This window comes from Dasypus novemcinctus, chromosome 3 (genome assembly GCF_030445035.2).
Source record: "Dasypus novemcinctus isolate mDasNov1 chromosome 3, mDasNov1.1.hap2, whole genome shotgun sequence".
Lineage (NCBI taxonomy): Eukaryota > Metazoa > Chordata > Mammalia > Cingulata > Dasypodidae > Dasypus > Dasypus novemcinctus.
This window is the reverse complement of record NC_080675.1, coordinates 181,611,383-181,899,740: the sequence shown is the minus strand read 5'-3', so window position 1 is coordinate 181,899,740 and position 288,358 is coordinate 181,611,383. Positions and strand designations below refer to the sequence as shown.

The 288,358-nt window shown below is 39.1% G+C and overlaps 1 protein-coding gene, 1 long non-coding RNA gene, 2 other non-coding genes and 2 pseudogenes across 9 annotated transcripts; 4 read left to right on the top strand and 2 right to left on the bottom strand.

Annotated features, from left to right (window-relative positions):
* Positions 1–30,043: 30,043 nt before the first annotated feature.
* Positions 30,044–30,122, top strand: LOC111763393 (small nucleolar RNA SNORD115). The gene has a single exon (XR_002796262.1). It is a non-coding gene; the product is annotated as a small nucleolar RNA SNORD115 (small nucleolar RNA).
* Positions 30,123–36,266: 6,144 nt separating this feature from the next.
* LOC139438062 (uncharacterized) lies at positions 36,267–71,632 on the bottom strand. The gene is made up of 3 exons (XR_011647949.1): positions 71,423–71,632; positions 70,542–70,660; positions 36,267–36,474 (listed from the first exon to the last, which is right to left on the bottom strand). It is a non-coding gene; the product is annotated as an uncharacterized lncRNA (long non-coding RNA).
* A 25,800-nt stretch (positions 71,633–97,432) lies between these two features.
* On the bottom strand, positions 97,433–228,615 carry UBE3A (ubiquitin protein ligase E3A). 6 transcript variants are annotated; one of them, XM_071214397.1, is made up of 15 exons: positions 228,100–228,187; positions 176,360–176,423; positions 174,049–174,168; positions 173,583–173,648; positions 172,117–172,282; positions 170,576–170,620; positions 138,150–138,457; positions 133,035–134,281; positions 127,714–127,858; positions 122,500–122,705; positions 121,738–121,902; positions 119,136–119,291; positions 118,965–119,038; positions 99,228–99,371; positions 97,433–98,269 (listed from the first exon to the last, which is right to left on the bottom strand). In XM_071214397.1, coding segments are annotated over exons 6-15 (2,568 nt in total). In that variant the 5' UTR covers positions 170,578–170,620; positions 172,117–172,282; positions 173,583–173,648; positions 174,049–174,168; positions 176,360–176,423; positions 228,100–228,187; the 3' UTR covers positions 97,433–98,148. The 6 variants fall into 6 exon arrangements, with proteins under 6 accessions (XP_071070498.1, XP_012379471.1, XP_071070497.1 ...); XM_012524017.4 differs by lacking the exon at positions 172,117–172,282; XM_071214396.1 differs by lacking the exon at positions 173,583–173,648.
* On the top strand, positions 103,939–105,409 carry LOC139438278 (disabled homolog 2 pseudogene; annotated as a pseudogene).
* LOC101420687 (spermine synthase pseudogene) lies at positions 205,233–210,045 on the top strand (annotated as a pseudogene).
* A 21,430-nt stretch (positions 228,616–250,045) lies between the features above and the next one.
* Positions 250,046–250,152, top strand: LOC111763389 (U6 spliceosomal RNA). The gene has a single exon (XR_002796261.1). It is a non-coding gene; the product is annotated as a U6 spliceosomal RNA (small nuclear RNA).
* Positions 250,153–288,358: the final 38,206 nt, after the last annotated feature.

Here is a 288,358-nt window from a genome sequence, read left to right as displayed (position 1 = left end):
CTACAACACCTATGGGATACAGCAAAGGCAGTGCTAAGAGTGAAATTTATAGTCCTCAACATTCACATTAAGAAAAAGAAAGAGCTAAAATTGAAGACCTACTGTACACCTGATGGAACTAGAAAAAGAACAGCAAACTAATCTCAAACCAAGCCAAATGTAAAAAATATTGAAGATCAGAGTAGAAATAAATGAAATTGAGAACAAAAATACAATAGAGAGAATCAACAAAACCAAAAGTTGGTTCTTCAAGAAGATCAACAAACTAAAAAAAATCCTTAGCTAGCCTGACAAAGAGGAAAAAAAAAAGAAAGAAGTTGCAAATTTTAAAAATCAGAAATAAGAGTAGGGACATTATCACTGACTCCACAGAAATAGGAAAGATCATAAAAGGAAACTATGAAAAACTGCATACCAACAAACTAGAAAACAGATGAAATGGACAAATTCCTAGAAAAACATGAACATACACTGGCCCTAGAAGGAATAGAAGACCTCAGCAAACCAAACATGAGTAAAGAGATTGAAAGAGTCATCAAAAAACTCTCAATAATGAAAATCCAAAGACCAAATGGCTTCACAGGTAAATTTTACATTTATTCAAAGATTATCTAATGCCAATCTTGCTCTCAAGCTCTTCCAAAAAATTGAAGATGAAGGAACACTACCAGAATTATTCTATGAGACCAATATAACCCTCATACCAAAACCAGATAAAGATACTATGAAAAAAGAAAACTACAAACCAATTTTTCTGAAGAATATAAATCTAAAATCATCAACACAATACTTGCAAACTGAATACAAAAGCACCATTAAAAGAATTATACGCCATGATCAAATGGGCTTTAATCCAGCAATGCAAATGTGGTTCAACACAAGAAAATCAATTAGCATAATAAGGCACATTAATAAATTGAAGAAGAAAAAAAACACATGATCCTCTTGATCAATGCAGGAAAGACATTTGACAAAATACAGCATCCTTTCTTGATAAAAACACACCAAAAGATAGGAATAGAAGGAAGCTTTCTCAACATGGTAAAGTGCACACATGAAAAACCCAAAGCTAACATTGTACTCAATGGTAAAAGACTGAAAGCTTTCCCACTGAGATTGGGAAAAAGAAATAGATGCCAACTGTCAGCACTGTTATTAAATATTTTGCTAGAAGTTCTAGTAAAAGCAATTAGGAAAGAAAAAGAAATAAATGTCACCAACAATAGGAAAAGAAGAAGTAAAAATTTCACTATTCTTGGATGGTATGATCCTATATCTAGTAAATCCCAAAAGATCCACAACAAAGCTACTAGAACTAACAGTCAAGTTTAGCAAAATGAGAGAATACAAGATTAATATGCAAAAATAAAAATTCTATACACTACTGATGAGCAATCTGAGAAGGATATCAGAAAAAAATCCATTTATAATAGTGACTGAAAGAATCAAATATTTAAGAATAAGATTAGCCAAGAGCATAAAGGACCTGTATTCAAATAGTTACAATAGGTTGCTAAAAGAAATCAAAGTGGACCTAAATAAATAGAAGGACTTTTGATGGTCCTGGACTGGAAGACCAAATATTGTTAAGATATCAATTCTTCCCAAAGTTACTTACACATTTAATGCAATCCTGATGAAAATTCCTATAGCCTTTTTTTTTTTTTTTTGCAGAAATGGAAAAGCCAATTATCAAATTTATTTGGAAAGGAAAGTGGTCCCAAATAGCTAAAAATGTCTTTAAAAAGACAAAGGAAGTTGGAGGACTCTCACTTCCTGACTTTAAAGCATATCACATAGCTCCAGTGATAAAAACAAAATGATACTGGCATAAAAATCGATATATTGACCAATGGAACTAAATTGAGAATTCAGAAATAGACCCTCACATCTATGGTCAAATGGTTTTTGACAAGTTGTCAAGCCCACCCATCTGGGTCAGAATAGTCTATACAACAAATGGTGCTGGGAGACATGGATATCCATATCCAAAAGAAAGAAAGAGGACCCCTATCTCATACCTTATAGAAAAATTTACTCAGAATGGATCAAGGACATGAATACAAAACCTACTATCATAAAACACCTAGAACAAAATATAGGAAACATCTTCAAGACCTTGTGGTAGTCAGTAGTTTCTTAAATCTTACATGCAAAGCACAAGCAATGGAAGAAAAAATAGATAAATGGGAGCTCCTCAAAATTAAACACCTTTGTTCTTCAAAAGACCTTATTAAGAATGTAAAAAGGCAGCCTACTCAATGGGGGAAAATATTTGAAAACTGCACATCTGATAAGGGTCTGCTATTTATGTTAAGAGATCATATAACTCAATGATAAAAAGACAAGGAATACAGTTTAAAAAATGGCAAAAGACTCTAATAGACATTTCTGCAATGAGGAAAATCAAATGGCCAAAAAGCACTGAAGAAATGTTCAATTTTTTTAGGGAAATGCAGACCAAAGGTACAATGAGATACCATTTCATCCCTTATAGAATGGCCATTATTTTTTTAAAAAAAGAAAAACAGAAAACTACAAGTACTAGAGAAAATGTGGAGAAATAGAAACACTCCTTCGCTGTTGGTGGGAATGTAGAATGGTGCAGCCTCTGTGAAAGACAGTTTGGCAGTACCTCAAGAAACTGAATATTGAACTGCTATATGAGCCAGCAATCCCATTACTAGAAACATATTAGAAAGAATTTAAATTAAGGATGAAAACTGACATTCACAAACCAATGTTCATAGCGATTATTTTTACTAAAATAGGGAAACAGCCCAAGTGTCCATCAACCAATGAATGGTAAACAACATGTGGTATGTACATACAATAGAATACGATTCAGCTGTAAAAGAAATGAATTTGGGATGCATATGGCAACATGAACGAACCTTGAGGATATTACGTTGAGTGAGATAAGTCAGTCACAAAAGGACAAATATATGGTCTCACTAATATGAACTAAACATGATGAGTAAATTCATGGAGGTAAACTCTAGAGTACAGACTACTAAGAAATAGAATGTGAGTTGAGAATGGAAGATGGTAATATATGAAGAATTTTTTATAAGGTTTATTGTACAAGTGTGGAAATGAATAGAATTGATAGTAACACATTATAGTGAGTATAATTAACAATGTTGATTTATAAATGAGATTGTGGCAGTAAGGGGTAATCTGTGGACATATATGTCAATTGAGAGGAAACAAGAAAATAAACTAGGGACTGTAAATTAGTGATTTCAGTGGTGGATGAAGACTGTGGTTAATAGTATACATTTAAGAATGCTCTTTTACAAAGTTTTAAGAATATGGTAATACATGAAAAAATCACAACTAAAGTGACTTATGGGTGGTAGTCGACATATTGTAATATTTTTGCAGCAATGGCAATGAAGGTATTATATCAATTCTAAAGGACAACAATACGAGGTGCAAAGGGGTATGTAATTTTTCCTTTTGTGGTAAGGAAAATGTTCTAAAATTGACTGATGTGATGACAACACAACTCTGTGATGAAAATGAGATCCAGTGAGGGTACACTTTGAATGACTGTACAAACTATGGGACTGTATAACACAGGGAATACAGTGGTGGAAGATGAACTGTGGTTAACAAATATGAGAATGTTCTCTCATGTACTGTAAAAAAATGTATAACATTAACACAGGGTGTTAATAATCAGGTATTCTCGGGGAGAAATACACCAAATGTAAGATATGGGCTATAGTTAGCAGTAATATAGTGATGATATTATTTCTTATTTTATATCAAATATTTCACAATAATGCAAAGTTTTGGTGGTGGGGTGGTAGGAAGTATATGTGAGCCCTCTATGATGATATGTATGTTTATTCTGCAAGTTCACAATTTTAATAGACTTATTGTTTATGTAAGTTCATATATGAATGATATAGTGCAATAAAATTTTATTTAAAAATTAAGAAAGACTTCAAATCAGAAACCTAACCTTTAATCTGGAAGAACTAGAAAAATAATAGCAAACTAAGCCCCAAGAAGGCAGGATGAAGGAAAGAGTAAATATTAGAATAAATTAAATGAAATGGGGAATTTAAAAAAAAAAATAGAAAGACTCAAGAAGGCTAAAAGTTGGTTCTTTCACTAAATCAAGGAAATTGACAATTTTGGCTAGATCAAAAAAGAAAAGAAGAGAGAGGATACAAATAACAGAAACCAAAAATACTAAGACATTACAATTGACCCCACTAACGTGAAAATATCTATAAGTGGATAGTATGAGTAAATATATGCCTATAAATTAGATAAGCTAGATGAAATGGACACATTCTTAGGAACAAACAAACAACCTACACTGGCTCAAGTAGAAATAGAAGATCTCAACAAAGCAATTCCTAGTAAAGCGATTGAGTCAGTAATGAAAAACCTCGCCCCCTCCCCCCCCCCCCGCGCAAAAAAAAAAGCCCAGAACTAGGTGCTTTCACAGGGGAATTCTGTCAAATATTCCAAGAAGACTTAACTCCAGTTCTGCTCAAACTCTTCCAAAAGAATGAAGAGAAGGGAACACTCCCTAACCCATTCTACACGGCCAACAGCACCCTCATACCAAAGCCAGATAAAGATACCACAAGCTATAGACCAATATTTCTTATGAATATAGAGGTGAAAATCCTCAATAAAATACTAGCAAACCAAATTCAACAGCATTTTAAAAGAATTACACACCATGATTAAGCAGAATTTATCTCTGTTATGCAAAGCTGGTTCAATTAATGTAATGCACCACATTAACAGTATGAAGGAATAAAAAACACATGATACCATCAATCAATGCACAAAGACATTTGACAAAATGCAGCATCCTTTCTTGATAAAAACACTTAGAACAGTAGGAATAGAAGGAAACTTCCTCAACATTGTTGGCCAAAATGGCCTGCGGCACTAAGCAGCTCCTTTCCTGTGGCCGATTCCCGGGGGCCAACCTGAAGTCTGCCCCTTCCCTCAGCAACAGAGGGCCACCAGCCAATCTAAAATGTGCTGTCCTGTTGGCCAATCCATTCATAAGATGCCGCCCAAACCCAGCCTATCAGCGATTGCCACCTCTCCCCCCACCCCCACCATAACCCATATAAGCCGATGTACTCCCTCAATAAACCGGACTTGTGCCACGAGCCTGCATCTCCCGAGCGGTTACTGTGTGTTCTGTGCTCTGCCGTCCTTACCTCACGAGGCCGCCGGCCCGCATCTTCCCCCCCCACCACACAGGTGGGGCTGGAGAGAGTAGCGGAGACCCGCGGCAACGCCGACACAACATGATAAAGGGCATATTTGAAAAGACAACAGCTACCATCCTATTTTATGGTGAAAGACTGAAAACTTTCCCTCTAAGATCAGGAGCAAGACAAGAATGCCCACTGTCACCATGTTATTCAACATTGTATTGAAGGTTCTGGCCAGAGCAATTAGGTGAGAAAGAAAATAAAAGACATCCAAATTGGATAGGAAAAAGTAAAGCTTTCACTATTTGCAGATGCTATGATCCTATATACAGAAATTCCTGGAAAATCCGGAACAATGTCTTAGAGTTAATAAATGAATTCAGGAAGGGGGGGAGGAGTACAAGATCAACACTCAAATATCAGTATTGTTTATATACACAAACAATGAAGAATGAAGATGAACAAGAAAAAATTCCATTCCCAATAGCAACTAAAAGAATAAAATATCTAGGAAAAATTTCAACCATGGATATAAAGGACTCATCCATAGAAAACACAATACATGGCTAAAAGAAATTTTAAAATACCTAACAAAATGGAAGGATTTTCTGTGTTCATGGATTGAAGGACTAAATGCCATTTAGAAATCAATACTGCTGAAAGCAATTTATAGATTCAATGCAATTCCAATCAAAATTCTAACCTCTTTTGTAGAAATGGAAAAACGAATCATCACATTTATATGGAAGGGTAAGGGGCCCTAGATACCTAAAACCATCTTAAAGAAGAAGAATGTACAGTTATCCCTTCTACATCGCAACTTTCCCTATCATGGTTTCAATATAATGTGAATTTTGGGGGAGTTTTACAGAAGCTGCAAATGACAAGCAAAGGTGATAAAAAGTTGAGAAATTCATAAATACATAGAATATTTGTATAGTATTATATGACACTTAACCCAAATTTTACATTATGGTACTATAAACACCCCATAATAGAAAAGGAAAAAATTCAGACGTCTTCTCTGGTATGAAGGGAGGGTCAAAAAATTTTACTTGTATTTTTCAGATTGCAGAGGTGCTGCTCTCCTAACCCTTGTGATATGGAAGGGATAACTGTAGTTAGAGGGCTCAGAATTCCAAATATTAAAACTTATTACATGGGAAGCAGAAGCTCAAGCAACTGAACTCCCACTTACCACATGGGAGGCTCTTGGTTCAGTTCCTGGTGCCTCCTAAAGAAGACAGTAAGCTGGAGCAGCAGGCCGGTGTGGCAAGCTAAACAAGATAACACAGCAAGAGACACAAGAAGAAAAACATAATGAGAGACTCAACAAAGCAGGGAGTGGAGATTCCCAGTGCCTCCTAAAGGGGATGAGCAAGACAGTGAGCTGATGCAGCAGGCAGGTGCAGTGAACTGATCCAACATGATGATGTAGCAAGAGTCATAGGAGGAAAAGCATAATGAGAGACACAATAAGAATGGGGAGTGGAGGTGGCTCAAGTGATTGGGGGCTCCCTCCCACATTGGAGGTCCTGGGTTCAGTTCCTGGTGCCTCCTAAAAAAAGAAACAAGGAAGACAAACAGACACAGCAAGTGTAACAATGAGGGGGTAGGGGAAATAAGTAAATAAAATAAATCTTTAAAAAATTAACTTATTACAAAGCCACAGTAATCAAAACAGCATGGTACTGGCACAAGGGCAGACATATAAACCAATGAAATGGAATTTAGAGCCCTCACCTTTATGATCAACTCATTTTTGACAAGGTGGCAAAGATGACTCAATTCAGAAAGAATTGTTTCTTCAACAAATTGTGTTGGGAAAACTGGATCTCTATTTGCAAAAAAAGAAAGAGGACCCCTACCTCACACCATATACAAAAATCAACTCTAAATGGATCAGAGGCCTAAATATAAGAGCCAGAATTATCAAACATCTAAAATAAAACATAGGGAAGCATCTTTAGTACCTTGTGTTAATCAATGATTTCTTAGACTTTACACCCAAAGTCCAAGAAACAAAAGAGAAAAAAAAAATAGATGAATGGGACATCATCAAAATTTAAAAAAAAATTCCTAAAGTGTTGAGAATGTTCAAATAAAAGGTGTTGCAGAACTTAAGAAAAAGACACAGAAAGTAGGAAAAGATGGTAATAGGAGACTCAAAGTTTCAAGGACTAAGAGCCTCAACCCAAGTTGCCATGTCACATTTATTGAATACTTCAAGGACAGGAGTATGGTGGAGGATGTGGGAGTAATCACATCCACATCGTGTAAGGTTTAAATGTTTCCTTTTGCAAACAGTCATGGGTTATCCAGGAGAGTGTTCCATCTTGGCAGGACCTGATGTTCTAAGGTCTGTACCTTCATTTGCGTCATGGAAACATTTAAACTTCCAGCCATTTCTCCACACTAAAGCGCTTTATCATGAAAGTAAAAAAGACAACCTAAACAACGGGAGAAAATATTTGGAAACCACATATCTGATAAAGGATTAATATCTAGTATATATAAAGAAACCCTTCAATTTAAGAACAAAAAGACAACCCAATTCAACAATGGGCAAAATAGACATCTTTCCAAAAAAGATATACAAATTTCCAGAAAGCACATGAATAGATGCTCAACATCATTAACCATCAGAAAAATGCAAATGAAAACCACAATGAGATAACATGTCATACTGTAGCAGTTTGATATTATTGATGAATTCCAAAAAGAAATATTGGATTATGTTTGTAAATTGGTCTTTTCCTCTGGGCATATGAGATTATACTGGATTCAGAGGTTTGATTACTTAATCAAGTAAACCTCTTGTGTCAGTAGGGCATTGACTCCCCACCCCATGGTGGGTGGGGACTCACAGATAAAAGGCATGGCAAAGGACAGAGTTGGAGGGTTTTTGATGTTGGAGTTTGATGCTGAAGCCATAAGCTGGAGCCCCAGGAAGTAAGCTCACAGAGGAAAGAGATGCAAGCCCCAGGAAGAGAAGAACCCTGAGCCCAGGAAGAAGCAAGCCCTGGGAAGAGAGGAATTCTGAACCCAGAGAGAAGCAAGACTCTGGAAGGGAGGAACCCAGGAAGCCTGAACCCTCACAGACGTCGGCAGCCATCTTGCTCCAACACATGAAAATAGACTTTGGTGAGAGAAGTAACTTATGCTTTATGGCCTGGTATCTGTAAGCACCTACCCCAAATAAACACCCTTTAGAAAAACCAACCAATTTCTGGTATTTTGCATCAGCACCCCTTTGGCTGACTAATACAGAATTTGGTACCAAGGAGTAGGAAAGTGCTTTTGCAGTTACTGAAATGCTGGAATGGTTTTATAAATGGGTAAGGGGTATTTTTTGGAAGAATTGTGAGATGCTTGATGGAAAAGGCCTAAATTGCTTCACAGAGACTGTTGGTAGCAATATGGAGCCTAAAGTTATTTTTGATAAGGCCTTAGAAGGAAATAATTATGAGATGGATGCTAAGGAGACTTTTTATGATCCCTGAGAAGTTAATGATGAAACTATTATTGGAAACTGGAGGACAGGCAATCCATGCTCTAAAGTTGCAGAGAACCTAGCAAGATTAACTCCTGGTGTTTAATGGAAGGCAGAGTTTGAAAATGGTGAGCCTGGGCATATAGCTGAAGAAATTTCCAAAGTAAACCCAGAGAATGTGGCTTGGCTTCTGCTTGCAAAATGCTAGATAAGAGATATGATGAGGACTGAACTGTTGGGTACAAAGAAAACAGAAACCGATTCTGGAAATTCCAAGCCTCTGGAAATCAAGCTCCCAGATGAAAGTACCCCATTGGAGGACTTAACTAAACTTGGCACTTGTAAATCAGGATTTAATATGCAGTTATCTAGGAAGGACTTGTGGAAAATAAATCTTACTCTGATGGCTTGGGCCCTTGCTTCTTGCCTGTTAAACCAACAAGGTTTTTGAGTGAACTGTATGAACAAAACCACTGTCAGCTTGGACTAAAATGGGACATGGAAAGGAGAGATTAAAGAAGAAACAAGTTTAAGAGGAAAACCATGGAAGCTGAGATCTGGAATTAAGACATCACCTTGGTCCAAGAGAGGAGGAACCCCACCCATGTGTGGTTATATCGAAAGAGGGGTAAAGAGTTGAGCCAACTGCCAAAGAAGAGAAACAAAATAATGGTTGGATTCTTGGTTGCTAGATAAGAGTTATGCTGAAACCAACTTTTTATTGAAGGATCACATACATACAAGAAAGTATACAAATGAGAAGTGTACATCTCACGGAATTTTCAGAAATGGAATACAGCCAGTTTACCAGCAACCAAATCAAGAACCAGAACATTCTAGAAGCTCCCTTTGGGTAACTACTCTGCCCTAAGAGTAACTACTATCCCTACTTCCAACAGCATAGAGAGTTTTGCCAGGTTTTCTGCTTTCTGCAAATGGTGTCATACAGTTCTTAGGAACTCTGCCTTATCACAATGTTAGGCTTGTGAGAGTCACCCATGCTGAGATGTGGAGTTGCAGATCATTCATTCTTGTTTTGCTAAAGAGGATTCTGTTGTGTGAATTTATCACAATTTATCCATTTAGTCTGGGCATCTGGGCACCTTCTACTTTGGGGTGATTAAGAATAGTGCTCCTATGAATATGCTAATACATGTGTTTTGGTGAATATTTGTACACATGTCTGCTGGGAATACACCTAGGAGCGGAACTGTTTGGTCGCAGGGTATGTACATTCAACTCTGGCTATTTCATGGAAGAATAAGGATTTTATTGGATGGTGCTTGGAGGCTCAAAGAACTGACAGTGCACTAGACAGGAAACCTAGGAAGATGGAGGGGAGCTCTGTGGGGCCATAGGGGCGGGGGGCAGGAGTACTTGGAAGGACCCTTCCATTCCTGGTGTCATGACCAGTGTACATACCCCGTGTACTGCCAGGCCTGGGCACCTCCTTGCTGGGCCACTGCCCCCTGGTCCCAAGTGTCCACCAATCAATGAACTGATAAATAAAGTATGGTGTATATATACAATGGAGTATTATCCAGCCATAAAAAGGAATGAAGTCCTGATTCTTGGCTGAACCTTGAAGGCATCATGTTGCGTGAAATAAGCCAGACCCAAAAGGACAAATACTGTATAATCTCATGGCTTTGAAACAATTAAATAAAGCAAACTCAGAGTCAGAATCTAGAATACAGGTTACCAGAGGATGCGGTAAGGGGCTAGGGAATGGGAAGTTAAGCTTAAAAATGTACAGGGTTCCTATTTGGAATGAAGGAAATGTTATGGTAATGGATGGTAATGATGGTAGTGCAACATTGCGAATGCAGTTACCAACACTGAAATGTATTTCTGAATATGACTTAAAGGGAAAATACTAGAGTGTATAAATGGCAACAGAATAAAAATTTTTTAAAAATCTGTGGAATGACACAACACAGTAAACCCAAAGTTAAATCATGGACTTTAATTAATTAATAGTACAATTGTAAAAATGCGCTATCATCAATTGTAACAAATGCAAGTTGGTAGTGGTGGGGTGGTATATGGGAATTCTGTATTTTATGCATAATTGTTCTGTAAGCCCACAGCTTCTCTAATAAAGAAAAAAACCCATATGGGTTTCATAGATTCACCATTTTAGAAATCTCAAAAAGACTCTTCCTAAACTGGAAGTAGCACTATCATCTATTAGTACACTAATTAATAAAATTACCACAAGAGAAAGTATAAGTATACAGCCATGGATTTTAGGGGCGTGTTCTTTGCAATAGCTATTGCTAGTCAATAGTATTCTAATGGTATTCTAATGGTAAGGAAAGCAGTATATATTCAGGAGATTATGGCAAGGGTATATAAATATCCCAGTGATAGCACACAACCTGTTAACACAAGATTTACATTCATTTTTAAAATATATATCCATACAAGGGTACTAGCTTTTCTTATATTGACAACATCATTATAATTGGAAGAGACAAAAGAGAACAAGAGAACACTAAAATACAAATTACTTCCTTTCAAACAGGAAGAGGCTGGACTACGAATCTTAATAAGGTACAAGGATCAGATACTGTTTTAAAAGTTTTAGGAACATACTCTTCCTCAAAAGGACAAGCTATATCACATCCAATCATAAACAAATGACAACAGTTGCAATCACTCAAAACTAAAGACTAGGCACAAAATCGATAGGTTTATATGATTTTGGAAAAAGCATACCCCATATAGGTACATTATTGAAAGTAATTTATGAAACACCAAGGAAAAGCAACACGTGTCTGGAGAAAGACAGGAATTAGCATTATGACAACTAAATCAAGCAATTACAACTAATCAGACATTAGCACCAATATTAATAAACTCTATATTTAGGTGAGAATGTGTATTTACCCACGGGTTTGCCAGACAATCATTATGGACCAAGGCAACAAAAGACTCTAAGTTCTAAGCATTAGGTTTCTGGAATAAAAGAATTGCCATGGGTTGAGACCAGATAAGAATGTCTGGTCACTGAATGAAGCACTGCAACACACAAAGCCATAAACAGAAATCAAAGCATGTGGTGAAGAAGTTTTATAACCCCTACTGGCGTGCGCAAAACAAACACCAAATGAGCACAAAATAATCGTGCCCAATCAACAGGTCTCAAATGAAAATGGCGTATTTCTCAGCACAACATTCAGGTCTGCCATCTGCATTAGTTGAAGGAATCTGAGCATTGCTAACTGCAGCTTGCCAGAATTTCTGAGGGGGTGAAACAATCCAAATGCAAGCGGTTGAGCAACGGGGACAAACCTGGCCCAAGGCCCTTGAAAATGCATGTTTTACAGTGGGGGGCCACCATGACCTGCTCTGGGGTAAGTTGGAACACTGCAGCTTTGAGACCCAAATATGCAAAAGCCATAGCCGGTGAGGAGACAGGGCATTCAGCACAATGCGAAGAATTAGTAGCAAGCTGGCTGGCAATTGCTAAAAGAGAAAAAGGAGAGAATATGTATTTATACTTTATATGTTCAGGACCTAATAGAGTATCCTTTGAACTGGAAACTGAATAATTGGAAAATTAATGACTATGACATTTGGAGCTAAGGCACCTGGGATAAAATACCTAACTCAGAACTAGGTATTATGATCTCACATGTATCAGCACATCAAAATGACAAATCTAAGACAACAAAATACAATAATGCAGTAGAAAGGTTAATTTTGGTAGAAAGAAGACATTAGGAAACTATATATAAGGTAATCACAAAGATAGAAAAAGGAGAATGGGAAATACAGAGAGATGAAATAACACCAAGAAGGAAAATTTTCAAATGGGCTTGTGAACAGACAGACACCATGGATTATGTGGTAAATGGATACAAAGGAAGAATTTGCCCCATATGCATGTATTGCAAGGTACATTGTTCACAAATATGAGGGGTGAAAAATATTTTATACATGGAAATAGAAAAACATTGCATCCAGATACAGAATTTCAAATAATGCAAAATGAAAGAATATATATTTATATTTTAATGTTCAGGACCTAACAGGGTATCCTTTGGACTGGAAACTGAATAATTGGAAAATTATTCTAGGTAATACAGGCCAACTGAAAATGGAATAGTGGGAACAGTGTTAGTTAGAAGCAGAGACAGAGCCATGTAGATACGAGTATTTATAGCACCAACTCATGCAGGACTTACAGGATATCCCTGGGCAAAGGACATCTAACACCTATTAAACATACCAATATCATGCCTGGTTGGAAGCCAACTCACTGCAAGAATGGAGGGGGAGCCAGCCTGTGATTCCAAACTCCCCAACTTCTACAACACCACATCGGCCACACAGCCGAGCAACTTGATATGGATTGAATCTGAAAGTGCAGCCATTGGTCCTACGGCACCAGCCCTGGGCCACAGGCACTTCAGCATTTTCCAAGAATGGAGTGAGGCCATGGAGCCGAGCCCCGCCAGGGTGAGCAGCTGGGACGAGGACTGGCTGGAACTGGCAATGCCCCGCACCAACCATGGGCACGGAGAACCTTGATAATTCTCTGCTGAAGGTACTGGACTGAGCCTTCTGAACGGTTTCTGATTCAGTTGGATGCTTTTCAGGCACTATTCAAGTATTTAGCATACAAACAAGATTTGATACCTGATTTGGTTTCTGTAATCACGTACTGCAGTGGAAAAGGAGGTGTGTATGACACTAAGTTAGTGCTCTAGAACCATTCACTAAAAAAAGGCAGCAGAAAGGGTTCTAAGAAGCCAATTTTCTGCCAGAGTAGCTTCTGTTAGGGAAACTGGTAATACATCCATGGGATACCAGCTAGGTTCTCTAAAGGGCTATATATCTTTGTTATTGTTTAGCATTATGCTTGCTATGCTTTTGCTGAGTGATTGTTCCACCAGCACTAATCGTGGGAGTCATAGTTTAAATGTGACTGGTAATTCTCTCAGTGAGCCTACAACGATAGTCACAGCAACCGAGGACCCAATTATACAAATTAAAGGAAAATATTCCATTTCCTGCTGGCTGTACTGACTCGCAGAAATAAGCAGCGTCCACACCTCGGCATACCTGTGTGAGTGCAAGAGTACAGCAGAGTTAGGACATTTAATCTCTCATGCTTGCACAGATTGCTTTGGCCAATATTTCCAGTGGAAATGTTCGGACACTTTTAAATACTTAGGTAGATATGACAATCACCACCATAAACATATTAGAGCCCATAATTAACCATATTGGCAAAGAAAAAGCTATGGCTTACTAAGCACTGGGAAACTACCAAATGTTTCTGGGATGCGCTATGAGTTTTACCATAGTCTTTTAGGCAGAAATATTATGTCTTATAACGGAAATGATCCCACATGACACACAAAATAAGAAAAGGTATGAATGCTACTTAGAATTGTTAGCAGGATGTTTACCCTGTTTGGGTATGACACAACGGGTAGCTGAGGAAATTAACGATGATGATTATAATAATGAGGAGAAAGAAAAAGGAGGCAAAGGGGCAGAAGAGGCAGATGATGAAAAGATCACAATAACCAGCACCACACTACGACCCCACCATCATATTGATAACTCTTAAACAGCAACAATTATTAAATTCTACAAAAGAGTGGTCTAAGATTAATGTGAAATTACTTCTGTTACAGTAAAATGAGATAATGGGAATAGGGGTACGATGGGCTGTGATACAACAAATGATACTCACATAGCCCTTAATGTCACAGTATGGCCAAATGTCCATTATGGAAATACGACCTTATGGAAATACATAATATTCCATTATGGAAATATGAGTATAAAGGGAAGTAAATTACCATGTCAAGAGCTGAACTATTTAAGCCATCATTATTCTGGTTTGATAATGAACTTCCTTATGCAGAATTAGATTGCCAACATAGGATACTCACCTTGGTGAAACCAGAATCAATTTTGTGAAATATAAGGATTCTCTAAATTTAGAACAGAATTTACAAACTGACTGTACCCACTAGACGTTCACTGATGATTTTTAAAAACCCTCTGCCATTAATGCAAACAAATGCATCACAGTTACCTACACTTTAAGAAATTGTAAAGCAAACACTGGGAGAAAGGCATAACAGAGGACAAGCACCAGGGGCTCTTCTAGAGTAGTAAAAAATACTGGGCATTACGATAGGAAAGAATGGCCATGGGTGAGCCACACACTGGGAAGCAGCAGCAGCTAACGCCCCTGCAGGGCCAAACCCACTCATCCCCTTCCTACTATTTGCGAATGACCATAAATATATAGTTACACCATACAAGAAGACTAACATTTATACCTCAGTGATAAATCAAACACTGATGAACAAATTTGCAATAAAAAGGCCAATAAGTGTGGGAGAGGTAGGGAGTAGGACATATGGGAATCCCCTATATTTTTAATGTAACATTTATGTAACCTAAGTATCTTTTAAAAAATAAAAAAATAAAAACATATGATTTTTAAAAGGCCAATAAGACTTGCATATGGGTTAAGAAACCAATAATAGATTACACCCATAGAGCATTCACCTGCTTCTTTTAGACTTTGCAAAAATAATACAATATCACAATTAGGGTGAATTTAAAAATGATAACCAAATACATGGTACTGATGTGGGCTATGGGTGAGAGACTCTTTGTCTCTTAAGAGATAATCTAAGCTGTCTGTGACTTGTGGGTGTGGGACAGTAAGAGGTTGCAGTCCTGCCCTTGGTGACCATGGCAACAGTTTAGCAATGCAAACTCTATAAGCTTTAAATATTCAAGGAAAATGCAAACCAACTGTGTTAAAAGCTTATCTAGAACGTATGAAGTCCATGCTGAAAGCTTACCTAGGATGTGGAAGATATATATGTTAATTCAAACCTATCGAGCACTGAAACAAAGAACAATTTAGCCCTTCCTCTGTATAAAAGGAACTCAAAATTTTGTTCGGGACTCGGGTTTGAAACAGAAAGCTCCCGAGTCCGGCTGGCCATCAGTAAACCAGTTTTCCTTCTCAAAATCATTCCCGAGTCCTTGCCTTTCTATATGCAAATAATTGAACCTCTCACAACTGCTACAACATTTTGGGGGGCTCATCTGGGATTGCAAACGAAGGCCAGAGATGGTAGCATTTTGTTGCCCTTCCAAATCCCCGAGGAAGCTGGGAGGACTCGGGTGAACCCCAAATCTGGGCACCCTGGATTAAATTTAATCCAGAAAAGATGTGGGCTCCACCAGAATCTTCCCGACAAAAATTGAGGGCAATGGAAGGTTTGAAGAGAAAGATTCTGGAAATGAGAAAGAACTCCAAACATGGAAGAAAGTAAGACTCCCCGAGTGAGCACAGTCTGGAGAACCCTAGCTTTAATTGCTAGGGAGGGAGGCTGATCACCTCCCAAGAGAACCCTAGTAGCCCCAGAAAATTGGGGGGAAGCCATTCTCTCTAGGTCTGGAAAAAGGAGAAGAACCAGGAAAAAGCCTGGTGTTTTGGGTTTGTCTAACTGTGTGTTAGAATCTGGTACTGGTCTTATTTCCACTGAAGGAGTGGAGGCTTGATTATTATAGGAAGGGTTGTTTATAGGTTCAAGTCCTAACGTCCTGGAAATTGGTCTGGATTTTTAAAAACTTGGTTACAGGAAAATGAGTTGGCTTTTCTAGAGAAGCTTGGTCTGGGTGTAAAGTTAAACAGAAAAAGGTCTAGCTGGAATCTTTTGTTACAGTGCTGAAATGCAAATGAATTGTCTTTATACCAGATGTTAATGTTAAGTATTCTCTCTAAGGTTTGTGATGGCTGCGGGGGCAGCCATGCTGAAAAGATATAGGGAGAGAACTTGTGGGTCAGATTAGTGACCTTTGTGCTTCTGTCTGTGTCAGCTCAATGCTGGTGCTGGAGTTGTGTGGTTATGTAAAGTGGTGGAATTTAGTTGAGCTGGAACCCTCCCTTGCCTTTGGCAAGGGGGTGAATTGATTATGGGGCAAAACTGCAGAGTCTGGATGTTTGCATATGCTCTCCTACCTCATCTCTGGTCTGCCCCTTTGCCAGGGATTGGAGGCCATCTGTGTCTGCGCAACATGCCTGGGTTTGTTGGGGCTGCCCCAGTCAAGGCGGCTGGGTCCCCAGGAAGGGTGCTGAATTTGAGTAGGTTCTGTCTGCCCATTTTGGCAGAAAGCTGGAAAGGGGGGAGCAGCTTGCCCCTTTCCAGTGAGTCCACACCTTCTATTCATAAACCACATTCCTATTTGATTGCTGTGCACCCTACTGCCTGGAAGGGGGGGGAGGTGAAGGGGATGAAAAGCAGGATCAAAATAAATGCAGTAAAGTTCCCTCCCTAGGGTGTCAAGGCCAAAATACATCTGCATTCTGCCCAGGGTCTTCTACTTTTCCAAATCTCTCTGTGAGACTGTAAAAATACTTTGAAATGTTTTAGAACTATAAACTTATCTGAAAAAAAGAGCCTAGCACTTAAAACAATAGACCTCTAATCACTTGATAGCCTTTTCAATGGTCTGGCTGGGAACTTCAGGGTTGTAAAATTAAAGAGAAAGAAGAAGAAGAAAAAGAGGAATGAAACACCACTTTAAAATCTATGTTTGGCAGTTGCTGGTGCCTAAGAATTCACAGTAAAAAGGTAAAAAAAGTAGTTTAAAATGAATCTTTAAATGCCAAAACTCTCTTGCTAGTAAATTAAATGCATAACTTGCAGATGAGAATTTGTTCCATTACTAGAAAAAGGCAGAACTTCACAGAATCATTACTAATAAAATTCTTGTAGCTTAATTAATAAAAGTATCCAATTCACCTTAAGGTTAAAACTTAATGAAAACTGTAACTAAGAGTTAAGATCATTTATAGGTGCATTTATATTATAAAACAGCAGAAAAATAATAACTGAAATGATAACTGAGTGAATTTAGCCTGAAACTATTATTGTAAGTGTAAATTCTAAACTAACCTTTCCTTTGTTTATGGTTACTTCAAGCCTAACTTCACCCCTTGCATTTGCCTATGATTATTTCATATATAGCCTCTGCCCCTACAGTCCAGAGAAGAGCTGGGACATCCCTGTCTCCTGTCCTGGTATTAGTAACCCTGCTTTCTCTCAGGAATCCAGTGTAAACTAAATTTCTGCCTGGTGAAATTCTTAGCCCTTAGGGTTAAACGACCACTGGAGTTTTATTATCTCCAAGGACTGGGGGGAATAAAGGAAGTCTCCTGCTTTAACTGTTAGTGTTCCTAAGAGTGGCAATGCATGAGAGAAACCAGTCTGTCTCCCTGAGGCTTCAAATGACCTCAGTAAATATACATAGAATTAATCTTGTTGCTTATCCAAAATTCTGCTACATTCAAGGTAAAATATAAAGCTCTGAAATGAAAGAGAATTGTATTAAAACATTGGGAACATTTTGGTTACAAGCCATTAATTAGGAAACAAAATTCTTGTGTAAAACTGCATGGTCATAGTGTAAAACTGCACAGTCATAGTGCAAATTAAGAAAATTTTCAGGGGTCTTTGAAATGTTTTGCAGTGACACTTATTTTGTAAAAAAAAAAAAGGAAGTTTTAAGTAACTAAAGTTATGTTTTTGTGTCAAACTATTCATGTCTGCCTATTTGCTCAAATTGTTGAGGTTAAATATGCAGTTATAAAGTAATATATATTTCTGGACCCCAAATTAAGCTAAACAGTATATAAAATAATGCAAATTATAAGTAACATCAATGAGTTGTGTTTCTGTATCTAACTCTATTTGTGTCTGCCTGTTTGCTCAGTGTATGTCTTCATACATCAGGGTGATAATATCAAATTAACAAGTGAAAATTCCTAAAAGAGCTCTATTCAAATTGTTAAAAATTAAATATGCAGTTATATGTGAATAAATATTCCTGGAACCCAAATTAGACTAAGCAGGATGTAAAGGTCATATAGAAATCTAATTATAGGAACTATTGGGAAAGGGCCTCCTCTTTGCAAGGGTTTTGAGGTCAGGACTACGTGTGGTAGTTTAAACCTATCTACTAGGCTGGGGAATTAAGAATCAGTTTGCCCTGTAATTTCCCAGTTTAAACCTTTTGTTAGCCATAAAATAAAGGTAATTAGTGGCTCTGCTGACAAATTTCAGTAAGTAAAGTATAAAAGCTATGGAGAGATCTTTCCTGGATTATGATTAAACAAATTAGGTAATTGTGTAATGTGTTTTGAAACCTGGTAGTCAGTATGCTTTTAAAAATTATTCATTTTCATAACTTAAACAAAGAAAAGACATTTTTAGCTTCCTGTAAAGAAAACAGAGAACATTCTTGCATAAACTATAATGGTTTTAATTTTATTTAGCTTTGGTATAATCTCCCTTAGTTTATAAAATGCCCATTAAACTAATTAACATTATATGTACAAAATCTTTAGAGTAATAAAAATTGTAAGTTCACATTAGCAAAATTAAGCTAAAGAAGAAAGATTGTAGATATGCTCTCTTAAATAAATAAATTTCTTTGGTTGGTAATTGTAATTTAATAAATTTAAACATAAGGTAACTAGTCAATGTGGTTGTAGTCAATTATAAAGAGTTTGTAAAGCATCTTCCAAACTGAAAACGTTTAAATAGTTCTAGTTCTAGAAGTCATTGTTAACTGAAAACTTGGATTGATATTGGTTGCAAAGAATAACTTCGTGGTAATAAAACCTGTCCAAAGGCAACTGCAAGGTGTCCAAAGGCAACTGCAAGGTGCATATTTAAGTTAGTAATAATAAAAAGTTATCTTAATCCTATTGGGAATCTTCTGTTTTCATTTTAACAATGAAAAAAAAATTTTCCCTCTATTACTGAAGTAAAATACCTACTATTATCTTAATAGTAAAATTGTATAAGTAAACAGTCATTTGATATATGATGTTTTGCATTAAATTGTTTATATATAAAAACAAGGAACAAACTTTAACATTGTCAAACTCTTTTGTGCATTCAAACCAGGCCTTGAATACATTACAGGTTGCCTCTCCATGTGAGTTATTGGCTAGGCTGGTTACTGACCCTCAATTAGAAATATTTGCTATATCAGCCTCTGGTTCTGCTCCTGAAGTCGATGGAAATTACGTTGCAGTTTCAAGCTCCTGCAGCAGCCAATGATGACTCGGTACGGCCAAGTGTACAATGGATATCGCCTCCAGACTGGCACTGTTCCATAGTGCCAGAGAGCACTATGCACCAGGCTGGTAGAATACTGGAAACTCTCTCTAGGATCAACGATGCTGCAACTTGCTCACTTTGTGAAGAACATAAGAACATGCTAAGTGGAGCCATGATACCAGGACACTGTAAGTAAAACTTAAACACAATTGACGTTCTGGCCTGCTCCCATGGAGAGATAACATGTAAAGTATTACAAACCTGAAACTTAAAACTATTCATTGCAACTCAGAATCCTTATGCATTAAGTAATACATTAATTAATATTGAAGTGTTGTACTTTTATCCTGTACTAAATAATGCCTAATAATTATAATGTTATCTTTTCTATTCTGGATCAGGTACACAAGTATATTAGACATGTTAAATTCCTAGTAACTTTATTTTCTAAATAATTAATAAACATGTCTATAAAATACGGCAATGGTCTTAGCCAGGCTTAGTCAACTTATTATTCTACTGTACTCTACTGTGTAGCAAAAATGAGGCTTGCTTGCTAATAATGGGTCACCTATTAAACAGTCAAAATTACCAGAAATTGTACTATTAAAACCAAAATGTAAAAAACTTTATTCTGTAGTTCTGATCCACTCCCACAGCTAAAAACTAAAAAAATTTCCATCTTGGTGCCCTAATCCTGAATGAAACCAACTGCCCAAAGGGTGCCAGTTCACTAGAAGTGCATCTAACAGAGTACATGAGTGCCAATTATTAAACAGCCTGAAATGCATCTTGAAAACAAAGCTAAGTATCTATTGCAATTTCTCTCTAAAAATACCTTAGAGAAAAAAAAAATATATATATATATATATGTATATACTGTTCCCACCAGCTTTTAAAAAGGGGTGCCATCTTTATGTACCTAACCTTGTCTACCTCTGTAATCCAATGTCCTCTTTTAAAAATGGGTATTTCAAATTTTTAATTAAGTTTGTTTCTTTCAGAATGAACATCTTATTAACCATATGAAAACTTCATCCAACATCGTACAGAATGCCAGATCCATCTTCCTCCAGTTAAAATAAAATAAAAGTTTTACACTTTGTTAGGTAATGACTACAGCCCATGGCCAGCAGGAAGTAGTTACAGAAAAGAGATCATCTCCCTTCAGCACCCCTTTAAGATTAAAGGTGTAAACTCTTTAAGTATAAAACAAAATTAGGGAAACGGACTTTGGCCCAGTGGTTAGGGCGTCCGTCTACCATATGGGAGGTCCGCGGTTCAAACCCCGGGCCTCCTTGACCCGTGTGGAGCTGGCCATGCGCAGTGCTGATGCGCGCAAGGAGTGCCGTGCCACGCAAGGGTGTCCCCCGGGTGGGGGAGCCCCACGCGCAAGGAGTGCGCCCGTGAGGAAAGCCGCCCAGCGTGAAAAGAAAGAGCAGCCTGCCCAGGAATGGCGCCGCCCACACTTCCCGTGCCGCTGACGACAACAGAAGCGGACAAAGAAACAAGACGCAGCAAACAGACACCAAGAACAGACAACCAGGGGAGGGGGGGGGAATAAATAAATAAATAAATCTTTAAAAAAAAAAAAAATTAATAGATGGATCTGGAGCCTAACTGAAAATCCACATGAGCGCTGGTGGCTCCAGGCTGACTGCAGGTGGGCCCCGCCCCAGGATTCTGCTGTCCAGAATGAAAACTTCTAAACTTCTATAAACAAGATCCTGGGTGCTACATTAAAAATTGATGAGTAAAGTAATCAATCAAAACAACAAACAGCCACCCACCTCATAGCTCCAACAATAATTATGCCAAAGCTTAGCAAGTTATGCTTCGGCATAAGGGGGGAAAATGATGTGGGCTATGGGTGGGAGGCTCTTTGTCTCTTAAGAGTTGACCTTAACCTAAGCTGTCTGTGACTTGTGGGTGTGGGATGGTGAGATGCTGCACTCCTGCCCTTGGTGACCATGGCAATGACTCCAGTCCAGGAGAAACAGTTTAGCAATGCAAACTCTATAAACTTTAAATATTCAGGGAAAATGCAAACCAAATGTGCTAAAAACTTATCTAGGATGTATGAAGTCCATGCTAAAAGCTTACCTGGGATGTGGAAGATATATATGCTAATTCAAATCTATTGAGCACTGAAACAAAGAACAATTTAGGGGGTGGACTTGGCCCAGTGGTTAGGGCATACCTCTACCACATGGGAGGTCTGTGGTTCAAATGCCAGGCCTCCTTGACCCGTGTGGAGCTGGCCCATGGGCAGCGCTGATGCGTGCAAGGAGTGCCCTGCCACGCAGGGGTGTCCCCCATGTAGGGGAGCCCCATGCACAAGGAGTGTACCCCATAAGGAGAGCTGCCCAGCGTGAAAGAAAGTGCAGCCTGCCCAGGAATGGTGCCACACACAAGGAGAGATGACACAACAAGATCACACAACAAAAAGAAACACAGATTCCCATGCTGCTGACAATAGTAGCGGACAAAGAAGACACAGCAAATAGACACAGAAACAGACAACTGGGGTAGGGGTGGGGGGAAGGAGAGAGAAATAAATAAAATAAATAAATCTTAAAAAAAAAAAAAAAAAAGAACGATTTAGCCCTTCCTCTGTATAAAAGGAACTCAAAATTCTTGTTCAGGGCTCAGGTTAGAAACAGAAAGCTCCCAAGTCCGGCCGGCCATCAATAAACCATTTTTCCTTCTCAAAATCATTCCTGAGTCCTGGCCTTTCTGTAACAAATAACTGAACCCTCACAACTGTTACAACATTTTGGTGATATTGCTAATACACCATGCAGTAAGTGGCATCATCAAACTAATTTAACAGAACTATAGTAGTGAAAGAATATTATTTTTATATTTTGGGTACTTCTTAGTGATTATTTAGAACTTTGGAAACAGAAATAGTATTGTCAGGATTGGTAACAGCCACAGAAGTTTCCATGTCTTTAGGGAAGAGTTTGTAGACTCGACTTTTAAAGACAAGATTTTGAAAAATGGTAATTCAGAAAACTCTATAACCTCGTTTGACTTGATAACCTTACACCTTCACCCTAAAAATTCATAGATGGGTACAGTTAACAATAAGTATATTGATCATTGGAAGCATGATTTTATGATATGGTATAAACCTTAGAGCCCTGTAAAAATTCTGCAGAAGGACCCATGGACTTTATGCCCTAAGTTTGCTACAACAGGTGAAGCATGTACAGTATGGAGAGGATCAATACAGAATAAGGATTATTATATGAAATATTTTCCTTGGTGGTAAATGCAAGTTGTCAGATGGCATTAATCATTTCGATTAATTTGGGAACCTGACTACTTACAAAAGATACAGTTTGCCTTATTACAGTAACACATGCTTTACAATTTAATAAAAGAGAATTTATGCCTCATGTGAGAGCACCAAAATGCAGTAGTATTATCAGGGACCATATAACCTACCATTTAGGTATTTACCATTTAAGCAGAACTGTAAAGTGGGAATCCTTTGTAATTCCTATGAGGATTATTAGGGGAATTGGCAGGACTCTTGATATCACTGTAATAGGTTGAGGAAATGCGTGTAAATTTGGAACACAACAAAATTTCAATGCTCCTGCCATGGCAGCTTTCTCACATTTAAGAATTTAAATAAAAAATATATATGAAAGTACATTCAGGAACAAGGGACAAGAGTAGAGAACTTATGGACACTTTGAAAATAGCTATAGGTCAGATGGATTTCAACCCTCAAAAGTTAGGGAAACTATCAACAACTAGAAAAACACAATGTACTGCAACAGAAACTAAAAGATATGGGGAATATTTTAAAGACTAGTGCTTGTAACAGTTAGATATTGGGCACCAAACATCACTGATAATCTAACTAAATCCAAATTACATGTGATTTATGATGGTGGTAGATGTGATTACTTTGGAGCACATGAAATAGGAATATTAGTCTTAGAAGGAGGAATTCCGAAACTGGGATATCGTGCTATGACAAGACCTCAATTTCAAAGAGAAGTCGGATGCTTAGAACAGATCAAACAGCCTCTGAAATAGAAACATATGTCCCAGAGCCTTAAATCTTTGGTCTGTCCATGTGCCAGTTGAGCCCTGAATCTCAGCAGAGTTGCAACACCTACTCTCCAGTTCATTGGACTCACCCAGGACAACTAACAAGGAGATGATGATGGACAACGCCCATCCCAAGGAACAGAGAGTGTCTGCAACTACAAGCAAGACAGTTCAACTCATCTTCCCCATGGGATCTAAGCCCCCTCTCAATTAGAAAAAAGGGGGCATCACCATCCCCAAATTCTCAAGACTGGGGCATGAAAATGCACTAGAGTAGACTTATTATTATTCTATTATAGACTTATTATTCTAGTTATGGGAGAACTTTTGTCATTGATATAACTACAGTGGCCACCAGAGGTTCTGAGGGGAGGGAGAGGGAAGAATAGGTATAATATGGGGGCATTTTCAGGACATTGGAATTATCCTGCATGGCATTGCAGTGATGGATACAGGACAGTATATATTTTGTCGAAACCTACAAAAGTGTGTGGGATAGAGAGTAAACTTAATGTAAACTATAGTCCACACTTAGTAGCCATGCTTCAATATATGTTCATCAATTTTTAACAAATGTACCACACAAATGAAGTTTGCTATTAATATGGGAAAGTGTGGGCAGGGGAGGAGGTGGGGCATATAGGAATCCCCTATATTTTTTATGTAACATTTATATAATTTATTTTTTAAAATAATTTAAAATAAATTAAAATTATTTAAAAAAATAGAAAGTGTACAGATAACAGCACAAAGTGAGGAAGAGTGGCCATTAGCTACACAGACATAAAAGAAATAACCATATCTATAACTTTAGCTGAAATGCCAGGAAATTATAAGCATTTAATCTAGGTAATGGAACTGTGATAGTATGTACTAAAAATGAAAGAAATATATTTTATTGGAATAAGGGAGGGATATGGAATTTCTCCTCCAAGGTTGTGTCAAATTTCAACAAATTACAAGTATTATGATTGATGGAAAAATTCATTGTTATGGTCTGTAAAAGATAAAGGAACTCTGATGTTGAACAATTAGGTATATAATATTAAGAAGAAAGTAACTTGTTAATATTAATAAAACATTGGCAAATTATGAACAGGTGAAACAACAATTGGAAGAAGAAATGAAACAGATCCACTCCTTACTACAGACAGCGTAAAAGAATCATGAGATAAATGTTCCAAAAATTAATGCCTACACTAAATACTCCCTAAATGGCAAAGAAAAAATTTCACAGTTTCCTATAAGCCCTTACAAGCCTACCAACGTGATAAAAAAGGATATATCCAGGAGCAAATGTGGTTCAAGCAGTTCAGCGCCTGCCTCCCACGTGGGAGGTCCTGGGTTCTGTCCCCGGGGCATCCTAAAGAAAACAAATAAACAACAAGAAAAAACAACAAGAAAAAAACCAGGGAAGCAGATGTGGCTCAACTGATAGAGCATCTGCCTACCATACAGGAGGTCCAGGGCTCAAACCCAGGGCCTCCTGGCCCGCGTGGTGAACTGGCCCATGTGCAGTGCTGCTGCACGCAAGGAGTGCCCTGCCATGCAGGGATGCCCCCTGCATAGGGGAGCCCCATGCTCAAGGAGTGTGTCCCACAAGGAGAGCCACCCTACATGAAAAGTGCAGCCCGCCCAGGAGTGGCGCCGCACACACGGAGAGCTGATGTAGCAAGATGAAGCAACAGAAAGAGACATAGATTCCCGGTGCCGCTGAAAAGGTAAGCGGACACAGAAGAACACACAGCGAATGGACACAAGAGAGCAAACAACAGGGTATGGGGGGGGAGAAATAAATAATTCTTAAAAAAAAAAAAAAAAGAAAAACAAATGAGCAGACAATGAGCAAAAAACAAGAGCAAATGGATGAGGGAGCCAAATCAGGGGGGATAAAAGATATTTCCTGGGAAGAAAAATTGTCGAGGGACTTGTTTGTATGGTTTGAAAATTAAACTTGTGGAAATTAGGGGAATGGATGTTTGAACATGTTAAAGAAACTACAGCGGGCATCATACTGATTGTATGAGTAATTATAGTGTGAAAATGCTTATAAAAATGTGTGTGCAAAATAGTGTGATCCAAGATCATAGAATGCATGGCACTTACTAAAATGATAATAATGATCTTGAACCCCCAAAACATTGTAAACTTTTTGATCACATTAGAATGTAAACAAATTGAGAAAAACATATTTTGTAACAAAGGATTGTCAGACACGTGAAAGGACGGGACGTGGACTGGCTTGATGCAAGCCCCAGGGGACTTCCTATAAAACCCACGTCCTGGAGCGCAGCGTAGACGCAGGTTGTGACTCCTGACTGAGACCCCTGCTCAGTGCCCGTGTGTAGCCGTGAGATTTGCTGCCGTCCTCGCTGCTCCCTGTGACCAGGTTAGTGATTCCCATCCCAGGGTGTTTCTGGCTCCAGAACTCCTTGGAGCCTCAGTCCTGCAGTGCATCGGCTCTCGGGCGGAAGCAGTTGAGAGACTCTGGTTTCCAGGCCTTTAAATGGGCTGTGTGACTTTGACCTGTATATTGTGCATTGGCTCTATTGGTGGTTTGTGATTAAGCAAGCCAATAAATTCCACTGAATATTCAAACTGTCATCGTGTGGAATCTGCCTTCGAGTGCTGAATTTACCTTTGTTTTTTTTTGTTTGTTTGTTTTTGGTTTGTGAAACCTGTATTTACACGACAACTAGATTGCATGAAAACCCAGGAGACAGTCTCCTAAATAAAGAATGCTGTAAATTTTTCCGTTGCTGTTGCGTGCTACCTGAACAGTTGTCTTAAGGATGAATAATGGGTCATATCTGAAGACTGAGCACAGCAGCCCATGCCATTAAACAAAGCAGAGACAGTACACCCACGAGAGAGAGAGTGCTTATTTTGCCAGGTATCCTGCTAAAGTTCTCCTAGATGAAGACTACCGTGGAGGGGAGTATGGATGTTTCGTCGCTGGGGCAGTTGTACCACCGTGTGCTCTGCATTGAGGTAGCTGGAAATCTACTGTGTCATGGACCAAGGCTTTCAGGAAGAGGTCTCTGGAAAGTATATGCAAAACAAGGAGAATGTGTACAAGCTTGAGCCCAGGACGAGAACTTCTTCCTGAAGTCAGGTGACATGCTCATGCTCAATAGGATTCCGCTGAGGTTCTGTCCTACAAGGCCTACAGGAATTGGCGATTGCTCATGTATGTCCTAATGCAGGTTACATGGGATTGAGAAATGAAAACATTGAGGGAAAATTGAGTTTCCAAGGCCTACCTATGTATTTTATGGAAACAATAAATTTTGGTCTTTGAAACCTGCCTTCAGTGATCAGTTTTTCCTATTAATTTGGCCTACTCAGGGCTCACTCCCCAGCACTTTTCTTCTAAGTCTTTGAGATGGCTAAGGAGAGATTCAGCATTTCATAATGGTAGGTGCTTTGGGCTCTTTTAGGGCCAATGATGCACTTGCAAACTGAAGAAGTCTGGAATACAATAAAAAATGTAAAATTCATGAATGTTCTGCAAGAAATATGGCAATGTATAAATGGATCAGTAAAGAGATAGGTGAATTTCAGCCTCAAACAAATACCATGACCTTAAATACCATCCCGTTTCAGAAAGACCCTGGTATGAATAGGTAGACTTGGTAATTAAATGTCTTTATAGAGACCAACTGATTCGAGAATGCAATGAAAACTCCAATACAGCTTTGCCTTCTCATTAAGTGACTGAGCTAGTTCATGGTATCTTTTGAGAATGATTTCAGTTTTCTGAAATTAAATGGAAATTACAGTGAGATTTTTGGATTCTCTTCATGAACTGTTATTTGAGCCAAAACAATGATGAATCTTATTAGTCCTTATTTTATGTTTTCCCTTTGTTATTGTTTTGGGAAATTGTTGGATCTTGTGTTCACTCACAAGCTAAAAAGAGAAGCATTTCCAGTGAAGGTATGAAATTTGGGTAAATATAGGGTCATTCTGGAAAATGGTTCCAATTCCCAGTGGCCTAATTTTGGATTTGTAGACCCAGATTTTTGAATGGATCACAAATGCTCATTTATGAGACTTCAGTTGAATTCACCACCCAAATAGTTAGAGATGTGCCTGAGTTATATATATATGTTAGAGGGGATCAAAGGGATGAACTGGATTTAGCAGGAAATCTTGGGACAAATAATCCTAAATCAGGAAACCTACATAGTTATCTATTTTGTGTTCCATGACAATGGTCTCAGGCATCTGAATGGCTTGAGGACTGACCACAGTGGTCCATAACGTTACGGAAGGCAGGAAGGACACACTCATGAGAGTTGTGTTTGAACATTGCTCAGTGTCTTCTCCATGATCTCCGGGATGAGGAATAATGTGAACATGCAAGCTGAAGCTCTTGGGTGCTGGGTAATTTTACCACCTCTCCCCAGCACTTAAGTAGAGGGAACTGTACTCTATTGTATCCAAGGCTTTCAGGAAGAAGTGTCCAGTAAGCATATGCAAGACAAAGAGAATGTGGCTGGGAAGAGGCCTGGCTTAGATCAATAACAAGAACTTACCCTGTGGAGGACTGATGATGACATGAATTAATGCTCATGGGAAACAGGAAGAGCCTGGGATGAATTGTACAGTTGATAATTAAATGTCTTTAGAGACCAATTTATTCCAATGTAAGACAATAAGAATCTCATTATGGTTTTGTCTTCTTGTAAAGGGATCAAGCCAGTACATGACATCTTTATGAAAACAATTTCATTTTTCCTAATTTACACTATGTTGAGATATTTCCAGATCCACTGTTACCTTCTCTCTGTGAATATATTCAAAAGAGAACACCTGACAAATCATTTTGACCCCATATTGTCTTGTTCCCTTCACTATGGTTTTGGGGAGGTGTTGGGTCGTTGTGGTCACTCACAACTTAAAGTCTAGTGCTTTTATGAAATTCTGGTATATAGATGGCCTAGCTTTCTGGAAAAGGTTTAAATGCCTGGGGACTTAATATGAGATATGGAAATATAGAATTCTGAATGGCTTTTTTTTTTTGGCACAGAAGAGGTTTGTTAATTCAATAAGTGAGTCATTATTGGACAAAATTTTGCTAATATTAAGCATATTAGTTATTACTTGTAGGATAATGTTTGACAAATATCTATAACATACAGATTGTACACTTTTAAAATCATAATAAATAAGGGTCAGTTAACAGCAGGCTCCAAACTTCCTCTAGTTCTGGACGAAAGGTTTAATGATTTATTACAATCCAGAAACACCTTTAGAATTTCACAGGGAGCAGTATCTGGAGGTATGGGTTTCCCACAATGCTTTGAATATTGTTATAAAGACTGAAGCTTCATCTAAACTTAACTCATTTGCCAAATAGTGTACTAGTTGATGAATATCATTGGCATTCATCATGTGCAATTTCAATACTTGAAATTATTTTTCTTTGTCCAAATCCCAAACTCCTCCTTACATAAGTAAGAATACCAGAAGATATTATTCAGAATCAAATTCTAATTTGATCTGAAAATCCTGCTAACTGGCCAATATTCCTATGTTCTCCTAATTGCTGTAAAATGGTCTGAGGATTGCATGAGCCCAGAAAATTCTTAATTTGCTGGTGTCTCTTTTCTGAGTGGGGCATGAGCATCAGGCAGACCAATGCAATAGCTGGAAGCTCTAACTGGACATACTGCCTGACAACTCCAATCACGTCTAGGTCATCTGAAATGGGACATTCTAGGACTGCGATGAGACTCTCACAACAATCTGATAACCGATTGGGACTCAAAGGACCAGAGACTGAAAGTAGCGGTATCTGTATCATGTGCTGCGAAGCTTTGCTGAAGTAAGGAACCTCACTTGCTGTGTGTTCTTCTGTGTCTAATTGAAGAGTGACCCACTGGTCCGTGATGTTAGGGAAAGTGGGGAGAACACACTCTTGACAATATTTTTTTCACTTTGACAAGTGTGCTCCTCAGGTCTCCTAGATGAGGACTACAAAGGGAGAAGGATCTGAGCTTTAGGGCCTTGAGCAATTTTAACACCTGTGTGTCCTGCAATGAATAAGCTAGAATTCTATGGGGTTTTAGAACAAGGATTTCAGGAAAAAGTCTTGGGTAAGTATACGCAAGACAAAGGGAATGTTTGCCTAGAAAGAGCCCCCGCCTGAGTCCATGATGAAAATTTATCTTGTTGAATACGGATGATGACATAAATATCATTCTCAATACCATTATGCTATGGCAAAATCCAAGGTGATAGCCAGGAACAGGAATTTGTGATCTTCATTCCTTTTCTAGTATATTTTATTTGGGTTTGAGATAATGAAAATAGTGAGGGAAATTTGAGTTTCCCGTGCATAATTATGTATTTCTATGGAAGCAATAAACTTTTGTCCTCTAAGTCTACCTATTTTCCAAGCAATCTGCCATAATCAGGGCTCACACCCCAGCATGCCGTTTTCCTCTGCGTTTCAGATGGAAGAGCTGTGTAGGGATACATCTTTCCATGATCCAAGGTGAATGGTTTATTGTTGCCTAACCTGTTGCAAATTGAACCTTCAGTCGGTGAACCTAACAACTCGTGCAGCTGCGTTATTCATTCCAGTAACATGACTCTCGCGGGGTTTTCCTTTCTGCATGAGTGTCAGACTAATTGAAAATGTACTCTTGAGGGTACTTTGACTCCTCTAAACTGGATATGATAGAGAGTTCAGGAATTTTTTTACTCTGATTGGTAAATCCAGGCATTTGTTCTTTTTCAGTAAGCTCTTGATGCCCGATTTTTGTCTCTTATCATTAAATGGTTTTAATTGATTTGGGCTATTTTAGGTCAATGATAAACTTCCATAATGAAGCCCTGGCATTCAAGAGAAAAGGTAAGATTATGAATGTTTTTCAGCATGAAACATGGCAATTGAGAACTTCAGTTTTTTGAAATTACATGAAAATTAGGGTGAGACATTTCCACATTCATGGTTACCTTCTATCCTTGAGCTATTTTTTGTGACTCAATAGACAATGAATCTTATTGTCCAAAATCTTATTTCCTGTTAGTTTTGAATGTTATGTGGTCAGTTGATCACTCATAAGCTAAAATCAAAGGCATTTCCAGGGCAGATGTGAACTTCTGCTAAATACAGATCCCAGGTAATATGGCCTGTGCATAAATTCAAAATTGTTTCCAAGTGTACCTAGTCTCTAGAAATCCAATAAGTAATATAGGCCCTACAGTCTGAATGTTCAGAAAGGATGTAAGACTGAATGTGTATTCAAGGTTGCATCCACATGAAATGTGGAGGATATGCTAAATTCAGGCTGGCTTGGAACGTGGGGAATATGTGTTAAATCAAACTTACCTGGAGGAAATAACCTATCTAATACTCAGATAAACCCTTGAAGAAACTAACAAAAAGTCTTTTTGCATACAAGCACCGTTTATCTCCCCACTCTTATTTCCTCTGTATAAAAGGGACCTAAAAATTCTATTGGGGCTCGGTTTTTATTAGGACAGGAGTACACAGAGTCCCTCTCAGAGTCCTCGTGTCCTGGCCTTCGCTATCGCGTACACCTGACTTCTCTACAACACAGGGTTGTTCCAATTCCCAGTGACCTAATATGGAATTTTAAGATCCAGATTTCTGAATGGCATGTGAATCCTCGCTTATGAGGGTTAGTTGAATTATCCATGGCACTGTTTACACATGTTCCATTTATATGTAAGGGTAAGAGAGAATCAAAGGGAGGAACTGGATTTTGCATGAAATCTTGGGATAGATACTCCTAAACCAGTAAACCTGTAATGTTCTCAATTTTGTGTTCCTTGATCAATGATCTCAAGCCTATTATTAGATCATTTTGAAGTAGAATGCAGTGGTACATTAGTTTCTGTAAGTAGGAACATCTCATTAGTGAGAACCACAGGGCCCTGCTCATGCTTTCCTGGGTAAGGACTAGCAAGAAGTGTCCATGGAACAATTTGCAGTGTCTATGGACTGCATTGCAATAGCTTGAACTCTACTGTATTGTAGCCAAAGGCCTTCAGGAAGAAATCACTGGTAAGCAAATGCAAGATAAAGGGAATGTCTGCCTTGGACTACACTGTCCTGGGGCAATGATTAGATCTTATCTGGGGAAGAGATGAGGACATAAAGTCTTGCTCAGTGGATGACTTTGAGCCCGAAGGTGACAACTGGGAACAGGAATTTGTGATTCTTCATTTTTATTCTAGTAGAGTTTACATGGGATTGAGAAAATGAAAACCATAGGATTTTCCCGTGTTTGCGTGTGTCTCTCTATGGAAGCAATAAAGTTTGGTTCTTGGAGCCTGCCTTCAGTGGCCTGTTTTTCCAAGTAACCTGGCATGTGAAGGGATTCCATCCAGCCTTTTTTCTTCCATTTGTTTCTGAGGATAGAGCTGTAGATGGATAAAGCCTTCCATGATTAAACTTCAGTAGCTCATTTTTGACCAACATATTACAAATTGAAGTTTTAACTACTGAATCTTACCCCCAAACAGCTAGCCTTACTCATTCAAGTAAACTTAAATCCTCTTATGGATTTTTTTTATTAATGAGTGTCTAAACAATTGCTGAGTTCCTATTGAAGAAATATTGACTTTTGAGTTGAATGATATTGAAGCTGGGTAAGTTTAGGATTCCTTTAAGTTCTTGGCTAAGTCACATAAAAGAATTTAAGAACACGGTGATGTGACTCAGTGGTTGAGTGCCAGCTTTCCACATATGAGGTGCAGGGTTCAATCCCGGGCCCTGGTGCCTCAAAAAACAAACAAACAAAGAAACAAACAAAAACAAAGTGGAAATTGATTTGTACTATGCTTTTATTTTATCTTATTTTTTGCAGACAGTGTCTGGTGGCTAGTGAGAAGGAATTATCATTCTAATTTCACCAGGAGTCAAGATCACCATATCTGTGACTAGCCTGTAGCTTAATATTACAGCATCTATCTAAGTGCTTATCTCTTCCTGTGCGTGTGTATCCTTTAGATCTATTTTATACATCATAAATGTTATCTTGAGTCTTTTGAGAGGTTTATATTTGAAATTTGAAAAATTTTTAATATACTTTGAATCTTTATCTAAACAATAGTTGCTGATAATTAGTTCCTTTGATGTAGTGCCTTTGAAGTAGTGGTTAACATTTTTCACATGTATTGTTTATATATAATGCACAGTATTTATTTCTTATTTTCAATTATTTGCTGTTAAAAATTTTTTGCTTTTGAAAATAATGATGTGATGAGCAGAACTAAAATATTGGGAAGTCAGCCATATCAAGATAAATGACCAAGCCACTCTTTAAAGGAGATTTTACAGATTCTGAAAGAATATGTATTTTCTACAATAGTAGTGAGGGTTGGGTTTCCAAAAAACTCCAGATTTGGGGGAATATATGAAGATCAGTGAAAACAAGAGTTCTTGAATTAGAGTTGTCCTGAATATATTTTGTGTTGAAATAATTTTGTTCTTAGATCAAACAGATGATAGGGGAGAATGACTGTCTGGCTCTATTATGGACATGTATCTGCTCTGGATAAGGAATATAGATGAGTCAGATGGAAGGAAAAGCACATCTTTATTGTCAGATAGATCTCAAACTTTAATAATCTTTTAAATGATATTGCATGAGTTCATAGTTAACTCATGATTATTTGTTACTGTCATACTGAGTAAATATTTCAGCATTGCCAAATTCCCCACTGTAATATCATTTAATGCATTACTCTAGAGAGAAGGGTCATGAGCAGCTCATGTATTTACCACTGTAGCCAGCTTCACTAAAGTCAAGTCACCTGTGTCACTAGTCACCTGTGTCATTATTATCTGTAAGATTAATGTAAGTGATAAATCCTTAAGAGCATTCCTGTCGTGAGCAATGCTTACTTGCCTCCTGTAGTTCAAGGATGAGCCGAAGAGCACACTGAGGCTGGCTGAGTGGCCCTCTAAGAGGACAAATAAGACCTTCAGAACTGGCTAAACTGATAACCTCTTCAGTGATCTCACCATAGGCCTGTCCTGTGCCTTTCATGTGTCACAGGGCATTTTTACAAAGCCTAGAGGCAGTAAAACACAGCTTTAGAATTTCTTATTCAAAGAGAAAACTTCTGTGGCACTTACGTAGCCTAGTAGGGAGAGGATTGCTGACTTTTTGCAGTGTGAAGAATCGAGGGACTTAACCAAGTGAAAACATGAAATGACAAAGGTGACAAAGGATCAAGCAACTGTGATGTGTGTAGCAGGACTGGAAGTGCTAGGAGACCTGTATGATAAATAATTAAAATGGGACCTATTTTTATACTGACTTTTAATGAATTTCGTTTATTTTCTGATATGATTTATTTTCTTTGTGCTATTTTGCTGCAGGTCAAAAGAATGGAAAACTTGGCAGTGCTACAAGAAAGAGCGGTGAGCAGCTACCCTGGTGCTTCCATGTTCTTTCTGTGTTTTACAGCCAGAGACGTTAAACTTTAGGGCCCATGAGGGTCATGCTTTCAGATGCTCAAAGGAGAATATTGTTATGATGTATTTTCTTGCATGGGCTTCCTCACCTGTTTAAAGGAATTCTTATTGTTTTTCTATCTCTTTTTAAGTAATCTGAGTATTTTGGGAGAATGATTGATATATTTTCTTTTTCCACCAATTTTTAGTACACTAAAGTAATACTGTAGTGAAATTAAACTGTGTTAAAGTATTGATTTTTTAATTTTTTAAAAAGATATTTAGATTACACAAATGTCACATAAAAAAGATAGGGGAGGGAAGCAGCTGTGGCTCAATCAGCTGGGCTCCCATATGGGAGGCCCTGGGTTAACGTCCCGGGGCCTCCTTGGGAAGGCAGGCTTGCCGCACGCTGCGGAGCCCCGTGGAGAGCCGACTCAGCAAGGTGACGCATTGTAAAGGAAGACAAGCAAGAAAACACAGAAGAGCACACAGCAAATGGACACAGAGAGCAGACAGCATGCAAACCACAAGGCGGGGAATAAATAAAAAAATAAATACAGACACAGAAGAAAGCACAGCGAATGGACACAGAGAGCAGACAGCAAGCAAAAGGCCGCAAGTGGGGGTGTGGAAAGATAGGGAATTCCCCTATGCCCTGCTCCCCACACCTCCCACATTTTCCCACATGACTACATCCTTTTAGTGAGGTACATTCATTGTGATTGAGGAACACAATTTGGAGCATGACCACTAAGCGTGGATTGCAGTTTACATTAGAGTTTAAACTCTCTCCCACACAATTCTGTAGGTTATGACAAGATTTATAATGGCTGGCATCTGTCATTGCAATGTCACTCAAGACAATTCCCATGTCCTGAAAATGCCCCCCTATTACACCTGTTGTTCCCTCTTCCTGCCCTTAGAACCTCCAGTGGCCACTGCCTCCACATCAGTGATATGATTTTTAAAATCTTTTTAATTACTGGTATATTCACAATATAGATGTTTCTCCTAATATTTCTCCTACAGTCATTGCCATATATTATATGTGCTACCTCATTTACTCCTGGAAATGTTAGTTCATTACAGTGTCTTTCTGTTTTCCCCAATGGATTTTATCTAATTTTATTAGAACAATCTAAGGTCACATGTCTTTCATGTGATGTACATGAGAGTTCCACTATTCGGATACTAAATGTGCATGATTACAATGGTGCATATATTTCCTTGCAAGTTACATAGAAAATTTTGTTACTTGGGGCCTAGCCTTAAGGATAAGTAACCAGTCTTTTGTTTTTTGGAATTAGAAAAGTAGTGCGTTTACAGAAACTCATGCATAAAATACAGAGTTCTCATATAACACACTATTCTCAACACCTTGCGTTAATGTACATTTGTTACAATTCACAATACTATTAACTGTAGTCTATTATTTAAAATAGGTTTCGCTATTACTGTTGTTCAGTGTTATGTTTTCTTTTTAATTTTTATTCTAGTAACATACACACAGCCTAAAATGTCTCCTTTTAAACCACATTCGCATTTATAATTCTGTTAATTATGTTCACAATGTTGTGCTTTTTTTCTTGACAAAGGTTGTGTCCCTAATCCTATCGAATGGTACTTATTTCTATTCATTTATTTATTTTTATTAATATTGATTTATGTATGTATTCTTAAAACCACGAAGGTAATTCTCAAGACCTGGTGACAATTAAAATATAGTAATAGATCAAAGAAGAACATAGCCACACCCACTACTGAATTAACTCCAGAACCTCAATGACTGAAAAATAAAAATATAAAAACAACCTTGAGCAGGCACCTAAATGGCAGGAACATGGGAACATATTTTTACCTAAAAATATATATATACACAAACTCCTGTTTGTATGTTTCTCACCATTAGCAGACTCACAGTGGTAGGGAGCCAGAGCCGCCTCTGGACCCCAGCAGCTGAGTGGCGCAGCCCTCGGTTCACAGCGGCGTGGAGTGAGTTGGACACGTTAGCAAACCTCGCATGGAGAGGCAGAGTAGGAGAGCCAGGGCAGAGCCTTCCCCATGGGCAGCTCCAGCTTCTGCTCCCTCATGTTCCTCCTTCTAAAAACACATTTCCATCTTCTCTGATTTTTTTCAGGTCTGTCAAAATTGAATCATACAGATTTGGTCACTTTGTGATTCCATCGTTGCTCACGGTTTTTAAGTTAGGTGAGCATTTCATTTGACTATCGGTTGGTAATGTGCTCTTCTCATCTTATTGTTTATACTCTTTCGTTTTCTACTTATTAATACTCTGTATTGTCTCTCATTCTTGATTTATCTTCCTAGGAGTGTTTCAACCATTAAGTATTTCAAATTACCAACTTTGTTGTTTTTCTCTATTATATGTCTGTTTCCTGTATTTTTTATTTCTTCTCTTAGCTTCATCGGTTCTTTACTTGTATTATTCCATAGTCTGATTTATGTTTTTATCTAGTTCTTTGTGAAGCTAATTTATTGATTTTCTCATTCTTCTGTTCGGATGTATTCTTTTTCACTCCATTTCCCTGTGTAAGCTCTTTTTTAGCTGCATGAGTATAAGTTCGGTATTTTGCATTTTTTTATTATTCATATAAGTTTGTTTTCTGATTTACATGTTGATTTAATTTTGAATGATGGTGTATTCATCATCCAAAAAGGTGCTGATGCAAAGTACCAGAAATCTGTTGGTTTTTATAAATGGCATTTATTTGGAGTAAAAGCTTACAGTTACAAGGCCTTAAAGAGTTCAGCTCAGAGCTACTTTCTCGCCAAAGTTGCCACATGTTGAAGCAAGATGGCGGGAGATCTCTGCCTAGTTTCTCCCTCCTTCTTCCTCTTACGGCTCTATAGGCCCAGCTCCTTCCAATCTCAGCTGTAGGCTGGCGCAGGGCTCATCTCTCCACAGGCTTTAGCTGTTTGAGCCTTCTCTTCTCTGTCACATGGCAGACCGAAATGAGCAAGTTCTGTCCTCTTTCATGTACCTTCTTGAGTGAGTGTCCATTTATATCAGCCTATCAAGGGGGTGGGGACTTAACCTGAGTCATGCCCTACTGTGGTCAAATCAAAGGCCATAAATTATTTTAATTAAGTGCACTTAAAACCTTTGAATTTCATATACAGTCAAAGGGTATCACACCCAGAGGACCAGACCAGTTAACAAACATAATCCTTCTCTTTTGGGGGTTCATAAATAATCTCAAACTGCCACACTCCACCCTCTGAATCTCAAAAAAGATATTACAAAATTCAAACAAATACAAAAACAACCCTTAAACCTGTAGCAATGCTAAGCACAAAAAACCATATCACAATGAGTTTATAGAAATATAGTTTGTCTTGGGGCAAAATCCCATCTGGATGTAGATCTGTAAAACTTAAAAAAGCAATTTATCTGCCTCTAATATACAAAGGGACAGATCTAGGATAAACATTTGCATTACCATAAAGGGAATTTGGGAAGGAAACATGAGTCAATGGTCCCCAAACAGTTCTGAAAACCTGCATGGTATGCTCCATTACATTTCAAAGTCATTCTTGAGATAATGATTTCTTCTCCTTGGGGCCTCATGGGGGGCCCCCTTTCCACAGACTTGCCCAATGGCCATTTTCTTGGTTCACCCTCGTCAAGCACCTGCGTGGAGACAAAGCTCCAGATCTCATCCTCCAAGAGCATTGGGATGATGCCATTCCTTCCCCAATCTCTGGGGTATGGTCTCAACCTCTTTAGTACAGTGAGGTGGTGGCAACATTCTACCTAATCTCTGGCCCAACCTTCTCAGCAGATTGAGGTGGTGACCTGATGTATTAGTCAGGGTTCTCTAGGGAAACAGAATCAACAAGAGATATCTGTCAATAGTACGCAATTTTAAGAGTCTCTCATGCAGCCATGGGAATGCACAAGTCCAGGTTCCGCAGGCAGGCTGCAACCAGGGGCTCCAATGAAAGTCCAATGAAGGTTCTTGATGAGTTCTGGGAGACATTGGCTGTCCAAAGACAGCTGGAAATTTCTCACTTAATGCTGGGATCACTTCCCCTTTTAAAGCATTCAACTGATTGTATAAAGCATCACTCACTGCTGATGGGAATCTCCCTGACTGATGTAATTATAATCACCTATCTATGATTTACCACTGCAGTAAAGTCAGTGGTGACTAAAGTCCATAAACACCCTTGTATTACAGTCAGCCCAGTGCTTGCTTGACCAAACAATTGGGCACAATTACCTGGCCAAGTTTACACAATAGCCTAATCATCACATCTGGGCTCCCCTAATCTATGGGGAATAGGCCCACCCCTCTCGAGCACTAGGGTGTTGACCTCACTCTTCCCCACCTTGAGGAATATGCTCCACCTTCTCCATCACCTGGGTGGCAAAACTGTACCTGAACAGTGGGCTGGAACATTCACCCTCTTCAAATGCTGGGGCAAACTCACCCTCTCTGTACACATGGGTTAGGTTCCTCTCTTGACCCAAGGCGATGTCTTAATTCCAGACCTCAGCTTCCATGGCTTTCCTCTTAAAGCCATTTTCCCTTTCATCTCTCCCCTCCATGTCCCTTTAACTCCAGGCTAACAGTTGCTTTGTTCATAAAGATCTTGTAAAAAGCTTGCTGGTTTAGCACGCAGGAAGCCTGATTACAAGCCATCAGACAGTAAGACTTTCCACAAGTCTTTCCTGGATAACTACATTTTCAATCCTGACCTACAAGTTTAAAGTGTAGCTAATTCCTCAAATGGGGCACTATCATCTGGAGGCTTGATTTCCAGAGGCATGGAATTTATGGAATCAGTTTCTGGTTTCTTTGTGCCCAATGAAGTTCTCAGCTTATCTCTTTCCTCTAACATTTTGCTATAAGCTCCAAGTAGAAGCCACATATAGTTTGGAAATCTCCTTGGCTAAATGTCCCAGCTTTTAATTTTCCAATTCTGCCTTCCATAAAACAACAGGAGTCAATCTTGCTAAGTTCTGTGCAACTTCAAAAGACAGATCTCCTTTCTTCCAGTTTCCAATAATAGTTTCATCACTTATGACTAAGGCCTCATCAAAAGTCTCTTTAGTGTCCATACTCCTACCAACAGTCTCTTCAAAGCAGTCTATGCCTTTTATATCAAGCATCTCACAGTTGCTCCAAAACATATCCCTATTCGTTTATAAAATTGTTTCAGCAGTTTTTGGTAATTGCATCAGACTGTACCCTGCTTCTGGAACCAAATTCTGCATTAGTCAGTCAAAAGGGTGCTGATGCAAAGTACCAGAAATCTGTTGGCTTTTATAGAGGGTGTGTATTTGGAGTAAAAGTTTATAGTTATAAGGTCCTAAAGAGTCCAACTCAAGGGCTGCTTTCTTACCATATTCTGTTGCCACATGTTGGAGCAAGAGAGTAGGTGATCTCTACGTGGTCTCCCCTTCTTCCTCTTAAAGCTCCATGGACTCAGCTTCTTTCAATCTCAGTTGTAGGCTGGCATAGGGCTCATCTCTCTTCCCAAGGCTTTAGCTGTGTGAGCCTTCTCTTTTCTGTCACATGGCAGGACTGAAACGACCAAGTTCAGTCTTCTTCCATGTACCTTCTTGAGTGAGTGTCCATTTATATCAGCCTGCCAAGGGATGGGGACTCAACCTGAGTCATGCCCTACTGATGTGGTTGAATCGAAGGCCATAAATTATTTTAATTAAGTATACTTAAAAACTTTGAATTTCATACGGTCAAAGGGTATCACACCCAGAGGACCAGACCAGTTAACAAACATAATCCTTCTCTTTTTTGGGGTTCATAAATAACCTCAAACTGCCACAGATGGATTATTTAGAAGAGCAGTGCATAAATTTCAAGCAGTTAGGATTTTTCTTTTTTTGTTACAGATTTCTCCATTATGTTGAGAAAATAGGTTTTGAATTATTTCATTATTTGAACAAGTGATCCCAGGATATGGTAGAATCTAGAAATATTCTGTATTCACTTAAAGAGGATATATTTCTATAGTAGTTGGCTGCTGTGATGGTTAGTTTTACGTGACAAGCTGCCTAGGCAAAAGTACCCAGTTACTCAATTAAACACTAGTCTAGGTGTTGCTGTGAAGATAATCCAGTGATATGGTTAACATCGACAATCAGCTGATTTTAAGTAGAGATTGCCTCGATAATTTGCAGGGGCCTCATTCCATCAGTTGAAAGCCTTATAGGAAAACTTCCCTGAGAGGTTTCCCTGAGGAAGGAGCTCTGCCTCAGAACTGCAATGGGGGGTCCTGCCTGGGAGTTTCCGGGCTGCTGGCACGCCCTAGTCATTGCAGACCCTCCAAGCCTTGATATCTATATCCTCCTTGTTCTGTTTCTCCAGAGAAACAGATCATATATTCATATCTGATATGAACTTTGTACCAAGACTTGTTTTAGAGAAATGATCTTAAGATGAGTTTCCTGAATTCGTTCTGAAATTTACTCTCTGATCTGATCAAATGGTACTAATGACTTTATTTCCAGAAATAATGAAGTCACTGACTGTCTATGGCATGAAAAGACATTAGAGAGCTGCAAAATATGACCATCCTATATTCTTAATCAAATAGTTAGAAAAGGCAAGTTTCTGGCGGTGGACTTGGCCCAGTGGTTAGGGCGTCCGTCTACCACATGGGAGGTCCGCAGTTCAAACCCCAGGCCTCCTTGACCCGTGTGGAGCTGGCCCATGTGCGGTGCTGATGCGCGCAAGGAGTGCCCTGCCATGCAGGGGTGTCCCCAGCGTAGGGGAGCCCCACGCGCAAGGAGTGCGCCCCGTAAGGAGAGCCGCCCAGCACGAAAGAAAGTGTAGCCTACCCAGGAATGGCGCCACACACACACAGAGCTGACACAACAAGATGACGCAACAAAAAGAAACACAGATTCCCGTGCCGCTGACGACAACAGAAGCGAACAAAGAAGACGCAGCAAATAGACACAGAGAACAGACAACCGGGGTGGGGGAGGGGAAGGGGAGAGAAATAAATGAATAAATAAATCTTAAAAAAAAAGAAAAAGAAAAGGCAAGTTTCTAGGTGACCATGTACTTTATACCTTAGAACATTTTTGTAAACTTAACAAGTATAAAGAGATTTGGTGTATGGTTGTCAGTGGCAAACAGAAATGCTGTGTGGAACCTTTGTATGCTCCAATTGGTAAATCACAGTGTGGAAGCTTAGGATTTTATTTATTTATTTATTTATTTATTTATTTATTTTTAAACATTTTTATTTTTATTTTTTTAATTTATTTCTCTCCCCTTCCCCCTCACCCCCATTTTCTGCTCTCTGTGTCCATTTGCTGTTTGTTTGTCTGTGTTCGCTTGTATTCTTGTCAGTGGCCTGGGAATCTGCGTCTCTTTTTTTGTTGTGTTGTTGCGTCATCTTGCTGCATCAGCTCTCCGTGTATGCGGCACCATTCCCGGGCAGGCTGCACTTTCTTTCGCGCTGGGCAGCTCTCCTTACGGGGCGCACTCCTTGCGCGTGGGGCTCCCCTACGCAAAGGACACCCCTGCGTGGCACGGCACTCCTTGTGCGCATCAGCACTGCGCATGGGCCAGCTCCACACGGGTCAAGGAGACCCGGGGTTTGAACCATGGACCTCCCATGTGATAGGCAGGCGCCCTATGCATTGGGCCAAGTCTGCTTCCCTATTTTATCATGATTAACTGCCTTAAGAGCAGCTTTTTTCATGCCTTCTATTATGCAGGCTAAGAAATGGGCCATATGAGCCAGGCCAGTGGAGTCTGGTTGGTAATCCCAGGAGGGGTTAGTGGTGGGAACTGCAGTGGGACCGGCCGGATGCCTTTGGGATCCTGAGTGTGCATGGAGTCTGTGAGCCCAAATGCGTTTTTTTCTTCTGGAGTTGTGGAGGAGGTAAGGATAACATATGTGTCCTGGTATGTGAGGTCATATGAGCGAGCGAGGTGCTGAAATTCTTTGATGTATGTAGCAGGGTTTTCAGAGAAAGATCCTAACGGGTCCTCTGTTTGGCTTAAATCTGAGAGTGAGAAAGGAACGTGTGCTCTGACTATCCCTTCAGCTCCTGCTGCTTCCCAGGGGGGCAAGAGAGGAGCTGGCGTCTGTGTGGGTTAGGAGCCTGGAGCTGGCAGAGGTGGAGGCCGCGGTGCAGAAGGAGGGGGGTGGCCCCTCGAGTGAGTATGAGGAGGAGAGAAAGGAGGGGTGGAGGGCAGGGGTGAAGAGGGGGAGGAAGAAGGGATGGGGGGTGAGTGCGGGGGTAACACCGGAGGATTACAGGGAGGAGGCACAGGGGGAGTGTGATCTGCGGGATCAAAGTCGGAGTTTTCAGAAGTTTTAGGGGGTGGAGTTGATGAGGAGGGAGATTTCTGAGGAAATTTTGTGTAAAAGAAGAATTTGATAGGAAAATCAGAGGGAGGGGCAATTTTGAAGATAGAAAACTGCCTGAATGTAAGGGATCTCTGGCCATCTGCCAGGGCACTGGGTAAAGTTCTCTAAGTCTTAGAGAACTTGGAAATCAAAAGTGCTGTTTTCTGGCCATTGATTTTCATTGTTTAATTTGTATCAAGGCCACACAGAGGTTGAATAGAAAATGAGTTTTTTAGGTCTGATGTCTCCTTCCGGGTACAGAGTTTTAAGGTTATGAAGGAGACAGCCCAGAGGTGTGGATTTGGGGTGGGGGGGATGAAATTGAATTCCCCATTTTAGGTGGCTGGGACGAGCCTAAGGACCTCTAGAATGGGGGAGATTCTGAGTGAGACAGGCGTCCCCAAATCAGTCAGATATCTCCAAGGAAATGGGAAACTGCTCTCTGCGCCAGATGTCTCTGGAGCCAAGGGGTTTCTTCACACGAGGACGCAGGCATACCACCCACTGTGGCCCTCGGGGACAGTGAGGATCCTGACCTAGGGCTAGGTTTTTCCAGTGGGTTGTCCTGGACAACAGAGAAGGAGAGAGAGAGAGAGAGCAGGATCCTCCAGCGGAGAAATCCTCAACTCACCAGCTGAGATTTGATGTGCGGTGTTGGATGGGCATTCAGCTGTGGCAGAGGGGAGATTCCTCACTAGTCAGTCAGTCTCAACATGACCCCAGCCCCGGGCTTTCAGCACCACATGCTGGAGAAAAACACGGCGCTTACTGGGACACGGAGACTGAAATGACTATAGACAAAGAAAGAATTATTGAGAAACTCTCCCAGTGGGGGGGGGGGGGCGTCTGAAGAACAGACTTCAGCCCCCCCTTGGAAGGGGGGACTTGAATTTATACAGAACTTTCCTAGGCGAGGAAATGATAGTTGGTGGGAGGGGGTTGAGGGTCCAAGCGAGGTGCAGGGACCAATAGGAAACCCCAGGGGTGAAAACTTTCCCTGATCCTGACTAGGAGATAGTGGGTCTGGAGTTATGGTTTCTTGGAATGCTGCAGGAACAGATGTTTCTTTGTTCTGTAGGGATTTTATCTCCCTCTGATATGTAGCTAGGGAAGGTCTCCATTTCCCTTTACTCTGTCTCTGTGTGGTTTCTTTTTTAATCTGTGGGGAAGTGCCGTGCCCTTGGACATGTAGGCTGATGGGGGATGGGGTGAGCCTTTCCCCAGTGCATACCAGGGGAAACTGAGCTACAGCTTGTTAATTACAGCAAACCTCTAACTGTAGTATTAACAGAAAAGGTTTGAATTTTATCTATGTATTAATCTGCATTAGGTTGTTTCATTATCCATTTACCAAATAAAAAATCAGTGCCTTAATAAAAGCAGATCACATGTGTATGTTTCCTTTCCATGTCTATAAAATGAAGGGCTTTTTCTGGTTGATTTTCATCGCCAGTGTTTCAAAATTAACCTCATGGCATGAGCCCTCAGGAAGCAACTTCACAGCCAACTGGCCTCTCAAAAGACAGCTTTTACGTTGGGACTTGAAAGTTGGTGGCTAGCATACGCATAGGCACAATGGCCATGTCTATCAATGCTATGCTGAGGCGGTTGCGTGAAGATACTAAGATGCAAAACAAAGTTGCAGAATGCAGAAGAAAATTGGATGAAAATTAGTAGACGTGACATTTTTGAAAGTGAGGGGTAGCTGCCACCTAGTGTTTTGATAGAGCGTCTTAAATGCCTGGAGCCAGAAAAGGAGAAAAACAAGAATAAGAGATGCAATAAAACAATCTGCAAGTGTTTGCAGATTGGTTCTATGTTGGAACTCTCCTGCAGTGCCTGCCCAGGGCATCACGCCTATGACTTAAAGTTCACTTTTTAAGTCTGCAGTGCCTAAAGCCAGCAGATGTGAAAGCCTAGGGTCTCTTGGGTCTTTTCTGGAGCTACATCCAGTCCTGGCACACATGTGGCCTCATTCCTCATGCATTTCCCTTCCCTTCTCTTCCTTCCCAGGCCTTTGGAATACATTTCTTGTATTAAGTGGTAACCCTTGGCCCAGACTATTGTGTTCAATACGTGTGCCTGTAAATAAAATTCTTAGATTTCCCTTGCTTTTTGATAATTTTGCCAATTTTGAGGAGAGGTTTCATGTATTTTATTGAATGCCTCTCAATTTGGCTTTCTCTGATGTTTTTCTCATGGTAACACTCAGGTTTTATGATTGGGGGAGAAAGCTGCAGAGATGAATTGCCATTCTCATTATATTATATAATGAGAATATATATATATAATTATATAATAACATGATTAACACTGATATTAGCCTTGATAACCTGATGGGGGTATTGTCACAGGTGTAGCTAGTGTAATGAAAGACTTCTCCATAGCATGGAAGGCAATTATATAGCATTTTATCCACAGTAGAACTTGTTTCAAAATGAGAATTTTTTAAAAGTGTGGAGAAACTTCAAGGAAGATGGCAGTGTAGAGCTAGAAGGACTCATCTCTTTAAAAACAGCAAAAGGAAAGGCAGACACTGCTCAAAAACTCTGTTCTAAAGTCTTCAGACCAGGGGAGTGCTGCACACTATCCAGGAGGGAGCAAGAGAAGGAGACAGAGAGGCAGAAGTGAAAACTGTAAGTGAATCACCCCTGCGACAGGAAATGACACCCATACTCCACCCTCAAGGAAGGACCCTGAGGCAGACCAGGACTGGCTCCTGCTGATGCAGAGGGGAGCTGAGATGTTTTCCTCCCTAAAAAAAGGGAGGGCACCGCTGAGGGCTAACATGGCTTCTGATTGGCAAGTTTGGATTGTCAGTTCTCACTCTGACTCATGGCTCCAGCCAACCCAGATGGAGCATTTCCTGTGGACATTGTTTCAGCACCATCCAGCGGAGGCTGGAGTTAATACATCCCCTCCACCCCAGGACTGCAGGGAAAGGTTTGCTGAGGAATGTGGTGTACCGGTAGGCCAGGAAATTTCACCCCAGGAATTACAAAGGAAAAAAAGAGACTTGTTAGTACTTTTACCGTTTATCTCCTTAGGGCCCTTGGAAATTTATCAGCACCCTATCTGTGGCTCCCTGACCCCATTTGATCAGTTACACACAAGCCATTCTAAAGATCTAGAATAAGTTGAACCAAGAATCAAGGAAGAGCTGTAACACAAGGCCAAGCACTAGGCAAGAGAAAAAACCTGACCATCAGAGTAAACCCATCATCATATTGAGAAGCCTGACATCAGCAAAAAAATGAAAAGCCATACTAAGAAACAAGAAGCAAGTCAAAGGAACAAATTAACATGCCAGATGAGACACAGAATTTTAAATAACTAATAAATGATGTTTAAACAAATCTCTTAAGTCAATTAAAGGTATTGAAGGAAAATATGAATAAAAAGGTAAAGTATATTAAGAATAACCTGGATGAGCATAGAAGAATTTGAAAACTTTAACAGAAAAATAACAGAAAATTATAGGAACGAAAGACACAATGGATGAAATTAAAATACACTAGAAGCATACAAAAATAGATTAGAACAGGCAGAAGAAAAAAATCAGTGACTTACAGGACAAGACAGCTGAAATTGAAAAGGCAGAAGAATAAAGAAAAAAATGGAAAATATTGAGCAGGGACTTGGGGAATTGAATGAAAGCTCAAAGCAGACAAATATGTGCACCATGAATGTCATACAAGGAGAAAAGAAGAGAAAAGGGGCAAAAAGAATATTTGAGGAAATAAGGACCAAAAAGTACCAAACTCTTATGAAAGCATGAAAATCCATGTCCAAGAAGTGCTGCATATTACAAACAGAATAAATTGGAATAGACTTACTCCAAGACCTATATGGATCAGGATGCCAAATGCCAAAGATGAAGAGAGAATTTGGAAAGAAACAAGAGAAATGTGCTCCATCACATACAAGGGACATTTAATAAGACTTAGTGTGGATTTCTCATCAAAAACCATGGAAATGAGAAGGCAGTGATATGATATATTTAAGAAAATGAAAGAAAAAAGCTGTCAGGAAAGAATTTATTCAGGAAAACTCTCCTTCAAAAATGAAAGGTGAGGGACTTCTGGGAAAATGGCATAAGAGTAGGTAAGCAGGGTTCAACTCTTTCACAAAAACAATAGAGGAAAGGCAAAAAGCTGCCTGAGGGAGCTGCTTTGGAGATCTGCAGACCAGGAAAGTGCTGCACATTGTCCCAGAGGGTGAGCGAAAGAGAGACGAAGTAGATGAAACGAAAACCATGAATTACTAGCCCCCATGGTTGGGAACAGCACCCATCTCCCATGCTCAAGGAAAGCAGCCTAGATAAAACTTGTGACTTACTGTAGCCACCAGAGAGGGGAGCAGGTGTCTTCCTGGGAGGAAGGTGAGGCAGAGGACAGAGTGGTTTATCTCAGCGAGTTTGGCCAGCAGAGCCCACTTTGAATCTTGATTCTGGCCAGACCACAGGCAAGTAGAGGATGAAAGAGACACTTCCATGAAAATAGATGCCAATGAGTGCCATCTGCCAGACAGCAGGGAAACTGCAAGGAGAAAAAATTGGGGAGAGGGGTATCTCATCCAAGAACTCTTGGATTTGATATGCACCCCATTATTGAGTCCCTGATCCCATTTTAATAACTTAAGCTGGGAAATTTTAAAGACTTAGAATAACTTGAACCAAAAATCAAATGAGAACCATGAAATAAAACAACTACACAAGAGAAGTTGACCATCATAGTAAATTCACCAACATATTCAGATGCCTAGGCAACAGCAAAATTTTGCAAACCATACTAATAAATAGGAAGAATTGGTCAAGCCAAAGGAACAAATGGAAAATCTGTTAAGACACAGGATTAAAGACAACTAATCGATGATAGCCACACAAATCCCCTAAATCAGTTCAAGGAGTTGAAGGAAAATATGACTGAATAAATAAAGGATATTAAGAAGACACTGGATGAGCATAAACAACAATTTGAAAGCCTGAAAGGAAAAGAAACAGAGTTTATAGGAATCCAGGACATAGCAGATGAGATTAAAAATACACTAGAGGCATATAACAGTAGATGTGAATTGATGGAAGACAGAAATATTGAATTAGAGGACTGACAATCCACACTTAAAAAGACAGGAGAACAGAAAGAGTAAAGAATGGAAAAAATAGAACAGGGTCTCAGGAAATTGAATGACAATGTGAAAGGCAAAGAATATGCATTATCAGTGTCCCAGAAGGAGAAGAGAATAGGAAAAGAGCAGAAAGAATATTTCAGGAAATAATGATGGAAAACTTCCCAAACCTTAAGAAAGGGATAAATATTAATATCTAAGGACAACAAACCCCAAACAGTATAAATCCAAATGGACCTACTCCAAGACACTCACTATTCAGAATGTCAAGAGAAGATTTTGAAAGCAGCAAGAGAAAAGAAATGCATCACATATAAGGGAACCTCAGTAAGATTAAGTGCCAACCATGTCATCAGATGAGGAGAAAGTGGTATGATATGTTTAAGATACTGAAAGCAAAAAACTGCCAGCCAAGAATACTTTATTTGACAAAACAGTCCATCAACAATGAGGGTAAGTTTAAAGACTTCACAGACAAACAAAAAATTGAGAGTATGTTACCAAAGGCCAATGTGTACATGACATACTAAAGGGAGTCCTGCAGCCTGAAAGGAAAAGACAAGGGAGAAAGACTTGGAGAAGAGTGTAGAAATGAAGACTATTAGCAATGGTAACTTAAGGAGTAAAAGACAGGCAATAGTAAGATATGACAACAGAAAGCCAAAGGATAAGATGGATGAAGTAAGTAATGCCATTACAGCAATAACATTGAACATTATTGGAATGAACTTCCAAATCAAAAGACATAGAGTGTTAAAAAAAAAGAGCCATCAGTATGCTATCAACAAAAGATTCACTTCAGAAGTAAGGACATAACCAGGTTGGAAGTGAATGGTAGGAAAAAGATGTTCCATGCAAACAGTAGCCAAAAAGACCTGGAGTAGTGAAGCTAATAATGGAAAAAATAGATTTTAAACGCAAAACTGTTATAAGAGATAAAGAAGGCCATTTTATATTAATAAAAAGAGCAACTTGCCAAGAAGAAATAACTATAATATATATTTATGGACTTAACATGGGTGCCCCAAGATCCATGAGGCACACACTGGCAAAACTGAAGGGAGAAATAGCTGTCTTTACAATAATAGATGGACTCTTCTATACATCACTCTCAGCATTGGATTGAACATCTGGACAGAGGATAAATAAGGAAACAGAGAATTTGAACAATAAAGTAAAGGAACTAGTCTCCCTAGACATTTGTAGAGCATTACACCCCAAAACAACACACATATCTCAGTTGTTCATGGATGCTACTTGAGGATAGACCACAATTTTAAAAGATTGAAAAATTTTAATGATTTATTTTTATTTATTTATTCCTCCCTCATTGTTTTGTGCTTATGGTGTGCTCTCTGTGCCTCCTTATCTTCTCTTTTGTTTTTTAAGATTTATTTTTATTTATTTCTCTCCCCTCACCACCCAGTTGTCTGCTCTCTGTGTCCATTCACTGTGTGTTCTTCTATGTCTGCTTGTATTCTTGTCAGCGGTAGCGGGAATCTGTGTCTCTTTTTTTTGTTGTGTCATCTTGCTGTATCAACTCTCTGTGTGCATGGCACCACTCCTGGGCAGGCTGCACTTTTTTTGCATGGGATGGCTCTCCTTTTGGGGCACATTCCTTGCACATGGGGCTCCCCTATGCAGGGGACACCCCTGCATGGTATGGCACTCCTTGCACACATCAGCACTGCGCATGGGCCAGCTCACCACAAGGTTAGGAGGCCTGGGTTTGAACCCTGGACCTCCCATGTGGTAGACAGATGCTCTATCCATTGAGCCAAATCTGCTTCCCCTTATCTCCTCTTTAGGAAGCACTGGAAATCGAACCCAGGACCTCCTATGTGGTAGGCAGGGGCTCAATCACTTGAGCCACATCTGCTTCCCAAAAGATTGAAATTAAATGAAGCATTGTCTCAGATCATAATGGAATGAAGCTAGCATCAATAACATGGAAAAAGGGAAAATTCACAAATCATGGAGATTAAACAACACACTCTTAAATATTCAGTGCATCAAAAAAGAAATTGTAAGCAAAAAAAGAGCAAATATCTTGAGACAAAAGAAAAAGAGAACACAATATATCAACACCTGTAGGATACAGCAAAGGCAGTGCTATGGGGGAAATTTATAGCCTTCAATGCTTACATTAAAAGAGAAAGCATTAAAATTGAAAATATAAATGTACACCGAGGGGATCTAGAAAAAGAGCAGCAAACTAATCCCAATCCAAGCTGAAGGATAGAAATAATAAACATCAGAGCAGAAATAAATGAATTTGAGAACAAAAAAGCAAAAGCTGGTGGTTCCAGAAGACCAACAAAATTGACAAAACCTTAGGTAAACTGACAAAAAAAGAGAGAAGACGGAAATAAATAAAATCAGAAGTAAGAGGGGGAAAGTAGATGTGGCTCAAGCAGTTGGGCACCCACCTACCACATGGGAGGTCCTGGGTTCAGTTTCCTGTGCCTTCTAAATAAAAGAAGACAGAGAGCAGACAGTGAGTGCAAACAATGAGGGTGCATGTGTGGAAAAATAGATAGATAGATAGATAGATAGATAGATAGATAGATAGATAGATAGATAGATAAATCTTTAAAAAAAGAAACAACATGGGGACCTTACCACTTACCATGCAGAAATAAGAGAGATCATAAGAGAATATTATAAAAAATTGTATGCCAACAAACTAGACAATGTAGACAAAATGTACAAATTCCTAGAAGCCCATGAACAACCTACACTGACCATAAGAGGAATAGAAGACCTCAGCAAACTAATCATGAGTGAAGACATTGAAATAGTCATTTAAAAACTCCCAAAATGCAAAGTCCAGAACCAATTGGCTTCACTGGTGAATTCTACCAATCATTCAAAGATGACCTATACTGATCTTTCTCAAGCGCTTCCAAAAAATTGAACCAGAAGGAATACTATCAAACTCATTCCATGAGGCCAACATCTCCCTAACATCAAAACCAGACAGAGATACTACAAAAGGAAAATTACATACCAATTTCTCTCATGAGTATGGATATAAAAATCCTTAGCAAAATATGTGCAAACTGAATCCAAAAGCACATAAAAAGAATTATATATCAAAATCAAATGGGTTTTATCCCAGGTATGCAAAAGTGGTTCAACAAAAGAAAATCAATTAGCATAATAAAAACATTAATAAGCTGCGGAAGAAAAATCACGTGATCATCTAGATTGAGGCAGAAAAGGCATTTGACAAAATACAACATTCTTTCTTGATAAAAACACTCCAAAACATAGGAAAAGAGGGAAGCTTTCTCAACACGGTAAAGTGCATATATGAAAAACCCATAGCTAACATTGTATTCGATGATGAAAGACTGGAAGCTTTCCCAAAGACTGAAAGCTTTCCCACTGAGCTCAGGAACAAGACAAGGATGCTCACTGTCACCACTGTTATTCAATATTATACTAGATAATAAATAAGTTAAATAGTTTTCTTTCATGTTGAATTGTGGTGCAGTGGTGAGAATCAACTCAAAACAGCTAAAAATTCAGCAGTTACTCCCCAACAATGACAAACTAAGCTCTGCCCAAGGCTTCCAGAGAACAGAAAATTTTGTTCATGCTGTTTTTATCAAGTATGATGAAAAGCAATAGATATATATTTTTTTATTGTGTAAAATTATGATTGCTATTATTAATCGGCAAAATGTGGAGTGTATGTTCTTTTCACAGTAATATATGCCTTTTGTAACTTCACTTGATTATTTTATTGTAAATAAGTAAAAAATCTTAATTTAAGAGATTCTATGTAATATTTATTTTGTTAATTTCTTTCCTTGTTTATGTAAATTTTGAAAGATGCAGGATTTCTTGACAGAAATCTACGTTGATGCTGTGGAAGTAGTTTGAGGAGTATCTTAGGAGTTTTCTTAGAATATATATTGGTTGTAGGCCATCCAAATTTAAAGAAAAAAGGATGACCATCTTGCAATCAGACTTCAGAGGCATACTTTTCTAAGTCCAACTTTATAAAATTAGCAAAAAGTATTTTGTTTGCATATTCCACCAGTTCTACTGTGACATAGTCCTGAGTATAAAGACATGTAGCAATAATAGGGAGGGTGGGGGGTTAGTCTCACACTGCCTTTGGAAGGGCCAGAACTTGCCTTAATCTTCCTCAACCCAGTAAGTATTTTGTTACTTAGTGCTTGAGAGAAAATGAATGCAGGATGGGTTCAACTGCACAAAAGGAAAAGATTTTACCACTTCTTTTTTTTTTTTTTTTTAAGCATAGATGTAAAGTGAAGAGGCTGCCTCTTGGAGTTGAAATGTTATGTAGTACCTGAATATGCCTTGTTTAAAATTACAGAAAATCCAAAACTTGTACTATTTTTTGCCATGTAGAAAGGCAGGAATGTTTACCAAGCTTTCCTGGACAGCAGATGAATGACAACAGCTTTAGTTTGTTTGTACGTAGGTACAGCCGGATAACTATGTATGTATGTATGTATGTATGTATGTATGTATGTATGTATGTATTCTCTGGACTAGTTTGACAGATGTAGGTTTTTGAATATAACAAGGTAAGTCACCCTGAGTTGTAATATATTTTGGGGAATCAGTTCACTACAAAATGTGACTGTAAACATTGTACTGTAAATGTTTTATAGTTTTTCCCCCAATAAAATTTTTGGGGAAAAAAATATTATACTAGAAGTTCCAGCTAGAGCTATCAGGCAACAAGAAGGAATAAAATTGCACCAAAACAGAAAGGAAGAAGTAAAATTTTTCCCATTCACATAATATGATCCTATTATCTAGAAAATTCCAAAAACTCCACAACAAAACTATAGAACAAATAGACAGTTTCAGCAGAGTAGCAGGATACAAGTTTAATATGCAAAAATCAGTAGCATTGTTATACACTACTGATGAACAATATTAGGTGGAAGTCAGAAAATAAATTCCATTTAAAATATTGATTAAAAGTATAAAATATTTAGGAATATAAACTTAACCAAGGACATAAAGAACTTGTATTCAGAAAAATACAAATATTGCTAAAAGGAACCAAAGAAGACCTAAATAAATAGAAGGACAGTCTGTGTTCATAGATTGGAAGACTAAGTATCATTAAGATATCACTTCTACACAAACTAATTTACAGATTCAATGCTATCCTAAAATAATCCTAACAGTCTTTTCTGCAGAAATGGAAAAGCCAATTATCAAATTTATTTGGCAGGAAAAGCCAATTATCAAATTTATTTGGAAGGATAAAGTAAAAAATGTCTTTTTTAAAAAATAAGGATTGGACCCAGCACTTTGTACATGGTAAGCAAGTGTTCAACCACTGAGCTACACCTACTCTCTAATGAAAGTTTGTGTTTTCATTTGTTTGTTTTGTTTTTAGGAGGCACCAGGAACTGAATCTGGGACCTCATACATGGAAGGAAGGCACTCAACCACTTGAGTTACGTCTGCTCCTCAAAAATGTCTTTAAAAAGAAGGATGAAGTTGGAAGTCTCTCACTTCCTGACTTTAAACCATATTACTCATCAACGGTGGTAAAACAGCATGGTACTGACATAAGCACAGTTATATAGATCAATGGAACAGAACTGAGAACTCAGCAGACACTCACATCTACAGTCAAGTGATTCTTGACAAGGCTGTCAAGCCCACCCAGCTGGGGCAGAACAGCCTATTCAACAAATGGTGCAGGGAGGACCGGACATCCACAGATGAAAGAAAGAGGAGCCCTATCTCACACCTTATACAAAAATTAACTCCAAATGAGTCAGGCACTTAAATTAAAAAGTTATAACTATAAAACACCTAGAAGAAAATGTAGAAAAACATCTTCAAGATCTTATGGTAGACAGTAGTTTCTTAAAGCACTCACTCAAAGCACTAGCAATGAAAGAAAAAATAAACAAGTGGGACCTCCTCAAAATTAAACACTTTTGTTTTTCAAAAGACATTGTCAAGAAAGTAAAAAGAAGCCTACTCAATGGAAAAAAATCATTTTGAAACCATATATCTGATAAGGGTTTGATATCCACCCTTTTTTTTACATCAACCAAATATTGATGTAAAGAGATCATACAACTCAACCATGAAAAGAGATGCAACACAATTTTTAAATGGACAAAAGATTTAAATCAACATTTTTCTAAAGAGGAGATACAAATAACTGAAGAGCACATGAAAAAAATGATCAACATCACTAGCTATTATTCAAATTTAGATCAAAACTACAATGAGATATCATTTCACACCTTATAGAATGGCCATTATATAAATTTAAAAAAAGCAGTAACAGAAAACTACAAATGCTGGAGAGGATGAGAAATAGGAATGCTCACTGATGTTAAGGGGAATGTAGAATGGTGCAGCCTTTGCGGAAGACGGTTTGGTGGTTCCTCAAACATCTGAATATAGAACTAATGCATGACCCAGCAATCCCACTGCAAGGAATATATTCAGAAGAACTGAAAGCTAGGACAGAAACCAATGAATGGATAAACAAAATGTAGTATATACATACAGTGGAATACTATTCAGCTGTAAGAAGAAATGAAATCACAATGCACGTGAGAACATGTATGAGCCTTGAGGACATGTTGAATGAAATAAGCTATATGTGAAAGGACAAATATTGCATGGTCTCACTAATATGAACTAAATATAATGAATAAACTCATGGAGGTAAATTCTAGAATATAGGTTACTAGGAGATAGAATGTGGATTGAGAATGAGGAGCCGATGCATAATGAATAGAGTTGATGGTAACACATTATAGTGAGTATAACTAACACTACTGATTTGTAAATGTGATTGTGGCTGAAAGGAGAAGTCTGTGGATGTAAACATCAATGAATGGAAACTAGAGAATAATCTAGGGAATATATATAGTGATTCTGGTGATGGATGAAGCCTGTGGTTAACAGTATGAATATAAGAATGTTCTTCTTTTATAGAGTGTCAAAAGTATGGTGATACACAGGACAATTACAACTAATGTAAATTATGGATGATAGTTAACCATAATTTTGTAATATTTTTGCAGCAATGGCAAAGAATAAATTATATCAGTTCTAAGGGACAACAATAGGGGGATCTAAGTGGTATGGGATTTTTTTCTTTTGGAGTAATGAGAACCTTCTAACACTGACCGGGGTGATGACAGCACAACTCTGTGATAAAGATGAGCCCCTGAGTGTACACTTTGGATGGATAGTTCAGAGCATAGGACTCTATAACACAGTCAATCCTGCAGTGGAAGATGGACTGTGGTTAACAGAACTAATACAAAAACATTCTATTATGAACTATAACAAATATATAATTCAAATAGAGAATGCTTATAATTGGGTGGGTGGGGTGGGAAATAAACCAAATATTAGATATGGGATATAGTTAGTAGTAAAATTTTAAAGATAAAATTTTAAAGATAAAAAAATTTAAAGATTATAACAAATGTTTCACAACAATGGCAGTGTGGGCAATGGGTTTATGTGTGAGAACCCTGATGATGATATGCATGTTTATTTTGTAAGTTCACAATTTACACTATACACTTACTGTTGTTATATGTTCATGTATGATTGATATATTTCAATAAGTTTTTTAAATGAGGCTTAATTTAAAATATTCATGGATAAACAGAAACTAAGAGAATTCAAAATACATGAAGAAAAAAACATGCAAAACTGAAGGGAGAAATAGACGTCTTTACAATAATACACATTGATAGAACATTGAGACAGGATTAATAAGGAAACAAAGAACTTGAACAATATGTGAAACAAACTAGAACTAACAGATATTTACAGAAAATTGCACACCAAATCAGCATGATATGTTATTATCAAGTGTACATGGAGGTGCCAATAAATTTAAAGGATTGAGATTATAAAATCACTTTCTCTGATCATAATGAAATGAAGCTGGGACTCAATAATAGACAGAGAATGGGAAACTTTGCAAATATTTGGGGGTTAAACAACATACTCTTGAACTAGCAGTGGGTCAAAGAAGAAATTGCAAGAGAAATCAGTAAATATCTTGAGATGAATGAAAATGAGAACATAACATATAAAAACCTACAGGGTGCAGCAAAAGCAGTGCTAAGAAGGAAATTTATAGCCTTCAAGGTTTACATTTAACGAGAAGAAAGAGCTAAAATCAAAGACCCGAGTGTACATCTAGAGAAAAAGAAAAAGAACAACAAACCATTCCCAAAGCAAGCCGAAGGAAAGAAACAAAGATTAGAGCAGAAACACATGAAATTGAGAAAAGAGAGAGAATGAATAAAACCAAAAGTAGTTCTTTGAGAAGATCAACAAAACCTTAAATAGACTGCAAAAGAAAAACAGAAAATGCAAAAAATAAAATAAGAAACAAGAGTGGGACATTACTATTGACCCTGCATAAATAAACAAGATCATAAGAAGATACTATGAATAACTGTATGCCACTCAACTAGACAATGTAGAAGAAATGGACAAACTCCTAGAAACACAAACAACCTACAATAGCCCTAGAAGAAATAGACATCGACAAACAAATCACAAGTAAAGATATTGAAAAAGTCATCAAAAATCTCCCAAAAATGAAAAGTCCATAACCAAATGGCCTCACAGATGAATCTATCAATCACGCAAAGATTTAATAGCAACCTTGTTCAAATTCTTCCGAAAAATTGAACAGGATGGAACACTACCAAACTCATTCTGTGAAACCAACATCACACTAATGCCAAAGTCAGAAAAAGATACTATAAATTTCCTTAATGGAAATTCTGCACACTATACATGATTGTTTTGTACGTTCACAACTTCTCTAATTAAATATATATGTATTTTTAAAGATACTATGAAAAAAAGAAAATTACAGACCAATTTCTTTAATGAGTATAAATGCAAAAATCCTCAACAAAATATTTGTAACTGAATCCAGAAGCACATTATAAGAGTTACAAACTGTAATCATGTGGATTTTCCCCCCAAGTATGTAAGGGTGGATCAACAGAAGAAAATCAGTAGTGTAATATACCACATTAATAAATTGAAGAAAAATCTCATGATCATCTAGATTGAGGCAGAAAAGACATTTGACAAAATACTGCATCCTTTCTTGATAAAAAAAACATTCCAAAAGATAGGAATAGAAGGAAAACTTCTCAACACAGTAAAGTGCATATATGAAAAACCTACTACAGCTAACATTGTACTCAATGGTGAAAGACTGAAAGATGTCCTGCTGAGATTGGGAACAAGGCATGGATATGCACTGTCACAACTGCTTTTCAATATGGTACTAGAAATCCTTGCTAGAGAAATTAAGCAACAAAGACAAATAAAAGGCATCCAGATAGGAAAGGAATATGTAAAAGCTTCACATTTGCTGATTATATGATCCTATACCTAGAAAATCCAGGCAACCCCATAACAAAGCTAGTAGATCTAATACCCAAGTTCACCAATGTAGCAGAATATAAAATTAATACACAAACATCAGTAGCGTTTCTATACACTACCAATGAGCAATCTCAGGAGGAAGTCAGGAAAAAATTTCCATTTACAATGGCAATTAAAGAATCAAATATTTAGGAATAAAAGTAACCAAGGATTTAAAAGACCTGTTTCAGAGCCTGTAGTTTCAGAAAACTACAACAAAGCATTGCTAAAAGAAACCAAATAAGAACTAAATAAATGGAAGGACTTTTCATGTCAATGGATTGGAAATTAAGATGTTAATTGTACCCAATCTGATTTACAGATTCAATGCAATCTGAATAAAAATCCCAACAGCCTTTTTTTTTTTTTTTTTGCAGAAATGGAAAAGCCAATTATCAATTTGGAAGGGTAAGGGATCCTAAATAGCTAGGAACATCTTTAAAAAGAAGAACAAATTTGGAGGACTCTCACTTCCTGACTTCTACTTATTACTTAGCTACAATGCTAAAAACAGCATGTTACTGGCATAAAAATAGTCATATTGACCAATGGAACTGAATCAAGAACTCAGAAACAGACCCTCACATCTATGGTGAAGTGTCTTTGGAAAGGCTGTCAAACCCACCCAGCGGGGTCAGAACAGTCTATTCAACAAATGATGCTGGGAGACTGGATAACCATATCCAAAAGAAAGAAAGAAGATTCCTGTGTCATACCCTATACAAAAATTAACTCAAAAGGTTCAAATACCTAAATATTAAACCTAGAACCATAAAACTCTTAGAAGAAAATATAGGGAAACATCTTCAAGATATTTTGGAGGTTGGTGGTTCCTTAAACCTTACACCAAAAGCAAAAGCATTGAAAGAAAAAATAAATAAGGGAACTCCTCAAAATTAAACACTTTGTTTCAAATTTCTTTGTCAAGAAGGTGAAAAGACAGTCTACATGATGGGAGAAAGTATTTGGAAACTACATATCTGATAAGGGCTTGATTTCCATGTTATATAAAGAGACCATAACAACTCAATGGTAAAATGGCAAACAACTCTATCAAAAGATGGTCAAAGGATCTGAATAGACATTTTTCTAAAGATGAAATACAAATGGCCAAAAACACATGGAAAGATGTTCAATATCATTAGCTATTAGGCAAATGCAGGTTAAAATTATAATGAGATATCATTTCACATTTTATAGAATGACCATTATTTTTTTAAAAAACACAAAAAACAGAAAACTACAAGTGCTGGATAAGGTGTGGAGAAATAGAAATACTCCTTCTCTGCTAGTAGGAACATAGAATGGTGCAGCTTCTGTGGAAAACAGTTTGGTGGCTCCTGTATAAATATACAGTATGACCTGGCATTTCTGCTACTAAGAACATACTCAGAAATACCGAAAGCAGGGAATTGAACAAATATTTGCACACCAATGTTCATAAAGGCATCAGTGATGTAAACATTATGCTGAGTGGAATAATCCAGCCACAAAAGGACAAATATTGTATGGTCTCACTAATATAAAATAAATATGAGGAGTAAACTGATGGAGTTAAGCTCTAGATATGTTACTAGGATTTAGAACGAGGGTTTAGAAAAGGTAGCTGATGCTTAACGTGTGTAGAATGTTTAAAGGTTTTTTGTAAATGTGTGGAAATGGATAGAATTGATGGTAACACATTATAGCAAGCATAACTAACACTACTGATTTCTAAATGTGATTGTGGTGAAAGGGGTATTCTAGGGATGTAAATGTCAATTGAAAGAAATCTAGAGGATAATCCAGGGAATATATAACATACTGAACTCTGGTGGAGGAGGATTGTGGTTAATAGTAAAAATGTAAGATTATTCTACTATGAACTAGAACAAATGTAGGTTACTATTACGAGGTGTTAAGAATACGATGATACCAGGGAAAAATACAACTAATATAACTTAGGGACTAGAGTTAACAGCAATATTGTAATAATTTTACATGAATGGCAAAGAAGGTACTATATCAGTGCTAATTGTTGACAATAGACATGTATAGTGGAGTAAGGGATCTTCTCTCTTGGAGTAATGAAAATGTTCTAGAAATGGCTGGGTTAATGACAGCACAACACAGCGATGAAATGGAGAGCCACTGAGCGTGCACTTTGGATGGACTGTACAAGGTACAGGAGGATGTACGAGACAGTGAACCCCATGGTGGAAGATGGACTGCGGCTAACAGTCCAAATATGAAAATGTTCTCTCATGAACTGTAACAAATATACAATACTGGTACATGGTGTAAATGACAGGGTGATTTATGTGACAAATACATGAAATGTAATCTATGGACTATATTTAGCAGTATTATTTTGATGATGTTATTTCTTCTTTTGTAACACTTCTACAATACACAAGTGTTAGTGGTAGGGTGATATATGGGAATCCTGCATGTTATGCATGACTCTTTTGTAAATTCACAACTCCTTTTATAAAAAATAAAATTAAAAACCTTATGGGATGCAGCAAAGGCAGTGCTGAGAGATAAATTTATAGCCCAAAAAGCCTGCATTTACTGATCACCTGGAGGAACTAGAAAAAGAACAACAACATAAAAAAAAACACACAAGACAAACAGCGAGAAAGAAATAACAAATATTAGAGCAGAAATAAATAAAATTGAGAATTAAAAAAACAATAGAAAGAATTTTAAATATCAAAAGGGAAGCAGATGTGGCTCAAGCAGTATGGTGCCCATCTACCACATGGGAGGCCCCCAGTTCAGTTCCTGCACCTCCTAAAGAAGACAAGCAACTAAGCAAGCTGATGCAATGGGTTGGTGCAGCAAGCTGATGCAACATGATGCAACAAAGTGGCACAATGAGGAAACACAATGAGAGACACAATAAAGTGGGGGAGCAGAGTTGGGTCAAGCCATTGGGTGCCTCTCTCCCACATGGGAGGTCCTGGTTTCAGTTCCAGTGCTTCCTAAAAAGAAGAGAACGCACAACAAATAAACACAGAGAGTAGACACCAAACGCAAACAACAAATTGGGGAGGAGAGAAATAAAATAAATATTTTTTTAAAAATCAGAAGCTGGCTGTTGGAGTACATCAATAAAATTGGCAAACCCTTCCCTAGGCTAACAAAGGAAAAGAGAGAGAGAAGATGCAAATAAATTACTAAATCAGAAAAGAGAGTGTTACTACAGACACCACAAAAATAAAAAGGTTCATTAGACAATTTTATGAAAAACTGTAAAACTGTATGCCAACAAATTAGACAACTTATATGAAATGGACAAATTCCTAGAAACTCAAGAAAAACCTACACTGACTCTAGAAGAAATACAAAACTTTAACATACCAATCACAGTAAAGAGATTGACTCAGACATCAAAATCTCCCAACAAAGTCCAGTAACAGATGGCTTCACAGATTAATTCTACCAATCATTTTGAGAAGAATTAATATTAATCTTACTTAAACCCTTAAAAAAATGGAGAGGAGGGAACACTACCTTACTCTTTTTATGAAGTCACTATCACCCTAATACCATATCGAGATAAATGTACTACAAAAAAAATTACAGACCAATCTCTCTAATGAATATAGATGCAAAAAAACTCAACAAAATGCTTGCATATGGAATCCAACAGTATATTAAAAGAATTATGCACCATGATCAAGTGGGTTTTATTCCTGGTGTGCAATGGTGGTTCAACACAAGAAAATCAATTAAGTAGCTGATGTGGTTCATTGGTTGAGCACCAGCTTCCCACATAAAGGGTTCTAGGTTCAACCCCTGGCCCTGGTACCTCAAAAGCAAAACAAAAATGACTAAAGAAAGACTTAAAGAAAATCAATTAATGTAGTACACCACCATAGTAACAAATCAATGAAGAAAAACCACATGATCATCTTGATTGATGCAGAAAAGACATTTGCAAAATACAGCATTCTTTCTTGATAAAAACACTTTGAAAGATGGAATAGAAGGAAACTGCCTCAACATGATACAAAGCATGTATGAATAACCCACAGCCAACATTGTACTCAATGAGGAAAAGCTAAAATCTTTCGCTATAGGATCAGGAGCAAGAGGAAAATAAAAGGCATCCAAATCAGTAAGAAGTAAAACTCTTACTATTCATAGATGATTCTGTATTTAGAAAATTCTAAGAGATCTACAACAAAGCTACTAGAGCTAATAAATAAATTCAGCAAAGTGGCATAATACAAGATCAACACACAAAAGTCAGCAGTGTTTCTATACACTAGTAATGAGCCATTTAAGGAGAAAATCAAGAGAAAAAATCCATTTAAAACAGCAACTAAAAGAATCAAATATCTACTAATTAATTTAGCCAAGGACATAAAGGACCTGCACTCAGAAAACTGCAAAATATTGCTTAAGAAATCAAAGAAGACCTGAACAAATGAAAGGATGTTCCATGTTCATGGATTGGAAGACTAAATATCATAAAGATGTTAATTCTATCCAAATTAATTTACAGATTCAACACAATTCCTATCAAAATTCTAACAGCCTATTTTACAGGAATGGAATTCAATTATCAAATTTATTTGGAAGGGTATGAGACTGTGAATAGCCAAAAATATCTTTTAAAAAAAAAGAACAAAGTTGGAGGACTCTCACTTACAACTTTAAAGCATATCACTTAGCTACAGTGGTAAAAAACAGCAACAATTAAAAAAAAAAAAAACCCAGCATGATATCAGCATAAAATTAGACATACTGGGAAACGGACTTTGGCCCAGTGGTTAGGGCGTCCGTCTACCATATGGGAGGTCCGTGGTTCAAACCCCGGGCCTCCTTGACCCGTGTGGAGCTGGCCATGCGCAGCGCTGATGCGCGCAAGGAGTGCCGTGCCACGCAAGGGTGTCCCCCGCGTGCAGGAGCCCCACGCGCAAGGAGTGCGCCCGTGAGGAGAGCCGCCCAGCGTGAAAAGAAAGAGCAACCTGCCCAGGAATGGCGCCGCCCACACTTCCCGTGCCGCTGACGACAACAGAAGCGGACAAAGAAACAAGACGCAGCAAATAGACACCAAGAACAGACAACCAGGGGAGGGGGGGAAATTAAATAAATAAATCTTTAAAAAAAAAAAAATTAGACATACTGATAAATAGAATTTAATTCAGTGTTCAGAAATAGACTTGCATATCTATAAATCTATGGTCAAGTGATTTATTTTTACAAGCCTGTCAAGCCCACTCAGCTGGGACAGAAAAGACTCTTCAACAAATGGTGCTGGGACACTGGATATCTATATCTAAATTAATGAAAGAGGACACTTTTATCACACGATATACAAAAATTAACTCAAAACAGATCAAAGACCTAAATGTAAAAGCCAGGACCATACAGCCCTTCAAAGAAATGTAGGAAAACATCTTCAAGATTTGGTTGTGAGAGGTGGTTTCCTAGACTTTACACCCAAAATACAAGCAACAAAAGAAAAAGTAGATAAATGGTACCTCATTAAAATTAAAAAGTTTTGTGCTTCAAAGGACTTTTTCAAGGTGAAAAAGCAGCCTACACAATGGGAGAAAATATTTGGAAATCCCATATAAAATAAGGGTTTGATTTCCACTTTATATAAAGTGATCATATACCTCAATGATAAAAAGGCAACCCAATTTTAAAAATGGGCAAAAGACCTGAATAGACATTTTTCTAAAGAGGAAATACAAGTGTCAGCAAATGCACATGAATAGATGCTCAATATTACTAGCTGTTAGAGAAATGCAAAACAAAACTACAATGGCATATCATTTCACACCTATTAGAATGGCCACTATTATTTAAAAAAAAAAACAAGAAATTATAAGTGTTGGAGAGGATATGAAGAAATCAGAATGCTTATTCACTATGGGTGGGAATGTAGAATGATGCAGCTACTGTGGATGACTGGTACTTCCTCAGGAAGTTAAATACATATTGCTGTATGATCCAACAATCCCACTACTAGTTATATACTCAGAAAAACTGAAAGCTGGGATGTAGACAGATATTTGCACCATGGTGGTATTATTTACAATTGCCAAAAGATGTAAACAACCCAGGTATCTATCAACCAATGAATGGATAAACAAATTGTGGTGTGTACATATATATATATATATATATATATATATATATATATATATATAATATTCAGCTGTAAGAAGAAATGAAGTTTGATGCATTTGACAACATGGATGAACCTTGAGGACATTACGTTGAGTGAAGCAAGTCAGAGACAAAAGGACAAATATATGATTTCACTAATAAAATATAATGAAGAAACTCAAGGAGTTTTTATAATGAGAATAGACAATAGGGAGCTGAGGCCTAATTTTTGCAGAATGTGTAATAAGTTTGATTGTAAATGTTTGGAAATGGGTAGAAGTCATGATAGCATATTATGGTGAATGTAATTAGTAGCACTAATATGTGAGTATGATAGCTGTTGAAAGGGAGATATTAGACTCATGTATGTCAGTAGAAGCAAAGCTAAAGGATGAAACATGGGACTGTACTGCCTAGTGCACCTTCTTTAGACAGTGAGTGTGGTTAAAGGCTGAACCAGAAGAAATGTATGTTAAATATTGCATGTTAATAGGGTGGTATTTTGGTAAAAATATACCAAAAGCAAACTATGGACTATAGGGAACAGTAATATATTAATATTTTCCATCAATTGTAAAATAAAATGAATTATGCTAAGTGAAATTACTAAACACAAAGTACTACATATTGTTTGACTTCATCTATACAAAATGTAAATATAAATTTATAGAGAATTAGATAATCAGTTATGTATAGAAGGGGAAGGATAGAGGGATTGAGAGGTGACAGCTAAGGGGTAGGGTTTTTTCCTTTTTGGAGTAATGAAAATGCTCTAATATTGACGGTGGTGATCAAAAGTCATTGAATACACACTTTAGATGAATTGTATGGTATGCGACTGTCTTAATAAAATTACTTTTTTAAAAATTAGAACTGATTCTCTCAAACCCTGCCACTGCTTTATCAACTAAGTTTATGAAATATTCTGAATTCTTTGTTGTCATTTCAATACTGTTTACAGCATCTTCGCCAGGAGTAGTTTCCATCTCAAGATGGTGAAATCTTTCCAGAAGGTTTTCAATTTACTTTGGCCAGATCCAAAAAAGGAATCACTAACTATGGCACTTATAGCCTGATGAAATTAATTTATTAAATAATAAAACTTGAAAGTCTAAATGATTCCTTGATCCATGGGCTGCAGAATGGATTCTGTGTTAACAACCAAGAAAACATTAATCTCATCGTCCATCTCCATCAGAGTTCTTGGGTGACCAGGTGCATTTTCAGTGGGGATTATTTTTCTGAGTAGTAGGTCTCAACACTGGTCTTAAAATATTCAGTGAACCATGTAAACAGATAAGCTATCATCCAGGCTTTGTTGTTCCATTTATGGACCACAGGCAGATTGAGCATAACTCTTAAGGACCCTAGGATTTTCAGAATGGTGAGCACTGGCTTCAACTAAAACTCACCAGCTGCATTAGCCCCTAACGAAGGTCAGCCTGTCCTTTGATGATTTGGAGCATGGTGAATGTAATTAGCAGCATTAATATGTGAGTATGATAGCTGTTGAAAGGGAGATATTAGGGTCATGTATGTCAGTAGAAGCAAAGCTAAAGGATGAAACATGGGACTGGTTTTTGTTTTTGTTTTTTGGCGGTTTACAGGAGAGATTTATTTGAAGAAATATTACAACATATAAAAACTACATAAAGTCTTAATTTCCACTCGTACGGTGGTAGATTTGATATAATGCATAATAAAAAACCTTTAAAATCCAGAATGCACAAAGTACTGCACGGTTTGATCACTAAGTGATTAGTTGATAGGCGCACCTCACAGAACAGCTCCACGTCAGTCAAGGTTACAGACACCGCAAATGACACATGTGAACCAACGGACCGTGATGGGTTAAAAGTACAACATCCGTGCATGTCAGGGCTTCCTTCTATCCTATGAAAGTCCTAGATGGTATTTTCTTCTAACAGAGGGCTGTTTTGTCTACATTGAAAATCTGTTGTTTGGTATAGCCTCTTTCATTATCTTAGTTAGATCTTCTTCTACAGCAGCACATACTGCTTCACCTTGCACTTTTATTTTATGAAGCCATTCTCCATATGGAGGGGGCGGGGTATATGGGAATCCCCTATATTTTTTATGTAACATTTATGTAATCTAAAGCTTCTTTAAAAATGAAAATGTGTATTTTTAAAAGACATCAAAAAATCATTTATGTAGTGTAAATTAATGGCTCTTCTTCCTTTGATTTAATTTTTAATTATTTTTTTATTTTGAGATCATTTTAAGTTCAATGCAGTTGTAAGAAATAATACAGAGAGATCCGATGTTTCTTCAATGGCAACATCTTGCAAACTTATAATATTCATGCAGGATATTGACACATTTAAGATACAGAAAATTTCCATAACCACAAGGATCACACATGTGGTCACTCATTTTATAGTCATACCCTCTTTCCCCCTTCCCATGTAACATTCATAACCCCTGCCAATCACTAATCTGTTCTCCATTTCTATAATTTTATGATTTCAAAAATGTTATATAAGTAGAATCATACAGTTTGAAATCTTTGGGGACTGGCTTTTTTTCACTTAGCATAATTTGTTAAATGTTTTTCTTTTTAAAATTTCCTTTGAGACTTCCTCTTGATCATGGCATTATTTATGTATTGTTTAGTTTCCAAGTTGTGGAGATTTTCTTTTTATTTTCCTGTTATTGATTTTTTTTTTAAGATTTATTTATTAACTTCTCTCCCCCCCCCCATTGTCTGTTCTCTATTTTGCTGCATCTTCTTTTGTCCGCTTCTGTTGTCAGCGGCATAGGAATCTGTGTCTCTTTTTGTTGCGTCATCTTGTTGTGTCAGCTCTCCATGTGTGTGGCACCATTCCTGGGCAGGCTGCACTTTCTTTCACACTGGGAGGCTCTCCTTACGCTTGGGGCTCCTCTACGTGGGGGACACCCCTGCGTGGTAGGGCACTCCTTGCACGCATCAGCACTGCGCATGGGCCAGCTCCACACGGGTCAAGGAGGCCCGGGGTTTGAACCGCGGACTTCCCATGTGGTAGACGGACGTCCTAACCATTGGGCCAAGTCTGCTGCCCCTGTTATTGATTTCTAATTTGACTCTATTTTGATAGTCTGTATGATTTCAATTCTTTTAACTTCTTTTGAAGTTTGTTTTATGGTCCAGAATATGTAATGTATATGTTCCATGGGTACTTGGAAAGAATGTGAATGTTGCTGTAGTTGAGTGAGTTTCTCCTGAGATGTGCATAAGCATAACCTCTGAAATGACCTCCTGATCACTTTCAAATCCCTTAGCCATAAAAACTCATTTGTAGTTAATATTTCCCCCTCTTGGTCTAGGTCTTTTTCCAAATGCATCTCTAGTTGGTGCTTTGTAATAATCCCTCAGTGCCAGGGAGGATCCTCCTTAATGTTCCAAAGTTCCTTCTTTTATTGTCTCCTTTCTGTTTAGAAAAGTTCCTTTACCCATTCTTTTAGAGTATATTTGCTAGCAAAAATTCAGTTTTCCTTCATCTAATAAGGTCTTCATTTCCCCTTTACTCCTGAAGGAGATATTCACTGGATATAGTATTCCAGGTTAACAGTTCATTATGATATGTCTTGTGTGAATTTGGGAGTTTATCCTGTTTGGAGTTCACTCAGCTTGAATCTGTAAGTTTATGTCTTTTGCAAAATTTGAAACGTTTTCAAGCATTATTTCTTCTACTGCTCTTCCTGTCCTACCTCATTTCTCCTCTCCTTCTGAGACCCTAATGACATGAAAGGTTAGATCTCGTTATTGTCCCACAGTTCCATAAGGCTCTGGTAGATTTTTCCAATCTATTTTCTCTATTTTGCAGACTGGGTAACTTCTGTTATTCTATCTTGCAGTTCACAGATTCTTTCTTCTGTCCACTCCATTCTGCTATTAAGCCATCTACTGGGATTTTTATTTTAAACATTATATTTTTTGGTTATATAATATCTATTTGATACTTCTTTATATCTTCTATTTCTTTGCTGAGACTTTAATTTTTTATTTGTATCAAATGTGTTCTTTCATTGCTTGAAGCATTTTTGTAATGACTGCTTTATGTGACAAAATTTTTTGACACATAATTAAGCATCTCTGACATGTCAGTATTTGTACCTGTCCAATTGTCTTTTTTACATTCAATTTGAGATCTTCCTGGTTCTTAGTATGATGAGTGATTTGACCTTAAGACCTGGACATTTTAGGTATTGAGACTCTGTATCTTAATTAAACCTCTTCTTTTATCATGTTTACTGTGACAAAAGTTCGTCAGGGGAAGAGGGGATGCTGCCTCATTACCATATGGGAATAAAAATCCCTGTTCCCATTTTGCTTTCTTTGACACCTGACACTCCTTTTTATAGCTGAGCAGGAGTGGAGCTCCAGTTCCCCACCAGGACTCCACTGATGCCTCCATGACTGGGAGGGATATGAGGACCTAATTATTTCTCCCCATGAAATGTCCACTGACACTACAGAAATGGTAGCCTCATAAACACTGGGCAGTGGTGAAAGTCCAGCCTCTCCATCTGGACTCTTCTGACACCATCCCAGTAGGGAGGAACGGCTCCCCATTACTGCCAAGTGGGAGTTGAAATCCAGGTTTACAATGGTCGTTTCCACTGACACTGCAGAGTTAGGAACTTGTTACTTCCCAGCAGGGGTGATAGTCTGCATTCCCTAACAGCATCACAGCATTGTTGGGGTGAGGCAATACATGTGTCTGGAGGTTGGAAGTCTAGAATCCCACTCTGCCTTTGCTGGCATGAATGGGGTAGGACCACAGGTTTTATTTTTGTAGCGTTTGGTTGGAGTACAGCCATTGTTATCTCAATGCTATGTTCTGCAAGGTTGCCCTTTCCCTAGTCCTTTGGCTAGAGAGACAAGGCTTTTGTGTTCATTCGTCTGTGTCTGGGCCCATTGGTGTTTCCAGGTTGCTAGCTTCTTCAGCTCTAAGGCTGAGCTATATGAATCAAAAAGAAAGCCATAATTTCTTGAGTTCTGAGGGCCCTAACCTGCTTGTCTATCTTCTCTATACCGTTCAGACTTTTTATGTTCATTTTACATATCTAATGTCCATTGTTTTTAGTTATATTTAGTGGGAGGAATAAGAAAAGTATGTCTACTCCTTCCTGGAAGCAGAAATCCTATTCTTTCCTTTTGATTTCTAAGTAATGTTCAATTGTGTGGATGTATCACAGTTTGCTTATCTATTCACCCACTGAAGGACAGCTTGGTTCTCCCAGTTTTATTGATTATGAACAAAGTGTTATAAACAATTGCATTTAGGTTTTGTGTGAATATATGTGTTCATATCAGATGAGTAGTTATCTGGTAGTATGATTACTGGGTCATATGGTAAGTATATGTTTAACTTCACGAGAAACTGCTAAATTGTCTTCCAAAGTAGCTGTCCCATTTTGCAATCTCAACAGCAATGAATGAGAGTTTCTATTGCTCCACATTTTTACCAGCATTTGGTATGGACATTTTTCTGGATTTTAGCAATTCTAAAAGGTAGAGGATTTTGTTTACTTTTTTGTGGTCTTAATTTGCATTTCCCTAATAATAAATGATGTTGAGCCTCTCTTCATATGTTTATGTTCCATCTGTATATCTTCTTTGGTGGAGTGTATTTTTAAAACTCTTTGATTTTTTAATTCCTATCTCTTAAATATCTGTAGTATCTGAAGTATTTTCATCCTGCTCAGTCATATTGCCAAATTTTGTATTTTCCCTTTCATTTCTGATCAGTCTGGCTTGAGATTTATCAATTTCATTTTCCTGAAGAAAAAGCACAGTTTTTGTTAATATTGCCTAGTATTTTCTGTTTTTTTTTTCATTGAATTCTGATCTTATTTCCTTTCTTCTGCCCACTTTGGGATTAATTTTTTCTTCTTTTTCTAGTTTCTTAAGATGTAAGCTGAAACCATTGATCTGATACCTTCATTCTCTCCTAATATAGATGCTTAGTGCTATAAATCTTGCCTTAATTGCCTTTTTTTGTAAAAAGCCATGAATTTTAGATATTGTGTTTTCATTTACATCGTGTTCAAAATATTTTATAACTTCCCTTTGATTTTATATTTTTGAAGTGTGGATTTTAATTGCAAGATATCTTGATTTTTCCAGAGATTTTTTTCTGTTATTGATTCTATGTTAATCCCATTGTTGACTGATAACATTCTTTGTATGACTTGAATAGTTCAAGATATATTGATAATGGTTTTATGCCCCAGAATACGATGTCTGTTGGTCAATGTTACATGTGCACTTGTAAAAAATGTGTATTCTGGGGATGTTGATTAGAGTGTTCTATAAATATCACTTGAGTGAAGATGGTTGATAATGTTGTTCAAGTCTTCCATAACCTTGGCTACCTTCTATTTATCTTATCAATTATTGTATAGGTACATTAAAATCTCTGACCTTCGTCTATTTCTTTTTGTTTTGTGTATTTTGAAGTTCTTTTATTAGGTGCATAAGCCCTTAGAATTGCTATGTCCTCTTGTTAAATTGACCCTTCATAATTATTAAATAAACTTCTTTACCCATGGTAATATTCTTTGCTCTGGAGTATACATGGCTGATATTAATATAGTTATTCCAGCTTTCTTTTGATTAATGTTAGCAACATATATCTCCTTCCATTTCTTTATTCTTAACATATTTGCGTGTTTAAAGTTAAAATGCAGTTCATGTAAGAAGCAAGTAGTTGGGTCTTGTACAATCCGACAATCTCTCCCTTTTATATTGATGTAATTAAATTTATCATTTTGCTACTTGTTTTCTTTTTGTCCTATTGATTCATCTTTCCCTTTCCCTCTTTTTCTACCTTCTCCCAAATTATTTTGTATGATTCCATTTTATATCCTTGTTGGTTATTAGTTACAGTTCTTTGTGTTATTATTTTAGTGGTTGCTTTAGGGTTTATACTGTACAGCTTAAACTTATCATAGTCTACTATCCAGTGACATTGTACCATTTCATGTATAAGAATCTTAAAGTGTACATTTCCATTTCTTCTCTTCTGTCCTTTCGTCTATTGTTATCATAATTTTACTTGAATAGTTTGTAACTAACAATATGCCCTTATGTTTGTATGAACAATAAATTCTTTTAAAAAGACTTAAATAATAAGAAAATTTTAATATATACTTACTGATATAATTCCATTTTTGATACTCTTTATTCTTTTGTGTAGATCTATATTTCCACCTGGTATCTGTCTGAAGGAAGTCCTTTAGCAGTACCTTTAGTGCTCCTGTTGATTTTATATATCTGAAAAAGTTTTTATTTTACTTCAGCTTTTTATTTGTATATTTTATTTATTTTTATTAGAGAAGTTGTAGGTTTACAGGAAGATCACGAAGAAAACAATTCCTATATATTAACCCCAGTTTTCAATGTTTTGTACTAGTATGGTATTTTGTTATAATTAATGACATATATAATTACACTATTAAATATAGTCCATAGTTTACATTAGTGCTCATTGTTTGCTTTGTACCAAGCTATGTTTCTTTTAAATTTTCTATTCTAGAAACATTTTCATAACTATTTCTCTTTTTAAAAATATTTTTAATTTATTTTTAAAAGACACATAGATTACATAAAATGTTACATAAAAAATATTGGGGATTCCCATATGCCCCACTCCCCACACCTCACATTTTTCCCACATGAACAACTTCTTTTGTTAGTGTGGTGCATTCATTGCAATCAATGAACACATTTTGGAGCATTGCCCCACAGCATGGATTATAGTTTACACTCTCTCCCACTCCATTCTGTAGATTTTGGCAGGATATATAATGTTCTATATCTGTATTTGCAATGTCATTCAGGACAATTCTAAGTCCTGAAAATGTTCCCATATTACACCTTTTTTTCCCCTCTCTCCCTGACTTCAGCAACTCCACATCAATGATATAATTTTTTCCATTGCTAGAATCACAGTAAGTCTATAGTAGAATACCAGTATATACCATATTATATAATATACCATATAATATACCATATTATATAAATTATATTATATACCTTATTATATTCCCCAATCCTGAGAAGCCTGGGATGGTGATGCCCACTCCACCTCTAATTGAGAGGAGGCTTTGATCCCATATGGCTGATGGATGTAGACTCTCTTGGTTCCTTGGTGTGGTGGTTGTCCATCTTCACCTCCATGTTAGTTGCCCTGGGTGAGTCCAATGAACTGGACAGTAGGTGTTACAACTCGACTGAGGCTCAGGGCCCAGCTGGCACATGGACAAAACAGAGATTCAAGTCTCTTGGTTATACAACTGCCAACTCCAGCACCAACTATAGGTTCAATAAAGGGACAGAAGAGGCATATGTAGAGAAGTCACATCTGAGTCCAACTCTGTCACACTCGGGAGCACAAACTCCAAAGTAGGGCCCATTGGCAAGGCACCAAACTCCAGAGCTGTCTGCCATGACTGTAGGATCTGGGTATCTCTAGAGCTCTCAGGACTCCCACTGTTTGAGGTATTACCTACTTTGACTATGAGATCCTGCTGAGATATGCATAAGCATTACCTCTCTTATGACCTCCTGACTCATTTTGAAGTCTTTTAGCCACAAAAACTTATTTGTCTTTACCATTTCCCCCTTTTATTCAGGATCTTTATCCAGTTGCATCACCAACTGGTTCTTGGTAGTAATCCCTTGGTACCAGGGAGGTTCGACCCAAGGAGTCATGTCCCATGCTGGGGGAAAGATAATGCATTTATATACTGAGTTTGGCTTAGAGAGAGGCCACATTTGAGCAACATGGAGGCCCTGAGGAAGTACCTCTTAGGTAGCCTACAACACTATGCTAAGTTGTAATTTCAAGAGCAAACGACTCATGGGCATAGTTGTTAATATCAAGGGCCCATCAATGGACTATCCTTCTTCACTGGTCTCTGCCCCTGTACTTGGGGGATTGTTGTTGTTCCATTAGAGAATGTGACAGAGCTCCCCAGGATGGGAATTCAGTATTCTTTCAGTTGTTGTGTGAATCTCTACCCACTGTGGCAATGCCCCATGAACATTTGAACATATTTATATACCTTATATGTATGCCCAGGTGAACTTACTCTCATGTGTCTCCTATAACTGACACCCCACAACAGTGATCCTCCTTGCCATAGTTGAACACTTCTGCAATCCAAAACTTCTTCAAAAATGAAGCCAAGTATATTGCCAAATTCAATTAATAGGAAAATGAGATAGTAATGATAGGTTTAAATATAAGAAATAAAATACATAATAATTTAGCAAAACTAAAATAAAGTAAAAAAAATTGGGGTATTAAAAAAATGAAAAATAATGACTGTTTTGATGTTTTGCCTTCGATTTCTTCCATTTCTTCCTCAGTGTCTTACTTCCTGCCAGGCCCTTTCATTTCAGGGTTTGGTCAGTTACCACCCATCTCCTGAGGGTGGGTGAAGGGGTCTTACCTTTTTGTTCAAATCCTGCTCTAATTGACCTTAGGAGTGCCCTTTGCCTCTCGAAGCACCAGCTTTTCTCAACTTGGCCTTTAAGGAAGTTCTTGCACTTCTTCACTTATTCCCTGTAGTTTCAATTACGGGTTGGAGCAATTAAGCATTTTATCTTCTTTTGGGTCTCCTCTAGAGAGTGGGATATATTTTTCCAGTCATATAAATCTGACATGGGGAATGGGGTGGGGATGCATACAAATTATTCGTCTATTCCTAAAGGTCTTTCCTGGAGTAGAAATTTCGCTGGCTCAGTGGCTGATTTTAGAGAGCTATCCTGGCTGGACTGAGAGGTAGGATCCTTCTTTCCAGCACCACACTCCTGCTGTTTTCCGGTTTCTCAGTCCTTCTTTTTTTGTTTGTTTGTTTATTTCTCTCCCCTTCCCCCCCACCCCCCCACCCCAGTTGTCTCTTCTCTGTGTCTATTTGCTGCGTCTCCTTCTTCAGACAGTCTGCTGTAGCTAACTGGACCAGCTGTGACAACAGCCATGCTGGGCCTGCGTCCTTGCTATCTTTGTTAAACTTCAAAGTCTTTTGTTCTTGGAATGCGTGCTCTGTTCCTTTTTGCATTTGGGGGGCGTTCCTGTACTCACACAGAGGTCCTCAACAGTCAAGCAATCAGGCAGCCCCTCCACACGTAGAGGGGAAGGCCACCCCTGGATTTCCCCTGCAGGTTCCCCACCCCAGGCTTAAACTTTGGTCTGCTGAATCCTGCCCACTAAACCGAGTGCCCCAAGTATGGTGAGAAGCTGTGTAAGTGACAACTTCCCGCCAAATTGAGAAGGAGTACATCCCACAAAAGAGGCTTGGACAGGTCCGGCTTGGCTAGTAAGGAGCATTTATATAGGGGTCTTATGTGGGGTCCCCACCCTCTGTGGTGGGAGGAGAGACAGCATTTTCTGAGCTCTGTCGTCTGTACTTGCCACAAAATGAGAGGGGTCTTTTCTAATGCAGGTCCACGTGCAGACGGGAAGACGGGAGGGGCAGCAGGGCTTCTAAGAGAGCAGTGTTAAAGACTTACTGATCAGTCACCAGCTCCCACCACTTCCTGAGGCGGGGCTTTTCTCTCTTAGGAATGGAATGCTGCTGCAGCTGGAGGGGGAAAGAACTGGAAGGGCTGGGGAGGGCAAAGCAAAGTCACATATGCCACACCCGATTAAGTGTATTCCTAGATATTTGATTCTTTTAGTTTCTATTTTAACTGGAATTTTTTTCTTGATTTCTTCAGATTGTTTATTACTAGTGTATAGAAATATTTACATGTTGATCTTTTATCCTTCTGTGTTGCTGAATTTGGTCATTAGCCCTAGTAGCTTTGTTTTAGTTTTGGGGGAAGATTTTCTATATGTATATGATCATATACAAATACCTGCCAATAGGGAAAGTTTTATTTCTTCCTTTCCAATGTGGGTGCCTTTCCCCCACTTTTTCTTGCCTATTTGCTCTGGCTAAGACTTTTAATACAATATTAAAATATAGGTGACAATGGCATCCTTGTCTTCTTCCTGATCTTAGAGGGAAAGCTCAGTTTTCATTTATTTGGTATGATGTTAGCTTTGGGTTTTTCATATATTCTTTAGATTCTGTTGAAGAAGGTTCTCTTTTTTCCTAATTTTTTTCTAAGTGTTTTTATCAAGAAGGGGTGCTAGATTTTGTCAAATGCCTTCTCTTTTTGCATTGAGTTTTTTCCTTTGTTTCATTATTGTGGTGTATTACATTAAATGATTTTCTTATGGTCAAACATCCTTGCATAACTGAGATAAATACTACTTGATTATAGTATATAATTCTTTTTTAAAGATTTATTTTTTATTTGTTTCTCTCCCCTTCCCCACCTTCCCCCAAGTTGTCTGCTCTCTGTGTCCATTCACTGTGTGTTCTTCTTTCTGCTTATATTCTTATATTCTTACATATACACTGGGAATCTGTGTCTCTTTTTGTTGCGTTGTCTTGCTGCATCAGTTCTCCATGTATGTGGCACCACTCCTGGGCAGGCTGCACTTTTTTCACGCTGGGCGGCTCTCCTTACGGGGCGCACTCATTACGCATGGGGCTCCCCTATGCGGGGGACACCCCTGCGTGGCAGGGCACTCCTTGCGCACATCAGCACTGCACATGGGCCAGCTCCACATGGGTCAGGAGGCCTTGGGTTTGAACCCTGGACCTCCCATGTGGTAGGCAGATGCTCTATCCATTGAGCCAAATCCGCTTCCCTATAATTCTTTTAATATAGTGTTTGATTCAGTTTGCTTGTATTTTGTTGAGGATGTTTGCATCTCTATTTATAAGAGATACTGGCCTGTAATTTTCTTTATCTGGTTTTAGTAAGAGAGTGATTCTAGCCTTATAGGATGAGTTGCTAAATGTTCCCTCTTTCTGGGGGGAAGACTTTGGGCAATACTGATGTGAATTCCTCTTGGAATGTTTGATAAAATTCATCTGCGAAAGTCATCTGCCCTACAATTTTCATTGTTGGAAGGTTTTTTATTACAGATTCAATCTCTTTACTTGTAATTGATCTGTTGAGATCTTCTATTCCTTCTTGAGTCAGTATATATGTAATTGGTGTGTTTATAGGAATTTATCCATTTTATCTAAGTTATCTAATTTGTTGGCCTACAGTTGTTCATCACATCCTCTTTTAATTCATTTTATTTCTGTGGTATTGGTAGTAATGTCTCCCCTTTCATTTCTAATTTTAGGTATAGCATCCTCTCTTTTTTCCTTAGTCAGTCTAAGGGTTTGTCAATTTTACTGATCTTTTCAAAAAAACTTTTCATTTTGATTTCCTACCTTTTTAAAAATTCTCTATTTCATTTATCTCTACTTTAATCTTTGTTATTTCTTTCCTTCTTCTCATTATGGGTTTACTTTTATTCTTTCTCTAGATGCCCCAGTAGTGAGTTTTTCTCTGATTTGGGGTCATTCTTTTATAATATAGGCATTTAGAGCCATAAATTTTCCTTGCATCACTGCCTTTGCTGCAGCCCATAAATTTTAGTATATTGCATTTTCATTTTCACTCAGTTCCAGGCAGTTCCTATTTTCCCTTGCAATTTATTCTTTGACACATTGTTTAAGAGTGTGGTTTAATTTCCACATATTTGTGAATTTTCCAATTCTCCTGTTATTTACTACTAGCATCATTCCATTCCGGTTGAAGATACGTTGTATGATTTTCATATTTTTTAATTTATTAAGATTTGTTTTGTGCCCTAACATATGGCCCATCCTGGAGAATGATCCACGTGCATTTGAGAAAAGTAGTAGTCTGCTGCTGTTGGGTGTGTGTCTATGTGTATGTTAGGTCTAGATAGTTTGCCGGGATTCTTAACCAGAGATCTGTGAGCTTGAACTGAAATTCAACAAAACATTATTCTTGTGGGGACATGTTGGTATGGGTATGATATATTTATTAAATAATACACAGTATAGTGTGGACTTAGTAAGGGGCCCATGTTTTTCACCTGACTGGCAAAGGGGTCTGTGGAACAAAAAAAGTTAAGAATCACTGGTTTAGAGTATCACTGAAGTCTTCTATTTCCTTACTGATTTTCTATCTAGATATTTCATCCAGTATTGAATGTGGCATATTGAAGTCTCCTATTAATGCAGACATATTCTCCCTTCAATTCTGTCAGTATTGGCTTCACATATTGTGGAGGCCTGCAATTAGGTGCTTATATGTTTATAGTTATGTCTTTTGTTGAATTGACCCCTTTATCCGTATAGAGCGCCATTCTTTGTCCCTTGAACACTTTTTGACTTAAAGTCTTTATTATCTGATATTAGGATAGCTACTCTAGCTCTCTTTTGGTTACCATTTGCATGGTATTTTTCCCATCTTTTCACTATCAGCCTGTGTCTTTGAATAGAAGGTGATTCACTTTCAAGCAGCATATAGTGAGGTCATACTTTTTATCTGTTTTGCCAGTTTCTGCTTTTTGACCATTCATTTTAACGCATTTACATTTCAAGTACCTATGGTTAATACGGGACCTTTTCTGACATTGTGCTACATGGTCTTTGTAAGTCTTTTACCTTTTTTTGTTACTCAGTTTATGCCTATGTTCACATTTATTTGTACTGTACCATTTCATTCATTTTATGTCCTTTCTTATTTCTTTCTGTACCATGGAGCTAAAATTTAACATGCTAAATATATAAGAATCACCTTTGCTTTGTTATCAACCTAAGTTCAATAGGTTACTCCTGCTGTTCCTATAGCCTGGGCCATCATTTCCTGTTTGTCTTATAATCTTTCACTGCACACCATACATTTTAACATTTTAAAATATTAACTCTGGGATTTATTTCCTGATCTGTTTCTTCATTCCGCATCTAGATGGTGTTAACAAAACACCAGGGGCTAACAAAACCAAACTCACTAATGGAAAAAAAAACACTCAAAAACACGTTTTGCAGTCCTGTCAAATTGGCTTATCATTGGCTAGTTCTCTCCTTCAGTGTTCAGCCCTCTCAGGAAGACCAGCCTAAGGTGAAAGCAAAGTGAAGGGCCCTCACTGTCTTCTGAGCCTGCCTTGTCTTGGGTTTCTGTTTGCCAATGTCCTTAGAAGTACCTCTCTTAAAGGAATTTTAATGCTCCCTCTGCTCCCTATGAAGCAGACTTTCTTCCTCTCCAGATTGCTCTATTTAAGGATTAAAGCAGGTAAGACTTTGCCCCAGACTATTTGACTTGTATCCTACACTGCTGTAGCTATTCCAAGCTACTTTTGCCTGGAGGGCAAATCCTGGGGGAAAGGGGAGAAACCCAGAGGAGTTTCTTTGGTCAGTCTTTTCCAGCCAGAATAAGGAGAGTGGCCCACAATGGAAGGACAGGCAAACTCCACACTTTGCTTGGAGGGGGTAAGGGAGAGGTCAGCATGGGAGCCCAGAGCTGGGTTTTCTTGAGTTGACACTTGCTCAGTTAATGCAGCCCTATACATGTAGGTTCAAGGAAGAGTACTGTCTTTAAGTACCTTGAGTAGTTTCTTCACACAAATGCACTGATAGTACATTGGTGGGTCATCAAGGGAGACCTTTTATAGAACTTCAGAGTTCTTTCTCCTCTCTGGTACTCTGTCCTATGAACTCTAGCCTTCTTAGTTCCCCAGACTCTTACCTCCATCTCTTCCACTCAGTCTTCATCTGACCTCCATCTGCGTTCTCCCTTACTCCTCTGTGTCCTGTACATTGTCTTAAGGCAGTAAATTGGGGCAATTGTAGAGCTCACAGTGTTCTTTCTCACCTCTCACTGTCCTTCATTGGCTCAAGTCCAGTATTTCTCATATATTTTGACTATTTTTTTTTCAGTTGTGTAAGGAAGGTGGGCAAATCCAGACCCTGCTACTCAATTTTTTGGAATCAGAAGTCTACACCAAGATATTTGAACTACATGGGTCAATGATTGTCTTTTTGGCATGCAGGACAATTCACTGTCAGGATATCAGGGAATCTTAGGAAGCCCAATGGCAGAAGGCATGCATGAGCCTCAGTGACATGAGAGGCCATTGATCACTGAGGCATCACTCTGTTTTTCACTTTTATCTGAGCACATGTCCCCACTCTCCTCTCTTTCAACTTTTCCTCTTTCAACAAGGCTACCAACCTGGACATTTATATCATGACCCTTTGTGTCTGCACTACTACCAGTTGCCTGCTTTTCCTGTCTCATTTCAGTTTTTTAGGTTAGGAAAACTGATTGCCTCAGTTTGAAGGGGCAACTACAAGTTAGAAACCTTGGGCCAGGCTAGGACTGACTCCCCCAAGCCAGGTGTTCACCCCTACAGGTAGGCAGGATCCCATAGCAGATGGGTTGCACTTCCCAAGGGTGGTCAATAGAATGGGTTAAAGTAATAATAATGAAAAAAAACAACTAAAACCAAACAGAAGTTAAATGTATGTCTACAAAGTTGGTTACTACATCCAATGCATTTGCCAAACAATGTTTCATCTTATGATGCCCATAGTATTTCAGGTGCCATTTCAGGCAAGCCCTAAACTGGTTCCAAGACCCAGTTCTGGGATAAATTCCTATAATCTCTTCTAACTTTGATGTCATTTTAATGGTCACAGCTAAAGCCAATTATGTTATTTCTGTGCATGTTGTTTCCTCCAAGAACACCTGAACTACTGAACACAATATTTCATGTCTCACTGGTTTCCAGCACCTCTGACTTTTGGGGTAATATGGATTATTTCCCTTAAACCTTTTATACTTTGTGTATTAGTCAGCCAAAGGGATGCTGATGCAAAGTACCAGAACTGTGTTGGCTTTTATAAAGGTGTTTATTTGGGGTAGAAGCTTACAGTCACAAGGCCCTAAAGAGTCCAAAATCAAGGTACCATAAGAGGTACTTTCTCACCCAATGTCACTGGCCATGTGTTGAAGCAAGATGGCGGGCAAAGCCTGTGAGGGTTCGGCTATCCTTCTTTCTTAAGGCTCTGTGGTCCCTGCTTCTTCCAATCTCAGCTGTAGGCTGCATGAGGCTCATTTTTCTCCCGGGGGCTCATTTCTTTCCAGGCTCAGCTGCTCAGTTCTCTTCACAAGGTCAGCTATAGACTATCAGGCTCTCTTCTTTTCCCAGGGCCTCTTCCATATCTACCGAGCTGCCTCTCTTCCTCTGAGTTCTTCTTTTCTGTGTGTTTACTTCCATGTGACCATCTGTTTTATCCCCACGAGGGCTGGAACTTGACTCTGAGTTGTACTCTAATGACATGGTTTGATCAGAGCCCTAATCTTCAAATAACTTAATCAGATGTCTCAGCTGAATCTAATACAATTAAAAGGTTATCACACCAGAGGAACTGACTAGTTTACAAATAATCTGTAATTCTTTCTGGAATTCATAAATAGTATCAATTGCTACACTTTGCATAGTGTCTGGCACATGGAATGTTTAGTAAATGCTTATTAAATGAATCTCCCATTTCCCCAAATTAAAGGCAAATACCTTCTAGACATTCCCAAAGAGTGGGATTGTCTTCTCTTTCTTCCTTTTCCTATTTACTCATGTAGAAACAGATTAAAATGAATATTCACAGGCAAACACAAAAACCAACAATGGAGAACAGGCAAACTATGATACAACTATACAATGGAGAGTTCTGAAGTCATTAAAATTATGTTTTGAAGTATATTGAATAATGTGGGAAATGGGCATGATGTATCTTTAGTAGATATATCCCCTTAGTGGGAATAGAAACAGGACTTAAAAGTGTATTACAGTATGATTCCAATTTTTAAAAAAACAAACAAACATGGTTTTACAAAATAATGTGATTATCACTAAGTTGGTGTTTCTCATTGTAACATGCAAATTAGAATCATCTGTAGAACTTCTAAAGCATATCAATTGTCAGGTCCCACCCCAGACCAATTAAATCGGTATGCTGCAGAGGAGACACAGGTGGTTTAATCTGCACCAGAACGAACAAAACAAAACACTAGTCTAGGTAGTGGATGATTTTTATTTTCTCTTTATGGTTTTCTGACTTACACAAAATTTCTTCAAAAAACCCCCAACATTGTTACTTTCATAAATAGAAAGAGAACAAGATTTTTAAAAGAAGGAATAGATAAGGTAACTTTGAAGGACACATGTGAAAGGAGAAAGGGTTAGGGGACGACTGCACCTGATTTGGGTGAGAAGGCTGTCATAGATGCTGGTGTCATAGATCAATAGTATGTATAAAAGAGGTAGGAGGTCCCCACCTCAAAACATTGCCAGGAGACCATGGTCAGGCAACCAGTCCCTTCCCAGCACAGCTCATTTGGAAGCCAAATGCAATTTCTTGCTACTCCAGCCCTAATTCAGGCAAATAATTTACGTTAAAATGTTACAGCCTCCCATAGCTAATATTATCCTTAAGGAGAAAAACTGAATGCTTTCCTCTAAAATCAGGAACAAGACAAGAATGCCTGTTCTTGCCATTTCTATTCAACATTGTACTGGAAATTCTAACCAGGGCATTTAAGTAAGAAAAAGAAATAAAAGACCTCCAGCTTATAAAAGAAGGTACCAAACTAGTTCAGATGACCCCATCTTGTATGTAGAAAATCCTAAGGAATTCCACTAAAAAACTACAAGAATAAACAAGTATAGCAAGGTTGCAGGATACAAGATCAATATACAAAAAAGCAATTGCATTTCTATATACTAGCAATGAAAAATATGAAAAATGAAATTAGGAAAATAATTTCATTTCTATTATTATCAAAAAGAGAAAATACTTAGGATTGAATTTAACCAAAGAAGAGTAAGACTTGTACACTGAAAACCTACAGAACTTTGAAAGAAATTAAATAAGACTTAAAAAGTATGGAAAGACATCTGTTCTGGAGCAGAAGACTTAATATTATGAAAATGGCAATATAACCCAGATGCCCATCAACTGAAGAATGGATAAATATAATGTGGCACATTCATGCAATAGAATAATATTCATCAATAATAATAACGAAGTTCATGCTACCAGGATGACCCTTGAAAAAAAGAAGCCAGACACAAAAGGCCCACATATTGTATGATTCCATTTATGTGAAAAGTTCAGAATCAGCAAATCTATAGAGACGGTAGATTGGTGGATGACCAGGGCTGGGAGGATTGGAAAGAAATGAGGAATGACTGCTAGTGGTTATAGCATTACTTTTTTGGGTAATAACATGTTTTAAAATTGATTTTGGTGATGGAGGCACAATTCTGTGAGTATATTAAAAACCCACTGAATTGTACATCGTAAATGGGAGAATTGCATGATATGTGAATATTTTAATTAAGCTGTTATTTTAAAAATACCAGGCATAAAAGGAGCTTGGTATTATGTTAGTTATACTCCAGCTCTTGCTAGAATTATACTCTTCTCCATGTGGTCAGCAATCTGTCATCCAAGGTACACCTGCCACTGTACTAGCTCCATAGCAAACGCTACAAAAGGGTCACTACGGGGTGAAACTGATGGTTTATTAATTAGTGTGGTAAATGTTGGAAAGTGACTTGTGCTGGTGAAACTGAGGGTATTTCAGTTATGCTTCCGCACGGAAATCCTTTGAATCGGGGATCCCGAAACACGAGCAGGCAGGCCGTCAGCCGGTCTGGACATCAACTGACGTCAGTGGTAACAGGCAGGGCCTGGCGCTGGGGCACTGGCGCAAACACGTCACACAGACTCCTGACAGCTCACGGGCCGCTTGTGGGCTCTGCTGGCCTGCCAACGGATGTGGCTTCACAATGTCTAGCGAGGTGGTGGGGGCTAGGCAGCCCTTGACCTCTTTCCCTACCGAAAACGGAATGCACCATTACCTGCCGCGGACCACCCAAGCCCGGTACCCGGCCCTTAGACTGCGGCCAGGTTGAAACACCTGGAAAGCTCAGCTCCGCATAGGAAAAGCGGTGGGGCCGGGAACAGCTCCTCTCCCACGGGGTGGACAGAGGCTCATCACAGCTTGATTGGAAGTCCTGTGTTACCCGAGCGACCCTCAGCTTGGGGTCCACCTGTATTCTCAAAGTTCTTTTATTTTTTTTAAAGATTTATTTTTTATTTATTTCTCTCCCTACCCCCCCACCCCTGTTGTCTGTTCTCTGTGGCTATTTGCTGTGTATTCTTTGTCCGCTTCTGTTGTTGTCAGTGGCACGGGAATCTATTTCTCTTTTTGTTGTGCAGTCTTGTGTCAGCTCTCCGTGTGTGCGGCGCCATTCTTAGGCAGGCTGCACTTTTCTTTCGCCCTGGGCAGCTCTCCTTATGGGGTGCACTCCTTGTGCGTGGGGCTCCCCTACGTGGGGACACCCCTGCATGGCATGGCACTCCTTGCGGGCATCAGCACTGTGCATGGGCCAGCTCCACACGGGTCAAGGAGGCCCGGGGTTTGAACCACTGACCTCGAATGTGGTAGACAGATGCCCTAACCACTGGGCCAAGTCCGCTTCCCTCAAAGTTCTTTTTTAGTCCGTTGCCCGGAATTTGGAGCGCACACTTTAGTTTCTTTAGGCAGAATGAGCTGCCCACAAGCTGGGAGCAGGGGCGTGAGGTGTCCCAGGCCGCGCAGTGCACAGAGGCCGCTGCAGGGACCCAGGCTCCGCTCTGCACATGGCCACGGCTGCCATCAGCCCCGACCGGGGAGTGGGCTGCCCTCTGATCTCGCCTCCCTTGCTTGGCAGTTGGAGCAGGAACCCCTTCTCTAAAGCCACTTTTGGAGCAAAAGCCAGACTGTTTCAGAGCCATGAAGAACAAACACGTCCTTACGAAACTCCCTGGAGCCCCTTTCCTATGGCCGCCTCACTGCCCTTATGCACCATTCAGGCAAAGCGCTGTTGAGCACGCTCCTTTCTGCCGTCCTTTTGGGGAGGACGTTGGACTTGGCCCAATGGATAGGGCGTCCGCCTACCACATGGGAGGTCCGCGGTTCAAACCCCGGGCCTCCTTGACCCGTGTGGAGCTGGCCCATGTGCAGTGCTGATGCGCGCAAGGAGTGCCCTGCCACGCAGGGGTGTCCCCATGTAGGGGAGCCCCACGTGCAAGGAGTGCGCCCCATAAGGAGAGCCGCCCAGCGTGAAAAAAGTGCAGCCTACCCAGGTGTAGGTGCCACCTACACAGAGAGCTGATGCAGCAAGATGACAGAACAAAAAGAGACACAGATTCCCAATGCCGCTGACAAGAATACAAGCGGACACAGAAGAACACACAGTGAATGGACACAGAGAGCAGACAACTGGGGGGAGGAAGAGAAATAAATAAAAAATAAATCTTTAAAAAAAGAAGTGCACTGAAGGGGAGCAGCTGTAGCTCAGTGGTTAAGTGCCTGCTTCCCCTGTGTGAGGTCCCAAGTTCAATCCCAGGTGCCTCCTTAAAAAATAAAAGTGCACTGAAGTTGAGCTGCAGGAGCAAGAGGCAGTCGGTGTCCCCTGCAGGGCTGAAGGGTCTACACGTTCCCTGGGGACACCCTGTGCGTTCCACAGGAGGCAGCACCTGGCAGCAGGTAGACGGGGGAAGCACACCTGGCGGCAGGTAGATGGGGGAAGCACACCTGGCACTCAGCTCAAATGCAGGGGACACCACGCCCTCTGGAGGGTGCTGGGCGCTCCCTGCTGCTGGGGCCCCAGCGTGCCCCCCTCAGCTGGGCCTCCTGCCAGCTCACTCTCCAGCAGGACTCCGAGAAGAAGCCACCTGGTGCAGGAGAAAGAGCAGGGGATGAAGAATCCAGACCCCCAGGCCTGAGCCTGCTCTGGCCCTGGGCCCCCTGCAGCCCTCTGTGCCCCGCGGGCAGGTGCCCGCTCCCCTCTGGGCTTTAGAACTCGCCCACTTGGTCTCAGCGCCCCCCAGCAGCCCTCCCGCTGCCCCGTGAGATCAGAGCCGCGATGCTCCCACGTCAGTTTCTGGAGTATCAGCAGTTGGGATGCTGTTAGCTGCAGCTGCTGAGAGGCGACGGTGAGGCAGTGATGGGATTTCAGAACGCTTCTTATGACCCACCTCCAGGCTGGGCCCCTTGTGGACAACTGGAACCGTAGCCGCACGCTTCTATTTAAACGCGCAGGGAAGAGCATCGCTTCCCAGGCCTCTCTCGAGAGCAGGCATGCGTTTTCCAGGGCGCTGGGATCCCACCACGTCTCAGACCCAGCGCGGTTTGGCAGCCCTACCCCAGGCCGATCACGGCGGCAAGGCGGATGACGCCGTCCTGACTCACGTACATCAGCCAGGGCCCACCCCTGGGCCGGGGGACAGTTTGGGGCTCAGCCCTCCGACATATATAACAGATATCCCATGGGGGAAGGGTGGCCTGGGTATTTGGGGACAGCTTGAATGTCCTCTAATTCACAGAAACTCATTGAGGTTTGTATGACATTTTCTAGCTTAGAAATCAGGTTCACACCCAGGTAAGTTTCCTAATAGAAATACCACCTTCACTCTATGTGTGAACCAGGGGATGCGCCCCTTGGTGAGGAAGACGGAGCTATCAGGGCTCTTTGAATTCCGCGGGGTCTGAGTCAAGGAGAACCCGGGGAGGGGAAGCCTTTGGGAAGGTTCAGTGGGCTGAAGGTTATTTAAGGAATGCAAGGTTTAGGTAAAAGACGTTGGTGCCTGCTGGTCTTGAGAAGAGCTGCAGCTGGATTGGAGAACAGGAGGAGGTGGAGTAGTAGGAGGGCAGAAAAGGCCAGAGTGACCTGCTCAACATGTGGACAGCACCAGCTCGGCATCCAGGAGCAGACCGCGCGTTGGCTGCCCTCAGAGCGGCTCCTCGTTTCTCACCTTCCGCGTCCTTCTCTGCTTCCTTTTACTTCTCCTTGTCTTCCTCCTCCTCCTTCTTTCTCTTCTTCCCTTACTTTTGGGGGAACTCATCTTTGAATAAAGTCCGTGTGTATCCCAATGACAGAAGGGACCCGACTTCAACAAATGGACACGTCCCCTCCTTGACAGGCTCATAAACAAACCTATAGAAAGCAGTGTTCTCAGCTACCCTCCATCTAAGTTCCCCTCTTAGACTGTATCCTGAAATCCCCTAACTCGGCTAAGCACCTTCTTCCAAGCACCCCGCTGGGAAGACGCACGGGGAGGCACATTTAAGAAACCTCCAAATCTGTACGTGCCTGAAAAGGAAACAACAGGCCTTTCACCCAAGCGCTGCAGACAGAGACGTGGCGGCATGGGCCTGCAGCGACCAGCTGGTCAACAAGCCTCCCGGGTCCCCTGTCCTTGGGAGAGGCAGCCAGACAGCATATCCTGGCAACGCAAGAGTTCCGAACAAGAAACGGAAGGCCCCGGAACGGAACCCTGTGGTCAGGGGGCGCGGCGACAGACTCCAGCCGCCCCGTGTCCTAGTGGGCAGAAAAATGCCGGGTCCCCAGGTGCAGCTGAGAGCCTCGCGGACGAGCCACCAGCGGGGCAACCGCCCGAGCTTGCCCGACGGCTTCGGCCGCCAGGAAAGCCGGTACCCTTCCACGTTTGGAGAGGGCCTCAAGCTCATGGAAACAGAGAAGTCCCACTCGATTCTGTCTTTCAACTGGAAGGAAGAGAACTTACTGAAAAAGCAGCTCAGTTTTCTGGAGGCCATGAAGAAATCCGAGGCCAACGCCTGGCTGACAGAGCAGAAGGCCTTCTACAAGCGCTGCCACGCGAGGCTGCGGCGTTCGGAGCTGGCCCATGCCCGCTTGCTGGGCAACAAGGACTTGGTCCAGCGGCTCACCAGCAGGGATGTGTTCTCCACCCACGCCAGCTCCTTGGCGGACGAGAGCGAGGCAGCAGTGAAGGCCATAATCCAGAGCCGGAGAGGCAGGGACGCGACGCTGTCGAGCCTTAGCCCCGACCGCAGCCGGCACCACCCAGACCCCAGGAGTGGATTTCCTAAGGAGGTGGAGACCCAGGAAGCTTCCAGGGTGAACCTGAAGGCCGACCTCAAGGAGGAGAGCTCGAGGACGCCTGGGAAAATAAGGAAATGCCCCTCCGGACGGGAGGGCAAGTTGAGACTGGTTTTATCTTTAGAATCGTCCAATGGTCCAGAGCAGGAAGTTCAGGAGACGAAGCCCGCGGCCGGCAGCCCGCCGTGGGAGGGCCACGGGGCGGCCAGTGACTTCTCCTGCCGGCCCCCGGGCACGCTGTGCGGTGATCTCCGGGAGCCAGCCCCGGGCTGGCGGGCGAAGGGCAGGTTTCTTAAATACATAGTCTACGGCGACAGCGACGAGCACGCCAAAGAGAGGAGGCCTGGGCGCAGGCCGGGCCGCCACAGCCGGGGAGGGGTGAGCGGGCGGTAAGCCGGAGGCCCGTTTGTCTAAGGCTCTCCTCCCATGCCACCCCTTCCCCGCTCAGCTGCTACTTACCAGAGAGAAATCCCACCCCGGCCTCAAGACGCTCCCGAACCTGGGCACAGACTGCTTTCCTCTCCTATCCAACCTGGCAGTGCAGGCAGGGTTTAAAGAAACCCACCCAGCCCTGGACCCCGGCCCCGCAGCCCTGGCGCCGGGGCAGCAGGGAGGGAAGGGCGCTGGGATCCCCACCTTCCCCACCGCGCGATGCCAGAGCAGGCGCGGGCCAAGAAGTCCCTGGGAGGAACGTGATTTTGGGGAACTGTCTGCCGGTTTTGCTCTTACTGTAAAAGAGAGAGTAAAAGACAATAATCTGAAGGACATTAGCAAATTAGTTTCTTCTGTGGCTTGGGGAGGGAACAGGAACCTAGCTCTAATTCCTGGCCTTTTTATAATAAAAACAATTGAACAAAGAAAACCAGCTGACCAGAGAACCGAGAGTGAGCTCGCTGGCTCCCCGTCTCCTGCCCCTCTGTGCCCTCCCACCAGCACAGCCCCGTGAGCACACAGCACCCAATGAAGCCGAGTTAAAATGTGTGCTCCTGTGGAGAGCATGCTGTCGTTTCTACCTTTATTCATATAAGTTTATATAAATGCAATGGCCAGAATAATCTAGGGCAAAGGACCTTGCCACTTGGGGTTTTCCTCATCTATAAAATGAGATTTGGACAGGATAAGTTTTAGTCATTTTTATCCCTAAACTTGCACGATCCAATCTCTTTAACTTTTTTCACAAAAGCAGATATTGGGTGGCTGCCTTTGAGCACAATAAAATATCTTCAGTCCTTTCTCCCTTCAGTGGTCTGTCAACAATTCGGACTTCTTTTCCTGACCAGGCAGTTAAAATAATTTTAGCCTCAATTAGGTCGTCATGAGATAAAAACATACATATACATCGGAAGTGGCACTTTTACATTTAAAGAGAGTGATGTTGGGGCGCTCTGTGACTAGTTTAACTGTGTGTCTTTTTCTGAACATTTAAGACCCGTGATGGGGGCGAAAGGCACCTGAGTGCAGTTCACATTGTAGCGACTGGCTACTTGAGGGCAGGTGGCAGCACCCCAGTCAGGGGAGGCGTGTGCGGTCTGGCCCCGCTGCAGGCAGAGGCCGGGCCTGCCCCGAGAGGCAGCGTGCACTGACTCAGCTGACCGCTGGCATCTCACGCGGATTCAGTGGTCAGTTCATTACTCCACCCTGGAAGTGTCTGGGCACACAGATAGTTGGGATGAGAAACTAAAAGACACCCTTAAATAAATAACGGGGTTCCAAATGTGATTTGGGGGTGGGGTGGGGAGAAGAGCAGGGATTGAGAGGCGTGGGATAGAAGCAAAGGGGCCCTCATCAAATTAAATTCACTTGGAACATGGTCGATCTACCCCACACCTTCGGATCTATGAAATCATGCTCATTTCCCCCTAGCGCTTTCCAGAAACAGCTCGATCCACAAGAGCAGCGTGTGCGTGTGCCGGGGGCGCCGCGTGGTCCCTGGGCGGTGGGGAAACGCGTGCGCCACGTCTGCGGGCCTGATAACCTCCACTCAAGACCTCCAGACCCGCACGAGCAGTTCCCAGAGGACCTCGGAGGTGCCAATGTCCACTGGCCAACGGGCAATCCTAACTTCATACGTGTCTTCCACGAGCACGTACGGGTGTTGCGGTGAAGAGAGCAGGCCCGTTCTTACTCTTACGAACTACAGTTTAACTAGGCGGTGGGGGATAATGAACTAGTGAACGTAATTACAGATTGCGATAGATGCTCTGAAATGAAGTTGAACATTGGAGGGAACGACTTAAACGTGAACAGCAGCTCAGTCCTCCTAGCAGCACGGATTGAAGGCGACCGCATGCCCACCAGGTTGGGAGCTTCCTGGGACCGACTCCTGAGCTCCAGCTCATGTCACTAGACGACCTCCCTCGCCAGGGCCTGCGTGGGCCCCGTCTAGCTGTGCCCTTTGGGGCCCGCTGAGAAACGAGCAGAGCCCAGCAGGCTCAGGCAGCGATGGGCCCTGACACGGGTGGAGGGTGGGGGGCTGATGTAGGGCTAATATGGGCCACATTCCAAAGTTCTCAAAACATCTGATATTCCCAGTGATGACAGTAATAGGACCTCGTTTACGCAGACTCGACACCTGCAAGCCCAGGTGTATGCGACTGGCAATCAGAAAAGATAAAGGTAGAGTCAAAATTTTAAAAAATTATTTCTATGATTTTCACTTGCTCCTAGAGTTCTTATTTACTTAAAATGTGTCATAGGTATGTTTGTATAAGAAATACTAATATGCATGATTTTCAACCTAAGTGAAGGGTTCTGGAATGTACGGGCCACGTAAAACAAGGTCCCTACTGTGCGCCCTTCTAGAAAGCTGTTGTGTAAGGTGAGAAAGGAAGGGTGCAGGGAGGAGGATAAAGGAGATTCTAAGACATTGGGGACGTGTGACGGGCCAAGAAAGCATGCTCACATTCTCTTCTAGGCCCTGGGAGAGCAGCCACCCACAAGAGAAGGTCCCTGCCCTCTTGGCGTGGTGTCTAAGGAGGGGCCCAGATACAAACAGGCAAGCAAGTACATCAACTGCTTTTCCTTTTCCTTTATTAAGGGTTCTTACATACCTCCAGTGGCTAGCGTTTTCCTTTCCCTTCTCCCTTTTCCTGGGCTGGTTCCTGCCTACAGTTTCCATTCTGACCTACATGAGTCACACATTTTTATCTTCTGTGTAGACTTCTCTTCAGTCCTGTAATTCCTACTGCCTTTGGACAGCTCCTCTTGGATGTCCGCCAGACACTTCAACTGAGATGTGACCCATCTCCAAAACCTGTTCCTCTTCTGTGTACGTTCGACATCACCATCCACCCAGTCACCCAAACTGGAGTCGATTTGACACCTCTCTCCTGTGCAGGAACATCCAACCGGACGCTTACTGCAAATCATATCTTGTCTACCTCCAGACTCTGATCTTCCTTTCTAGATTTCGGCAAAGAGTATGTGAGGAATTTTGCTCCTCCAGTTTATTTTCACTCTGCTTCTCCATGGCTGCAGGATAAAGTCTGAAGTCCTGGGCATGGTGTACAGGTCCTTTCCACCCCTGTCCTAGGAGGACCAACTCTCCACCAATCTGCCTGACAAACCCACCCATCCTCTTCAGGTTCAGCTCAGCCTTCACCACTTGAGAAGGTTTTGGATCTGAATTCTGTGCCCACATTGCACTTACACACTCTATTACCTTTAGTGGCTTGTGCGCCACACCATTAGATTGTACACACTATTACCCTGAGGTCTGCGTGCCTGCTGTGCCCACGACAGCCTCGAGAGAACCCAGCAGCCAAGTCAGCGTGACCCAACATGCAGTACGGTGGACCTTCAACAGGGGTTTGCCAGTTAAAAGGAAAACATTTGGACTTGCTGGAAAGGGGAGAGAGGCCAGTTTTGAAGTCTCCCCTAGAGATCTTTTCTTACCATTATCCTAAGTGTCCTAAGTCCTCTCCATAGACGTGATTTACTGAATAACGTGGACTCCGCGTGTGTGGTCGGGTGGGGGGAGGGGTGGTATGGGACAGCGCCAGCGGAACACAACTTCCTGGATTTGTTTCTCCAGGGACGAAATCTCAGGTCATGTAGCATTTCTGGTCACTTTCAGGTAATTAAAAAAAAAAAAAAGGTTTATTTTTCTGGGTATTAAAAAGTCCACATTAGTGAAACATCAAGGCTCAAAACCCTTTCTTTATTGAAGAAGTAACTCTGCTCCTTGCTCAGCAGTCCTCCGAATGGGGTGTGGGCAACAAGGCTTTATCTTCCTCCTTCCATTTTCTTTCCCACTGAAGAGCTATTTCTGGCCCTTCCAGAGGGAAGCAATTAGAGAAATGATCCTGACTTACCCACTGGTACAGTCATAATGCCGAGCCTTCAGAAAGAGGAAGTAGCAGGCAGGTGGGATAACAACTTTCTTTCCTGAGGGCTTTTGTGAGTTGTCACAGAACAACACCCTGCTGGAAACCCCCACTGAGATGCTCCCACCTGGCAGGTAGCTGCCGACCTCCCTATGTCCCACACGGCTTCTACATTCGAGGGGACTCTGGCTGCTGCACGTGCGGTGCCTGGCTAGGAACCATCTCAGGCAGGGTCCTTTGGCTCATGGTCTGTTTCTTAAGGTGAAAAGGTGCGGGCGCTGGTAGGCAGACATTTCGGCTGGTGGATGTGCCCTACGCTTGGCTGCCACCTTCGGCTGCCTCTTACCTAAGGACCCTTTCTGGGAAGAGTTAGCCAGTCCACGTGGCCCTAATGTACAGAGATCATTGGCTAACCTCTCCAGGTGGTTCATCTGGAACATCCTTCACTCAAGATGAGGGGAAGCACCCAACTTATTCTATGAGGCCCATATTACCCTGATGCCAAAACCAGACAAAGACAACATACAAGAAAAGAAAACTAAAGACCATCCTTTATGACTATAGATGCAAATATCCTAAACAAAATTCAAGCAAACTGAATTCAGCAGCCAAAAGGATTATGCACTATAACCAAGTGGGAAAATCCATCAAGGTAATACACCACATTAATAAAAATACAGACAAATACCACATGATCATCTCAATAGAGAAGTACCCTTTGATACCCTTTGATAATAAAAACACTCAACAAACAAGGAAAAGGAGCCTTCTGATAAAGGCATCTGATAAGGGCATCTATGAAAACCTACAGCTAACATCATACTTGGTGAAAGACAATGTTTTCCCTCTAAAATTAGGAACAAGATAAAGATGTCCACTCATAACTTCTATCATTATTGTACTGGAAGTTCTAGGTAGGGCATTTAGGCAAGAAAAAGGAATAAAGACATCCAAATTGGAAAGGAAGAAGCAAATGACATTCACAGATGATATGACCTCATATATGGAAAACCCTAAGGAATGAAAAAAAAAATATTAGAACTAATAAATGAGTTCAGTAAGGTTACAGGATACAAGATGAATATACGAAAATCAATTTGTATTTCTATACCTAACAATGGAAAATCTGAAAAGGAAATTAAGAAAATTCCATTTACAATAGCATCAAAAATAATACAATACTTAGGAATAAATTTAACCAAAAAATACAGGATACGTATAAAACATCACTGAAAGAAATTAAAGAACTACTAAATGAATGGAAAGACATCCTGTGTTCATGGACTGAAGACGAATATTTTTAAGAAGGCAATACTCCCCAAATTGAACAACAGATTCACTGCAGTCCCTATCAAAACCCCAGCAACCCACCCCCTCAAATTGACAATCTGGTCCTAAAATTGATATGGAAATGCAAAGGACCCAAGATAGCCAAAACGGTCTCGAAAACGAATACAGGTGAAGGACTTACACTTCTTGATTTCAAAACTTACTACAATGCTACAGAAATCAAAACAATATGGTACTGGCAAAATGCTAGACATATAGATCAATGAAGTAGAATTGAGAGTATAGAAATAAACCCTTACATTTATGGTCAATTAGTTTTCATTAAAGTTCCCAAAAAGATTTTGATGGGGAATGTACTGATATCCACATGCAAAAAAACCCCAAACAAACCCCAAAAAACCCCCAAAAAGTTGGGACCCCTACCACACACCATATGCAAAAAATAATTCCAAATGAATTGAAGACCTAAATGCAAAAGCTAAAACTATAACAGTTTAAGAAAATTTAGGTGTACATTTACTTGACTTGGACCTGGCAATGGTTTCTTAGATATGACATAAGCAACAAAAGAAATGAAACTGAACATCATTAAAGTTTAAAAATTTGTGCTTCACTATCAAGAAAGTGAAGACTACACGTGGGATGGGAGAAAATATTCGCAAATCATGTATTTGATAACTGATGTGTATCCTGAAAATGAAAGGATTTATTAGTAAAATCACAAATAACCCAACTGAAAAATGGGCAAAGGATCTGAATGGATATGTCTCCAAAAAAGATATACTACTAGCCAATAAGCACATGAAGTTGCTCTACAGTAGCCACGAGGAAAATGCAAATCAAAACCATAATGAGATACTATTTCACAGCCAGGAAGAGAACTGTAATAAAAAAGGGCAATAACCAGTTTTGGTAATGATGTAGAGAAATTTAAACTTCCACACACTGGTAGTCGGGATATAAAATGGTGCAGATGCTATGTAAAAGTTTGGCAGTCCTTGAAAATCTAAACAGGAGCAGATGTGAGGTCCCGGGACCTTGGAAAAAAACAAGGTGCCTCCAAAAAAAAAAAAAAACCAAAAACAAACAACAAGCAAAGCAAACGAGAAAACCAGCTCTGGGGAGTCGATGTGGCTCAGTGGTCGAGCCCTGGCTTCCCACATGCGATGTCCCGGGTTCAGTACCCACCTTCCGCCCCGTACCTCAAAAAACAAAACAAAACAAAAACGCTACACAGACTTACCATATGACCCAGCAATTCCACTCCTAGGGGAAAGAAATGAAAACTTGGGTCCACATAAAAACTTACATGAATGTTCCTAGTAGCATTATTGATAGTAGCACAGAATTGGAAATGCAAATTTTATCAAATGAATATACAAACAGAATACACCAGCACACTGAAATATTCAGCCATAAAAAGAAATGAAAAAAAAAAAAGGCATACAAAAAACGTCACATATCGTACAATTCCATTTATATGTAATATCTAGTATGGGTAAGCCAATAGAGAAAGTAGATTTAATGGTTGCCAGGGAACAGGAATTAGCTGCTAGTGGCTATGGGCAGTGATGAAACGTTCTGGAATCAGACAGCGGTGGTGGTTTTGCTTTGTGACTATAGCAAAAACCACTGAACTGTAAATTTTAAAAGGGCTTATCTATCTCAAACAGAGAAGAGGGGAAGCACCCCCGCCCCCCCCCACGCTGAGGTAGGTGAGTGTCAACTCCTGCGCAAGAAATACTCATTACAGATCTCTCTGACCTCAGTGAACTCTCCTTTCTCTTCCGTAACTGGCAAATGTTGGGAGAACCCATCTCATAATCCCTCCGGATGTCCTCCAACAGGTGGTCCAACGTCGTTTCAGCCTCAGTGGATTCTAACAACCGGCGAGGAGGTAGGTGACAGCACACCGAGCTTGGGTAAGGCAGTCTCAGCCGCAGGGCAGGCAGAGGGGCCCGCATCTGCCTCCGTGTGCATCCTCAGCTGCGCGGTGCGTGCTGTTTACCGGTCACATCCCACCCCGTGCTCCTGGCTTCTTGGGCAACCATCCTGTTCAGCTAGCAATCCTGAGCTGAGGGACTATTTGCAGCAACGGCAAGAGTGCCCTTTAGTGTCAGACAGGCCTGGGCCCTGACCCTTGCTCATCTAGTTTCTGCTTGATCTCGGGCGATGTGCATATCCTCTTGAACTGGTGAACTAGTACGTAAAGAGGAAATGAGATCACGTATACAAGAAACCTAAGGTGCACAGCAGTTCAGTTCCTTTCAGATCTACTTAGACGTACGGAGTGTGAGCAGATGTTGAACGTGCGCACGAGGTTCCGGCACAGCGGGCTCTCGCTGCGCAAGGGCTTCGCACGCTAGCGCGCAGGCGCCTTGGGGCACGGCCGGCAGCGGCCCCGCGGCCCAGGACGCCACTCCTGCCGCCCACCATCTCCTGTCCACTGGGGGAGGGAAGGCACGTGCCACAGGGGCGGCGGCTGCGCGGGCTCCCGGCTCCCGGAGCACCCCCGAAAGGCAGGGCAGGGCCCGGCACAGCCCACGCCTGGCCTCCGCCCCTGCCCCTCTCCCTTCCCCTCTCGCTGCTCTTCCTTCCCCTCGGCTGAGGTGAGTCAGGGGTTCCACGGAGTTTACTCCCGAGGGAGCAGCAAGTCCGTAGCCACTGAATATCCAAATACTTAAGAATGAAACTACTTTACCAGACAGGAGTGGGGGCGGGGCGAGGAGCCGGGCTCAGGGAGAGGCGGTCGGCAGGGAGGGGACGGGCGGCTCAGGGAGAGGCGGCTCAGGGAGAGGCCGTCGGCAGGGAGAACCGGCAGCTGCGCGGGGCCGCGCGCGCCGGGTCGTTCCAGCACTCGAGGCGAGCAGGCTGGTGGCAGGAGGGAGTCCGCGGCCGAGAGCCACGTGCACCTGCAGCGCGAGGCGCGGACTCAGCCGCCCTTTACCAGGGGTTTCTTACACTCCGTGCAGTGGTCTTCCAACTTTTGCTGAGGTATCTTTTTTGCCAAAAAATTAAACAAAATGAAACTGAAGGCTTGTAAACAAAATACTAAAATGTGGAAAGGCTCTTGGTGAGGGCAGTCCCTAAGACACTCCGTAAGTTACTGGGTTAAGTAATTTTAGCAACCTGGGCACAAAAATTCCTTCTCCCTTTAATTAATCTCCAAGACTAGCATCCAAAGCCTTCCACCTACCGGCTCCGTCTTTCCCAATTTTGCCTTCTATTATGGGCATCCCCCTGCCCCTGCACTCCTACCCAGCATCTTGTGATTTTTATCTCAAAATACTCAAAACAGTGGAAAACAGACATGTGCTATCAGAGCACATGCATAGCATAGATTGCTTCAAAGTTATGGGACTATTTAAAGTGTCTAGGAAGTCTTTATGGATGGGACGCTATTTAAAACTTTGGTCTTGATAAGAACCAGCTGAGACGAGAGAGAGCAGTCAGAAAAGTAGCAACCCGAGCTGAAAGTGCTCTTAAGGCCAAAAACTCACGCTCTTGACCTCGGCAATGAGGCCATCATTTTCTTGAGGAAAACAGTTCCAGTGGTACAGGACCAGATGAGCAGGGTTTCTACACAGTGATACCTATCCTGCACTGGCACTGACAAATGTCCATCCACTTAACTGAGGAATAAGGTTTGGGACTCTGCAGTGGTTCTTCATACATTAACATTCCGCGTGAAGGCAAAACAAGAGGGGTCGTCAGTGGAAGCTGTGTTCACTAAACGCCTTGGTGGCTAAGGGAGGAGCTGAGCAGTAGAGGTAGTGGGGGTCCTTGGAGGCTGGTGGACACTGGAAATAGGGTAAGCGTGTAAGGGTACCAAGACGACAGGTAGTTTTGGGAAATTTCTTTGCTGCCATGCTTTGGAAAGGTGTGACTGCAGGCTGTGCCTTTACTTTGTATATTCAAAAATGTCCATAACAATAAAATATAAAAGAAGTTTGTGTTTTTTGGAAAGCTAATTTTTAGTTTATGTTTCATAAAACAGGAAAGATTTACAAGGGAAGCAGCTTCTTCCTACCCCCAGCTCTACCCGCCTCTTCCACGAGATTCAAAGAAAACCAAAATATCTAAGTGAGATAAAAAGCACTTTTAAACATGACATTTTGGGTAGAGAGAGTAGCCATTATAGTCAAAATTAAGTTTTCCTTAAAATAACTTTCTTTCAGTGACCTTTTAGTGAACAGTAATGGAAAGGCAGCAGTTTAATAAAGAGAAGAGGTCATATGCCTAGGATAAGTATTACTAAGCACGTGAGAACATCGCAGTTTTCTCAAAAAAAATTTTAAGGGTGAGTTTAAATTTTGACTTTAAAAGTAATACTTGGTGTTACTTCTATATACTCATTCACCATTCCCCAACTTTTCATACCAATAAATACATCAATGTAACTGTAGAATTTCAGTACTATAGTGATAAACTTGAGAGAAGAACTTAGAGTACAAATTTCTTCATAAATTTATTATATAAAATGTCCCCCAAGTACCTGATTTTTCCTGTTCTCACATTCATGATACGTATGAAGCACAATGGCTGGGAGGCCCTTTGGCACCTGAGGGTCCTCTGCACTAAGGCAGTGCATAGATCTCAACAGTGCTCTAAAGGCTGGCACTTAGGAAGCCCACATCACCTCACACAACACGGAAAGCACTGTCTTCTTTGTCCACTAAATGATGGTGAAAAATGTCACTGTTTTATTCAGTATTATGGTATATAATTGTTTTCTCTTGATTACTAAGAGTATTAAAATAATCCTGAAAAACATCTTTTTTCCCCTCCAATGATATGAAAGCTGAATTTTTCCCGTCAGTTTCAAACAAATCATCAGGTTGATCTGTAGTGGTTAATTAAAGCAATCTGACACAAGCTCAGCACGTTAGCTGTGGCCTGTAGCAAAAAGATATATCAGTATCTCTCTCCTTAAAAATACATAATCCTTTTATTTTTATATTATAATAAAAGAAATTAACAATCACAGACACAGAAGACTAGGGAAGGGGAAACTATTTCTGAATGTCCACTAATTTAAACCTACATGTGATCTTCCATAGCACTTGAAAGTAATGTTTAACACTTACGTTTTGAAGTAAAATTTAATCTTTGGGGATACACATATGTAAATAGGTCTTAGACACAATGTATATAGGTCTCAGGAGTAATAGTTCCATTCATTCCCAGGTTTGCTTACTGTATGATTAAGTAAAACAAGGCACAGTAGCCATCCTTTCCATTATGTTGCAACAATGATCAAGTGCCTTGATAAAATGGCTAATTAGACAGGATGATGGCAACACGAAGGGAAGACTTTGGATTGTCTATTTAAAATCCAGGTAATAAGTAATTAATAAAAAATTTATTTTAAGTGCACTTTCACATGCTTTTCGTTTATAATAAAGAACTTCCTAATTTTCTTGCAACTGCTTGACTATCATTTCATTTGGCCAAATGCACTTTTCCCAGTAAACTAAAACAACACCAATAACAACATCATCAACAACAAAAATCCCTGTCTTTTAATATACTAAGAAAGAGGATTGGCTACTGAAATAGTTCATTGCAAGACACATGAAGACGACATACTGTGTGGCATGAGTTGTTTTTAATTTTTTTGTGCTGTTACTAAAGTAAAGTTCTGCGGGCTGTAGTTAAACATTCCAAGTTCTCCCTTCCATCTTTATTGATTCTCTCGATTTTGCACAGAAAACTCCTTGGGGGCTAGAACAGCAGCAATTGGATCACACTGTTTTCAAGACTTCAAGTTTCAAAAGCAAATTGTTAAAAAACAAAAACAAAAACAAAAACCCAGTTCCTGATTTGAGTTAGATACAGGGACAAAAAAACCCAGCACATACTTGAAGGTTACATGGTCTAAAAATGATGGCAATATTTTCCGTGGGTGAGTTTTGTTGGTATATATTTTTTAAATATTCAAAAAAGGCTCAACCTCAAGCAGTAATAAACACAAGCAAAAGTGATTTAACCCTTAAAATAAATATTCAGAAAATTCCTCTCTGTACATACAAGTGAAAGAATATGTAACACTTTCACATCCCCCCCGCCCCCCCCCCAAAAGAATTTGTTCATATAAGCAGCTGAAATCTGCTGTTCCAGCCCACGTCCCCAGTAAAGAAGGGAGGCACAGACACAAGTGACTACTGTGGTTCACTATCTTACAGCCTTTTTGTACTGGGACACTATCACCACCAATTTTATCCCTGTTGTTATATTTATTAAAATTTTATTTTTTTCTCTTTTCTTTTTCTCTTTTTTCTTTTTTTTTATTTTTAATTTTTTTACAGCATGCCAAATCCTTTGGCATATGTGATGGCCTTCAACAATCTCTCTTTAAGTTTTTCTTTACTGGAGTATTCCGGAAGTAAAAGGACATTAAAGCAAGTATGAGAAGTAGGTAACCTAAATAGAGAGAAAGGAGAGAAATAGGATAACAGTAAGTCATAGGAAATACTATCAGTACATTAACATTCATACTTTCACATAGTATACTAGTTGAGATGGTTTGTAATGCAGACTATAATTAGTGCAAACCATAAAGAAAAACAATTTTCTTTTTACTGTGCAACCACCAAGCATCAGTTTATTTTTATCCTACAAACTAGTCAATGCTGCTGTTGCCAAACTTGTACCATCTGCTGAGTTATTAGTAATAACTCTATTACATGTTGTTCTAGGTATTTACCTGTGTAGTTCATTTAAGTAAATCTTCTCAAACAAACATACAAAGTGGGTATAAGTATCCCTACTTTAGAGCTGAAATCACCGAGACATTATATAACTTGCTCGAAGGTGGAAGTACTATTCAAAACTATTTTTCAAGATTTCAGAGTCTGCTTTAATTGCTAGCGATATGACTAAGTAAATGATTTGCTAAGCATTACAAGTAAGGTTATATACCATTATTCATCAATTAATATCGAATAAATACTAGTAGAAATGCTTCTATATATTTAAATCATTAAATACACTACTGCTCATGGATGGTCCCTCCCCACCAAAAATACTGTTATAAATTGGGGAGAAATACACAATCAGGCACTCAAGCATGTAATGTTGAAGAGAAAATCTCCTGAGCCTTAATATAACCACTCTAAATAGATTATATAATTTGGCTTTCAATTAATAAATTCTGAACCAAAAAACTGAATGAAAATACTAATTTACAAAACTCCAGAAGTCAATATATGCCCCGAAATATAAAACTTGGCCAGTTTTATAAAAATTTTCTCAAATAGTAATATACTCTGAACTTGTATCTTTATAAAACTGCAAAAGTGCTAAGAGACTACAAGGACAGTTCATACTTGTCTGATGTAGAATGCAAGGTTTTGGTATGCCATCTTCATTTCATAATTACCTTTCTGTGTCTGGGCCATTTTTGGCTATAATCATCTTTAGCTTTCCCAGGCCTCCTACAGGTGCTCTGTCTGTGCCTGTTGTAAACTGCAAGAAGAGTCTTTTCTGCTCATCTGTAAACGAATGAACAATTTCCCAGAACTCCCTGATGAGAAAAGAACAATACTGATTTCAGTTCGGCATTTATTATAACCACCGATAATATAACCTTATGACATTTACTAAAACCATACTAGAAAATAATTTGCAAGTTAATATCAGGAACCCTAAAGTTTCATTCCTAGTGATCAAGTAATCCATTTATGAAAATTCATCTTAAGGAAACAATTCTAAATACATAAAAGCTTAGGTTCCTCATTACAGTCTTTATAACAGTAAAAAACCAGTAAAATCTAAATAACAACAGAAATGCTTATATAAACTATGGTACAATCATCTGGTGGTATATTATGCAGTCAGTTATACAAACACAAGACAAAACCAAAACTCTATGAACTGAAAAAGACTAAAGGGAAATATTCTGAAAAATTAACACTGGATATATTTGGGTATATATATTTTATTTATTTTTAAGATTTATTATTTTTTTAATTTATTTCTCTCCCCATCCCCCCCTCCCCCCCCAACTGTCTGCTCTCTGTGTCCATTCGCTGTGTGTTCTTCTGTGACTGCTTCTATCCTTATCAGCGGCACCGGGAATCTGTGTTTCTTTTTGTTGCGTCATCTTGCTGTGTCAGCTCTCCGTGTGTGTGGCGCCATTCTCGGACAGGCTGAACTTTCTTTTGCGCTGGGCAGCTCTCCTTACGGGGGACACCCCTGTGTGGCACGGCACTCCTTGCGTGCACTAGCACTGTGCATGGGCCAGCTCCACACGGGTCAAGGAGGCCCAGAGTTTGAACCGCGGACCTCCCATGTGGTAGGCGGACGCTCTATCCATTGGGCCAAGTCCACTTCCCTATATATTTTATTTATCCCTCCTTCCTTATTCTTGTCTTCTGGTCCCTCTAATCATCTTTTGAGGAAAAAGTTGATATAGATGAATAAAACAAACACAACAATCCTATTAGCAATAATATGCATTCAATTTTTATAGGCACTACAACCTTTTTTTACATTAAGCAGGTATGTGCTGTGTACAGGCAGAATTATTCTTATTCTCTTACCATATATAATTATTTATTTTAAAAGAATGATTTATCCCCCGGAATTCCTAATACCTATATAATAATAAAGCAATCTTGATAAGTCTGTTTCAAAACCATTTATCTATAAATCTGTAAAACTATCGTAATCTTAAGCCACAAGTTTCAAGATTTTCAGAAATATTTAAAAGTATTTTTAGTTGATTATAGAATGCATTTTAATATTTTTTTGAAAAGCTTGTTCCAGAACCTTGGCAGAGAATATCAGATTTCTCTAAACGGTAATTATAATTTCAGTTTTTGAAGTTTTGATATTTCAGTATATTATTAATACCAAAATACCGGTATTTTTGTTGGTGCTATTGCACCACAATTTCTGACCCTGGTTACGTAGCTTTATCAGACTTCTTAGCTATCCCTAATCTTTTGCCACTTTCCTCTCTGCCACTGGACATCCTTCCTGGCCCTCAGTTCCTCAACATCTTCTGCTCATATAGTAGAAACAATGGAATGGAAAACAAAACAAAACAAAACAAAAAAACCACAAAAAACAACCCAGGAAACTGAATGTGGAACTCTCAGGAGAATCTCTCAGCGAGAAAGGAGAGGACTCAGACCACAGCTAGGCCAATCCTCAAGGGGCAAATGGCAGGAGAAATCAGGCCTGCTGTAGCCCAGAGCCCAAGGCCAGAGTGGAAAGGCTGCTCTACAGGAGCGCTGATACAGCCTACCAGCGCGCAGGTGCCTGGAGCCAGACCGAAGCAGCTACCCGAGGGGCAGAAACAAGAGCCCGTTCCTTGGGTTGAAGAAACAGACCCTGAAAGGAGGAGTAGACCAACAGTGGACACAGTGACCAGTCTGGCCACCTTAGTAAAAAGCTGTTTCTTTTTAAAAAAATTAGAACTTAACTGAAATTATCATCAGTTTAATAAAAACACTTACTGAACAAAAATCCCTCTCTTCCCTGAAGTGCTACATGCTTCACTTAAATTTTGAATTAAAAAGAATGCATCTATTTGTAATGTCCAAAAGGGAGATCCTGGTTTGGTTCATGTGCTTCCTAAAGATGTCAGCAAGCTGCCGTGGTGGGTAGGCACGGCAAGGTGATGCAACGAGATGCGAGAAGAAAAAAAAATCCATGAGAGACAACAAAGCAGGGAGCAGCGGTTCTTGGTGCCTCCTAAAGAGGGTGGGTTAGACAGTGAACAGGCGTGACTGGCAAGCGCCAACAACAAGATGACGCCAACAAGAGACACAAGAAGAAAAACACAATGAGACACACAATAAACCAGGGAACAGAGGTGGCTCAAGTGATTGGGTGGCTCCCTCCCATATGAGAGGTCCCACGTTTGGTTCCCGGTGCTCCTAAAGAAGCAAGAAAGACTGACAGATGCAGCAAGTGTAAACAACGAGGGGATGGGAAGGAATAAATAACTTACTTAATGAAATGAAAAAGAAAGTAGACTCTGGCTGAAAAGGGACAGAAATGGCTGACAATAAAAGCCCTAATTAAACAAGAGAGAACTGAAGATCAGAAGGCATTGGACCACATAATATCATATATTAAGAAACTGCCTTTCATTTTAGCAACAGAAGAGACCACCAAAACAACCTAACTCCTCCCCTCTACATTGGATGGCCTACTAAGATCAGATATAGAAAAATCAAACATATGGAAACATGAGAAAAATGTATTATCCAAATAAAGCTACTGTGGGAAAAAAGTCCAGCAAATGAGAAGCAAACCTTTTTGGTAGAAGAAATCAGCCATGATAAACAGTACACCTGCAACACGACATTCCAGCATTTTATGAAGTGAAAATACTACGGCAAGCAGGAAAGAACACTATTAATAGGAAATATGAAAGGGAGACAGGTAAATACAAAATGGAAATGAGAATACTAAGATAATAAAGAAGTATGGAAAATCTTTATTCAGAAAAAAGACTAATTTGCAAGCAAGATGGCCAAAGGAGAAGCAATATGCCCAAATTTCTACTAGAGACACAGAAGCCAGAAACAAGAAAAACAGGAAAATGAAGAAAATAAAGAAATTAAATACATACAAAACAGAATAAAGGAAAACACCAGTGTTTGTTTACATAAACGTAGAGCTTTCACATGGCAAAAAACCCCATGAAAGCAAAGCAAGTCGAAAGACAAATGACACACTGGAACAAATATTTACAAATTTATCAGTTAACGGGGTTAATCTTTATAACAAAGTTTCTAAAAACTGAAAGAAAAGGACAACTGAACAGCAAAGTGACTAAGACTAAAAAACACAAACAGCTCTTAAACACATGAAAAGATACCTGCCTTTGTTCATAATGAGGAAAATACGTAACTACACTGAAATACCATTTCTCACCTAGCATAAAGATATACATTTAAGTTTAACAACACATACAAGTTTCGGAGGCTGTAGCAAAGAGATACTTTTATATATTGCTGATGGGAGTGAAGAATGTTGGAATTTCTATGAAGAGAAATCTGGCAATACCTAGCAAAATTACATACACCTCTACCACATGATATAACAACCCCACTTCTAACAATGTATTTTAACAATATATCTACATATGTATGGAAGATGTATGCACAGATGGTTCACTGTAAATTCTAACAGATAAAGTTGGAAATAATCCTTTCCAATCACAGAATGATGTGAATAATTTGTTGTGTCCATGTAGAAGGTATCTCTGTATTGATATGATTTCTAGGATATCTTGGGGAAAAGAAATTCCCAGCAGTGTCCCCTGAAAAATCCTATAAGCAATAAATTCCAATAGCAAAGGTTATACCTTATACAGAAAATTTGACTTCTAAATACAATTCCTAACAAAAGGTACCCAGAATTCTTGCAAAAACGGCTTATTCCAAGCCTAGGGTTGAGAATGTTCAAGGTGACAAATTTTTAAATCTAACTGGGTAATGTCAAAAAAATATAAAAGCCAGTTTAATAAGGCTCCTGGAGGGCAATCTGAATATAATTAAGACTGTGAAACACATTAAATATATGAAAACCCATGGGTTCATAACTATTTTAAAAAGACAAAAAACAACAAAACAACTTCAAAAAGGCCAAATTTAATTGCTACTACTGCAATTATTACACTACTTCCTTACTCTAAAACAAACTTAATTACATTTTATCATGCCTTTGAGTAGAAATTGTTTTTCAAAGTAAGCAAATAAGGCCCTGTTGAAGAGGAAAAGGAATGGCTGGCAATATACGTAGAATGAACAACATATATTTTTTTTTAGTCCCCAGTGAAATAATGGATTCAGGTAAGGATAATACTAAAATTGGGTGAAAGATAGATGAGAGGTCCTGGGAAGATAATAAGTGTTATGCTAAAAAAATAAATATATATATATATATACACATATATACATATTCCTGGCTTCAGCCTTGGATGCTCCGGAGATGGGGAAGTCCTGCTTATACTGCCAAGGTGCTAGCTGGCTCATGTCTGCAGGTTTTGTTCATTGGACCTTCTTTGTGGGAAATCACCTGGTATTACTAAGCGTCTGCTGTAAGCAGGTTTTGTTGCCTGATCTCTTGCTATGTCGAATGAAGTAGAGATGGGAGAAACGATGGTCAGCCTGACCAAGGGCCACACCAAAAGCACCATGGAAGAAGGAAGAAAAGAAAGGCTCTTAAAAGATAGATGAGTATTTCTTGGCCAGGTTCAAAGGTGATGGTGTGAAATACAAGGTCAAGCTAACTGGTATCAATGATGTGCCAGATGCAAGAGGGGGTAAAACAAGCCAAGATACCATTAGAATATGAACAGGCATGGCGGTAGCTGCTTGGTTTCAAGGACAGCACTAACAAAAGCTCTGGGGTCAACATTTTGCTTTCTGTGATAAAACTAACTGATGAGAAAACTGGGGAAAACAACATGAACATTCAGCGAATAAAATTTCTTTCATAGCCTGTGATGAGACAGACAACCGGGTATTTGGTTATGTATGTGGAGAAAAAGGTCAACATCAGTTTTTTGTTATAAAAACAGGGCAACAGACTGAGCCATTAGGTGTTGATCTTAAGGACCCTTTCCAAGTTATCTATAATGTAAAGAAAAAGGAATGGGATTGAGAGCCTTCTGACTCTTGATGATCAAGCTGACAAATTGAAATTGGGTGCTGATCAGATGGGTTTCTCTGGGGACAGCTACACCTCCTGACCTAAGTAGTCCAACATCTTCAGACAGTGACTTGCTTCCATCAGACCTTTCTGCTCCTCTCGTCTCAGAATCTTCAAGCCAGACGACACCTACAAGACAGCTTGCAACCCAACAGACCAACACTTTGTCTCTCTTCAAAACCAAGTGTTTCTGCCCTACTGGGGCCCCTTATGGGTCTAGGTGGTACCAGTTACACTCTCAGGCAGGACCATGGAACCCCCAACTACCTATAGTCTTCAATCAGCCCCTTTCAATGGCTCCAGGGCTATTACAGGTGGTTCACCTTCAGGATTTGGCCAGCCACTCATTTTTGGAACAAGACCAGCTGTTTCAGGTTGGAACCAGCCTTCATCCGTTGCAGCTTCAACTTTCCCTTCAGTCCCTGCTGTTTGGGGCCTTGTAGCATTCACGGCAGCTAATACTTGATCATCAACAACCTCCATGGGGAACCCTTTTCAGAGCAGAAGTTTTCCACCTATGTTGTGTCAGCCCAGTCCTCTTCTGTGCTCCCCTCTCTCCTCATCACTCCTCCTCAGCCACCTTCAATGATGCCTGCATGCCTCAGACCCACTGGGGGATAAAGAAGTTAAGAAAGTGAAAGAAATGTTTAAGGACCTACTACTGCAGCAGCCACATGTTGTACCTGCAAGGAAGGGGAGCAGACTTCCTCTGGGACTTCCAGGGCCTTCTCTAGTTATTTTCACAGCAAAGCGGGCATTCCTCAAGGTAATGCAGACCATGATGACTTTGATGCTAATCAACTGATGAATAGGATCAATGAACATCCAGAGCCAGCTCCCATAAAAGGTTGCCTGCCAGTTACTAAATCTGCTGGCAATGCACTTTGAGAGCCCTTTCTCTAAAACAGAGGTTGTTTTTTGTTCCACGGACCCTTTTTTTTGTTCTATAGTTTTTTGTACCAGACCCCTCTGCCAGTCAGGCGAAAACCACGGACCCCTTACTAAGTCCATACTTTACTGTGTGTTATTTAATAAATATACCACACCCATACCAATACGCCCCCCACCAGAATAATGTTTGCTTGGATTTCAATTCAGGCTCACAGACTCCTTGTTAAGAACCCCTGTTCTAAAGGTTCTTTCAGTTCATCACCACAAGTCCCTATGGCTCCTCAAACCACAACTCCTGATGTATATAGGGATCCTTTTGGAAATCCATTTTCATAACTTTTGAACTTGGTATACTGATGATCCAGAGGAAGAAAAAGGTTGGCTTTTGTAGTAGTCAAGGACAAAGTCAATAGCCAAATGTGTCCCAACCTCTGCCCTTGTTCCTGCTTTGATGTATTATATGTAGCCTTATTTCTTGCTGCCTCTTCCACTTGTAACAATGCCTTTCACTTTTATGTTAAAGCTAAATAGTCTATGGCTTTGGCTTTAATGAAGTTAAGTTCACTAGCTTAAATGTAAATAAAGCAGTTTTCCTACTTGATCCCTCCCCTATTGTGCCCTTCGAATCTTCTAGAACACTCTACCATGTACTCTCTGATTGGCAGATCTAGCTACCGCAACCCCCTCAGATCATACTGTTTTGAATAAATGCCAAATTCTTAACATTGGAAGTTGTCTGGAGTTCTGTTTTAGGGTGTCTAAAGACTGCAGTATAACAAAACAATTTTTAAGAGAAATCTTGCTTCAGACCATCACAGAGTATGTTTTTCAAGAAAAACTGACGCAAGTCTAACTTCTCTTTAGGCACTATGGAATCAAACAGATGTGGCTTCTTTTTCTAAAGTTCAATTTTCTCCCCAGGGTAAAAACATTCTTTTCCCACCCTCTTGCTAGCTATTGCAAATGCAGGAAAGTTGGTGTCTTCTCTCTTTTGCTCTGATTCTCTGATAGGATAGGAAAACCATTAACTTTGCTCCAGGGCTCACACAGCATTACCTCCCTTTAACAAATGGGAGATATGCAAAAGATGCCAACAAAAGAGTTGGTCATGGCCGATGGGGTTAACTACCAGGGCAGATGGCCCCTCTTTGGAAATGGTGTTTATGTGTGATGAATCTGGACTCAGATGGGATCTCCCTTCATAAGACTTTCATGCTAATGTGCTGGAGGTGCAGTTAATGTTGGGGTTCAAGATATATTTAGGGGATTTGAATCTCTGGACTGACAATGTGATAGCCAGGTCCTGAGCCTCAACAGACTCCAGCACCTACAATCTGATCTATTGGACTTACCACACTCAGCTAAGATGGAGTTGAAGAAGGACAACCACCACACCATGGAGCCTAGAGTGATTACAACTGAAAATGGGAGGATTGCATCCAGCATCCATGTGGAATCTGAGCCTCCTCTTGACATAGAGGTGCAATGGACACAACCAATCCAATGTCCACATAGAAAAGGTGGCATTGGATTGGGAAAAGTGGACATGGTGGATGATGGGTATGGGGAAAGGCAGGAAGAGATGAGAGGTGGAGGCGTCTTTGGGACATGGAGCTGCCCTGGATGGTGCTTCAGAGGTAATCACCGGACATTGTAAATCCTCACAGGGCCCACTGGATGGAATGGAGGAGAGTATGGGCCATGATGTGGACCATTGACCATGAGGTGCAGAGGTGCCCAAAGATGTACTTACCAAATCCAATGGATGTGTCATGATGATGGGAACGTGTGTTGTTGGGGGGGGGAGAGGGGGGGTGGGGGGGTGGGGTTGAATGGGACCTCACATATATATTTTTAATGTAATATTATTACAAAGTCAATAAAAAAAAACAAAAAACAAAAAACAAAAGAGTTGAAAATTTCAAGTCGATTTCAAATTGAGCTAAAAGAAATTTTAAAATAGTGGTTACGAAAGAAAAAACTGAATCAAATTAGAAAATCTCAGAACAGTAGTAACTGAAAAGGAAGATTTGATAAGATGGGACAGTATTAAGAAAATAATTTGAAGTAAAAGGAAAAAAGCATGTCATATATGAAGACAAAACTTGAAAGAACACAAGGGTGAATAAAACACAATGGTAATACCATAAAAATAGAAACACAAAGATGAAAAAATCTTAAAAATCAAGAAGAAATGAAGCCCTGCCTGAACTCCCCACCCTCCCAGAGACACCACATGACTGGGGCCTGACAAGGTGGGCCCTGCCACAAACCGTGACCCCGGAATAAGTCTGTCTTGCTCAAAGGCTTTCAACTATCCTCCCAGACCCAGAGGCAGAGCCACCTGTGGCCCAAACAGGGAAGCACTCTATCCCCCACCCGGAGACATCAAGAAAGCTCAGCTGGGGAAGCTCCTGCTGTCTCCTTGAGCAGGATCAGCTGGGGAGCCCGAGTGGAATCACACAAATGAAGCTAAGCAAAACAGCACCACAAATGCACTAAAAACTGTAACAGATTGCCAGTGGAATCACAGCTCACAAAAGCAGGCCAGGATCTGCATGCTAAACCAAAACAGAGTTAAGTAAGTCCCCAAAGTCTCCTAACGTAAGAGCCAAATGTCCAGTATACAGTCCAAAAACCATGTGACATACTAAGAACCAGGAAAATCACATATGAAACAAAGAGAAAATCAACTGAGAAAAAACACAGATACATCAGTTGAACAGGATTTTTATGTAGTCTTCATAAAAATTATTTCACAAGCAATTACAAGTACTCTTGAAACAAATGAAATAAAAATCCCAGCAAAGAAACAGAAGTTATAATAAAGAATCATAAGGAAAGTATAGAAGTGAAAAATAAGAGAAAAAATTCGCTGAGGAGTCTCGAGAGTAGAGTAGAAATGAGAGGACATAAATCTAAATAAAAAAGAAAAAAGACAAAAAAAAGAAGTGGAGACAGACTCAGGGACATGGATAACAACAAAAGATCCAACATTCATGCTATGAGAACATAAGAAAGAAACAAAAAAGAGAGTTTCTGGGACTGAAAAGAGTCCTAGATTCCCAAATGGCTAAGATTCCCAAAACTTTCAGGTGACCAAGATGGTGGCATATGATATTTGAGGGTGCTGTACCAAGATTATCTTTGGACAAATAGCAAAATCTGGCAGAGACATATTCCCCTAACTCTGGAAAACTGTTAAAGTGTTGCAGAAAATCCTTGAAAAATGACAGGTGAAGCTCATGGCGCCCCCTTGCCTGGCCACCCCCTACCCACACATGGGTAAGTGTGGAGTCAGCCTGCACTCCCACTCTAAGTCCCTGGCCCTCTGTACATACTGAGATGCCTGTATGTTAGTGCCAGTGAAAGGCTAAAACACTACCAGGAGAAAAGTTGGTCCTTTGAAAAAATCAATAAAATCAACAAATCTTTACCTAGAATGACAGAGAAAAAAACGGGGAGAAAACTAAAATCAGAGATGAAAGGAGGGCCATTATTACTAATCCCTCAGAAATAAAAAAGGATTATGAGAGGATACTGTGAACAATTTATGCCAAAAAATTACAAAACTTAGGTAAAAAAATGAATTCCTAGAAACACACAAACTATTACACTACAAGAAGAAACAGAAGATCTCAACAGACCAATAACTAGTAGAGATTGAATCAATCATCAAAAAATTCCCAACAAAGAAAGCCTAGGACCAGATGGCTTCACAAGGAATTTTACCCAACAGTCTAAGAAAAATGACAAGTGATCCTGCTCAAATACTTCTAAAATACTGAAGAGGAGGAAAACTACTTACCTCTTTCTAATGAGATCAATATCACTAACAGCAAAGCCAGATAAAGATAGCACAAGAAAGTTACTATCCAATATCCCTTATGAATATAGATACAAATAGCCTCACCAAAATATTAGCAAACCAAATTCAACATCACATTCAAAGAATTATGCATCATGACTGAGATTTGTCCAAGCTATGCAAGAGTGGTTCAACATTAAAAAAAAAATCAAGAAATGTAATATACCACATTAATAATACAAAGGGAAAAAAAATACACAATCATATCCATTGACAGATATTTGACAAGCTCCAGCACCATTTCTTGATTAAAAAACACTTAAAACCCACCACTAACATCATCCTCAGTGGCGAAAGGCTTTAAGATCACTGCCACCACTTCCATGTGATACTGTACCACAAGATCTAGCCTGAGTGATTAGGAAAGAAAAAGAAATAAAAAGGCATCCAAATTGGAAAGGAACAAGTAAAACATTCTCTTTTGGCACATGACATGATCCTATATATAGGAAACCCTGAAAAAAATCATAACAAAGCTATAGAGCTAATATCTGAATTCAGCAACGAAGTAGGTTGCAAGATCAGCATGCAAAATTTAAGTGTTTCTAAACAACAGCAATCTGAAGAGAAAATCAAGGAAAAAAATTCCATTTGTAATAGCAACTAAAAGAATCACATATTTAGAAATATAACTAACCAAGGATGTAAAGGATGTATACACTGAAAACTACAAAACAATGCTAAAAGAAATCAAGGACGACATAAATAAAATGGAAGGTCATTCCATGTTCACGGACTGTAAATATTGTTAAAATGTCAATTCTACTCAAAGCAATTTACAGATTCAACAAAATCCCAATCAAAATTTCAACCGCCTACCTTAGAGAATGGAAAATTCAATTATTAAATGTATATGGGGAAGCGGATTTGGCTCAACGGATAGAGCATCTGCCTAGCACGTGATGAGCTGGCCCACAAACAGTGCTGATGTGTGCGAGGAGTGCCATGCCACGCAGGGGTGTCCCCTGTGTAGGGGAGCCCCACGCACTTACAAGGAGTATACCCCGTAAGGAGAGCCGCCTAGTGCGAAAAAAGTGCAGCCTGCCCAGGAGTGCCACCGCACATGCAGAGAGCTGATGCAGCAAGATAACGCAACAAAAAGAGACACAGATTCCTGGTGCTGCTGGCTGCTGACAAGAATACAAGCAGACACAGAAGAACACACAGCAAATGGACACAGAAAGCAGACAACTGGGGGGGGGTGGGGTGTGGGCTTAGGGGGAGAGAAATAAAAAATACATCTTAAAAGTATATGAAAGGGTTAAGGGGACCCTGAATAGCCAAAACCATCTTGAAAAGGAACAAAGTTGGAAGACTCCCACTTCCCAATCTTAAAACAAAGCCACAGTAATCAATACAGCATAGCCTTAGGACAGATATACAAACCAAGGGAATTGATTTGAGAGTTCAGAAATAAATCCTCATATCTGTGGCCAACTGAGTTTTGACAAGGGTGCTGAGGAAACTGGATGTTCAATACACAAAAGATTGTAGGTGGACCTATCTCATACCATATACAAATCCACTCAAAATGGATTAAAGACCTAAATATAAGAACCAGAACTCCTAAAAGAACACATAGGGAAGTACCTTCATGATCCTGTGTTAGGAAATGGTTTCTTAAGACTTTACACACAAAGCATGAATAACAAAATGAAAACAATAGATAAATGGAACCTTGTTAAAATTAAAAACTGTTGTGCACCAAAGGACTTTATCATGACAGCTTGCTGTCTTTAGGAGACACTGGGAACTGAATCACGGACCTCCCATGTGGTAGGCAGAAGCCCAAACGCTTGAGCCACATCTGCTTTATCATGAAAGTATATGACAACCTACACAATGGGAGAAAAATATTTGGAAACCACATATCTGATAAAGGTTTAATATTCAGAATATATAAAGAAACCCTACAACTCAACAACAAAAAAGACAAAAGGCCCATTTGCACACTGATATTTATAGGAGGAGTATTCACAATTGCCAAAAGACGGAAACAACCCAAGTGTCCATTGACAGATAGATGGATGAACAAAATGTAGTATACACCTACGATGGAATACTACGCTGCTGTAAGAAGAAATGAAATTGGGATGTATATGACAACACAGATGAAACTTGAGGACATTATGTTGAGTGAAATAAGTCAGACACAAAAGGACAAATATTGTATGGTCTCACTAACATGAACTAAATTAGAAAGATAAATGCATGGAATTAAAATCTAGAGTATAGATTACTAGGAGATAAGATGAGGGTTGAGAAGAGGTACTGATGCTTAATGTCTATAGGATTTTTAATAAGGTTGATTGTAAATGTGTAGAAACGGGCAGATTTGATGGTGCCATATTATCGTGTGTAAAATTAAAAGTACTGATTTATAATTTTGACTGTGGCTGAAAAGGGTAGTCTAGGGATATAAATGTCAACTGAAAGAAAGCTAGAGAATAATCTTGGTACTGTAGAACATATTGAACTTGGTGGTGGATGAGGATAATGGTTAATATTACAAATACAAGAATGTGCTTCTATGAACCAACACAAATATATGCCATTATCACAAGGTGTTAAGTATATGGTGATACATGGGAAAAATACAACTAATGTAACTTATGAACTATAGTTAACAGCAATATTTTAATATTCTTGCATGAATGTCAAAGAAGGTACTATATCAATGCTAAGAGTTAATAACAGGAGTATGGGATATTTTTCTACTGGAGTAAAGGGTATGTTCTAAAATTGACTGAGGTGAAGACAGCACAACTCTATAATGAAAGTGAGAGCCACTGAGTATACACTTTGGGTGGAATGTACAAGGCATGGTATTGTATAACACAGTGAACCATGTGGTGAATGATAGACTGTAGTTAACAGTACAAATATGAGAACATCTCTCATGAACCGTAACAAATGTACAATACTAATAATGGGGTGGTTTATGGAAAAAAATACACCAAATGTAAGCTAAAATAGTTAGCAATAATATATTGATGATGTTCTTTCATAATTTGTAACAAATGTTCCATGACAATGCCAAGTGTTGGTGGTGGGTGGTGTCTGGAAAATCTGGACATGGTGCATGATTGTTTTGTAAGCTAACAATTTCACTAATAAAAAAATAAATGAAGGATTAAAGAGGATTAATATTAATATTGAAATGTAAGCTTCGGAGAAGAAAATAAGTAGGGCCAAAGAGAGAAACTATGTAAAGATAAAAGGATTAATCTAACAAAGAGATACACCAACGTTCAATGTGTATACACCAAACAGAAGAGCTTCAAAAAATACATGAAGCAAACGCATAGATATAAAAGAAGGAAAACATAAATACATAATTAGTTGGGACCTTCAACCCCCCTCTCAGAGCAATTGATAGTACTACTAAAGAGAGTTATCAGCAAAATCATCATCAGCCCATCACGATCTAATTAATCTTTAAAAAAGATCTAATTAACAATTGTTGAACATTCCACCCAACAACACAGAATACATTCTTTCCAAGCACCATGGAACATTCACCAACACTGACCACATGTGGGCAATTAAACAAATCTCAACATATTCAAAAGAAATGAAATCATGCAGAGTAGAAAGGAATGAGACTACATACAGGGCAACAGAGAAAAATCATGAAAACAAAAAGCTGTTTTTTCAGTAAAAATCAGTAAATTTGACAAGTATCAAGAAAGACTGACAGAGAAAATACAAATTAACAAAACCAGGAATAAAGCAAGGGATATCAGTTCAAACCCTGTAGACAACGAAGGGATAATTAAGGGACTATTACAAACTGAACACACACAAATTTGATAACTTTGATGAAATGGACCAATTCCTTAAATAAAACAAACCACAACTCACCCTGTATGAAATAGATCATTTTAATAGACCTATAACTGTTAGAAAAATTTAATTCCTAATTTAAAAGCTCCCCAAAAAGAAGTCTCCAGGCCCTTATGGTTTCAATGGAGAATTCTACAAAAACATTTAAGAAAGAATTACCACCACTCTTCTACTCAATCTCTTCCAGGAAGTAGGAAAGGAGGTAACAATACCTGACCCATTTTACAAGGTATTACTCTAATATTAGTACCAGACCAAGACGGTAAATATAAAACAAATACGAAAGCCACCAACATTGCTCATGAGATGGAAAATCTTCAACAGTATGTTACCAAATTGAATTCAACACTGTATAAAAAGAACTATATACACACGAACTAAATGGGATTTAATCAGGTATGCAAGGCTGGTTCACAATTCAAAAATTCATTAATGTAAAAAAAAAAAAGTACTAATAGGATAAAGAAGGAAAATAATGTCCATACCAAATGACATAGAAAAAATATCTGCCAAAACCAAACAGCCATTTATGATAAAACTTTCAGCAACTGAGTATATAGGGGGAACTTTACCAAATTTATTGATCATCTACACTAAAATGGTTAGGTTAAAAGACTATATGCTATTCCCTAAGATCAGGAACAAGGCAAGGGTTTCCTACGCAACACTTGATGTAAGTTCTAGCCAGCAAAACAAAGCAAGAAAAAGAAATAAAAGGTTACTGAGTGGGAAGAAAGGAATAAAAGTGCCCCTATTAGTAGATGACATGATTGTCTACATAGAAAATGCCAAGGAGTCTACAGAAACACTTCTAGAATAAGTGAGTTCAGCAAGGTCAATGAATCTAAAATCAACATGCAAAGATCAATTATTTTTCTATATATTAAAATCAAGCATGTAGAAACTGAAATTACTTACAAAATACCATTTACAGGCATTACAAAAATGAAATACTTAGGTATAAATGTAAAACAATATAATGCATAGAATCTGTATACTCAAAATTATAAAATTCTAATGAAATGAATTAAAGAAGACCCGAATAACGAGAGAGACATACTACTTGTATGAATTGGAAACATTTAAAAATTGTCATTTCTCTCCAATTTGATCTTATTACATTTCCTATCAAAATCCCAACAGCTTTTGGTAGATATAGGCAAGGTAAATCTAAAATTAAAAGGCAAAAGACCTAGAGTAGCTATAACAATTGAAAAGAAATAGAAATCTTTCATTAAAATGTGAGGAATCACTTCATCTGACAGTATTACTATATAGTTATAGTAATCAAGAATGTGTGGTTGTCACATAGGTCAATGAAATAGCATAGAGAATACGGAAATAGACCCAGTAAGCATTCCAAGTTTTTAATTTTTTTTACAAAGGTGCAAATGCAATTCATTGAAGGAAAGACAAATGTTTTAAAAACTGTGGGAGCACTGAACATTCAGAGCCAAAAAAGTGAACCTTGACCCAAACTTCACACATTATACAAAATTTAACTCAAACTGGGCCACAGACTTACATGTAAAACATAAAACTATAAAATTTCAGAAAAAAAAAAAAGTGGGAGAAAATGTTTTGGATTTAGTGTTTGGTGAAGAGTTTGTACATTTGATACCAAAAGCATAATCCGTAAAAAGAAAAATCAATACATTTGAAAATTAGAGCTCATCAAAATTAAAACTTCTGCTACGTGAAACTGTTAAGAGGATGAAAAGACTAGCTGCAGACTGGGAGAAAATATCTCTAAACCAAATACAACCTCCCCCCCCCCCCAAAAAAGACCAGAATAATACATAAAGAATTCAAAACTCAAGTAAAAAACGAGAGCTGTCATCAAAAAGGATATGCAGATGGCAAATAAACAAATGGAAATATGTTCAACATCATTTGCCATCAAGGAAATCCAAATTAAAACCACAATGAGAAGGAATTACGGGAAGATGGTAGAGTAGGAAGCTCCAGGAACTGTCTGAATCAACAATTTTGAAATTCTGGACTCCAGAACACTATACAGCATTTAGGGAAGAGCGTGAGGAATAGGCTGGTAAATCGTGGCAAATGCAAACACACTCAGATTTAATTACGGAGGCTAACTCTGATCTTATCAAGATAGAGATAATTTGAGTAAGCCCAATGGTGAGTGGGTGTGAAGAGACTGTAAATGTGTACTGCTCTTTCAGGTTCCCTGTGAAGGGAAAGAAAAAAAGACATGGGGCAATAACTAGAGAGAAATTAGTTAAGAGAAAGTTTTTATTTCAAGAATGACTACACTGGAGGAATTGTGGGAAGATGGCAAAGTAGGATGATCCAGGAATCAGATCCACCACCAGAACAATTTTTAAATTGGCAGGAACTTTCTGAATCAATTAAACTCCAGAGTTCAGTAGAACAATATGCAGCATCCAGTAGGATAGGAAAAGGATGGCAAACTGCGGTAAATACCAGTGAACTGTCCTCTCTGTGTGGTGGCTACCACTGCCCATTCCCCACTCGTGCAGCTGCCAGCACTGTGGTCTGGCCCCTGGCGCACCTTGCTGGTGCTAGAGGGACATAAAAACCTAATTCCCCAAGATCCAGGGGAGGGGCAGATCATAGTCCAATCACTCATCACTCAGCAAGCTACTTCAGATTGCTGGGGTCCCATCTCCAACAGTGGCCATCATTCTAAAGCACCCCAAAGATGGTGGAAGAGACTTAAAGACAGTATGATTCCTCAGAGCTGCAGAGGACAGTGGAAGAGCTGAATTTGCTGGGCAGATGCTTAGATAAGAAAGTGAAACTTTGGGGAGCTGTGGAAGAAGATTCTGGCACTGTTCAAATGAAACACGCACTTATATGATCCAGCAACTGCACTCCTGGGCATTTACCCCAGAGAAATGAAGATGTACATTTACGCAAAAAGTGTACGTAGGTGTTAATACCAAGCTCTATTCCTAATAACTGAAATCTGAAATCCCTCAACAAAAGAATGGTTAAACTAACTGTGGTATATCCAGATCATGGCATACTATGTAGCAATGAAAAGGAATGAACAATACATAAAACAATACATAAGATCTTGATGGCTCTCAAGAGAATTATGCTCAGTGAAAAGAGTCAATCCCGAAGCAACTGTGTAGCAAGATTTATCTAACATCCTTCACATAACCAAGTTAGGGTAACAGACTAGTGATTGCCAGTTACAGATAGAGGGAGGGGTGTGAGTACACCTACAAAGGCACAGCATTAGAGAGCCATGAGGTTAGGAAACAGTTCTGTTCTTTTTTTAAGATTTATTTATTTATCCCCCCCCTGCCCCCCCCCGTCTGTTCTCTGTGTCTATTTGCTGCATGTTTTTCTTTGCCCGCTTCTGTTGTTGTCAGCAGCATGGGAATCTGTGTTTCTTTTTGTTGCGTCATCTTGCTGCGTCAGCTCTCCGTGTGTGCAGCACCATTCCTGGGCAGGCTGCACTTTCTTTCGTGCTGGGCGGCTCTCCTTACGGGGCACACCCCTTGCGCGTGGGGCTCCCCTACGCGGGGACACCCCTGCGTGGCAGGGCACTCCTTGCGCGCATCAGCACTGCGCATGGGCCAACTGCACACAGGTCAAGGAAGCCCGGGGTCTGAACCACAGACCTCCCATGTGGTAGATGGATGCCCTAACCACTGGGCCAAGTCCGCTTCCCCAGTTCTGTTCTTTATGGTAGCTGCTATGCAAAACTACATACACGGTAAAATTACTCAGAATTATATATATACTCAAATGAATTCATGTAAAATTGGTAAAATCTGAATATGCTCTATAGATTTGTACAATGCCAATTATGCAATGTGGCAGTTATATGTGATGTTACTATTGTGAGAAAATGAATGATGGGTACGTGAGGCCAAATTTCCTGTGAATCTACAATTATTTCAAGATAAAAATTTTAAAAACAATCTTCCTACAAAGAAAAGAAGGTTTTACTGGTGAACTCAAATGAATATATAAGAAAAAGATAATAACAATCTTACACAAATAACGGAGGGCACATTTTTCAAATCACTACATGAGGTCAGCAGAACCTTTATACAAAATCTTTGACTTATGACAAGGAAATTAATTACAGATAAATTTAATGTATACACATAGACACAAAAATCCTAAACAATATGTTAGCAAAACAAATATTACATTTATAAAAGGGTAATAGACTAGAGAGGATGGAGCTCAGTGGTTGAGCACCTGCTTTGCATATATCAGTTTTTTTTAAAAATGCAGTCTTTCCAAAAAAAAAAAAAGTGGAAGAAAAAGAAAAGGCTTTTGAAAATGTTTCTAATTAGTCCAATAAGAAATGAAGTCAGAGTTTCCAGCTGCTAAAAAAAAATATACAAAAGCTTTGTGACTCAAAATTCTCATTTTAAAATATTGCACTTATAAATGCCCATGTCTCAAATGTAGGTTATCTAATAACTTTATTTTCATTAATTTTGTTTTTCTGCAAAAACAGAATGTTTTATTAGTATTAAAATTATATTTTTATAAAATTACATTCCTATCTGTTTTGTAATATGTCTTAATTTTTAATTTGAAATTAGTTCCATGTGTTTTTTCCATATTATTTTGACAAATTCTGAATACTTTACATGAAATAAATACCGAGATACCTATACTGTTATGTTCTCCCTTACATTAAAAGGAAATCACTATTCTAATTTTTCAACTTCCTACTGGTTGTAGACTCTACAACTTCCTTTCAAACCGCGCATTCAAAACAGATCTTAAGTAAGTAACAATTAGGAATTATGTTGTTATAAAGTTTAGAAATAAAATTAAAACCTTAATTTCAAAAATAATTCTCCATAAAGAATAGCACAAAGGTATTTTCACCTATTCTGAGAAACATTAAGCAACTATTTTCCATAATAACTGTGTTAGAAGTTCCTTACTGTCTATGGATCAATAATAAAACAAAGATATCACTGCGATGTTCCTTCTTTAACTCACAAATGGGGCTTTCTTATCACCATGTTACCCTGACCCCTTCTGGTCACCTTTGAAACTCCAAGTAAACAGCAGTATAGTGGGTTGCTAAGAGTAAAATATATTTATATTTACCACTGCTGCTAGAAATGACCATGGGTGTACTAGAAAAAGGAATTACTAGTAGCAGTCTACAAACCAGGATGAGGAACAAAATATATAATACAAACAAAGACTTCTTTAACCTCATCCCACCAGTGAGCACCAAAAATTCATCTTTGTCCTCTTTTATCAACTTCATAGCAGGGGAGGGGAAACCTATTTCTTCCAGGATTGGATAACATTGTAGAGAAGTATGGAGTAGAGTGGAAGGAGCATTTGCCATTTGCTTGGAAACAATTTGCAAGCTCCACCTCTTGAAAATTTCAGTTTCTTTAGGTATGAAATAAAAATACTGATATCTACCTTGGAATATTATCATAAGGATTAAATAAGACTATACCGTTTCATGTAAAAAGGTGCTCATAGGGTGACTATGCAACAGCTCAAGAATTCAGAGTTCAAAAAGGAGAACTATTAAGAGGTGATAGTTCTATTTGCAGTATCTTCTTCTAGCCAGTAATACGTATACTCTAATCAGAATCATCAGGAATATCAAACAATTTATACCCCAAATGTAGAAGAAAACATGCAACTTACACAAAATAAATCACAAGATTACCTATAAAAAATGGTGACTGAATACAAATAAACGTCTAATGTTACAGATTGAGATTTTTGAGTTTGCTTATTTGGGAAGCAGAACTTAAGAGACACAGGTCTATAGCACCAAGTTTCCCATCCTCCTCTTTCCAGAATCAAATCTTTCTTTTTAAGAATTAGACACCTCACCTAATCAGAACAGAGTCCCTGGTATAGCCACCATCATATTCTGTAGTTTCTTCAAGTGCTTGGAAATCTAAATTCTGCAAATACAAGAAAATATATTTTAACATCTTTCTCTACCACACCATTACAAACAATGAATAAAAGAAATTTTTTCCCAGTCATCTGCTTTCTTACCCGGCTTCCACAAATAAGCAATTCAATTTCCTCTGGTCTGAATAAGTATTTTAAGGGAGATTCATTAGTCACCATATGAAAACCTCTCCGAAAGGCCTTGAATTGTTTTTCTACTGATTTATTGAGAATGTAGTCAGAATAGAGACCGACAAACTCCTGCAGAAAACATTAACCACAAGAACTTCTTATAATATGCTATGCAAGCAAAACAAGTTATTGGGCTGCAGAATTTTTTTATTTTCCCCAAAGAAAAAGACATTCAAGAATATTTTTAAAAATTCAAATTTAACACAAAGTAAAATACTTTTTACAATTCCAAGCTCTCTGCAAATCCTGTATTAAACTGCAGGCCACTGACATAAACAATTTTGATAATGTATTAAGTAGGTCAGAATACAATTTTTAGGTACCAGCAGCTTGTTATGCAACTGATATCTAAGCAATGTATACATATTTTCTACATTTAGATAAATCCATCTATTTACGGAAGGTCAGAGAATGTAATGTAAAGGATCTGAGCAAACCAGGAAGACTATTATGAAATATTTGGGAAATTGCCTACTGCATTCAGTTCACCAAAAATGCTGATTTTATTGGCTTGGTAGATAAGCTATCATACTGTATCATAAAAGAAAAATGTGCTTTATATCCTTAGTAAGTACTAATATTTTATTAGAAATGTATATTCAGATGTGTTTTTTAAAAAATTCCCGTAACTTAACATAATTTTCCTGTTACATTCCGAGTTACTGACCTCTGTTCCTAAATGAACACTTTTGTAGTCAATAGAAAAGACAAAATTGATTTTAAGAATACTTTTCAGAACCTTATTTATGTCACAAATGGGATATATGTATAAATTAAATGTAATGATCATTTGCTCTGTGAGACACATGAAAAAAGAGGCTTAATTATGAGGCCCTCTGCTCACCTCTACAGCCTAGTATGACAAACACCCTGCCTCTCATTTCTACTCCCATAACAAAGCTCATCACTCTCTCCTCCTTCATGCCCCCTTTGTCTAAGGGGCTTGGTGCCCAACTATGTGCTCTCATAATTATCTTATATTTATTTCCTAGTATCACACCCTGCACTGCAACTTCCTGTTTACAAACCTGACTGGATACCCAGACTGAGAGCTTTTTTATTCCCAGTGTCTAGTTCACAATATATATTTGTAAAGTGATTTAATAAAGAGCTCTTCTGGGGAGTAAAACGTCATTATATGAACTAAGTCAAGGTAAAACACAAAAACTTTCCAAAAAGAAGCAAAAAAAGAAAGTTTATACAAAAGGCCTAGGTTTTAGATGCTTCTGTGCCCCTTCACTTCTTTTTTCCATTCTTGTAGCTTATGAAGTTCAACTAAGTTATGTCTGTGGGAAAATATCCTCTAATTTCTTCCTGTAGCCCTCTTCCTCGTTGTGCCAAAACTCTAAAATGTAAATGATTTATTGAAATCACATTTAATGACAGGTCTAAGGCAGTGGTTCTTACTGGGAAGGGAGAGGTTTTACCCCAAGGAGACATCTGGCCAGGTATGGAGATAATAATGGCTGTCATAATGTAGGCAGGGGGGATACTGGCATCAAGCAGGTGGAGGCCGGGAATGCTGTAAGCAATCCACAGTGCACAGGGCAATCCCCACAACAAAGAATTATCTGTCCCGCAGGTCAGCAGTGCTGAGACTGACAAACCCTGATCTAAACTTAAACTCTTTAATCTGACATCTTAGAATACATCCATCCCTGCAATTGCCAGATTATTTTTAATCTGGTTATGAAGTTCTGGCAATAAATTACATGGTTGAGTTATACTCTTCCTATTAAGCATATAAATCTTTATATGCTTCTGAACATAGCGGCAGGAGAGGAATGACAATTTTCGATCTTTCAGATAGGTATAATCCAATCCTAATGGCACTTACATGATTGACCTTACTAAGAATGGCACCTCCATTCAAGATATTTTCCATTATACAAGGTAGAAAGAAGAAAAAACTCTAGGGAAAAAGTTATGAATTTTTGTCATGTTCAGAATCTCAATTCTTTCACTTCTCTTACACTGAGGTCCTTAAAGATTTCATTTCTAAAACTTTCAAGGTAAAAAGGAATAAAAAAGTTTTTAAAAAGGATACATTATATCCTTAGAAATATTAAGTGATTACTTAAAGCCAGTATTATTGAAAGAGAGGAGTTAATTTTTGTTATCTCTTCTGTATTTTCCAGATTTTCTACAATGAACATATTACTTTTCTACTTGAAAAAAGTTGACTTCTTAATATACTAGGTAAGAAAACATTCACGAGAGAAAAAATTCTGAAACACTACTGTAACATACTAATACAACTTAATTCTGTTCAAAACTACACTCACAGAGTATGCTTATTAACAAAATGTTTGTGACATAATAGATGTAAGTCTGCAGTACCCTACAATCCAAGGTTTAGAAAAATGAGGCTATTTCATTTACATGAACATGGTTACATGATTTCTTGGTTCTTGGTATGAACTATTAAGTAAATCTTTGAAAATTACAGGCACATATGTTTTAAAACTCTGTAATAAAAAGATGAGAACAATGAAGAAATAAAAACACTTATTACCTTCCTGTTTTCATTTGTAATTGGAATTTTATCACCATTTTCCTTTAGATCATACATCATTGGATTACCAAAAAGATCTGTCTGTGATATCTGGAAAGTGATCATCATATCATCTTCCACATTTCCTTCATATTCCAATAAATCTTTTAAACTTTGATATAGAACCTAACAATCAGAAATGGAAAATTTAGGCTACCAAAGAATTACAAAATAACAACAAATAGTTTATATCATGCTTCTAGGAAAAAAATAAACTTTGTCAGTAAATACAAGTATCCCTGTCTCCCAAATCGTTTATAACACAGAAATCGAAGAAAGACGGCTAGTCATTAGAGTAACCTCCCGTTCTCTGCTGAGAAATCCCATCCCTCCATTTGGGCAATTTCACACTGCACTCTACTAAGCCTCAGAGGTGACCTGGGAGAGGGTAAGGGAGAAAGGGACACACCAAGTGCAGCCACCAAGACCCTCAACCAGGGCAACCTTGATTTCACCTGGCAATCTCATATAATTTCACTTAAAAACAAAGAAAATGTTTAAAAACCAGTGCTTTACAGCATTAATCTTACAAAAGCTGACTGCTGGCAGCAATACATACATTTTTGCCTTTGCAATTTTAAGTGTTCATGGCACTTCAATTGCATAAAACATCTTAGTGGTTATAAATATCTACAAATATTCCATTGAAAAACTTAAAAATTCTTAAATAAATTAAACCATATTTTTACATTTAAATAAAATCCAAAAGGACAAAGAACTTACTGGGTGAGAGTCTCCTAAGTCACGAAAAGTTCCTTTTTTCCCCATGAGCTTTCTGTAGACAACCATGGGAAAATGTACATCCAGTATACAGTTATTGTAAATAGCGAGACCCAGTACTATGCCAATCAGAGTAAACTGACCCTCAGTTTCAAAAGAAGATGGATTAAACCAAAACAATTTTGTAGATTCATCATACGTGAACATACCTATAAAAAATGATTTAAGGAAAGACATTACTTTTGTGTTTTCCTGAAGATACAATTGAGGATGCACCTCAATTAATACGAAAGTAAATATTATACGATTATTTACGTAAAACTTATATTACTAAGTATACAAAAAATATTTTTCTATATTAGCGCTTGAAAAACCTATGTTCAAATATGTTGATTTTGATATGAATTATAGAAAATGTTGGAAAATAATTTTTAAGAATCCAAGAAAACAAAATGGCATTTTCCAGAAAGTTAGGAAAATGTACATTATACTCAAGTTCTAATCTTCTACTTATGCACATGAAAAGTCTAAATTTACATTTACAACTTATTCACTCAACGGGTGAAAAATAAAAGCAATGAATTGTTAGTAAAGGAAAAAAGACTTAGAATATGTCTCATTTAGTAAAACACCTCAAATGTACGGTTTTAAAAAAACAACTCTGAATTAAAAAAGTTTGCTGTGCTTTAGTTTCTTCAAATTTGCACAATGGTACCATGAAATTTTTATAGTACCTTTCTAACAAAGTCAGAGGATATTTACATAAATTTAAATTTAATAAACTTAAATTATGCCTAAACCCAAAGTTTTTTAATATACGCAGTAATTATGAATATGTAAAACCAGAAACAGTTGGCGTTTGTACTATTCTCACAAATTTTTATGGTTTTCATTATTCAAAACACATACTTGGAGACCTTTTTCGTAGCACTCATTAGAGAATGGCAATCTTTGGTGTCACATATCTGAATGACCATTACATGATACCTCACTTCATTGCACTTCATTTCACTACACTTTGCAGATACTGCCCCTCCTCCCCTTTTTTAACAAATTGAAGGTCCATGACAAACCCTGCATTAAGCAAGTCTGTTGGCGCAATATTTCTAATGGCAGTGTTCACTTTGTGTCTCTGACTCACTTTGGTAATTGTCTCAATATTTCAATCTTTTCCAATATTATTATATCTGCTATGGCGGGGGTTATTAAGCTTTTTAGTTCCATGGACTCCTTTTCAGAATGTAGCAGCAGACAGTTTTACATAAGACACTTAATATCAGAGATCAGGGAAAATAAAGATAGTAAGTTGAATTTTTTCAATTCAAGCTCACAGACCCCCTGAAATCTTAACCCCTGGCTAAGAACCCTTGTGTTATGGTGATCTGGGGTCAGTGATCTTTAATGTTAATTTTGAGATAATTTTAGGGTGCCACAAACTGCATAACTGCATCCACATGAACTGTGAACTTAGTCAATAAATGCTGTGTGAGACCGTCCTGACTGCTCTACCGACTGGCTGTTCGCAGCCTCCCCTGCCTTGTTAAGTTCACAGTTCATGTGGATGCAGTTTGTGGCACCCGAAAACAATGACAAAATTAACATCAAAGATCACTGACCCCAGATCACCATAACACAAGGATTCTTAACCAGAGGTTAAGATTTCAGGGGGTCTGTGAGAGCTTGAATATTTTAAGACCACTGTTAAGACTTACTGCTTGGAAAAATACTGATCACTGACAATACACCTGGTCACCCAACAACTCTGATGGAGATGTACAACAAGATTAATATTTTCATGCCTGGTAACACAAAATCCATTCTGAAGCCCATGGATCAAGGAATCATTTAGACTTTCAAGCCTTATTATTTAAGAAATACATTTCATAAGGCTATAAGCACCATAAATAGTGATTCCTATTTTGAATCTAGGCAAAGTAAAATTGAAAACCTTCTAGAAAGGATTCACTATTCTAGATGCCATTAAGAATATTTGTGATTCATGTAATGAGGTCAGAATATCAACATGAACAGGACTTTGGAAGAAATTGGGTCCAACCCTCATGGATGATTTTGAGGAGTTAAAGACTTCAATGGAAGACCTAACTGCAGAACTGGTAGAAATAGCAAGAGATCTGGAATTGGAAATGGAGTCTAAAGATTTAAGTGAATTGGTGCAATCTCATGATAAAATTTGAAAGGATAAAGAATTGCTTCTTATGGATGAGCAAAGAAAGTGGTTTCTAGAGATGGAATTTACTCCTGGTGAAGATACCATGACCGCTGTTGAAATGGCAACAAAGAATTTAGAATATTACATAAACTTAGTTCATAAAGCAGCAGCAGGGTTTGAGAAGACTTACTTCAATTATGAAAGAAGTTCTACCACGGGTAAAATGCTATACAACACCACTGCATGCTACAGAAATCTTTCATGAAAGGAAGAGTCAATCCAGGTGGCAAACTTCATTGTTATCTTATTTTAAGAAATTGCCACAGCTACCCCAACCTTCAGCAACCACCACCCTGCTAAGTCAGAAGCCATCAACACCGAGACAAGATCTTACACCAATAAAAAAGATTGTGACTCGCTGAAGGCTCACATAATGGTTAGCATGTTTTAGCAATGAAGTATTTTTAATTTGAGGTATATATGTTTCTTTAAGACATAATCCATTTGCACACTTTGACTACAGTAAGTGTAAACAAACTTTTATATGTACTGGGAAACCAAAAAATTTCTGTGGCTCGCTTTATTGTGGTGGTCTAGAACAAAACCCGCAATATCTCCAAGGTATGCCAGTACTAAGATGCATTACCTTCTTCCCTTTAAATGAACATTAAAAGTGAAAGGATAATTAAATATTTTATATCAATTTTTACAACTTCATAATCTTACTAAAATGTTACTGAAATGCTATGGCCAAAATGAATGAAAATATTTTAAGATTTAGGTATCATAAAACTCCTGTAATTTTGGATACAACAAAGAATTTAGAAATAAAATAATATAGTCTATAAATAAGTTTTGAAATCAGTTCAAAAATCTTAAAACATTAAAAATGTTCCTTTTCACACTTAAGTTAAAAATAAAAGGAATATTATAACATTCCCTTGATCACTAAAGCATAAATTATGCTTAGAAAAAATTTTAAGCAATTTAATATTTAAGAAGTAATGGGCTGAAAATTATAATCCATACTTCCATTTTTAATTCTGACATAAACTGTTCTTACAGGCCTAAGTTATAACACTCAAGGAAGAACGTTAGTTACAAACATGGTTCTTTTCATGGCCAGGAACGGTTGATAAATAATTATAGCTAATAAATTCAATGAAATTTCACAAATGCATGTAAAAATTAATCAGACTCTAAATCGTAGCAATCAATACCATTATCTTTGTACATGAAAAATAACAATCTTGAGGTCCAGGGAGATTTCATTTTAGGTACATTTTTTAGGCACCTGGAAGAAAGGCACCATTAGGGTGTTCCATCTAAAATATTTCTTTTCAGTATTTCTATTGCCACCATTTTAATTATCTTACCAACTTCTTGCTTTCAGTTAAAAGTACCAATTGGAACTAGTTAATGTTATGTTTTTTGTTAAAAGTATTTCTGAATGTAAATATACTTTATAGCTAATATTTCTAGATATGTCAAAAGCTAGAGCTAAGGATCAAATTGACAAACTACATGCTTACCTTAATTCTGTAGTTGTCTTTTCCTTACAGAGCTTATAAATTATTTTTCTATCTTACAAAGGGTATGGTTTATGTACATTTGATTTACAATAATCAAATTACATATAAATGCCACAGGCTTCAGATTAATAAACATTAGCTAGAATAGAGATAACGTTACCTTAAGCTGCTATTGTTTTTTCCATGAACTCAAAATGTTTACTTTTCTTTGTATGAGAGAAAGTGATCAAGAACTGACCAAGAACAACTACAGAAAGCTCAGTTCAATGCATAAACTAAGAAAACAACACACTCTAACAGTTTGGCTCTCAAAGCTTAAGGGTTTCCCGCAACTGGTGTATCTTTAGAAGAAGCCTTTTCCTACAATTGTCATTCACTTTTTTTTTTCATCCCCGCCTTGTGGCTTTTTTTGTGTGCTGTCTGCTCTGTGTCCATTGGCTGTACATTCTTCTATGTCTGTTTATTTCCCCTCCCCCCCTATGGCTTGCTTGCTGCCTGCTTTCTGTGTCCATTCCCTATGGGCTCCTCTGTGTTCTCGCTTGCTCCCTTCTTTTTGTTGTGTCACCTTGCTGAGTCGGCTCTCTGCGGTCTGCGGGCTGGGCGGCACTCCACGGTATGTGGGCGAGCCTGCCTTCACAAGGAAGGCCCTGGGACACAAACCCAGGGCCTCCCGTATGGTAGACAGCTCATCTGATTGAGCCACAGCTGCTTCTCTGTCATTCACTTTTAAATGCAAGCGAGCCCAGTGAGTGGTTATTTTGGAGAAATTGAACCAGTTCAGAAATATCCAGTTAGGAAGAGACAATATTAACTAGGGGTTGTGTCTTTTCTATTTTCTATTTTGCCTCTTTTTTATCAGAAGCAAAAGAATAAAGAACTGAAACTCAAATCCTTAAATTCCAGATTGACATATGTAGATCAGCTTTTCCCAAACTGTGTTAAATAAAAACTCTCTGGGATACAGATATTATTAAGAATGGGGTGAAAAAGGGTTGTGGAATACAAAAAGTTTGGGGGAACATTATAATAATAAAGCCCCCCAAATCCTATAGCAAATAAATCTAATTAATTTGGTACCAGCCAGCGTTTCTCAACTTCATTTGAGCATGATTCAGTTGGGAGACATTCTCAACATTCTTCAGACCACTGTTTCATGAAACTCTTGTTTAAGAAACACCACAAGTTTGGTGACTGTTTAGACTACAAAGAAAAGCAACCAAACCCCTACAATTATTCTTAAGCACCATTCTAATGTTTTCTCAATTTAATTTTCCAAAGAAGTAATTTCCTATATTAAAATATTTGGTTAAGTAACGTAAATAAGAACATACATGAATGATGCACATCGGTCCCTAAAATCCATAAATTTAGTCATTATCTGTGATTCTAGGGAATCCATACTCAAAACTGTCTTTTGATGCTTTTCAAAACTGAGATTGTCAATAAATTAATGGAAACAAACTCTTAATTCAAAAGGATGATATGACATCATCATTGTATCACCAAAGTGTTTACCAATATCTGGATTGAAGATTTCCTCCACAACCAGCTGAAAAAATTCTTTGGAAACACCTCCTTCATCAACTCCTTGTTCTCCTTCAAATTCCACATACAACTGTTTCTTCAAGTCTGCAGGATTTTCCATAGCGATCATCTCTAGCTAGTGAGTGAAAAATATGAAAAGATGACATAAAATATAAACAAACACAAAGTCTTACTTTCTGTTTTTAACGGGAAATGTAAGCAAACTGGTCAAGTCAGGAAAAGCAATGATGGTTTTCAAAGAGTAAACAAGGACTCAATCTCCAAAGGAAAAATATGAGGCAAACAACTGCAAAAGAGCTGTTTTCAAACTTTAGGGTTTTGTTGTAAATTAGCACTTAGCAGAAAATCTTGCTGAAAGCTATTAAACTCTAGCACCCAACATTTCTTCAACTCTAAATCTTTTATCCAATAAATCAATCTTAGGTCACTATGAAATCCTGAAGTTCTTTTTGATTAATAAAATTAACACTAGATTGTTTTTGAAATATGTATACTTTAAGTTATTTGTTGTTTTATATTAGATATCAGAAATTTATTAACAGTTATCCTAACTGATTACCCACCTTTATTTGACCAATTGGCTCCAAATGCCTTTTGGTTATTAAAAAACGAAAAAAGAAAATCTACTCCTCAAGGATTAATATTTGCCAAAACAGTACTTAAGAATGTGCAGGTTACTGCAAAAATTCCAAAAGGAATTTTAAAAATCGTCCTGAACAAAGCAACAATCACTAGAATAAATTATAGTTCTAAAGTAATTACTTTAGGTAATGACATTTGTTTGGACAATCTACATATAAAATAAGTAGTCTCATAAATTAATGTATCAGGTCAGGCAGCCCTAGACCAGTGTTTTGCAAACTGAAAACTGCAGCTCATTAGTGGTTTGAATCAGCAATAGGGTTAAAAATAACTGCATGCATTCAACATCACAAAGGCACCTAGTGTTTTGGAACAAAATTTATTTCAATTGTATGTACAAATCGATACATACACAGGTACTGGGGAAATCATGTAAAATATTTTTCACTGGGGTTGCAATAAAAAAGTCTGAAATACAAAGGCTTAAATGACCTGGATATTTTCAATTTTTGGGTTTTATGATTCTGTGAACTTAGAATCAACTGTGATCAAATTAATTAATACCATCATTTTTCTTGACTAAAGAATGTGCTGTCCTTGCTGAAGAGTGGTCTCTAACATTTACAAAAGCATTTTTATGCCAAGATGTATGAAAAGAACTTATTTTTGAGGCAGCATATTATTGTAGGGATTAAGTGTCAGAATACTTTGTACTAGTCCCAATTGTCACTCAACGTTAGCAAACGACTCAATTAAGCCTCAGTTTCCTCATCTGCAAAGAAGGAAAAAAAAAAGGATAATACTTATTCTTCATATTGCAAAGTTGTGAAGGTTTATTAAAAATATGATTGTTTTATGCACTATTTATCTGTAAACCCACAACTTCTCTAATAAAGAGAAAAAAAGAAAAAAATATATATGTACATACATGCAGGCAAACCTGCTTGTATCAATTATATAATATATTCCAAAGTGAAAAACAGGTGACTTTCTGATTATCTGCTATTTAGATTATACATACTATAGCTCTTCCGCATTAATGTCAATAAATAAGAGTTGACTCCATACGAATATGATACCCGCAAAGGATTTGGTAGAGTTTCTATAGGATTCAGAGGCTCTGTGCTTTAGTCTCCGCTTAAGACCTTTCATATGAAAAGTGAGGGAAACTTACCTTCATTCTTAGTAAGGTATTACATGCCATTCCATTTCCAATCACCACTTTCTGCCCCCTCCTCTTGGGTGCCAAAGGAGAGAATTTAGGGCAATATGTTCTTTTATTAGGATAACTATAAATATATACCTTTACCTCTCTTTGCTTTAATGTTTAATTCGTAAAATGGGCATAATAGAAATAAGTTAATGTATGTGAAGCACAGATAAAATTCTCTGCACAAAAGTCAGTGTCTTATACTTGCTGCTGTTATTATTGTTGTTATTTTTATGGTTCTAAAATCTTTTCTGGGCTTCCTGGAAAACCTAACAAGCAGGAGGTTATAGAACTAAACTCCTTTAGCAATTAACAGCAGCAACAATAATAACAGTGTTGTCAGGGCACTACTCTAAAACACTTCACAAATACCGAATCATTTAAGCTTCACAACAACCCTTACAAGGTAGGTCATATGACTAATCCCATTTCATAGATGAGGAAACTGAGGTATTGAGAGGTTAAATAACTTGTGCAAACCAGAGGTAGGAAATGGTGAGCTGGGGATGCTAATGGAGGCAGCAAGCTCTTAACTACTAAGCTTTACTGACTCTTCATGATGATTAGGAGTAATGATTTTGAAAAAGGCCATTATAAAGTAAAGGGCTGTAGTAATTTTTCTTATTCTGAAAAACAGAAAACTCCAATCCATTGCTTAGTCAACTAGAGAATGGCTTAAGAACTAAAGTATAAAGATTTACCACTATTTGTAGTAGCTATTTCATTTAAAATGGAGTAGGTAATGCATTATTACAAATCGAAGGAATCTGGAAATTAGAGAACTACTCCAGTGAACATCTGAAAATTTCTTACCTCTGAACTAGCCAGGATGATGAAATCCTAGTGAGATATTTTTTTTTTAATAAAATAAACAAAACAAAACAAAAACCCAACTTACCTGCTATCAAAGCATTCCCAGAATACTTAGGTAGGGTGGTATCTCAACATAAAAACACAGTTGCCAGCTTTACAACAGAGAGAAAACCCCCTCACTTAACACTGTATAGTATTCTGGGCTATTATTCAAGAATATCAAATTCTTACTTAGCCATAATAGAAAAAAACTCCACAATGGTGTAGATATTTAAGTAGAGGTAGGAATACGCAGATAAAATAGACTCTCTTATATTTGGATGCCTACAATCTGTTCGAAAGGCTGGCTTAAAGTACTTAAGTCAATTTGTTGGACTCAATGGTTAGCAGTTTACTAATGCATATACTTAAATTACTGACTAGAGTGGGATTTTTTGATTACCCAGATATTTAATTTTTCATGTTCTCTATAAACAGATGAAGAAAAGTTTGTTATACCTTAAATATAAAGTTTAGGTGTTTAGGTAGCAGCCAAATCGCATGATCACATCTGCCCAAGAGACCAGGAATCCTGAGTTCTACTTCCAATTCTGCCATTAATTTTTGCAGGCCACAGTCTCTAGGCTTCATTTTGCTCACATTTCTGAAGTGAACTGCTTTTGCAGTAGATGGACAATATTCAAGTACAGATATTATCTCGTCACTCCTAATTTATAATAGGCTAAATATTAGTTAGAAGTTTTAACATAATTGAGAACTGATTTAAATATCATTTGTTAGCATGATTAAAAAGCTCACAGCTAATCTTACTTTAACACTTGCTTAGAGGAAGATCTTATAAACCAAAATGGTTAATGATTTCCTCTAAATCCTACAAATTAATTTGTAAAAAAGAAAAAAGAATAATGTTTGCATACAAGTAACTAAGCTTTTTGGTATATAGTTTTGCTGTACTAGAGGGAAAAAAGGAAAATAAGAGAAGGTAGAAAATGAAGGCGGGCAATTTTTTAAAACCCTCTAATGAATCTTACAGGCAGCAATTTCATTGTTACTTGAAGGCTAAGCACAGCTTTTGTGGAAGGCAGCTAAAGAGGTCCAAATCCAAGAAGCCAAACATAAAGTGTGTAGCTCTGGCACACACTGTTCTGTTTTAACAATGACACCAGAGAGACTGCAACATGCCATGAAACATCACTTCATGTTCTTACATAATACCTACAATATAAGCAGCAGGCTGCCTGAGGATCAGTTATTAAGTATATTAATTGTTCATGTGGCTCAAGAATATATAAGTAAAATGAAAAGACACCTAAAAAGCAAGCATTATAATTACTCCAGGCAGTTAATGCCCCTTTCTGTTTCCACTGAAACACTGCCTAAGTTGCCTGAATAACGCAGACTTTCTTCAACACAATAAATATATTTGGAATTTTCAAAAACCAGTAACAGAGAAAAGAGGCACAGAACCTCAGCACCTTTTTGATCTCAGAACTTAGTCTTTTGCAACTTTTTCCACTGGTGTAGAGTTTTGAGCTCTCAGATATAGACAAATTCATTCTAAAATGAAAATATATTCTGAATAAATATACATTATTTTCTAGTCTGTGTCATGGGTTCATACCCTTCATTAGCATAGAAAAATGGACTATATCTTAATTTTAGGTGGCATTCAATTTTACTTTCAGCTGATGAAAAAGAACTAGAAATGATGGGATATCTAATACTATAATAAAATACCCTATGACAAATGTAAATTCTGGTATAAGGTATCTGGTAACTGGTTTGTCTTCTGGCCAGCCCTTATGTTCTTAATTGGGGCACTAAAATTCTTACCTTATGTGGAAGGGAAGGAGGGAGGGAGGGAATGGGGAAGGAAGAGAGGAGAGAAGGGAGGGAAGGAAGAAGGAAGGAAGGAAGGAAGGAAGGAGAAGCAACCCCATCTTGAAAAATAGGAAGATAAAAGCAGGTACATGAGTTCCCACTATTCTCCAGGCTCAATCTCCCTGGCACTAAAAACCTCAAAATTCCTGGAATAGCTGCTGTTTCCCAGAAGATCTAACCAACTACAAAACCCAGAGTTGTCCCTGAGGATATTTAAGTAGAAAGAACTATCACTACTGCCATCAGTGTCATACGGGGACCTCTGGGTGACCTAGAAAGGCCCCAAACTCAGCAACATGCAGAGACCTCCCCCCAGTTACTTCACCCATCTCACAAAAACGCAACTCTAAATTTCATGTGCTTGAATTTTCGGACACTGCTTAACTGCTTTATGACATGGTTTTACTGCACAACTTCTCCCAGTCAGAATTGACCTTTATACTTACAAAATAGTTCTACATTCCCCTTATTCCTGCACATCTGGTCTTTCCCCCAAATCCTTTTCTCTTCTCAATGGGGAAACCTCTGGATCTAATTATCAAGATTTAGAAAATCTATTCCTTTTCAAAGAGAGAATATAAAGTAACCATGGGAACACATTTCAATTTGGACAGGAGCAACAAAAAATACAATACTATTTAAGAACAGAAATGTTTATGTCCCTATATTATAAAATACCAAATACAGTTTTTCTAAAGTCACTTATAGAACAAATTCATTGAACTGTATCACACTCTCACTTCTCCAATTTCCCCATCATTAGGTTTCTAATTTAATATTAATTTAAAACAACTGCCCAACTTACCCGGACAAGTGCATCATCTATGATATGATCACGTCTGACTTTGAGTCTCAAATATGGATTCAACTGCTGTCCTTGCACTAAGCTGTAGAGAACAGTGATTCTTCGTTCACTGTACATGCGAATTCTGTTGTCATAATATAATCCCAAATTCTTTGTGACAGCATTCAATATAAAGGGACATGTCATAAAAGAGAATTTGTTTTCTGTTTCTACTTTGAAAAAAGTATAATCTTTATCCATTTCTAGTACATCATTCAGTGGTTCATTAATAAACTCTTCAAAAGGGATAAGCGGTTTTCGACAATCTAGAGTTTTAACACCAAGTTCAGTTTCCAGTGGGTCTACTCTAGGACCTTTCTTGTTTCTTCTTTCCTCTCCCAATAACTCCTGAAGTGTCAATTCACTGGACTCAGGGATGGGTTCTTCATCATCTTCTTCATTGTGATTTGTATCCACTTCCCCTCCCACTACATTTGCATAGTAAACCATTTTCAAGCACTTTGAAGCAGCAACAATGGCATCATCATCATTCACTAGATTTCGACCATTAAATTCATTGCTTATGACTTTGTAAGTAATAAGTTGCTGAAATGTTTCCATCATTCTCCGAATCTGGTCTGCACTGTATCTAGACCATAGTCTAACCAGTTTTCCTTGGGCTGCAAGGGGCAGTTTGCTCATTGCTTTGCAGAACAATGGCAAAGCCATTTCCAGATATTCAGGACTGTGGAGATTTCCATTCTCCATCACAATAATGAACAAATTCAGGTAATTAGGATCACGGGAGTATACATTGTGATATGTCAAGTCACATTCCACATTTGGTGATAAGTATACAAGTGCATTAAGAAAGGCAGTTTCTATTTTCTCATTAGAGAGCAATCTGGTGTACACCCTTCTAATGGCATCAATATCCACAGACACATCATCAGGGCCTAATTTTTGTAAGTTGTTATCTCCTTGTGAACTATCACCTATCCTTGAGGAGGATGCTTCTGAATCTTCTTCCATAGCAGCAGCAGAACATGCAGCTTTTTCCTTTTCATCTTCATCCTTGTCTTCATCTTTTCCTTGAAGAGATTTCAGTTCTTCCTTTGTGTGATGTTTGACTTTTCGAAAGCTCTGTACCAATGCCTCAGCACTAGAAAAAACTCTTCCAATAACACGGATTAAAGGGGAATAATCCTCTCTCTCTCTACATAATTCAAGAATTTCATACACCGTCTCTTCTGTTAGGTAAGTCACATCTAGACCATTGAAGGAAAAGAGAGAAGAGTTATTTTCATAATGTATAAACTGATTTTATTTTAATAAGTTCCAGTGAAAAGTAAACAGCCAACATATTACACTCAATACCGTTTATAATTTACAACTCTTTTGAAAAAGTGTCTAAGGGAGGCAGATGTGGCTCAAGCATTTGGGCTTCTGTCTACCACATGGGAGGTCCCAGGTTCAGTTCCTGGTGCTTCCTAGAGAAGATAAGAAGACATGAAGCTGGCTCAATGGGCTAGTGCAAGAGGCTGGCAGGGCAAGCTAACGCTGCAAGATGACGCAAAGAGGAAACACAATGAGACACACAACAAAGGTGGGAGTGGAAGTGGCTCAAGCAACTGAGTGCCTCTCTCCCACATGGGAGGTCCTGGGTTTGGTTCCCAGTGCCTCTGAAAGAGAAGAGGAGCAGACACAGAAAGCGCACAACAAATGGACAGGAAAAGCAGATAGAGAGTGCAAACAATGCGCGGGGTGGAGGGGGATAAATAAATCTGGGGGGAAAAAATATCTACTACTTAGAAATCAGCAAAATATTGTGTTTACCTGTATTTTTTTTCCAATGAATGACTACCTTACCCATTGTTTCAATAACACAGTCACATTCTTTCAAAAGCATACAACCTCTACTGAGCTCACAATAGTTCTAATTTCTCTTCACAATCAAGGAATATGTTAACATGCTGCTTTAATTATAAGTATGAAAGCATCTTAAAAAAATTTTTTTTATTTAAAGAAAATTGTAAATATGAGCCATTACATCATGTTCCAATTCATCACAACACGCCTCTTAGATCATAAACATTACTACTCTTCTAAGGAGTTTCTTTCCTGTTTTATTGCTTGCTTTAAGACAAGTTCCTATGACATTCACTTTTGGAAACTGCTTTTCTTTTACTTCTTTGTGTCTTAACACCAAACTAACTCCTTTTGGTTTTTCCTAATTTGTTCCAAGACAGCATTCTGTGGGCAAATGAAGAGAATTAATAAACCATTTTTCATTAGCTCTTAAAGTTAAAACTGCCATCTGTAGTAAGCCTTAGAGAGTGGCAGGGAACAGAGCTTGAGCAATGAAAAATGATTAAGTGATACGGCAATTTCGGCAGACAAGTGAAGCAGAGACTGCTACACAGGCACCAAGAGTTCCTCTTCTTCCTGGGCACATTGAGGCCCCATTTCCTGACTCCCTACTCCCTTACAAGGGAATGTGATAGGTGCTACTTTCAGGACAAGGCTCTTTTCCCACGTTGCCTAATGAAAGCTGTGTGTTGAATATAACCGAACTACCTCTGTTCTGTCTCTGAATGACTGCAAGAAGCAGAGCCCCTGCCAGCCTAGAATACTGTGGACTGTTAAATGAGCTAGAAATAAACTTCCTGTGTTTAAAAATATTGCTCATTTTGGGACCTATTTAATAGCACAGTCTGCCTTACCCCGTTGCGCTCACAGAATCTTTGAAACTAACAGAAATGACAATTCCTCAATACCTCCCGGTACTTTTCTTTTAATATATAAAAATTTTATAAGAACCAAGATAAGCTAATATATTCCTATTGTTTCGACAGCTTGAAATATTTCAATTCAAGGAAACTTTTTTCCTCACCCCCATTATACCAATTTTCTCCTATAAATAAATACTCAAAGCAGCAAAAATAATGGGGCAATGAAAGGCCAGACTGAATACCAATTTCTCAGTACTCACTCTCAGACCTATAGTAATATTAACAAACTGAAAGCAGAAAAAACAAGGACGAGAACACTTCAAGGATGGCTGAGATAAAATCTCTGAAGCCATGGACCACCTCAGGGGTGGAAGAGTGTATAGCAGTTTTCTGGAACACATCCAACTTCCCTCTCATGCCTGCATCTAAATATAATGGCTAAAATCTCCAAAATCATCTTTTCCTGTTTGACTCTTCTTAATATTTGCTATTATTCCCTCTCACACAAAACCAGACAAACCTAAAACTCTTGTTCTCTGCACAACATTTAAATCACATATACTCCTTTGGGAAGAATAAAAAGTTAAGTCTGGAGAATATGGAAGAGAGGAATACTGAAGGGGAGTGCTATGGGATGGAATAAATTAGAAAAACAACGAAAAATGCTGTTTTCCCTCTCTTCTACACCCTTCTTACTCAAGAAATAGTGACATACAAAAAAAAAGAGTGGAATTTTAACATGTTGTTTTCTAAAACCCCAAATTACCATCATAATCAAATATTAATATTTTCTCTGAGCTTTCATAACAAGTTTGACTTCTTCATGGAAAGCGCTGAGTGTAGTGCTTTGAGTGGAAAACAATATAAAGGACTCAAACACAAAAACAGTAGTAACCCCCAATTCTTAGGGACATCATACAATTCTTTTAAGACTTCATTCTCAGATATGTCCTATTAAGGATACATAAGCATCAGTAATGTCTTCTTAAAAAGTGTGAAGCCTAAAACTTACTTTACTTGGAAAAAACTATAGTATCTTACAAGACAACCCCAAACCCCTAATTTCCTAAAATGTAACCAAAAACATATTACATACCTATTATAAAATCCTGTTAGAATGCAAAAACACTTTGCTTCCTGATCATCAAATCACAGAGTTGTTAACAAAGGTTGCTCTGTGTAGGCAGTAATACGTCTCTTGGGGACATATACCTATTTCCCCTATGTAGACATGTCATGCATCATCTTCAGAACAACTTCGAGGTATTCTGACATTCTACCAATTACAGCTAAGATATACTTAGATATTGTCCACAAAGTGCTTTTTTAAAATGAACAGATTTTTTTTCAGATATAAATATAGTCAAAAAATATCAAAATTAGGAATATAAGCAATCATAAAATTTGGGCATCAATAAAAGACACTTTACTAAAAAATCATTAACTCAAGAGACATTTCTATAGGATATACCTATGAATATTGTGATATATTTATGGTCCTAAAAAGCCTCAATCTATAATATTGTACACATAAAAATTTATGCAAAAACAATACTATATCTATGCAACTAGAATAATCCAAATAAAAATAAGCACTTAAAAAGTCATTTAAAATTCTTAATAAAAAATACTATTGTAAATACAGAACTTTGCAGAAAAGTAGGGGAAGGGAAGAGCAGCATTTAAAAGAGACTATCAGGAAGGGTTGAAAGTTCTAAATTACGGAGACTTGAGCAAAAAAATGAACAAAGCCTGGGAAGAACCACTCGATAAGCAACTATGGGAATGGGGAAAAAAGGTTAACAATTTTAGGATATAGGGCTATTTAGAAAAGTAAATTAGACTTGAGTGAAGACTATCATTGAGAGTTGATGATATTCGGCAGCATGAATGTACTAGATGCCTGGGAGGAAGGCTAAGCAGGATATGGAAATAATATATTAGAAAGAAAAGCAGACTTCTCAGATAACTATTACGAAATTTTGCCTTGCCTTCAGAAATGGAAAAAGACCACTTCCTCTTCTTTCACCACATAGTCCTAGGGTTCCAGAACTCATGCCAGATAATTAGTCCCAACTATTCTATACTTTAAACAGACTTTTTTGCATAGTTTAGGAGACTAACCACAACTAAATCAATTTTTCCTAGAGGAAAATGTAGGTAAAAAGTTCCAATCGATGCATTAACAAATGAACTCTGGAAAATAATCTTTTCATTAGAGACCATTAAACACATAAAATGTATGTAGTCATTATTAGTTATATCTTTTATTATAATAAAAAAATTGGCCCCACTATACTGTCATGTCATAATAATGTCACACAATTAAACAAAACAAACTCAGACATAAACCTCCAATACGGTGTTCAACCAACCATTCTCAATTAAAATCAGAATATCTTACCTTTAAAATCATCTCTAGCTCCTTGTCCTTCTTTCTTGTTCATTTTTATCTCAGTGCAGTTATTAGGGGCACTTTTTGAGTTGTTCTCAAGGTAAGCTGAGCTTGCTCCTTTCTTGGAGGGATGAGGATCACAGAGTTTTGCATTAATCTTATAAAGCTCGAGGGCTTTAATAGCTGCTGCATTGTTATCCATACGAAGAAAAGTTGGACAGGAAGCACAAAACTCATTCGTGCAGACCTCATTTCCACAGCCCTCAGTTAACTGGTGGTAGTAGCGTTCTATTAGATGCTTTGCAGCTGCTCGCTTCCTGTACCAAACATTCAAACAATTAGTATAGCTCTTAGGTAGAAAGCCCAACAGATCATCAGCACAGCAGAAGTTAGTCAAGCACTGAAATAATAAACTTGTGCATTTGGATGAGATAGAAAATGGAGATCATATATTTACTCAAAACTTTTGATTGATGAAATATTTGATAAAATGATAAGATGCTATGATAAAGAATGTGAATGCTTATCAAAATCATTGTTTTAATAAAATATGCTTTCTTTGGTTAAAAGAGAAAAATCTTGTGTGATGTTATATGTGCTTCAAGTGCTGCACAACAGCTGAAAATTACATGGTTTTTGCTAAAAAAGTTTTATTATTTTATCACTTTAAAAATTAGTATTAAGAAAATGAGCACCCTTTTCTAGAGTTAATTTTAAAAATGAACTTCTAAGTAAAATATGCAAAGCTAGTGTTTAATGCAAAAAAAAAAAAAAAAAGATTCCAAAGCATATGGTCTTGAACCTAAAATTTGTCATTAAACCTCCTCATTAATTCCATATCACCCATGGAATATTTTAAATTTCTTTAGTACAAGAGCCTTATAGTCCTCTTACTTTGTAAACTTAAAGTACACAGACTAATGTTCTATGATTGTGGTTTCAGGAGAGAGAGCAAAAGAATTAAGGAAGGGATTATTTCATCAAGTAATAAATTGGACTACCTTATCTATCTCTATCATCTCTTCAACTCTAAGATGCAATGCTTCACTATCTGATGATGTGAGATTACAATAATTGAAGCAGAGTACCTGGATCCAAAGAACAAAAATATATAGCCATTCCAAATTCAAAGCACGGGATTAAAAACTACAAAGAATCTAAACTACAAAAAAAATAATTCACCTAATTTAACTGTCAAAAGTTCTTACAGTTGTTATCTTACTAACATGTAGAATAGTAAATGGCACTAGAGTTTAACTACATCTTGTTAATCATGAGAAATAAACCAAAGAAAAGGATATAAGGGACATATTTATAAGTCCTCAAAGTTATCATGGCAGGTGACAAGAGTAATAATCCAAACACATTCAATTCTCTCTGGTGCTTCTATTTTTCAAATGTTCCATGAAAATTATGAATCACTGCATGTAATTGCATGTAATTGTATGAACACAATTAGAGATATTTTACTAGAGGTAGCCATAAATAACCCTGCTTTTGAAAATTAAAATTATTCCAGATATATCATTATGAAAATATTAATCCAAGTGATAAGAAACATGTAAAGAAAAAGAAATGTAGACTCTAGAAGATTTATAATATTGGCTGCTACTCTTCAGAGAAGAATGAGAGATTAATGCCACCCCCACTCCAAACTGTAGCAGCTTTTCCTAGTGGGATGTAAAAAGGTATGTTCTTTCTGGAGGGAAATTATTAACATGTATAAAAAGTCTTAAAAATGTTAATATTCTGTGAATCATTAATTCCACATCTAAGAAAAAACTGGACAATTTTGCCAAAATGTGTGGTTTCTATGAAAAAAATCTGGCATGCCCAATAAGAGGCAGTGGCAGTTTGAGATTATTTTATGAATCCCAAAAAGAGAAAGATTATGTATGTAAACTAACCTATTCCTCTGGATGTGATACTCTTTGACTGCATTAAATTCAGCTGAGGGGCCTCTGATTAGATTACTTTTTAAGACTGTTTTAGGGCTTTGGACAAGACTACTTCAATGAGGCATGATTCAGGCTGAGTCTCCACCCCCTTGCTGGGTCTATATAAAGGGAATGACAACAAGGACAGAGGAAGAGACAGAAAGGAGAGGTTCAAACTGAGACCCCAGGGAGAGATGAGCCATTTGCCTGATAGTTTGCAGCTGAAATCAGGAAGAAAGCAACAGTGGAGCCTGAGAAGAGGCCCTGAGAGAAAAGGCATCAGAGAAGAATCCCAGTAAGAGCTCCTGGCTGCCCTCGGTGGAGCTTGGGAGACAGTACAGCCCCGAGGGCGAAGCATAGACCAGGCAGAGGTCTCCCGCTGTCTTGCTTCAACGTGCGGCGGTGACTTGGGAGAAGGCACCTGGTATTGTGCCTTGAGATGGACTTTTCACAACTTGGAACTGTAAGCTTTTTACCCCAAATAAATTCCTGTTATAAAAGCCAACACACTTCTCGTACTTTGTATTGGCAGCCCTTTGGCAAACTAAAATAGAGGAGATCAGATAAATGAACTGTTAACAGTTCAACACAATGGAATTAATAAAAATTACCAAAATCTGAAACTGGAAAGGAACATAAAGGGATACTTGATTAAAGTAGTTAAGTATAGGATAAACACATTTTTATTCCAAAATGTTAATAGTCATTAGGTAATGTGAATGAGTAAATTTTAAAAATTCTTTGAGTTTTTCCTTAATTTTTCCATAATAAACTTCTTTGCATATTAAAATTTTTATATGAAAATGGTGGCAGTTTTAAAATTTCATATACATGATTTGAATGGCTTCAACATTCACTAAATTGTCCTTATGATTTTAGAGTATGATCAAAATCAAAATCAAAACATAAAATAACCTATTTTTCTTAGTAAGATATCAGAGTCTGTCTAAATCAGCACCCCTAAATCCCCATCACAGGTATACTACCTCTGCTTATAATGCATAGAGAAGGAATGTGAATAGTAAAAACAGAACAAGACTGGGAAGCACTCTGCCTTTACAAAGCTGATAAACCTAAGCAAATAATTTAATTTCCTGAGCCTCAGTTTTCCCATCTTTAAGATTTCTTTGAATTCTAAATTTTAGGTTTACATAATGAGGTGAGGAAGGAACTAGAACTTGTTGGATCCCTGATAACATACTAGACACAGAGTTAGGCAATTTTTTAACGTAAGTTATTCTCATTTAAATGCCATGACCCTAAATATTATCTTCAGAAAGAGACAAAATCAATTCACATACCCAAGATCACACAACTGAAAGGAGAGAACTGTGACTAGAACAGGAGTTTTTCAGCTCTGGAATCTATGCCATTTCTATTATATTGTCTTATAGATGGTGGTTTATTTCAAAATAACTAATTTGTAAAATGAGTTGTAGTGAAAACTTCCATGGAAAAAAATATCAATGTGTAAATAAAAAAGTAAAAAAAAAACCTGGCAAAATCATAATTTAAACCTCATATTTATGCATGACACCTATCACACAGATTAAGTTTCTTGAGGAATAGGTGCCACTATATTGTGTAAGGTTAACATATCTATAATTTGTTGAGGACTTATATGCCACATACTCTTTAGATGTTCCCTTGTAAGAAGGCAATAAATACTACAAGTTAAAAGCATACATTTTGAAATCAAAGTGCCTAAATTCATGTATGCAATCTTGAGCAAGTTACTTAACCTTTCTGTGCCTTAGTTTTCTCATCTTTAAAATAGTAGGAGATATGAGAATTTTCAGTTGTGAGAGAATTCAATGCATATGTATAAAGTTCTTAGAACAGTACCTGATAGTAAGCACCATACAAGCGTTAGCTGCCATTATTACTGTTAGTTGTTAGTATCACACTCACAAGTCTGAGTTTGCTATATTAAGTGATGCTCAGAGGAGTCACATATCTACGAAGAGATCTGAACCCAGGCTTGACTGCAAAACTGTCGAAAGAGCTATTAGTAGCACAGTAGAAATTTAAGAGTGACCTCCTCTATTTGACCTGCTTTTCTACCCAAGATTTAAAACAGAAGCGACCCTGGTGAGACAGAACTGAATGGAAGCCATGCCATAGCTGAAATCAGCCATATTAAGCATTCTCCGTTCCTCATGTCAGTAACACCTTGAATTATCAGCATACAATTACGTAGCCCCATCAAAATAAAGGACATAAAAGCCTCTATGCATGGAAAAAAGTACCCTGATAATGACTTTTTGGTAGATTTCTTATCCAAGATTAATCCCTACTGATAGTCTACAGGCAGAATTGCCACATCACAACTTGTGGGCCAAATCCAGCCTGCCACCTTTTTTTTTTTCCTTTTTAAAATAGCCTACAAGTTAAGAATGGTTTTTAACATTTTAAAATTGTTAAAGAAAAAATCTAAAAAAACTTAGTGACAAATGAAAATTATATGAAATTGAAATTTCAATGATCAAAATGTTTTACTGGAACAAAGCCATATTCATTTATGTATGTATTGTTTATGGATGTTTTTGTACTGTAACAGGAGTTGGGTAGTTTGCTAAAAGAGACCTTAGGGCCTGCAAAGCCTAAAATAAATACCCCTAAGACATTTACAAAGATAAAACTTGTGAACCCTTAATATAGTTTGTTCTCTCTGACATCCAGTGATGACCTATCCATTTAACTTGGGACTCTATTTCCATTCAATAAATAAATGCAATAAAATGCAGAACTTTCCTCAAGTACATTAAATAAAAGGAAAGGAGAGAGAACGGGAAGACGGGAGACAGGAAGAAGATGAGAGAGGTAGAAGAGAGAGAAAAGCAGTAGAAAGAAGAGATGAAGGAAGGCCTTTCCTCAACAGGTCCCTTTAGTTAGGCCTCATCTACCATTCAATACCAAAACTCCCAAAGAAGGAGGTAAGGCTCACTCTCTTTAATTTCCTCGCACCCCATTGACTTTTCTTATTATGGTTCTGCAAAGGTCCCCGTCCATGGGGCATCTCTGGTGAAGCAGGCAGTCTTCAATTATCCCCTTTCCTTCCTTGGTTTTCATGACATTTCATCATTTCACACTGGTTCTCATTCCAAATCTCTGACCAATTTGTACAAGTTCTTTCAGTCTTTTTTATCCTCTTATACTCTTCCAAGTATAACCTAGGCTCTCTTTCTTTTGTCTATATACCATCCCTAAGCAATTTCACATCTACTATGGCTGAACTACTACTACCATATACAAGCTAACTCAAAACCTGTAGACAGATCCTTAACTCTAAATGTATGCTAGACCAATGTCATTTGAACATCCCAAGATGACTCACATTCAACAAGCGCAATGCTTTTTTCCCCTTGAACCAATCATGACTCACATTACCAACATTAGTAAGTGTGGCAGTTTGATATTACTGATGAATTCCAAAAAGAAATACTGGTTGTTTATAAACTGGGCTGTTCCTCCAGGCTCGTGATACCCTTTGATGGTATTAAATGCAGAGGTTTCGCTTTTACTTGATTAAATTAATATCAGGGCTTTGATTCGGCCACATCAGTAGGACGTTGATTCCCCACCCCCTTGGTGGACAGACATACACAGAAATGGACATGGCAGAGGAGAGAGCTGTTTTTTTTTTAAAAGATTTATTTCTCCCCACCCCCTCATCGTTTACACTTGCTGTGTCTGTTCATCTTTCTTGTTTTTCTAGAAGGCACTTGAAACCAAACCCATCATGGGAGGTCCCACATAGGAGGGAGGTGCCTAATCGCTTGAGCCACCTCTGCTCCCCACTTTGTTGTCTTTCTCATTATGTTTCCCTTCCTGTGTTTCTTGTTGTGTCTTGTTGCATCAGCTTGCATGCCAGCCCATCGTGTCAACTCGCTGTCTTGCTCACCTTCCCTAGGAGGAACCAAACCTGGGATTTCTTGTGTGGTAGGCGGGAGCTCAATCGCTTGAGCCACATCTGCTTCCTGAGAGGTGAGTTTTGATGTTGGAGCCCTGGGGAGAGCGCTGAGCCATTCATCTGATAGTTTACAGCTGGCCTTGTGGAGAGAGCAAAGCAGCTGAGTGCGGAGTACGGAAAGAGAAAAGCTCTGGGAAGAGAGACAAGCCTTATGCCAGCCTACAGCTGAGACTGGAAGAAGCTGGGACCATGGAGCCTTAAGAGGAAAGCAAGCAAGCTGAACCCTCGCAAACACTGCACGCCATTTTGCTTTTTAACACATGGCCACTGACTTTGGGTGAGAAAGTACCTCTCATGGTACCCTGAGTTGGACTCTTTAGGGCCTTGTGACTCTAAGCTTCTACCCCAAATAAATACCCTTTATAAACATCAACACAATTCTGGTACTTTGCATCAGCAGCCCTTTGGCTCATACAGTAAGTGACAGACATCATTTTAGGCCCAAGCCAAAAACATGAATGCTCCTTATCCACTCCCTCTCCCTTCTCCAGTATACAATCATTCAGCCCATTCAAACCACCAGTTACTTGTCTGTCTGTCCTTTTATTTAGTAAAGTGAGTTAGGTAAAGACTGAGTCTTATTTCTGCACTGGCAGTGCCTAAAGCAGTTAAGTAGGTAAGTTAATACCTTAAGCACATATTAAGCACTCAAACACATACCGAATAAATGATTACTTTAAATTCCTCTGAGGTATCTGGAATAGCAAGAGATGATCATAATCCAAAATAAAGATTTCTAAAGTATAACTCATCACCATATATTGAATTAACAAGTACTGCACTATTTTCTTCTAGTAAGAAGCTGAGGTTGGGGAAAGAAAGGCATAGAAAAAGCAATTTTACAAGGCCATTCTGTAATCATGTTTCCTTCCAACATTAATCACCCAGAACTAAATGTACCAATACTAAAAGAAGCCAGATAACCACAATTAGTATATTTACAAATGTATTAATTTGAACATATTTTATATTTTATGCTGATGCAGTAACAACAGATATAACTTGTAATTTAAAGAAACTGCTATACAAATTACTACTAAAAAGTTTTCAGAGGTGTTTACTTAAAACAAAGTACCTCATGATGTACTTTTCTCATATAAAAGAAGGTCTTTCATAATCAATCAATCATAAAGACCAAAGAGATAACCTACATGAGGGAACTCTACAATATTAAAGTACACACTTGAAAATACGTACACATTTAAAATAGATTACATTTTCCATATTCAGACTGCTATCCCTTCTATGACTGATTAGGGAGGCAGTCCTACAAATAAAGTTTTATGGAACGAATCATTTGCAGAGGGACCAGAGTTAACTCCAGACAACTTGACAGCAAACTTTGTAGAAGTAGTTTTACCTATGAGAGAAATGTGATATAAGCAATTAACTTAGAAATGCATAAAAAAGAAAAAATGGACCAATGGACTGAGGGATGGATGGAGAGATGTGATGAAGCAGTATAGGTATTAATGGTAGAATCTAGGCGGTAAGCATTTGGATGTCAACTGCAATTTTTTCAATTCTGCTTGCATATTTGAAAATTTTCATATGGGGGACAAAAATTACTAAGGGAAAGATTTCAGTCACCAGTGTGTGGGGTGGGGAAAAAAGGACAACCAATTTTAGTATCTGCAGGGGCACTAATACCATGCTTGCTGATTTATAATCTAGTTTTTGGAAAAATCCTAGTGCTGTGGGAAACTGGTTTACCAATTTGTTGCTTCCTGTTATTGTAGATGTTACCCTACTGTAGATGTTGCAGTTGCTTCCTGTTATTGTAGACATGTTGCAGTGCTATGTTGCAGTTCTGATAGCAGAAAGCTACTTGTTAGTTTCCAAATAAATATGATGTGCAAACTAGGGTTGGGGCTCACAGTTCCAGAAGCTGTGAGACCCCTAGTCCCATCTTCATCTCCTCTTGTGTCTTTCTCTCTCTGTCCTTTATTTCTTTAAGTTATGCACCGCCTTCCCTTTGTGCAGACCTATTGTGAGCTGATTGCAGCAACTGGCACCCAACATGGGGCACAAAGGGAAGAAAACTCGCAGCAACTGGTGAATGAATAGGGACCTGAAAGGAAGAAGGATCGCCTCAAGCGAAACTAAAGTTTGTGTAACGGCGCAGAGCCTCGAGTGGTTTGGAAAACCTTTGAAGTCCTCGAGGGTTTGCTTGTATTTCCCCAGGAGACAGAATGTCCTGTGTGGGTACCAGCTCATTGGATAAAGCCATACTATGAACGCCAAGAGATGGCGAAACTTCCTGTGGAACCTGGAGCCTCCGGATCACGCAGATGGAGAGACAGAAGCTGGAAACTGCATGGCTGGGTCTCATTCTGAAGACTAGAATGGCTTTACATCAAAGTATCTAAACTACGGAACTTGTTTAAGCATGGCATCATAAAGCAAGTATGACTTGGGGACAGAAAAAGATTAAGAAGGAAATAGAGAGGAGGAAAACTGGAAAAGAAATGTTGGATTATAAAAGAAACCAAGAAGAGTTAATAAAAAGAATGTTAGATGAAAGAAACAGAAAAGGCAGAAGACAGGGCAGCTTGAGAGCATATAAAAAGTCAAATTAAAATCAATGAAGAAATTCCAAGTTAGTAGATTTGGAATGGTTTTTGTGTTTGTCTGTTTCATGTCAGTGTGTGTGCTGTAATTTTTTTCAGTATGTGTTAAAAAGAAAAAGAGAAAGAAAAAAAGAAGGGCCAGTGCCCAGAAAGAGAGAAAAAGGAAGGAAAAAAGAGAAAGAAAAAGGAAAAAAGAGAGAAAAAAAAGATAAAATGAAAGACGTAAAAAGTTAAGCAAATATTGATAAAGGTAAAAAGTTTGTGGGAATGCTAACTGAAATGTTATAAGGTGTATTTTATCCTAAAACAAAATAGTTAATATGGAGATATGTGGGACAGAACTAGTAGGCATAAAGCAAGCTGTAAAAGTATTGTGGTAGCATTCAATGAGAAATGTTTTGTAAAAGTGAAACAAGCCTGAATGAATACAAAAAGTGCAAAAACTGTGCGAAAAGGTAAGCAATGGACTTTTGCAGTTCTTCAAGGCTTTCTGCCCGTGCCTGAAATGCAATGAACTGGCTGCATAGAAGAAACCTGTGGTAATGACCCTACTAAGAAACATCAGAGACAACGGTATCTTAAGGGCCTGGAATAGGCAAACAACTGGGACAAGATATAAGGTCCCTGCTGCTCTATCACATTATTAAATGTTGTGTGGTTGGGTAAAGACAAAACTATATTCTCTGCTGTAATTGATAAAGTACAATTTTATCTCATGTTAAGAGATTCTGTAATATTATTGGAATATTAAAAAATCTTTTTATTCCTCATGAAGATATGTTCATTATGAAAGGTCCTGCATGGGAGTAGGAGGATTTCCAGCAGGCGGCTTTAAAAAAATAATAAAAGAGGAAGGTGGATATTGACTTTGCCTGTGGATTGGATGTGGCCCCAGGTCCAGTGAAAATGCTAAGAGCACTATACAAACTGGGAAAAAGGAGGTCATTTTTTAATCAAGTATTGGCCTATCCATATAGCCTTGCTGGTAGGAAATCTTAAGCCCATGAGAAATAAATCATCTGCTAGTTGGAAGTCTGTATAATATACTGTAGTTACGGATTATGTATAAAATGCTGTTCTCTGATTTGACATTGTTACTTAAATGATAAGCACGCAATGAGCCCTTCAGGGTATGAGGCAGTAAGAAACCATCTAATCTGCCTTCCTTGCTTTGTTGAAACAAAAAGGGGGATATGTTGTGGGAAACTGGCTTACCTATTTGTTGCTTCCTGTTATTGTAGATGATGATGCAGTTGCTTCCTGTTATTATGTTACCTTACTGTAGATGTTGCAGTTGCTTCCTGTTATTGTAAATATTACAGTTGCTTCCTGTTATTGTAGATGATGTTGCAGTGCTATGTTGTAGTTCTGATAGCGAACAGCTGCTCGTTAGTTTCTAAATATATACAATGTGGAAACTAGGGTTGGGGATCTCAGTTCCAGAAGCTTTGAGTCCCCTACTCCCACCTTTATCTTTTCTCTTGTGTCTCTGTCCTTTACTTCTTAAAAGTTATACGCCGCCTTCCCTTCGTGCAGACCTAATGTAAGCTGATGGCAGCATCCTAGTATATATACCCTTCCCCCCAAAGGATAATAAGTGTCATATGCTGACCATAACAGTATGGGGCAATTTAATTTACCAGTCAAGGAGACATATATAGAAAAGTATGTTTACTTTATCAATATCGAAGGCAAACCAATATCGAAGGCAAACCATGTGGTCAGAATTACTGCAACAGCTGCTGCTAATATAGAAGATGAACTTAACAGGCAGTAGATAAACACACTAAGAAGGTTAAAGACAAAGAAATAGGAATGATCTGAAAGTGAAAATATGTGAGGGAACAAGGTACATGCAAGATTGGAATTAGAATTCAAAACAGCAATAATAAAGTAGGAAAGAAATAAAAACTGAGAAAACATAAACCTACGACAGGGAGAAACTTTCAGCACAGCATCATGAGCAGATCCACTGACTCCACTCCTCAGTGATACGAAAATGATAAAACAGCAAACATTTAGACTCTGGAAATGCGCCAAAGGGCAAAAAGCAAATGAAAAAGACATTTACTCAAGAAAACCTAGGGAAATAGTAAGAAAGCAAATTTACGGTATTTGAACTCAGGATACTGTGGCCCTTCCTTCTCCCAGCTCAGTGATGTAGAGATTCCACTCCAGACACTGCAGCAAAGCACACAGGCTCTCTCTCCCCCAGCTCCCAGTCCAAGCAGCCCAGAACACGAACTGCCTCTTCCCCAAGCTCCCAGGCAAAGGGCTTTCTTCCTAGGAAGAGCAAGGCTTCAGCATCTTCCCCCCACCCTCCCCCGCCCCAACAGACTGCTGAGGCTAATTCTCAGGCAAATGCAAAGAAGAGGTGGCTGGGAGCTGCTCATAAATAGAGCCTTTACCTTGGGCATGGCACACCAAGGATACTGCAGCCCCAATCAGCCTTGCCCTAGCTCATGAGGACATGGTTCCACACCAAGAGATGCAAAACCCAGAACTGGTATTTAAAGTGCCAAATTTTGGCGGCAGACTTGGCCCAGTGGTTAGGACATCTGTCAACCACATGGGAGGTCCGCAGTTCAAACCCCAGGCCTCCTTTACCTGTGTGGAGCTGGCCCACGCGCAGTGCTGATGCGTGCAAGGAGTGCCCTGCCATGCAGGGGTGTCCCCTGTGTAGGGGAGCCCTCAGGCAAGGAGTGCACTCCATAAGGAGAGCCGCCCAGCACGAAAGAAATTGCAGCCTGCCCAGGAATGGTGCCACACACACAGAGAGCTGACACAACAAGATGATGCAACAAAGAGAAACACAGATTCCTGTGCCACGGACAACAGAAGCGGACAAAGAAAACGACACAGCAAATAGACACAGAGAACAGACAACTGGGGTGGGGAGGGGGGAGGGGGGAGGGGGGAGGGGGGAGGGGGGAAGGGGGAGGGATAAATAAATAAATAAATAATTCTTTTAAAAAAATTTCTACCAAAAAATTGTGAGGCATGCAAAGAAACAGGAAAGTATGACCTATACATCAGGGAAAAAAAAGTAACATAAACTGTCTGAGTATAACCAGATATGGAATTTAATAGAAAAAGACTTCAAAGTAGCCATTATAAAACTGTTCACAGAACTAAGGCAAACATGATTTAAGAAGGAAAGGTATGATGCCAGTATCAAATCAAATAGAGAATATAAATAAAAATTTTAAAAAATAAAATAGAAATTCTAGTGTCAAAAGGAGAACACCAGAAATAAAAAATGCATTCAACTTGGGAGGTTCAATAGCAAATGTGAACTGACAGAAGAAAGAATTAGCAAACCTGAAGACAGATGGATAGACATTAGGCATTCTTTTTGAGTGAAGAAAAATGAAGTGTCAGAGAAATGTGAAACACCATCAGCTGAAACAACTACACATAATGGGAGTACCAAAAAGAAAGAAGTATTCTAATGATCACAGAAAACTTTCCAAATTTACTGGAAAACAATAAATTACATATCCACAAAGTTCATCAGGGAACTCCCAAGAGGATAAATGTAAAGACATGTACAAACAGACACATCATGATGCTGAAAGTCAAAGACAAAAAGAAAATCTTATAAGTTGCACGATTCCTTAAAAGGAAACTCCAATAAGATTAACAACTGACTTCTCAGTAGGAAAAAATGGAGGACAGAAGGTATCTTGATAACACACTCAAAGTGATCACGCACACCCTCACTCACACAAAAAAGTTAACCAAGAGCATTTGCTGCTAGCAGACCTAGCTTATACAATATGCTAAAGGAAGTTCTTTGGGCTGAAAGCAAGTGATTGGGTAGGATAATAAGAATCTTCACAAATAAAGAACATCAGTAAAGATAACTGTGTAACTATAAAAATATCTAAATAGACCTTTTTTTGCCTCTCTTTTCATAACTAATTTAGAAAGGAATCATATAAATAAAATTTAAAGAAATGTTGGGTCTACAACGTATAGAAATATATGTGTAATATATTTGTAAATAACAGTACAAAGGAAGTGAGTGGAAGAAAAGCTGTACTGGGCTAAGGAAATGATGAGAGATGGTAAATAATAATGCATTAGTGGGTTTGTTATATTAATAGATGGTAATGTGTATATCATTAATACTACAAAAAATGGGGAATGGGAACAGGGCTACAAAGTAGTATTGTAAAAACATAAATCTGTAATTAAGATAATATAAATTTGAAGCTGATTCTGAAAGTTAAGTATATGGTAAACCTTAGAGCAATCATAAAGCAAAAACCTCACAAGAAAACTCCAGATCAAACATCCCTTATGAATATGGAAACTAGTATCTTCAGAACAAAACATGAGCCAACTGGCCCAGAATCATAAAAATAATTACATACCATGGTAAGTGGGATTTATCCCAGGAATTTGAGGTTGGCTCAAATAGGGATATCAATGTAATAAATCATATCAATAGAATTTTAAAACTCATATAATCATCTAAATTCACACAGAAAATGTACTTGACAGTATTCAGGATAAAAATACTCACTAAACTAGGGCTAGGAGGGAACTTCCTATATCTGATAAAAGGCATCTACAAAAACACCCACAGCTAACATTGAAATAGTGAAAGACAGGATGCTTTCCCTTTAAGATCAGGAACAAGACTGCAATGTCTGCTCTCACCACTTCTATTCAACATTGTGTTGGAAGTTATAGCCATGTCTATTAGGCAAGAAAAAGAAATAAAAAGGCATCCAGATCGGAAAAGAAGAAACAAAATTCTCCTTATTCAGATGACATGATCTTTTTTATAGCAAATCCTAAGGAATCCATTAAAAAATTATTAGAACCAATAAATGCATTCAGCAAAGTTGAAGGATACAAGATAAATATACAAAACTCAATGTATTTTTATACATTTGCAATGAACAAGCCAAAAATGAAATTAAAATAATTCCTTTTACAAAGCTTAAGAATAAAATACTTAGGAATAAATTTAACAAAAGAAGTACAAAACATATACCCTCGAATTACAATAACTGTTGAAAGAAATTTAAAAAGATCTAAATAAATGGAAAAATATTGCCTTCTCATTGATTAGAAGCCTTACAAGATTCAATGCAGCCCCTATTGGAACACCAGATGACCTCTTTATACAAACTGATAAGCTGATTGCAAGCCTCATATGGAATTGCAAGGGACCAAGAATAATTAAATTTTAAATCTTTCCTGAAAGAGAACAACAAATAGTAGGACTCACACTTCCCAATTTCAAACCTTACCACAAAGCAACAATAATCAAGATGGCACAGTGCTTACAAAAGATTTGATATACATATTAAAGGAATAGAACTGAGAGTCCAGAAATAAACCCATACATATGATCAACTGATTTTCAAAACGGGTGGTGGCAAGACCATTCAAAGAAGAATAATCTTTTCAACAAATGGTACTAAGACAAGGGGATATCCTCACAAAAAAGAATGAAGTGGATCGATCCTTCTTTCACAGTATATGAAAAAATTAAATCAAAATTGACCAAAGACTTAAATATAAGAGTTTAAACTATAAACGTTTCAGAAGGGTTTTGGATTTAGCCAAAGATTCTTAGATATGACACCAAAAGCACACTGAAATGAAAAAATACATTAAAATGACTGCATAAAAATTTGAAAGTTTTGTGCTTCAGAAGATAACATCAAAATGAAAAGTCATTCGATGGAGTGGAGAAAGTATTTGCAAATCATGTATCTGATAAGAGGCCTGTACCTAAATTATCTAATGACTCAATAATAAAAAGACAAATAATCTAATTTAAAAATGAGCAAAGGTTTGGGACAGATATTTCTCCAAGGATGGTATATGACTGGTCAACAAGCACATGAAAAGATGCTTCACATCATCAGGCATCAATAAAATGAGAATTAAAACAATGAGATATCACTTCATATTACTAAGATGCCTAGAACCAAAAAGTCAGATAATAAAAAATGTTGGCAAGGATGTGGAGAAATCAAAACCCTCATATACTACCAGTGGGATTGTAAAATGGTGCAGCTACTAGAGAAAACTGCCTGGCAGTTCCTCAAACACCAAAGCACTGAAATTCTACACTAAAGTATATGCCCAAGAGAAAAAAAAAACGTAAGTCCACACAGAATAAACTTCTACTATAATGTTTAAAGCAGCGTTATTCATAAGATAATATAATAATTGGTAACAATCCAATGTTCATCAACAGATTCTTTTAAAAATCTGGTATATCTGCACCATGGAACATTATTTGGTCATGAATGAAGTACTGATACATGGTACACCTCGTATGAACTTTTAAAAAACTAACGTAATTTGGATGAAAATCAATGCAAGAAACCAGTCACAAAAGGCTACATATGATATGATTCTACTCACATCAAAGTCCAGAATAGGGACAGCTATAGAAACAGAAAATAGCTTAGAGGTTGCTTAGGGTGAGTAAAGGCTATAGAGTTTCAAGTGACAAAAATGTTCTAAAATCGACTTGGTGATGGTTACACACAGCTCTAAATATTCTACAAACCAATGCATTGTACCTTTTAAATGTGTGACACAAATGGTATCTGAATTTTATAAGCTTTTAAAAATTAGTTTAAAAAAACTAATGGTAGATAAATTACAAAATAATTGAAGGAAATAAGCAAGCCAAGATAAAAAGAAATATATAACTGCAAATAGAGTGGTCTTAAAAGGAATGAAAAAATGAGGATCGAAGAAGAAAGATATGAAAGAGAAAGGGCCCAAGGTTTGGATATGCATTTATTACAGCTTAAGAACCAGTGCTTAATGGTTTATCTAAGTAAGTAACATTTCTTTTTGTTCCTTCTAGTACATTCTGTTGGTAAAAACTCCATCCCCCAAAGTTATATTTAATATAAAACATTTGGGACAAGTTATGATATTCTAGATAGTTCTAGGTCTTATAGAAATAGATCAAACAAGAGACATCTGTGACACACCTACATTCAGGTTTAAGGTTGGTTCTCTTATAATGGAATGAAGTTATCACATTATTTAGAAACTGAATTTGTTAGTACCAAAAGCTAATGATCAAGCAATTAAATACAGAATAAGATGTAGATTTAATGAAAAATTATAATATAAATCATTATTTTTTTAACATTTATATATTCCTGTTGCCGCCTTCCTCCGCCCCTCCTCCCCTTCCAGCCCCCCGTCACCCTTCCCGCGAGTCCCGCCCATATTACCAACCTACAATCTGCCCTCTTCCCCAGTAACTGCTTACAGCATATTACCAGAGGTCTGCCCCCCCAGCTTTAGCCAATCCGCAGCCACCCCTCCGCCCTGCTCTCCCCTTCATACTCCTCCCTCTACCCAACCCTATATAGCTAAGTGTACTTCCGCAATAAAGCAGACCTGTTCTTGCGCTCAAGCGGTCTCCGTGGTTTTTCCTCAACCGCGCGTCCCCCACGCCTGGAGAACCGGTGTTCCCTCTTGGAGCACCCCCCGCCGGCGGTTCGGCAGGAGCAAGCCCCCCCGACTCTTGGGCCTGAGCGAGGACGAAACCCTCACGCTCAGCTACATATTCCCCCTGCCTTGTTGTTTGTACTTTCCATCTGCTATGTGTTCGTCTTCTCTTTAGGAGGCATCAGGAATCGAACCTAGGATTTCCCATGTGGGGGAGTGGTGCTCAGTTGCTTGAGCCACCTTCACTCCCTGTTTTGTTGTCTCTCACTGTGTTTCCTCTTTGTGTCTCCTTGCTGCGTCAGCTTGCTGCGCCAGCCCACTGCACCAGCTTGCTGTTTAGCTCATCTTCTTTCTCCAGAAGGCACCGGGAACTGAACCTGGACCTCCCATGTGGTAGGTGGGAACTCAATCGCTTGAGCCACGGGCTGGCACAGGAAGCTGATGCAAGCCAGTAATCCAAATTAAGGTTCACCATGCCAAGTGCAATCAGAAATATTTTCATATTTCTAACAGTAAAGAGTAATGATTTAGGGAAGTGGATGTTAGAAATATGAAAATATTTCTGATTGCACTTGGCAAAACAATAGCCCTTTAGGACTGTTCTATTCATCTTTATACTCTCAATGTCTGGAGTGCTCGTTATACAGTAAACACAGAGGAAAATGTAGGTCTAAATAATTCCATAGAATAATTCACCTTTATAAAAACAGTGGTAAGCTGAATTATCTACCACAACAAACACAAGTTCTTAATCTTAATTCATGGACCCATAGGTGTGAACCCATTATAAACAGGACCTATGCATGATGTAATCTTTAGGTAAATGTGGCCAACTGAGTATGGTGAACCTTAATTTGGATTACTAGAGGCCTCTTAAAGAGAAGGCCAGATAAAGAAACAAGAAGTCAGTAGGAACCCAGAAGATATTCAAGATGAGGACATCATTATGTGATAGGAAGTAGGGATTCAATTCAAGAAAGTCCAAGGCTTATGTCAATCCAGCACTAGAACCCAGGAGGAAGCAAGGTCAAGTTAATGACATTCACCCCACAGAAATGCACATATGCTCAATGTTGCAGGAAACTTCAGAAGAATCATAATCTATTCATAAACCACTAGATAAAAACCTGAGAAGTAGAAGTCACTGAAGGATTTTAAGCAGGTCACCAACTAAGTCCACTTTGCTTTTACAATGATTCCATTTTCTTGACTGAGACCAACGAGAGCAAAAGTGGAGGTAGGAAACCAAATTAGGAGATGACTAATCTGTATAATAGCCCAGCCAAAGAATGAAGAGGAGGAAAGCAAAGCAAGAAATATTTAAAAGAAGTACTAGGTGGGGGATAAAGTGAGTGGGAAGAGCTGAAGATAATGCCCAGGTTTCTCATATGGGTAAGAGGATAGAAGGTATTATTAAAAGCTAAGATGATAATAAGAACTTCAAGTTTTACTGGGAGAAGGGAAGAGTATGTATACATCCTATAAAATTCTTTTCTCATTTCTCTAAATTAAAAGGGCAGAAACAAATATTCTGCAGAATTTAAAACCAGGCAAAACCAAACATTTATTAAATGACTTAAGTACATTACATAATTTAATTCTTATACTTATTCTAGGAGGGAAATGGCACATCAAACAAGAAACTAAGGCACAAAGAGTTTGGATAACTTTTCGAAGTTCACAATAATCATGTGGTACAAAGGAATATGGGCTCAGTTCTAATGTCAAAGCTTTTCTTTGCTTTTAATAGACATTCGTCTGATCTAGCCTAAAGTTAGAAATAAATAAGGAACTGGTGAACTAAAAAGTTCTGCTTTTACTTAACATGGGGGAAGAGCATTCCCTTTATTTTCATTGACCTCTTTTTGGCTCTGAACCCTCTTTATAGCTGACAAATAGACACGCAGCAAATAGACACAAAGAGCAGACAACCGGGGTGGGTGGGGGGGAGGGGAGAGAAATAAATAAATAAATAAATCTTAAAAAAATAAAATAAAATAAAATAGAAGGTACAGGTTTAGATGATGCTTCATGTTAGTTAAGCGGACCAAGTGTGACTCAATCATGTCACTTACATGACTTACACCTTTCACTGGCTCCCCACATCTATCCGGAGAAAACCAAGTGCTTTTATGTGGTGTCTAGGCCTTTCACGATCTGCTCCTGGGTTTCGACTGCTCATTTTTCACATCTCTTCCCATGTCTGTACTGTTACCTCCATCATATTTTAGCAAAAATGACCTTCTTACAATTCAGAGGATTTGCTATACTGTTTATTTTGACTCTGCGTCTCAAGAAATTTACTCTTATTGCTTAGCACACATTGATCCCCACTTATCCCTAACTGCCCTTAAGGTCTCAGCTTAGATATCACTTCTAAGACAATTAGGTATCCTCTGCACTCTCATAGCAACCTGCACATACTCTCATTATGTACTTACCGCATTTTGTTATAACTGCCTATTCGTTACATGGCTCCTAGGGCACATGACCCAATCACTTATTACCGTTGTGTCCTCAGGACTACACAAATTACAGAGTTTCAATAAAGATTCTTGAACCCAAGTAGTCTCATGGTCTTGAGAGCTAGGGGACAAGCATACAGACGTATCATCATTCCAACAGTTTGAAAATGAAAAATGAATTTTAAAAGAATCAAATTTAATGGTGTCATCATCAATATGGTGATATAAGGTATCACCTGGAAAAACCTCGCCAGAGATTCTGCAAATAAAATGACAAATGAATCCCACTTGCTTAGAGTTCTGAAGGATGAGAGAGACTACAGAAAGACTCCACAAACACTGAAATGAAGAAAGAAAAAAATGTCAGGCAGGGAACCACCACCCCAGACCTACTGGTCCAACCTGTCTCTGGCACTCGGTCCTGCACAGCTTGGGAGCTGCTCAGGACAGCAGCCTGGATCCCTTCCACCTTTCACACTGGAGAAAGAGACTACAGGGCTTACAGCAGCAAATCAGAACCCCACATATATCGAGGCACAGGGACTGAAACCGCAGAGACCCAGTGCAGAATACAAGCCACTGAGGAATGAGGCACACAAAAGGGCCCCGAAAAGGGGAAAGAGAGACAGACAGACAGCTCAAAAGTGCTGCACTCACGCTATACAATTTCTGTTGACGGGACCACCTAGATGCAAAACAGACCTTCCTGGAGTGACCCACCTTTCTGGACCGACTCCATCTGGATGCCCGTGTTGAGATACCCTAACAGAGAAGAAACAATAAAAAACCAAACAAACAAACAAAAAACCTGTTAAACTGAACTGCTAAAAGACAGGAGATTCCCAGACCTGAAAAGAGTTAATGGGGAAAATGGAACACTGAGTGAGAGAATTTAAACAAATCACAGGAGCTGGGGAGAAAATTCTGCACAAACACAATCAGATCATGTCACAATTTCTGGGAAAACAAAGAGGAAAGGAAGTTTTCTCCTGGGAGGTGAAACAATTACACAAAAAGGGTAATCTTAAAAATTGTACCACATATTCAGGGCAAGAATAAGATGAAGAATAGCTGAGAACAGTGGATCAGTTAAACAGGGACCATTCCAAAGATCTAGAATAAATAAGACCAAGTGTCAAAGAAGAGCCTTAATTCAAAGCCAATCAACAATAAAACCCTAAGCAAGAGGGAAAAACTGACCAAGAGTTAGAGTTAATTCAATAAAATAATCAGATGACTAGACATCAGCAAAATATTTCAAGCCAAGGAAGAACACAGGAAGATATGACTCAGTCAAAGGAAAAATGTACAACTTCAGAGGAGACTCAGAAGTTGGAACAACTGATCAAAGGAGTCCAAACAAATCTAAATCAATTCAAGGAGATAAAGGAAAACAGGGATAAAGAGCTAAAGAAGACTGAAGAGCAGGTGTAGCTCAGTGGTTGAGCACCTACTTTGCATGTATGAGGTCCCAGGTTCAATCCCCAGTACCTCTTTAAAGAAAAAAAGAAGAAATAAAACAATGTGTGAGCATAAAGAATAATTTCTAAGTGTAAAAGAAGTTTAACATAAATTTTAGGATGAAAGGTACAATAATAGAGATTAAAACTACACTAGAGAAAGAGGGTGTGGCTCAGTCATTGAGTGCCTTTTAGCTGTATGATGTAGAGGGTTCAATCCCTGCTACCCCCTTGTATTAGACAGCCAAAGGGGTGCTGATGCAAAATATGAGAAATTGGTTGGTTTTTATAAGAGTATTTATTTGGGGTAGGAGCTTACACATACCAAGCCATAAAGCATAAGTTACTTCCCTCACCAAAGTCAATTTGGAGCAAGATGGCTGCCAATGGCTCCGAGGGTTCAGGCTTCCTAGGTTCCTACATTCCTGGGGCTTGCTCTTCTCTGGGTTCAAGGCTCCTTCCTTCCAGGGGCTGGCTTTTCTGTCCTCTGCATGCTCACTTCTCAGGGCTCCAGCTTAAGTCTTCAGCATTAAACTCCAACATCAAAACTCCAACATCAGAAACCCTCAACTCTGTTCTTTGCCATGCCTTTTATCTCTGAGTCCCCACCCACTGTAACTCAATCATGTCCAGGTACAGATCAGATTACAAGCATAATTCAACACTTCTTTTTGGAATTAATGAATAACATTAAACTGCTATACCCCCTTAAAAACAAAACAAAACAAAACAAAACAAAACAAACAAAAAACACTAGAGGCATACAACAGATTTGAACAGGAAGAAGACTCAATGAACCAGAAGACTAGATAATCAAAATCAGATGGAAGAATAAAGGAAAAAATGAGCAGTGTGTCTCAGTGATGTGACAGCTCAAACTGCACAAAAATATTTGTCACAGGTATCCCTGAAGGAAGAGAAAGGAAAAGGAGCAGAAAGAATATGAGGAAATATTGGCCCCAAATTTCCTACCTCTTGTAAAAGACATAGTTATACATGTCCAAGAACTGCAAGGTAGTCCAAACAGAATAAATCCCAATAGAACTATGTCAAGATGCAAACTAATCAGAAATGTCAAATGCCAAAGATAAAGAGCTAATTCTGAAAGTGGCAAGAGAAAAGTGATTCTTCCCATACAAAGGATCCTCAAAAAGACTAAAGCGCTGATTTCTCATCAGAGAAATGGAGGCAAGAAGGCAGTGGTATGATATATTTTGGGAAGTGAAAGAAATAAACTATTGGCCAAAAATTTCTTTACCTGGCAAAACTATCCTTCAAAAATGAGGGACAGTTAATTCACAGATATACAGAAATGGAAAGTTTGTCAACAATAGCCTTTCCCTACAAGAATTACTGGAGGGAGTTCTGCACTTTGAAAGGAAAAGATAGGAGGAAACAGTGTGGAGCAGTGTGAAAAAAATGAAGATCATCAGTAAGGGTAACTAAAAGGGTAAATGTAAAACCCACTAGTACTATATTCTGAAAATACAAACTCTACTCTTTTACTCCTATAAGAGTCAGAATTAACTAACAAGAAAAAGGCATATTTCCTGATAATGGATGTGCAAAATATGAAGTGATAAAGTGGGACCAAAACAACATAAAGAGGGGAAACAAAGGGATAGGGGAACAGAAACTATGCATGCAATTAAAGCTAAGTTGATAGTTTTTCCAATTAGTAGGTTATAAATGTAGACTTTAAAGCATATTACAAAACTACAAGTGGTCAAACCAGTATGGTGTTGGCCCAAGGATATAATGACCAATGGAATAAAATTGAGAGTTCCCAAATAGACCCTCACATCTATGGCCAATTGATTTTGGTTGCCATGTCCACTCAATTGGGAAAGAATAGGTTCTTGAACAAATAGTGCTGGGAGAGTTGGATATCCATATGGAAAAGAATGAAAGAGGACCCCTGTCTCACACCATATACAAAAATTAACTCAAAAAGGATCAAAGACCTAACTTTAAGAACCAGGACTATAAAACTCCTACAAAGGATCTCCAAGATCTTGTGTTGAGCAAATGCTCCTTGGACTTTACATCCTAAACACAAGCATCAAAAGAAAAAATAGATAAATGGGGCCTCTTCAAAATTAAAAACTTATGAGAATCAAAAAATGACTATCACAAAAGTGAAGACAACCTATTAAATGAGAAAAAATAGCTAGAAACCACGTCTTAAAAGAGTTTAATATCCAGAACATATAAAGAAATCTTACAACTCAACAATAAAAAGATAACACAAAAAAACAGGGAAAACACTTGAATACATTTCTCTAAAGAGTAGGTACAAATGGCTAAAAACATACATGAATTGATGTTCAATATCACTAATTATTAGGGAAATGCAAATCAAAAATATATTTCATAGCCAACTACAAATAAAACAGAAAATTAAAATGTTGGAGAGGATGTGCAGAAACAGGAATACTCATTCATTGCTGGTGACAATGTAAAATGGTGCAGGGAAGTGGCCCAATGGATAGGGCTTCTGCCTACCACATGGGAGGTCCGCTGTTCAAACCCCAGGCCTCCTTGACCTGTGTGGAGCTGGCCCATGCACAGTGCTAATGTGCGCAAGGAGTGCCCTGCCATGCAGGGGTGTTCCCCGTGTAGGGGAGCCCCACGTGCAAGGACTGTGCTCCATAAGGAGAACTGCCCAGTGCGAAAGAAAAGTGCAGCCTGCCCAAGAATGGTGCTGAACGCACGGAGAGCTGACACAACAAGATGACGCAACAAAAAGAAACACAGATTCCCAGTGCTGCTGATAAGGATAGAAGCGGTCACAGAAGAACACACAGCGAATGGACACAGAAAGCAGACAACTGGGGGGGGGGGGGGAAGGGGAGAGAAATAAGTAAAATGGTGCAGGTGCTATGGAAGAGTCTGGCAGTTCCTCAGAAAGGTAAATGTAGAATTACCATATGGTCCAGCAATCAACGAATGTAGGGACTCAAACAGATATTTCACACCAAGGTCCCTAGCAGCATTATTCTGTGAATTGCCAAAAGATGTAAGCAACCCAAGTATCTATGAACTGACGAACGGATAAACAAAATGTGGCATATAAATAAAATGGAATATGAACTAGTCATAAAAAGGAAGTCCTGATGCATGGGACAACATGGATGAACTTTGAGGACATTATGTTGCATGAAATAAGCCAGACACAAAAGGACAAATACTGTATGATCTCACAGATATGAACTAATTATATAATCAAACTTGTAGAGCTAGAATCTAGAATACAGGTTATCAGGGGAAAAAATTGGGGTTAGAAACAAGGAGGTGATGCTTAATTTGCATAGAATTTCTTTTTAAGCTCATTGCCTAGTTTTGAAAATGGATGGAGGTAATGGTAACAGATTATTCTGAGTATAATTAAGAGCACTAAATAATAATGTCAATCTGCTTAAAAGAAGAAACTTTAGGTCATATATATTACTAGAATAAAAGTTAAAAGATAAATCTTAAGAAACAGTGAACCCTATTGTAGATGATGAAGTATAGTTAATAGTACAAAAATATTCTTTCATGAAATTATAACAGATGTATGACACTAATACAAAGTGTTAATAATAGGATGGTATATGGAAAAAATACACCCAATGTAAACTATGAATGATAGTAATAGTATTATTTTGATAATTTTTAGTTATAAAAAAGGTTAACTACTGTTAAGAAAAATTAGTACAATTATAAAAAAGTGCTATCAATTGTAACATGTGTTCCACAGCAATCCAAGGTTTTAGTGGTGGGGTGGTGAATGGGAATTCCGTATTTTATTCATGATTGCTCTGTATATCCACAACTTCTCTTAATAATAATAGTAGATAAGATTCTCAAATTTATTTTCTTATAATGTCTAGATAACAGAGTCAATTAGCTTTCTCTTTCAAGTTTTTGACCTTGAGGGGTACAGATGTCAAAATACTTCCCAGGTTTTTGGATATCACAAGTACGCAAAAGAACTTGCAATGGCTCAACATGCAGAACAAGAATATGTTATCAGAACCCATGGAAAAGATATTGAAAAAAGAACCCTCTGTTTGATTGAAAAGACTTCTTTCATTTCAGAACATATTTAGAGATGCCATTTGTTGAATAACTGTTTTTGTATGTACGTGACATACCAAGTTAGAAATCACATGGATAAAACAAACATCCAAGTTAAATCCCCATTATTTACTCTCATTATAAGGTTCATGTCTCTCATCAAATGACATAATGTATACTTGTGCAACATTGAGCATAGTGAACTACCACATGGTAAGTGTACATGATGTTAGGTGTTTGTACCCAAGTTCTTCAGGGAAAGGCGGTATATACATATCCTAGAAAATCCTAGAAAATTCTTCCTATATTTCTCTAAGGGAATTAAAAAGGAATACGCAAATGTTTTGCATAAATTTAATAACCAGATAAAACAAGTACTGTTCTCTCATGTACTAAGTATTTGCTGACAACCTCTTGCGTGCCAGGTACCCTCATTATGCTTTCATTCTAGTGGTAAAGGAGCTAGACAACAATGAAATCAATATGAAGCCAAATGACATTAAGAACAATAAAGAAAAAGACTCAAAGAGCAGCAGGGGTAGAAAAGCTAAAATGTGACCATTCTTTGATGAGGCAAATGAGGAGATATGAAGCAAGTGAGCCATACAGATGTCAACAGAGAAGAGTTGAAGGCAATGAGCAAAAGTCTCAAAGACACAAAGAATCTTACACAGAAAATGGAAGTGAGCAAAAAAGAAGTAGAGAATGGTAGCAAATGAGGTCTCAGAAATGAAAGGAAAGTAAGGCCATGCATATTTTTAGATTTTACTTTAGAGAGATGGGAAGCCTCTGAAACATTTTCAGCAGAAGTAACATGGCTTGCCTTCGATTTTTAAAAGACCACTCTGGCTGTTAAGTAGAGAACATACGCTAAGAGGCAAGAATCAAAGCAGAAAGACTACTGAGAAATGAATTCCTTTTCTGGAAATAAGATGATGGCTTTAATCAAGCTGATGGCAGTGGAAGTGGTAAAATGTGGCTGAATAATGAATATAACAAAGATGGAGTCAACAGGATTTGCTGATAATCTGAGTATGTGAAACGAAAAATCAAGGATTTTGGTTGAGCTGAGAAAAAGAAAAAAAAAGAGTTGCTACTGACTGAAATAGCAAAAGATAATAAGAGAAGCAGACTTGAAAGGATGAAAACCAAGAGCTTTTTTGGTTTTGTTAGGTTTGAGATGTCAGACCTCTAACTGTTGGATGTATAAGGATAAATCAGAGTTGGAGGTGAAAATATTACAGTTGTCAGAGTATATATGGTAAAGCTCTTACCTAGCTAGAAAAGATAAAGATGGTCAGAGGACTGGGGCATTCCAACATTTAGAAAAAAACTAAGCACTTATCTAAATGATCTTGCTAAATACTGAAACATAAAACCAGTTGAAGCATTTACCCTTGCTTCATTTGCTGCATCAGTTATATACCTAAAAATACAATCTAAGTGTCAGAGGACAGGGAATGCAGTTACCAAACACAAGCTACCTGAAGTTAGAAAATTGTTTTGAAATCATTTTTAAAAATTGAGTCTAAAAATATTAAAAGATGATACTGCCATAGTATGTCCAAATGAATAAATTTTAACAAAAAACAGAATGCACACATGCACATATATATATATGTAAAATTTAAAAATGGGGGTTATAGTGTTAGCCCAACTTCTAGGCTGAACTATAAAATGGTACTCTTTACAGCTGATAATTTTAACATGTTTCCTTCTCCAAAGGAAATAGGCAACACGAATTACTAAAAATAAATAGGCATGTTCTTTAAGTATATATATATTAGTATTGGAAGTTATCCTTGATTTCTCTATTGTCTCACATATTCAAATTAGCAAATCCTGTTGGCTACAAAGCAAAACTTCAAACATCATGCCACAACAGGTAACAAGACATCCTAGTTAATCCTTAAGAAAAATTAAGAAACTTTCATAAATTATTTTGTAAATCAAGCCTTGCAAGATTATGGCAGGAAAAAACCTCTACCTACAATCCTTGCTAGACTGCTCCTTGGTTATATTTCTATAGGTAGGGAAACTGCCAGAAATAGTGGCAGACAGGAAGGCTTAGCACTAGATTGGCACAGCAATAATGTCTAAAGTCTTAGATGCCTTTACCCCAACATCATGATAGTTCAAATTACTGTTAACATAACCCAATCAACTCGAAAAGTATGACACCCTACCTATTTTAAGCAGTACATAACACCAAAATTTCACCTGGATTCTTTATTCATAGGTAGAAAACATTATTAATACCCATAACAGGGAAGTGGGTTTGGCTCAACGGATAGAGCATCCACCTACCACATGGGAGGTCCAGGTTCAAACCCAGGGCCTCCTAACCCATGTAGTGAGCTGGCCCATGTGCAGTGCTGATGCGCACAAGGAGTGCTGTGCCATGCAGAGGTGTCCCCCGCGTAGGGGAGCCCCACATGCAAGGAGTGCACCCCATAGGGAGAGCTGCCCCATGCGAAAGAGGTGCAGCCTGTCCAGGAGTGGTGCTGTGCACACGGAGAGCTGACACAGCAGGATGACAGAACAAAATGAGACACAGATTCCCAGTGCTGCTGCCAGAAATGCAAGCGAATGCAGAAGAGCACATAGTGAATGGACATAGAGAGCAGACAACTGGGAGGGGGGGGAGGGGGGCAGGATAATTTTTTTAAAAATTACTAACCAAAGTATTAAAAAAAATAGGGGAAAAAATACCCATAACAAATTGTTTTTTCACTATTTTTTTATTTTGAAACATTCTATACTGATCCAAAGCACAAATTCTATACCCAAGCAAAAATCCCACTTCCTCCCTCCCCGCATACTGTGGAAATATCTGCAAACTCTGTCATTTCCAGCTATCTAAGTGACATGATACAATGTGTCCTGATGTGCCCTGCTTATTTCAATTAGCTAAATGTTTTCAAGGTTCACCCATTTTTCAGCATGTCTCAGAACTGCATTTCTTCCAATAGCTGAATAATAAATATTCCACTATATGCATGTACCACATTTTGTTTACTCATTCGTTCATAAACACATAGGTTTTGTCCACCTTTTGATTATTGTGAATGCTGCTATCAACAGTGGTATACATATATCTGAATATGTCCCTGTTTTCAATTTCTTTGGGTATATACCCAGAAATGGAATTGCCAGGTCAAATGGTAATTCTATTTTCAACTTTTTGATACCACCCCATTGCTTTCCACAGAAGCTACTCAATTTTACATTCCTGCCAACAATGCCCTAGGTTCCAATTTTTCCACATCCTCTCACTTATTTTCTGTCTTTTAAATAAAACCCATCTTCTTGGGCATGAAGTGATAACTTGTGTGGTTTTGACATGCAGTTCCCTAATGGATAATGATGTTGAACATCTTTTCATATGTCTGTTGGCCAATTGTTCATCCTCTCTGGAAAAATGTTTGAGCAAGTCTTCTGCCCAATTTTAAACTGGGTTGTGTTTTGTTGTTGTTGTGTTCTATGTATATTCTGGATATTAAGTCCTTATCAGATACATGTTACACAACTATTTCCTCCATTCTGTAGGCTCTCTTCTCTTTTGTTAATATCCTTTGATACACAAATGTTTTCTAATTTTGATGAAACTGAATTTATTATTTCTTTTGTTGCTTGTGCTTTTGGTGTCACATCTAAGATCTGCCCACTGGCTCTCTTCTAAGGGTTTTATAGTTTTAGCTTTATGGTTAGATCCTTGATCCATTTTTAGTACTTGGTATCCTTATCAAAAATCAATTGGCCATAGATGTGAAGGTTCATTTTTGGACATTCAATTCTATTCCATTGGTCTATTTGTCTATCTTTATGCCTGTAACACACTTGTCTGATTACATAGCTTTGTCATATATTTTAAAATCACTGTGAGTCCTCCAACTTGGTTCTTATTTTTCATAATGTTTTGGGCTATTCAGGACCCAATGCAGTTCTGTATAAATTGGAGGATTAGTTTCCTATTTCTGCAAAAAAAAATTGTTGGAATATTGATAGGTGTAACAGTTTGAAATTCTTTCGTGAATCCCAATTATGATTTTTAACTAATCCATACCTGTGTGTGAGAGGCCCTTTTGGTGGAGTCCCTGCCCTCTTGCTGGGTCTGACAAAAATGGAGGAACGGACAGACAGAGACAGAGAGATAAGAGAAGTCGCCATATTGATCCTGCAAAGTGAGAGAAAGGACTCCAATTTTGCCCACAGCTGGGCTGCAAGGAGAGAAGCCCCCAGGAGGCTCAAAGAGCTAAGGTCCAGGGAGAGATGAGCCATATGCCTGAGGGCTTGCAGGTGAACTCAGGAAGAATATGGAGCAGCCACAACTAAGAGAGGAAAATGAGAGAGGAGGCATGGAAAGAGACAAGCCCTATGCCAGGTTGCCCACAGCTGAGCTCCAGGAGATGGTAGATTCTGGAGGGAAAGGTAGAGATCTCAGCAGAGATCTTCACCATGTGAAGATGGTAGGATCACAAGGAGCCGACTCTGGTGAGAAAGCATCTCTGATGGTGCCTTGATTTGGACATTTCATGACCATGAAACTGTTAAGTTTTTCTCTAAACAAATTTCCCATTATAAAAGCCAACCCATTTCTGATACTTTGCATTGGCAGCCCTGCAGCAAACTAAAACAGTAATAGAGATTGCACTAAATCAATAGACTATTTTGGGTATTACTGATATCTTTATATAGCTAAGTCTTCCAATCCATGAAGATGGGATGTCCTGCCATTTATTTAGGTCTTCTTTAATTTCTTGAAGCAGTATTTTACAGTTTTCTGCATACAAATCTTTCATATCCCTAAAACTTATACTTAGCTATTTTATTCCTTTAGATGCTTTTGTAAATGAAATTGTCTTAACTTCCTCTGTGGGTTGTTCACTGCTAGTGCATAGAAATACCACTGATTTTTACATGCTGCTGTTGTACCCTGCCACTTTGAAGGATTCCTTTACTAGCTCTAATAGTTTTCTTGTAGATTCCTTTAGGTTACTGATATATATAAACCACATTTTCTGCAAACAGAGACTAGTTATTGCTCCTTCCTTCCCAGTTTGGATACCTTTTATTTCTATTTCTTGCCTAAATGTTCTGCAAATAACCTTTCTGTACAGTAGTATAACACTGAATAGCATAGCAAAAGCAAGCCTCCTCGTCTAGTGCTTGAACTTAGGGGGAAACCTTTTAGTCTTTCATGATTGAGGTTTGCTGTATCTTTTCCACAAATGGCCTTTATCATGTTGAAAGTTCCCTTCTATTCCCAGCTGAGTGTTTAAAAAAAAAAAAAAAAAAAAAAGCCAAGAAAGGGTGACAGAATTTAACAAAAGCCTTTTCTGAATCTATTGAGATAATCTTTTGTTTTTTTTCCCCTTCAATCTAATTATGTGATGTATCACATTGATTGAGTTTTCATATATTGAACCACCCTTGCATTCTTGAGATAAATCCCACTTGGTGATGGTGTATAATCATTTAATGAGCTGTTAAATTTGGTTTGCTAGTATTTTGTTAAAGATATTTGCATCTATATTTGTACAGGACATTGGCTCATAATTTTCTTTTCTTGTGATGTCTTTATCAGGCTTTGTTATCAGGGTAATACTGGTCTTAAAGAATGAATGAGGAAGTGTTTCCTCCTCTTAAATTCTTTGGAAGAGTTAGTGAAGGACTGATGCTAATTCTTCTTTAAATGGTTTGACAGAATTCACCAATGAAAATGTCGTAACTATCAAAATTTTTTGCATGCTACTTCAGCATCCATCTTACTTTGGCTAAGCCACTTGGATCAATACTGACCTGTGACTTATTAAAAAAAACATTTTCCACCCCTGGGGCCTAGGCTCCCCAGAGCTAAAACCCACATCTGCATCTACCACCCACACCATCATCATCATCCTACATGCCTCACCCAGAACCGCTGGCCCCAAATGATAAACTAACATCCCCATCATCTTTGGTCTCCCAATCCTTTTCCCTTGTCATGCACATCTGCCTTAAACTAACCAATCTTTGACTCCCAGGGGAAATCTAACTTCCAACCAAGGATCACAATAAAGGCACAAGCCCATAGGCCCTTCTTGCTCTGCTTGTGTACTATCCACCCACTGGCTGAACCACTCAAGCTAATTGTACTTCCCTCTTGACAACCCCCGCAACTCCCTACTGCAGCTCTCCCTGGGACCTATAACAAAATATCAGTCTCAGTTTCCCATTGTTGTCACATCTGAATTCTACCCACCCAGACCCAAATTTAAAATGCAACTTAATTAATTTGAAACAGAAGTCATCTGATACTGGAATTTTCTTTGGTGGGAGGTTTTTTATTGTGTCAACCTCTGTACTTGTTACAGGTTGGCTGAGGTTTTCTATTTTTCCTTAAGTCAGTTTCAGTAATTTGTGTTTCTCTAGGAAATTTTTCCATTTCTTCTAGATTACCTAATTTGTTGGCATACAATTGTAAATACTTCTCTTTTACTTTCTTTTAAGTCTGTAAAGTCAGTAGCAATGTCACCATTTTCATCTCTGATTTTAGTTACATGTGTCTTTTCATTTTCCTTTGTCAGTCTAGCGAAAAGGTTTGCCAATTTTATCATTTTTTTCCCTCAAAAAAACACAATTTTTTGTTGTTGCTGTTGATTCTCCAATTGTTCTTCTATTCTTTATTTATCTCCCCTTTGATAACTATTTTCTTCCTCTGCATCATTTTCTAGTTCCTCAAAGTGTGAGGTTATTGATTTCAGATATTTCTTCCTCTCAAACAGATGTTCATAGCTATAAACTTCCCTCTGAGCACTGCCTTCTCTGCATCCTAACAAGTTTTAATATGTTATTTTCATTTATCTTCAAGTATTTTCTAACTTCCCTTGTAATTTCTTCTTTAACCCATTTGGAATCTTGAGAGAAGTATCCTATCATGCCTTAGATTCTTGTCATCCTTGTGTTTTACTACAACACAAGCTTCAACTGTCTTCTTTTATACATTAATCTTGATTCATTTTCCTAACTTATTCTACCAGGAATCTAGAAACCCCTTATGATATAAGCTGTCCACATCTTCAACTGCTTCATATAATGATCCCTCAACTGCTTACTTTTAACTACAGCAAGGCCATTGGTTATCCTGCAACCCTTTTATGGGAGGGTTTCAGACTCTTAAAACCTTTAAATCCCCCTGTATTCTTCTAATTCATTATATTAAACACTCCCTTCTACTCTCCCCTTCTTTCATGAACTATAACAAATAAACAATATTAATACACGATGTTAATAACTGGATGGTTTGTGGGAAAAAACACCAAAGTTAATATACGGACTATAGTTGGCAGTGATATTTTGATGATGTTTAGTCATCATTTGTAATGAATGTTTCACAACAATCCAAGGTGTTGATGATGAGGCAATTATGGGAATCCTGTATGTTATACATAACTGTCAACTCACAACTTCTCTAAAAAAAAACATTTAAAAATTCATAAAAATAAATTTTAAAAAATACTGTTCAGAACAATTACTTCAGACTCCCTGGTCATGGGCCTTAGACACTGGAAGCGTTTTCCAAGCTCCCTGGGTGACTCTAATTAAAAAAAAATAAAAAAGGGCATTTCTTGAGGAGCTCCGTGGTCACATAAGTTTGAGAAATACTACATTTTATAGCCTTTTCTTAAAGATTCACGATGTATACCTCTAATTTTAAAAAGTTTCGGTATAGAAATTTGTTAACTCTACATTTCTTAAATTTACTTGAAAATGGAATCCTTTTTTCAATGAGGCCTTAGCAACAACTCAAAGAGACCACTGTTTCATGCAAAACAATTCAGAAGCAGCAGTATTTACTGGGAAAACTGATGGCCATCGATGGCACAAGAGACACTGACTGTCCCCCATGCTCACCTATGAACATATTTAATATTACATATCCATATCTACCTCCTTCTATTTTTAGAAGGATCATTAATGCAAGCTCAATCCTATACTCTTCATTTGAACCCTTATTGCCTTGAAAATCCTGCCTCAATACTATCTTTCCTATTTTAACCTTCTTAGAAAGTCCTCACAGTCAAGCACTGAAGTTTACCTTACTTTACTTTATAAATATTTGTCTTAATTCTAGAAAAATAGGTCTTCAATTCCTATTACACCACCACCCTTTCTGAGGCTCTCATTGATTATACTACTGCAGCCCTCGTCACTCTACCACAACACATTTCTTGTCTGTCCTGTTTCTCTGCTGCCAATGTTATAAAAAATGTCGAGCAAGGTTACTACTGCTCCCCTACTTACCAAATTATTTACTGGTTCCCAAATACTACAAGACATAGGACAAAGCCTTTTACACGTATGTAAGGCCCTCCACAACCTAGCCCTTTCTATCAAGTTGTATCTTCCTTATTTTCAGTCTAAAATATAAAAATCCTCAACAGCCTACCACTCCCTACACTTAAAATAATGCATTATATTTGAAGCAGTCTAAGGCAGCATAAAAGGCACCACAGGCTCAACCAAGTTACACTTACATTCGGCTAGCTTCAATGTCGTCAGACTGAGGTTCTCCTGGTGATCTGTAAAATGCAATTGTGAAAAGTTAAAACATAATACTGCATACTCCAAAAAAGTTAAGACATGTTATTTTGGAAAACATAATTGAAATCAAGATTTAAACACTAACTAAAATTAAACAGTGCTTCTGTTTATTTAAAGGTTGCAATAAACAAAAAAATAAGATTGCCATACAACAAAGTTTTTATAAGGGCTGGACTAATAAAAAATTCTGCAAATTTTTTTCAAGGAAAAGGAAACTCTAAACACTCCATTAAGGTACCAAAATATAAACCAGAATGATAAAATGTAATTATTCACAAAATCAAATATTTATAATAAAAACACGTAACTTTGAAACTTTCTACAGCCAAATTTTGCTTATCCACAATAATATAAGGATTTATTGGTATTCATATCCCAAACTTTAGATCATGGATCAGCAAACTATTCCCTGACTTGGAAAACTGAGGCCTGGGCTAGTTGCCTATAAAGTTTTACTGAAACACAGCCAACTACCATTAATTTACATATTTTAAAGACTGCTTTCATGTTACAAAAGAATAATTGAGGAGTTGTCACAGAGACTGATGGTCCACAAAATCTAAAACATTTTTTACCTGTCCCTTTAAGAAATCTCTGCTCCATACAATTCAAACTCAAATCTAATTAACTGCCTTGACAAAATTTTGAGATACTTAAAAGATTTACCATTCTGATCATAATTATCTCGATTCAATAGTGAAATTACCTTTCCCTAAAAACACACTAGGCAGAAGGTGCTACCTGTCAAAGTATACTACCCTGTATGCCACTCATTTTCTATTATTTCTGAGTGTTCCTAGCTTATGTCGCAGTATTCAAAATTCTAAGACACTAAGAAGCCTTTCATTTCCATTTTAGGGATATGGACCAATTTTTCCTATCCCTACCATGCTGTTAAAAAATTAAATTTCTGTTACTCTATCATCTTTCAATGAATATTAATGAGTCAACAATAATGCTTATTTCTAATATTTTTAAGTCCCTAAAATAGGTAAAATAATCTTTAACTCAAAAGCTAAATTTTCAAAGTGGCATGGAAAGGACTTGATTTCTGAATTAATCACTGACTTTTAACACTTCAAACTCTAAACAAATTTAGCTGAAAAAAACCTTAAAAACAGAAACATGGGAGAAAAATCAATTTTCCACATTCTTTAGCTTTAAAAAACTCATTTCTTTATCAGACTTTCAAAACTGCCTCTCACTGCAGGGTTTAAGACTTTATTCAGATTCTGAGGGCAAGATATAAGTAAAAAAGAAGAAAAAGAAAGAGAGAGAGAAAAGACTCCAGCTCAATAATATAGTTTATAGATCTTCTTTATAGTATATTTAAATTTCAGCTTTGCACAAAATTATGTAAAAGAGCTAAAAATTGAGGCATGCTGGAGGTGGAAGTGACTTGGCAGCGACAGGAATGCAAAAATTTTCACTCCACCCTATCCCCCAGGGAGTAAGCAAATCACCTCTGACACACCTGGTCTCCACCAGCCTTGTGGGTAAGAACCCCAAGATTGCTTCCAAACTTGTATCTCCCAGACAGAAGAGCTAAAAACTGATGATAACCCCATGTACCAGCTGACTCATTTTTGTAAGTGCGACCCTCCAGCATCAGATGTCATATAGTAAGGAGGCAGAGCAGGCTTGTAAAACAAACAAACAAAAAATAAACCTGCTGGCACTAAGGGAAGAGAGGCAGATTAGAAAGCTTTCAAACACGTAGGCAGCAAAACTTTCAAAATTAACAGGAAAAGATAAAGACAGACAGAGGGAAAAAATGAGGACATGATGACAAGGAAATTTAAAAAATACTGCAAAAAGATAAGACAAGGCAAGAAGGAAAATAAATCCAAGTCTTTGAGGCATAATATGAAACCACAGCAAAGTTTTGAGATTCTGCAATGGGACATAGGTTAAATACATCACTGAATGGTAAATACATAGTACTTTTCTGATTTCTGTTCCCTAAACAAGAGAAAATGTGAATAGTATCAAAATATCACCAAATTGTTGGTAAATATATTGGATTATTATATAATATTAAAATGTATTAAAATGAGCTACTAAACACCAATAAAAGTCAAACCAATTCAGTCTAAAATAGGTTCTTAACAAGGGGCCCATGAGCTTGAATTTAAATTAAAAAAAAAAAAAAATTTTGTGCGGACGTGTTGGTGCCGGTGCGATATATTTATTAAATAATACACAGTATACTGTGGACGTAATAAGAGGTCTGTGGTTTTCAAGTGACTGGCAGAGGGGTCCATGGAAAAAAACGGTTAAGAACCCTGGACTAGAAAAAGGATTGAAATATTTTAACCCTAAAGTAGACCTGTCCTTGATCATTTACACATAGCACAGGTTAATTTCTATTCAAGTTCAATTTTAATCAAGAGAAAAAATGATTATACAAAATAAGTAGAAACACTTTTCTTGCATCAAGTAGTAGGTAATAGTAAAGTCTGAATAAATGTGTAAGTCATCCTGCTTACAGTACATGACTTCAAATTAATATTCTAAGTAAGCGTTACCAAAAACTATCTTAAGATTCAAACTCTCCAAACTATGAAATATCTAACATCTGGCAGTAGTTTTCAAACTTTATATTGTCCCTTAAAAGGCTTTATTTCCAAGTGACTGGAATTTTGAAAGAATCCAGTATGTGCTTATAATTTTGCCACATTCAGGACATATAATCAAGGAGGGAGGATACTGACTTAGGATAACCTAAAGTTTGTCAGTATAACAAATCAGAAAATAATTTTTGAAAGTGTAACAATAAGCAAGTAACATTAGAAAATAAAAAATATTAGAAAATAAAAAAATAAATCCTGCCAACAGTCTCAATTTTAGGTCTTGATACAAAGTGCAGAAAATGTAATCACAAACACCCACTATTCTGAATACTGCAGTATGAACTAGCAAATTCAAATGGTGGCTCACTTCCAATAATACTGGGTGCAGCTTCTCCATCCTGCAAGCCACTCCTTTTACCTCCACTGTAACTCTCTAGGAGAGAAAAGTATACTAGTTTTATTAAAGTTGTAAAACTTCTAGAGAAGTGTTAAACTTTCATCACATAAAAGGTACATTTAAAATTTTAAAATTAAGAAACTTTTCACACCTTTTTTTATAACGCTCAGAATAAAATGTCTATTTTAAAACTTGAAAATTTTTGAGAAACACAACTGTTTATTCATACAGATAGGTCTTTGGTAATGGCTACCGGTATTTTCAAAGGGGAAAAACGCATGAAAAATTTTAAGGAGATTATATTGGGTAGGTCAACTCTTAGGTCCACTATTATTAGCAGTACTCCTGCCAACTATACATTTTCTTCATTTTATAGCACGTCTATTACTTTACAACAACAGCCTTTTAAAGGCTGTAAAATAATGTTCAAAATTACCTTTTACAAGCTGTGGCCATTCGGTGACATCAGGGTGATCACAGCTTTGAGTCACTGATTAAAAACAGGTTGTCACACGAGTCTAGCTGCTAACTTGATCTGAGCGTAGGCTTAATAATTCTAATAAATTAAACAAACCTTTAGTTAGAACATTTTGTTACTATTATAAACCCAATTCACTGTTCAAAAAGTAATCTTCAAATCTTCAAATTAAGTGTCAATTCAAAACTCACCAGGAAAATGATTGTAAAAATGCTTTTAAGGACTGTTTTCCAACATTTTTTTTTCTTACATGATCTATTCACTTGATAGAATGTGATAATAACCCCTTATACTATTATGGAGTGTTACAGTTTACAAAGCACTTTCATAACCATTATCTCATTTGATTCTCAAAACAACTTTGGTTCTACCTAATCAGGGCAGACACTATAGTAAGAATAAAATAAATAAATAAAAAGCTTCAGAGTGATTAACTGACTTGCCCAAGATTTTTGAATTAATGCTGGAGTTAGGACTAAAACTCAGGTTGGAGTTTTTCTGGTTCCCTTTAGAGTTGCTATGCAGTGTTTCATGATTTAAATACACATAAATTAGCAAAGATTTAGAATGTGGATTAAGAACACAAAATGGTTTAAAAAGGACTATTTCATAAGAAAATACTTAACGGAAAAGTTATATACATACACATTCACACAAATACATACAATGACGTCTAGGGTGGTCTAAACATTGGTTCAACTCCCTTGGATACTGTATGAACAAATAAATGCTCTTCTCTTTCTCAGCTATAAACTAAGATTCAATTTCCTGAAAGAATATGGCAAAAAATGAAAACACATCTTCCTAGTGTCATTATATGCCCTTACTAGAGTATAGCAGAATGTCCCTGATTGTCATGGTTCAAATTTATCAGACATCCTAATCATATAATAGTTTTGGCAGAGACACCATACATGTTGAAATGGGTACCCCAGTATCATTATTCATTTCGTGCAACTAGTTTATCCCACCATGATCACCCCATTAAGCTATATATCCAGGTCAAAAGTGAAAAACGAACTAAGGAAAGATGAGAAAATGCAGAGCAAGAAAAGAAGATCCTTTGTAGTTAACACCGTCAAGCTGGCCACAGACAAGCAGAGAAGGTGTCTACCAGCCTGGATTCAGAACTCATTAGAAAACAGCAATGTATGTGAAAAGTCCAAGAGAATGGTAAAAACATCAATGCTGGGGTCCATACACGAGCTGCCTTTCAACAGTTCTTCAAATCCAGATGAAGGTGAGGGTAGCCCTGAGTATATATAAGTAACAATAATGAGGATTCCAAAAAATGTTGGAATAAATAACTCATTGCTATTCTTATCATAGCTACAGGCAATCGCAAATCTCTAACAAGAACCTAGTTCATCCTTGAGGTCATGTGGGAAAGAGGTAACAAAGCAATGAACAGTGTGGTTATGATGTAGACATCCCTGGTTCTCAGGAGATAAATAGTATATGTGGATTCAGAAAATGCAAATATTATCTAAATCTAACTTTCCAACTTGTAAACACAAAAATAAGTCAAAAATATATTTTAATTGACTAAGAGGTCAATTATTATTAAATAGCTATATGTGTATTTTGAAATTTACTGAGTCAAGATCGTGCTACTATTGCTCCTCCTGTATAAGGTCCATGGCTCACTAATATACAAGACAGGTTTCAGAGCCAAACTGCTTGGATTCAAGTCCCAGTTTGGGTACTTACTAGCAGGGAAATCTTGGGCAAGTGACTTAACCTCTCTGAGCCTCAGTTTCCTCATAGGTAGAAGTAAGATAAGAGTGGTACCAATTTAGAGGACTGCCACGAGGATAAACAAGATAGTATCTAAAGTACTCAGAACAGTGCCTAGGACAGAATAAGAGCTTGGCAAATACAAGGCATTATAAACACTTACACTCTGATGGTCAAATATGTGCCCCCAGCCCCGAATCTTCATGTATGCACATTATTTTACTTTTCCTAGCACAATGATTTTTCTAAATTCTTTCAACACCCAACGTAGGGCCCTCATACAGTTGACATTGGTAACATAGTTATTTATGTAGCTCTGTTACCCCACTAGACCTAAGTTCTTTGAGAGTGGGGAATATTTTAAAATGTTACGCTAGTGTGCATCCCCCATCAGCATCTAGCACAATGCTTTGAAAATGGTGGGCAACCAAACATATTTGTCATTATCCTAACATTCAGTCCCCAGAGAGACAAGCCATGACATTAAGATATACATGCAATATGAATTCTAAGAAGTAAAATGGAAACATACCATATTTCGCCAAACTTCTGACGAGCTGGTGAATTCTAAAATCAGGTTCTTACAGATTTTTAACCTAAAATATAAAACACTTCACTCAATTCTTTTTATATGAACTGGATAGACTTTCAAAAATAAATATACTTTTCAGTAAAATACTTGACTAAAATTTACTATAAGATAAAAAAATTCATTTTCTGTAATGTGTATGAAGATTCAAAAACGTTATCAATAGACAAATTACCCTCCTGCTGCTGCCAGGATGTGTGGAAGCTAGCTAGGCAGGCCTTGTGGCCTTAGTGCTTTCAGCTGGCACAGCCATGCTTCCTATTTTCATCCACAGAGCTTAGTGCTTTCCATTCCTCTTCTCTCCCTCCAAAAGGACCAAAAACACATGAAAATATATGAAAACTGTCTGACTATATGGCTCTTATCTCTTAGATACCTACTATAATTTAGCTTTTAAATAAATTCTCTATGCTGAGCTTCTACTATGCTATGTACAAGTATTTGTCCACTTATGCATTTGTCCACTACCTCTAGGAGTGGCAGCCTTGGGAAAGTCCTATGACCTCAGGTATCTATCTGTAATTGGAGATAATACCTGCCTATCCTGCTGGGTTATTGCAAATATTAATGTAGCAAATGTATGTAGAGCAATACCTGGCACATAAAAGAATCCCTATATATTGTAGCAATTGATTATTTCTTAAACCTACCATTTAATATGTCTATTAAAACTTAACTCTTGGCAGCGGACTTGGGCCAGTGGTTAGGGCATCCGTCTACCACATGGGAGGTCCACGGTTCAAACCCCGGGCCTCCTTGACCCATGTGGAGCTGGCCCATGTGCTGTGCTGATGCGCGCAGGAAGTGCCATGCCACGCAGGGGTGTCCCCGTGTAGGGGAGCCCCAAGCGCAAGGAGTGCGCCCCATAAGGAGAGCCGCCTAACGCGAAAGAAAGTGCAGCTTGCCCAGGAATGGTGCCTCACACATGGAGAGCTGACACACAACAAGATGACGCAACAAAAAAAAAGAAACACAGATTCCTGTGCCGCTGATAAAGATAGAAATGGACAAAGAAGATGACGCAGTGAATAGACACAGAAAACAGACAACCAGGGTGGGGGGTGGGGGGGAAGGGGAGAGGAATGAATAAATAAATAAATCTTAAAAAAACAAAAACAAAACTTAATTCTTACCAAAAAATAAATTTTGAAGCTTAAAATACAACTCCTAATAACCACTATAAATTCTTAGCTCATTTGTACACAACTGGGAGTAATTCTTAGTGGGGGAGGAATTGAAATCTTATAATTTTATCATATATAAAAAAAATCAAATCCCACAAATTAGAACCCCACCCAGTATCCTCTAGGGTGACAGTAAAAAAAATAAACTGCATATAATTATTTTGCTATTATGAACTAAATATAATGAGCAAACTCATGGAGTTAATAGCTAGAATGTAAGTCACCAGAGACTAGAATGTGTATAGAGAATGGAAAGCTGAGGACCTGTGCAGAATTGGTAAAAGGTTGTTTGTAAATGAACAGCAACAGTGAAAATACGTCAGAGTCTGTAATTAGTAGTACTAACATGTGGGTATGATAGTAGATTTATTTTTGGAATAATGAAAGTGCTCTAATATTGACTGAAGTGATGAATGCACAACTTGATGATTATACCAAATGCTAATGATCATACACTTTAGGTAAGTTATATGGTTTATGAACAAAAAAATAATAGGGTGGGTTGGGGGAAACTAGACCAAATTTAAGATATGGACTATAGTTAGTAGCAATACTTTGACCATGCTCTTTCATAATCTGTTACAACTGTTTCACAACAACAATGCAAGATATTTATGGAGTGGTGATGCATGTGAGTCCTGTATGGTGTTATGCATGTTCACATATGAATGATAAACTTTAATAAATCGTTTTTAAAATGGAAAAAAAAAAAAAAAAAAGAGCTAGGTTTTAAGACCTGAGTGGCCTGATTCTCAAACTTTTGTCTATACAGAGTAGGGAAGCCTGTAAAAAATGCAGATTCTTTGGTTCTACTCTCCACTGAGTCAGAGTCTGATTCAGTGCATGAGGGTAGGGGTATACACAATGTTGCCAAAACCTGCTAATCCAACCTCTCTCCCCAGACTAGACCAAACTTCTAGAGAACAGGTCTATCATTCACTTTTATTCTTCCAATGCTTGAAAAAGTTCACAGAATTAACATCTTAAAAAAGAGAAAACTTTTCCCTTAGGTGACTTCAAGTAAGTTAAGTAAAAGCAGAGTCAACATTCAAACCTAAGTTGTCTAATTCTAAAGTTCATGCCCTTTCCTTTATACCGCACTTCTCAGTTCTAATTTATACTTAAACCCTGTCAATTTTATCACTGAACTCTCTCTTGCTTCCCTTTTGTCCGATGCTTACCAACATTATCAGACTGTCCTTACTGTGGTTTCCCCTGTCTACGCTTGACTTTTCTGCAAGAATTATCTTCCTAAAACTTTATTCTGGCCACCTTACTCCCATGTTCAAAAGCGTCTGTGGCTTCCCAGTGCCCACAGAATAAATTTCAAACTCTTTCACATATCACTTGAGGCTTATGCCCCCACCCAACCAAACATGCCTTACTATCCACTATATGACATCATCACCAGATATCTAAGGATACAGTCCCAACACTGGATCACTGGCTATCACAGACTGGCTATCTATATTGTTCACTTTAATGCTTTTGCTTCTCTGGAACCCCACCTCATATTCTCCTGTCCTTTACTAACATCCATTCCCCAAATCCTAACCATCTATCCTGCCCTGTTAAATTCTTTCTTACCTAAAGGATATCTTTGACTGGACTAAGATCTTCATAAATAACCACCATCCTTTGGACTTTACTATATGTTTCTAATACAATAATAGCATTTATTCTTTTCTACTGTACAGTTATTATTTTCTACCCAAGTATGTTTTCCTAACACCACACCTATCCCTCCAAACAAACAAAAAAGGAATCAGGATGCATGGCCTGACAAAGTATTTTTAGATGGTTTCAAATGCAATTTATGGATGAACAAACAAGTATATCATTTCTCCTCAACACAAATTTAATCCAATGCCAATTTAACAAAAGTTTATTTCAAAGAGTAAATATGTAAGAATAACCAAGAAAATGTTGTATTTCTAATAGAAGAATAATGTCCCCTTCCCCAGAGAACTTACCCTGTCAAATATTAAAGCATATTAAATAATATAAAATCACAATATCTCCAAAAAACTTTGACAGTATCTAGTAAAACTGAACATAGACCCTATGATTTTAAAACTCCACTTCTAATTATATATCAAACAGAAATGAGTACATACATTCATAAAAATACATCTACTGGAATGCTTAGAGCAGCAGTATTCTTAAGAACTCCAAACCAAAAACAACTAAAATGCCCATCAAGAACAGAATGGATACATTGTTGTGTATTTAAAAAAAGGAACAAAAATACTATAATACAGCAACAAGCATAGATTACTACCACAACCAACAGTGTGAATTAATCTCACAAATATAATGTTGAGTCAAAGAAGCTAGAAGCCAGATACAACAAAATGTGTGCTGAATGATTCTACTTATATAAAGTATAAAATAAGGTGAATTTAATCTATGCAATTATAAATCAAGACAGTCATAATTCTTGGGGGACAGCAGGAGTGACAGAGTACAAAGGGCCTCGAAAGTGCTGCTGCCATTTTTTCTGTTCTTGAATGCTGGCTACGCATGTGTACTCAGTGTGTGAAAAGTTCAACAAGCTTATGCTAATAAGCGAACTCTTAAAAGATATGATAAAGGATGATATGAACATTATATATAGAAAGAGTAAGTCGAGAAGAAGACCCCAAGGCTCATGACAATTGCTTCCCATGAAAAAAAGAAATTGGACAAAATACATGAAACAGCTGTTTTCAGACACTGGACATGAGGCAACGCAGGACTGTGATCCATAAAAGAAAAGAATCAAATGAAGTGAGCTCTATCACTGCTGGGATTTCTATCTGGAGTCTAGGGAGTCCACACTGTAGTCTAGGGAGGAGTAACCCAAGCAGAGGGGAGCAGCCCCACTGAGGTGAGTAAAATTTGTATGGCAGAGTGCCAGAAAGAGGGAGAGTCATGCAAAGAAATAAATCTATGTGGGGTGTCCTTTGAGCCTGTTGATGTACATTCAGCTGTGCATGAGTAAGGTGAGAGACTTTCCTTAAGACTGGGGAATGAGGAGCTGGGAGCTAAAACATTCTCATAGGAATTCCCTCCACTGGGAGCATTCAGTAGAGACCCCATAAATGTCAAGACTTAGTCATACTTAGTACCCTTAAACCTTCTCAAGACACACCTGAATATCAACATTTGATCCCTTGTAGGGACCAAGCTAACCAGCATGTTACTTAGCTGCCTGCCAAGTAATACTATAATGTCAGAATCCAATAAGAAATTATTAAATATGTGAACAAGCAGGAAAATATGACCTATACCCAAAATCAATTAGACAAATTGATGGAATTAGTAGACAAGGGCTTTCCAATGCCTATTGTAAATATGCTCAAGGATTTTAAGTAAAATATGAAGAAATGAAAAAACTGATGGAATTAGTAGACAAGGGCTTTCCAATGCCTATTGTAAATATGCTCAAGGATTTTAAGTAAAATATGAAGAAATGAAAAAACATGGAAAAGAAATGAACCTTCTAAAAATGCAAACTCTAGTATCTGAAATTACGTGACTGCAGAAAGCAAATATAGCAAAATGTTAATTGTGGAATTACGTTCTATAATTATTCCACTCTGTGCAAACTGGAAATTTTAATAATAAAATGTTAAGAGGCATAATAAAGTCATTTTATTCTTTTATTTTTAATATTTATTTATTTCTCTCCCCTTCCCCCCCACCTCGGTTGTCTGTTCTCTGTGTCTATCTGCTGCGTCTTCTTTGTCCACTTCTGTTGTTGTCAGCGGCACGGGAATCTGTGTTTCTTTTTGCTGCGTCATCTTGTTGTGTCAGCTCTCCGTGTGTGGGGCACCATTCCTGGGCAGGCTGCACCAAATAGCTCTCCTTACGGGGCGCACTCCTTGCACGTGGGGCTCCCCTATGCGAGGACACCCCTGCGTGGCACGGCACTCCTTGCGTGCATCAGCACTGCGCATGGGCCAGCTCCACACGGGTCAAGGCTGCCCGGGGTTTGAACCGCGGACCTTCCACGTGGTAGACGGAAGCCCTAACGCTGGGCCAAGTCCATCGGCCATAATAAAGTCATTTTAATATAAATAAAAGTTGAGAAATTTCATGGCCAATAGAACAATGTTAAAGGAAGCTCTTCAAATAGAAGAAAAACAGCACCAGATAAAACTTGAAAGTTACCAAAAGGAATGAAGAGTGACAAAAATGGCAAATACATGGATAAATATAAAAGAACATAATTCTTGTTTTTAAAATTTCTTTACAAGATAATTGACCATTTAAAGAAATAATTACAACATGTACTGTGGCATTTGTAACAAATGCAGAAGTAAAATATAAGACTACTATAGCAAAAAGGATGGGGGAGGGCAAAAGGAATTATACTGTTCTAACCTACTTGCATTTAGATGAAGAGGTATAATAGTTTTGAAGGTAAAATGGGATATGTTATTGTAAATCCTAGAGCAATCCTGAAAAAAATAGAGGTATAGCTTAATAAGCCAATGGTGGATATTAAATGAAATTCTAAAAACTGTTCAATTAATCCAAAAGACAGGAAAAGGGAAAAAAGGAACAAAGATGGGACAAACAGAAAATAAATAGTAAGATGGTAATCTTAAACCAAACCATACTGACAATTACAATAAATACAAGTAGAATGAATACTCAAATGAAAACCAGAGACTGTAAAATAGGATGAAAAAGTTGTAACTATATGCTGCCAAAGAGAATGCTAAATTTAGCATATAAGTTAAAAGTATAAGGATGTAAAAGGACATAATGTGCAAGCACTAATAAAGTAGGCGTAGCTATTCTGATTTAGACAAAGTAGACTTTAGGACAAGGAATATTAACAGAGACAAAAATGTGGATGCACATATAAACGAAGCTTCAAAATACATGAAAGCGGGGGAACGGATGTGGTTCAAGCACTTAAGTGCCTGATTCCCACATGGAAGTTCCTGGGTTCAGTTCCCATGCCTCCTAAACACAAAAATGAAACAAAACAAAAAACAAAAAAAACAAAAAACTATGAAGCAAAAATTGAGAAAACTGAAAGATGGCAAATTCACATTTATAATAGGAGATTTCAGTAACTCCTTTCTCAGTAATAAAGTACATAGCCAGATAATAAGTAATGATACTGAAGAAATTCTTGTAATACATACACCTAAAGAAGCACTTGTTTTTATCTAGAATACAAAAAAGGGGCAAAATATTTTAACACACTCACAAAAGAAAATATACATTTGGCCAATAAACACATGGAAACACATCAACATTAGTCAACAGGGAGAAACACAATGAGATACTGATAACAAACCCATTAAGACATCTGCAATTACAGTGACTGAAAGTAGCATATGCTGACATGGATTTGGAGAAATTGAAATCCTCCTAAGTTGCTGGGGAGGATGTAAAACAGTATGAACCATTATAAAAACAGTTTGACAGTTCTTTATAAATTTAAACACTTGTTTACCATGTGACCCAGCAATTCCAATTGTAGGTGATTACATCTGTAGAAAAAGATATTCATAAAGACTTATACACACAAAGTAACTTTATTCACAACAGCCTGAAACTAGAACCTATATTCATCAAAAAAACAGGTAAACTGTGGCATAGCCATATTATAAAACAACAAAAAACTAGTGATACACTAAGAATGGATGAATCTCAAAAATATTATGCTTTGTGAAAGAAGCCAGACACATGAAAGTATATATGATTCCATTTATATGCAATTCCAAAACAGGCAAAACTAATCAGAGTGACAGAAAGATAAGTGGTTGCTTCGAGCCAGGAGAGAAGAATGACTGCAAGAGGAGGGAACTTTGTGGAGTAAATCAGATGTTCTGTGTCTACATGATGGCGGTGGTATATGTATTTCTCAAAATGTATGAAAGAGAACATTCATTTCATTAAATGTATATTATACTTAAATAAACCTGATTTCTCAAAAGCTTATGAAAACTTAATACATAATAAGGTGACATTTTAAATCAGTGGAGAGAGGATTTCTTAAGTGGCTGAGACAATCAGCTAGCCAAATAGAAGGAACAAATACAGGCCAAATGCAACCCAGATACTAACTCATATCATATACAAAAATATGAATATATTATAGATCTAAGCCTGTAAATCTAAACCTGTAAGGCAAAATCATAAAAGTGTTAGAAAAAAATGTAAGAGATTAGTTTGTGATCCTCGTAATAATGCTGAAAGTTGGAAGGCATAGAAGAATGACAGATTAGCCTATGTAAAAATTGTTAAATTTCTTAGGGAAGCTGTCAGTTTACAGAAAAATCATGCATAAAATACAGCTGTCTCACATCCTGCCCCATTATTAAAACACTGCATGAACTTATTTTATGAGGCTCTCATCCTAATATCAAAATCAAGATAAAGGTATCAACAAGAAAACTATACACCAATATCCCTTACGAACAGAGTCGCAAAAATCCTCAATATTAGCATACTGAATCTCCTGTACCCCTAAACACTTTGTGTCTCATATCTTCTACTTATTTTTTCTCTTTAGCACCACTGACACATATTTTACAAATCTTGTTAATAATTTCTTTTTCCCCTACTAGAATATAAGCTCCACGAAGGCAGAGATTTTGACTGGTTTTGTACACTGCTGTTTCCCCCTCCATTTAAAGCAATTCCTGGCACACAGAAAGTACTCAATAAATAGTTGCTAAGAATGGAGTAGATGGCCATGTAGCCGTTCACCTGGAAAAACTTCTATTGAACATATATATATTTATAATATATCATTAAGAAAAAAAAACTAGTAGAGAAAACAAACTAACTAATGCAAAAATATATACAAGAAATTCTTTGAAGAAAACAGGGGTAAATCTTCAAGAGCTTGGATGTGGCAATGAAATTCTTAGATGTGACACCAAAAGGACAAGCAACATAAGAAATGAGAGACACAAGACTTTATCGGAATTAAAAGACACCACAGAATGGGAGAAAACACTTGTAGATCATAAACCTGATGAATCCAGTATACAGAATAAATAAGTTTTACAACTTAACAACAAAAAATACACAACAACATTTTTTAATGGGCAAATGACTTGAATAGACATTTCTACAAAGAAGATATAAAAATGGCTGCAAGTAGGGTGGGGGCGGTGGGGTTGATTGGGACCTCATATTTTTTTAATGTAATTTAAAAAATAAATAAATAAATAAATAAATAAAAATGGCTGCAAGTATATGGAAATATGCCCAACATCACTAGTCATTAGAGAAATCCAAGTTTTAGAACCACACTGAAATACTTCTTCATACCCACTAATCCATTAGGATAGTTGTAATAAAAGATAAACAAACAAAATGGAAATAACAAATGTTGGAGAGGATGCGGACAAACAGATCCTTACACACTGTGGTGGGTATGTAAATGGTTCAGTCACTGTGGAACACTGCTTGGTGGTTCCTCAAAAAGTTAATCACAGAATTACCATAGAACCCAACGAGTCTGCTGTTAGATATATACCCAGAGGAACTGGAAACAGTTACTCAAACAATTACTTGAACACAAATGTTCAATAACAGTACTATTCACAATAGATGAAAGATGGAAACAATCCATCCCATCGACTTTACACGAAGAGACATATAAAAAGTGGTTTATCCATACAACTGAGCATTACTCAGCCATGTAAAGGTATGAAGTACTGATACAGTCTACAAGGTGGATTAACCCTAAAAACCACTAAGGGAAGTGAAAGAAGCCAAAGGAACAAACCAAATATCCCAAGGAAATACAGGATTTAAAATAACTAATCAATGATAATCACACAAATTTCCTAAATCAAAGCATTGAAGGAAAATATAACTAAAGATAAAGCATAATAAGACATTGGATAAACATAAAGAACAATTTGAAAGCCTGCAAAGAAATCTAACAGAGCTTATGGGAATGAAAGAAATGATAGATGAGATTAAAAATAGATGAGAGGAGGAAGCAGATGTGACTCAAGCAGATGCGTTCCCACCTACCACATGGGAGGTCCGGGGTTCGGTTCACTGTGCCTCCTAAAGAAGATGAGCCAATGTGATGGGCTGGTGTGGTGAGCTGACCCAACGAACAGACACAACAACAAGGAAGCACAATGAGAGACACAAAAAGTGGTGAGCAGAGGTGGCTCAAGTGACCGGGTCCCTCCCTCCCACAGGGGACGTCCTGGGTTCGGTTTCCAGTGCCTCCTAAAAAGAAGACAAGCACATAACAAATGGACAGAGCAAACAATGAGGGAGGGGAAGAGAAATATATGAAAATAATGTAAATCTTAAAAATAAAAACATCAAAGAAGAGTGGGTGTGGCTCAGTCGTCATGCACCTGCTTCCCATGACGCTAGGTCCAGGGTTCTATCCCTGGTACTTCCTAAAAAAACATTACAGGCACATCACAGCAGATTTGAATTGCTCGAACACTAATAAGTGATATCCAAGACAGAATATCTGAACATGAAAAGGCAGGAGAACAGAAAGAGGAAAAAATGGGAAAAAAGCAACAGGGATGCAGGGAACTGAATGACTATGAAACCTGCAAACATACATGAAAATACTGTCTCAGAAAGAGAAAAGAATGGAAAGGGGGAAGAAAGAATATTTGAAGAAATAATGACAAAAACCTTCCCAACCCTTATGAAAGACATAAATACCAATATTCAAGGACAACACACCCTAAACAGAATAAATCCATAAAGACTGACTCTGAGATACCTATATTCAGAATGACAAGAGATAGAGAGGATTCTGAAAGCAGCAAGAAAAAAGCAAAGCATCACATACAAGAGAACCTCAATATAAGATTAAGTGGAGGACTCTCACTAGAAACAATGGAAGTGAGAAGAAAGTGGAATGATGTGTTTAAGTTATTGAAAGAGAAAAACTGCTAGCCAAGAATTCTGTTATCCAGCAAAAACGTCCTTCAAAAATGAAGTTGAGTTTAAAGTCTTCACAGAAAAATAAAAACTGACTTCACAAGAGACACTAAAGGAGTGCTGCAGCCTGACAGGAAAAGGCAAGGAAGAGGGAAGCGGACATGCCTCAGATGACTGGGCTCCTGCCTAAATCACATGGGAGGCCACTGGTTGGATCCTGTTGCCTCCTAAAGAAGACAGAGAGCTGGCACAACGGGGAGGCATGGCAAGCTGACCCAATGAAAGATACAAGAAGAAAAAACACGAGAGATACAACAAAGCAGGGAGCAGAGGTTCCCAGTGCCTCCTAAAGAATACAGTGAGCCAATGTGATGGGCAGGCATGGCAAACTGACACAGTAAGATCACACAACAAGAGATGTGGGGAGGCAAAACAGAAAGGAAGAACAAAGCAGGGAATGGAGGTGGCTCTCGTGATTAGGCACCTCCTCCTTCCCATATCGGCTCCCGGTGCCTCCTAAAGAAACAAGGAAGACTCACAGACACAGCAAGTGAAAAACCACAAGGGGGTGGGAGAAATAAAATAAATCTTAAAAGAAAGACAAGGGAGAGAGACTTGGAGAAGAGTGTAGAAATGAAGATTAAGAGTACCTTAAAGGGTAAAAAGGTAGACAGAAAGAAGATACGAAAACAGAAAGCCAAAGTATAAAATGAAGTAAATAATGCTTCTAGAGTAATAATATTGAATGTTTTTTTTTTTAAAGATTTATTCATTTATTTAATTTCCCCCCCTCCCCTGGTTGTCTGTTCTTGGTGTCTACTTGCTGAGTCTTGTTTCTTTGTCTGCTTTTGTTTCTTTGTCCGCTTCTGTTGTCGTCAGCGGCACAGGAAGTGTGGACGGCGCCATTCCTGTGCAGGCTGCACTTTCTTTTCACGCTGGGCGGCTTTCCTCACGGGCGCACTCCTTGCGCGTGGGGCTCCCCCACGCGGGGGACACCCTTGCGTGGCACGGCACTCCTTGTGTGCATTAGCACTGTGCGTGGGCCAGCTCCACACGGGTCAAGGAGGCCCGGGGTTTGAACCGCGGACCTCCCATGTGGTAGACGGACGCCCTAACCACTGGGCCAAAGTCCGTTTCCCAATATTGAATGTTAATGGCTTGAATTCCCCAAACAAAATATAGAGAATGATAGAATGGATGAAACACTATGAGCCATCTATATGATGTCTACAAGTGACTCACTTAAGATGTAAGGACACAATCAGGATGAAGGTGAAAGGTGAGAAAAAGATATTCAACACAAACAGTAACCAAAAAAGATCTGGTATACTGATACTAATATCAGACAAATTAGATTTTAAATGCAAAACTGTTACAAGGGATGAAGAAGATCCTTCTATATTAATAAAAGGGGCAATTCACATGAAGAAATAACTATAATAAAAATGTATGCACCTAACCTGGGTGCCCTAAAATCTATGAGGCGCACACTGGCAAAACTGAAGGGAGAAATAGTCATCTCTACAGTAATACTTGTAGATTCAATACACCACTCAGCAGTGGAGAGAACAAATGGGCAAAGAATAAACAAACAATAAATAAATAAACAATGAGCTTGGATAATATGATAAATTAACTAGCTCTAACAGTCACTAATAGAACATTACACCCCAAAACAGCAGGATATACATACAATCTTTTCAAGTGTTCATGGATCCTTCTCCAGGATTGACCACATGTTGTATCACAAAATAGGTCTCAATACATTTTTTTTTTTAAGATTTATTTTATTTCTCTTCCCTTCCCCCCTGCCCCAGTTGTCTGTTCTCTCTGTTCATTTGCTGCATGTTCTTCCTTTTGTCTGCTTCTGTTGTTGTCAGTGGCATGGGAATCTGTGTTTCTTTTTGTTGAGTCATCTTGACGTGTCAGCTCTCCGTGTGTGTGGCACCATTCCTGGGCAGGCTGAACTTTCTTTGGCGCTGGGCAGCTCTCCTTATGGGGCACACACCTTGCATGTGGGGCTCCCCTATGCGGGGGGGGGGGGGCACCCCTGTGTGGCACGGCACTCCTTGTGTGCATTAGCACTGTGCGTGGGCCAGCTCCATATGGGTCGAGGAGGCCCGGGGTTTGAACTGCAGACCTCCCATGTGGTAGACGGACGCCCTATCCACTGGGTCAAGTCCACTTCCCTCAATACATTTAAAAACACTGAAATTATACAAAGCAATTTCTCTGATCATAATGGAATAAAGCTATAAATCAATGAGGGATGGAAAAAAGGGTGAATTTTAAAATATATGGAAATTAAACAGCATACTCCTAAATAATCAGTGGGTCAAAGAAGAAACTACAAGAGAATACAGTAAATATCGAGACGATTGAAAACAAGAACACAACATATCAAACCCTATGGGACACCACGAAGGCAGTGCTGAGGGAAATTTATAGCCCACAATGCCTACATTTAAAAAAGGAAAGAACTAAAGTTGAAGATCTAACTGTATATCTGGAGGCACTAGAAAAAGAACAGCAAACTAATCCCAAACTGAGCCAAAGGAAAGAAATAATAAAGGTCAGAGAAGAAATAAATGAAATTGAGAACAAAAAACGAAAGAATCAATAAAACCAAAAGTTGTTTTTTTTTTTGAGATAAAAATCAACAAACCCTTAGGCTGACAAAGAAAAAAATGAGAGAAGATGCAAATTACTAAAATAAAAAGCGAGGGGGAGATTACCAATGACCCCTCAGAAATAAGAGATCCTAAGAGGATTTACAGATTCAACACAATCCCAATAAAAATTCCTACAGCCTTTTCTGCAGAAGTGGAAAAGCCAATAATCAAATTTGTTTGCAAGGGTAAAGGGCCCAGAATAGCCAAAAATGTCTTTAAAAGAAGAATAAAGTTTGAGGACTCTCCATTCCTGACTTTAAAGCATACTATGAATCTACAATGGTAAAAACAGCATGGTACTGGCATAAAATAGATCCTCACATTTACAGTCAAGTGATTTTTGACAAGGCTGTTAAATAAGCCCACTAGCTGGGCCAGAACAGTCTATTCAACAAATGGGAGAACTGGATAGCCATATTCAAAAGAAAGAAAGGAGACCCCTAGCTCACACCTTATACAAAAATTAACTCAAAATGGATCAAAAAACTAAATATGAAAGTAACAACCATGAAACTCCCAGCAGAAAATGTAGGAAAGCATCTTCAAGATCTTGTTAGGTGGTAGTTTCTTAAGCCTTACACCCGAAGCATGAGCAACAGAAGAAAAAACAGATAAACACTTTTGTACCTCAATGGAAGAAAATATTTGGCAATATCATATCCAGTAAGGGCTTAATATACATGACATACAAATAAATGAAACAATTCAACAATAAAAAGACAAACGATCCAATTAAAAAACAGGCCAAAGACTTGGAAAGACAATTGTCCAAAGAAAATACAATGGCAAAAAAAACACATGAAAAATTCATCACTAGCAATTAGGTAAATGCAGATCAAAACTACAATGAGATATCATTTCACATCTATTAGAATGAAAGAAACCCCCCATCTCAAATCTTATACAAAAAATAACTCAAAACGGATCAAGGACCTAAATATAAAAGCTACTACCATAAAACTCCTAGAAGAAAACATAGGATAACATCTTCAAGACCTTGTGGTAGGTGGTAGTTTCTTAAACCTTACATGCAAAACACAAGCAACTAAAGAAAAACACATGAAAAAATATCCAATATCACTAGCGATTAGGTAAATGCAAATCAAAACGACAATGAGATACCATTGTACAACTTACAGAATTGTCTTTCCAACTGCAAGTGCTGAAAAGGATGTGGAGAAACAGGAACACTCCTTCACTGTTGGTGGGACTATGAATGTTGCAGCCTGTGTTAGATAGTTTTGTAGTACCTCAAGAAGCTGAATATAGAACCGCTGTATGATACAGCAATACCATTACAAGGACTATATTCAGAAGAACTAAAAGCAAGGATGTGAGCTGACATTTGCACACTGATGTTCACAGCAGCATTATTCACAACTGCTAAAATATGGAACCACCCCAAGTATCCAAGAATCAATGACCTGATAAATAAAATGTGGTATATACACACAACGGAATACTCTTCAGTTGTAAGAATGAAATCAGGATGCATATGACAACATGGATGAACTTAAGAGCACATTAAGTTCAGTGAAACAAGCCATACACAAAATGATAAATACTTCATGATCTCACTAATATGAACAAAATACAAAGAGTATATTCACGGAGATAAACTCTATAGAGTATAGGTTACTAGGAAATAGTATGTGGGTTAAGAATGGGAGGGGAGGTCTAATGTACAAAGCATGATTACTTTAATTATAAAAGTGTGGAAATGAATAGAGCTGAGAATAACACATTATAGTGAAGATAACTGATTTATAAATGTGACTGGTTGAAAGGGGTAGTCTGCAGAAGTAAAAATCAATTGAAAGGAAACTAGAGTATAAATATAAGAACGCTCTTCTTCTACAAAGTGCTTCAAATATGGTGATACATGGGAAAATTACAACTAATGTAACTTATGGACAGTTAAGACTAATATTGTAATATTTTGCAGCAATAGTTAGAAGAAATTATTTCAATCCTAACAGACAACAATAGGAGGGATAGATCGTATGGGTTTTTTCCTTTTGAAGTAATGAAAACATTCTAAACGAGGTGATGACAGCCTAACTCTGATGAAAATGACAGCCACTAAGTATACACTTTGAAAAAACTGTACAAAGCATGAGACTGTAGCACAGGGAATCTGGTGATGGTTGATGGACTGTGGTTAATAGGATAGTACAAGAACGTTTTCTCCTGACTGATAACAAATACCTAACAGAGGGTGTTACTACAGTGGTTCTAAGGGGAAAAAAGACACCAAATGTAAGAAAGGGGCTATAGTTAGCAGTTATATTTTGATGACGCTCTTGCATCGTTTCTTAAAAAGTTTTAATTTTTATTTTTGAAGAAGCTTTATATTACATACATGTTACATCGAAAATAAAGGGGGAGGAGGAGGGGCAAGATGGCGTAGGAGTAAGTGCACCCACATCATCTCTCCTACAAAAAAACAGCTGAGTGGGGGAAAAATCCTGCCTGAGTGAGCTGTTGGGGAACCCACAACACAGGAGGCTTCAGTGTATCGATCTGGAGAGAGCGTGACAACAAGAGTGATTGCTCAAGGTGAAAATATGAGTTTCTAGCACTTGTGGCTGGAGCTGTGGGAGGGCTAAGCCCCTCCCTCAGGGCAGGAAGCTTCAGCAATCCCAGACCCTTGCCAGTCAGTCAGCTGGAAGAGACAGAGAGCAGGAGGGTTCTAGTGAAGGGTGGAGAGGGGTCCAATGACCGCGGGTTCTGTTGTCTGGACCCCCTTTTTTGATCTTTGAGAAGCAAAGCTGGCTGGAGGAGAAACCATGAAGATGGGAGAGACAAATCTGCTGAGGCGGCCTGATAGGGAAAATTGGTCAGGGAGAAGGAGGAGTCAGGCAATTAACTAGTCCTGTGCAACTTACCTAAGGGAGGGGGACAGTAGGAAGTGCTTAATAAGCTTCCAAGAGTATATTTAGGGTTCCCAGCAAGATGTGAGTGCTCTCTCTCAAGAAGACTGAGAGTCATTTTCTTCTGTGGTGAGTTAACTTACCAGGGTCATTCCATTTGAATTTCAAAAGGAAACTCTCACACAAATTACTGCTTTCGGCTGCCCTGGGAGTGAAAGCAGTAAGAAAAAAAAGGGGGGTGCGGTGGGGAGGACAGATTCCTAATAAGCAGTTTATCCAACTGCAAAGAGTCAATCCTGCTCCAGGACAGAAAAGCTAATCAACCCAACAGACAGGTTTGGCTCAGTGGAGAGGTTCAGCCTTGAATATACAAGATCTCTAGTTCGATTCCCAGCTCCCCTTAGAGTAGTGACCCAAAGGGATATTAAAATTCTAGCTGCTACCTTAGGACAGGGAAAACATTAGACATTATCGTTATTAGTTTCCCTTGGGTTTCTTACTTTTCCTAAAAAAACAAACAAACAAACACAAAAACCAGAGGCGGTGGACTTGGCCCAGTGGTTAGGGCGTCCATCTACTACATGGGAGGTCCGCGGTTCAAACCCCGGGCCTCCTTGACCCGTGTGTAGCTGGCCCATGCACAGTGCTAATGTGTGCAAGGAGTGCCCTGCCACACAGGGGTGTTCCCCAAGAGGTGAGCCCCGTAAGGAGAGCTGCCCAGCATGAAAGAAAGGGCAGCCTGCCCAGGAATGGTGCCGCACACACGGAGAGTTGATGCAACAAGATGACGCAGCAAAAAGAAACACAAATTTCCATGCCGCTGACAACAACAGACAAAGAAGATGCAGCAAAATAGACACAGAGAACAGACAACCGGGGTGGGGAGGGGAGGGGGAGAGAAATAAATAAATAAATAAATCCTAAAAAAAACCAAAAAACAAAAAACCAGAGAACAAAAAGTTACTTTTGTTATATAATTTAAGTTAATTTACTCATTAAAACCCACTTCAAAATCCGCTGTGAGAAAGCTGCAGGGTAACTGCTTGATAAAAACCGGCAGCCTGAAAATCTCCACAGGGGCTTAAGAGAGAAGTCTGTTTTTTCTTAGTATTTGGTTGACTCCTTGCTTGTGGGTTTGTCTTGGTATTTCCTTCCTCTTTACCCTCCTCCCCTCCTTTTTTCCTTTTCTTTTTTTAATTAGGTGCTGTCAGCTCGTTTGTTTGCAGTGTTTCCTCTTCCTCAATTTCCTGTTTTCTCTGTGTACTGATTTTGGCTACCAATGCTATCTCTTTTCTTTCCTACATCTTTCTATCCGCCACCTTCTGTTGTTGTTGCTCTTACATTCCAGTTCTGGCTTTTTATTTCTAATACTTCTATTCCATTTTCTATCTTTTATTAACTCTTTTTTTTTTTTTTGTCCTTTCTTTACTCTTTCCCTCTCTCCTCACCATGCTGGCCTTTTAATTCATACTATATTCTTCTCCATATTCAGTTTCCCATGTCATTGTAGATATTCTACTTTTTTATTACTGTAACTCTATTCTGCTCACATGAGTTTCAAATATTCATTCTCCTAGGTCTTACAAGGCTCTTCTGCTAACTTTTATACCAACATTACTATTATACTTTTTCTTTTCTTTTCTCTTCTGCTTTCCCTGGCCCTAATCTTTTTCCTCCAAGGGAACTTAGACAACAACAAGGAAACAGAGTGAGAAAAACGAAGTGTAAAAGAGAAAACTTAACACACACACAAACAGCAACTAAGTAAAACCGAGACTAGACATAGAAGCTAATCAACTGAACAAATCCATCAAGATAAAATGACGACCAGAAAGCAACAAATAATTACAAACTATACTAATAATCAGGTAGACAAGGCCCACTCCAATGAAAAACCAGGAAGAGAAGCAGAACATCGAACAACTAATCAAGCTGTCCAAACGAATATCATGGACCATCTTAATGAAGTGAAGGAAGAGATTAAGGATATTAAGAAAACACTTGGAGAGCACACTGAAGAAATTATAAACATACACAAAAAAATAATGGATATGATGGTGATGAACGGCATAATCCAAGAAAACAAAAATACACTCTTAGCAAATAACAAGAGATTTGAACAAGAAGAGGCAAGAATTAGTGATGTGGAAGACAGTACATGTGAAATCAAACAGTAAAATTGAAAGAAACAAAGAGAAAAAATCCAGCAGGGCTTCAGGGATCTGAATGACAGCACAAAATGCACAAACACACGCATTATAGATACCCCAAAAGGAGAAGAGAAGGGAAAGGGGGACAGAAGGAGTATTGGAGGAAATAATGGCTGAAATATTCCCAAACCTACTGAGGGAGATGAATGTAAAGTCCAGGAAATACAGGGCACCCCAAATAGTACTAAAGGAAGTTCTGCAGGTTGAAAGAAGAAAACAGGAGAAGAGATGGAGGAGAATTTAAGAACCAAAAAGATAAAAAGAGAAATAGAAACAATATATGACATAAATCCAAGGAAAATATAGCTAATGTAAGTAATTCCTTGACAATAACAACACTGAGTGTTACTGGATTAAACTCACCAGTCAAGAGACAGAGACTGGCAGAATGGATAAGGAAACATGACCCATCTATATGTGATCTATAAGAAACCCACCTTAGACCCAGGGATTCAAGAAAGATCAAATTGAATGGCTGGAAAACAATCTTACAAGCAAACAATAACCAAAAAAATGGCAGGAGTAGCTATACTAATATCAGACAAAATAGAGTTTAAATGCAAAACTAGGCCTTGCCGTCTCTCCTGGGAAGAGGCAGCTGGGCACCACTGGAGGTTCTCCGGGACCAGGCTTTTTCAGGATTTTTTCAGGGCAGGAAGTGTCTGGACATCGATTTGGTGGGAAGGTAACGGAAAGGACTGGTCTATAAGATACAACTTGGGACTTTTCAGGAGGGGGAGGCAAGATGGCGGCTGAGTGAACTTCCCGGTTACTAGCTCCTGGGGGGAATCGGCTGGGAGGCGTCGGAGACTCTTTGGGACCGGCTGTTTCGGGATTTTTCCTGGTCCGGAGGTGTCTGGACATCGATTTGGAGGGAAGGTAACAGAGAGGATCCATCTGTGAAATATACACGGAGATCCCAGCTACGTGTGGAGGACTCCCTCCTTGGGTAGGCGGAGCCGAGGCAGCTAGCGCCGAGGCAGCTAGCACCGCGGCAGGCGGGAGAGCCGAGCCGCGCTGCGCCGCGGCGGCGGCGGGCGGTGGGCGGGGAAGCCGAGTCCGGCCGAGCCCGGCTGAGCCGTGGCGGGCGGGGGGGGCCGAGGCCAGCTGAGCTCGGCCGAGCCCAGCCGCGCCGCGCCGGGCGGCGAGCGGGAGAGCCGAGCCGCACTGCACTGCGCCGGGCGGCGGGCGGGAAAGCCGAGCCCAGCCGAGCCGCGGCGGGAGGGGAAGCCGAGCCCAGCCGAGCCGCCGCGGGCGGCTGGCGGGGGACCGGAGCCCAGCTGAGCCCAGCCGAGCCTGGCGGCGGGGTTTCTGTTCTTTGGTTTTTTTTTTTTTTTTTTCCAATCCTCTCTTTCTTGTCCCCAATATTCTTCTTATACTATTTTACCTTAACAATACAATAGGTCCTGCAGGAAATACCTCACATTTGCTGGGTTTCCTCACCCTCCACTGCATCATTTCTCTGTGAATAGATTTAGCCTATCTACACTATCCCCTTTCCCCTACAACTTGATATCCTCCACCATCTGCTATCTCTCCTATATTCCATCTCCCTTTCTTTGATCCACAAAGTGTCTAACTCTTAATTTCTAATACCTTTGTTTAGTTTTCTATCTGGTATTCGTCCCTGAAACTATTACCTTTCTTTTCTCTTTCCCTCTCTCACGAAAACAATAGCCTCTTAGTACGTACCACATTCCTCCCATATTCAGACGTCTACCTCATTATAGGTACTTTCCTACTACTATAACTCTACACAATTTACATGATCTAACCTCCATCCTCCCAGAACTCATATTGTTGCTTTGTAAACATATATCACCAATACTACTTCACACTTTTTCCTTCCTTACACAATTGACTTTCCCCAGCACTAATACTTTCCTTTAAAGTGAGCTTAACTAGCAATAAGAAATTGGAATAAGAAGACAAAGTGACAAAGAGAAGATATAACACTTACGCAAAAACAACAGCTAATTAATCTCCAAGACTAGACAAAGAAGCTAAGGAACTGATTAAACCCGTCAAGAAAAAATGTTGACAAGACAGCAACAAAAATCTACAAACCAAACCAGTAATCAGGAAAACATGGCTGAATCCAATCAACAAACTGAAAATCAGGAAGGGGGGCAGGACTTCGCACAAGCAATGAAAGATCTCAGAACATTTATCACCGACAAATTTGATGAAGTAATGAAAGAGGTTAACAGCGTGAAGACAACACTTGGAGGGGAAATTGCAGACATGCGCAAAAAAATAACAGATATGATGGAAATGAACACCACAATTCAAGAAATCAAAAATACACTTGCAGCAAATATCAGCAGACTAGAAGAAGCAGAGCAGAGAATTAGTGATGTGGAAGACAGTGCATTGGAAATCAAACAGATAGTAGAAGTGGTCAATAAAAAGGTAGAAAAAATCCAGATAGGACTTAGGGACCTGAATAACGCAAAACGCTCAAACATACGTATTATAGGCATTCCAGAAGGAGAAGAGAAGGGAAAGGGGTCAGAAGGAGTGTTGCAGGAAATAATGAATGAAAACTTCCCAAATCTACTGAAAGAGACAGATGTACATATCCAAGAAGCACAGCGCACTCCACTGGTCATAAACCCCAACAGGCCCACCCCAAGACATATACTTGTCAAATTATCCAATGCTCAAGACAAAGAAAAAATTCTAAAAGCAGCAAGAGAAAAGAAAACCATCACATACAAGGGAAACTCCATAAGATTAAGTGCTGATTTCTCATCTGAAACGATGGAGGCAAGAAGGCAGTGGTATGATATAGTCAAGGTACTAAAGGAAAAAAATCTCCAACCAAGAATACTCTATCCAGCTAAACTAGCATTCAAAAATGGTGGAGAGTTCAAAATATTCGCAGATAAACAGAAACTGAAAGAGTATATCAACAAGAAACCTCCCCTTCAAGAAATTCTTAAGGGAATTCTGCAGGAAGAAAGGAAAAAACAGGACAGTCAGAGATGGAGGAGAGTGTAAAAGCAACAAGAAAGACAAAAATAGAAGGGGAAAATAAAATAATACAAACAAAATATAACAAACACAAATCCAACCAAAATATGGCTACCATAAATAACTCTCTAAACGTAATAACACTGAATGTCAACGGATTAAACTCACCTATCAAAAGATTCAGACTGGGACACTGGATAAGGAAATACGACCCATCTATATGCTGCCTACAAGAGACACATCTTAGACCCAGAGACTCATGGAGGTTGAAAGTGAATGGCTGGAAAACAATCATACAAGCAAACAACAACCAAAAAAAGGCAGGAGTAGCTATATTAATATCAGACAAAATAGACTTTAAATGCGAAACAATTGTGAGAGACAAAGAAGGATACTATATTCTAGTGAAAGGGACAATTTGTCAAGAAGATCGAACAATCATAAATATTTATGCTCCTAACAAGGGCGCCTCTAAATATGTGAGGCAAACGCTGGAAAAACTAAGTGAAAGAATAGATGCATCTACAATTATAGTGGGGGATTTTAATACACCACTATCAACTCTGGACAGAACATCTCAAAAGAGAATCACTAAAGAAACAAAACATTTGAACAGTATATTAGAAGAGCTGGATCTAATAGACATATATAGATCATTACACCCAAACACAGCAGGATATACATTTTTCTCAAGCGCACATGGAACATTCTCCAAGATTGACCATATGCTAGGCCACAAAGAAAGGCTTAATGAATTCAGAAAGATCGAAATCATACAAAACAATATCTCTGACCACAGTGGAGTCAAGCTGGAAATTTGCAAGGGACAGAGACCCAGACTTCACACGACAATTTGGAAATTAAACAGCACACTCTTAGAAAAACAGTGGGTCAAAGAGGAAATCTCAAAAGAAATCAATGACTACCTTGAAACAAATGATAATGATAACACAACATACCAAAATTTATGGGATGCAGCAAAAGCGGTACTGAGAGGGAAATTAATAGCCATAAATTCATATATCAAAAAAGAAGAGCAGAAATTGAAGAATTAACTGCACATTTGAAGGAATTAGAAAAACAACAACAAAGTAACCCAACAGGAAGAAGAAGGAAGGAAATAACAAAGATAAGAGCAGAACTAAATGAAATAGAAAATAAGAAAGCACTTGAAAAAATAAACAAGACCAAGAGCTGGTTTTTTGAGAAGATCAACAAAATTGACAAACCTTTAGCGAGACTAACAAAGAAAAAAAGAGAAAAGATGCAAATACACAAAATAAGAAATGAGAAAGGTGATATCACCACTGACCCCACAGAAATAAAGACTATCATAAGAGGATACTTTGAAAAACTATATTCCAACAAAAATGACAATTTAGAGGAAATGGACAAATTCCTAGAAATACATAAGCAGCCCATACTGACGAAAGAAGAAATTGATGATCTTAACAAACCAATCACAAGCAAAGAGATAGAATCAGTCATTAAAAATCTCCCAACTAAGAAGAGCCCAGGGCCAGACGGCTTCACAGGTGAATTCTACAAAACATTCCGGAAAGAACTAACACCAGTCCTGTTGAATCTATTCCAAAAAATCGAAACAGAAGGAACACTGCCTAATTCCTTCTATGATGCCAACATTACCCTAGTACCAAAGCCAAACAAAGACACCACAAGAAAGGAAAATTACAGACCAATTTCTCTAATGAACCTAGACGCAAAAATACTTAACAAAATACTTGCTAATCGTATTCAACAACACATTAAACGAATTATACACCATGACCAAGTGGGATTTATTCCAGGTATGCAAGGATGGTTCAACATAAGAAAATCAATCAATGTAATACACCATATAAACAGATTGAGAGAAAAAAACCACATGATTATATCTATAGATGCAGAAAAGGCATTTGACAAAATACAGCACCCCTTCCTGATAAAAAACACTCCAAAAGATCGGAATACAAGGAAACTTTTTGAACATGATAAAGAGTATATATGAAAAACCTAAAGCCAACATTGTTTACAATGGTGAAATCCTGAAATCCTTCCCTCTAAAATCAGGAACAAGACAAGGATGCCCATTGTCTCCGCTCCTATTTAACATTGTCTTGGAAGTACTGGCTCGAGCACTGAGACAAGAACCAGATATAAAAGGCATTCAAATTGGAAGGGAAGAAGTCAAAATTTCATTATTTGCAGATGACATGATCCTATATATAGAAAACCCTGAGAGATCTTCAACAAAGCTCCTAGAACTCATAAATGAGTTTAGCAAAGTCGCAGGTTATAAGATCAATGCGCAAAAATCAGTAGCATTTCTATACACCAATAATGAGCAAGATCAGGAGGAAATCAAGAAACAAATACCATTCACAATAGTAAATAAAAAAATCAAATACTTAGGAATAAATTTAACTAAAGAGGTAAAAAACTTATACATCGACAACTATACAAGATTGTTCAAGGAAATCAAAGAAGACCTAAATAAATGGAAGAATATTCCCTGTTCATGGATAGGAAGACTGAATATTATTAAGATGTCTATCCTACCAAAACTGATCTACACATTCAATGCAATCCCAATAAAAATCAACACAGCCTTCTTTAAGGAACTAGAAAAACTAACTATGAAATTTATTTGGAATAAAAAGAGGCCCCGAATAGCCAAAGACATATTGAAAAAGAAAAACGAAATAGGAGGAATCACACTTCCTGACTTCAAAACATACTACAAAGCTACAGTAGTGAAAACAGCATGGTACTGGCATAAGGAGAGACACACAGACCAATGGAATCGAATTGAAAGTTCAGATATAGAACCTCATGTATATAGCCATATAATATTCGATAAAGCCACCAAACCCTCTCAACTGGGAGAGAATGGCCTATTCAACAAATGGTGCCTGGAGAACTGGATAGCCATATGTAGAAGAACGAAAGAGGATTACCATCTCACACCTTATACAAAGATCAACTCAAGATGGATCAAAGACCTAAATATAAGAGCCAAGACCATAAAGACCTTAGAAAGCAGTGTAGGGAAACATCTACAGGACCTTGTAATAGGAAATGGCTCCATGAATATCACACCAAAAGCACGAGCAGCAAAAGAACAAATAGATAAATGGGACTACCTCAAAATTAAAGCCTTCTGCACCTCAAAGGAGTTTGTCAAGAAAGTAAAAAGGGAACCCACACAATGGGAGAAAATATTTGGCAACCATATATCTGATAAGAGACTTATAACTTGCATATATAAAGAACTCATATATCTCGAAAACAAAAAGATAAACAACCCATTTAAAAAATGGGAAAAAGATTTAAACAGACACTTCTCCAAAGAAGAAATACAAATGGCTAAAAAGCACATGAAAAAATGCTCCAAATCCCTAGCTATCAGGGAAATGCAAATCAAAACTACAATGAGATACCATCTTACTCCCATAAGATTGGCAGCCATGAAAAAAACAGTAGAATACAAATGCTGGAGAGGATGTGAAGAAAGGGGAACACTCATCCATTGCTGGTGGGAATGCAGAAGGATCCAACCATTCTGGAGGACAGTTTGGCAGTTTCTCAAAAAATTATCCATAGATTTGCCGTATGACCCAGCAATACCACTGCTGGGTATATACCCATCAGATCTGAAAACAAGGACACAAACCGATATATGTACACCAATGTTCATAGCAGCATTGTTCACCATCGCCAAAAGTTGGAATCAATCCAAAAGTCCATCAACAGATGAGTGGATCAATAAAATGTGGTATATACACACAATGGAATACTACTCAGCTGTAAGAACCAATACACTACAATCGCACGTGATAACATGGATGAACCTTGAGAATCTTATGTTAAGTGAAGCAACCCAGGCATTGAAGGACAAATACTATATGACCTCAATGATATGAAATAAGTTAACTGCCTCAGAGAGCTAGAGTCTGGAAAAGTGGCTTACTGGAAATCGGGGGGTGGAGGAAGGATGTGAGTTAATGTCTGTAGGGGTGGAATCTGTGATGAGCTGGGGGTAAGTATGAGCACAAAGAAGGGACAAAATGGGGGCAAGGGGTTACCTTCGGGTGGGGTTTTCTGGGTTTGAGGGGGGCTGGGGATGGGAAGAGGGGTAATATGGTCCAAGAAATAGGTGGGAGGGAGGGGCAACATACAAACATGGGAGAGTGCCAGAAGTTCGTTGAGAACTAAATGTTGAGTAAAACGTATCAAAGTATAAGTAGGAGGGTCACCTGGTTAGGACGCTCAGGGGGTATGGTCTGATGCGGGACGGACTCCGGAGGGAATAGCTGAAGGCTCATTTTGCCAAGGTGGGTTCTACCATTGGGTGGGGTGGACCCATATCCTGGGGAAGACTAATGCCGTCGAATAGAGAGAACTGTATCTCTCATGAGAAAGGACGGCTCCCAGGGCATTAGATTGGCAGGCGTTGTGGGCCCTAAGGGGAGGGGAAAATGGACGTGCAATGGATAGAACAAAGGTAAATAAGGGGGAAAAAGAGGAGTTATGTGAGAGTACACGAGGATGAATATAAAACAGCTAATATTACACCAAAAACATATAGGGGACGACAGACTAATAATGAAAACCATAAGACAAAACATAGGATAACTAAAAAATTTAGAAAACTGTACAACCTAAAGTATGGACCACATAATAAGCACAAATGTTACCTTGTTTGCAAACTATAGTTTCGGAATCTGTACATCAGTTTCAGGAAATATGATATGAATAAGTTAAAAGATTATTGCTGTGGAAGGGAAAAGGTTTTATGGTGGATCTGGGGAAATACTGTATATTGTATATATGAATTTTGGTGATCTAAGACTCTTCTGAAGCTGACATTATACCCATAGTGGAAACAATTAAAAACAACAGCTGGGGGGGTACTGGGCTCCTGGCCGGGGGGTCACTGTTGTGGGCCCTGGGAGAGCAGCGGCAATCCTCCAGGTGCAACAGCAAGAACCAGGAAGGAAGGAGGGCCCAACAGTGGGCTCTTGATACTAATGGCTACACTTTTGAGCCTATGCACCTGCAATAAGAACAAGGCCTAGAGTAGCATTGTGCCTGGGGGTTTCCTCCTGACAGCGTTCATGTTACTCAAATGTGGCCACTCTCACAGCCAAACTCAGCGTGTAGATGTGATGCATTCCCCCCAGCGTGGGACACGACACCCGGGGATGAGCCTCCCTGGCACCGAGGGATCACTACCACATACCAGCTGAAGAAGCAACTAGAAAATGACCTTGAATTAAAGATTCAATGCGGAACAGCAGAATATACCTGTCTACATAAAATAACATGACTTCGGGAAGCGGTTTGACCTAATGTAAGGGGGAAATGGAAAGAAGAAATGAGATTATAAGGCTGTGAGTCTCCAAAAAAGAGTCTGGAGGTTGTCGGAAGGAATACCCCTATGTACAACTGAACAGAGTCTAAGAGACAGATAAGGTAGATACAACCCCAGGTATTGGTTCTTTTGAGGGATAAAGAGACCCACGGGTTCTATGGTCATGGCAGAAGGGGTTCACTGCCATGACAGATGGCCCTTCTTTGGAGCTGGTGTTTCTGCGTGATGGAAATGGACTCAGAGGGGATCTCTTTTCACAAGACTTGCATGCTACTTTATTGGAATTGTAGTTGGTGCTGAGTTTAAGATATATGTAGGGGATTTGAATCTCTGGACTGATAATATGACACCCAGGCCCAGAGCCTCAACAGACTTCAGCTCCTACACTTTGACTTATTGGACTTACTCCACTCAGCTAACATGGAGTTGAAGAAGGTCAACCACCACAACATGGAGCCTAGAGTGTCTACAACTAGAAGCGGGAAGAGTGCATCCAGTACCCATGTGGAATCTAAGCCCTCACTTGACATAGGTGTGCAATGGACACAACCAATCCAGTGTCCACAGAGAAAATGTGGAATGGGTGTGGGAACGGTAGCCATGGGGGCTGATGGGTGTGGGGAACGGGAGGAAGAGATGAGATGTGGAGGCGTTTTCGGGACGTGGAGTTGTCCTGGATAGTGCTTCACGGACAATTACGGGACACTGTAGATCCCCCCCAGGGCCCACTGGATGGAACATGAGAGAGTCTGGGCTATGATGTGGACCATTGACTATGGGGTGCAGTGATGCTCACAGATGAACTTACCAGGTGCAATGGATGTATCACGATGATGGGAGAGAGTGTTGCTGTGGGGGGAGTGGAGGGCGGGGGCGGTGGGGTTGAATGGGACCTCATATATTTTTTTTAATGTAATTAAAAATAATAATAAATAAATATTTTTTAAAAAAATGCAAAACTATAGTGGAAGACAAAGATGGATACTATATATTATTAAAAAGGGTAATCTTTCAAGAAAAAAAGAATAATCTTAAACATTCATGCACCTAACCAGGGCGCCTCAAAATACATGAGGCAAACACTAGAAAAACTAAGTGGAGGAATAGATGACTCTACAATTATAGTGGGGGATTTTAATACACCATTATCACCATTAGAACATCTCGACAAAGTATCAATAAAGACTTTGAATAATATATTAGAGGATCTGTACCCAATAGACAAATACAGAACACTATACACAAATACAGCAAGATATACGATCTTATCAAGTGCACATGGATCATTCTCCAAGACAGACCACATGCTAGTTCACAGAGAAAGTCTAAATGAATTCAGAAAGATTGAAATCATATAAAATAATTTCTCTGATCACAGTGGAATGAAGATGGAAATCTGCAAGGGCCAGAGAACCAGATTAGGCACAAAGATATGGAAGTTAAGCAACACACTCTTAGACAAACAGTGGATCAAGGAGGAAATCTCAAAAGAAATCAGTAACTACCTTGAACCTAATGGAAATGAAAACACAACATATCAAAATGTATAGGATGCAGTGTACTGAGAGGGAAATTCATAGCCATAAATTCATGTATCAAAAAAGAAAGACCTAAAGGCACACTTGGAGGAATTAGTAAAAAAACAACAAATTAATCCCAAAGGAAGAAGAAAGAAATAACAGAGATCAGAGCAGGACTAAATGAAAGAGAAAATAAGAAAACACTAGAAAAAATAAACAAAACAGAGCTGGTTCTTTGAGAAGATGAATGCTTAGCTAGACCAACAAAGAAAAAAAGAGAGAAGATGCAAACACACAAAATAAGAAATGAGAAACGGAATATCACCACTGACCCCACAGAAATAAAGAGTATCTTAAGAGGATACTTTGAAAAACTATATACCAGGAAGGACAATTTAGAGGAAATGGACAAATTTCTAGAAACATATAAGCAGCCTACATTAATTAAAGAAGAAATTGATGATCTGCACAATCCAATCACAAGAGATAGAATCAGTCATTAAAAACCTCCCAATTTAGAAAAGCCTGGGCCAGATGGCTTCACAGCTGATTCTACCAAACACTTCAGGAAGAAGTAACACCAATCTTGCTTAAACTCTTCCAAAAAATTGAAATAGAAAGAACATTGCCTGACTCATTCTACAATGCCAGTATTATCCTAATACTAAAGCCAAACAAAGATACCACAAGAAAGGAAAATTACAGACCCATCTCTCTAATGAACCTAGATGCTAAAATCCTCAACAAAATACTTGATAATCGAATTCAACAACACATCAAATTATATACCATGACCAAGTGGGTTTCATCCCAGGTATGCAAGTATTGGAATCAACCCAAATGCCCATCAAGAGATGAATGGATAAATAAAATGTGGCATATACATACAATGGAATACTACTCAGCTGTTAAGAAGGAATACAGTACTAACACATGGGATACATGGATGAATCTTGAGGACCTTATGTTGAGTAAAGCAGGCCAGGCATGGAAGGAGAAATACTACATGACCTCTCTGATATGAATAAGGCAAATCGAGCTGTCCCAGAGAGCTAGAGTCTGGAAAACAGACTTACAGGAAACAGGGGGAAAGAGAAAGGCTGTTAGCCAACGTCCACATGGGTGAAATCTATGATAAAGTAGAGGTAAGTAGGTGTGCAGTGATGTGATAAGATGGGGATATAGGGACAATATTGGGTTGGGCTTTGTAGGCTTGAGGGGGGCTAGGATTGGAAGGATGGGCCAGATGGGCCATAGAATTGGGGGTAGGGTTGGGGGGGGAGCAAGTGAACATGGGATATTGTCAGGTACATTGTTGAAACTATGTTGAGAAAACTCTTTAGAAAATACAATAAAGAAGGGTTATGGGTTTAAGGTGTTTGATGGGCAGCATCTTGCACAAGGTGCACCTGGGGCAGGCTTCTAGGGAGTACATGAGTGCTCATCTTGTCATAATGTGTTATATCAGTGGGTGGAGACCCATACAATGAGCGGGAAGGTATTTTACCACCACCCGGGGAGGCCTGATGTTCTCAAACAGAGGGGAGGGTGTCTCTCGAGAGTATCGTGACTCCCAATGGGGGAGGACAGACTAGTGTGTCAAGCCCTCAGCACTGGTGCAGGTATCTATGGATCTTGTCCTTCAGGCAATGAAGCTTGCTGGTCACTGTGGACCCTGTGGGGAGACAAATAGAGTAGATAGAAGAGGGGGTAACTGTGGGGCAATGGAGGTGTTCTGCATGATTGTGCAGTTTATGGATGCAGACCATGTTAAATTTCACCAAAAATTTGTAGAGGTGAATGGTCTAAAATGTGAACCATAATATAACCAAAAATTTATAAGTGTACAGTCTAAAATGTAAACGATAATGTAAATCATAACATAACCATGTTTGGTAACTATGTTTCAATATTTGTACATTAGTTGTAGTAAATATAACATCCACATGTAAAAAGATCATTGCTGAGGAGGGGGAGGAGGGAGAGGATGTTGGGTTTTTGGGAGCTCCCTGTATTCTGTGACTTTACTGTGACCTAAAACTTTTTTGAAGACATAAAGAAAACATGTAAGACAGAGGAAGAAATGGAAGAGATTGCTTTGCCTCTGTACATAATAGGGCAATATCTATTACAGCAATGAAAGGCAAAACATCAAAAAATTTTTTATATTTTTCATTTTTTAATGCCCCAATTTATTACTTTTAGTTTTTCTAAATTATTATGCATTTCTTATCTTTAAACCTATCACTACTATTTCATTTTCCTATTAATTGAACCTGGCAATACATTAGGCTATACTTTTGAAGAAGTTTTGGATCACAGAGGGGTTCAACTATGACACAGGGGGAGCATTGTTGTGGGGTGTCATTGATGGGGGATGCATGGGTGGGGGGAGTTCTCCAGGGCATGCATATAAGGTATATGGATATGTTCGGATGTTCACTCGGTACTGACATGTAAGTAGAGTTTCACACGACAACAGAGGGAATGCTGAGTTCCCATCTTGGGGAGCTCTGTTGCATTCCTCAATGGAACAGCAACAATCCCCCAATTGCAAGGGCAAAGATCAGTGAAGAAGGATGGTCCAATGATGGGCCTTTGATACTGATGACTATGCTTATGAGCCTGGGTGCTTAAAATCTCAACTTGGCCTAGAACTGCAGGGCGCTTAAGAGTTACCTCCTGAGAGTCTCGATGTTGCTCAAATGTGGCCACTCCCTAAGCCAATCTTCCCCCCAGCACGGGACATGACTCCCGGGATGACCCTCCCTGGAGCCAAGGGATTACTACCAAGCACCAGCTGGTGATGCAACTAGAAAAATATCTTGAATAAAAGGAGGAAATGGTAAAGATAAATGAGTTTATATGGCTAAGAGACTTCAAAATGAGTCAGGAGGTCATCAGAGGGGTCAGGCTTATGCAAATCTCAGCAGGAACTCAGAGATGACCAAAGCAGATTCAACCCCAGGTAGTGGTACTCCTAAGGGCTAGAGACACCCAGGTCCTACAGTCATGGCTGATAGCTCTGGATTTCAGTGCCTGGCCATTGGGCCCTATTGTGGAATTTGTGCTCCTGAGTGTGATGGAGTTAGACTCAGATGGGACCTCTCTACACATGCCTCTTTTGTCACTTTTACTGAACCTGTGGCTGGTGCTGGGGTTGGTGTACGCCCAGAAGACTTGAATCTCTGGACTGTCCATGTGCCAGCTGGGCCCTGAGCCTCAGCAGAATTGCGACACCTTCTCTCCAGTTCATTGGACTTACCCCGGTCAGCTAACAGGGAGGTGAGGATGGTCAACCACCACACCAGGGAACCGAGAGAGTCTACAACTGCAACCTGGAGAAGCCCATCCATCAGCCATCTGGGATCTAAGCCCCTTCTCAATTTAGACATGTAGTGGGCATCACCATCCCAGGATTCTCAGAACGGAGGAATAAAATATGGATTAGAGTGGACTTACTGATATTCTACTATAAAACTGTAACCCTAGCAATGGAGGAAATTGTATCATTGATGTGGAGACAGTGGCCATGGGAGTTGCTGAAGGCAGGGAGAGGGAAAAAGAGGTGTGATATAGGGGCATTTTTGCAACTTGGAATTGTGTTGAACAGTACTGCAGGGACAGATGCAAGACATTATATATCCTGCCATAATGGACTGGGAGAGAGTGTAAACTACAATGTAAACTATAATCCATGCTGTGTAGCAGTGCTCCAAAATGTAATAACCAAATGCAATGAATTACATCACACTAATGAAAGAAGTTGTTGATATGGGAGGAGTGTGGGGAATGGGGGATGTGGGAACCTCTTAACATTTTTTAATGTAACATTTTGTGTGATCTATGTATCTTAAAAAAAAAAAGTTAAAAATTTTTAAAAATAAATAAAGGGCCTTCCCATGCACCCCATCCCATCCCCTCCCCTACTTTCATATATAAATAAGTGGTACATTTGTTAGAATTAACGAACACATATTGAAGCACTGCTAGTAACCAAGAACTATCATTTAATTATAGTTTATACTTTGCCCCACACAATTTATAGGTTTTGACAAAATAAATAATGGCTGTATCCATCATTGCAATGTGGACAATTCCAATGTCCCAAAAATGCCCCAGTTATATCCATTTTTCCCTTTCCCTCCCCTCAGAACCTCTGGTAGCCACTGCATTTGTATCAATGACACAAGCTCCTCTATTGGTGGAATAATAAGTCTATAATCCATAGTTGCATTCCCCCTTATGACTGTTCATTCCTCAATCTTGAGGATTTTGGGATGGTGATGCCCGTTCTATTTCTGATTGAGAGGGGACTGAGATCCCACAAGGCAGATGGATAGCAATGCCTGGCTTCTCTTGAACAGTTTTTAACAAATGTTTCACAACAATGCAAGGTGTTGGTGGAGGGGAAATATGTGGATGATATACATGTTTTGTAAATTCACAAATTTTACTATACATTTATGGCTTACATATGTTCATGTATGAATGATATACTCCCATAAAATTTTATTTATTTTTTGTGAGGAGATCCTTTGATTTTTTTTCTGTCATGGTCCTCCTCCATTTCCTACCTCTGAATATAGTTGAGGTGGCTGCTATTGCAGTGGCCATCTTTTATTTATTTTTATTAAAATGTCTTTTAAAAAATATATATACATAGATCATATAAAATGTTACATTAAAAAATACAAGAGGTTCCCACATACCCCACCCCCCACCCCCACTCCTCCTACATCAACAAAAAATTTTATTTAAAAAAATGTAAAAAAAAGCAGAAGAAAGAATGAAAGCATTTTTGAGTCAGAACTGTAATGAGAGGGGGAAGTGATTACCATGCATACTTCAAGGAAGGGCCAATTATAGCTACCAGCCCACTGCTAATGGATGGCTGGTTGAATACGACATTGTGAAGAGGTGTATGATGAAAACTCACCTTTATCAGGACATTATAATGCTACACTCAAAGCAAATTTGATATGGTCTGCAAATACGTCTCAATAAAACTGATTTTAAAAAAAGAAAAAGGAAATATACTAAGTAAAAGCAGCTAGAAAAAAGGTACTACATATTGATTCCATTTTTATGAAATATACATACAAATAAATTAGAAAGACAAACAGAATAGCAGCTATATATGGGAGTGGAAGCATAGAGAGATTCAGAGGTGATTATTAAGAGGTAGAGCTTATTTTATGTTATTATTATTATAGGAATAATGAAAATAATGACTAAAGTGATGAATGCACAACTATGTGATTAAACCAAATACCATTAATTGCACCCTTTGTATGGACGGTATGCTTTATTAATATATATCTATAAAATTGACTAAAAAACAAAAACAAAGCATTTTGGAAATATTCACATCCTCAGTGGGGATATTAATTTGGCATATACCAAGGCCATTATGGGCAGTGAGAAGGAAGATTACACTGGAAAAGGTGTACTGATTCTGGGAAGTAGAGGGCATATTATGTTAAGAGTCAAACTGAAACCAAAAATGGTCACTGTGATAAAGACTGACCAAATGGTGATTGATGGATGTTAAGAAATATATGTGAAAACTTGTGGTAATGTCTTAGACCATCTTAAAGGAGTATGCTATCAGGTTCTCATAGAGGACTATATTTCAGTATAGAAGATGTATGCTAAAGAAAGGAGGAGATGTATGTGATTAATGATTTGACACCTGTTCAAATGTTCACATCTCCAGAAGATTCCAGGTGGGAGTTTCTCAGACTGATTCTTGACCTTTCAATGAAAGTACTGAAACAGGGTGGAAAATATTTTACACAGGAGAACTGTGTCAATTTAACGGAAGCCCTGCTGCTTTATGAAAAACAGCTTGGTACCTGTCACCTATATTGTCCTATGGAATTCGTCTGTGACCCTTCTTAATTGTAGTTGTGGGTATTTTACAACTAAGCCTTTTTTTTTTGGAAGCAGGTACTACATCTGTTCCCCACCAGGGATCGAATCTGGGATTTTGTATGTGGAAAGTAGGTGCTCAAACGCTTGAGCTACATCTGATCCCTGACAACTAAACATTGAAGATTTGAGTATTGCCTAGTCACGTATTCTACAAATAGTCCTTTATTTGATTTAGATGACAATGAAATGAGTCAACTGATTGTGAATTCCTTTAAAGCATTTTAGAATTATTTTTAAATTAAAAAAAAAAAGGCAAATGAAAGATGTATATTTTGATGAGCTAGGGTGTTATTTTTTGAAAGTCAGTTAAAGGATGATTAGACAGCCCAGTGAAGGCTGCTAAACCCCTAGAAAGTGATTTTTATTACTTTTTATTTGTGTGTGGGTTTTTTGGTTTTGGTAAACCTTCAATTTGGATTTAGGAAGAATGAGTATCACTGTTTTGCTCCTAAGGTAAGTTCCTGACAGTGTTTCTTGTCGAAAAATTGACTCAGATATTAAAATTCGGTGCTTTGAAGAGAGTTAAAAAAATCAATAGCATTGCTTCCATTAATAGAAAAGAGGAAAAAGTAACTTTTTTTTTTTATAGGACAGAAGCTTCCTTGATGGTTCATATCCATAAAACAAAACAAAACAAAAGCAGGTGGCTCTTGGGTGTGCTGCTATTATTTCTGTTGGCCAAGGTGCTGACAGAGGCGGTCACTTTGTAATTATATATATTTATGGTTTATTAACTTTTATGTATGTGTTATAATGACAATAAAAGTGTATTAAAATTTTTTTCTTTTCTGTATTTCCTAACCTTTGAAAATAATTTTATTCATTGATATTTGAGAAGAGTAGCAAACAACCACAAATTATAAGAGATCTCTGGAAATATGAAATTGTTAGAATCCCTGGGACCTTTTCATGGTTTAAGGGAATAAACTAACCTAATACTTAAAACTGAAACTGTGCTGGAAAATTCAGGCATTTTGGTCAATCAGATGTAAGAGTAGAACTTTGGGACCACAATCACTGTGCAGTGTAAGAGAACTGAAATTTCCTTCTACAGCAACCTCAGTCCTCACCTCCCTTTTGGGTCCTTTCAAAGTTTCCTGAAAACAAGTTTTATATATTTACCTACATGATTTGACAGTATTAGAATGCTATTTTTCCCCATTAATATATATTTAAGTTTTTATTATGTGGCATCCAACAAGTGGAAGAACCTCATCTAAGCATAGGTCTCAGTGTCATCTCCAAAGGTTCTTTAGAAATTCCAAATCACTAAAATTATTTCAATTTCTTGGTTTTAATAATAAATTATTCAATCTGCTCAACAATTCTACAATTTGAAAACAGAAGTCTAAGGGAAGTCTACGGTCATGTATATTACTAGAAGGAAAGCTAAAACAGTGTAACATGGGAATGTACAGCATAGCAAAACCTCATGTGAAATATGAATATGGGTAACACTGCATATACAAGACTTTTTCTTTGAAACTGAACAAATATACATTAATGTTAAAGCATGTTAATATCAAGCAAAAATACAACCAAACCAAAATACGGACAGTAGTGTATAGTAATATATTAACAATTTTCCATTAAGAGTGGAAAAAAAAGGAAATATGCTAAGGGAAAGAAACGAGACAAAAAGTACCCCATATTGCTTGACTCCAAGTGTGGCAGTCTGGGATTATTTATGACTCTCAAAGAGAGAGATTATGTTTATATATTAATGTATTCCTCTGGGTATTATAGCTTCGACTGCATTAGATTCAGCTGACATGTCTTAATTAAATTACCTGCTAAGATTAGCGCTTTGAGTAAACCATGTCAAAAGGGCATTACTTGGGTTGAGCCCCTGCCCCTTGATAGGCTGATATAAACAGACACTCACTTAAGACGACACATGGAAGAGGAGTAAATGTGGTCATTTTGGTGCTACTGTGTGACAGAAAGGAGAAGGCTCAAACAGTTAAAGCCCCAGAAAGAGAGATGAGCCATTTGCCTGATAGTTTGCAGATGAAGAGACCAGAGCAGCTGAGAAGGCCTGAGAGACCAGGCAGAGACCGCTCGTCATCTTGCTTCAATGCAAGGCAACAGACTTTGGTGAGAAAGCAGCCTTTAGCTGGGACTTTTCAGAGCCTTGTAACTGTAAGCTTTTACTCCAAATAAATACTCTTTACAAAAGCCAATAAATTTCTGGCACGTTGCATCAGCACCCCTTTGCCTGGCTAATACCAAGCTATACAAAATACACATACAAATAAATTAGAAAGATTGAATAAAATAGCAGCTATGTACCCCAGGGGAAGCATAGAGATTGAAAGGTGATTATTAAGGGGTAGAGGTGCTTTACTGGTTGTCTGTTTTTTACTATTATTGCAATAAGGATAATGATGTGATAAATACACAACTATGTAATTATATCAAATACCAATGATTGTATACTTTGGACAGAATGTATGCATTATTAATATGTATCAATAAAACTGATTTAAAATAATATATTATTCAATCTGGATAATTCTACAATTAGAAAACAGAAGCATCTGTCACACAGCCCCAATGTTTTATTATTGTGAAATTTTCCTCCAGATTCTTTTACAATTAATGAGTTCAATCGTATCTTACATTATCCCTAACAAAATTAAAACTAGAGGGAAACGGATGTGGCTCCACTGACAGAGCGTCCATCTACCATACGGAGGGGTTCAGGGTTCAATCCCCAGGGCCTCCTGACCCGTATGGTGAGCTGGCCCACGCGCAGTGCTGCTGCATGCAAGGAGTGTCGTGCCATGCAGGGGTGCTCCAAGCACAAGGACACCCCGCAAGGAGAGCTACCCTGTGTGAAAAAAGCGCAGCTCGTCCAGGAGGGGCACTGCACATATGGAGAGCTGACACAAAATGATCAACAAAAAAGAGACATAGTTTCCCAGTGCCACCGGATAATGCAAGCGGATGCAGAAGAACACACAGCGAATGGACGTAGACAGCAGACACCAGGGGAAGGGGAAGGGGAGAGGGGAAGAGGAGAGAGAATAAAATCTTTAAAAGAAAAAAGAGATTAAAACTAGAATGTCACCATTCTGGAGGACAGTTTGGCGGTTTCTCAAAAAACTAACCATAGATTTGCCATATGACCCAGCAATACCACTGCTGGGTATATACCCATCAGAACTGAAAACAAGGACACAAACCGATATATGTACACCAATGTTCATAGCAGCATTGTTCACTATCGCCAAAAGTTGGAATCAATCCAAATGTCCATCAACAGACGAGTGGATCAATAAAATGTGGTATATACACACAATGGAATACTACTCGGCTGTAAGAACAAATACATTACAATCACACGTGATAACATGGATGAACCTTGAGAATCTTATGTTGAGTGAAGCAATCCAGGCATTGAAGGACAAATACTACATGACCTCAATGATATGAAATAAGCAAACTGCCTCAGAGAGCTAGAGTCTGGAAAAGAGGCTTACAGGAAATCGGGGGGTGGAGGAAGGATGTGAGTTAATGTCTGCAGGGGTGGAATCGGTGATGAGCTGGCGGTTAAGTATGAGCACAAAGAAGGGACAAAATGGGGGCAAGGGGTTGCCTTCGGGTGGGGCTTTGTGGGTTTGAGGGGGGCTGGGGATGGAAAGAGGGGTAATATTGTCCAAAAATTGGGGGGAGGGAGGGGCAACATACGAACATGGGAGAGTGTCAGGTGTTCGTTGAGAACAAAATGTTGAGAAAATCGTATCAAAGTATAAGTAGGAGGGTTACCTGTTTAGGATACTCAGGGGGTATGGTCTGATGCGGGACGGACTCCGGGGGAATAGCTGAAGGCTCATTTTGCCAAGGTGGGTTGTACCATTGGGAAGAGACCCAAGAAGTGAGAGTTGGGGTGGACCCATATCCTGGGGAGGACTAAGGCCGTCAAATAGAACTGTATCTCTCGTGAGAAAGGATGGCTCCCAGGGCATTAGGGCAGTTGAGAAAGTCAGGTCCTGAATACTGCTGCAAGTATATCTGGACATGGCTTCTTGGGAAATGGAGAGTGGCTGGCGTTGTGGGCCCCAAGGGGAGGGGAAAATGGATGTGGAATGGATGGAACTAAGGTAAATATGGGGGCAAGAGAGGAGTTTTGTGAGAGTACACGAGGATGAATATAAAACATGTAATATTACACCAAAAACATATAGGGGACGACAGACTAATAATGTAAACCATAAGGCAAAACATAGGATAACTAAAAAATTTAGAAAACTGTACAACCTAAAGTATGGACCACATAGTAAGCACAAATGTCACCTTGTTTGAAAGCTATTGTTTTGGAATCTGTACATTAGTTTCAGGAAATATGATATCAATAAGTTAAAAGATTATCGCTGTGGAAGGGAAAAGGTTTTATGGTGGATCTGGGGAAGTACTGTATATTGCATATATGAATTTCGGTGATCTAAGACTCTTGTGAAGCTGACATTATATTGGGATTCACTTTACAGGAAGTTTTGGATCACATTTTGTTCAACAATGGCAGCGGAGGAATACTGATATGGGATGTTATTGACAGGATATATATGGCTGACAGGGAGTTATACAGGGCATATGCCCAGGGTATATAGTAATGTCTAGATATACTCATAGTGGAAACAATTAAAAACAACAGCTGGGGGGGTACTGGGCTCCTGGCCGGGGGGTCACTGTCGTGGACCCTGGGGGAGCAGCGGCAGTCCCCCAGGTGCAACAGCAAGAATCAGGAAGGAAGGAGGGCCCAACAGTGGGCTCCTGATACTAATGGCTATGCTTTTGAGCCTATACACCTGCAATAAGAACAAGGCCTAGAGTAGCACTACGCCTGGGAGTTTCCTCCTGACAGCCTTCATGTTACTCAAATGTGGCCACTCTCACAGCCAAACTCAGCATGTAGATGCAGTGCATTGCCCCCAGCACGGGACATGACACCCAGGGATGAGTCTCCCTGGCACCGAGGGATCACTACCACATACCAGCTGAAGATGCAACTAGAAAATGACCTTGAATTAAAGGTTCAATACGGATCAGCAGAATATCCCTGTCTACATATAATAACATGACTTCAAAATGCTGTTTGACCTAATGGAAGGGGGAAATGGAAAGGAGAAATGAGAATATAAGGCTATGAGTCTCTAAAAAAGAGTCTGGAGGTTGTCAGAAGGAATGCCCTTATGCACAACTGAGCAGAGTCTAAGAGACAGATAAAGTAGATACAACCCCAGCCAGGTATTGGTTCTTTTGAGGGATAAAGAGACCCACAGGTTCTATGGTCATGGCAGATGGGGTTCACTGCCATGGCAGATGGCCCTTCTTTGGAGCTGTGTTTCTGCGTGATGGCATTGGACTCAGAGGGGATCTCTTTTCACAAGACTTGCATGCTACTTTATTGGAATTGTAGTTGGTGCTGGGGTTTAAGATATATTTAGGGGATTTGAATCTCTGGACTGATAATATGACACCCAGGCCCAGAGCCTCAACAGACTTCAGCTCCTACACTTTGATTAAATGGACTTACCCCACTCAGCTAACATGGAGTTGAAGAAGGTCAACCACCACACCATGGAGCCTAGAGTGTCTACAACTGAAAGCTGGAGGAGTGCATCCAGTATCCATGTGGAATCTAAGCCCCCACTTGACATAGATGTGCAATGGACACAACCAACCCAATGTCCACAGAGAAAATGTGGAATGGGTGTGGGAAGGGTAGCCATGGTGGCTGATGGGTTTGGGGAATAGGAGGAAGAGATGAGATGGGGAGGCATTTTCGGGACGTGGAGTTGTCCTGGGTGGTGATTCACGGACAATTACTGGACATTGTAGATCCCAGCAGGGCCCAGTGGATGGAACGTGGGAGAGTGTGGGCTATGATGTGGACCACTGACTATGGGGTGCAGTGATGCTCAAAGATGTACTTACCAGGTGCAATGGATGTGTCACGATGATGGGAGAGAGTGTTGCTGTGGGGGGAGTAGGGGGTGGGGGCGGTGGGGTTGAATGGGACCTCATATTTTTTTAATGTAATTTTTAAAAATAAATAAATAATTAAAAAAAGAAAACAAAAACTAGAATGTCAACTTTCAGCCTGTTATAAGCAAACATAAAATTTTTGGTAATTCAATATAATAAAAGGACTAAAAGTAGGAATGTTTTCCTTGAAATAATCATGAACACAAATTCACAGCTTTAATTTATTATGGTATCTCATCTATCAAATGGCACACATAAAATCTTCAATTTAACAACCAAAAAAGGATAACAGAAGACTGTTGGCTTCTAATTTAACTTCAAAATGCTTTTCAGAAAATTTACCACACCCTAATTCTAAGTGAGCTTAGACTGAACCTGTTAAAGGGCAGAAATTGTTGCCTAAAGACTATCTATACATGAAGCACATAAATATTAAACATAGTGAGGACATTTAATCTATTACCATCTTGTAAAATACTTCAATGTAGTCTATACATTCTTTTAAGCAGGTATCAACTGGAGCAACAGTCCTTATTGGCAAAAAAAAAAAAAAAAAAAGGCAATCCTAATCAATCAGTACTTGAATATTCACTCATCCAGCAACCTCATCAGCACACCTGAAACTATGCATAGAAAAAAAAAAGAGTGTGAGTCAATAAATACATCCTGTTTTCAAAGAATCTTCAATACAGGAGTAAATAAATTATTTAATTTCAGCTGAGAAGTGCTACTCAGGAAAAGTAGGGTTCTTAATAGCATAATACAGTGAAGCCCTAAACCAGTGAGTGAGTGCAAAGAGAAGCTGTCCTGAATAACTTAGGCTGGACCCTAGAGTATGTATAAAGTTAGCCAAGTGGTTTCTACTTGGCTATCTATTTTTCAGGCAGATTAAAATGTACTGGCAAAGGCCTTGACACAAAAAGCTTGGAGAAATTCAAGGAACAGAAAAACCGCCAGTATAGTTAAAAGGGAGCGTGTAGGAAGATAAGAGTGAGGAGGTAGAGCAAATCCAGATCATGTGGGACATTGTGGACCAATTAACAATCCTAGATATTATCCTAAAGGCAAAAGAAAGCTAGAGAAGAACTTTAAACACAAAATAACAAAGTTAGATATGTTTTTAAAAGACCATTTGAAAAAACAAAATTGTTATTTGTTCATAATAATCTGTAAGAATTACAAACTATATAAAAAATTCAACCAAGTTGATGGATACAAGTTCAATAGAGCAATGACCAAATGTACTAGAAAAAAAAGATACTAGTTACAATACAAAATTTTATCAAATATCATGAAATAATTTAATAAAGTATAGGCAAAGATATTCATGGGGAAACCTGTAAAACACAGAACAATCTAATAAATGGCAAGATAAACAATGAGCTCATGATAATTGCCCCCAAGTTAATCTATATATTCAATGTAATGTCAATCAACACCTTGACAGGAACTAAATAAACTAATTTAAAATTCATATGGGGGAGAAAAGGTCCAAGAGTAAAGGTCTAGGAAAAGTCAAGACAACTTGAAAATGAGTAATGGAAGAGGCTTGGACTCCCAGATTTCAAGGATTTACATAAAGGTAACTACCACAGTGTTATGCTGGTATTAAGAAGAAAAATAGTTATTAAATTAAAATAACAAAATAAAATAAAAGGACCAATGGAAAAAGAGGTGCGAGCCTAGAATCAAACTCAAGCATATTTGAGAACTGAGTATATGATACAGGCATATTAAAAAAAATAGTGGAAGAATTCAATACTTAATATTGGGACAATTAGCTCTGCATATGGAGAAAAATAAAATTTGATTTCTAACTCCAGACTGACCAAAATGCAAAAAGCAAACAACAACAAATTCTATTATTAGCAAAGATATAAGATTGCTCAAACGAAACAAAAAGCACAAATAAAAGGGAAAAAATCTCATGATTTTGACATCAAAACATGAAATATGAAATTCTTTACCACAAAAGAGCAAACCACATGGGAAATAAGCAAGGTTTTATATTTTGTTCTTCCTCTAACTTTCCTTGGTTAGACTGTAAAGTAAGAAGATTAGAAGAGATTATCACCAAGGTCTTTTTAAATATATAATTTGTATGACAGTGTCTCTTACTTTCTTTTGAAAAAATTTTTTTTAAACTTATGAAACATTCAAAACATACAGAAAATAATACAATTCATATCCCACCACACAGAAGTAAAAATCAGGGAAATGCAAATTAAAATGAGATAAAATTTCATATCCATCAGATTAGCAAAAATCTTAAAATCTGACTATACCAAGTATGGGTGAGAAATGCCCATACACTGATGATAAAGTGCATACTGATATAACTATTTTGAAGAAGAATTTGGCAATATCTAGTATAAATAAGTTTACACCTAATCCCCAGTATTTCCACTTCTATGCATCTTCCCTTGAAAAACACCTGTGCAAAGATACATGTTTTTAAGAGCTAAAAAAGAAACTGAAAATATCCATCAACAGGAAGATAAATACATTTATATATGCATACAATGGAGTACCATACAACAGTTAAACCGAAAGAACTAGATCTATATGAATTAATATAGACAAAATCTCAAAAATTCAACACTGAATTAAAAAAGCAAGCTGGAGAAAGAAATGTACAATCCAATACCATCATTGTAAAATTTAAAGTACAAGTCAGAACCATGCATGGATACATACATATACATATATAGAGTAAAAGTGTGAAACATGATACGAAATTTACGTAGACACCTCAGGATAGTTGTTATTCTGGGAAAAGAAAGTAATAGGTCGGACTTAGGTGGGGCAGGATGGCTACAAGTGAGTATGCATTTTTCCTCCTAAAGGATCCAAAGAAACACGCATGACTGAATTTTTCTCCCAAACGACCAAAATTGGCATAATTTATACTACCAAGTGTTGAGAAGTGTATTATTTTGTCTGAAGTATTTTATAATTTAAAATATAAATATATTTTTAAAAGAAAAATGAGGTACTAGCATAAAATGTCCAAGTTGAAAAGTACACTGGGCATCATTTGTTCTAACCGCCTTAATTTATAAAAGAATTAAGGAAACATCGATACATTAAAATATATGTTTTATATTCTAGAGAAAATTGATTTCTTTGAATAAAATCTGATGTACTTTCTCAAAAAAAAAAAAAAAGATTTAAGGAAAGACATCACAATAAAAATATGAAGTAAATTTCACTGCAGTCATAGCAATTTTCGACCCATACTAGGTGTCTAAAATAACACTTAGGGGAATCACAAGGGATAACCTAGGGAGGCTGCAGTGATCAGCCCAATTTCTCAAAATGTGGTGCCAGCTAGCATACACACTTCCTAGAGTTGCTCTGTCAACTCAGCATAGCACACAGGCAGTAAGGTCTTTGGCCTTACCTCACCCTGCCTGCCTCTACTCAAGTTCTGAAGCCTAGAGAACTGTTCCTAATCAAACTCAGCTCATCATCCCACATCCGATATCTCAAAGTAGTTCCTGACTGACTAGAGAGTTTATTGTGAGTGACCCATGACCCACCTATTCTTCAGCTGAGATACCTCTACCTTTGAGTTCACCCCTCCTAACATTTTGCCTTATCCTCTAGTCTAAAAAATGGAAGAATTTTCAGGGAGTGGGAGGCAGTCTGAATAGTGATCCCAATGATTTCCAAAAGGTCTTAGTTTTTCATTTTGAAGATACTCTGATACATAGTACACGGTACAATTATTAAATCTTAAATATATATATATACAAATTGGCATTTGAAATGCAGAAAACTCTCAATGTGGGTGATTTTAAACAGCATATATTCTATCACTAAAATGGAACATGACAAAGTTCACTTCAGAAAAGCAAGAAAAGGAAAGTATTACTCAATCTTCACATGAAATAGAATTTATCAACTAGTATATACAGTGAGAGCACTAAAGAATTTTCAAAAATTTTTATTTTTTGTTTTTTAAGATACATAGATCACAAAAAATGTTACATTAAAAAATATGAGGTTCCCATATACCCAAAACCCACCCCAACCAACTCCTCCCACATCAACAACCTCGTTCATCACTATGGCACATTCACTGCATTTGGTGAATACATTCTGGAGCACTGCTATACCGCATGGATAATAGTTCACATTGTAGTTAGACTTTTTTTTAAATTCCAAAAACAAAACTTTAAAATATTTACAAGGGTATATATTTAATATTATTTGTAGTGTGTTAAGGTTATGAATATTGGTGCAAACACACACATAAGCACAATAAATAGAATTCTTAAGAAAAAAAATACTAAGATAATTAGTAATCTGGAAATAACCTGTACTTCTCCCTATGACCCCAACAGCTTTATATAGAAAACACTGTTAGGCATTTTATCCCCTCCTTTCTAAAAACAGCATGATATTTTATGTCTGATAAGAGACAGGAAAGTATTTGTTGGTAGTATGACAAGAAGATTTCTGTAGTAGTAACTTCAGTGCTAAAGGTTTCATCTGAAGAAAATAAATATCAGTTTTAAAGAGTATGATAGAGTATAAGCAAATGACAGCATGTGACATTTATCCATACTAGATGGTACATACGTAGTTGTAATATTATCCTCTATACTTCTCTGTGTATTTAATTTGGGGGAAATCAAGAATTTATTTTGCATCACGAATATAAAAATAAATGAGTAAGGATTATGGATACAGTCCACAAAGGCAATTCTCAGACTACCTTCCCACATTCAAGAGGAAGTCGGCTGAGGTAGAATATTAGAAGTTTGAAACTGATAAGCCATACCTTCATAGTAAAAGGAGACAGCAGTAATTTATGAAAAGGTATGAGTCTCCATTCAGCATGCAGTTATGTAAATTGCAGCACTGCTCGTCTCAAATGGGAAAAAAGACACCTTGAAATGCTAAAAATATATAAAATGGGCACACATTAAGAACTAATAAAAGAGCTATAAGCCTGCATAACACAAAAAAGTCAAAAAAAGTTCACATTTTGTTTCTGTAACTTAAAGGGATCTGTGTTAGATTAACTTCTACTGACCCTAAAGGAGACAGATCAACTTAGAGAACACACTGAGCTTTTAGGAGTCACAACATTAGACTCCACATAAGTTACATTTAAGGAAGATTTTATCCCACTTGTGTAAGTGCTCACACACTACCTCCATGCTTCTCTGTCTAGCATAAGTGCAGGTTTAAGTAATAGTCTTATATATGACTTTCGTTTATGAACAACGGATATTGTCTTACATGCAATTCCTGCTCAAATTTCCTGAATTAAGTTTCAGGAAAATCTTAAACATTATGATTCTATGTCCCCTAAAACTCTTTACCTTTCATGTCAATCTTATGATTTGCTTGTCATTTACCAAATTAAGGCAAGAGGTAAATAGAGCAAATTACAGAAGGAATTTGACTTTGCATCAATAATACTGAATAATACAACTATTAAAGTAACCATAATTTAGTTCAAATCTGTCAATTTTAAAATAAACTTTTACAATAAATATTTCCCAAAACAATGTTTCTTAGACAAGGTTAGAAATTAGAGAAAAGCATGAAAATATACCACTGTACTATGCTTTTTTGGGCAGATCAATAAATCTGTTATAAGATCAATTTATATAGTATGAACCTACTTTTGCAAAAATGATTATGTCTGAAAAACATAATCCTCTGAAGCAGGCAAAGAAAGTATTTATCTTCATTTGACAGAAGAAGGAAAAAATGCTTAGAAAGTTAGAAAGGTACCTGGCCTGCCCATGACCAGGTAGAGCGCAACAGAGAAAAGATAAGCCCAAAATCTGCCACTGAAGTTGGTGCTCCTTCTTCCACATCAATGATTCTTGGTGGCTTTTGTTTGCTGAACTCACTAAGATCCAAAGCACTCAAAATTTTATGTATAATTTTAGAGAGTTCACTGTCACAAGGCTTACAATCAAAGAGTAATAAATGAGTTCAGCTAAACTTCAATACAAACACTGGTAAACAGAATAGGCCTAATACTTAATACCTTCTTTTTGACTTATTATCCATGATGACATTTACTTGTTAAAAATAACTTAGTGTACCCCCATCCTAGAGAGGACTAATGTTCTCAGAGGAGAGGGTGACTCTCAAGAGCATGCGTGGCTCCTAATGGGGGAGGACAGACTAGTGTGTCAAGCCCTCAGCATTGTTCCAAGTATCTATGAATCTTGTCCTAGAAAAAGTGAAGCTTGGTTGTCACTGTGGGCCCCGAGGGAAGGGGGAAAGAGATATAGAATAGAAGGAAGAGGGGGTAATTGTGGGATAATGGAAGTTTTCCAAAAGATCTTGCAATGACGGATACCGGCCATGTTAAATTTCTCCAAAAATTTATGAAAGTATATAGTCTAAAATGTAAACCATAATGTAAACCATAATAGAACCATGGTTAGTAGCTATGCTTCAATATCTGTACATCAGTTGTAGCAAATGTAATAGCCACATGTAAAAAGATCATTGCTGGGGAAGGGGGTAAAGGGGGAGGATGTTGGATATACGGGAGTCCCCTATATTCTATATGTGACTTTACTGTGACCTAAAACTTTTTTGAAGACATAATAAAAAAATTAAAAAAAAAAAAAAGGATGTAGACACTGAGGAAGAATGGAAGAGACTGCCTTGCCTCTGTACATTCAGGGCAACACCTATTACAGTGATGAAAGGCAAAATGTCAAAAAAAAGTTTTATGACAGTTCTCAGTTTTTAATACCCCAATTTATTTTTTTAGTTTTCTAAGTTATTATGTATTCTATTTCTAATCTTTAAACCTATCATTACTATTTCATTTTCCTACTAATTGAATTTGGCAATATATTAGGCTTCACTTTTGAAGAAGTGGATCACAGAGGGGTTCAACCATGGCAGGGGAGCACTGGTGTGGGGTGTCACTTACGGGGGTGCGTGGGTGTAAGGGAGTCTTCCAGGGCACGCATACAGAGTATACAGATATGTTCAGATGTTCATTGGATACTGTCATAGTGGGCAGAGTTATGCATGACAACTGAGGGAGTGCTGAGCTCCCATTCTGGGGAGCTCTGTCGCATTCCTCAATGAAACAGCAACAATCCCCCAATTTTAAGGGCAAGGACCAGTGAAGAAGGATGGTCCACTGATGGGCCCTTGATACTGATGACTATGCTTATGAGCCTGTGTGCTTAAAATTTCAACTTGGCCTAAAGCTGCAGGGTGCCTAAGAGTTACCTTCTGAGAGCCTTCATGTTGCTCAAAGGTGGCCACTCTCTAAGCCAAACTCAGCATGTAAATAAATGCATTACCTTCCCACCAGAGTGGGACATGACTCCTGGGCATGAGCCTCCCTGGTGCTGAGGGATCCCTACCAAGCATCAGTTGATGATGCACCCAGAAAAAGACCTCGAGAAAAAGGGGGAAATGGTAAAAGACAAGTGAGTTTATATGGCTAAGAGACTTCAAAATGTGTCAGAAGGTCATCAAAGTGGTCACGCTTATGCACGTCTCAGCAGGATCCCAGAGACAGCCAGAGTAGATACAACCACAGGTAGTGGTGCTAAGGGCAACGGAGACACCCAGGCCCTACGGTCATGGCAGATGGCTCTGGATTTCAGTGCCTGGCCAGTGGGCCCTATTGTGGAATTTGTGTTCCTGAGTGTGATGGAGTTGGACTCAGACGGGACCTCTCCACACGTGCCTCTTCTGTCACTTTTACTGAACCTGTGGTTGGTGCTGGGGTTGGTGTATGCCCAGGAGACTTGAATCTCTGGACTGTCCATGTGCTAGCTGGGCCCTGAGCCTCAGCAAAGTTGTGACACCTACTCTCTGGTTTGTTGGGCTTACCCAGGTCAGCTAATAAGGTGGTGAGGATGGTCAACCACCACACCAGGGAACCGAGAGTCTACGACTACAAGCAGGAGAAACCCATCCATCAGCCACGTGGAATCTAAGCCCCCTCTGGAGTTAGAGATGGACTTAATGGTATTCTACCACAGAACTATTATGACTCTAGCAATGGAAGAAATTGTATCATTGATGTGGAGAGAGTGGCCACAGGAGTTGCTGAGGGCAGGGAGAGGGAAGAAGTGCAATACAGGGGCATTTTCAGGACTTGGAGTTGTCCTGAATAATACTGCAGGAACAGATGCAGGACATTACATATCCTGCCATAACCCAAAGGACATTATATATCCTGCCATAACCCACTGAATGGCCTGGGGGAAAGTGTAAACTACAGCGTAAACTATAATCCATGCAGTGTAGCAGTGCTCCAAAATGTAGTCATTAAATGCAATGAATGTGCCACAGTGATGAAAGAGGCTGTTGATGGGGGAAGAGTGGGGGGTGGGGAGTGGGGTATACAGGAACCTCTTATATTTCTTAATGTAACATTTTGTGTGATCTATGTATGTTTTAAAGAGAAAAAGGAAAAAGGAAATTAAAAATAATAACTTAGATCAAAGCACCATGGGTGCCATTTTTGAATTAAATGAAAATGAAACTGGCAAAGAAATGCATTGTGTATTTAATAAGGCATTCATTAAAAATGGTTAATAAGTAATTTACATATTTTCAAACATCACCATAATAAGAATGGGTTAGAACTGTTGATTACTCAATTTTATAATAAATGCATTAAACTTTGTAATGTCAATTTTTTAAGTAAGTGAACTATATTAGGTCTAAGTTTCTAAAGACTAACCTAATTACTGTGTATAATTAACATAATTTTATTTTATTTCTTTTATTAAAATAAAAGTCCATTTCCCTGCACTAAATGCTATAAGAAAATGTCCCTTAGTGGCATCTTGTAAAGGTTACCTAATATTAATAGTGTAGGAAACACCCACTGTTCCCAAAAGGATGTGTGGTAACCACAAAGCAATTGTTAACTACTCCCAACAGATAAGACAGAACATGTGCCAATGTGGGCAAAGAGCAGTGAACTGGAGTCCAGAAACTAAGTCTCTGGTTCTAGCCCTGCCAACTGGGTGACTGTAAGAAATTGAATAAAATGATTAAGAAAACCATTTCAAAGCTCTGTGCTTCAATTTCCTCACGTGTAGAATGAAGAATAGCTGGCCTCAGGGATAGGCTTACTCAAGCTTAAAAATTTCTATGAATCCATAAACAGAAGAAAAATATCAGAGTATTTACAGGCAACTGCTAACATGTTTATTCATTCATCTTATATACATACACATACACATGCACATGTGCACACACAATGGGTAATGTGCCCAAGACATGAAATAATGCACGTGCCAAGTTTTACCGTAGCAGTTGGGGGAGGGGAGGGGAAGGAGGGGCTTGAGTCCATAGAACTTCCTAAGTTTGGAAGGATATGGGAGAATGAGGCTCATATGTAATAAGGTATCACACAGAAAGGTGTTATGTGGAGAAAGTCACTAAACTACAAGCTATCAAAAGGCAGATATATTTTTTTTACATCTTTGTAGCTCCTGCACCTAGCTTGGCTCATGGTAAGCATAACAGGTACCTAATATATATTGTTGATGATTTACTGACAACTTCACATCCATACTCTGGGTAACACAATCTCTGTTAAACACTTGAGTCCTTGCCCTTAATGAGTGAGTTCACAACTAATAATAAAGAAATTAAAAGGATAATTCGATACAGCCCACTATATATAAAAATTGTAAAACCATTTAGAAACTGGGTAGGAACGTTTCTAAAGATATCTAAGGATATGCCTATGTATAAGGCATTTAATCCTTTTAACAGCCTTGAGGTTGTTTCTGCCATTCTGCTCTACAGATGACAAAACTGAGGCTCACAAAGATTAAGTAACTTGTCAATGGTCAAGACAGCTAGAATTAAAAGCAGGGTCTAACTTCCACTATATATACCATGACATCCCTGACCATATTTTATTTTTACCGTTGGAGTGCGGTGAAAACTGTCAAACCAACCAAAAGTGTTGTCCTGAACCATCATGAAAATGTGTCTAAGACTTTATTCAAGTAATTTACCTGAAAAATCACTTCAGAAAGTTTGTCTTCCCTATGAAAAAGAAAAAGCTGATATTTAAAAAGCTGCATATGCACTTAACATAGTTTTTATTATGTCTAAATAAAAATGTGCATGAAGACCATGACCAGTAATGATTTAAGAAAATAAACATTTGGTAATATCATTTCAAGTGCTTGGGTTTGAAAGTTTAGATATGACCCAGTTTTGAAGCATTTCACTGCTTACTGAGAGCAGCAGCAAATTATTCCAATTTTACTTTCAAAGGGGATTGAACTGGAAATAACCTAAAGTTTAAGAAATCCAGCTGTGAAAATGTTAACAGGTAACAGACACTGTGGGCACCCAATAAATCTGGCAAGTGAAATGAAATGGGATAACAATGTGTTCTCCTCACACTTCTGAAGACTAATACTAAATACCCCTACTTAAGAAATTATTTTCTAAGCCAAGAAAAACGTTTACAACACAGGAAAGATAAAATAAAAATAACTTACAAAATCTCTGAAAAAAAATCAAAACACTGCTTTTTTTTTTTAACCCCTATAAAGGTAAACTCCTCAGGGACAGGGCACTGTCCAAAAGATGGTGTATATATTACACAGCACACTCATGACAGTTTGACACAGTAAGACTTTCATAGTTTACATTCTAATATTGTAAATAATGAGTTATTATTTATTGAAGCTATTTATTTTTTAATGCTTATTAGTGTTTAAAAGGCTTCCGGTCACCCTTAGGGCTCATCAACAATATCATTAATGCTGTATTTATCTCATTTAAAATCACACATAGCTTAAAAACAGGATCCAATTCCAAACCTATTTTCACTACGCATGTTACAAAATTTCCCTTACTTTCTCCAAAATTGTACGTTTTGTTTTATGGCTTGAAAAATATTTTCTTAAATAAGAGTACTTACTAGCCAGAGGTAAGAGAATACTTCTCATTCCACCTGTCCAGTCCATTCATTAAAAATTATTGCATACCTGCAGTGTGTTTAATATGTTCCATTTTAACACTTGTAATTCTTAAACTTTAGGTCACTTCTATTTCAAGCGCCTTCTCCCCACCATTTGAACACTGTGGACTGATTTGCTCTCACATACTGCAGGCAGTGGAATGACAGAAAATTATGGGTCATATTTCATATTCCATCATGACTGAGGGTTCACTTCGGACTATAAACCCCATCATTTTATTAACAGCATCTTAGTTAATAATTATAATTCCAATCAGATTCGATATTGTCTCTATTGTAACAAACCTATAGGACACTTTTTAAAATTCAGAGACTGAATTATCTTTCTAGGATGCTAAACTTAACAAAACAATGACTATACTAAAATTATTTTTGAAAGCTTTATGGCCTAAAAAGCATTTGCTAGATCCTCTTTTGGTTTTCCAGTAAAAACCTGCCTACCACGAAGAGGAAAGTTCCCTCTCCATTCTGTTAGGTGAAAAGGAAAAAGGGAAAAAAAGTGCGACTACTTTCAGGTCTGCGTTTAACACAGTCTCTGGCAAACCCACTAACTCACGCTCAACTTCAGAACCTCGGCGACGAGGAACACATGGGTAGTCTGTGAGCTCAACCCTCAGGCTTGACACACCACAGTTCCTCCGCCCTCCCTTCCCACCAGTCCACCTCCCCAAACCCCAACCCACCAAGCACACGCCTGAAGATTTCTTCACCCAGAGAGCTCGAAAACTGCCAGAGCGCTTCCCTTGGCAGGAAAAGGACAGCTCTTCCCAGCCCCGGGCCCCTGCTCGGCCGGCCTCCGGGGAACGAGGCCTCCTCCAGCTGCCCCGCACGCCCCGCCCCGGGCCCGCTCCTGTCCCCTCGGGCAACAAAACCCTTCCTCCGGCGCCCGGCCAGGACTGACAGTTACGGCGGCAGCAGGCGCTGCCACCAGGTGCCTAGTACTGGCGCGGGCCCCGCCAGACCACGCGCCCCCAAACCCCAGGCCCGGCGAGGAGCGGAGGATCGACTCGAGGGGGCAGAGGGAAGGAGGCTGCGGCCCGCTGCGCCCGGCCCACCGGCGAGGCCTGCGCCCACACACTGACCTGCCGTCGCCCCCGCGCCTGGGCCGCGGTCCTCGCAGCGGCAGCCGCCTCACTGGTCGTCGACGCCCTCGCCCACCGCCTCCGCCCGCCACCGCCTCGTTCCACTTCGCTGCCGCCGCCACCTCCGGGGCTCATGCGGGACCCGCGCTTCCTTCTCCGGAGGCCGAGGCCGGCAAAGGGGCCGTCCGGGCCGCCGAGGACCCCGCGCTCGTCGCCAGCCGCCGCTCGGCCGCTGCCTGTCCACACCAGGGCTGCGGGCCCTCCTGGCCGGGGCTAGGCCGCGAGCCGCTCCGAGAGGGCCCCGAGGAGGAGCCAAGGGAGGCGCCGCCGCCTGCGGCCGAGGGCGTCGGGTTGGCGCAGGCGAAGCGCAGGGCGGCAGCGGCGGGGGGTGTCCGGCGCCCCGACCGAGGCTGGCGACGTGGCGGCAGGGTGCGCGAGCAAGCAGAGGGCGGGTTGTCGGGGCCCTGTCGTCTCCTGCAGTCACCCCGAGCCCAGCGCCACCATCTTGGAAGAAACACAGAACTCGCGGCCGCGGCGCAAGCCGGGAGGACTGGCTGGGCTGGCCGAGTATCCCGGCAGGCAGCGCGCGCCGCGGCCGGGAGATGGCTCCAGTCGGAGACGCGGGGACGCGGGGACGCAGGTCGCGGGGCGGGGCCGGGACGCACGCGGGGGCCGCCGCGCCGCCCCCCGCCCCCCTCCTACGTGCCGTCGCCGCCGGCGCAGGGGACGCTGGGAAGGGGAGGTAGCCCGCGGCTTCGTCGAGTCCCCCGAAATTCAGTTGCCATCTTGGAAGTGGGCCAGGTGGTAGTTCCTACGCTGAATCTCCTCTGTCCGCGATTGCGACAGAGAGGAGGGTAACTGGATACACTTCGGAAACCTCTCGAGCCCCCAGGAGAGTTGGAGAGCCCCCTAGTCCACCCATCGAGAAACGTGTCGGGACTCGATCGCCCCTATTTTGTCGGGGGACGGATCGACAGGCACTGATAGTCCCCAGCCCAAAGGGCGGGCAGAAGCCGCCTCACACTAGGTCTTTGATCCCAACCTCTTTCCTCCCGGAGCTGCCCGTGTAGTCACTGCGAGGGGGGCCCGAGAGTCCGGGCCAGCTTTCAGGAGCCAAGGTCATCTGCTTAGTCCTCTTGCCAATGACAGGATGTGTCACTAGTTTACAAAAGAAGAAAAGGTAAAAGCCTGTTTCCTGCAGTGTTGATATTCGATATTGATATCGATAAAGAGACGTGACCTCTTTGTCAACCCCAGTTGCTGGGTAGAGGCTAATTTTGATCCAAATGACAATTGAACCTGTTTAAAGTCATGTGTGTAGTTGAAAATCATATTTAGTAGCATGGTCCCCATTTTATTTTAAAAGGTTTATTTATGGCTTTGCAACACTTGATAGCCGAGCTGTAATGATATCATGAACAATTTATAGTCCTATGGCTTTCGACTTTGCCAATGAGCCTTTGAAACGGGGTTTCTATTTGGAATGATGAAAATGTTTTGGTAATGGATGGTGGTGACGGTAGCATAACATTGTGAGTGTGATTACCTGCACTGAAATATATGTCTGAATGTGGTTGAAAGGGAAAATATTAGGTTGTGTGTATATATATATGGTAATAAAATAAGACATTAAAAAAAAAATCCGTGGGTCTGCACCACACAATGAGTCCTAAGTTAAACCATGGACTATAGTTAATTGTTGAATTATGAAAATGTGTTATCACTTGTAACGAATGTTCCACAACTATGCAAGAAGTTAATAGGGAGATATAAGGAAATCCTGTATGTGTGCATGATTATTCTGTAAACCCACAACCACTCTAATAAAAAAAAAAATTCTTGAACAAAATATATGGAGAATTAAGGAAAGTTAAAAAAAGAATACTCTGTAAGATTCTATTCAACTACTATTCAGATTTTTTTATAGCAAAAGTCATATAAAACTATTTTTCTAATGAGCATTAGAGTATCCTTTTTTATATAGTTATATAGACAGGCATATTAATACAACCCATTTTTTAATTATAGAAAATTTAACCAACTATTAAAAACAAGCTAAAGGCATTTCAATTATTCTAGAACTATTGATGATAACATTTGTAAGCCATGTCCAATTTTACGATATTTTAGCACTGTTCCTTATTCAGTTACTGCTTCTATTTTCATTTACCCCCATCTTCATTTGGAAACTATCTGCAGTTATATTTTACAGAGGGGAAATAAAATTGGAATCTTTTAAGGATTTATGTTTACCTTACCCGAGATTTAAGTTTCCACCTCCATATACATCAGTTTTTTTTTGGGGGGGGAAGGGAAGAATATTTTTTCCCATCTTAGACTCATATTTTTCTTCAGGTTTGTCTTCCCAGAAAAATGACTTGGTATCTAGTAAGTGAGCAGTCAATTTTTTGACTGTTGTAGTCAAAATGAGATTGAGTAGTTTCTAATGATTTTGTTATTTCAGGTATAAAGTGAAAGGAGCAATTAATTTTGTTTTTAGCCTTAGTGCATTAATTCTTTGAACAAACTTTGAGCTTGTACTATTTATCAAGAACTGTGCCATGCCTTGGGAAACAATGAAAGATCAATAATCCCTATCCCTGACCTTAGAGCTCACAGTCCAAGGGGAAGTCACACCTGGTCACAGTAAAACGGTGGACACTTTTTCAGAGTATCCCAGCACTTCAGTGAACACGGGAGTATTTCTTAGTACTATTTTTTTTTTAATGAAACATTTTGCCCCAAATTTCTGGTTATGTTAGCTTCCTGGGGCTGCCATAGCAAATCATAGCCTGGATGTCTTAAAACAAAAACATTTACTCTCTTAAAGTCAGGAGGCCAAAAGTCTGAAATCTAAGTGTTGGCAGGATTGGTTCTTTTTGGAGGCTCTGAGGAAGAAACAATCCCATACCTTTCTAATTTCTGATGCTTACCTTGGTGTTCTTTGTAGACAAATCCGTCCAATTTTTGCCTCCATCTTTTTATTGTCACCTTCTCTGAGTTGCTCTTTATCCTCTCATAAGATAATCAGTCATTAGATTTAGGATGATTTCATCTGAAGATACTTAACAAATTATATCTGCAAAGATGTTATCTCCAAATAAGGTCATATTCTGAGGTTCTGGGTAGACATGAATTTAGAGGATACGGTTCAACCCACTACACTGGTGATGTTGAATTTTTTTTTTTAAGATTTATTTTTTTTCTTCCTCCCTCCCCTTCCCGCGCCATTGTTTGCGTTCACTGTCTGCTGTCTCTGTTCATTGTATGCTGTGTGTGTCTACTCATCTTTTTAAGAGGAACCAGGAAATGAATCTGGGACCTCCCATAGGGGGGGGAAACACCCAATCGCTTGAACCACCTCTGCTCCCTGCTTGTTGTGTCTCTCATTGTGTTTCTTCATTGTGTCTCCTCATTGCATCATCTTGTTGCATCATCTTGTTATGTCATCTTCTTGCATCAGCTCACCACAACAACCTGTCACATCACTTGCTGTCTTGCTTATCTTCTTTAGGAGGCACCAGGTACCAAACCTGGGACCTCCCATGTAGGAGGGAAGCACCGAATCATTTGAGCCACCTCTGTTCCCTGCTCGTTGTGTCTCTTACTGTGTTTCCTCATTGTGTCAGCTCGCTGTGTCAGCCTATCATGTCAGCTAGCTGTCTTGCTCATCTTCTTTAGGAGGCGCCAGGAACCTAATCCATGTGGTAGGCAGGCACCCAACTGCTTGAGCCACTGGTGCTGGAGCATTCTTGTTGATGGGATTCAAAATAGATTAATCAAAATGTGAAAACACTATTACCCAGCATGCCCTTGGATCAGGAATAAGTTGAATGCATGGATGAGAAGAGAGTCAGATATGGTTGGATAAAAGTTGCTGTTGTATACATTACTTGGTAATAAAAGCTATTTATAGGCTGCATCAAAAAATAATCTTTCATCATTGTAACACAGGTTACAAAAAAGTATTTTTAAAAAGTGCTATCATAAATAGTAAGAAATGTTCCACACCTATGCAAGGTGTTGGTTGTGGGGTGGTATACGCAAATACTGTATTTGATGCCATTGTTTTTGTTTTTGTTTTAAGATTTATTATTATTTATTTCTCTCTCCTTCCCCACCCTCAGTTGTCTGTTCTCTGTGTCCATTTGCTGCGTGTTCTTCTTTGTCCGCGTTTGTTGTCAGCGGTACGGGAATCTGTGTTTCCCCTTGTTGCGTCATCTTGCTGTGTCAGCTCTCCATGTGTGCGGTGCCATTCCTGGGCAAGCTGCACTTTCTTTTGCACTGGGCAGCTCTCTTTACGGGGCGTACTCCTTACGCATGGGGCTCCCCTACGCGGGGACACCCCTGCGTGGCAGGGCACTCCTTGCGCGCATCAGCACTGCGCATGGGCCAGCTCCACACGGGTCAAGGAGGCCCAGGGTCTGAACCATGGACCTCCCATGTGGTAGACGGACGCCCTAACCACTGGGCCACGTCTGCTTCCCGATTCCATTGTTTTTTAAACCCACAACTTCTCTAATTATATATATTACATTCCTGACTATTGAAAGAGACTAAATTTTCAGTATCTGATTAGCTTCTAATATTTAAGGAATACTTTTTTTTAGGTACCGGGCTGGGATCGAACCCTAGGCCTTATATATGGGAAGCCGCTCATCCTTTGAGCCACATCGGCTCCTCGAGTTGTTTTTGTTTGTTTGTTTGTTGTTGTTCTTTTCAGGAGGAACCTGGAACGAAACCTGGGACCTCCCGTTTGGGAAGCGGCATTCAACCACTTGAGCCACATCCACTCCCTTAAGAAATACTTTTGAAGCAAAATTAGTTCCATGTAGAACAGTGCCTGGCACATGGTAAGTGTACATTAAATGCTAGTGCTTAGTAGTAATAATAGTAGTAGTCATAGTCGCTTTAATATTAGTATCATCTATACTGTTATTTAGTATTATATACTTCACACTTTCACACCTCCATCCTTACTCCTACAGACCTATCTAAATCTAGACACCTTCCTACCTCCTGCCTCAAAGTATAAGCCATCCTTCTCCCTTTCTAAGATTAATGTCTTTTTTGTCTCTTTAAGACGTTATCATTCCCTCTCCTGTCAATAATCTCTTGCTCTACTGAATTTGTCCCTTGTATTTATACAAGTTTTCTGTAGCACTTCCTTCCAAGTCCCTCTATCTATTCAAATCTGGCATCTGTCCCCATTTTACTCTACCTTGTTTGTATTAATGTCACTAATGGCAGAATGACCAAATGCAAAAGTAGCATCCCAGTTTTGCTTATAAATGACATCTTTGCAGACTTCCACACTCCTAACCTCCTGGAAACTGCTCTCTTGGTTCCACAAGCAGTGTTCCCCAGCCTCTTCCTGTGTCTTGGGCCACTCTTCTTCAATTCTCCTTTGCACAATCCTCTTCCTCTCCCTCTCCCTATCTTTGTAAGTGATTCCCCCCAGGATACCATCTGTAACAGTTTGATATGGTTATGAATTCCAAAAATAGATATCGAATTATGTTTGTAATCTGATCTGTACCTGGACATGACTGAGTTATGATTAGGGCGTTGCGTTCCCACCCCTTGGTGGGTGGGGACTCACAGATAAAAGGCACAGCAAGGAACAGAGTTGGGGATTTCTGATGTTAGGAGTTTGATACTGAAGACTGGGGAAGGCAGCACACAGAGGAAAGAGAAGCAGCCCTACAAAGGAAGGAACCTTGAACCCAGAGAAAAGCAAGCCCCAGGAACGTAGGAACCCAGGAAGCCTGAACCCTCATAGACATTGGCAGCCATCTTGCTCCAAATAGACTTTGGAGAGGGAAGTAACTTATGCTTTATGGCCTGGTATCTGTAAGCTCCTGCCCCAAATAAATACCCTTTATAAAAACCAACCAATTTCTGGTATTTTGCATCAGCACCCCTTTGGCTGACTAATACACCATCTTTGTTTCTTTTTGCCCCCAATATTATCTTTATCACAGGATGTTAGAGTGGACTTACTGGTGTTCTGCAGGGGAATTACTGTGATTAGTAATGGAAGAAATTGTAATATTGGTGTGGAGAAAGTGGCCACAGTAGCTACTGATGGGAGAGAGAGGGAAGAAGAGACATGATGTAGGCGCATTTTCAGGATTTGGAGTTGTCCTGGGTGGTGCTGCAGGGACAGATGCTGGACATTGTGTGTCCTGCCATGGCCCATTGGTGGACTGGGGGAGAGTGTAGACTACAATGAAGACCACTGTCCATGTGGTGCAGCAGTGCTCCAGAATGTATTCACCAGGTGCAGTGAATGTGCCTCGATGATGGAAGAGGTTGATGTAGGAGGACTGGGGTGAGCGGGGTGGGGGGTATATGGGGACCTCATATTTTTTGAATGTAACATTTAAAAGAAAATAAAGAGGAAAAAACACAAATATGATCTTATTGTTCTGTTGCTTAAATCTGTCAGTGGCTGTCTTAGTTTACCACAGTACCAGAAATGCGTTGGCTTTTATCATGGAAATGCTATTTAGGGTAAAAGCTTACCATTCCAAGGCTGCGAAATGTCTAATTCAAAGCACCATTAGCATGTAGGGTGGAGAGAGTAGATTGGATGGTCCATGGAACTGGGGGGAGGGTTTGGGGAGGGAGCAGGTAAACACTGGGTATTGATGGTTACATGTTTGAAGGTACAGTGTTGGGAAAGCTCTTTTGGCAAGTAAGTGTTACTGGTTTAGGGCATTTGATGGGAGGGTATTCGGGACAGGGCATTCCTGGGACAGGCTTCCAGGGAGTGTGTGAGTGATTTTGTCATACTGTGTTGTATCAGTGGGTAGAGACCCACATAAAGAGCGGGAAGGAGTTGGACTCCCATTCAGGAGTCTCACTGTGTTCTCAAACAGAAAAATGAGAGTCTCTAGAGAGCATGGGTAGTGCCTAGCAGAGGAGGAAAGAAGAGTGTGTAAAACCCTCAGTAGTGGTACTAGTAACTGAATCTTGTCATCCAAGGAGTAAACCCTGGTGGTTGCTGTGGGCCCAAGGGATGGGTGAGGGAGGAATAGAATAGATGGAACAGGGGGTATTTTAGGGGGCAATGGAAGTGTGCTACATGATCTTGCAGTGACGGATGCAGGCCATGTTAAATTTAATAAAAAATTTATAAAAGTCTATGGTCTAAAATGTAAACCATATGTAAGCCATTGACCCTGGTTAGTAGCTATGTTTCAATATTTGTACAGCAGTTGTAACAAGTGTATCATCCTCATATAAAAAGGTTTTTAATATGGGAAGGGGGAAAAGGAAAAGGATGTTGGGTAAATAGGAATCCCCTGTATTCTGCATATGATTTACTGTGACCTAAACCTTCTTTGAAGACAAAATGAAAAAAAGTAAGACACTGAGGGAATAATTGGAATAAAATGTCACTGTATGTATAGGACAACAGATCTTACAGTGATGAAAGGCACAATGGAAAAAAAATTTTTAGTATTTTTCATTATTTTTTAATATCCCAATTTTTAAATTTTATAGTTTTTAAAATTTTCTGTATTTAATTTCTTATGTTTAAATTATTATTTCATTTTCTTATTAATTGTATTTGGCTATTTTATTGGCTTCATTTTTAAGAAGTTTTAGATCACAGAAGGGTTACAACTGTGGCAGGGGAAGATCATTGGTGTAGGGTATTAGTGATGGGGGATACATGAAAGGAAGTTCACCTGGGCATACATATAAGGCATATAAATGTGTTCAAATGTTCTTAGGGCATTATGATGGTAGGTGGAGATTCACACAATAACCAAAAGAATGTCAAATTCCCATCCTGGGGAGCTCTCCCACATTCTGTAATAGAACAGCAACAATTCCCCAAGTACAAGGGCAATGACTAGTGAAGGAGGATGGTCCATTGATGGGCCCTTGATATTGATGACTATGCTTCTGAGCCTTTGCTCTTGAAATTGAAACTTAGCCTAGTATTATAGGGTGCCTAAGAATTACCTACTGGGAGCCTCCTTGTTGCTCAAATGTGGCCTCTCTCTAAGCCAAACTCAGCATATAAATGCAATTATTTCCCCCCAGCATGGGACATGACTCCTGGGGATGAGCCTCCTTGGCACTGAGGGATTACTTCCTAGCACCAATGAGCAATGCAACTGGAAAAAGGCCTTTTATAAGAACATTTTAAAAATAAACAGAACCATAAAAAAAGACAAATGCGTTTATATGGCTAAGAGACTGCAAAGTGTGTTGGGAGGTCATTCCAGAGGTAATGCTTATGCATGTCTCAGCAGGATCTCCTTTCCTTGACAGCCAAAGTAGGTACTGTCCCCAAATAGCAGGGCTCCTGAGGGCTCTGGAGACATCCAAACCCTATAGTCAGGGCAGGTAGTTCAGGAGTTTGGTCCCTTGCCAGTGGGCCCTACTTTGGAATTTATGCTACCCAGTGTGACAAGAGTTAGACTCAGTTGTTGTTTCCCTACACATGGCTCTTCTGTCCTTCTATTTGAACTTATAATTAGTACTAAAGTTGGTAGGTATATGTCTAAGAGCCTTAAATCTTTGGCTGGCCATGTGCCAGCTGGGCCCTGACTCTCATTGGAGATATAACACCTACTCTCCAGTTCATTGGACTCAACCAGGACAAATAGTAAGGAGGAGATGATAGATAACCAACATACCAAGGAATCAAAAGTGTCTCAACTGCAAGCAAGAGAGTCCCATCCATCAGCCGTATGGGATTGAAGCCCCTCCTCAAAGGTGGAATGGACATCACCAACCCAGAATCCTCAGAATTGGGGAAAGAATGATGGACTAAAGTAGACTTATTGATATTCTACTATAGACTCATAGTGATTCTAGCAATGGAAGAAATATCACTGATGTGAGGCAGTAGCCACTGGAGGTTCTGAGGGTGGGGAGAGGGAAAAACAAGTATAATATGTGGGCATTTTCAGGATTTGGGCATCGTCCTGAATGACATTACAATGACAAATACAGGCCATTATATATCTTGCCATAACCTACAGAATTGAGTGGGAGAGAATGTAAACTACAATGTAAACTATAACCCATGCTTAGTGGCAATGCTCCAAAATGTGGTTATCAATTGCGACGAATGTACCACACTAATGAAAGATGTTTGCCAATGTGGGAAAATGTGGGAGATGTAGGGAGTTGGGCATATGGGAATCCCCTATTTATTCCGTGTAACATTTATGTAATCTATGTAACTTGTAAAAGATTTTAAGAAATGAAATGAGAAAAATTTAAAAAGCACCGTCAGTGATACTTTCTCACCGAAGTCAGCTCTTGGCAACCCTGTTGTCCTGCCACATGGCGGAGATGGTGGCTGATCTCATTTGAAGTCTCCCTGCCTTCCCCTCTGGAATCTACCACCTCCCGGTGCTCAGCTGTGGGCAACCAGGCATAGGACTTATCTCTTTCCAGGCTTCCTGTCTCAGTCTAGGCTGCCAGCTTTCTTCCCAAGTTCAGTTGTCAGATATCAGGTATATGACTTTGTCTCTTCAACCTTGACTGCTCTGGAAGGGTCTCACATAAGCAGGAATGGATTAGCTCAAAGCCTAATATTTTTTGAGATTCATAAATAACTTCAGATTGTCACAGTGGCTGTCCATAGTTCTATCCAAACTCTTGAGCGTAGGGCTTGTTGGCTGTGGCCCCTGCCTCCTTTCCAGCTCTATCTCCTTCCAAGCAATACTTGTTCAAGCAATACTTAAACACTTGGGGGTGTTGGGAGCTGCATTGTATGCAGTCCCTTCTGCCTTCTAGACCAGTTCAAGTACCCCCTCTGCGAAGCTTTCTCTGGTCTCCTCTAGGAGGGTTATTGCTCCTCCCTCTGGGTCACTCTACCCATCACATCACCTCTCACACCCTCTGGTTATATGCACTCTTGTGCTTGCACTTCTGTCTCCCCTTATGTTTCTTGAGATCCAAGAGCACCTTTGACTTTTTTTGTGTCCTAGTAACTGGACCTGATAACTCCAAAAAAAATGTTTGAATAAATGAGTACATCAGTTCTTACAAGTGTAAAGTGTAAAAGAAAAGGAGAAAGTTAAGCACTGAGAACACTGTGTCTAGTAGAGGACCCCTTTATTGAATGATGTGTGATAATGTAGTGTATCTTGGATGATTCAGTGTTCAATATGTCAAACATATTCAAGTACAGAGATGCCTGCTTACACAATTCAATCGGGACAGAAATTTCAGGCAAATTAATTTACTGTGACAAATCTTAGCTTGTCCATTCAAAAAGTACGATACCATTTACCTTAAATTGTGAACTTCAGTAACTAGGTAAGCAAGAGTCTTTTACTCTTTCAGGATCTCCTTATTATAATTTATAAAATTATGATTTTGAACTAGATCATTTATAAAATCCTCTTGAATCCATGAGTTATTCAACCACTAATTTTCACTAATTGCACTTATTTCCAATTCTACATAAGATAGTCTTTCAAGAAGAAACCTGGAATTCCTATCATAATCATGTTTCCTCCTCAGCCATTTCAACCTCCACGTGCCTGCCTTAACCCAGCTGGAGTGTAGGTGGGAAAGAGAAAGGCTTCAGTGAACACCAGCTGCTGCGACAGCTAATCGAAGCCTTTCCCAATAAGACAGTTCTACTCAAATCAATGAGGCAACCTTTACTTTTTTTTTTTCTAACAAGTATATCATTCACATTGTTTGAAATCATTCACACTGCTCATGCCATTTTTCATACATATCACTACCAATTCTTTTTTTTAAAAATTTATTTATTTATTTTATTTCTCTCCCCTTCACCCCCACCCCCACCCCCATCCCAGTTGTCTGTTCTCTGTGTCTATTTGCTGACATGTCCGCTTCTGTTGTTGTCAGCGGCACAGGAATCTGTTTCTTTTTGTTGCGTCATCTTGTTGTGTCAGCTCTCCGTGCATGCGGCGCCATTCCTGGGCAGGCTGAACTTTCTTGTGCACTGGGCGGCTCTCCTTACAGGGCGCACTCCTTGGTGTGGGGCTCCCCTACGCGGGGGACACCCCTGCGTGGCACAGCACTCCTTGGACACATCAGCACTGCGCATGGGCCAGCTCCACACGGGTCAGGAGGCCTGGGGTTTGAACCGCGGACCTCCCATGTGGTAGGCGGACGCCCTAACCACTGGGCCAAGTCCGCTTCCCACACTACCAATTCTAATGGGAAGAATTCTAACAATAATTTTCAAATCTAAGGCAGTGAATTAATTAAATCTTTGTTTTAAAAATGGTGCCGACTATTCACAGCTACACAGTGTTTTTCTTCAGATTGTCTTAACTGAAGAAGACATCTGGGTAGGGAAGAATCATGAATAAAGTTTGCAATACATAAGCAATGTTTTATTCTTGACACTGATACAGAATGCAGAATACCAAATTCTCTTATTAAATGGTAATTTTTCTGTGTGAGATTGCTTTAAACAATTTTACAACTATCGCTTGTCTTATTTACCTTTTTGGATTTTTAAAAATATCTGTTTAGCTTTGTCATATAAAAACATTTTTAAAGGTAGTAATATAGGTATAGTAATACAGGTGTCATTCATTACATTTTATATTGATGCTTTTTAAAAAATTCCTGCTAAACATGGGACTGATTATATCTTTATTTCAGTAATTAACACTAAGTTACTGAAATGACAGTTTATTTCCACAAATTACAATTTTATTAGTCCTTTTGTGTTATCTAACATAAAAGGTAATAATAATAATAATCAAAGGGACACACTTCTACACATTTTTGGCAAGCCCAATCTCATATAAAGTTTTTAAAAAATATGTGTTTTTCTTTATTAGAAAAGTTGAGGGTTTACAGAACAATCTGCATAAAATACACGATACTCATATCCCACCCTATCACTAACACCTTGCTTTGTTGTGAAACATTTGTTACCATTGATGACAGCACATTTTTGTGCTATTAACTATTGTTCCTGGTTTTAATTAGGGTTCACTATTTGTGTAGTGTAAGTTTCATGGATTTTTAAAAACTTTTATTCTGTTGTATTTACAACCTAACCTTTCCCCTTTTAACCACATTCAGATATATATTTCAGTGCTGTTAAAAATTCACTATGCTGTGCTACCATCATCACCATCCATTACCAAAACATTTCCATCATTCCAAATAGGAACCCTGTACATTTGAAACTGTAACTTCCCATTCTCTATCCCCACCCCATCCACTGGTAACCTGTATTCTAGATTCTGATGCTATGAGTTTGCTTATTCTAATTATTTCATATCATTGTGATCATATAATATTTGTCCTTTTGTGTCTGGCTTATTTCAACATGAAGTCTTTAAGGTTCATCTATGTTGTTGCATGTATCAGAACTTCATTCCTTTCATGACTAAATAATATTCCAATTTTGTTTGTTTGTTTTTTAGGTACTGGGGCTGAGGATTGAACCTGGGACCTCTATGTGGGAAGCGGGCGTGCAACTGCTTGAGCTACATCCACTCCCTCCATTCTATATTTATACCATATTTTGTTTATTCATTCATTGCTTGATGGACACTTGGGTTGCTTCCATCTTTTGGCAGTTGTGAATAATGCTGCTAGGAACATTGATGTACAAATATCTGTTTGAGGCCTTACTTTCAATTTTTAGGTATATACCTAATAGTGCAGGGTTCTTAACAAGGGGTCCGTGAGCTTGAATTGAAATTTGAAAAAACATTATTCTTGTGGGGATGTGTTGGTGCAGGTGTGAAATATTTATTAAATAATATACAGAATAGTGTGGACTCAGTAAGGGGTCTGTGGTTTTCACCTGACTGGCAAAGGGATCTGTGGAACAAAAAAGGTTAAGAGGGAAACGGACTTTGGCCCAGTGGTTAGGGTGTCCGCCTACCACATGGGAGGTCCGCGGTTCAAACCCTGGGCCTCCTTGACACGTGTGGAGCTGGCCATGTGCAGTGCTGATGCGCGCAAGGAGTGCCTGTGCCACGTAGGGGTGTCCCCCGCATAGGGGAGCCCCACACGCAAGGAGTGCACCCCGTAAGGAGAGCCGCCCAGCGCGAAAGAAAGAGCAGCCTGCCCAGGAATGGCCCCGCCCACACTTCCCGTGCCGCTGACAACAACAGAAGCGGACAAGACGCAGCAAATAGACACCAAGAACAGACAACCAGGGGAGGGGGGGAAATTAAATAAATAAATAAATCTTTAAAAAAAAAAAAAAAAAGGTTAAGAATACCTGAAGTAGTAAGATTGCTTGGTCATGTGATAACTCTATACTTAACTTTCTGAGGAATAGCCAATCTGTCTTCCACAGCAGCTGCCCCATTTTACATTGCCATCAGCAATGAATGAGTGTTCTTATTTTTTAGTATCATCTCCCAGCACTTGTAAATTTTCCATTTTTTAAATAGCAGCCGTTCTAGTGGGTATGAAATGATATCTCATTGTGGATTCGATTTTCATTTCCCTGATAGCTAATGATTTTGAGCATCTTTTCGTGTGCTTTTTGACCATTTGTTTACATTCTTTAGATAAATGTCTCAAGTCTCTTGTCCATTTTTAAAAAGGATTTTCTTTTTTTTTGCTAAGTTGAAGGATTTCTTTATATATTTATGTATTTTGGATGTTAAACCTTTATCAGATATGTGGTTTACAAATATCTGTTATGTAGGTTGCCATTTTACTTTCATGATAAAGTCCTTTGAGGCACAAAAGTTTTAAATTTTGGTGAGGCCCCATTTATATTTTCTTTTGTTGTTTGTGCTTTGGGTGTAAAGTCTAAGAAACCATTGCCTAATGTAAGGTCTTGAAGATACTCTGCTACGTTTTCTTCCATGAGTTTGATAGTTCTGGCTCTTATATTTAGGTCTTTGATCCATTTTGAGTTGATTTTTGTATATGGTATGAAATTGAGGGGAGGGGGTCATCCTTCTTTGGTTTGCAAGTAGAGATCCAGTTCCCAGCACCATTTGTTAAAGAGACAGTTCTTTCCCAATGGAATAGTCTTTGCCCATTGTAAAAAATCCATTGGCCATATATGTGAGGTTTGATTTCTGACCTCTCAATTCTATTCCATTGGTCTCTAAGGCTGTATTTGTGCTAGTACCATGCTGTTTTGATTATTGTGGCTTTGTAATGCGTTTTATAATTGGGAAGTGTAGTCCTCCAACTTCATTCCTCTTTTTCAAGATGGCTTTGGCTATTTGGGAGCCTCTACCCTTACATATAAATTTGAAGTTTGGCTTTTCCATTTCTGCAAAGTATTTTGATTGGGATTGCATTGTATCTATAAATTGCTTTGAGTAGGGTTGACATGTTAAGGATATTTTGACTTCCAATCCCTACACACAGAATAGCCTTCCATTTGTTTAGGTCTTCTTTAAATGCTTTTAGCAATGTTTCATTGTTTTCTGTATACAAATCCTTAACATCTTTGTTTAGATTTATTCCTAGGTATTTGATTCTTTTATTTGCTATTGTAAATGGAATTTTTCTTTCTTAATTCTTCTTCTAATTGTGTATAGAAATACTACTGATTTTGGGTGGTTGACATTTCCTGTCACTTTGCTGGATTCATTTATTAACCCTAGGAGCTTTTTTCTGGATTTTTCAGGATTTTCTATATATAGGATCATGTCATTGCCAATAGGGAAAGTTTTACTTCATTTCCATTTTGGATGTCTTTTCTTTCTTTTTCTTGCTTAGTTGCTCTGGAAAGAGCTCTCAGTGCAATGTTGAATAACAGTGGTAGCACTGGGCATCCTTGTCTTTTCCCTGATCTCAGAAGGAAAGCTTTCATTCTTTCACCTTAAGTAGGTTGTTAGCTGTGGGTTTTTCTTATTATCCTTTATCATGTTGAGGAAATTTCCTTCTATTCCTAGTGTTGTAAGTGTTTTTATTAAAAATGGGTGCTGGATTTTGTTGAATACCTTTTCTGCATCAATTGAGACGAACATGAGGTTTTTTTTTCCTTCATTCTGTTAATGTGGTGTGTTACATAAATTGATTTTCTTATATTGAACAACCCTTGTATAACAGGGATAAATATCACTTGATCATGGACTGTTGGATTTGGTATGCTAATTTTTTTTGAGGATTTTTGCATCTATATTCATAAAGGCTATTGGTCTATAATTTTCTTTTCTTGTGATATCTTTATCTGGCTTTGGTATGATGGTGATGTTGGTCTAGTAGAATGAATGAGTAGGTGTTCTATCCTCTGCAATTTTTTGGATTTGGTTCTCTTTTTGTGTTTAATTTTTTTTCTTTTTAAGACCACATGATTAACTTGAAAAATCTTTTTATTAACTTTAAAACTGTGAAAATACATTCCTAGAGAGAAATAGTGTCGGTGTTGGAGTAGAAACAGAAGTTGTGGATGGGAAATTAAAAGAATGATATATAACAAATGCTGAGAAATTTAGGTCAGCATAATGTTATCACTATGGATATTAGGTTTTACTAGGGCTAGCTCTGAAGAAAATCATTACATTTTTATAAAGATGTTACCCAATAACAGCATCTCAAGGTTCGTAATTTCTATTTGCCTTGGTGAGATAGTATGGAAAGCATTAACTACTGCCTTCCACCTGCCTCCATCGTCCAATGCTTCTTAACCCAGCAAGACCCAACTTTGATTTGCACTTGGAGATGTGAGGCCAGTGTTGACCTGTGTGAACCAGAGAGCAAGAAGAGCAAATGCTTGGTTTTTAACATGAAAAGTTTTGATCCAGGTATAAGTCAATAAAGATATTGAAAATATCTTAGCTGAATTAATCCAGTCCTTTCCCAAGAAATAAATCACAAGCTTCTGCATTGTGGGTGGGGGTGGGGGAGTTGAATCACCCTATATCCTGTTCTCCGACCTTGTCATACAACCAACTCTGAGAACCCCTTTTAAATTTTGAGATTTGAGAGTTGACAGAACTTGGGGACCAGAGATGTGCTCTGTACTGCAATGACTTGGGGGCACACTGGGTTGGAGATTTTATCAAGGCAGGGTCCACTCTGAAGACATACCAGAGAGATGCAGGATCACATCCGAGCCTTCTCATTGCCCCAGGCAAAATAAGGCAGTGAACTGAGAGTGCTCTAGCAGCCCCAAGGGAACTTATGGTCATGCTGTGAGTGTTGTAGGCTGCTGCTCCCAAACTTTAGTTTGTATGCTAGTCACTGGGATGTGGTTAGAATGCAGATTCTGACTCAGTGTGAGTGGGGAGCTTGAGATTCTGCAGGTGATGCTGATGTTGCTGGTCTGGTTGTGGACCACTCTGAGTAGCAAGGTTGTACAGTCCATTCCAAGGCCCCGCAGGACCAAGGACATCTCAGTGGTTGTGGGGACTTGAACCAAAGACTGAAGATCCTGACAGGGCCATGCCGTTGCTTAACAGAGGCCCCTGCTGTCCAAAATGTGACACCCCTCTTCACTGAGTGGCCTCAACCCAGGGAGTTGGGGGGAGAGAAAATCCAGAAGTGAGTGAAAAATCACCAGGTTTTATTGTCTCCTTCAAAAGATCTAGATAATGTTTTCTACTCAGGCAGACATTGAATACCAGATAAAATTTAAATTGTTACATGAAATAAAGTTAAAATTTTTATACTTGAATGAGGTTTAAGAAAGTTATGCCAACTACAACTAATATGCCTTTTCATTTTATTACCTAGTGAAGGGGAGAGTAATATTTATTTAGCACCTATTTAATTCTAATAAGAATTCTGGGCATTATGCATTTTATAGATTAGTAAATTGAGGGGAAATATATATAATTTCCCCATGTTTCACAGCTAAAAACTGGTGTATCTAGGATTTAAACCCAGGTCTGTTTTCCTGTGTGTGTTCATGTGCATGTCTTGTGGTGGCGGTGGTTGTAGTATGCTGCTTTCCTGGAAAACAAATACTTTTAATTTTTAAAACTATGTTTCATTGAAATGTTTTCTTGATTATTCAGTCATCCTTTTTAATTGTTGCTTCATGACAGTATTACACTATAAGAATATTTTCATATTGTTACCCTGGCAGAAAGTTCCTCTTCGAAAGTGTTCGGTTCAAAACAGCCTCTGGGAGTCTCAGCCAGCCTGATCTGCCACCACCACTCCTTTCCAGCCTCCCAGGGGCTGGGCATTCATCACTCCCCTGAAAGGGCCATCTCTGCTTTTGCCCACAGTGGTCTCTCTGCCTCCACTGCCTACCCCACCTCTGTTTTCTGCCAAATTTAACTCTCCCTTCAAGACTTAGCTCTGGTGTCACCTCCAAGTAGCCAATCCTAGTCTCCTGAGTTTGGGCTTGTTGCCCCTCCTCCATGCTTTCATAGCAGGCTATGTTGTGTTTTTTTTCTCTTTCATCACACATATCACATGGTATTATAGTTGTAACTTGTTTGATAACTGCCTTTTTCTACTCAGTTGAGGGCTCTTATGTGTATTTCTTTATAGGGATTAGTTCAGTATGTGGCATATGGTGAGTGCTGCAATTGTTGTTGGATTAATGTTCTAAGATAATTGAGTGACTTCTGTAATTTGTATAGATAGGCAGAAGAAAATTCTATGTCTTTCTTAGGATTTACTCGAACTGCAGGGAAACTAAAAGTCAGTTAGATGTGGACTTAAATACCACTATCCTAATTCTGTGGTGCTGGGCCAGCTGTTTAACTTTTTTATACTTTATTTTTTTCTTCTATAAAGGGAATGATATTGTCATGATTAAAGAGACAATTCATTGCTAAGGAATTCACTCAGCATCTGGAACATAATAAATGCTTGCTGATTGTTCATGAATGGATAGATAAATGGATGAAATTGTCTTGGAATTCCCCCAGTAACACATCCTCAGCCAATGATTTGAGTGCAAGCAGTTAGTGGAGTAGGGAAGTAAATTAGGGAAGGAAAGGCAGCCAATAAAGGGTGCATTATCCATCAAGTTACCACTCCGGGCAACTGGAGCTTAATTCTGCCGGGGAACTCTTGGATCCAGTGTAGAAAACTCACCTCACAGTTGCCGCTAGAAGGAAAGGAGGATTTTATACACTGACTACCGCAGTGGCTTCTTATACTGCTGGCCTGCTATTGCAGGGCACAGCAACTCCAGCTGGACAGAGAAAACGTTAAACAAAGAAATTCAGATGCTAGCAATTACAAGTAGGCATAGCTTACACTATATCAGTAAGGCCCAAGGGGATATGAGAAGCATCTGCTACATGAAAGAATGAATGAATGAACACCAAATTCAGTGAATATATCACAGTTTAGGTCTGGCAATCATAGATTCAGGCTTTGAAACCTATTTTAGCCAGCCAACCAACCAAACTCATATTGACTAAGCTCAAGAGATGGAATTATAAAATCAGAATGCTAATGTATTGTTTTAAATTGAGAAATAACTGTCCCAGGACTGAAATCCCGGAATTACATGTGACCAGACCCTTCTCCCTTAAAGACATGTAGGGACTCTAAATAACAATTAAAATATTGTCTGGTGGGAGGGTTTGCAGATGTAGCTGAAGTAGTTGAGTGCCTGCTTCCCATGTACCAAGGTCCTGGGTTTGATCCCTGGTGCCTCCTAAAAACAAGACAAAAGAACAAAAAAACCCAAAAACAAACAGTGAACTCTCACTGGGGAGTGGATGTAGCTCCATAGTTGACTGCCTGCTTCCCATGTATGAGATTGGGTTTAATCCCAGATACTCTGTTTTAAAAAAAATTGCCTGGGGAGCTTGGAATCTAGATGGAGGAAGTTGGAGGATAGGAATGTTTGATGGTCTTAGGCTAAACTTCCATTAAAGATAATCTTGACAGAAAAATGTGAATATTTAAAGCCCAATCCTCAGGGTCCAGGGTCAAAGACAGCATTTCCTAATCTGACTCTATTCAATGTTTTATTTTAAAATATCGTGTCGTATTTGTTTCCTGGGTTAACAATAACAGGTATATGTTAAGGATTTGATAGTTTCTTTAATCAGTGGTAACTTTTAGGGCATTGTGTCTTATGATTTTTATGATTCTCTTTTAATTGGGTGAGGACCCTTAATTTTCACTGCTTCATTCCTTCTTTGCTTTCACCATCAAACCTCCAAGGGATGCCCTTCAAGTTCTCTCCTCTCCGTAAAGAGTGTTTTCTCCAAGAGTACCACCTCTGAGTCCTAACACTTTTCACTCCCCTTCCTTCTATTTTGTAATATCCAGTGCTCTCTTCTGGCAACTCTCAGACATTCGGCCATCATTTCTCTACTCAGTCTGGGACCTTCTCTTTCCAGAGGTGAATTTATCGAGATTTCACCACTGTGAGACTCCTATTACCTTCTTCTCTCCTTGTAATCTCTTCCAGTTCCATTCTGGGCTTTGGGACTGGCTCTGCTCGTTTCATAATGTTTATTTCCTCACTTGAAGAAATGCTGTAGGTGTGGGTTGTGAGTCATGGATTCTTTTATTTGCTGTCCTTATTGATCTGTATTGCCTACAGGATATGCGAATCCAAACATAGACTCCAGTCTTTTGGAAGGTGGACTTCCAAAAGTTAAAAGTTAAGAACTCTTTTCCTGAGGTTAGGAAGGGGGTTAAAAGTTCTCAAAGGAAAAACTTTGACAGTACATATGGTGCCTGTAAGGAAGAAAATATGGAAATATCCAGACACTTGAGAATTGCATAAAAAGTACCCTGTAGAAGTTAGATTTTAAAAAGGCAGATAGAAAAGCTTATGTTAAAGGAAATAAAACAGAGTTTCAGTGGCTTAGAGGTTTATAATGGAGTTGGGAGGTCATTCTGGAGGTTGCTCTTATATAGATTCAACCAGACATCACAAACTGCCAAAGAATGCAAAGCTTTATGGAACATTGTTTCTCAAAGCCCCAGGGACATCTTGACACCATAGGCAAGCCACAAGATAAAGAACTTAGTTAACTATCTAACCTGAAGGACAATTAGAGTACCCTAAATATTCACCAACCACAAGCAACATGTCTAATCTTCTTTCCTTTAAAAATGCTTGGCTGGAAATGCCAAGATGAGACATGATATGGGTTGCTACCTGAATCTTTGCTCCCCAAATTGCAATTCTGAAACCCCAAACTAATGCCTTTGTTGCCTTGCAGCTTAATTTATTACTAGGTTGACAATTAAAAAGAACTCAGCTCATAACCAAGGAGGTATATAGATAACAGAGTTGGACTTCTTCAAAGAGTATCAACATGGCTGAATCACATAATAAACTTAGGCTTATGAATGATGAAATTATAATATGTGTTTTTAATTATGTTCAGAGCAATAATAAGCAAATAGGTCTGTTTCTTAACTGATGTAAGACAGAAAGCAATCTCTTAAAGTTATAAAAATCATGTCAGAACATCTATTTTTGTTTCTACTTTTCTGTGAATAAAAATTTTGTTTAGAGTGTAACAACTAGAATGAACACAATGCACAAGGCAGGTAAGTAGTTTAAAAGTGCATATTTGAGTAAGGATATAGAGGAGGGGCAAGATGGTGGCAGACTAGGAAGCCGCAAGAGTCAGTTCATCCTACAGTGCAGTTAGTTATCAGCCAGAGCCATGTAAAGCACCTGTTTGGGGGGCCCATGAGACAGTAAGAGCATCCTCCAACATCCCTGAAAGAACAGAAGAAGGAGAATGCCCATCTGCAGTGAAAATTTGTGAGTAGAGCATTCCATACCATGGAGGCCGGTGTCCATCCCCCACTGGCAGGGCAAGATGCCTCGAGAACAATATATTCCCTGGCTGGAATTGGAAGCTCCATTTCCCAAAAATGGGGGAGGAAGAAAAAGTCAGGCACTGACTTAAGCTACGATAAATAAATTCAGCTGGCTGAAGTCCAGTCCTAAGTACAGCTAAAGTTTGAACCTTTTCAAGTCAGAAAGGAGACCAGTAGCCTCCATTTTATCTCTGCCCCCAACATGAGGGGAAGTGGGGCTGATTGAAAATCACAGTGACAGAAGGGACTGGCTTCTTTCCACCTAGGTCAGATGGCTGCTCTAGCATGGCCTCCAGCCCTGCCTCTGGTAGGGAGGAAGCAAGGGGACTTGCACCAGCCTCTCTCAGCAACTGTAGTCACTTTCTGCCCACATGGACCAGATTGTTGGGCACTGCTGTCCTACATCCCTGACTCTAATAGGAAAGAAGGAGGGTGGTGCTTCCCCAGCCTCTCTGGGCATCTGCAGACACTTTGGCTCATACAGACTAGATTGTTGTGCACACCAATGGCTCTATCCCTGCCCCTGACAGGGCAGAAGGGACAGTGTTCCACAGCCTCTCCAGGCAACTGCATTTGCCTTTGGCCTGCACAGACTAGATTGTTGAGCACACCTGTGGCTACATCCCTGTCCTTAATGGAACAGGAGTGGGGGCAGTGCTTTCCCAGCGACTCCAGACAACTGCAGTTGCTTTCAGCCGACATGGACAAGATTGTTGGGCACACTTGTGGCTCCAACCCTGCTCCTGGCAGGGGAGGACAGGAGCTGGTGCTCTGTCAGGGCAACTGTGGTCAGTTTTGGCCCACAAGATTTAGTTTACTGCTTACACCTGAAGCTCCATCTCTGCCCCAGGCAGGGAAGAAAGGTATGGGGAGCTTCATCAGTCTCTCTGGGCAACTACGAGTGGTCTTGGCTTGCATGGCTTGGATTAGTATGCACGGCCATGGCTCTGTCCCCACACCTGGTGTGGAGAAACGTTGGAAAAGCTTCGTCAGTTCCTGGGGCAATGCAGGCAGCTTCATCTTCCACAGCTTACAGTACCACCTGCACCCTAGGTCCCTACTCTGTTCCATGTAAGGAAGAAAGGGCAAGAGACAGATAAAAAAGAGCTGAAAAAATTCAGATGGTCTAAATGTGAGCCATTATAAAATAAGTTGAACCAAGTGTCAAAGAGGTTGTAGCACAAAGCCAATCAAATAGAAAGCCCTAGACTAAAGAGAGAAACTGAGCCCAGAATAAATACATCAGGTAAATCAGATGCCAAGACACCAACAAGTGCTTGCTTCAGCAGCACATATACTAAAATTGGAATGATACAGAGAAGATTAGCATGTCCCCTGCGCAAGGATGACACACAAATTCGTGAAGCGTTCCATATTTTTTTTTTTTACAAAATCAATTTAAAAAAAAAAGACACCAATAAAACCTTAAAAGCTATACCAAGAAACAGGAAGATATGCCCCAAAGGAGCAACCTAAAGCTCCAGGTGACATAAAGGAGTTGAAACAACTAATCACAGATGTTCAAACAAATCTTAATATTTTCAACAAGCTGCTAAAGAGATTAAGAAGATGCTGGATGAGTACAAAGAAGAATTTTAATGCATACATATAAAAATAGATCTTATGGGAATGAAAGGCACAATAAATGAAATTAAAAATACACTGGAGGCATGTAACAGCAGATTTGAAGAGACAGAAGAAAGGGTCAGTGAGCTTGAAGATGGCCTCTGAACACACAAAAAAACACATAGAGAAGAGAATGGAAAAAATTGAACAGGGTCTCAAAGAACTAAATGATGACAGGAGGCATGCAAACATGTGTCATGGGTGTCCCAAAAGAGAAGGGAAAAGGGGCAGAAGGAATATTTGAGGAAATAGTGGTAGAAGATTTCCTAAGTCTATTGAAGGACATGGATACCTGTCTCCAAGAAGCACAACATACTCCAATCTGAATAAATATGAATAGACCTACTCTAAGACACATACTAAGCAGAATGTCAAATGCCAAAGGTAAAGAGAAAATTCTGAAAGCAGCAAAAGCAATTCATCACATAAAAGAGATGCCTGATAGGATAAAGTGATTTCTCATCAGAAACCATGGAAATAAGAAGACAATGGTATATTTAAGATACTGAAAGAGGAAAAACGGCTACCAAGAATCTTATATCCAACAAGATTGTCTTTCAAAAATGAGGGCCAGTTTAGAATAGTCACAGAAAACAGAAACTGAGAGAGTTTGTAACTAAGAGACCAGCCATGCAGGAAATACTAAAGGGAGTGCTACAGCCTGAAGAGAAAAGTCAGGGACAGAGACTTGGAAGAGAGACTAGAAAAGAAGATTATATCAGTAAAAGTAACTAAAAATGAAAAAGAGTGGTGAAAATAAGAAACGACAGATAAAACTCAAAGGTCAAAATGAGCGAAGTAAAAATGGCCTAAATTAATAACAGTAAATGTTAACGGATTAAACTCAATCAAAAGACACAGACTGGTGGAATGAATAAGAAAATATAAGCCATCTCTATGCTGTCTATAAGAGATTCACCTTAGACCCAAGGATACAAAATAGATTGAACTTGAAAGGCTGGGAAAAGATATTCCCTGCTTGCAGAAACTGTAAAAGATCTCGAGTAGGTATACATCAGATGAAATAGACTTTAAAAGCAAAGCTGTTATTAGTGATAAGGAAGGACATTGTATATTAATAAAGGGGCCAATTCACCAGGAGGAAGTAACAATCATCAATGTATATGCACCTAACCAGGGTGTCCCAAAATACATGAAGCAAACATTGGCAAAACTGAAAGGAGAAATAGATGTCTCTAAATAATAGTTGGAGACTTCAATTCACCACTCTCAGCATTGGATGGAACATCTGGACAGAGGATCAATAAAGAAACAAAACTTGAATAATATGATAAATGTACTAAACCTAGTAGATATATACAGAACATTGCACCCCCAAACAGCCAAATATACATTCTTCTCAAGTGCTTATGGGTCTTTCTCCAGGATAGACCACATCTTGGGTCCCAAAAGAGATCTCAATAAATTTTATTTTATTTTTTTTTTTTTTTTAAAGATTTATTTCTCCCCTCCCCCCCACCCTGGTTGTCTGTTCTCTGTGTCTATTTGCTGTGTCGTCTTTGTCCGCTTCTGTTGTTGTCAGAAGCACAAGAATCTGTGTTTCTTTCTGTTGCGTCATCTTGTGTCAGCTCACCATGTGGGCGGCGCCCTTCTTGGGCAGGCTGCACTTTCTTTCACACTGGGCAGCTCTCCTTATGGGGCACACTCCTTGCGTGGGGGGCTCCACTACGCAGGGGACACCCCTGCGTGGCACGGCACTCCTTGTGCGCATCAGCACTGCATGTGGGCCAGCTCCACACGGGTCAAGGAGGCCCAGGGTTTGAACCGCAGACCTCCCATGTGGTAGACAGACGCCCTAACCACTGGGCCAAGTCCATTTCCCTCAATAAATTTTAAAAGATCAAAGTTATGCAAAGCACTTTCTTAGATCATAATGGAATGAAGCTGGAAATAACAGGTAAAAAAAGGGAAAATTCCAAATATATGGAAATTAAATAATATACTCTTTTTTTAAAAGATTTATTTATTTCTCTCCCCTCCCCCCCCACCCCAGTTGTCTGTTCTCTGTGTCTATTTGCTGCATCTTCTTTGTCCGCTTCTGTTGTTGTCAGCGGCATGGGAATCTGTGTTTCTTTTTGTTGCTTCATCTTGTTGTGTCAGTTCTCCGTGTATGCAGCACCATTCCTGGGCAGGCTGCATTTTCTTTCACACTGGGCGGCTCTCCTTACAGGGTGCACTCCTTGCACATGGGGCTCCCCTACACAGGGGACACCCTGCATGGCACAGCACTCCTTGCGCGCATCAGCACTGTGCATGGGCCAGCTCCACACGGGTCAAGGAGGCCCAGGGTTTGAACTGCGGACCTCCCATGTGGTAGATGGACGCCCTAACCACAGGGCCAAGTCTGCCGCCAAATAATAATATACTCTTAAATAATCAGTGAGTCAAAAGAAGTTGCAAGAGAAATCAGTAAGTATGTCAAGACAAATGAGAATGAGAACACAGAATGTCAAAACCTAGGGGCATGCCGAGAGGGAAATTTATGGCCTTTAATGTTTATATTAAAATAGAAGAAAGAGCTAAAATCAATTACCTAATTAAACAGCTGGAGGAACTAGCAAACTTCCCAATGCAAGCAGAAGGAATGAAATGACAAAGATCAGAACAGAAATAAATGAAATTGAGAATAAATTAACAATAGAGAGAATTAACAAAACCAAAACTTGGTTCTTTGAGAAGATAAACAAAATTGGCAAACCCTTAGCAAGACTGACAAAAAAGAGAGAAGATGCAAATAAATAAAATCACAAATGAAAGTGAGAACATTACTACTGACCCCACAGAATTAAAAGAGATCATAAACTGATATTCTGAACAACAGTACACAAACAAACTAGACAAAATAGATGAAATGGACAAATTCCTAGGAACATATGGACAACATACACTGACTGTAGAAGCAATAGAGAACCTCAACAAACCAATCACAAGTAAAGAGATTAAAACAGTCATCAAAAACCTTCCCAAAATTTAAAGCCCTAGACCAGATGGCTTCAAAACTGAGATTCTACCAAGCATTCAAAGAAGATTTAATGCCAGTCTTACTCAGACTCACCCAAAAAATTGAACAGGAGGGAATGCTACCAAACTCATTCTATGAAACCAACATCACCCTAATACCAAAATCATTTAAAGATAATACAAAAGAAAATTACAGACCCATTTCCCTAATGAATATACATGCAGAAATCCTAAACAAAATGCTTACTGATTTAGTCCAAAAGCACATTAAAAGAATTATTCATAATGTTCACATGGGTTTTATCCCAAGCATGGAAGTGTGGCTCAACCCAAGAAAATCATCAGTGTAATACATCACATTCATAAATCAAAGAAGAAAAATCACATGATCATCATAATTGATGCAGAAGAGGCATTTGATAAAATACAGGATCTTTTCTTGATAAAAACTCTCCAAAGTATAGGAATTGACGGAAACTTTCTCAACATGATAAAGGGCGTATATGAAAAACCAACAGCTAAAATTGTTACCCAATGGTAAAAGACTGAATGCATTCCTGTTGAGACTGGGAACAAGACAAGGATGCCCATTGTCACTACTGTTGTTTAATATTGTGCTAGAAGTTCTAGCTAGAGCAGTCAGGCAAGAAGAAGAAATAAAAGGTGTCCAACTGGAAAGGAAGAAATAAAATTTTTGCTATTTGCAGGTGATATGATCCTATACTTAGAAAGTCCTGAGAAATCTACAACAAATCTACTAAACCTAATAACTGGTTCATCTGAGTAACAGGATACAAGGTTAATATGCAAAAATCAGTAATGTTTATATTAGTAATGAGCAATCTGGGGAGGAAGTTTGGAACACAGTTTCTTATATTTACAGTAGTGACTAAAAGAATCAAATATTTAGGAATAAACTTAACCAAGGATGTAAAGGACTTGTATTCAGAAAACTACAATGCATTGCTAAAAGAAATCAAAGAAGACCTAAATAAATGGAATGGCATTGTGTGTTCATGGATTGAAAGACTAAATGTTGTTAAGATGTTATTTCTACCCAAATTGATTAACAGATTCAATACAATCCCAATAAAAATTCCAACCTTTTTTACAGAATTGGAAAAGCCTATTATCAAATTGATATGGAAGGTTTAAGGGGCCCCAAATAGTCAGAAACATATTTAAAAGGGAGAACAAAATTGGAGGATTCTGACTTCCAGACTTTAACACATATTACTTAGCTATAGTGGTATAACAGCATGAAACTGGTATAAAGATAGACTTATGACCAGGGGAACTAAATTTGAAACTTCCAAAGAAGACCCTCACATCTATGGTCAAGTGACTTTTATTTTTAATTTTACATTCCTTTAAAACACTAAATTGAGATGTATTAGGTTACTACGTCTTGTCTCATTGAAAACAAACTGTGCGTTTACAGTAGTAGTATTTTTAACTTATCAAACATATCCAATTTTTGCCTCCTCCAATCTCTGCTAATAAAAAGACTGAACCACAAACAAATGCAACCAAACCTGTTACTATACACAAAGCCACACATTGGCTAATCTTACTCTTGAGTCATTAAGCAAATGGTCATATGTTAAAAAAATAAATTACCCCACACACACACCTATTACCCTCATTTGAAATTGCAGAATAAACTCTGTCACTAACAAAAAAGGAATGATCTGATTTAGAGTAACAATATTAGTTGTTCAAAAATTAGTATTTGCCTTCTTCCTTTCTTTGTAAATATAGAAAAGTAACCTATGTTCAACAAAATTCCATGAATTTCTCTAGGTTACTCTTGAAGTGTATACAAGGTCAGTCAAATGGTTCCCTTTACCACTAAGGCAGTCTGCTGTAACACGACTGGTGAGCAATTCTAAACTTAAGCATCTTATGCACTTTTCTTCATGGTAAATATCGAACACAACTTTTGCCCAAAGCCATGCCTTTAAAAGTGAAATTTGTCATTACCCACCATGAATAGAAAATGGGTCCAGTTTCAAATTGTGACTCTATTTAGCTTTTCTTCTACTCTGTTATTGGTAATATTTTTCACTTAAAAGAACCCAAGGTAGTTTTTAGATTATCAATTCTAAAAATTTATATTTTCATATTGCTTAAAAATGGATTTTTAATATTAAAGAGAAAAATTTTTTTAAATTAATAGAATGTTATGTCCAATTTACATTAGCAAACTACTAAAGTTGATTTCAAGTTTTTCATTTAGTCACATTAAGAAGCACAAACTTGCAAAATTGGGAGGTGAATTAAATTTAGTCTCTCTTTTTTTAGGACTTTATGGGCCAATTTGTTTAATACATCTTACTGTGGAAAATACCCACAATGTACAGATCAGTTATACTTACCAATATAGAACTCACCAAAAAGGGGTTAGTTTAATAACAGAATATAATATAGGTAAGGATAGGCTACCCCTTTCTGACTTGTACTTGGCAGAGGTCACTTGGCAGCTGCAGGCCTCAAAAAAAGACTGCAAAGTGGAAGTAGCCAAGTTTAAAAAAAAAAAAAAGGTAAAATGCTTTTTAAGCAATATGCTTTTCCATTGCATGATGACACCCGATGACAGCAGGAAGGAGGAATGAATATCCCTTTATATACCAGGATTAAGGAAAGCATTTAGGTAGACACCAGAAGACTGCTGATGGTTATCAAGGCTGGAAGTTAAAGGTTGCTATTTTCTTCATTAATCAGCAAAACAGACTTGAGAACTCATTTCCCTCAATAGGGTTAGCATTTGGCATTGCCATTGCCAAATACAGCTTATCTTCTCTCTCTACTGAAAACAGGCAAGATAACTCTCTTTGCAAGTCAGTTATGATTAAATTAATAAGCCATTGTGAGACATTAGGAACAGGGAGCATGGTTGTTGTAAGTGGAGAAACAAAATAAAAACAACCCTTAGGGCAGCAGGTTGGTAGGCAACTAGACAAAATCTGTCCAAGAAACACCTCTCCAGTGTGACCTAGTCCTCAACAATTCCAAGAACTCTTCTGGCTGCTTGTTGCCAGCTTTTCATCCTCTCCTCCAAATTGAAGGGCAAGTGATTTGAAACATTCTTTTGTCCTAATTTTGTGTGAAAATTCTTAATTTTGAAAGCAGAGGTCATCACTATATTTCAAAGAGGTTACAGAAACATTGTATACCAAGGAACCAGATTGAAAAACCATATTGCTGATATAATTGAGATTAAAGAATAGGCAAAAATGTGTTTACCTTTGAAATAAATTAAGGCTTAACTTTTGAGACATTAAAACAAAATGAAAGCTGCAAGTTGTTCACTGGTTTTCAAGATGCAATGTTAAGATTTATACGCCATGATCAGGTGGGTTTTATCCTATGTATGCAAGGGTTTTCCAACACAAGAAAATCAATTAGTGTAATAAATGACATTAACAAATTGAAGAAGAATTGCATGATCTCTCAATTGATGCAGAAAAGGCATTTGACAGAACACACTACCCTTTCTCAGTAAAAAAATTCCAAGATATAGGAACAGAAGGAAGCTTTCCCAATATGGTAAAATGCATATATGAAAAACTACAGCTACCGTTGTACTTAACGGTAAAAGACTGAAAGCTTTCCTGCTGAGATCAGGAACATGACAAGGCTACCCACTGTCACCACTGTTATTCAATGTTGTGCTACAAGTTCTAGCTAGAAAATTAGGCTAGATAAAGGAATAAAAGGCACCCCAATAGGAAAAGAAGAAATAAAACTTTCAACTATTCACTGATGATACGATCCTCTATCTAGAAAATTCTGAAAAATCCACAACAAAGCTACTAGAACTGATAGATGAGTTCAGCAAAGTGACAGGATACAAGATTAATAAGGAAAAATCAATAGCATTTTTGTATACTACTGACAATCTGAGGAAGAGATCAGAAAAAAAATTCCAATTATAATAGTGACTAAAAGAATCAAATAGGAATAAAATTAGCAGAGCATAAAGGATGTATGTTCAGAAAACTACAAAACTTTGCTGAAAGAAGACTTAAGTAGACACATTCTTTGTACATGGATTTTGTTAAGATGTCAGTTATACCCAAACAGATTTACAGTTCAATGCAATCCCAATAAAAATCCTAACAGCCTTTTTTGCAGAAATGGGAAAGCCAATTATCAGATTTATTTCAAAGGATAAGAGGCCCCGATTAGCCAAAATGTTAAAAATAGAGAACAAAGTTGGAGGACTCTCACTTCTTGACTTTAAAGCATATTTCTTACCTACAGTGGTAAAAAAAACCAGCATGGTACTGGCACAAAGACAGATTCATCAATAGAACTGAACTGAAAACTCAGAAATAGACCCTCACATCTACAGTCAAGTGATTTTTGACAAGGTTGTCAAGCCATCCCAGCTGGATCAGAACAAATGGTCTTAAGCAAATGGTGCTGGGAGACCTGGATATCCAAAAGAAAGAAAGAGGGCCCCTATCTCACACCTTATATACATATTAACTTAAAATGGATCAAAGACCTAAATATAAAAGCAACAACCATAAAACTCCTAGAAGAAAATGTAGGAAAGCATATTCAAGATCTTGTGGTAGGCAGTAGTTTCTTAAATTTTACACCCCAAGCACAAACAACAAAAGAAAAAAAAAAAGGATAAATGGGACCTCCTCAAAATTCAACACTTTTGCACCTCAAAGGACTTTGTCAAAGTTCTTTGTCAAAAGGGTGAAAAGGCAGCTGACTCAATGGGCAAAAATATTTGGAAATCACATATCTGATAAGGGTTTAATATCCATGATATATAAAGAGGTACTACAGGGAGAGGAAGTGGCTCAAGCCACTGGGTGCCTCCCTCCCACATGGGAGGCCCTGGGTTTGGTTCTTGGTACCTCCTAAAAAGAAAACAAGCACACAGAGAGCAGACAGCAAGTGCAAATAGCAAGTGGGTAGGGGAAGAGAGAAGTGAATAAATAAAAAGTAAAACTTAAAAAAAAAGATACTACAACTCAACAATAAGAAGACAAACTATTCAATTGAAAAATGGGTAAAAGACTTGAATAGACAATTGTCCAAAGAAGAAATACAAATGGCAAAAAAAAAACACATGAAAATATGTTCATCATCCCTAGCTATTAAGGAAGCACAAATCAAAACTACAATGAGATATCATTTCACACCATATAGAATGGCCACTATTAAAAAGTCAGAAAACTACAAGTGTTAGAGAGGATGTGGAGAGACTCAGCAATGCTTATTCAATGTTGGTGGGAATACAGAATGATACAGCCACTGTGGAGGACTGTTTGGCAGTTCCTAAGAAAGTTGAATATAGACTTGCCATGTGATCTGGCAATACTGCTACTAGGTATATACCCAGAAGAACTGAGAGCAGTGACACAAACAGACACCTTCACACTGATGTTCATAGCAGCATTATTCACAATTGCCATAAGATGGAAACAACTCAATTATCCATCAACCAATGAATGGATGAACAAAATGTGGAATATATATATGATGGAATACTATGCTGCTGGAAGGAGAAATTAAATTGGGACACATACAACAATGTGGATGAACCTTGAAGATATGCTGAGTGAAATAAGCCAGATACAAAAGGACAAATATTGTATGGTCTCACTAATGTGAACTAAATATAAAGAATAATCACATGGAATTAAAATCTAGAGTATAGGATAACAGGAGATAGGATGAGGGCTGAGAAGGGGTAGGGATGCTTAATGTATGTACAATTTTTAATTTGCTGTGGAAATGGATTGAGTTGATAATAACATAATGAGTATAACGTGGATGGTTTATAAATGTCTTTGTGGCTGAGAGAGGTAGTCTAGGGAAGTAAATGTCAGTTTAAGAAAGCTCGAGAGGGAAGCGGACTTGGCCCAGTGGTTAGGGCGTCCGTCTACCACATGGGAGGTCCACGGTTCAGACCCTGGGCCTCCTTGACCCGTGTGGAGCTGGCCCATGCGCAGTGCTGATGCGCACAAGGAGTGTTGTGCCACGCAGGGGTGTCCCCTGTGTAGGGGAGCCCCACACGCAAGGAGTGCACCCCATAAGGAGAGCCACCCAGCGCGAAAGAAAGTTCAGCCTGCCCAGGAATGGTGTCGCAAACACACAGAGTTGACGCTGCAAGGTGACGCAACAAAAAGAAACACAGATTCCCATGCCGCTGACAACAACAGAAGCAGACAAAAGGAAGAACATGCAGCAAATGGACACAGAGAACAGACAACTGGGGGCAGGGGAGGGGAGAGAAATAAATAAAATAAATCTTTAAAAGAAAAAGAAAAGAAAGCTAGAGAATAATCTAAGGGGCTGTATAACATAGTTGTATTAGTCATCCAAAGGGGTGCTGGTGCAAAGTACCAGAAATCTGTTGGCTTTTTTTTTTTTTTGTAATTTTTAAAGTTTAATTGCCTTTTTTAAAAAAAGATACATAGATCACAAAAAAATGTTACATTAAAAAAATCTAAGAGATTCCCATATACCCCACTCCTCCCACATCAACAGTCTCTTTCATCATTGTGGCACATTCGTTGCATTTGGTGAATACATTTTGGAGCACTGCTATATAACATGGATTATAGTTTACTTTGTCATTTATACTCTCCCCCAGTACGTTCAGTGTGTTATGGAAGGATACATAATGTCCTGCATCTGTCCCTGCAATATCATTTAGGACAACTCCAAGTCCCAAAAATGCCCCTACAACACATATTTTCTTCCCTCTCCCTGCCCTCAGCAACTACTCTGGCCACTGTCTCCACATCAATGATATAATTTCTTCGATTGCTCGAGTCACAATAGTTCTAAAATAGAATACCACTAAGTCCACTCTAATCCATATTTTATTCCTCCATCCTGTGGACCCTGGGATGGTGATGTCCACTCCACCTCTAAATTGAGAAGGGGCTTAGATCCCACATGGTTGATGGATGCGATTCTCCTGCTTGCAGTTGTAGTCACTCTTGGTTCCCTGATGTAGTGATTGACCATCTTCACCTCCCTATTAGCTGACTTGGATAAGTCCATCTGTTGGCTTTTATAAAGGGTATTTTTGGGGGGCAAGAACTTACAGTTATAAGGCCCTAAAGAGTACAATTCAAGGTTGATTTCTCACCTAGTCAGTTGCCATGTGTTGAAGCAAGATGGTAGGCAATGTCGGGGATGGCTCACACTTCTTTCCTCTTAAGGCTCCATGGGTCCAGTTTCTTCTTCTTCCCATCTCAGCTGTAGGCTGGAGGGCTCATTTCTTTCCAGGCTCAGCTGTTCTGTTCTCCTCAGCTGCTAACTATCAGGCAAACAGCTGAGCTCTCCCAGGGCCGCAGAGTCGAAGCTCTCTCCTCTGTCTATAGAGCTCTCTTTATTCTTCTGTGTATCTACTTCTGTGTGTCTCCTTGATTGAGTGTCCATTTATATAGCCCACAAAGGGGACAGGGACTCAAACTGAATTACACTCTACTGATGTGGTCAAATCAAACCCTAATTTTTTTTTTTTTAAGATTCATTTTACTTATTTCTCTCCCGTTGCCCTGTTGTTGGCTCTGTGTGTCTATTCGCTGTATGTTCTTCTGTGTCTTGCATTCTTGTCATGTGGCACTGGCAAACTGTGCCACTTTTGTTTTTGTTGTGTCGTCTTGCTGCATCAGCTCTCTGTGTGTGCAGCACCACTCCTGGGCAGGCTGCACTTTTTTCATGCGGGGCAGCTCTCCTTGCGGTGTGCATTCCTTGTGCAAGGGACACCCCTTCGTGGGGACACCCCTATGTGGGGGACACCCCTGTGTGGCACGGCACTCCTTATGAGTAGCAGAACTGTGCGTGGGCCAGCTTGCCACACAGGTCAGGAGGCCCTGGGCGCTGAACCCTGGACCTCCTATATGGGAGGCGAACACTCTTATCAGTTGAGCCACATTCACTTCCCAAATCAAACCCTAATCCTAACAAAATTTAATCAAAGACACGGCTCAGCTGAATCTAATACAATCAAAGGATGTCATACCCAGGAGAACAGACCAGTTTACAAACAATCTCAGACAGCCACAATAGAGAACCTGGTGGTGGATAAGGATTGTGGTTAATAGAACAAATACAAGAATGCTCTGCTTTGACCTAGAACAAATGTGCGTCACTATTACAAGGAAGTAAGAATATGGTGATGCATGGTAAAAATACAATTAATGTAACTTATGGACTATAGTTAACAGCAGTATTGTAATATTCTTGCATCAATGTCAAGGTCAACAATAGGGAGGTATGGGAGTTTTTCTTTTGGACTAAGAAAAACATTCAAAAATTTATTTATGCAATGAATGCATAACTGTGATGAATCTGAGAGCCACTGAGTGTACTTTTTGGATGGATTGTACAAGGCGTGGGACTGTATACACAGTGAACTATGTGTTGGATAATGGAATGTGTTTAACAGAACAAATATGAGAACATTCTATCATGAACTATAACAAATATACAATACTAATACATGGTGTTAATAATAGGAGGTATATGGAAAAATACACTAAATGTAAGCAATGGAACATAGTAGTAATATTTTGATGATGTTCTTTCATAATCTGTAACAAATGTTCCAAAACAATGCAGTGTTCATGGAAGTGTGGTGTATGGGAATTTTGTATGCTGTCCATGATTGTTTTATAAGCTCATAACTTATCTAATAAAAAGTGTATATATTTTTTAATGTATACCTGACTCCTATCAGGTACTGGCTGTTTCTGTAACTTCTACTAGGGCTTCCAGACTCTCCCCTTTCCCAGCCACTCATGCTTGCGGCTGTGTTCTGCCCTCCATTCCCTCATGGAGCTTTGAGTTCAGACTTCCAGTAATTTCCGTGACCATCTTTAGCTGAATCAGAGTGGTAAGACTCAACCCTTGATGAACTTTGTGTGATGGTTAAGTTCATGTGTCAATTTGACCAGGTTGTGGTGATGAGTTTTTTGGTCAAGCAAGCGCTAGCCTGAGTGTTACTATGAGTATATTTTATGGATTTAAATGATCAGTTTGTTGATTACATCTATGGCTGACAACATCTGCAATCAAATGAGGCGGTTGCCTTCAGCAATGAGAAGAGTCTTATACAATCAGATGGAAGGCATTAAAAAGAGAAGTGATTTCAGCAGACAGAGAATTCCCCTCTCTCCTTCAGACTGCCAGTTTCTCCTGGGGAACTCATCAAGGACCTTTATCAAAGTTCCTGGCTTGTTGGGAAATGGACTTGGCCCAGTGGTTAGGGCGTCTGTCTACCACATGGGAGGTCCGCGGTTCAAACCCCGGGCCTCCTTGACCTGTGTGGAGCTGGCCCATGTGCAGTGCTGATGCGCACAAGGAGCGCCCTGCCACGCAGGGGTGTCCCCCGCGTAGGGGAGCCCCACACGCAAGGAGTGCACCCTTAAGGACAGCCGCCCAGCGCAAAAGAAAAGTGCAGCCTGCCCAGGAATGGCGCCGCCCACACTTGCTGTGCCGCTGACAACAGAAGCGGACAAAGAAAACAAGACGCAGCAAATAGACACAGAGAACAGACAACCGGGGGAGGGGGCGAATTAAATAAATAAATAAATCTTTAAAAAAAAAAAAAAGTTCCTGGCTTGCAGCCTGCCCTTTCAAAATTTAGGCTTGTGCATCCCCATGACTGCATGAAACAATTCTATAAAATCCAATAATATTTACAGATATTTCCTATTGGTTCTGTTTCCCTAGAAAACCCTGATTTATATAGGCTTAAAAGTGATGATTTCTGCTATCAGAAGGGATAATTTCCATCTCTACTTTAGCCAGTCAGCTTTTCCTGAGGAATTCATCAGAAACCTTCATCAGAGTTCCTAGTTTGCTGCCTGCTCTACAGAATCTGGACTTGCCCATCCCCACACTTGTGTGAGCCAATTCCTATTAAATCTAATAATATATACAAATATATGTGTAAGTATATTTACATTTATATATTTCCTGTCCTGTTTCCCTAGAAAACCCTGACTAATACACTTGGCTAACTAATTTGTCTCCAGTATTGAGCAGAAGTTTCTGTAACTGTTTCTTTCCTTGTTGTGCAAACCAGCTCCCTACTTTTTTATTTCAATTATGTTCTTTTTTATTTGTATCTGAGTCCTTATTTAGATAAACTTTCTTAGTGTTCCTGTTCCTCTCATAGTGAAAATATAGAATATTTGGAAAACATAACTAACCCAATTTGACCAAATTGACATTTAATACACTCAATAATTGCAAAATACATATTCTTTCCAAGGGCACATGGAACAGATTATTTGCCCTTAAATCTCAACAATTTGCAAATAATTGAAATAATGCAGAATATGTTCTCTGCCTGCTGTAGATTTAAACTATAAATAAACAATACAAAGAAAACCCCCGGATGTTTGGAAATTAGTCATGCAGTTGTAAATAAATCCTAAGTCAAGGAAGAAATCACAATGAAAGAAAGTATTTTGGATGAACAATGACAATGCAAAAATAACAAAATTTATAGGCAGAAGCTAAAACTGTATAGAAAAAGTTATAACTTTGAATGCAGAAATTAGTAACATATAAGGCATATATAAGGAATTTCAACAAATCCCAGAATGGATTTTTTAAAAGTTTAGTAGAATATATAATTCCCTATTAAAACTGATAAAAATAAAAGACAGAGAAGCCACAAATAACGAATATCAAGAATGAAAAAGGAACATAACTAAAGACTACCAGATTAAAAAAATAAGAGGATATTAGGAATAGCTTTATGCCAGTTAATTGGAAAATATAAATGAAGTTGGCAAATTCATTGAATAGCACACCTTACAAAAATGATACAAGAAGAAATAGAAAATATAGTCTTGTATCTGTTAAAGAAATTGAATCCATAATTTAAAACCGTCCCACAAAGAAAATTCGCCAAACATTTAAGGAAGATATGATCCATTTTTACTCTAAGTCTTTCAGAAAATAGAAAAGGAACGAAATTTCCCTACTAATTTTATGAGGCCAGCCTAATCATGGTACCAAAGCCACACAATTACATTTCAAGAAAAGTCTGGATGGTATTCCTAATGAAGATAGGGGAAAAAATCCTTAATATAATAACTGCTATTAGAATCCAGCAATATATTAATATAATACATCTTGATCAAATGAGGTTTACTCCCAGAATTCAAGGTTGATTTAGTATTTGAAAATCAACATAATTCACCACATGATAGAATAGAAGAGGAAAATTGTATATCATCACCATAGATGTAAAAAAGAAGCATTTGACAATGTTGGTATGCAGTTATGATAAAAACTCTTTATAAACAAGCAATAGAAGGGAATTTCCTCAATGTGAGAATCCTATCAAGAAGCTACAGTTAAACGTATAGACTGAGAGACTGGGAGCATTCCCTCAAGAGAAAGTGCTACAAGGATGTCCACTTTGATTACTTATATTCAACATTTTATTGGAGGTCCTAGCCAGTGCAATAAGGCAAAGCAAAGAGGTAAAAGGCATACTGAATAGAAGGGAAGACATAAAACTATCATTATTCACTAATGACAAAATGTTAAACTCTATAGAGAGAATCCAAATGAATCCACAAACCAACTTTTAGAATTATTAAGGAATTTATCAAGATTGCTGGATACCAAGTCAACATAAAAGAATCAACAGTTTTTCTATATCTAGCACCAATAAACTAGAAAATGAAATTTTAAAATATAATTTATAACATTGAAAAATATCAAATACCTAATAAAAACTGTATTAAGAAATGTACATGCCCTCAACATGGACAATTAGAAAACATACATGGAAGAAATTAAAGACCTAAATAAACGGGTAGTTATACTGTCTTTGTAGAATGGTTAACTCAGTACTTTTAAGATGTCAACTCTACCTAAGTAGGTGTATAGATTCAATTCAGTTTTAATAAAAATTCCAGCAGTATTTCATGAAAATGGACAAGCTGATTTTTAAATTTACAATTGAAGGGTTAAGGAGCCTGAAACAGCCATGCCAAATGTGAACAATGTAGAGAATCTACACTGTCAGATAACAGGCACTTCTAGGAATCTAGTGTAACTAAGAAACAGTGTAGTCTTGGCATGAGTATGTCTCTTACGTAGAGAGTGCAGATCCAGGACCACATAACTCTATTGGCTTATGACAAAACTTCCACTGAAACTGAGTAGGGAAAGGATTTTTTAAAAAAATTAATGATGTTAGAATAATTGAAAAATAACTGACTCTTGATGTTTCAATATTTGTACATCAGTTGTAATGAACATACCATTCACATATACAATGTTATTAGTGGGGGAAGGGGGGAAAAAGGGAAGATGTTGGATATATGGGTGTCCGCTACATTTGGTACATGACTTTTCTGTAACTTAAAACTTCTTTGAGGACAAAAAAAAATGTAAGACACTGGGAGAATACATGGAAGACAATGTCACTGTACATACAGGACAACAGATCTTATAGTAATGCAAGGGAAAATGTCAAATTTTTAAATACTTTTTCATTATTTTATACCAAGTTTTTATTTAAATTTTTTTATTTATTATTTTTAAAACTACCAGTCATTTTCTTACTAATCATTCTTGGCTATTTTATTGGCTTCAGTTTTGAGAAGTTTTGGGACACAGAAGAGTTACAATGGTCACAGAGGAGTATCATTGGTGCAGGGTGAATGTGATGGGGCACAAATGGGAGGAAGCTCACCTGGGCATACATATAAGGCATACAAATGTGTTCACATGTTCATGGGGCATTGTCCTGGTAGGTGGGGATTCACACAATAACCAAAGGAATATAAAATTCCCATCCTTGGGAGCTCTGTCACATCCTCTAATTTATCAGCAAGAATTCCTTGAGTACAGAAGCAGTAACTATTAAGGAGGATGGTCCATCGACAGGCCCTTGATATGGATGACTATGCTTATGAGCCTCTACTCTTGAAATGAAAACTTAGCCTAGTATTGTAGGGTGCCTAAGAGTTGTCTCCTTGGAGCCTCTCTCTAATCCAAACTCAGCATGTAAATATATTACCTTCCCCCCTGCATGGGACATAACTCCTGGGGATGAGCCTCCCTGGCACTGAAGGATTACTACCAAGCACCAACTAGCAATGCAACTGGAAAAAGACTCTGCCGAAAGGGAGATAAGGTAAAGACAAATGAGTTTGTCTTTATATATGGCTAAGAGACATCAAAGTGAGTCAGGAAGTCATTCCAGAAGTTATACTTGTACATGTCTCAGCAGGATCTCTTTGACTGCCAAAATAGATATTATCCCAAATAGTGGGGCTCCTGAGGGTTCTGGAGACATCCAGACACTATAGGCAGGGCAAATAACTCAGGTACCTTGCCAGTGGGCCCTACTTTGGAATTTATGTTCCTCAGAGTGACAGAGTTGGACTCAGTTGTGATTTCCCTTCACATGGCTCTTCTGTCCTTCTATTTGAACCTATAATTAGTACTAGAGTTATGTAGCAGTTTGATACAGTTATGAATTCCAAAATTACATATTGGATTATGTTTGTAAACCATACTGTAACTTGGTGTGATTAAATTATGATTAGGATTTTGATTGGGCCATGTCAGTAGGATGTTAAGTCCCTGCCCCTTGGTGAGTGGAGACTCATTGATAAAAGACATGGCAAAGGACAGAGTTGAAGGTTTTTGATGTTGGAGTTTGATGCTGAAGTCTTAACCTGGAGCCCTGGGAAGTAAGCACACAAAAGAAAGAAAAGCAAGCCCTGGGAAGAGAGGAACCCAGGAAGCCTTAACCCTGGCAGATGTTGGCAGCCATCTTGCTCCAACATGTGAACATAGACTTTGATGAGGGAAGTAATGTACGTTTTATGGCCTCGTATCTGTAAGCTCCTATCCCAAATAAATACCCTTTATAAAAGCCAGCAGATTTCTGGTATTTTGCATCAGCACCCCTTTGCTGACTAATACAGAATTTGGTACCAAGGAGTGCAGAAGTGCTTTTGCAATTACCAAAATGCTGGAATGGTTTTAAAAATGAATAAGGGGTATTTTTTGGAGGAATTGTGAAATACTTCATGGAAAAGTCCTAGATCGCTTTTAAGAGACTGTTGATAACAATATGGATGCTAAAGAGACTTTTTATGATGCCTTAGAAGTAAACAATGAAACTATTATTGGAAACTGGAGTAAAGGTTATCTGTGTTTTAAAGTTACAGAGAATTTAGCAAGATCAACTCCTGGTGTTTTATGGAAGGCAGAATTTGAAAACGGTGAGCCTGGGAATTTAGCTGAAGAAATTTTCAAAGAAAATTCAGAGAATGCAGATTGGCTTCTGCTTGCAGCTTATAGCAAAATGCTAGATGAGAGAGATATACTGAGGACTGAACCATCAGGCAGAAAGAAAAGAGAAATTGATTCTGGAAATTCCAAGCCTTTGGAAATCAAGTTCCCTGATGAAAGTGCTCCATTGGAGGACTTACCTAAACTTGGAACTTGTAAATCAGGATTGAAGATGCAGTAATCTTGGAAAGACTTGTGGAAAGTCTTACTGTCCAATAACTTGGACCACTACTTCTTGCATGCTAAACCAACAAGGTTTTTGAGAGAGCTGTATGAACAAAACCACTGTCAGCTTGGACTAAAAGGACATGGAAAGGAGAGATTGAAGGAGAAACATCTTTAAGAAGAAAACCATGAAAGCTGAGATCTGGAATTAAGACATCGCCTTGGGCCAAGAGAGGAACCGCACCCATGTGTACAGAGAGGGTGAGTTTGCACCAACGGTTGAAAAGAGTGGATGTTCCACCTAATGTTCAGGGAGAGTTTTGCTGCCCCAGGGTACAGAGAGGGTGGACCACATTCTTCAAGGATTAGGACGGTTAAGGTCAGCACCCCATAGGTCTGAGAGGGGTGGGCCTGCCCCCCATGGATTTAGAAAGGCCAGGTGGTCAACTTGTTGCTCTGAGTGGATGAGCCTGTATGCCAAAGGTCCGGGGGGGGGGGCGGTATTATCTTCATGTCACTGTACTAGGGGGATAAGGTATGGCACTCACCCCAACACTCTTGGAGAGGTCTGGAGTTTGGTTGATACCCAGATGCTTGATGGGGGTGGAACCAAGAAAATGGGCATTGGGCAAGCCTGTGGAAAGGGTGGTTCCCATAAGGTCCCAAGGTGAAGAAACCATCATCTTAAGAATGACTTTCAGACTTTGAAATTGAAAGAGGATGCCCTGCAGGTCTGCTGAACTGTAGAGAAACTGACTTGTGTTTCCCTCCTAATTTCTCCTTATTGTAATGAAAATGTTTATCCTTTATGTGTCCATTTGTGTTTTGGAACCAGATGAATTGTTTTTTAAGTTTCAGAGGTCTATAGCAGACAGGTCTTTGCCCCAACACAAACTGTATTTCTTTAAATTGATTGTGATATGATTTAGTACTTGCATTGTTATGGATTTAAGGTGTTTTTGAATATTGTAATGTCTTTTTGGAATTCAGAGGGTGGAGTGTAGCAGTTTGATATAGTTCTGAATTCCAAAAATAGATACTGGATTATGTTTGTAAACTATGCTGTAGCTGGGCATGATTAAATTATGATTAAGGCTTTAATTGGGCCACATCAGTAGGGTGTTGAGTCCCTGACCTTTGGTGGGTGGAGACACCAATAAAAGACATGGCAAAGGACAGAGTTGAAGGTTTTTGATTTTGGACTTTGATGCTGAAGTCTTAAGCTGGAGTCCCAAGAAGTAAGCACACAGAGGAAAGAGAAGCAAGCCCCAAAAAGAGAGGAACCCTGAGCCTGGAGAGACACAAGCCCTGGAAAGAGAGGAGCCCTGAGCTGGAAGAGAAACAAGACCGGGGAAGAGAGGACCCCAGGAAGCTGAGTCCTGGCAGATGTTGGTAGCCATCTTGCTCCAGCACATGGAAATAGACTTTGGTGAGGGAAGTAACCTATGCTTTATGGCCTGGTATCTGTAAGCTCCTACCCCAAATAAGTACCCTTTATAAAAACTAGCAGGTTTCTGGTATTTTGCAATAGCACCTCTTTGCTGACTAATAAAAGTTGGTAGGTGTACATCCAAGAGGCTTAAATCTTTGGGCTTTCCATTTGCCAGCTGGGTCCTGAATCTCATAGGAGTTGCAACACCTACTCTCCAGTTCATTGGTCTCACCCTGGACAACTAATACGGAGGTCATGATGGACAACTACCATACCAAGGAGCAGAGAGAGAGTCTACAACTGCAAGTAAGAGAGTCCCATCCATCAACCCTATGGAATCACAGCCCCCTCTCAATTAGAGGTGGAGTGCACATCAACATCCCAGAATCCTCAGGATTGGGGAATAAACTATGGACTAAAGTAGATTTTCTGGTATTCTACTCTAGAATTATTGTGATTCTAGCAATGGAAGAACTTTTATCATTAATGTGAAGTCATTGGCCACTGGAGGTTCTGAGGGCAGGGAGAGAAAAAACAAGTGAAATATGGGGAACTTTTTGGGTCCTGGAAATTGTCCTGAATGACATTACAATGACAGATGCAGGCCGTTATAAATCTTGTCATAACCTATGGAATTGTGTGGAAGAGAGTATAAACTATAATGTAAACTTTAATCCATGCTTAGTGGCAATACTCCAAAATGTGTTCATCAATTGCAATGAATATACCTCACTAACAAAGAATATTGTTAATGTGGGAAAATGTGGGTGGTGTGGGGAGTGGGGCATATGGGAATCCCCTATATTTTTTATGTGACATTTGTATAATCTAAGTATCATTTAAAGAAATTTAAAAAATAAAATTTAATTTTTTTAAATGTCATATATACATATGTAAATATTATTCAGCTGTAAGAAGAAATGACAACATGGATGAACTTTGAGGACCTTATGTTGAGTAAAATGAACCAGACACAGAAGGGCAAATATTGTATGGTCTCACTAATATGAACAATGTGATGAGTAAACTCAGAGTTGAACCCTAGTTTATGGGTTATTAGCAGATAGAATGTGGGTTGAGAAGGTGGAACTGCTGCTGACTGTATGTAGAATATTTTTAATAAGATGGATTGTAAATGTGTGGAAATTGTTAGAGTTGATGGTAACATAATGAGAAACAACACTTCCAATTTACATACGTGAATGTGACTGAAAGTAGTAGTCTAGGGAGGTTAATGTCAATTGAAAGAAAGCAGAGGATAATCTAGGGATTATATAACCTAGTGATTCTGCTGGTGGATGGTGATCGTTAATATAGCACAAATACAAGAATGTTCCTCTATTAAAAGGTGTTAAGAATATGGGGATACATGGGGGAAACACTACTAAGACTTAGCCTTGTTAAGGTAGCAATTCTCTCCAAATTAATCTATGGATTCCATGCAATCCATATGAAAATACTGGAACGAATTTTTTGTAGAATTGACAAAATGATCCTAAAATTTATATGGAAGTACAAAGAGCCTAGGATAGTCAAAATAATTTTTTAAAGAGGAACAAAAATTGAGGACTTATATTACTATAAAACTAAATTAATCAAGACAGTTCCATATTAATGTAAGGATAGATTTGTAGATCAATAAACTGAACAAAAAGTCCAGAAATATATTCACACATTTATGGCTAATTGATTGTCCACAGATGTGCCTGACCAGTTCAGCAGGGAAAGCATAGTCTTTTCAACTAATGGTGCTGTAACAATTGGATATCCACAGGCAAAAACAATTATATTCCTACCTCAACCCATACAAAAAAATTAACTCAAAATGGATTCTAGATCTAAATGTAAGAACAAAAAAAAAAGCTTTTAGAGTAAAAGAAAAAAAAATCTTTGTTCTCAGATTAGGAAAAATTTCTTTGATTAAAAGCACGATATATAAGAGCATGCATTGATAAATTGGACTTCAGCAAAATTAAAAATTTTTGCTCTTCAAAATTTACCCTTAATATAATGAAAAGACAAACAATAACTGGAAGAGAATATTTGTAATATACGTTTCTACTGAAAGACTTATATTCAAAATATTTTAAGAACTCTTACAACTCAATAATAAGAAGACAAATAACCCAATTAAGAAATGAAAAAAGGACATCATCAACCTGGCAATGTAAGACACCCATGAAAAATCATCACCAGAGTTTTAGTGAGTAAAATGATAAATCCCATTTGCTTAAACTCTGGAGGATAGAGGAGACTGGAGAAGGACTCCACAAAAGCTGAATCAAGGAAAAAGGAAAAAACAGGTAGGAAACTTCTGCCCAAGACCACTGGTTGGTTCCCACCCTCTCCTCCTCACTTGGTCCTGCACCGCCTGGGAGTCGCACAGAGGCAGCTTGGCCAGGGTCCATCGCACCATGGACAGAGACTAGAGAGTGACTCAGCAGTGAGATGGAACCCCATGTATATCCAGGCCTAAGACCAGAGAGACCTGGGCAGAACACAAGCCACTGTGGAGTGTTGCATACCGAAGAGCCCCTGGGGTGGGGGAGAGACAGGCCACAAGACAACTGCTGGCAAGAACTGTTGTGCCCTCACTCAATTTGGTTTCAATCAGCTGGACCACCTAATTGCAAAACAGACTTTTCTTAAGTGGCCCACCTTTCTGGAGGGCCCTTACTATCTCCCCAGGGAGGGATACCCAATTGGGGAAGTAAATCAGAGGCAGAAAAACCTCTCAGAAAAAAAGGGGAGGTGTTTAAACCAAACTACTATAAGAGGAAGGGTCTCACCTCTGAAAAGTGTGAGGAAAACAGGGCACTGAGTGAAGTAGAGAATTTAAACAAATCATAGGAACTGGAGAGAAAAGTCTGCACAGAAACAGATGAAATTTCCCAGAGAAGGAATAGAGGAAAGGAAGTTTTCTCTTGTAAGTAAACAATGGCACAAAAGTGCAATCATAAAATTTGTACCACATATCCAGCACAAGAATCTGATGAAGAGCTGACAAAATCTGAACAAACACCTGTTATTCTAAAGGTCTAGAATAAGACCAAGTGGTTGAAAGAGACCACAAAGCCAATCAAAAATAAAACCTTAGACAAGAGAGGGGAACTAACACTCAGAGTTAACTCATCAAGATAATCAGTTATCTAGACATCAGCAAAAAAATTATAAGCCATATGAAAAAAAAGGAATATACCAAAAATGGTTTGGCTTTTACCGTGGGGATTTATTAATAATTGAAAATGTTCAAATCAAGGCATCATCAGGCAATGCTTTATCTGTAAAGACTGCCTGTCAGCAATCCTGGCTAAGGCTCTAGTAAGAATGAAGACTGAAGCAGTTCTTTAAAAACAATGGCAAATGCTAGCTAATGGTAGCAAAAAACATACTGAAAGGGAAGCAGCTGTGGCTCAATCAGTTGGGCTTCCGTCTACCAAATGGGAGGCCCTGGGTTCGCATCCCGGGACCTCCTTATGAAGGCAGGTTCACCCACATGCCACAGAGAGCTGACAGCCAGCGCCCACACTGCAGAGAGCTGACACAGCAAGAGGACGCAACAAAGGGAGACAAGCAGACACAGAAAAAAAAAAGCACAGCGAATAGATACAGAGAACAGACAGCAAAACAAGCTGCAGGGGGCAGGGAATAAATAAATAAATAAACAAATAAATAAATCTTCAAAAAAAACCATACTGGAAGAAAGCAGGCTGAACAAATATGATAAAAAAGTAACCATCAGAACCTGAGCAGACCATCACATTGCTATGCTATTCAGATCCAAATATGTCAATAATGTCAGTAAATAGAAATGAAATAAACCACAGTTAAAAGCATATGAACATGTAAAAATTGGAAAATGGAAAAATACATATCATAAAAACACCAGCCTTTTATCAGCCTTTATTAGTAAACCTCCTCCATCGTCACTAATGCTATGGTCTTAAATCCCATTCTTTCTTATATTATTAGAAATACGGAGGATCCCTATATAATGATAAAATTTTCCACTCACCAAATTGATATATCAGTTTTAGACATGGATGTACCTAATAAAATATCTTCAAAATTTTAAACTGTTTTTAAATAATGTAGAATATCAAGTTCAACAGTTAAGTTGAACAGCAAGTTTCTATAATCTGCATAAAACTAGAGAGGAAAAGATGCAGTGTGTTTTTAGCAGAGCTTCTCTTGTTACCCAAGGTAATAAAATCAGTAAATCCACATTAAAGAGGGCTGAACCCCTGAAGAAACTATCTTTCTCCAAAATAATTGGATATTAATTTTTTTCTCTGTAATATGAAATTATTTTAAATGTTGAAGTCCAGAGAATGTGTTCACAATGTATTTAAAGTTCTATAAGCAGGTGATAAAGCTACAAAGTTCTTTTTGTATAAAACTACATAAAAACAAAACTAAAAAACTCATTTTTGTGAATATATTTGCTACCTGTCTGTAAAATGAAAACATTGGAAGTATATTAACTAAATTGTAGAAAAACTATAGCTTTTGAAAATTTCAGAAAAGTAGAGCTTAACAGAACTAATTCAAGAAGAGAGTACTGTAATATTAAAGAAATCAAAGCAATTGTCAATAGTCTTCTCACAAAGAAAACACCTGGTTCAAATGGTTTGGTTTTTTTTTTTAAGATTTATTTTATTTATTTATTCCCCGCCCCCCTCATTGTTTGCACTTCCTGTGTGCCTCGTGTTCATTTGCTGTGTGCTCTCTGTGTCTGCTCATCTCCTCTTTAGGAGATACCAGGAATCCAACCTGGGACCTCCCATGTGGGAGAGAGGCACTCAATTGCTTGAGTCACATCCACTTCCTGGTTCAGATGGTTTTACAGGTGAGTTTTACAAGTGACAAAGTCATAATAAATAAAAATTATAGGCTCATTTTAATTATTAATATAGATGCAATAATCTTAAATAAAATATGAGCAAAACAAATCTAACTGGTTTAAGGAAGATAAAATACTATGACCAGTTTGGATTTATTCCAGGTATGCCAAAATGGTTTAGTATCAGATCAATAAATATAATTTACCACATTAATAGATGAAAAGAGAGAAGCCATATAATCATCTTAATCTATATGAAAAAGCATTTGATTGGAATAGCAATCATGTATACTTTTTTTTTCCTGAATACAGGATTATCTTTTTTTTTTAGCAAATCAATCTTATTGATACATTTAATAAAGCATACAACTAATCCAAGGTGTACAATCAATGGTATTTGGTATAATCACATAGTTGTGCATAATCACCTCAATTATCATGAGAGCATTTCATTATTTCAGTAATAATAAACAAAAAACTAACAAGAAAATCTTCACCCCTCGATTGCTATGTTTCCTCTGCTATACATTTATTTCTGGCTATTTTTGCACAATTATTTATTAAGCAGTTTTATCGAGATAAATTCATATACCATATGATCTATCCAAAGTGTATAATCAATGGCTTTTATAATCACAATGTGCATTCATCACCACAAAAATTCTTACAGCAATTTAGACTTCCTAGTAAACTAGAAAGAAAGAAAATTCCTCAACCTTACAAACGGCATCTCTTGAAAAATCTAAAACAAGCAGTAACCTACATGAGGAACATTAAAAGGAATCCATTTATAATCAGGAAATAGACAAGGATGGCCATTATCACCACTTCTATCCCATATTGTATTGGAGGGCCTTAACCGGTACAACAAGTCAGGAAAATTGTAACTAGAAGTCTAAGGATTGGGAAAAGGACATTATTTGAAGATGAAATGATATCATCATTTGTATAAAGAGACTAAAATAATCTATAGACATCTGAAGTAATACAATTAAAATTCAAATATCAGTTGCATTTTTATATATCAACAGCAAATAACTAACAAATGTAATTAAAGAGAAAGTACCTTATGCAATAGTTTCAGAAAACCTTAAGTACCTAGGAATGATACTTATTATTGTAAACTACTAGAATACACTGATGTTCATATTGGTGTTAATTCACAATTGCCAAAAGTTGGAAGCAAACCAGGTGTCCATCAACCTATGAATGGATGAACAAACTGTGGTGTATTCACACAGTGGAGTAATTTGCAGCTGTAAGAAGAAATTAAGTTGTAAAGCATGACAACATGGATAAACCTGGAGGGCATTATGTTGTGTGAAGCAAGCCAGACACAGAAGGACAAATACTGTATGATTGTGCTACTATGAACTAAATATATTGTGTAACAAATTGTATGATTTCATTTATATAAAATGCAAATATAAATAAATTTATAAAGATGAAATTAGATTCGAGGTTATATAGGGCTGGGGAAGGCATGCTAAGGGGTGCGGAGTTTTTCTTTTGGGTGTAATGAAAAGGTTCTAAAATTTTTTGTGGTGAATGCACTGCATTGTGATTCTACTTAAAGCCATTGGTTGTACACTTTGGGTAGATCATATAGCATGTGACTATATCTCCATAAAACTTCTTAATAAATAAAGAATTGTGCGAGAATAGCCAGAAGACGCTATGTACAGCAGGGGAAACAGATGGAGAGGTGAAGAATTTTGTTTGTTTGTTTGTTTGCTTACAGTTATTATTATTGAAATAATGATTGAAGTGATGCATGCATAACCATGTGATTGTACCAAATACCAATGATTGTACATTTTGGATGAATTGTGTGCTTTATTAATATGTACCAATAAAACTGATGTTTTTGTAAAAAAACAAAAAATGCAGGACAAAAAAGAGAGCCAGACCATCTTCATCAGGAGTGTCCGAGGCTGAGGCTCGCTTTGTGAACTCCTGTTGCGGGCTGCGGGTGCTGCATCTTTTGCTCCTTTGAGTTCTCCTGGCTATCTCCTAGCCCATGGTAAGTGTCCTCAATGCTTGTTGAATAAGAATGTTGTAAAAATCTTGGAAATTTTCAGAGATAAAGAACTGAGAATTAAAGCAAAATAAATAGCATGTTCTTGTTTTAAAATTTTTTAAAAAATAACTATCTAAATAAATATGTCTGGTTTGTCATGAACCAGGCATTGTGAATAACCCAGTTCTGAGCCCCTGATGTTCTTTAGAAGGCAAAAGAAGAAAGGAAGGAGGGAAGGAAGGAAGGACGAAGGAAGAAGGGAGAGAGGGAAGGAGGGAGAGAGGAAAAGCTATCAGGCTACATTAAGATATTAATGAACTATGAACTCCAGGAGGAAGGTCTTCAAGAAAACGAATGGATTGATTCTAAGAAATAAATGGAATGAGGGAAATGTTAGAAGATGTTAGAAGTCTTAAGAGAAAAAAAACAAAAACTGTAGATGATAATTATGTTCCAAATATTAAGTAATCTAAAGTGTAGCATGATCTCAGATGACTGGTGAATGTAAGAAATTTGAATCCATTTTATCTGACGTTAGAATATTCCTTTCTTCTGAGAGGCACAAGGTTATGATCTTGGAACATTATAGAATGACGTGTTTTTTTGTTTTTGTTTTTAGAAGGTACCAGGGATTGAACCCAGGACCTCTCACATGCGAAGCAGGCGCTCAGCCACTGCGCTCCACCACGCCTCGACTGATTTGTAATAGTATCACGTACTTAGTTTGGTGGTGAAACATACTTGGAAAACGATTATGCCAGATTCTGCCTGTTGCTTACCTGACACCAATTTCCACTTCTTTCTTGCTATCAGAATGCTAATTTTGATTAAGAGGGGGTGTTGTGCAAAACTGAAAAAATCTACGTTTCCCAGCCTCCCTTGCAACCAAGGGTGGCCATGTGACATGGTGTTAGTCAATAGGCATGTGCAGAAATTGCTGGATTGTGGCTCAAATTCTTTCAGTGCCCAAGTCCCTGCTCTCCCTAGCCACAAAACGCTGCTACCATTCTCCCAGTATAAAACCTGGATTCCACGTCAAATCAGTGGCCAGATTCTGCTAATTCTGACTTCTACACTCTTGCCTGTCCCGTCTTACTACCAACACCAAAGCACACCCGCCACTGTCCTGTTACCAAAGTCTTTTTCACCCCCAGTAGCCCCCCTGCACGTTAAAAGACGACCCTCCACAGGCACAGCTCCAAGCACGCCCCTCCTGTGCTCACGTCCTGTGGACTGAAGAACGTCTCCGCTCCTGGTTCTCCACCCCAGCTCGTCTTAGTCTGAGCTGAATGACCACTTGCTCAGGCTCCTCAGCCACCCACTGTGGAATCTGTTTGTCCTTGAAGCTGCCCGGCGCCCTGACTTTAAATCACACTGCGTGCCCAGCTGGGGTCGAGGGAGCCTGCTCACGCTCGGAGGCCAGGGCTGTCCAGCTGCTCGCGCGCCCCAGCGGGGCCTGGTTGTGTCCCCCTCCAGCCGCGCACCTCCAGCTCCAGGACCTGGGTTCTCGCAGTGTTCTGGGCCCTCGCTCCCTCTTTGCGTCTCGTGGGACCAGAGCCCAGGCTCGCACTTGTCAGCCAGAAACAGGGCAGCAGCTGGGCCTGCGGCCTCGACGCCTGCCTGGACAGCTGCACGAGAGCCTGCACCAGCCCCCCCGCGGCCTGCCTTGCCTGCCTTTGAAGGCTGCCCTGGATCCCCCACAAGAGGGTCAGCTGCAAGGACTGCCACCTCTTTTTGAGGTCTGACCATTGGGACCCTGCCCCTTGTCCTCAGTCATCCAAAGCCAGGCCACCAAAGTGTCTGCACAGAGGGTCCCAAAATGTGGTCTTCAGGGCATTACTAGGCGCTGGGTGTGGGATGGTAGAAATAATTAGCCATATTTGAGCAATTTTCTTTGTATTAGACTTTCTAGAACCTTTAACACCTTCTTGTGCAATTGCAGCTATCCAAGATAGAACGCAAGAAGGGGTGCTGCTGGACTTGAAAATGGGAGCGCTTTGGGAAACAAGGGCCACCCCTGGGGTGGGCCTATATTTCGCTGACCTGGCACATCCCATCAACTACCATCCACTGAGATGAGCTCCACAGAGGAGGGTGGGAAGGAAGGGGTAATAGTGTGGCTCTTCACGGATGCCCGGGCTTGTGCCCAGGTCCAGAGCCACACAAGACCCCGTGATGTCGGGGAGTCGGGCAGTTCAGTAGGTGTGCGGGGAAGGTGCAGGTAAGGCTGGGGGGCGTCTGGGCCCCAGGAGGACGCCTCAAAGCTCTCACCCTTCCAGGCCGGCTTGGCATCCGCAGGGAGCAGCCTTGAGCAGCAGCCGCTAAAAGAGCCCCGAGGGGGACGGTGGAATATCGCGTAACAAAATACGACACGGAGCAGATAATGATAAATTAGGTGTCATGTGGCAGTGTGGCTCAATCTGCAAAAATGCTAATTGAAGAGAGCCACAAAAGGGCATTCACAGTGTGATGACTATTTAGAGTCATTTTCAGTCCACGAAATAACGCCGTGTCCTCCGGATGCCTGCAGGTATAAACATTTGCCCGGGATGGATACATGCCACTGTCAGGGGAGAGAGGACAGGAAATGGGATGGTCCATACTTCTAGTAAAGCAGTGGAATTGTATTTTGTAGATAAAAAGATCTGAAATAAATATGGCAACATGTTACTGCTAAAATGTTTGCATTCTGGGTTTATATGTGTTGACTACATTAACTTCTGTATTATTCTCTGTGGATGCCTTAAGTATTTTGTAATCACTTTTTAAAAAATTAAACTTAAAAAAAAACAAGAAACAGCGACAACAACAAAACAGGAGCTGGTAATATTAATTTAATAGACCCTTCCATACCCCAGAGGTAGTGAACAAACAAATTTCAAATCTTGTTCAAATTAATCCAAATGCAGCCAAAGAAATTTGAACCGATGAGGGCTAGTCAAATGCCAAGCTGTATTTCACAGCCGCCAGGATGAGAAATCAGTCTTTATTGAGAGCCTCCTGTGGGTGAGGCCCTTTGCAGATGCCCAGCTGGGCGCACGGGTGTTAACCCATCCCGCAGAGAAAGGCGCTGGGTTCAGCGCTGGGCTGAGCAGCAGAGGGACTGCCTGACCACACATCTGGTAGGACAGAAGCTGAGTGTGGGCTCAAAGGACAGGCGAGCCCAGGGTGCGAGCTCAGGGAGGGGAGGCGTGGGAGCAGGGGACGGGGCCTGTGTGGACCCAGCCCTGGGCAGGGGCCAGGTGGGCTGCTTGGCAAGGCCTGGCGGAGAGCTGGGAGGAAGAGAAAACTGGGACGTGGGTGTCAGGAGGCAGGTATTATGTGGCCTATCCTAATCCCATCCTAAACACCCCTGGGGGCGGGGCTGAGAAAGAAAAGTGAAAACTTTTATAATGCAAAATTTGAAGTTAGTGCTAATTGAATGAATTTTGAGGAAGTCAATGAAGCCCAAAGTATTGTCCAAATTATTTTTGAATTCTGTAATGTATTGCCTTGAATATTACTTCAAATAATTTAGATTGTCGGGAAGCGGACTTGGCCCAGTGGTTAGGGCGTCCGTCTACCACATGGGAGGTCCACGGTTCAAACCCCGGGCCTCCTTGACCCGTGTGGAGCTGGCCCATGCGCAGTGCTGAGGCGCGCAAGGAGTGCCGTGCCACGCAGGGGTGTCCCCCGCGTAGGGGAGCCCCACGCGCGAGTGCTCCCTGTAAGGAGAGCCGCCCAGTGTGAAGGAAAGTGCAGCCTGCCCAGGAATGGCGCCGCCCACATGGAGAGCTTGTGTAGGAAGATGACGCAACAAAAAGAGACACAGATTCCTGGTGCCGCTGATAAGGATAGAAGCGGTCCAGAAGAACACACAGCGAATGGACAGAAAGAGCAGACAACTCGGGGGTGGGGCGAGAGAAATAAATAAAAAATAAATCTTTAAAAAGAAAAGAGAGGTGAGGGGGGTGGGGGGTATATGGGTTCCTCATATTTTTTTAATGTAATATTTAAAAAATGAATAAAGACAAAAAAAAAAAGAAAGTAAAACGAGTGCATGGCAGAACAGCTGAAGATTTGAAACACAGCCTGGCTCTGCTGGTGGGGAAAGGCAGAGAGACCCCAGCACACTTCAGGAAACCCGATGAGCACGAAGCAGTCAGAGCATGTAGGCCGTTCTCCCCGGCGAGCCTGATGCAACCCCAGCAACAGCACGAGAGTCTTCTGTTCCCACATCTTCCATCAGTGTGGTCCAAATATATTTTGTATAATCAAATGCACGTTTTTGTTTACTTGCTTTTAATTTTATTGTGGTACATATATAGATATAGCATATAAAATCTGCCATTTTAACCATTAAAAAAAAGAAAAAAGAAAAGAAAAAGAAAAGGATTTAGGTAGTCCGCTCGCTCTCAGGGTGTTGAACGTGAGGTGGGGTTCACGTTACCTGGACTCGCCTGTGCCGTGGAATCAGGCCCGAACTCCCCCTGCCCCTCAGCTCCCCCCCCACGTTTTAGGTAGTAGCAGGTGCGGCCAGCACTCCCGCCTCGGCCAGGCCTGTGCTTAGCTCTTTTTTTTTCCCTTTGAGCAAGGAGATACATGAATTTATTTGTCACTACATTTGAGGCACTCTTTTTATTTTACAAATCATTTTTATTGATACAGTAATAAAGCATAAATCCATCCAAAGTGTACAATCAATGGTTTTTTTTGTATAATCACATAGTTGTACATTCATCACTTCAGTCATTTTTAGAGCATTTTCATTATCCAGTAATAGTAATAATAATACTAAAAATCAAAAACTGACCAGCCAAACAAACAAAACTCATCCCTTCTCAATCTCTCTGTGCTTCCCTTGTGTCCACAGCTGCTATTTTGATGTTGTTTTATTTATTCTATAATTCTTATGAAGTGTCATTTTGACCCATTTGGTTCTCATCTCAGGATGTGGAAAGCGTATCTCTAGAATGTCTCTAAACACCTGGTTTACTTTATTTTTTAAATATATATATAGTTTTAAAAAGATGTTAGCTTTCATCCATGTTACCTAAAAGCACAGGGGTTCCACCTGCCCCGTGCCGGTGACGGCGAGCCCGGGAGGAGGGTCCCCGCGGCCTGCAGGGCCCGTGTGTCCGGGCGCTCGCGGGCACTGCCGCGGTGGAGGCCCCCGCCAGCGGAAGGAGCGTCGCATGCCCACCCCGGGAGCCCCCCGCCTTCTCCAGCGGGACCGCGGGAGCCCCCCGGTGCGGGGCAGCGCTCTCGCCTCGCGCGTGACGCGTGCGCAAGGCCGCCTCCTCCCCCTTCTTCTGCCGCGGGACCCCGGGGCAGGGGGCGGGCGCGGGGCGCGGGAGGCCAGTCACAGCGCCGGGGGGTGCCCCGAAGTGCGGCCGCGGCCTGCAGGGAGCCCCCGCCCTGCTCTCAGTGCCTCCCGCCCCCACCCCGGGGTGGCCTTGTCGACGGCTTTAACTGTCCCCGTGGGGACGAAGGAGACCTGTGCGGCCACCTGACATTTTAAGAACATGGGTCAAGAGGTTAGTGATTAATAAGTCTCAGCTGCCAGCACCAGCGGTGGAACTGGAAGAAGCCGCGAACAAGCAGCGCCCAGGTCACCAGAGAGCCAGCTTCTTCGGCTGGTGCAGGCTGGGTCAGCGCAGAGCACACCTTTCTCCTAGACCAACGACAGTGAGAGAGCGCAGGCAACGCGCAGCTCCCAGGCAGGGAGGCGCAGGCAGCGTGGCCTCCTGATGGCCCGGCAGGGTGGACGGCCGGCAGAGCAGAGCAGCTGGAGCTCTTTCTCATCAGAATGCACTTGCAAGCAATCCCGGTGTCTTGTGCCAGCGCCGGCTCGGCCAGGCTGTGGTCCAGTTGTTTGATCAAGCGCTAGATGTTGCTGTGGGGGCAGTCTGTAGGTGTGACGAGTGCCTGCAATCAGACGGCTTCAAGGAACGGAGAGCCCTGAAGAACAGGGGCGGCCTCCCCTCAAAGGCAAAGGCTCAGGGTCCCGGGGGAAGAAGGATTCAGCCTCTAGACTCCCCTTTGAGTGTCCAGCTCGCTGGCCTTCCCTTCGGATCTGACCTGATTGCAACATCAGCTCTTACTGGAATTTCCAGCCTGCTGGCCTGCCCTATAGCTCTTGGATTTCCCAGCCCCACAACCATGTGAGCCAATTCCTTAAGATAAATCTTTCCATGTAACACAAAAACACAGACGTCCTGCTGGATCTGCCTCTCTGGATAACGTGGCTGATGCATGTCTGCTCCCGAGTCAGCAAAAGATTCGATTAAAACACATTGGGGGAAGACACTGATGTCATTTTTTAAAAAAAGTCCCTCAAGCTGTCGGGCTCCTGATAGCTCTAGAAACATCTGGACACTACCGGCAGGGCAGGAAATTGGCACCCCATCAGTGGGCCTGGCCTGGGAATATATGTTCCCCCATGTAACAGAGTTAGACTCACTTATAATTTCCCCACACTTGGCTCCTCTGCCTCTTTTATTTGAACATATACTTAGGACTATACTCATTAAATAAATATCCCAGAGACTTAAATCGTTGGTCTGTTCATCTGCCAGTTGAGCCCTGAATCTCAGCAGAGCTCCAGCCAATGCCTGTTTGTCAGACTCGCCCAGGACAATAAAAGGAAGATGATGGACAATGCCCATCCCCCAAAAAGCAGAGTATCTACAACTACAAGCAAGACAGTTCCATCCACCTGCCCATGGGATCTAAGCTCCCTCTCAATCTAAAGCAGAGTGAGCGTCACCATCCCCAAATCCTCAAGCTAGGGGAACAAACAAACAAGGGGGGAAGGCAACTATGGACTAAAGTAGACTTATCATTATTCTACTTTAGACCTATTATTCTTCTAGCAATGGAAGAACTTGCATCATTGATATAAAGGCAGTGGCCACCAGAGGTTCTGAGGGGAGGGAGAAGGAAGAATAAGTGTAAAATGGGGCATTTTGGGGACTTTGGAATTGTTCTGCATGACATTGCAATGATGGATACAGGCCATTATCATTATGCATTTTGTCAAAACCTATAAAATTGTGCAGTGCAAAGTGTAAAGTACAATATAAACTATAGACCATGGTTAGTAGCAATTCTTCAATGTGTGTTCATCAATTGTAACAAATGTACCCCACTAATGAAAGGTGGTGTTAATGGGGGAGGTGTGGGAGGGGAGCAGGTGGGGCATATGGGAAACCCCTATATTTTTGCTGTAACATTTGTATAATCTAAAGCCTCTTTAAAAATTAAAATAAAAAGGTAAAAAAAATAGAATCTCTAAGAAAGTAGACAATTTCTTTGCAGACTGTGATTCCTTGTTAGGTTTACTCTTTACCTGAGAACAAAAATCTCCAGCATTACCTTCTTATGGTTCATACTTAAAATAACCATCCAGGATATGACCTGGGCACGTAATAGTAAATAAAACAGTACACAGAAAAAGATGTGCTTAAAAACAAATATGCATTTGGGACAAAGTTTATCGTCACGGAGGACTATTAGGGGAATTTTAGATTAGAAAGGGTCAATTTGTATGGATACTTGCTTGAATCTTCATGTGGTAGCATTTAGTTATCATACTTTTATTTTTTATTTTATTTTATTTTTTTTTCAAGATTTATTTATTTGTTATTTAATTCCCCCCCTCCCCCGGTTGTCTGTTCTCTGTGTCTATTTGCTGCGTCTTGTTTCTTTGTCCGCTTCTGTTGTCGTCAGCAGCACGGGAAGTGTGGGCGGCGCCATTCCTGGGCAGGCTGCACTTTCTTTCGCGCTGGGCGGCTCTCCTTATGGGGCGCACTCCTTGCGCGTGGGGCTCCCCTACGCTGGGGACACCCCTGCGTGGCAGGGCACACCTTGTGCGCATCAGCACTGCGCATGGCCAGCTCCACATGGGTCAAGGAGGCCCGGGGTTTGAACCGCGGACCTCCCATATGGTAGACGGACGCCCTAACCACTGGGCCAAAGTCCGTTTCCCCCATCCAGCTTTTGGATGGACTTTACAAATATATTAAAGATTAGAGTCATTGCTTAACTTATTCTCTTAATTAAAAAATTTTTTTCTGATTATTAAAGTATTATATGCCATTATGAAAAATTTTGAAAAATGTAGAAAAGGTCATCCTTAATTCTTCAAGGAAATCTACTGCACTAGTATGGAGAAAACGTGTTTGCGCATCCACACGTTCAACAATGTATTGATTCTCTACTATATACTAGACACTCAGGTGCTGGGGGTAGAAAAGGCAAAAGACACCGTTCTCACACGTCTTCAAAGAGCACATGCAGGCATCAGAGAGCCCCGCGTGGAGGGCAGGGCACTGGGATAGCAGAGCGTGCAGAGGGCAGAGAGGAGGGGGGCACTTCAGAGGGCCGGGCAGAGTGGGGCAAGGGTCTAGGAGCAGGCAGTTGCAGAGACTTACGGGAGGTGGCAAAGGAGGAGGGTGGCGGGACAAGCAGGTAGAGGGTACAGCATGGACAAGCTGGGGGGAGTGAGACAGGACGGCACCTTCGAGAACCTACAGGTCATTTTCTCCGGCTGGAGGTCGGACACCGGCAAACGACGAGGGCACAGGTTGACCAGGAGCCAGCTTGCGAAGGGCCTGGGTGGCCACGGGGTGGGCTTGATTTCAAACCCATGAAGCAGGACTTGGAACGCGGGATCGGTGTTGCTGCCATCCTCCGAGTTAGAGAACACAGGTTTGCTCTGATTTGCTCCTCATCCCCGCGATGTGCCAGCTGCAGTAGCCTCTGCTACGTAAACTGCACCCATCCTCATCCCAGGTAGTATCACTGTCAACAAAAGTCAGCAACCTTCCGCTAAAGAAACTAGCACATTTTTGTGATCTATGTATCCTTAAAAGAAAAGAAATTCTAGCCCGGAAAAGGACAGTTGCACCCTGTATCCTGCCTCAGGTCGAACATCTTAGAAATCCACGCCTGTGCCATCCGCAGAGACACGGGTCCGTAGAGATCTCATTTGCAAGGGAAGGGGCTGCTCAAAGGATAAGAAAATGAGGTGATACTCACTCAGCACTGGGAGAGGGAGTCTGGCATACTTCATCCAAGTTTTAAGGAGTAAGTAATCTTTAAACTCTGTCAATTTGGTGGCTAGATGATGCTAGCTAATCTTTATTAAGCATTTTCTCTGAGCAACGTGTTGTAGATTTCATCGTCATATGCCTGAGCAATTGCTTTCTCAGTTATATTTTTATGGTGAAGATGATAAAAGCTGCTCAGTGCCACGGGGAGTTCATTTCACCCCAATCATGCGAGGAGAGCCAGGAAACTGATGCAGATGGGTGCGAAAATGCTCAGGTGAAATGCCGCCTGCAGGACAAGGGATGAATCTAGTCGTGTCTGTATTCGAAAGGCACACGAAGTTCGAATTGAGTTTCCTGCAGCCGCCATAGCGAAGTACCCACAGAGACGTGTTCCGTCACAACTGCCGGCGTGGCCGTGCTTCTGGGGAAGGAGTCTCCCTTGCGGCCTCCCTTCTGCCGCCCCAGGCGTTCCTTGCTTTGGCTGCTTCCCTCCATCTCTCCCTCCAACTTCACGTGTTAGCTCTTTCTCCTGATGTGCCCCTTTGTGCCTCTCCTTTTCTGAAAAGGACATTTCCTTGCTTCTCAAGCAAACACCATGCAGTGCGTTGACTTAAACAATGGGAATTTGTTGGCTCACGGTTCTGAGGCTAGGACAAGCCCAAATCAAAGCCTCACGAGGCTTTCTCCCCCAAGCCCGGCATTCTGGGCTGGCTCCCCTGTCACGTGGCAAGGCACGTGGCTGCGTCCCCTGGCCTCGCCCTTCTCCTCCAGGTTCTGTCACTACTCAGCTTCTGGCTGCTCCCTCCGTGGCTTTCTCTCTCTGTGTCTGCATTTCATTTGGCCTATGAAGGACTCCAGTGACAGCACTAAGACCCATCCTGACCAAGCTGGGCCACGCCTTACCTGCAGCAGCCTCAGCAGGAGTGCTGCTTACAACGGCCCCCATCTACAGGAGCGGGTCAAGTGTAACAGCATGATTTTCTGGGGTACATAGCCCCACATGGGCCACAGGGCCCATTCTAAATCCAGGATGACCCCATCTGAAGACCCTTAACCAATTCCATCTGCAAAGACCCTATTTTCCTTTTTTTTTTTTTTTAAGATTTATTTATTTTATTTATTTCTTCCCCCTGGTTGTCTGTTCTCTGTGTCTGTTTGCTGCATGTTCTTCTTTGTCCGCTTCTGTTGTTGTCAGCGGCATGGAAATCTATGTTTCTTTTTGTCGCGTCATCTTGTGTCAGCTCTCCTTGTGGACAGCACCATTCCTGGGCAGGCTGCACTTTCTTTTGCGCTGGGCGGCTCTCCTAACGGGGCGTACTCCTTGTGCGTGGGGCTCCCCTATGCGGGGGTCACCCCTGAGTGGCAGGGCACTTCTTGCGCGCATCAGCACTGCGCATGGGCCAGCTGTACACGGGTCAAGGAGGCCCGGGGTTTGAACCGCAGACCTCCCGTGTGGTAGGCGGATGCCCTAACCACTGGGCCAAGTCCGTTTCCCCCTATTTTCAAACAAGGTCACTGTCTGGGGTTACAGGTGAACATGAATTTGGGGGGGCACTATTCCCCCTGTTAAAATTGTGCTTATCTCTGGAACGTAGGTGCCCAGCAATGTTTATTTCCTTTAGACTTTTCTTATAAAGTACACTTTTATTTTATTATTATTGTTCTTTTAATAAAATTTTGTTACATTTACAACAGGGCAATTGTATCTGCCAGAACTGGGGCCCGGAATCTGTGAGTAAAACTCTCCCTGACTTGCCCCCAGCTGTTGCACCTCCGTGTTTGGGTCTATTCCCGTGCAGGGGGGCTCTCACGGTGCCATGAGGGAGGGGTCTTGCAGAGTGAAGCGGGCAGGAGGCTGGCCAGCGTCTCTGCCGTTCGAGGAGGGGGGCCTGGAAATGGACAGAACTACTCTTCATGGAAGGCTTGGTAGAAGGGAGAGGTCAGAAGGTGATGGAACTGTTGGAGAAAGACTTCGGGTGGTTCTGGCCCAAGCAGGAGAGCTTGGGGGTCCACGCGAGTCGAGGTGGCAGAGCCGCGGGTGGAGGAGCCGACTCTCCCATTGGCACAGAGCCCTGCCATCCTGTAGCACCTGCAGACCTCCCCCTGGGTGCGCGGCCACAGGCGAGGCCCCTCCAGGCGGGGGCAGCTGGCGCTGAAGGCCAGGGCAGGCACGGCTCCCGTGTGAGCCGGCGGGAGCCCCTGCAGGGGCCAGAAGAACCGGGACCCTCTGGGGCAGTCAGGAGTAGCCTCGTGTTCTGTGGTCCTCAGAGAGGACGCGCTTGTAAGAGGGTTAGAACGTCCACAGCCATGTGGAGTTCAGCCCCGGGCCTGGCAGTCCCGTGGTCCTGCTGCGCCCCGGAGCACCGCGGGAAGACGAAGACTCAAGCTGCGGGATCTTTATGACAGGAGGGGACAGGGGTGCCGGCCGACGCGTCCCTGCCAGGCCCCCCAGGACTCTGGGACAGGTTGCACCTCCTCGCTCAAGACAGGCAGCGCCCGCCTGGGTGCCCGCCAACCCGGTGCCGGTGCAGGCTGACTGCCAGGAGCGGGTGCTGTGCGGGCGTGGACTCCTTGCCGTGGCCGATGCAGCCCGGCGTGGCCTGCGGAGACCAGGCCAGAGGCCGGCGCTGCGCCCGTGGGCGTGGCCAGCCCGCTCCATCCCCGCGTGGCCTCCCCTGACCGGCCACGGGCCCGGAGGCTCCCCTTCTCCTGCACCCAGGACCACCCGAGATCCACGGCAACTCGACATGAGAGCCACCGCTGAGAAAGAGGGTATTTTCTGAGATTGTGCTGTCTTTCAGATTTTTTTCCCTAGGACAGGTTGAATAAAATTTCAGAAAGAAAGTGATTCAACCCATATTTTAACAAATGGATCCAGTGGCCATTACACTTTTTCTGGACTGTGGCGGGATATAAAAGACGTGCATGGTAAAAAAAGAATGTTTCCCATTTCAGGTGTTCTTTGTGTGGAATCTAGATGAAATGTAGCTGCTGTTTTAGGAACTACCTGTGCCTTTCAGTGAGGGTGAGTTTGCCATTGACCTGACCCCACCCCGTCTGGCCTGCGGCGCCGGCGACCACTGCCCCACCTTTCCTGGTTGTGAGGAGGGAACGCATCAGCTGTACACGGGGGGCCAACGGGCAGAGTGTGGGGCCCT

Bases quoted from the DNA above. Each gene is read 5' to 3' on its own strand.
- UBE3A (XM_004447263.5), bottom strand. From the start codon at position 174,068: ATGGCCACAGCTTGTAAAAG. The intron at 138,458-170,575 runs GTAAGTGTAACT...TGTTTGGTACAG, and splicing joins GACATTGAAGCTAGCCGAAT to GAAGCGAGCAGCTGCAAAGC. The intron at 134,282-138,149 runs GTAAGATATTCT...TCAATGGTCTAG, and splicing joins AGCTAGAGATGATTTTAAAG to ATGTGACTTACCTAACAGAA.